Source organism: Euprymna scolopes, chromosome 1 (genome assembly GCF_053919585.1).
Source record: "Euprymna scolopes isolate OS-2025 chromosome 1, ASM5391958v1, whole genome shotgun sequence".
Classification (NCBI taxonomy): Eukaryota; Metazoa; Mollusca; class Cephalopoda; order Sepiida; family Sepiolidae; genus Euprymna; species Euprymna scolopes.
This window is the reverse complement of record NC_136482.1, coordinates 93,775,878-94,029,722: the sequence shown is the minus strand read 5'-3', so window position 1 is coordinate 94,029,722 and position 253,845 is coordinate 93,775,878. Positions and strand designations below refer to the sequence as shown.

Below are 253,845 nucleotides of genomic sequence, written 5' to 3'. Positions count from 1 at the left end.
CTTCTTACTCATACTTTCTGACCCTGGTGTCTAAGTTCTTGCAGTGGGAGTGAACTAAACCACAAGTCCATGAGTATGGATGAAGCCACAAAGTTAGAAAGACATATTTGTAAAGAAGAGAAAAGAATTCATATATGAAGTATGCGTCAGGTATACCCGTGTTGACGTCAGGACCTTGAAGGTATATGTATGTAAGTGTTTATGTTGATTCCATGGAGCTTCTTATCGAACCTCAGAGCCAGAAAACTCATTAGCGTTTTGGTTGTATCCCAAGATTGGGGTTGGAAGAAGTGATGTGGAATTAGTCAGCTCCCTTTGGTCTCCTGGCCGGAAAAAGGAGAAGTGGACTGCGTGTTCACCCCTTTTATCATCCTCCATCATATGCTCAGCTCGCCAGAGAGATAGTCTCTGATTGGGCAAGCTAGAAAGGAAGTTTGCACCAATCAGTGCAGACTTTAGAAACCAAGCACAGATTAAAAATAGTAAACTACAAGCTGTCGCTGCTGCTACTGTTGTGGTTGTCTGTAATCGCTATTGATGTTACAAAACAAAACTCCCCAGGTGACTAACCCCTGCAACAAGCCTTTCACTAGTTCATAAAGAGTGCGGAATGGCTGGCGATATCAAACTCAAGTCTAAAATCTTATTAATTCATTCAAAAAATTGATATGCTCCATTCTTTTTCTCAAAAGGAGCTAAATGATCTATTAATATTTCATGATTTCAGATTGTCAAAGTTCTCTCTCTCTCTCTGTCTCTCTCTCTGTCTGTCTGTCTGTCTCTCTCTCTCTCTCTCTCTCTCTCTCTCTCTCTCTCTCTCTCTCTCTCTCTCTCTCTTTGCCGAACTGTTGGCATCTAGATTGACATTGCAAATTGTAAGAAGAAAATGTCCTACGTTGCCTCGTCTTCAAAACTGCTTATCAGCATGTCAAAATGTCTTGACAACATCTGTAATCATTTACGGAGTGGAATCATTCAAAACATTATGCAACACTCCAAAAAATGTGAGGTCCCACATCCTTCTCAAAAAGTGCTAAATGATCTAGTTCACGATTTCAGATTGTAAAAGTTCTCTCTCTCTCTCTCTCTCTCTCTCTCTCTCTCTCTCTCTCTCTCTCTCTCTCTCTCTCTCTCTCTGTGTGAAACTGTTGATATCCAGATTGACAGGAACACAACTACAAATATCGTACAGTTTATGCATAATATTTGTAGTTTCACAGTACAGGCCCAAACATTGGAGACTGTTCATTAATAGCAGTAAACTGTTGTTGAAAACATGTTGTGTTGCCACCAGTTTGCCCATGTACTACTTTCGCACTCAGCCCCACTGAAGTAAAAGTATTAAGCAGTGAAGTATTTGGTGGAGAAAAATCCGTTATCTGTTGGTAGTTTTATTTGTGTTGATTTGAAAATGATTGATCAAGCAATTCACCAATGCTCTGGAAGATGGCTGCTCCCTTTACTTGTTCCAGGCTTTTCCAGTATCTATCACATAGAAAATGAAAGCTAGTATCTTTGACGATCCTCAAATCAATTTGAGATCTGTGTTTGAAAAATCAACGTCAAAGACAGGCCGGGAAATGTGGAAGGTATTTCGTCTGCCTGTAAAAAAGCGTTTTTCGCCATCAACAATGGCAGGAGCTATGTCGAACTTGTCAACAATGCACTGACTACTTTTAGAAGCAACACCAGCAGGGATGTGCTGGTAGCTATGTGGTTAACAATACAGACTGACAACCTGGGTATGCCAAGTTCAAATCCAATTCGTTCTACAGAAACACTTTTACACTTTGTTGACAACCTTCACATGGTTCCTCCCATAAGTATCTAATGTCTTTCCAGAAAGAATTCTAACTAGAAAGATATCGGAGAAATGAATGCCAACAACAATCCTCTGATTCATGTGAAAATGAATGAATGATGCTGAACAGCAACAGCCTTAGCAGTATCATGCTCAACAAAACTAACAGGGAGATGATGGCAGCCCAGTGATTAAAGACGTGGATTGACAACCCAGATGTGCCAAATTCGAACCCAGTTCGTTCCACAGAAATAATGTCATTTAAGGACGTTGGCAACCTTTACATAGTTTCTCCCATAGGTACATGATATCCTTCTAGAAAGAAATCTTAATAGAAAGATATCAGGGAAATGAATGCCAAAAAAAAAAAAAAAAATCATCATCATCATCATCATCAACAACAACAACAACAACAACAACAACAACAACAACAACAACAACAACAACAACAACAACAACAACAACAACAACAACAACAACAACAACAACAACAACAACAACAACAACAACAACAACAACAACAACAACAACAACAACAACAACAACAACAACAACAACAACAACAACAACAACAACAACAACAACAACAACAACAACAACAACAACAACAACAACAACAACAACAACAACAACAACAACAACAACAACAACAACAACAACAATAATAATAATAATAATAATAATAATAATAATAATAATAATAATAATAATAATAATAATAATAATAATAATAATAATAATAATAATACCACCACATTACTTATTCGTATATATGGATCAGTTACCTGAAACTTTGGATTGAATAGATGTGGATAAGGTGGAAAGAAGGTACCAGGGGCACTAAGATGCAGTCATAATATCTAATTACTGGTAGACTAAGAAGACATTATTATGTGGATTCAACTACTGTTCTTGTCTTGAGTGATATTCCCATAACGTTTCAATAGATGTAACCTCTGACCTTACTTCGGTGTCTCTTGTGGAATTTGGGAATCTTTCTTTTGAACTCTCAGGAATCGTTGCAAGAACCCGTGACATAACAGATAAGAGTACTGGGTAAAATTCAATTCTGACACTCTTTGATTAATTTTTAATATTTTGTATATTTATTAAAAAATGGATAAAAAAAATCATTAAAAAAGAAATAATTTTAATTTTCACATTTTTTCTTTCTCGTGTGGCAGGCAAATCATGTGTGTGTGTGTGTGTGTGTGTGTGTGTGTGTGTGTGTGTGTGTGTGTGTGTGTGTGTGTGTGTGTGTGTGTGTGTGCGTGTGTGTGTGTGTGTGCGTGTGTGCGTGTGTGTGTGTGTATTAGTGATGGAACGATTCCAATATTATTCCCGATTCCGATACAATCACCAATTCCGTACTAAATTCCTGATTCCAATACAAGAACCAATACCGATTCTTTATAAATCCCTAAATATTTAACTACCGAGTTGTTATTTTTTCACGATTACCATAAAACCAAACATAAAAAGTGCAAATATTTTCTCAAATGTAAAAACACATTTGTGGGGGATGATCTATCAATTTTAGTTTTACTGGTAGTTTAAAATCAATACATATTTATTACTTTACTATTGCTATAAGCAGTAGAATATATTGCTCTAAACAAAATCAAATAAAAAAAGCCAATTAGAAAAATTGTTTTTGCTATTGGAAAATAGGGACAAAATTTTCCGATTCCGATACTGAATCCGATACCCTCAAAAGTTCCAATTTTTCTGATTCCTGATTCAGATTCCAATTAATTGTCCCAACACTAATATATATATATATATATATATATATATATATATATATATATATATATATATATATATATATATATATATATATATTATATCTCATAGGATTAGTAAATCTCTCGATGGAAGTTACCTTTCTAGGGCAATTGCTCTTGACATATCCTTTAGGAGGTTGTGACATAAATCTCCAGATACGGTATAGCTGGAAGTGTCTTTTCAATTATTAAATCATTTCTCTCTGATAGGTTCATAAGAATAGTGGTTGATGGGCAGAATTAATGCTGGAGTTCCTCAGGGGTCCATCCTGGGCACAACTCTGTTCCTGCTCTACATCAATGATCTCCCAAATCACATCCTAAGATCATTCATAGACATTTATGCTGATGACACTACCATCTATGGCAACACTTCAAAGGTCATAAACGACCAAGTTCTCTCATTCTCTCTCCTCTGATCTTGAAAGAAGTGACTGGTTAATTTTAATGCATTTAAAACCAAGTTTCTATGTTTACATCATCAATGCCCTGATCCCTGTCTGGTATCAATTGAAATGAATGGCTCTCATCTTGGGGGAGGCTTCATGTTTTGACCTTTACGCCTGATCTGAGATGGAACACATACATCAAATCCGTTGCCAAGGCTGCTAGAAAAATGGTGGGATCGTTCTACCACTTAAGTAGATATCTCACTGCTGATGCAATTCTCTACCTGTATAAGAGTCAAGTATGTTCAAGGATGGAGTACTGTTGCCACATTTAGGCAGGAGCTACTAAAAGCACTTCTCCTGCCTTGACAGAGTTCAAAATAGACTTTGTAGCCTAGTAGGGGATGCCCTTTTCTCTTCTTTGCAACCTCTTTCTCATAGAAGAGATGTTGCAAGAATGTTTCTGATTTATTGTTATTCTCATGACAAATGCTCAGCTGAGCTTCAATCTATGGTTCCCTCTCGCCAAACTTTCACAAAAAACACTCGTCTAGCTAACACCACTATCAATAATTTCCCACACTCTTTATCTGTGCCTAAACCTAAACACAGATTCCATGAACGAAGCTTCTTTCTTAGAACTGCACACCTGTGGAATTCCATTCCGTTTTCCTACTTTCCAACCAACTACAATATGGCCATCTTCAAGTCCAACATGAACAAGTTCTTAATGAGCCATTCCCTTGAGTAATCCAATTTACCAAATTCCCATTAGTACTGAGTACTACGATATTGTCCCATTGACTACTGTACACTCATTAACCCTTATCCTCGAGTGGCCTCCTTTGTAAAAAAAAAAAAAATCTCATCTCCCTAACTACAAAGGATTGTTCATGTAACCACCCACATTTTAGACTTTAGGTCTCTATTTACTTGCCTTCCCACTAAGGTAGAGTTAGACACAAGGTCGTGGGAACATCCAGCACTTCAAAAAAGGGATACTCTGATTTGGGACAAAAATGAACACTGCCTCAGTCTTGAAGGATTTCTCCTTCATTCGCAGAAAAGATGAAGTGCAATATCAGAACAGATATTACTTCTTTTTTGCTCCTAGCCAAAAGGCCAGGGAAGAATTTAGGTCAGTTACATACTGAGAGGCAGAATAAAACAAAAAAAAAGCCCTAATACTTTAAGATAGTTTCCGCTCGTAGCTAATCGTCAAATCTGCTTACATAATTTACACGACTCTGTTTTTCTCATTTTTGTTGATGACATTTCACAATATTTTAATGGTTGTACTCTCCGCTTGTCTTCAAATGCCTTTACTAGCAATTAGTAACCCTTGAACTAAACTCATTACTCATTCCATTGGACTGGCTGGTTCTCATATTCTCATATTCTATGTCTTTTAGATATTCAGTCACAATGAAGAAAGTCAAAACATTTGTGAGAAATGGCAGCAATGAAAATGTGAAAAACTTCAAAAAGTTTTGAAATTTTTGAGATGAGGATTTATAATTTGTTTTATTCGGATTATTCAGACTATGATTCTCATCTTGCTTGTTGCGACTAATAAATGTTTTGATTATGTATTTTACACATTGTTACTTTGTTTTCATCGGCATGCTTATATATTGAGCACAAATTGGCACTGCCAAAGCGTTGGCCATAAATATGGTATCTTCCTTCAGTCTTGACAAACTATGGATACCCACTGTAAGGGTGCCTGCGTGTGGAATATTTGTGGCAAGAGTTGTGCGATTTCCAATCACATCTCTTCTGAGTTGGTGTTGTTAAATACCAGCAGCAAGTGGAGGTTCAGGATGACTGGAAATAATGCTGAGTTAAAGCAGAAAGTACATACAGCGCCAAGAATTCCAAAATGGTCATCCATCTGGTACTAGCCAGACTCAACGTTGCTTGACTTTGGTGATCTGACAAGAATTGGTGTGTCAACCTAATTATGCGATATATGGCCATAAATATATTGGGGCATACACTGACCAAGCGTAAAACTCATTATTTTACCTTTGAAAAGTGTCATCTTTAAGAGGGTTGAAGATTCAATCATTACTAAAGGTGAGAATACTAACAATAACAATAATTAACACTTTTACCTGATCTTAATGACAGAACGAGAATAATCTATCCCCTGTAAATAAAATAAAGGATGAAGTCCGAAATTCCGTCCAGGTTACCAAGTTTGACATAAAGATTCCAAGTTCTTCTTGGACTTGACAGTCTTTAATGACTTCCAAGTCCAAAAAGATGCAATTGAAAAAGGCTGAAACGTTGCGAATATAACAACCAAGAAGTTTGAATAATCTAAATATTACAGAGTAAAACATGTCGGTAACATAAATAAGAATAATTTAACATTGAAGGGTCAACAATAATTTCAAACAAATTAATCATTTCAGTGAAACATTTTTCGAATTAAAGCAACATTGGATATTTTAAAGATAAAGTTTCCAGAGAATTTCCCACAAAGTATGAGTTACCGTTCCCTATTCTTTGACAGAGAATCACCACCTGATGAGAATTTAGTGAGGCGCACCAAAAATAAAAATTGCCACCGTCCATATACTGCAGAAGTGCCATAGTTTATGTAATAAATACCGTCCAAATGTTTATTTTGGTGTTAGAATAATGATCTTTTAAAGATATCTAAAAGATAATGCATTCTTCTTTTTGTTTTAACGGTTTCCATTTTTTGTACATATAACAATCAAGTAAACTAATGAACTATGAGTAAACTGGCTTACCAAGTGAATCATATACATTTAAGAACTTAGGATGGAATGGATGGATATAGTAAAGGTTTAAACTTGTTCCAATGAAGAAAAATACCTTCTTTCAATTCGTACAATGGCAGGAATCTAGGATATTTTGGCTAACAGACGTTTTGGCGAACGGACGACTTGGCAAGCTGTATTTTCTTCTGAACAATGCTCGAAATAAGTCAAAATTATTTGAAAAATGTTTTTCAATACGATTAAGCTTTTTTGTTTGTTATCTCTAAGAGTTTATTTTAACTTTTAACTTTTAAATATTTAAAAAAAATTATTTTAACCTTTAATTGATTAATTAATTAATTAATTAATCAATTGATTAAAAATACACAAAGTTCATTCATTTCTTTTTCAGAATCGGTATTTTCTATATTTTTGGCGTTTGTATTGATAAAACTTCAAGTGAAGTAAAATAAAATAAAGAAATTACAATTTTTAAGTACAGTACTTTATTTTTTACTTTTTTTATACTAATGAGTCACCATCTCACCAAAAGCCACTCAAGGATAAGGATGAATGGAATTGCCAGTTGGATGATGAACAATATTATGAGAGGATTGGAAACGATGTGTGGAACAGACAAAATTTGATTATTTAAAATTTATCTTTAGTGGCTTTTGACAACTAAATATTTTCGTTTACTAGCCAAATAGAAAAATTACTAGCCAAGCCTACGTAATTTTTGGAATATGACATCTTTGTGTTATGACAACTAAGTACACTATAAAGATTTTTCTGTATTTTTTTTTTTTTTTAATAAATGTAATTGTAAATATGCACCAAATTTTATGCTAAGACTTGAAGGTATAAACATTCGAATTTCTTAAGATGTTTTTAAACAGCCTTCGTTATAAAAAAAAAAAGAGTATATTGTTCTATTAAACTTTTATTGTTTAAATAATTTAACTTTGCTGGTTTTATTAAAAAAAAAAATAAAAACAAAGATTGAAAAGACATTTTTCACTCAGCTTTGGACGATTGCTGATGAAAAAAAAAAAAAAAATAAAAAAAACAAATACAATTGCCAAAAGATAAGCGTTTTATTATTTCTAGTCGTCACTTGGAAAAATTTGCTTGCAAATGCGACTGTTTCACTCACAACATAAAGCCCTGTAAAAGGATGGCTTGGCAAGTATTTGTTGATATTGGACTTGAAGACCATCATTTTGTAGCCAGCAAAGGAAGCAATTCCAGGGTATTTAATGTTAGGCACAAGAAGGAAGAAAGAAAAGTTTTTTGCAGTGGTGGTAGCAAGATATTTCCTGGGGGTTTTACCAAACGGAACCAGATATTGAGGCTCTGTCGATCATCTAACATAAAAATAATAATGTAGTAGAGAAAGACCAGCAAGATGTCTTCTGTGGATAAGACTGTAAGGAAGAGACAAGAGCACTCTTGCTAGATTGCAATGGTGCTTCTTTAGATGAATCAGCAATACTTCCTCTTAGAATGCATGTGCTAGTCCATAACTACCCTCCTCTCATGAAAAAGCAAAGATAAAAAAAATAAAACCACTTCAAGTGGAAGGAAGAAAGCAGGAGAATAGAAAGTGGATCTTGTGTTTACTTTCGGCAAACCCTATAATCTCTCATTTCTCTTATCTTCTCCTCTGGTCCTCACATTCCATGAGTGATGTTTCTGACAAGGGAGTAAGAATTACTGTTTTCTGGTTCAGAATCTATCTATCTAATACTTTTCATTGGCCAGTTTGTTTCTTTTTTTTTTTTACAGCTCTTTACACCACATGGCTTCATGTCTTGTCTGGAGTGATTTCTATAAAAGAAAAGTTGTAACTGACAATTATCCTAACCTTCGCCTGCTGCCTTAAATTAATTTTAAAAGGAAATCCTTTGCTCTATTTTCACAATGAAACATTTTCTTTCTTCTTTCTACACCGATTGATACGTTTGTTTTCTTTTTTAAACTTTCCATGTGTGATTTTTAGTGTACAATATTTTCTTTCCGTCACAGGCACGCATTCATCATAAAGATTTTTCTTTATTTTTGTTTCTTCAAGTATTCTACAGAAAAAAAGTTTAGTAGCATTATATCTTGATTTTAATCTTCACAAAGGAACATACAAATCTTTTGCAAAATTAATTTTACCCTCACTGGGACGGGTATTCTTCTAGTACATTCATAAAACTCTGTGGATCTTGCTTGTTATGTTGTTTGTACATTTGTGCACATGAGATGACATCATTCTTTTGTGATGTCATCAAGTAAGAGAATGAGAGATAATTTATCATATTACAAAAGAATTTTTTCCCTCAGTATTTGCATAAGGACTGACTTCTGGTCAAGATGTGGAAATTAGGAGGTGTGTCCTAACAAAATTAGAAAATGAATCACATCTAACCCTACAAAAGTTAATGAAAGACTGCCAGAAAATAGAAATTATTAAAAAAAGATTTGATGGATATTGAAGCTGGAGCTGTGCAGATAAAAAAAAGCAAACAGACAATTTAAAAAACATGTAAAAAATAAAATACAAGTTCCAAAAAAAAAAAAAAGGACACACTTATCAGCACATGAGCATGTCCCTAAATGTAGACTATGTCACTGATGAAAACTGTTGTGGTGGAACTAACCTCTTTTACTTACTAATAGACTATTCCGATCTCAATAAATACCAGAAGACTCAGTTAGGTGCCAATCGATATCTGGAGGACCAACTTAGGCTGTTAATAGACTACGATGAACAACCCACCTATTGTATGTTTTACAATACATGTTGTTACTTTGTTTTGGCATTTTTTTTTCTTTGCAACCCATAACAGGGCTATATGGTTGGTCGCGTTCAATGCTGCCAAGACTAAACTAGTTTCATTCAATAATTACAAGAAACCCTCTCTACCACCAATAGCAATGGCCAACGACCCTTTATCTGAGAGTCCATCTTTCAAACTCCTTGGCCTAACGTTCACAGGAAACATGAGTTGGAACAATTACATTGAAGGCATTGCCAGGGCCGCTGCAAGAAAGGTAGGCTCTCTCTACCGTGCTAGAAAACTACTAACACCCGAAAGTATCCTGTACCTCTATAAGGCCACCATTCGCCCATGTATGGAGTATTGCTGCCACATCTGGGCTGGTGCATCTGCTACTAGTCTCTCGCTCCTTGACAAGGTTCAAAAGAGAGTCGCAAATCTGATAGGCCCTGAACTGGCATCTAAGCTTCAGCCTCTGTCCCATCGACGAAATGTTGCATCCCTCTGCCTGTTCTACAAGTATTTTAGTGGTGAATGCTCTGATGAACTGCAATCACTTGTGCCCCCACGACGCGAGCACCCTCGACAAACCCGACAGGCTACTAGATCCCACCCCCACACTGTAGAGATCCCTAGATGTAAAAGATCTTTTTACTCCAATAGTTTCTTCCCCAGAACCGCAAGACTCTGGAATTCCATTCCAGGTCCCTGCTTCCCCAACAGTACTGACGTGCAGAAGTTCAAGTGTAACGTGAACCGACACTTTGCTGCCCAAATCCCTACATAGTACCCCAGTAGTTGTTGCCCCTGATAGTAGCCCCCTACACCAAAGTGGCAATTTGCCTTGTTTGGGGTGAAAATGTAATAAAAAAAAAAAAAAATAAAAAAAAATAACAGTGACAACGTCGGATTTCGAACTCACAGAGGTCACTCAAATTTAAAATACCTCCAACATTCAAAAGAACTCATGACGGAAAGCTGAATTAAACCAAGCAAACACTAATTAAAGGAGAAAAACAGGAGCTCACTAAAAACCAAATAAGTGCATGGACATAAAAGTTTGAATTGCAACCTTGTAGAAAGTAAGAATATTTTCATATTTTTTCCTTCTCTTTGCTTGGCACTATCACAACATCTTGGCGCACTTATAAATACAAAAGAAAGAGAAATACAAATTATTCATGTTTTTTTCTTGCATTATAAAATAAGTGTGTTTATTGGCTTAGTAAAAAAAAGTACATACGGTTTTCGGGGAGGGGGTGCTATGAAAAGACATTTGTTTTGAAGGAATATTGAATATTTCTCACAACATATATTTTTTTCTCTTCCATGGGAAAAGACATTCACTTGGAACTTAAAACGATGGTCAATGCTCATTCGCAAAGTTATTGAAGGAAACAAATTACTGTTTCCTTCCCATAGTTGTTCTAAAAATACTAAAACCTGGTTAATCTGAATATGGTTCTGCTAATTTCCGTATATTCATCATAAAAAAAATGGACGCCTTACAAACTACATTGGAACAATTATTAAAACTTCAACTTGAACAACAACAAGAAGATCAACAACAATTACACTGCAACAAATTTGAATTGAAAAAAAAGTACAAGACATATAAGACCTGTTTCGGTGTAAGAAAAGTATGCTGATTCCAAATCTGACATTTATTTCTCTGGATTAGGTACCATTTTCATGTACTTTATTATTAATTATTTTGCAAAAAAAAACACCGAATTCACCAGTTTAAACAACATTTGTCCTCTTAACTCTCTTGTGTAGAGTGTCATCATCCTTTTTTAAATTCCAGCAGTAGTCTGCCAACATACCAGTGTTCCATTTTCTTTTAAAACGTTTTTCTATTAATGAAATATCTTGATGGAACCTTTCGCCATGTTCATCACTCACATGGCCAAGATTCTCAGCAAAAAAATCCAAATGAGAGTGGAGCACATGAACTTTTAGAGATATGTTACATCCCATATCATGAAGATGATGCAATAGATCATTCACAACTTGCACATAGTCTTCTGAACGATGTTTTCCCAGGAAGTTATCACAAACTTTCTTGAATGACTCAAAGGCACATTTTTCTTTTCTCGTGAGATGTGTGTTAAAAGTTTCATCAAGAACAATTTTTCGAATTTGGGGACCTATGAAGATACCTTCTTTTATTTTAGCTCGACTTAATGAAGGAAACTTTTCTGCAAGATATGCAAATGCCAAGGAATCCTTGTCTAGTGCTTTCACGAACTGCTTGAACAAACCGAGTTTAATATGCAAAGGTGGTAAATGGATTCTATCACTTTGCAGAAGTGGTTTGTGTTTGATGTTATGTTTTCCTTGCTCAATTTCATCTCTAGCAGGCCAGTGCTTGCATACATAGTGTTCAGCTCTTGCTCTAGTCCCATAAGCACAAGAAGAAACAAAATTTAGTATAGCCTGGCTGAAGGCCAGTGAGCATGGCTATAACCTTGAAATCTGCACAAACATGCCATTTATGGACTTCATAATGTATGCTTGCTAAAATTGTTTTTAAATTTTCATATGATTCTTTCATGGTTGTGCTGTAAGCTATACGATCAGATGGCAGGGTGTTCCCATTGTGAAGCAAAACAGCTTTTATGCTTTCCTTGGATGCATCTAAGAAAAGTCGCCAGTTGGTGTTATCATATTGTATTTCCAGCTGTTCAAAAAGTCCAACAATGTCATTGCAGAAGCATAAATCATCTGTCAAAGTGAACAAAACATGCAAGTTTTGTGCATGTTTTCTGTACAATGTTATTTTCACACCTTTTCTAAGAAGATTTTGTTCTTTAAGCCTTGATGCAAGAAGTTCACTTTTGTCTTTGGTTAAATAAAGATCTCTGCATAAGTCATTTAGAGCATCTTGAGAAAATAGTATTCGTTTATTATTGCTTTCTGAATTAGAAAATTCTATTGTTTCATCACTGTAATGTTCATCCCCACTGTTTGAACTCCACATTTCCTGGTCAGGGGGTTTTGGTACAGGTAATTCTTTTGAGTGCTCAACTGGGCGCATTGCTGATTGCAAATTTGGGTAAACAATGTGTTTCTTTTTTTTTTTGCTGTTGTACAGCCTGTATAGTCTTGCTGACAAAAATAGCAATCATTAGAATGATCTTTCTGCTCTCGCCAAACCATTGGCACACCAAACTTCATGTGAACATTCTTTTTTGCATACCATGCGCTCAATGTTTTCACACATGTAAGGCAACAGGCATGAGGAGCCCATGACTTGTCTTGGTCTCCTATATCAAAATGAAAGTACGCCTTGTACAATTTCTTGATATGGCTGGTAATGCTGCGCCTTTCTTTAGCAAATGTTAATTCGCCACATATGTAGCAGAATTTGCTTGGATCATTTTTGCACTGTCTTGAAGTCATCGTCAAAGCCTATACTGCATCTAAAGAATAAAGACAAGAAAAAAAGTAAATTGTTTTATAAAGAAAAATAAGGATTCCAAAATGTGAACATGTTAAGCCATTATAAACGCCCACTAGCAAGTTATTAGATTCTTTCGTACATAAAGTAAGGGGTTGATAAAATTTAATTTCTATTTTTTGCATTTAATTTAGTAAATTTTCAGAAAAGAATGTATAAACTGCCCCTTTATGTTTAAAACATTAAAATACACAATAATCCGGTCTTTATTATAGTTTTTAGTTAAAAAATACTTTATTAAATGGATATCTATTTTTAATCCTCAGATTTTTTCCCGTGTCCTACAAATAAGGTTCAGAGGCAGGTTTTAGCTTCTTTTCCTTGATTTTTTAGCCTACATTAAAAAATGCCTTTCTTGACGAATACCATGGCTTTTCGGAAGGTGGTGAACACCAAACCATGTGCTACAGCATTATGTTTTTACTTTTGAAAAAATTAGCCCTTGGTCTTGAAAATATTATGCTAACCAAGCTAGCTCTGTCATCTAGCTCTCTTAAATCTGGAAAAATAGCTCATTTCGGCTGACTTTAGCAAATAAATGATTCAAATAAATGATTTAACAAATAATGTACATAATATGTGTATATTAAACTGTGTTTTTCTCTTAAGATTTATAATTTAATACACATAATATGTGACTGCAAAGTCGTCAGTAACCCATTTTTGACGTTTTTACTGAAATTTACGACTGTGGCAATTTTGCACAAATTATACCTAATTCAACAAAAAGAAAGCCAGAAATAAAATTTCCACGTTACTAGGTATACAAAAATTGCTGCAGATATCCTGTACTTTTTTTAGTGTTGCACAGTGTTATTTGAACACCAGAAACGCTCAGATGAAAGACAACAAGAACAACTAGTGAAGCTAGAGGCGCAGCAATATGAAAATCGACAGCACATGAAAGAGCTGCTTACTCAAGTCATAAATAATAATACATCGACCGATAATAATACCGCATTTTCACAAGATTTAATATAGAATTCAATTGACAATTTTTGCTATGGACCTGAAAAAGGTAAATCATTTGAAGCTTATTTTTGTCAGTATGAAGACTTTTTAGTATTGACTGTAAACAGTGGTCAGACCAGAGAAAGGTTCATTTACTATTACAGAAACTAGAGACGGCCAGATATAACAAGTTTGTGGATTTTATTTTACCATGTAAAATGTCAGAATTATCTTTCACCGAGATGGTGGAACTTCTTACAGAACTATTTAGCTCAGAAGTCACATTTATTCCATAAGCGTTTGTCATATCTGAATTTACAGAAGAATGACGAAGATGATTTTGCAATGTACGCAGCCATGGTAAATAAATATTGCGACAAATGCAGACCTCAGTGCTGACAATTTTAAGTGTTTAATATTTGTGCAAGGACTGACTTCTGGTTGAGATGTAGAAGTTAGGAGGCATGTCCTAACAAAATTAGAAAATGAACCAAACTTAACCCTACAAAAGTTAATGAAAAACTACCAGAAAATAGAAATTATTAAAATGATTCGATGAATACTAAAGTTGAAGTCGCGCAGATGGAAAAAAAAAGCAAACAATTTAAAAAAACATGTAAAAAATAAAACACAGGTTAGGGAAAAGGATACACATATCAGCACATAGCTAAGAAAGAATTTGAAGAAAAAAAAATCTTGTCTCTGTGTAATCGATATGGCAATTTGCATTGGGTTAAGGACTGTCCATATATATCAAGAAAATGTTTAATATGTAAAAAAATAGGACACAAAGGTACTCACTGCAGAAATAAAATTAAATACAAAACCCGAGTGTGTTTGGCAGAGACTGAAAATAATGAAGAGGGGTTGCGAAAATATGTGACTATAAAAATTCATGATAAAGAAATAAAAATGCAACTCGATTTGGGTTTAGACCTTTTGATAGTAAATTTAAATACCTGGAAGAAATTGAATAAATCCACAATGCTGAGAACATGCAAAAACAGCAAAGGCCGTTAACTGTACGCAAATTAACTTCGAAGGTGAATTTTTAGCAAAAGTCACATTATTAGGTAAGATGAAAAAATTAGAAGCTTATGTATCAAGGAATACCACTAATCTACTGGGCTTGGACTGGATTTATGAATTTAAATTATGGAACCAGCCAATCAATAATTTTTACAAAATGAAAATAAAAAGTACAACAGACGCCCATGCCTTGAAAAACAAATTAAAAGGAAACTTTTCAGCCTAGGTCGTTTGTCGGCTATGACAAACAACCCACCTATTGTATGCTTTGCAATACATTATTTTGGCATTCTGTTTTTCTTTGCAACCCTTAACAGTCTATAACACAAACCCTCAGCGGACACAACAAAAAACATTTGCAACAAGTAAACAATAACAGCAAATATATATTGCTTGTCTAACTCACATACACACTAATTCACACAGATACTTTCACGCTGTCTAATACAAAAGCAAGCATACATACATACACTACCTGCTAGACTACTGAGAATTCACATTGTCACACGCAAACTCACACGGTGACAGCCAAAATAAACATGTCTATTGTAACATTTTCATAAACAAAACGTTAAGTGACGAGAAAACATAGAAAACACCTTGTCTTTTCATACAAATGTTAGTGAGGAATCAAGAAATATAAATCCATTTTTTTTTTTTTATGAAAATCGCTCTTGACAAAGCATGAAGTCATTTGATGTAAGAAGCTAAAAAAAAAACCCTTCAAAGTCAAAAACTTTCCAATGATAAGTGCTAGATAAAATAGCTTCTGACCCAGAAAACAACAATTCTTCCCTCTTTGTCAGAAACATCGTTCATAGAATGTGAGGACTAAAGGACAAAATAAGAGAAAAGAGAATTAATAAAAATCTTTTCTTACATATGGTCTGGTCTTCATTCTTCCTATCATCAAACAAGGCATGAAGCCACTAGATGTAAGAAGTTAATAAAAAGCACTTTAAGGTTAAAACTTGCCAACAATAAGTACTAGATGGAATAGATTCTGGCCCAGAAAACAACAATTCTTCCCTCTTTGTCAGAAACATCGTTCATGGAATATGTGCCTTAAAGGAAGTGAAAGTTAGTAAAAGTCTTTTATTACATATGATCTGGTCTTCATTCTTTCTACTATCATTTTCAATGTGCATGGCCATTGATGTGTATTGCTGCATCGTCCAGTGATTGCATAAATCAGATTAATAATTCATCTATGAAAACACAAGGAGACTTGTTGGCAGTTTTAAAGGCTTTATTGGGGAAAGAGATTCATTCACAAAGGGAGAGACCAAAATTAGTTTTTTATATTAAAAAAAAAATGGCTAAAATGAATTCCTTCTTATTTGTCTTACTTAGCATAAAGAAATGATCAACAAATGGACAGTCTCGAGGAGAGTCACTTAGATCTTTACATGTGATGCAATTTCCATTTAACAATTTGACATCTGCTTCTAGTGTGTTTGTTTAGAGAACCATATTCTGAATCTTCGCACCAATCAAGCTAGGTGCATTGGGTTCATCTTCATTCCCTGCCAGGCTGTCCTGACATGTACATAATGGAACACTCGAAATTCACACTAGTTGACATAATCTCTACCTACAGACTTAGGGTCCCAATATATAACACATTTAACTTCTTCTTACTGACTAAACAACTTCTTTTCATTTTGTTTGCAGTGAGTATTTTGCTCTAGTTGAACTGACTAGTTGCTAGGGTATAATTTAAATTTTATTTCAAACTAGCAGGAGCACTTAGCCTTCCTGAGTCACAAAATACACTCAAATATATTTCAGTTCATGCAGATTTTGTCTTTTTTATTAGAGCCAATTTTCTATTGTACTTTATATATAGTAGTGATTTCAAAAGTTTTTAAAAAAAGGCGGGTGCCATCATTTAGAATTGAAAACAAAAAATTTAGTGCTCCAAACGCACTTTCTACTTACGTAACTATTGAAAGATAGGTAGGAAAGATTTGATATTAAATGACTTGAAGAATTTAATTGAATTTGGGCATGTGCAGAAAGAAGTAAAAATTATGTCGACAAATTGAAATGAACACTTTGTATTTCAACTTGCTGATATATGCCTGTATGCGTTATTGATCCATCCAAACAAAGATTTTACTCATTATAAACCATTCTTGGTGTATGGTTACTATTTCTTGTTAATTTCAGTAATTAACCAGGAATTTAAGAGTTTATCGGTTAAGTATTTATATGCAGACAGACAGGCGCACACATATATATCTACTGTTTTATTTTTGTTTGCTCAAGCGTTAAGAGCATTCGTTTTTTTTTTGTTTTTTTTTTTGTTTTTTGCTTTTTGTAGATTGTTATTTGAAGAGAGAGATGCATGAATCAGTAAGATTTGTTGAAACATGATTGTGATTTAAGAGCATTCTCTTTCATAGCGTGTGTCAGTTGTTGTTGTGTTGCAATCTTCAACTTTATCTGTTTTCTTTTCAGCATTGTTTGGTTGTTGCTTTGATATTTTTTATTTGATAAATTATTCTACAAAAAAGATTGATAAAAAAAATTTTTTTTTTTTCACATATGGACTCCAAAATGGCATCATTTTAATAACTTGTTATTTGAATGTTTTCTGAAAGTTTTTTTTGTTTTGTTTTTATGGAAAATCGGATTTGTACAGTGTAAAATCATGACTTTTGTGTTTTGAAATGGTATTTGTGCCTCTATTCAGAAGTTCTGGTAACTCTTTTGGAAGGTCTCAGTAGAGTTACATTATGACCATGTAATCCCTACAGCCACCTACCTTGAAAATGCTGCTGTCAAACCGGACATTGTTATATGGAATAAGTCAGAGAGAGTGACAACCTTGGTTGAAGTGAGTGTCTGTAATGCTGGAGGTCTGAACAGAGCTGAAAGGGAGAAACAGACAAAATATCAAGGTCTCATGTGTGATATGAAAAGAAACTGGAATCTTAGGGAGATAGCAATCATACCAGTTATTATAGGTGCCACAGGGCTTATGAAGAAGAACCTGAAGTCCTACTTAACTAATATTCCTGGTGAATCAAGTGCATAAGAGATCCAGAAAATTGCACTTAAAAGAACAACGAGGATACTAAAAAGAGCTCTCGGTTGGTTTCAATAAAAAGCAGGGCAATGTTGGCAACTGGTTTGGCTGCCCCATACCCAGTGTTACAATCTTCAAAGGAAGAAAATTAATAAAAAAGAAAACAGTTGGAAATAAGTTATGCACATTCCATTATGATTATGCAATATGTACCTAGAAAACGGAGCTATTAAACCTGACATGGTGATATGGAACAAGAAGGGGAAAGAAGCAACCTTAGTAAAATTTAGTGTTTCCAATGATGCTAGGTTAAAGCTGAAAGAGAAAAGATAACGAAATACCAAAGTCTTATGTATGACATGAAAAAAAAAAAAAAAAAAACTGGAATAACAGAAGTATCTCTATTATTCCTGTAATTCTAGTAGCAACCGGACTCATAAAAAAGAATGTCAAAAACTACCTGGAAAATATACCCGGTGAACCAAGTACAAGAGAAATACAAACAATTGCACTTAAAGGGAGGATTAGAATCTTAACAAGATCTCTCGGTTGGAATGTATGTGATAGCAGATGAATTATCTCCAGTTAGAACAAAATGATAAGTAAATTGGAAAAAAAAAAGTGGTAAGTTTTGTTTTGTTTTTTACTTTTGTAGGTGTTTGCCAAAATGTTGTGTGCACGAATGATTGCCCCCAGAGAGAATTGCCAACCAAGTGCTCCAATGGACCACTGATAGAAAAAGAGGAAGACCAAAGATGAACTGGAAGCAGACAATCTAGAGAGATTGGATTGCAATGGAAAGAAGCTGGGGGGACGCTGTGGCTCTGATTTCAGATCAAAAACAATGGTATAATTTGACTGCCTCATGCATCCCAGGGTGTTGGAGTTCCTAAGTCTAAACAAGTACATATAAAGCAAATGCATCTGCAAAGACAAGCATTTGTACTGGTCTGAAAGCTGTGCTGAATCAAAGCCGAAGGCGCAGGTTTGGAGATTTCATTCTATTTTAGCAGTTAAAACAACTTTATTGAATCGTCTTTGTTAACATGTGATTAAAAGGGGAATGGAAGAGAAGAGTGTTAGTAACAGGAATACGTTCATGAATATAGACGAACACAAAAAATTTTAAAGTCCATGTGATGTTAAATAAATGTTCCGTTAGTAGTGGAGAGAAGAGTTCATGTTGTGGTTTACCAGATCGCCACTCCCATGTTTGTAAACATAAACACACAGTCGGCTGAAAAATTACACTCCTGGAAGTGTGCCACGACCCCACACACGTGTTAAAAAAAAAACAACAAAAAAAACAACAACAACAACAACAACAACAACACAAGATTCAATTTTTCCTAATGAAACAAAAAAGCAGACTTTTTATTTGTAGGTGAAAAATAAAAAATATACATGCAATAAACGCCACAGATAGTTTCGCATGTAATTAACCCATCTAAATGTATTACAGCACTCTGTTTTCCAGTGCTAGTCAACTATAGCATGAACACTTTTCCATAAAACAAGCGGTTTTTACAGCAAATGGCAGGGAGCAAGGAGCCTTTCTAACAACAATTTTTGCGCATTCAGTCAAGTGGGTTGAGCCCAGCAGCCTCTAGCGACTCCAGTTTATTCATGTAGCGACTCCAGCTCACTCCAACGGTTCTCCAGCTTACTCCCTGCAGCCCCCAGATCACTCCTGCAACCCTAGTGCTCCCAGTTATCAGTGCCCACTGACGTCCAGCTACTGGTTCCTATTTCGAAGACCCAAGAACCTTAACTTCACAAGACGCCCGTTCTCGTTCCAGCTAACCCTGAATCCATTGCCATATATTTTACCATTTATTTCTTAGTAAAAATAAAACACAATATCTTATCATGTTTAACCAAACATCTGTGTTTGTTATCCTTCTTTGCTATTGCCATTACTTCTTTACCTTGTGTCTACTTTATTAGTTGTAAGGTCGATTGGCACCGTCACTCCTTTCGGCCATCTGCAACATTCATATATAAAGGATAGGATGAATGTCTTGTTTGTAAAGAAAGAAAAAATGTTCATATATGAAATTATTTTGCATACACATGTATTGAAATTAAGTTATGCATATGCGTGTCTGTAGGCATGTGTGTGTTACATTATTTGGTCTACATGTGTCTACCATAGTGATGTAAAAATCTTTTGGAGCTTCTTGTCGAACCCCATGGCTAGACGGTTCGAGGTCGGGGGGGGGGGGGGGGGCGGTCCAGGAGAGAAGATTAAGGGTTGAAAAAAAAACATTGCATTGCTGAATGAGTCATAACACTGTGTGATCTCACGGCCGGAAAGAGGAAGAATCAATGGGCACTCGATTTAATCGTCTCTTATTGTCTACCCAGCTTGCATGAGAGATGGTCTTTGATTGGACAAGCTAGAAAGTAAGTTAAATGCTTGCACCAATCAGGATCGTCCTTAAAAATTAAGTAGTCATATGTTCATAGTTGTTCATTAGCTGAGTGGCTCTGTAGTCACAGGTCACCAAATTTGCATCATTGGAGAAAAGAGAACAAGGGAAAACAAACAAACAAAAAATACTAGTGTGTTTCGGCAGAAGGTTAACTGATTGCAAGTCATCAACTTTGTGTTCGTATTTGTTTTGTTTTGGTGATACATATTAACATTTAAAAGTATGTATTCAGTATGTTGCATATTGCATTTGAAATAAACAAATATATATTGATTTAGTAGGGACAACTTGTTGGGGCAACAAAAAATTGGTAATGAGTTGATAATGAATGAGAGTTCAGAGAGCCTTAGAACATTCCAGGTGTACAAAGAAAAATAAGAAATGTGAAAGTAATGGGCTGAATGATAAAATTGTCACCCTAGAAAAGACAACATGATTTCATTTCTGTTTGATAAAAACTGGTTTTCTTTTTTTGTTGCAGACCATCTACTAGTTTGCAAGTTGTATACAAATCTTAAGAGCGATAGGAGCCTTCTATCATGTTTGAAAGTGACACAATGTTCAACGAGCGAGATCGGAGATGAGCTGCTGTACAACTCATGCTCTCTACCGATCCAAATTATGACAAAAGGACCATTGCCAGCATCCTCAAAATGCATCGTTGGATTACGACGAATAACAGGGACATGCCCTGGGTGATGAAAACAAGGTTTCTGGTCACAGTTATGGTCTTTGGTGCGGTTTCAAGTGAGGGTCACATCATGGCATATCACATCTTTGAAGAGGGTTTGAAAGTCAACACCAAAGTGTACTTGGATGTGCTGAAGAGTGCGGTGATCCTCTGGTGCAAAATGGTGGCTGCTGGCAGACTCTAGGTGTAGCAGGACTCGGCGCCAGCCCACAAGTCCAAAGAGACCTAGGTCCAGAGACTTCAAAAGGAATGCTACGACTGTACCCTTCTCTCACTAGCCCCTCCTTCCTCCCCAACCTGAAACTGCTGTTGTGTTGGGTGGGAAGGAAATAAACTTGATATTTCCAAGCTGAAGCCCAGTAAGGTGGCCAGAGAAGTTATCTAAACAGAGTAGTACTTTTCTACCCTGTTGGTCAAGTCGTTTATTGCATTCACTGTCATTCATGCCTTAAAGTTCACTTTATAGATGACACGAGCTTTCTTGGAATTACCAACCACGAGAAGAGGCAATTTTTGACTACCACTCATGTTTGCCCCTACCATGAAAGTAATCCTGTATTTACTTTTCTTTCCTTCAGTGCACTGCTCTCCCCTGAAGGTCATGGTTTTGTGTGGAAGAAACTGCCAAAAGAGTCCAGTTTCATCGATATTAAAAATATCATCTGGAAAATATTAACTAAGCAAACGTCGAAGAACCTGCTGTTGCCACTCAATAAGAGGTTGAAAATCTACAGCTCCTGCTTCATCGTGCACTGTCTTAAACGTTATTCTATGACGTTTCTTAAACTTGTTCAGCCAACCATCACTTGTTGTAAAGTCATAGATGTACATCAGTTTTGCAAGTCTCATAGCCTTTTCTTTGATAAGATCGCCACTGATGGGTAAATTCTACCCTCTTACTTGCTAAAACCACACAAGCAACCCATCATCAAGTTTTGGGTCATGGGCCTGTGAGAGCTTCATGCGCTTAGATGAAACTCCAGCTTTGATGGCAGCCTCAATGGCATCTTTCTTACTAAGAATAGGTTTTACAGCTGTTCTCTTAACTTCGAAGCTTATTTCCCTAGCCAGCTTGGACTGATTTTGCTCTTTATTTGCTGCATCAAGAATTTGCTTCTTTTCTTTCAGAGTCAAGTCATTCCACTTGTGTTTCTGAGCTGACATAGTGAGCTGTATATATTATTTAATTGGAATTCATTATTGAGATGAGTATTATTTATTAATTTATTTATTGCGGACTATTATCCTCATCTATTTAGTTGTTGCTTCAGCCAACTATTCCTCTGGCCTTCGGTTCCAGGTGAGCATTGTCTGAAAATAGCAGTTTCAATCCTACCCAAAGCCGGCAGAGGCTTACTTGGCCAAAAACATGGTGAGACGACAACAACTATGGAAGGCAGTAACTGCTGAGGATGCAGTTAGGAGATTCAAAGTTCCTATCCTGTTGCAGTTACCACCTGACGAAGGCCGGAGAATAGTTGGCCGAAACGTTGTGAAGCAACAAGTAAACAGATGAGGATAAATTCCGCAATAAATAAATTAATAGTGAGCTGTGCCTGAAAAAAAAAAATGAAATCAAATTTTTTTACATATACTAAAGTGGCATAGTAAATTTATTTTATATAGAATTTTGTCTGGACTAGACAAAAATGGCATAAGAGCAAGGGTGTATTAGTAGCGGGGTGGCATTTGACTGTGTATATATATATATATATATATATATATATATATATATATATATATATATATATATATATATATATATATTATACATGTTTTTCCACATAAGGAATATGGACTCCATACTGTTCATCGTTAAAGTGTTTTTTATTCAATACTTCTGACGAAAGACTGCTCTTGTGAAAATTTTCAAACGACATAATGTTTGAATTTGTCTGAATAGTCTTGAAACAATTGTAACTAACGCCGAAATACACTAGTTGTTGCTATCAATCTATTCCTTGATGTCTTGATTTTGTTAAAACAATATATGAATGCTCAATTATGAAATATGATAATTTTGTAGCTTACAGTTTAAGTCATCTCATTTTGACTTAAAACTTATTGGTATATGAATGATTACCGAATTTTCAATTATATAAACCCAGTAAAATTCGAAATACTATAAATAAGACTATATATATATATATATATATATATATATATATACATATATATATATATTATTAGAAGAGTTTAAATGCAAGACATAATAAATCCAACTTGAATAATTAAAAATTAAAGAACGAACATATCTAAGCTAGGCTCAAACTAAAATTTTATTTTGATAGCTGCTTTTTATATTTTGTGCAAAGTTTAGAGGTGAATATTTCTGTACCTGTGATTAGCTGCAAAAGATTTTCTAAGATTGTGTCACATTGAAAGCGCATACTTTCAGCAAACATTTGCTGCTCCAATGGTTACAAATATTACAAGCACGTTTTTTAAAAGTGTAGGCGTAGGCATTAAACTACAGCTCACCCTCCTAACTCAATAAACAACCTTCTGTGGAAAAATACCAACTCCTGCTGCTACAATTTTTAGCGGAAAAATACAAGATTTTATGACAGTTGAAAAATGTCCATGTATTATAGTTTGCAGCATCCTTTTTTAACACAAAACGAAAATATTTTATCTTAATAATTGGCCGAGATTTATTTAAATACATCCAACTAACATCCTAGATATTGTTTGATTGCAATAAATCCAGCATGAATTAATAACAGTCATTCGTTTGTTTTATGGAATCGGCAAAAGTAACATTCTAATTCAGCAACACATTCAGCAACTTTTCCTTTATTCTGGTGGTTGAGTGGGAATTCAAGAAACTTCTCACCTGTGACTGCATGATCAGTCGTTAGGGTTAGGTTTAGGGTTAAAAAAGCAGAAAAGAATACCAACAGCACCACTACTTGATGTGATCAAACTTTCACACCTTGGTACTCTTGCTCCATTCTCCTAACACCAGTTTGTTTACCTCTCCAGTTCCTGCTCTTGTTCCAACTCCAACATCTGCTCCTGGTCTGACTCTAGTAGCTCATGCTCCTTTCCAACAGTTTCTGCTTCAGTCTATTCTTGCACCCCTGCTCCAGCTTTTTCCAATAATTAGTGCTTCAGCTCTTTCCAGCAGCTTCTGCTCCAACTCTTTTCAGTGGTTCCTATTCCAGCTCATGCTTGCAACTACTGCTCCAGCTTCCGTTCCTTTTTTCAGCAGCTTCTCTCCCAGTCAATCCAACCCTTATCCATGTTCACACAGACCAGACCTACCTAAGGCATCTCATTACACCTTAGGGATGTCCATTTCAATTTCCGTGTGACATCATCCTATGCTATCCAGGATCTAGTTTCCCAGCCACTGTCGATCCAACCCTTCCGGAAACATCCTTCATGCTGCTCGGATCTCAGTTTCCTCGGGTTTGGGTTTCCAGCTCTTCCTACAATCCAGGTTTTCAAAACATTCTTCCTGCTGTCTCCAGCTTCCCCACTCCTGTCAATTCTGCTGTCCAGGTTCTGGAAATGCCCATTCTGCTGTCCGTTTTTCCAATTTCTCACATTTCTCTCCCTCCAGTCTTTCTGCCTCTAGAGATATCATCTATCGACTTCCATTATTTGTACTTGTATTTATGGTGCAATAAATACAATTTCTATTTTTTTAATTGCTCATCTGTGTTTATCTTCTCTTATTTACCATTGTCCTATATTTGTCTGCGTCTATTTTTTTAGTTATAAGACCGATCACCCCCGATGACCAGAGTAGTATTGCTGTCCAAGCGCCCAACTAAAAACTTCCCTACGTGATTGGACCCTACAACTGCTTCCTATAAAGTTAAGAAATTTTATACCTAATAAAAATAATATATATATATATATATATATATATATATATATATATATATATATATATATATATATATATATATATATATATGAGCAAACAGTTAATAAAATATGTTAAAAAACAATTTGAAATGAGTTAAAAACATATTTAATCTGAAAAGGAAACATTAGATAAATGGATAGTCCTTAATCCGTGGAGTTTCGAAGAAATACTCTCCTTCTCATCAGAGGGTAGGAATTAGCAATATATATATATATATATATATATATATATATATATATATATATATATATATATATATATATATATATATATAACAAATACTGATTTAACGGATGGATCACTCGTAGCCAATTATACCACTAAAACTTTGATAATGTTGAATGACAAAAAAATAAGGGAGAGAAAGGGAGAGGGGGGAATAAAAAAGATTTTTATCAAGAAAGAAATGGATATATATTTACTTGTAAATGAAAGACGTCGTAAACTGAGCTTAATTTTTTTTTTTTTTTTTAAGTCAACAAAAGATAATAGTCATCATTGATGACATCGTTCATTTTCATTAACATTAAGAAAAATATACGCTTCTCTATTCAAACTTAAAACTAGCTGTCCGCGAATGGATACTGACTACTTTTTGCTAGCAATGGGCAATGAAAAGAAAATTCTCACAATAAAAATATTAATCTGCCCTCCAAGTAGAAGGAACGCAACTTGGTAACATTGACCAATCAGATACCGAAAAATCAACCAATCAGAAGGTCGGATAGCAATTGTTTGAGTTGGCGTTCAATTATTTTTTTAGTAGCTGCAGTTGACGTTGGAAAGGTCGTTTCTTGTAGTTGTTACTCCTTTTTCTAAACAGAAAAACTTACCTAAAACGGTATCAGTGTTGCATTTTATTTACAGTCCGACATAAGCATTAATAGACGAGAATAAGGGGCATCTACAAAAATGACAGACAACAGTATTTGCACAGGTACGTAGTGGTTAAAAAAAAAAGAAGAAAAAAAAAAGATGATCACCAGTTGTCGAGAGACCAATTAGTAAATTCAATTCAACATAACTTGAAAAACGTAAAGTGTTTACTTGATACTTTTCTTTAACATTTTTTGTTGTTTGTATAGTAGTTTAAAAATAAATCCGTCTTGTTTTAATATTACCTTATACTTTTATCTAATTATATGTGTGTGTGATTGATACAAGGGCGTTTATCGCTTAAATGGAAAATGTTAATTTTTTTTTCTGAAGTGAAACTAAAATATTAATTTTATTTCTGATCGCTGTGTGTAGTTTGTGTCATTAATTTATTTTAGCATTTATATGTCCGTGTACGAAATAGCATTTGTTTATGTTGTGCATAAAAGTGCTCATCTTGATTGTGTGCTGTTTTAATCTTTAGCTTATAACGATCATCCTCACAATTTAATTTTCATTACAAAAAAAAATAAATAAATAAAAAAAATAAACTAATATTCCATCAATGTCAAATTTGCTATAACTAATTAACACCGCATTTTCCCATCTTTTAATGTCTACAATTGTGGTATGAATCACGGTTTTTACTTAACTTAACATATTTTAAGAGATGAAAATCTTTTTTTTTTTTTTTTTGCTTTCTAATTTATTTTTCAACAACAAAAACACAATTTAGTAAATTTATTTCTGATTTAAAAATCAAAATTTATAATTCTAATATATACTCAGGAAAAAAAAATCTAATGCTGTTTGTTGATAAATAAATTAAAATAGTTCTTTGTTTCTTATATGTATGTCCGCTAATTTGGCCCCAGAAAAACGCTTAGCGAGTTCGTACGTGATATCAAAATTAAGCCGTGTATTATTAATAGCATTATTTTATGTTTTTTTTTTTGTTTTTTTTATGATTTAGCAAATTTTAACATGTTTTTTATATAATTATCGCTGGGAAGATTTATTTTGTTCCGCTTGATTGTTTGATTATGAAAATATTCTTTTCCTAAAAATGACCGCGATGTCCCTACACAATTTACAAAACAAACATCTCGTGTTTTTGGTGTGATGACGAGGATGCGGAGAGTTCAAGGTTATCGGGACAGATTCTCTTTCCTAGTCAGAGAAACGTGCGTGCTCTGTGTGTGTGTGTGTGTGTGTGTGTATATATATATATATATATATATATATATATATATATATGTCTTCTCTGGTCCATTTTTTTAGTTTTAATGTTAGAAAATTGAGTGGGTGGAGATTGATTGTTCGGTTTAAATTAATAAAATAACTTTGCTACCATCTTTTATGTTTAGTAAAAGTTAGAGCTTTCTTTGTTTTCCGCCTTTTTGTGTGATTTTTTTTTCTTTGAAAATGCATTTTTCATACTAAAAGCTTGCGATTATGTATGTTTATTTTTTTAAAATTTATGTTTATACTTTGCTGGTTTTAATTATATTACACTGAAGTTGAATTGTTAATTAAGTCAGTTATTGTGCATTGTGCACATGGAGAAATAATCACAGCACAAGCACGGCACGGCGGCACTTACGCTAATCAGAGATATTTTAAAAATAAAACTATTTAATCGATGACGTTTGTAACCCACAAATACTAATTTAAAAAATGATCGTATTGAAAATTTATTTTTATTTATTTTATTTTTTCTATTAAGTGTGACATTTTTAGATTATCAAAATGTAATGAGGAGATTAACCGATCATCATCATCTCTTATGGTTGCAAATGTAATGACTGTAAAAATACAACAGTTGAAAGGCAACTACACAAAATGAAGTTCGGGTTCAGAAAACTGAAAAGATTGTTTTTTTTTTATTATTATTATAAATTTTGGTACTCATGCAGAAAGTGATCCGTGCTGAAATAATAACGTTATTGTTTAAAAAGCCATTCTTAAACAAGGGAGGGGAGGGTGTTTTGTACATATTCTGTACTTTAACCTTACAATTGAATAAAAATACATATAAAACTTAAACGTGGAAATACGATTTAAAAAATTGCGCGGATCACTCTCTGCATTAGCACCTAAATGTTTACTTGGTCTCCACCTTAACACTTTCCTTTTAAAATGACGACTTTTACAGTAGCTACTGTACACGCAACTGCGCCAGAAACATGCGCGCCTGCGCGTACAACAATGGCCACCACTTTAACATAAGGAATTACATTGCGTAATACTCGGAAAACTACTTATATCTGCGGAAAATTTGAGTGCAATATTCGTTTTCAGCATACACGAAAACCTGGTTATGTCGTCATTTTAAAAGAAAATGTTAAGGTGGAAACCAAGTAACAATTTACATTTTTTTTGTTGTTGTTGTTTTTCTTTTTTTTAATCACGCGGACAATTTTCTTTCCTAAATTGTGAAAAAATTAAAGACACAATCCACAAAAAATACTACATTCTAAATATATCGGTAGAATAATTCCTTTTTTTATTTTCCGTTTCAAGCATCCGAGTTTCATCATAAGTGGTTGCTTTTTTACTGTAACTCATTACCGGATTTTACTGAGCCAATATGGGGGCTGATTAGATCACTACCAGCAACTGTACTTTTACTTTTTTTTCGTTTCTTTTAACGTAGGGTATTATTGTAGATTAGCTAACTACCTCCATCCCCTCAAATGAGATTCTACCTTGTTTTTTATTATGATTACGTGTTAAACAACTTACAAAGCAATTAATTTTAAGAGTAGGGGATCAGTTTCACGTATAAAGTTGAAGTAAAATGACCTCCCATTCTCTAACTTTTTTAGGACACATTTATGGGGGGGGATCTTTGGAAGGTAGGAAATAGATGGGGGAGCTTTTACTTGCTTTGCCCATTAGGTGTCCTTTTGCGGTTGTTAAATTCACCATTAGATAACACCCCACCCCCTAATTGGAGTGAGGAGGTCTTTACCACTTCGACTTGGAATTTGGATTTTTGTTCTCTTTACATGACATCCGACCGTCTACAGATCGTGCTATTTACAAAAAAAAAAAAAAAAAAATTCACATTAAATTCAATTTTATAGTATCTGTTATTAAATTATGTGACTAGTGAACAAAGATCCCCTTCTTCCCCATGTTAAATAAGGGTTTCTAAATAATAACTCTATTATTTCAGCGTGGTTCGTAAATGGCAAAAATACCAAATTAGGTATATTTTGTCAATAATTATAATTTTTTCAATATACTAAATTTTCATCATGCCCTCCCTGCACATAGGTTATCGCTCGTGGTTTTTCGTCGAAAAGTAGTAATTTAATTTCCTTATTTGCTTGTCCTATTTCTCCCCCCCCCCTCAAATGTACCAATTTATCAAAGCATTTTGGATATCAGGTCATCAGGAAATACTTCTAATAATTGAATGTTTTTAAAAGTGTGCCCAAAGCATCAAAGCATGTTATTCACAATGGTAACCTTAAACAACCCCCACATTTTATGGAATGGGCTGTGGCTTCTTCTTTATGAAGACCACGGTTGGGTGCAAAAGAACATAGGATTCCTCATTACGTCGAAAACTGAATCGTAGTTTAGTTAGTAAAAGCTGTAGACATGTTTGTTTAAAAGCAGCAACCGTAACTGCTGTCTGCTTTATCAACCAATGTCAAGGTTAAGAAACTTTATCTAAAATAAACATTTGTATAACAAATACAGACTCAAGGGGTCACGAGTAGTCTAATCACTGTACACACTGTGACATCATAAAGGATGGATGATCAAAGAGTAAAGCTGGTGTTGTGACGTCATTCCAATTTCTATTTGTTTGAAAAAAAAAAAAAAAAAAGCAACCGTAATGAAAACCTAAAATTTACCAGATATTGACCTTATAGATCACGAGTGGTTTAGCAATAATAAATGTGACTTAACACTTTATTATTGTCAGAAAACTCTGGCTGAAAGTATATTGAGCTCTATGTTCAAGATCTACTGTCTTTTAGTCAAATCTGTTTCATTTTGAAAAGTTGATGTTTATGTTATTTACACGCATTAATTGTAACGGTTGTGATTTTGGTTGTACGTCTCTTTTCTTAAACGTAAATTAACTTTCACAATTTAACATTTTTATTTTTATAATTTATACATGTGGTTTTGACTCCTCCGATTATTCATTTCTATCAGGGTCTTCCTCCAATCCTTATTTTGTTTGCTAATTAGAAAAAATCGTGTTGATGACATGAAAAATCGATACTTGTGCGTAGGTTCAACTATTTTGGTTTTCAGTTGGAACATTTGGAGAGTGCAGTAAGTACTACATAACAGGGACAGAAATGCATTTTCAGCGTGCGCAGTTCTTATTGAAATGCACGTGCGCGTAGTCACGTGATCTTTCACAAGGTGTATGGATGGATACATGGCGGATATTTTAAATGACAGCACCCCCCCCCTTCTTCTGCTCGGTGTATGTCGGCGCGTTACTTACGGAAAAACGATAAATGGGGGAGAGAGCGCCTTACTTACGGTAAATTAAACTGCATAAGCACCTGTTAAATTTTGTACAAGTTCTATAATTGAATACCCCTCCCTCTAAAAAAATAAATAAAACGAAAAATAAACCGCTCGTGAAAACATTTTTAGATCAATTAAAAGGCATAAAAAACTACGTAACAGTAACACAGAAAAATGAACCACATTTCTGTTTTTGAAAACTTTATTTCAAATGTCTGCTAAAAAATTCTTCCGCGATGTGACAAGTTACTTCACTACCCGCGTGCACGCATCATGTAAAAATAGCATAAACGAAGATATGTGAGATGACACAAAATAGTGCGAGGGTTCAGGGGTTAATACCATACAAACGGTAAATTTGCGACGGGTTTGAATATCAGATTCGTTGTCAGCGATCCCGAAAACCTATAATGAACAAAATGTTATTGGTCGGTGTTCTGTTGTAGTTAAAGTAAACATTTACCGAATTTTATTTTTTAGTCCAGAAGAAATAAAGGTTTAACAACGCAAAATGTATGCAAAAATCAAAGTTAGATATTTTAGCGACCCCTATGCTACAATTGAATCTTCTGCTTTAAAACGACCATTTTGTGACTTGCGTTGATTAAAATAGAAATTCTTGGAAAATATCAGATTTCATTTAATACACAAATTGCTAAGAATCTTTAAACACTTTCGTTTGTTTTGTTTTGCATTTAACACATGTTTTTCTATTTACACTAGTTTTCATTGAAATATCCGAACTCGCATTACAAACAGTTAATATTTAAATCTTTTACTCGGCGTTGTTCAGGGATACGGATAACAAAATAATTTTAAAGAATGAAAGGTAAAAGTGGACAACAGGTTCTCCCTCTCTCTCTCTCTTCACAAATTAGTTTGGTCCTTGGTGACTAGTAGTATTTTGAGCATTTTTAATAAGAGCCAAAAAAAAAAAAAAATAAATAAATAAATACAAATAAATGTTACCAAAGGCAAGATAAGTTACTCTTTACCTACCTGGATAAGTTTTTGTGTTTTAGCTTATTTTAATTTTTTTTTTTTTAATTTAATAGAAAACTAGTGTCAACTCTGTTGAACGAAAAAAAAAAAAAAAAATGGCTGATTAGGCGGTCACTCACTCATGTGGAGTCTTGATAGTCATTCAAAAACCGAAAATTAAACAGAATCACAGCTAATAAGTGTCATCAATCCTGCGAAAATATAATGTTCAATCAAACTGTATATTTTTATTATCAGTATTTTTGTGTAATTTTCGATTTTAAAGATATTTTTGAGATTTCACACACTTGTCTAATGTCAGATATATTTTTTAACTTAACAGTTGACACTCAATTTAAGTATTTTAAAATAAATTAAAACACAAAAAAACTTATCCAAGTAGTTAAAAGAGTAACTTATCTTGGTAACATTTTTTTACCCACCCCCTCTTTTTTTTTTTTTTTTTTTTTTTTTGTAGATTTGTTAAAATGTTCTATACTGTATAATTTATTTTTATATCATAACCAAATTAAAGTCATATCTGCCAATCTCAGGTTTATAAATGTATTTTGAGTAGTTTTTGACGTTAGCGAGACACACAGAATTATCTCGAATATCTTAGTTGTTTTTTTGTTTTTTTTTTTTAAATTTAATGGTACAATTTTAGTCTTGTTCTATAACATTCCACTCTGCTAACGATTTATACATTTATTTTTACTGTAAAAATTTACCATGAAAATATTGTTTACACAAGACAAAAATCTGTAAAAACAAAATGTAAAACAAAGATTTTCCGCTTTTTCTTCTGCAATTGTTAGAATAATTTGTCTAGCTATCTGGCACAACTAAAAATATTTTTCAGTCAAGCATTCAAGCAACTTCTAGAAATGTGATATACCCATGCAAAAATGTTTCTAGTCATTTCTGTACTTTGTAAACTTCAATGTTTACAATCTTACTCCATTTGATTTCTTTCTTTCTGTGTCTATGTTGGCTCTACTATCACGCTTACTAGATCAGCTGTGGTGGAGATTGGACAGAAGTTTTCAGCAACAACTGTCTTTGCAGCATTCTGCACTAATCATGTTCCGATCTCTGTTCTTCGCCGAAAACTAAACCTACACCTACTACCCTCCATCCTTCTTTGACGTCTCTTGTGGTTTGGACATGCACCTCTTCTACCAGAGAGAGAATTCATTCGCAAGGTTCTCTCTCCTCCTTTTCTACCTGACTGGCCCAAACATGTCGATGAGCAGCTGAAGACCTGAACGACAACAATTAAGGACAACTTGGCGGTACTATCAGGCCCACAAGTAGTTGATCTCAGGTGCTCGAATCCTGCAATCTGGCCTAGGATCATCTAAATTGGACTGTGATGGTTCGAGATGCAGTTTGTGCTCAGGAGGAAGCTGGCTCTATCCAACCAGGATGATAACGGCTCCAAGTAAAAACCCTCATATACAACAAAAAACTTTACCTAAAAGATGAAAATGTATAAAAAGAAAATGTAATCTTATTGAATCTTATTTTCAGTGTCTTGCTGAGTTGATACTTTAAAATCATTAACTGCTTTTTTGCAAATAAGGGCACTTGTTCATAAAAGATGGCATACCACATTTTTCTGATGAAGTCCTGAGTGACCTTTTAGCTGTAGCCAGATAGTGGATGGGTAACACTACTTCAGTTTGGTGTCTGGAAACGATTGGCCTATCACCACATGTGTACATTTATGTATATACAAATGTACATATGTGCTGGCTGTGGTCAGCAGAGAAGGCGGATTCAGGTTTTTATAATAATATGGCTCCTCCTTTTAATCACTTGAGAGAGAGTTCCTGCTCACTTGAATCTTGTCTATCAACTGGCTAATCTATAGAGATCAGAGAGAATGGGATGAGTCCCAACAAGGAAGTTTTGAGGCAGCTGAGAGAATATTGTTGATGCATGTTTTCACTAAATTCTAATGACTTGCATAAAAACAAAAGTTGAATTATTCTATCACTTTAAAAATTACTTGCAAATCCTTTACCTATATAAGAATCGCGTATGTCCTAAGTTGGAGTACAACTATCACATCTGGTGAGGTGTTGCTCAGAACACTCTTTCTTGCTTTGACAAACTACAAACTCGACTTCACAATGTAGTGGGAAATTGTTTATTTTGCTCTATACAATCTTTCTTACACAAGTGACATTGCTAGTCTTTTGTTATTTTCATGAAACATGTTCAATAGAAGTCCAATACCTAGTTCTTTCTTGTAAGACATTCAAAGCAAGAACTAATCTTATTACCATAACTGCATTCCTTTCTTCCTCCATGTGCATAGCATCAAACAGAATTTCTACAAACATATTACCACAGAATTGCTTCTCTGTAGGCTACAACGTGGTCATCTTTAAAGCTAATGTGAACATATACTTGTCATAAAGTCATCATAAGTAATCAAATTTTGTTCATTTCATTCATTTTCAATCCTTTCACAATGTACAGCATTCAACTACTAATCAGTCCATCCTATTAACCTTATCCACAAGTAGCTTTTAGCCTTAATAAATGATAGCAAAAAAAAAAAACAACTGAACAAAAAAATATTATTTGCATACATTAGCTTCACTGAATAAATATTATTAAACGAATTGAAGGACAAAATGCGCTTTGTCACCATTTTCTTTTGAGAAATCATGATCAAATAAGCTGAAATTGAAAAATGTTTTTACAAAAATTCATCGACTCACATACTTAATCAAAGTGAATAGTCAAAAAAACAATCTGGATTCTCCTTAGAATGAGAATTCTGCTGCAAAAAGTGTCTTTTTTTCACAAATTGGCCAGCTAGTGACTCTTGTATTGAAGAAGCATAAACTTCAGGAATTGACCTCCATTACTGACCTAAAGTGGAAGACATATAGATCTGTTGCCAGAATCACTGGAAAAATGGTAGGATCATTCTATTGTTCCAGAAAGAATTTCACTGCCAATGCTATCCTCTGCATGTACATGAGTAATATGACTCTGAGATGAAGTACTGCTGCCACATCTGGGGAGGAGTGCCTAGGCAGTATCAAAAATCATCTTCGGAATTTAGTGGGCGAGGACCTTTTTGCCTCCCTATTGCTTTTTTTCTTACAGAAGAGTCTCTTTATCATTCATTTTATAGCAGGATCATCAATCCAGCCCCCCCCCCCCCCGTAAAATGTTTTTAACAAATACTTGTTTACCTACAACAATCGTCAACAATTTCCCTTATTCTCTGTCTGTAAAGCGAAACATAAATTTCATGAACAGTTTCTTTCCTAGAACTGTCTGGCTGTGGAGCAAGATACTGTGGAGCTGCTTGACTAACTTGATCCTTTTTAAGTCCTATGTAAATAAGTTTTTGTTGAACCATCTTCTTAAATAACTAGGCCCTACCCAAGTTCCACCATTACTGATCATCATTGAGATCTCACCAACTTTCTAACATGAAGGACTGAAGGATATGTGGTGACTTTGAAAAAAAAAAAAAATTCTACTTGTGCCTCTAGAACAAACCAAGATCTCATATAATGATAGTTGTAAAAGTATTAAAAACAAGAGATAAATGTCTTTGTATTAACCTTCAATCCTAATAAAACATCTAATAAAATCAAAACGAGTTATATAATGGCAACAATTGAACTAATATATATTATTATTTTTAAAATATAATTATCCACTGACATGTGTTTCGTCGTCTATGACTCATCAGAGTGGCTGAATCTAGCGAGATTCGAAATCGGGACCCCACGGAAATGGGCCTAAACCCCTTACCACTGACCCATCTCGCACAACTGTCTGGATATATTGTGATTTACTTAGATGTTGTTTGTTTTGGTTTTAGCGATATGTTTTGAATGCATTCAATTATTTACGAAAGTGCATTTTTACCTAAATGCGAGTTGACACACACACACACACACACACACACTAAATCTACTCCAATGTCTTACCTTTAGAATTATGATCATCACTTAACAAAGGACATTATTCAATCAGATTGCTCAAGAACCTCATTTAGAGTGGGGCACTATTCACATATATGCCAGATCTTGTAAAATCTGGTAGAAATTATAAAAAGAAAACTTCCTTTACAGAGTTGTGGTTGAAACCAGAAAATTTCATGACATAATATTAAACATGACCAAAATTTTATGTATCACAGACGTCGATCCAGACATTGAAAGACCCAAAAAGTACTTATCACACTCATAAAAATAATAATCTCAAGAGACTGAAACACACCATGGAATCATATTTTATTCACAAATAAACTAAATACTTTGGAAATACTGGATAACAAATCCAACTTGAAATCGCCTGTTGATCACCTTAAAGTAAAAAATGCTAAAACCCCTTAAAAATCTTAAAAGTAGTATTGAAAATGAACTGAGGATCAAATTGAAAATTAATGCATATCAGACTCAAACTTGATTGTTGACGTACAGTGCTACGCATATATCCTACTTAAATTACCAACTCTGTGAAACAAACAGCTAAAAGTAAATTTAGAAGTCTTTCGTTTTTCATCCACATATAATAAGATGGCTTTATGATCAATCTTGAAACCACACATAGACCTAACATTGATTCAACAACAAAATATAACTCACAATTTCATTAAAGTGAATTTAGATAACTAGGAAATAAGTCTCATGATTATGCAGCTGGCAGGCCACCCGGCATTGCTCAGTTGTAAGATATGCTTACATATGATGGTATTATTCATGCAGATTACATATTTATTATTATAGACAATTCTCTATTGATTATTATATTGAAGTTAATATATGATAGTGAGATCAATAAACAATATCTAAAACAATATATGACTTGGGTGCCATCAGCTAGAATTGAAACCAAAACATACAACTCTCTACCCTTATTCCTTATCCTCCGAGTCACGCCCACACACACACACACATATCTATAAATATATATACAAATTTACCTGTCATCCTGTTTTTTTTTTTTTTTTTTTTTTTTTTTTAAAGATGGCATTGCTCGATCATTGAAGACAAGATACAAGAAAGCAAGCAAGATCTAGAGTTTTATAATCTATACTTCTATAAATTTTTTTGGTGTATTGATGTCATATCAAAAACTCTTTTATTTATTTAAAAAGAAAATACAACTTTGTTATATATGGGTCGTGGAATTGCGTTCATCTGCAAAACATCTAGCTAATTTACATATTCTTTTAAACATCCATTTTAATACATTTCCTATTATTTTTCGCTTTTCTTATGGGATGATCATCTTTAGTTAACTATTACGTGTAATTATATTCATGCAGATATTCTACATGATTTATTGTATTTATTTGCTTCCCCACCAAAGCAAATTAGGCACAAGGCCTTTTTTAATGTGGGGTAAAAACCAGCTCCCCTAAAAGTAGGCAAAAAGGGGGCACTCTGGTTACCAAAAATAATAATTGTCCCAGTATAGAGGGTTTCCCCTCCATTGACTGGTACAAATTATCTTGAGTGCAGCATCTGCAGAACAGATACTACACTTTGATCCCGTCAAGAACAACAGAAAAAAGGCAAGCCTTTTATCTATTCTACATGATTTATACTTGCGTAATATTTGTGTAAAAAGTTTATAGTACACACAAACCTCTTTCTATATAGATTTATGTATGCATATATATATATGTTTAAAAAAATTTTGCCTACCAAACTCCTGTCAGTTTTTGGTCTACAGACATGAAACTTAATATAGAGGGTATTTAGACCCATGCGAAACTTTATATTTGGATTTTAGCTGGGAAAAATCAGTGCAAAAGTGTGAAAATTAAAAAAAAAAAAAAAAAAAAAAAAAAAAATGGAATTTGTCAGATGAAGGTCGAACAACAGCATTACAAATACACATGCGTAACATAATAGCTATTGGTTCATGTTTTAATTTTTAGCCGTGCAGCAAACATGTCTTCATAGGTCAGTCCTTAATGTCAAAGAAAAAAGTAAATCGTAAGCTAAACATTTTGGTTTCAAGTTATTTATTTATTTATTTTTTATTTGTTTTTAATTTTTTTAAATCATTACTATATATTAGTTCCAATATATGATAAATACAAAATCTGCATTAATCAAAATATCATATTTAAGCATATTTTACAACTGGGAAATGCTGAGCAGCCTACTAGTTATATTGATAACAACCACCAATCTTAATAGCAATAAACAAATCCCACTGCCAGATAATGCTTCCATCTACAGAGCTAAATTACAAGCCATGAAAATATACTTAAAAATGGAGCTTGAACATCGTTCATATCATTTAACATGTTAACTACATTATTTATGTTGGTCAACAGTTCAATTTTCAATCTTCACTTATCTGTTCACATAACTTTTTCATCCAATAGGAAACCATATTTTGTTTCTTTACAGAATCGACTCTTTCTTCACATCATGCTTCCAAAACTTTTACTTAGCTCTCTTGTTTTGTATTCAATCATCTTTTTCTCTGATTTCTATCATTACAGTCCAAAAATTCAAACTCTACTTCCCAAATGTTGTGCATAAAAAAGCATAATTGTCTGCTTCTTTCAATTTTTCTTTTTCCTTTCACTTTTTTCCACATCATACTCCCCCTTTCTCCCTCTGCTACATCTGTTAAGTTAGTGAATGAAGAAAGAAAGAAACCAAATTACCAAGGCAGACACATGTGGCAAATGCTGCATAGCCTCTCCTCTGCATGGTAATATTAAACAATTCAAAGAGAAAGAAGCAGACAGTGTGATATTGTTTGCTTTATTCTACCCCTTGTGATCTAGCACTATGCACATCTTTATTGACATTCAAAGTTTCTTTTGTTTTGGTTTTCTCTTATCCTGTTTCAAACCCTTTCACTCAATTTCTTCCTTCAAAATTCTTTATGCACATACCGTGTTTGTTCACTAAATCACAATATCTAACATAGATACTTCATAGTGGAAGCATCTAACATAGATACTTCATAGTGGAAGCATCTAACATAGATACTTCCTCAAAGTGGAAGCTAACCCTTACACCTTTGATCAACTTCTCACAATCAAACATATTCTAATCGATTGTAATATGTAGGAATATCTGCAAAACCAAACCTAATCGTGCTGTTTAAAAATATGTCTAGCTCTTAAATAATCGACTACTTTTTAAAAAATCCCTTCCTAGCCATATAAGAGAAACGACATGATTAAACTTTGTTTTCCCCAGATTTTATCAAATAACTATTTTATAAGTTCATTGTATGGCACAAAATGACTTATGAGATTGATGTGTCGTAAAATAAAAAATGTCAACCCATCTTAAAAGATCTTCCAATACCTTAACACTGAAAAATCAGGTTTCCAAATAAGACCAACCTCATCCAAACATGAGAACTATCTTTCTCTTCTAAAAAAATCTATTTGAGTACAGAATGTCAACCTAAAAGGACTGAACTTTTGACAACTAAAGCATGACACTACCATTTATGGTAGCACATCTAAGACAGTAAACGACCAAGTTCTCTCCAATTCTCTCTCCTCTGATCTTGAGCACGTAGTACAATGGGGAAAGGAGTGGCTGGTTACTTTTAATGCATCTAAAACCAAGCTTCTCTCTTTACATCATCAACATTCTGATCCACATCTGGCATCAATTGAAATGAATGGCCCTCGTCTTCAGGAGGCCTCAAGTTTTGACAAGCTTCTGGGCTTGACCATTACTCCTGATCTTAAATGGAACACGTACATCGAATCTGTTGCCAAGGCCGCTGGAAAAATGGTGGGATCTTTCTATCAATCCGGTAAATATCTCACTGCTGATGCTATTCTCTATCTATATAAGAGCCAGGTACGTCCAAGGATGGAATACTGTTGCCACATCTGGGCAGGAGCTGCTAGAAAGGACTTGTCCTGCCTTGATAGTTCAAAATAGACTTCGTAGCCTCGTAGGAGATGTCCTTTTCTCTTCCCTTCAACCTCTATCTCACAGAAGAGATGTTGCGAGTTTGTCTCTGATGTATCGTTATTTTCATGGAAAGTGTTCGACTGAGCTTCAATCTATGGTCCCCCCTCGCCAAACTTTCACAAGAAACACTCGTCTAGCTGTATACACTATCAATAATTCCCCCCACTCTTTATCTGTGCCTAAACCTAAACGTAGATTCCATAAACAAAGCTTCTTTCTTAGAACTGCACGCCTGTGGAATTGTCTTCCGTTTTCCTGCTTTCCGGCTGACTACAATATGGTTGTCTTCAAGTCTAACGTAAATAAATTCTTGATGAGCCATTCTATATAAGTTATCAAATTTAACCCTTATCCTTGAGTGGCCTCTTGGCCTTGATAAGTGGTGATGCCTATGTAAAAAAAAAAAAAAATGATCCAGCTATCAACTATAATACTATACAATTATAGGGATTTGAGAGCCAATTATCATGAAGTTGGTCAATTTGCTATGCATTTCGATCTAAAAGAAACAATTCTCAAAAAAAAAAAAAAACAATATTTCCTTTTTAAAGGATACAAAATGTGCTATAAAACCCATTAATGACTAAAAATCATACAAGTTGAATTATGCAACTAGATGTAATAAGAAAACCCGCATCTGATGGGATCCAACCACTAAAAAACTTTAAACATTTTGTTAAAAATATTAACTCTTCCAACAAAATTAGTTTAGTGGCATTTGTGTGTGATATTATATTGACAAGTAAAATGCACGAACATTGCATGATAACTGTGCTAAATTTAATCCAATAATTCATAGTTTCAGTTGTTAATGGTTTTATCTGATATGAAAATTTAGTTTAGCAGATTATTGAAATAAAGACAAAAGGCGTAAAACATTTTGTTTTTTGAAAGTTGATTAAACATAAAAAGTAGTTTTACATGAAGTTTATTGCAGAGATATAAAAAACAAACATGTGGAATATTTATGATACAATAATGAATACCTACATATACATTAATTTTATTTATATCTTTTACACGCCAGGTCATTTGTTTTTTATTTGATTGCATTGAATTAAATGTGTACATGTTCTAAGTGTGAAAATCAACACTCCATACGCAAACACATACTCGTGTATAGATTTTTTTTATATAAAAGTGTACATGCCATATTCACCAGTTTCATACCAATTAGAAGCAACCAGAATTGTTGGAATATAAACTTTAATATGTATTACCTGTAACACACAAAACAAGTATTTTTCTCTGATATGAAATTTTAATAGTTTGATTAATTAAAGTATTTTAGAAGTGGCAAGTGATCTCCCTTTCCTATCGAATTACTGTAATAAAGAAAAACTGAATGAACCCTGTCCTTACTGTTCTATTACGTTTCAGATCAGACTTGCATCCAAATATTTGAATGACCGTTTGATCCAACCATAATGTTTTAGATACTGCTTTCAATTTCTTATTGAATCTTTAATCGTACACTGTACCTGCATTGAGCATATCATCAATCAAGTATAAGATATTATTTTCCCATCATCAGAAGTGTGTAACATTTTCAAATGCTTTCATTCTCAGATATCTTCAATTCCTTCAATGCTGAAATTTGCTGGCAAATATTTGGATAGATGAGATGCTGCTTCTCAATTCTGGTATGTCTTCGCAAAGATGATCAAAGCCAGTCATTGCTTAATTGCTTACGTGTTCTGTAAACAGATTATATGTTATACATCAAATGAAGAGTACGCGAACATGAATACAAAATTCTGTGCTGTTAACTTTGAATAGAATGTTTAAAAATGTCAAGTAAATTCAGGGTAGAGAAACCTGATAATGCTATTGACATCTTTACATAGACGATGTATCAATCTTAATTCTTTTTAAAGATGTGACTGCTAGCCTTCTGAGAACACGCTTTACACATATAGCTGGAAACATACAAGATCATTTAATTAGATATTATAGATTGGACATCTGTTCATCCAATAAGTAATCACTAAATGGTTTACTAGATAACAAAATGTGAACATTCTTTGTTAATAACATGTTTCAACACCTATGTACATCATCATGTATAAAATTGTATGGCCATTACATGTCATCAAATTTGAACTGCCCCCTAGATCCTGCTACTTGAAGCCCTGGTATCTTTTTCACAACTTGCTTGAGTGATTATAGCAAGATATCCGGTTCTTCTGGCCATCTCCAGAAATAACCAGATTTGTGCATCACTTTAACCTCTTTCATTTCCAACTATCCTCGGAACTTGTCCAGAGTAAAGATTTTGGTCATACCTTACCATTAATCAACCCCTAACAACCCAGTCAAGACTTCTTTTATGAGTGCACAGTACTGAATGGAGTATTCTGAGTCTGCCCCACCACTTGTATGCCATAACTTGAAAATGCCATTACATATAACTTGCTAATGCCTGGTACAGGAATAACATATTTTTGTGGTAGTGCTTCTTTGTGTTCCTAATTTTATCTTCTAAAATGTTTCACACCAACCTTGGGCATGAGTGTGGCAGCCAGGTTCTCAAAGTCACCCGATCTCTGGACAACTGGAGCATTAGCTTTCTTGCTCATGACATTGCATCGAACAAGAGACTTGGCAGCACGACATATGCCATCAATTACTCCCCTTCCCATATGATGTGACAAAAACTGCCATTCATATGTGCTATTATGTTCTTGTGTTAAGGTCAACAGAAATTTTGCAATTAACTTGTTTTTGAATTCAGATGATGGCCCATCTGTGAAAAATGTGACTGCTCCATCACCAGGAACTTTTTTGGCAAGACAATGTACAAATGTGTACACCGAATCCTTCTCCTTGTCATTGGTGTTCAATACGAGCTAATGTGACTCACACTGACCATTCTGAAAGATAGCAGCAGTGAACAAAGTGACTGAGTCACATAACCACAGAATATCTGGACTGCATTCTGATACTCACATAAGTAAGACATGGCAAAGTCCATTTGAATGACTATCTTACCCTCTTTCTTTTTTTCTACAAATGACAGCTTGGATTTGTTTTGGGTGAACATGTTCCTGAAAGTCTTGCAGAGTTGACAATACTACTTCCTGGAGTACCCCACAGCACCTATTTCATTTTTTTTTTTTTTTTTTTTGTAACTTTTTCCAGCCTAGCACTTTCTTTTGCTTTTCCCAAGTCCTCCAACTCCCTATCTGACTCGGTGAATCTCTCTTCCATGCATGTTACCCCACACTCGGTATGTTCACATCTCCAACATTTGTCATGCATAGCTTCAGAATTGCACAACAAAACTTTCCACAGTTCATTGTTGTAAGTGATGCAAATCCTAATGCAAACATGGAATTCTCATCTGCTGGTGTATCTTTCAGTAACCGGACATTTGGTAGCCACAACTTCACAAATACAGAGTAGCTGAGTGCATGATCAGGGTGATATTCTTGAAATAATGCATGGGCCTTTTTCAATTTCATGGTGAGGTAGAATTTTCTCATCCTCTTCTTCAGGTCCTTTTCCCAAACAGTTATTTCATCTTTCACATCCATATCAAAGTAAAACTCCACCATGAGCTTCTCAGTTTGTTTTTTTTTTTTTTTTTACAGTGAGTGAGCAGTTGATGATGATGATGCATTTGATTGAATGTTTAGGCCAATTTTCCTCGCTAATTTGCTATTTCTTTCTTCTTCCTTGGAGACTTGGGTAGTAGTTTTTCAGTTTTCTTGACTGCTCTGCCAAGAAGTGCTTGAGGAGTTTTGTACATTTTCTGAGCAATCATTGGTGTACTTGTTTTCAGTTTGTTAGCACATGACTTTTGCTTTCTTTCACTATCTACTCTATGATAAGCATTTAGCTGACTTGCTGTCATTTCTTTGAAACGCTTTTTGCAGAGTGTTTCCACTCTTTGACTCGCCTTGGAAAAAAATTCAGGATTTTGTTTTCTTTTTCCTCAAAATCTCATTTTCTCTGGTAGAAGTAATGGCATTTTGACAGTATGGATTCATCCATAGCTTCTGTAAAGTAATTATAATATATTAGTTGTAATAAACTGCTTTAAAGAAAAAAAAATCCTGAATAATCACAAAAAAACATCACTGCATTACATAGTACTTAATTTTCTGAACATTATTTTTCAAGTACAGTTATTTAATTTTTGATTTGCTTCATTACTGCTAGAAAATATATTACATAAAAAGTGCAGTATAAAAAAACTTACTTATAACTAATTACTGCATATGCTAGTCTATTTTGGCAGAGTAAATCAAATATGTAATGCAGAGCCTTTAATATCTGGTTTCACTTATAGTGAGAATCTTTTGTAGTTTGGGTTATGTATACATGGCGGTGCACAAAGATCAAGAACAAATCTTTAAATCACATATACATGTAATCAATATATTCAGATCTTTTTGTCCGAGCTCCAATCTCTGGTACCCCCTTGCTAAACTTTCACGAAAAACACCCGTCTAGCTGAAACCACTGTCAAAAATTTTCCCCACTCTTTATCTGCCTAAATCAAAACAGATTCCATGAACAAAGCTTCTTTCTTAGAAGTGCACGCTTGTGGAACTCTCTTCCGTTTGCCTGTTTCCCATCTGACTACAACTTGGATGTCTTCAAGTCCAACATAAACAAGTTCCTGATGAACTGTCCCCTTAAGTAAGACACTTTATCAAATCTCCAATACTAACAATTACTACGATATTGTCCCATTGATTACTGTACACGCAATAACCCTTATCCCCGATTGGCCTCCGGGCCTTGATAAGTGGTGACTTCCCTGAAAAAAAAAAAATATCATTGTGTTATTATATGCTTACCTCTTTAAGTATCATTTCCAGCTCAAAACAGCTAAAAAAATGTATCAGTTTTCTGAAAGCTTATGCAAAGGCATTCAGTTGTCCAAGCAATTCTTCACCAGCTTGAATAGAAAGTTACAATCAACTTTGTGCATTTTGGTGAAGTGTCAAATTGCAGGGAGACCAAGAGCTGAACACTGCACAATTTCTCCATTGTTTTAGGGTAACATTCCTTGAATAATTGTGTAGACTGTATCATTGAATATGGGTATTCTTGCCATGAGAAGGGACAATATTTTGCATTATCAATGTGTACGAATGAATTGCAGGTCACACATGTGACCAATTTGCTTGTTATTAGGTCTGATACTGTAAGATGCTTATATTTGGTAAAAGTAAGATACAATCAAACTAGCTTTTGACATGAAAGAGAAAGTTGATAGTGGTTCAGGTTTTTAATTAGCATTAACTTTTCATGTTTTTGTTTTTTTTTGTTTTTGTCATGTGTGTGACATTTAGAGATAATTAACTTTGTATGTTATCTTATGATTTAATTGCGTACATCATTCTTAGGTTAGATATGTTTAAAAAGGTGTGAACAAACATGTTTTTATCATATGTTACAGAAAATAAGTTAATAAACACACCTTTTCCATCAATAAAAAGAAAGGGCAAAAATGCTTAATATTTTCTGTATAATATATGCCTATGCAAATGAGCACAATAATGACCTTAATTCAGAAATAAAAATATCGTTCATGCAACTTCAGATAGTGCTCTGTATGATTACTGAACCCAAAACTTCATGTTTTTTTTTTTAAATTTTGGTTCAGTTTTCAAAGAATGGCCGTTTACTAAAAAAATAAAACTTTAAAATTAAAACTTAGAAAAAAAGCAAAACCTTGCTTTCACATAAAATAACTCCTAGAGTGGATGTGTTGTTAAATAAAATTTATCCTACCATCTCTTTACTTGCAACTTTAAAGTTGGTTTTAGAGCCTTATATTTCATGGCATTAGCGAAGTAACTTTGTAGTGTTTTCTGTTGTTTTCGTGTTTTGGTTAATTTTTTGAACTGAATTTAAGACAAGTGATGAATTCAATAATATATAAATAACTTAAATTCATCCTCCCCTCCAAACAAGGCATATTGTCACTTTAACATAAGAGACTACTACTTGGAACCATCTCTACAGGGAAATCTTTGTTCAAATTACATTTAAATTTCTGCATGTTAGTACAGTCAGGGAAGCAGAAAATCATGAGGGAATTCATAAGTCTAGCAGTTTGTGGGAAGAAACTATTAGAGTAGAAGGCTTTTCGGCATATACAGTAAAGGGGTGGGATTTTGCTGTTTGTTGATTTACTTGGTGGGGATATTTACCTGGACGGGACACAAGTGCTATGAGTTTGTCAGAGCATATTCCATTCAAATACAGGCACAAGGATGCAACATTGCAGTAATGGGACTCTGAGGAGGGGAGGAGTTATCTAGGAGATGCACCAGCCCAGATGTGGCAAGAATATTCCATGCATCGGCCAATGGTGGCTTTGTAGAGCTATAGGATACTGCCAGATGTGAGTTTCCTTGTTTCTTACATATTGAATGCTGACAAGTTTCTAACTTTCTTTTGAACCATCAGAAAATATTAAAATGTTATTTTCACTGTATTGGTTGTCAGTGTTTATTTTATACTTTACTGAATTAAACAAAAACATGCATTTAAATTTTAAAACTTGATATTTTTGTGAATTATATTTACTGAAGATCAACCACACAGTTGCATGTAAAACATCACAGCTGAAGTTCAACATCAAACGATATCTATAATATAAAGTTGTGTGTGCGTCTGGTCACGAATAGGCTCCTATATGGTTGACTATTTTAAAAAAACTGATTACATATAATGATAGAAGATGTATCGAGACACAGGAATGGGTATGTTTGATCTGACAGAACGGTGGTTCATTAAAATTGTGGGGTCTGCGTTCGTGCCTGGTTCACAAAGTATGGAAACAAAAAATTTAAAAATTACAAGAAAACGTTTACAAGTGTTTTTGATATAGATATACATAAGAATACTTTAATAAGCATGTTTTAACTTAAATAGGGATGGTATAATAAAATTGTGGGGTCTACGTTCACGCCTGGCCTCCATAGAATGGAAATAGGCACAAACTTTAATAAAGACTTTTCATGTCTATCTGCATAAGTATACTTTGATAATTATGTTTCAGTTTGAAGAAATATGGTATAATAAAATTAGGGGGTGTTTGATCGCACCTGACCTCCATAGAATGGAAATATGTCACAAAGTTTAACAAGGTTTTTTAATATAGATCCACAGAATATTGTGATAAGTGTTTCAGTGTGAACAGGTATGGTATAATAAATTATGGTGTTTATCTATTTTATTTTTACTTTCATTATATTTTGCTTTGGTTTTGATACCCCCAAATTCGGAGCTATCTCTTTACAACCCTTCCTTTTCATAACCTATCATACTTTCATAAATCAGAGTCCATTTTCTGTAGGCTGTTTTTGAACCCAGTCAACGATGGGTACTTTTGCTAGTATGTATGTGTGTGTGTGTATATATATATATATATATAATATATATATATATATAATATATATATAAATAAATAAATCACAAATAAACTGAACCCTATATATATATATATATATATATATATATATATATATATATATATATATATATATATATATGGTTCAGTTTATTTTTCTATGTTGAACTAGAAAACCTGTAGCAGTGGTTTGTGATTTTTTTTTATTTTTTTTTTTTAATGCTTGTTTAAATCTGGGTGACAGTATTAGCTTTTTTTTTTTTTTTTTAAATATTTGTTTGAGTAGTAGCAACAGAATGAAAGTTTGCTTTGATGAAAATACATACAAATTTGCTGGAAACTAGTCATGTTTAAAGATGTATTTACATTTTTTTTATTCACTTGTTTTTAACCAAAGCATCAACATTTAAACATCACCAAATGAACCCAAAAACAGACATGTTTGTTTTCTGATAAATAGCCTTTGCATTTATCCTTTACAAAGGAAGATAAATGTAATCTATTTTTCTCTTCCAAATGATTATAATCACACTGACATCTTTTAAAATCGCTGAAGTTACTAGATGTTGAGCCTGCTTTAGTACTTAGGATGGGTGATTATTTGAGGATACCAGGTGTTGCATATAAAACCACGTCCTCATGGTCTTGAAAGGCAAGGACCTGCTACTAATCTGCAACTTTAACAGTCTGGGCCGATTAGACATGAGTTGGTGATAACAGATTGGTTTTGGATTTTTAAAATTAGTATTTGTTCATTTTATAAAATAGAAAAATGATTCAGGCGTTTGAAATTGTTCCAAATTTTTAATTATCTCTTTTATATTGGGAATTAATATATATAAATAAATATCACATTAACACTTCAGTTTACATTCGATCACTGAAGTTAAAGCAACATTGGGCCTGGTCAGTATCAGATGGGTGACCATTAAGAATACTAAGTGCTGTATGTAGGACATTGATATCTCCTTGCAAAAACTTGCTATCATCTTTGTGCAGATATACATGCAACTGGGGATCACTTGTGAATTTCATACGTCTATGAAACTTCCTCCTTTGGAGGAAGCCAGTTCAACCCACCTAGGGTTAGTGCCACTTCAATACAGTACGATTATATTGGGTTTGGTTGTTTTCTGACATATCAATCCTTTTCGGGTTGTTTGATGCCGAATCCAGCTATTTTGCAAACAGTTTTTATGCTTCAAGTTCTTTATATCTTTAAATATTTATTTGTAGTGTTTGGTTTGGTTGTTTTTCAGCATAATTGACCCATTTCGAATTATTTCATGCTGAATCCAGTTATTTTGAAAATAGTATTCATGTTGAATTCAGTTATTTTGGAGAATATTTTTATTCTTCAAGCTCTTTGTATCTTCAATTGTTAGTTTGTAGTGTTTGGTTTTGTTGTTTTATTGTGGATTTTATCAGTTTTGTTCCCTGCCTTGCAGAACATGAATGAATTTTGCAATGGGATAAAGAAAAGGGTAACAGTATTAATATTTGATACATTTTAAGTTGGGAAACCAGTCAGGAAGTGGGTAAGATAGAGAAAGGGGAAATGAGAAGAAAAATTGTGGGGTGGGTGGGGTTGTTTTTGGTTTAGCAGAACATGTTTTGCAAAAAGAAGTAGAAAAACAAAAAAAACATCAATGTTAGGTGCATTTTGTTCCAGGAAGCCAATATCCTCAGACAGCCTGATCTGGTAACACCAGGATTATATTGGGAATTGGATGATTAAATACTAATCCTCCATAATCATTCAGTGAAAGTTTTGACATTTTAATGTATTGTTAACAAGTTTTGATGGATTATGATAAAACGCTTAAATATAAAAAGGATGAGAATATTGTTTTATATTTTAATACTAGCAGGGCTACCCGGCATTGCCTGAGGTAAAAGTGTAACATAACTTCTATCTATCTCTCTCTCTCTCTCCCCATTTCCTCCTCTCCTTTTTCTTCTTCACTCAGTTTGTTCTTCTCTAGACACACACACACACACACATACACAACTAAAGTCAGCATAAGAAAAATAACTTTAAAAAAAAATCACTTGTTTCCCTTTACATGATAATGCTAAAAGATGTGTATACATCTTAATAACAAAATCATAAACGGTCATTTAACTCTGAAATCAATCTTTTTTTTTTAGATACTTTGTGGATGTTTGTTGTGTATTTTTCGTTTTAGCTGAACATAGATATTTACTATTTAACAGAAGATTTATCTCTTTTGAATAGGACGTTATTACTTTTTTTATTAGTAATAGTTCATTCGATTACTAAAGCTACGCAGTTGATAATGGCTGATTCTCAAAAATTTAATCTTCAATTTGATATTTTATTTACAGAAAGATGTAGAACTTAAAGATGTTAAAATAATTTTTGGCTTTAGTTTGGGTTTATATGCAAAACTACTAATTTTAGAAATTGCTTTTGGTTGAATCAATAATACTAATTGATTCCAACTTTTTAATTAATTTAGAATTTATTTTGAACCTCAAGGAAATAGACTACTATTGTACACTTAGCTCAAGTAGTTGAGAGACTTAGAAAGGGTTTTGTTTTATAAATATAGAAATGATATACACAAAGTAATGCATATATTCTGAACAATAAATTTAAACTTTTAATGTGTGTGCAAGAAAACATTAATTTATTCAAGTAAATGATGACATTAATGACATTAAAATCTATCTAATAACAATCAAAACAATTATGAGTGATAAAAAAATAATCGTGCATTTAATGATTTTATTCATAGAAAAGCAATGCATGAAAATTAAATCATGGTATTACTGGACAAATACTTAACATAATCAAATTTTTCTTAAATAAGGGAAAAATCAATGTTGTCCTCGATGGTCGTACATCAAAACATGATATAAATGTGGGTGTACTTCAGAGGTCGATCCTTGGACCGTTATTATTCCTTATTCATAAATGACCTCCCTAATAAAATTGTCTCTAAGATAGGTATATTTGCTGATGACACCGAGCTCTTTAGCAGACACAAGGGGAAAACAAATGAACATATATCTAAGGAAATTGCTGAAACCTTAGAGGAAGGCCTTCAGTCTGTAGTGGAATGGTGACATAAATGGATAGTAATATGTAATGTTGCTAACACTAAGCTTTTCTTTTAATAATTACAAGAAATCTTCCCAACCACTGATAGCCATGGCTAATGATACATTACCAGAAAGCTCTTCATTCAAACTCCTCACAGAGAACATGAATTGGAACAAATATATTGAGGGCATTGCCAAGACTGCTGTGAAGAAGGTGGGCTCTACCATGCTAGAAAATTACTGAGAGTATCCTGTATCTCTACAAGGCCACCATTTGCCTATATATGTAGTGATGTTATATTTGAGCTGGAGCATCTGCTACTAGTCTCTCACTCCTAGACAGTTTAAAAAAAAAAAAAAAGTTGCCAATGTAATAGGTCCCACACTGTCAACCAGACTCCAACCTCTGTTCCATCGACAAAATTTTGCATCCCTGTGCCTATTTTACAAGCATTTTAATGGAAGGTGCTCTGATGAACTCCAAGCCTTTGTACCCCTTGACGAAAATACCCCCAACTAACCAGACAAGCAGCAAAATCCTACCCCTACCCCTACCCTAGAAATCTCTGGATGCCAGGCAGCATTCTACTCAAATAGTTTCTTTCCTCAAACTACTAGACTTCGGAATTCCTTCCTGGGCCCCTGCTTCCCCAGCTGTACTGACATGCAGAAGTTCAAGGATAATGTGAATAGACTTTTTGCTGCTCAACTCCCTACATAGTATCCCTGCAAATTTTGTCTTAAATAGTAACCCCTTACGTTTAAGTGGCACTGTGCCTTGTTTGAGATGAAAAACCACTTGATTTTTTTTTTTTATGCCATTTGCTACTTTTAATTGTTGATGGGAAAATGAAAGGCATTTCATTGAACTTGAAAGTTGTTGTTAATAATAATAATAATAATAATAGGAGGAGGAGGGGGGTTGATCATTTTTTTCCCCCCTTACCCCTCTAGTTCATAAGTTGTTTATCTTGGTTTATCCACTATAGCAAAGCTTTTGTAAACTTTACTTTTTGTGGGCATGGAATTTATTATCATTAATTTGTTCATATTTCTATATCCTGGATATTGTTTCTCTTTGAATTTTGAATTATCCGTTAAACTTGAGACTACTTATGTTCATGAACACTTTTTTTCACACTAGTGTACAATACTTCACTGTAAAGTGACGTAGTGCCAAGGCTGTTACTCTCAATGTCTTAGAATTTTATCCTCAGCTAGTTTTGAGATTATTTCTAATCGTTACATTTTGTTTTATTTTGTTCATCTCCTTGAAGGATTACTTTCTGTCCGTGACATTTGAGCAAAAAGTGCCCCGCTAGTTTAACATGCTGATATAATGAATGAAGAAAACGTCAAATATTATTCCTTCTGTTGATATTTTAAGTATGTTATTTAGAATACTATAATGGATCATCGCAACTAAGTAAAGTTAGTATAAACTAAATATCCTAGTCTTTAGTTGTCGATTTTCTTTTTAAAAATTTTTGAAACGTTTATTCTAAATGTTTATTAGTTAAAATAAAATAACTTATGTCAACGTTATTGGTCACAGCTTGTAATATTTATGCTTATAGGTTGAACTTTAATTACATTACTAATCTTTACGGCTCCACTGCAGTGTGGTATGAGAATTGGCTTAATGTGAATGGATGGGGTTCCAAAATTCGGCCTGCTGAGTTCGGGGAAAAGTTGGGTTACGTCATACTGTGTGGAGGCAAAAAATGAACCCTTTAAACATTATATGAAAAGTTCTAATTTTTTTTAACTGTTTAATTTAAAATAAAAATTCTAATTCTTTGAACTAATTCTAATTCTTTGAACTGTTTAATTAAAAAAACTTCTAAATTCTCTGAATTGTTGAATTTTAAAAAATTCTAAATTTTAATTCTTTGCAACTGTTTAATTTTTTTCAAAATTTAATTATTTGAACTTTTTTTATATTCTAATTCTTAAATGTTGTCTATAGTAATAAATGCTCAAAAATTCTGTAAACTGCTTCTTTCTTTAATTCATTTCCTGTTGTTCAAACTTGACACTTTATTCAAAGGTTTAATTTTTTGCCTTGACATCGGTCACAGTATGACGTGACCCACCTTTTTTTCATACTCAGAACGAGGCTGGATCTTGGGACTCCATCTGTACACATTAATCAAGAATTGAGTTCTATGCTTAAAAATTTTTGCAACTTTGTGTGGATTCTAATTTCTTGTAATCGTCTACGTATGTGTATATGGAATTTAATGAACATTTTTTTTTTTCTTTTTCTGACAAAATATTTTTTCGGAATTTTTAATGTCAAAAACTTACTGGTATTTCTACCTTCATTTATAATTCCATTTGCCTTACATTTTAATATTTGCTCATACAAAAAATTGTCTTATTTTGAAAATTATTTTAGTCATAATTATAGTTTAATTCCTATCTCCTAAATTATCCATCAGAGTTTTGAAAGAGTCTGAAACTTATTCAAAATTACTTGTGATGTAATCAACTTTGAAATTAATGAATAAAACAAATTGAAGGGTTTTGAGATTTTCTCCAAAGTTTTAGAATTTTTGTTTATTTTTTTTACACTTGGCATTTGTTTATAATCAAACACTAGATTTTATTTTTGTTTATTTTACATGTTTTCTAGATATTTAGAATATTAAAAGCTCTCCTTTAGAAGTTTGAAGCTTTATAATGTCTTTTTCTCTTTATAAATTATATTTTGTAAGTTAAAAGAAAATGCTGGTATAGTTTATTTTGTGGAAATTTTCTTTATTATATAATGAAAAATGCATTTTCATTGCTAGCTATACAAATTGAATGGATGCATTTCATGTGTGTCTGTTCATATTAAATTAAGTTTTTTGATTTGTTTTTAAATTTATAGTCATAAGAATTTGAAGATTAAATAAATTTTTAAGTATTTTATTTTTCTAAAATCTGAGACTTTTATAAATTTTATTGCTTTTTATAAACAAAAGCCTCGTGTGCTTTTTCTGAAAGAAACCAAAACAAAATATCTGTAATTGCATATTGTTTTGTCTCAACTAACACAAACAGAATTTATCAGATATAAAAATGAATTCATAAACCTGTCTTGAGTTTATTGGAGTATAATTATAATGTATTTAAATTAAGCCAATAACTACAAGGTGCCTTCAATAAGTTTCCAGACTTTTTTTGTATGGGCACTTTTTTTTTTTACATGGTGGTCACCACTTATCAAGGCCCGGAAGCCACTCAGGGATAAGGGTTATTGCAAGTACAGTATGTTAGTGTGGAGATTTGATGAAGTGCTTACTTAAGGGGTCGGTTCATTAGGAATTTGTTAACGTTGGACTTGAAGACATCCAAGTTGTAGTCAGGTGGGAAGCAGGCAGACGGAACAGAGTTCCACAGGTGTGCAGTTCTAAGAAAGAAGCTTTGTTCATGGAATCTGCGTTTTGATTTAGGCACAGATATAGAGTGGGGGAAATTTTTTACAGTGGATTTAGCTAGACGGGTGTTTTTCGTGAAAGATTGGCGAGGGGGGACCAGAGATTGGAGTTCAGACAAGCACCTGCCATGGAAATAACGATAAAACAAGGATAGGCTCGCAACATCTCTTCTGTGGGAGAGAGGTTGCAGGGTAGAGAAAAGGGCATCCCCCACTAAGCCACGAAGTCTATTTTGTACTCTGTGAAGGCAGGATAGGCTATTTTTAGCAGCTCCCGCCCAGATATGGCAGCAGTATTCCATCCTTGGACGTACTTGGCTTTTATATAGAGAATTGCATACTACACACATGAAACTCTAGTCCCCTTCAAAGTAATTTCCTCTGGCTGCAATGTACATGTATCGTTCCAACAACTTCTGAAAGACCCCATAGAAATCTTGTGTGAGCATGTTCCTATCATGTTAATGATGCTTGTTATAGCCTTTTTCATCTCTTCAATTCTCTCCTGGCAACAGTCTCTAAGGTTTACCTTGAGTTTAGGGAATAACCATAAGTCATAGGGAGCAAGGTCTGGATCATAGGGAGGGTGAGGAACTGTCTTTGTCAAATAGTCTGTAACAAAGATGAAGTTGTGGACTGGTGCATTCACACAAATCTTTCGCATCTTCAGCTCTTCATGAATAATTGTGTTTACAGTTCCCACACTGACATCAAACTGTGCACTTATTGTCTCTATTGACATACGATGGTTATCCATGAAATTCTTTATTTGGCCAATCAACTCTGATGTTCTAACTTATTCTTCCCACACCTCTCGTTATCCATCACAGACTCCCTGCCTTCCTTGAATCTCTTATGCCACTCAAAAACGGATGCTCAATTCATGCAAGATGGTCCAAAAGCAGTCTGAAGCATTCCATTTTCCAAGCTTAAAACACAATTTTATTGCATTTCGTTCTTCTAAAGTATCCTCATGTCCAGATTGCATTTTTGAAATCCACCAACTGTGACAGTCAGGCTTTAGTAGGGTGCATTTCAATTCCTGTTGTAGCTGTTTATTTGAACCTGAAATTATAAAAATTGGTTAGTCATCTTATAAGATATATCGCAATAACATGCTGAATTTTCAAGAGTTTATAATTTTAAATGTTTTTACAAAAATGTCTAGAAACTTATTGAAGACACCTCGTATTTGTACTCTTGTAATTTGAATTCATTGCTCAGTATTGATATATTTTTTCATCATTGCAATTTTTTTAAGACCGTTTTTAATAAAAATAATTTACTATTTATCATTAAATATTAAAATCTTAAAAATAACATGTGAAGTTAGTTTCTTATTCAATAATTATCAATTATTGTTTTCTAGAATAATGACTGTCTAGTCTCCAAGTACTTTTTAATTCAGCTATAATATTTGACCTTGTCCTCTAAACTTTGATTTTAGTGAAAAATTACTTTTTAATCAACAGTTTGTTTCTGTTAATTTCAAATTTCCCATAGCGATAAAAATTTAGTGATTATTTTATATATACATATGCATTGTAGCCAATGCTGCCTATTAGTGTATTTGGTTTGTTTTCTCTTATTTCCTAAAACATTATTTTGCTCTAATCAAAGGAAACTAATTCTGTATGGACAAATATAGATACACCTCTTTTGAAAATAATTCGTATTTGGATTATGTTGATTACAAAAAAACAATGATGAGAATGTCCGTATATATTAGGTAATTTTTCAAAAGATGTAGCTTTTGACATCTGAAAGTGATCGATGCATGTCTATATTAATGTATGATTAGAATTAAAAGCCAATGTCAAGCATTATTTATTCTTTGTTTTTAAATCCAAGAAAAACAGAGGTTGAAAAACAATGATCAAATAATTAGACATGCATATTTAAAAAAAAATTTAGAAGTTACATATTTTTTTCTTAGAAATTGTGCACATGGATTCAAATGAGTATAAATGTCTAAAAATCAGTAATGAATTAATGCATCATAAATTTCTGCACCATTAAACTTTGGATTTGTACTCTGGATTGATGTCTGTGTGTACGTGAAATATATTTAATAATTGATGCAAAAGCATTTGTAGTTGGTTTTGATAAAGTTTATTAATTTAAGAGAAAATAAAACTGCTTTACTTATAAAAGTCATACAAAGAGCGCAAATGTAAATTGTATTGGCATGTATGTATGACGTATTCCACTGCATGTGTAATGCCTCCCTCAAACATTCTTGTCTGCTGCTGTTTTTCTTTATGAAATATTTCTACTAGAATTATCAAGACTGAACTTAATTTGCACACAAAATGATTAAAAAACTTTTCTGTTTACTTGTATTTCTTGTGGACATAGTATTAAAACTGAATCAAATTTTTTTCTAATTGCGAAAAACTTGACTTTTTTAATCAGTTAATTCGATCTTGAAATAATGTTGATGTTTCTTATCAGTTCTTAGGTGATTTAAACTCCCACCCATCATGAATATGATTTGCAATCCTTTTTGCAATCCAAGAATATTTCATGCAAATGAACTTCACTTTATAACTGACTTGTCCATCAAGTTTTACTCGTCAATGTACAACAGTCTGTTTTATCACAGTTCAATGATGTACTTCAAATATGAACCTTTGCATTGATACTGAGTGCTACATGATGATCATTAAGAAGTTTTGAAGAGATGAAGAGGTCTTGTAATGTACGCATGTTTCATTCGACAGGATAGGGCAGCTCTTCACACTCTAAATGACTAGGAATTGCTGTGAGAGACACTTAAGTAACTGTCTTATCAATAGCCGGTGTGATCCTGAATGGGTTTCATTTTTGCCAAACTCCCCTCCTCTGATTTTTGTAAGGTTATCGCAAAGAGAATGTCTATAAAAGCAATCTCCTGGATATTGCTGAACTGAGGACTGCCATTGAAGCCAAAAGCAGGGCCAACAGAGAAGCATATTCTAAATTTTGCATATTTAGAGCATATTATTGAATACTTTATAAAACAAAGTCTGTTGGACATTCATGAATTAAACCCTGTGGACAAGTCAGACATGAAAGTTTATTTTGTATGAAATATGGTTGTATTGCAGAAAAAGTTATGAATCTTATTAATAACTCTATTGGCGGTATTTAGCGTTAAGAGGTCACCCACATTTCTAGACATTTCTAAACTGCTTGCAAACTGTTTCACAAACACAATGTTAGTTTGATGTAAGCCACCAAGTCTAGCCACATGTATTTGAAATCCCCTCTGTGAAACCTGAAACTAATTTCGAAAAATAAGATCATATCAGAAGTATGTTTTCATGACTGTTGCTTTTAATGTGCTTAAATAAAATATTTGATTACATTTAGATTGTCTAAATGTATTTTTATTTAACTAAAACGTTTGCACTAGGTTATTTAGCATTTTATTTTGCTATGCTTTATGCCAATTGAAAGATCCGTTGGGTTAAATAACAGTAATTAAGAACTAAGTAATCAACACTTAATCCTGGTTTTCTAAATAACATCCTAATCTTCAAATATATGAATATAAAGCTTTATAGCCGAAAAAAAAAAAATGGTAAGTTTTTACACATTATCTTAAGTTTAAAAAAAAAAATAATTATGTATCACAAAAATATTGATTTGTCACATTAATGCCATTTACATATAAATTAAAATGCCTGTTTATTTCCTGGTGGATCTAGAGGAGTAACCCTCTCTAAACAATCCTGTTATTCCCATGGGTAGCAGTAGTTCCTGTGGTGTCCAACAAAAGTGTGGTTATAGGTCAGATGACCTCTTGACAATGGACAAGCACAATGCACCAGTTAGGAGAGAACTATGACTATATGATGTCTCTACAAAATATTTGTCCCTTCGGAGGGGTTAGAACAGACATCCAGTCATAAAATTGTTGCTTCAAATAAATTGGCTGTTCTAAGTTTGCAAGATTAACAGATCTCAAAGCAGATGCCAAAAGTCATACTCATGCCAGCCAAATAAACCTGTCGACAAGTAGGTCAATTTATCCTCTATCCTATATGACTTCGCTTCTCGCATAATTCTAAATGCATTGATAAACCACAAAATTGAAATGCATTTACAGTTAAATAAGTTAGTTGAATTTGAAATAACAACATAATTCGTAAACTTTAAATATCTATTTTTAGAAATACTTTAGTTTGATCAACTGCATTTCATCTCTTTTCTTTTTTTTTCTAGTTAGGATATCTAGTAAAGTTAATGATTTTTATCATTCTTATCTGTAATAAATGTATCATTGTAGAATTTTGAAAATATTTTTTGTACAATGTTAAATAATTGTGAGGTAAATTTTTTAGGCTTATTTTTTATGTTGATTTCTCTACTAACATATACTTGCTCAAAATTGTACCTTGGTGCCTCTTTGTCAATCAACTACTCATAAGACAAATCTAGAAACACTTACAAAGAAATACATATCAAATGACACCGTGTTTGAAAATGTGCCCAGATCTCAAATTATTACATAAAATCACTATTATCTCTGCATCATTGTTGCTTGATAGTGTAAATGCTTTTTGCACTACATGAGAAACCTCAGCACTGTGTGTGCCTGTTCAAATTGAAAGGTTTGCATTTGTAATTGTGTTGCATTTTTTGTCCCTGCTGTGTCTTCCCACAGGCAACATTTTGATTTTCTAGTATATATTTTTACATACTTGCAATTGTAAAGCTATTTTTTCCCATAAAATTATATATTAAAAAGAATGAATGTGTGGCATGGTTTGTGTAGCTTATTTGTCCACATAGACTTTGAATTGTAGAGCAGAATAATTTTTTTCTGAAATTTCAACATGAGGATTGATAATTTGTATTTAAATTATTTCGACTACTGTTCTCATCTTGAATATCATTCTCATATTTCAGCCGATGTAACCTCCAACCTGCTTAAGGTGTAAATTGTCAAACTTCAGAATCTTTCTATTGAATGGAATTTCAAGCGGAACCCCTTATCCATGAGGTAGCATGCTCTCATTCTCTCAGCCATTTATTATTATTATTTAGCAATTCACAATTGTATCCTGAGTATTGCCCACAAGGACCCATGGCATAACAGGTAATGTACTAGGTAAAATTGAGTTCTGACCTTCTTCTGGCAGTTGAAGGTTCAATCTTCAGTACCGGCAATACTTAAAGTGCAATTGCAAATTACTTCAGACTTCTACCTGGTCATGGCTGACGAAACAAGAGCATGCTACTCCCCATGGATTAAATAAAGGGTTCCGTTTGAAATTCCATGAGATTTCTGCGTTTGATAAGAGACACCTAAAGGTCAGAGGTGACATCAGCCAAAACGTTGCGTGAATAACACTCCAGATAAGAATATTTTGTCCGAATAATATAGAATAATTTGTAAAAGTTAAATCCTCTAAATTTCTGCAATGTCAAATTCTGATGACTATAAAAAGTCAATGTGTTCCTGTGTAATGCTAACAAATGTTTCATTTTAATCAACACGTATCTTCCAATCTACACTTTTCACTTGCTTCAGTAGTTGTAGTACTGTGGAATAAACTTGTCTTATTGAAGTTCTTTAGTTTATTGCTTAAAATTTAAATTGGTTTTGCTTATAAATTTTCCTTTTGTTAAGTATGTTTGAATGTTTTTTTTGTTTTGTTTTTTTTTTGCATTAGTAACAGAATCATCCTATTTACAGATTTTTCATATCTATAATAGATCTTTAAAAAATTAAGATTATAATGTAAGTATTGATGCTAATATTTTCACTATATAAAAAATAACTTTTTCATAAATAAGCACTCCTGGGGAAATAAATGAGGCAATCCTAATTTGTTTTATTAAATAGAAGCAAAATGATAAGTTTGAACATGCATGAAATTATTGAAATTAAGATAAATCTTTCCCTCTTTTGGTAAATCTATTATCTCAAGACCAAATGTCTGAATGTTGGACTAAAACTTGAAAAATACACAAACATCCACAAAGGTATTTTTCAACCAACAGAACCTCAGATATATATCTATAAAAATAAAAAACAAAGATGCATTATTTTGAGATCAACTGGCCATTTATATCATTTAATGTTATCAAGATGCACACATCTTTTAACGTTATGATGTAAAGGGAAGTAACTCTGATATTTTTTTTGTCTTGTTTTCAGTTTATTTCCCTTATGCTGACTCGAGTTAAACGTGTGTATGTCCAGAGACAGTGAAAAATTTACTGGGCGAAGAAAATATAGGGGATGAGGAGGCGAAAAGAGACAGAGAGGGATAGAAGTTATGTTACGTTTTTTCTTAAGCAATGCCAGGTAACCCTGCTAGTATAAAATAAAAACTAGAAAGCCTTTTGACTAGGAGTAGAGTGTAGTATCTGTTCTCATTCTACTCTTAATCTGTTATGTCCACTGTAAGTCAAGAAGAATCCTGCTAGACTGAGGCAGTGTTTATTTTTGTCCAATTCAGAGTGCCTCTTTTAGGAGAGCTTAGGATTTTCCCCTCATTAAAAATAATCTTGTGTTTAACTCTGCTCTCATGGAAAATCAAATGAATTGGAATAGTTTGTGATTGGACTTTCTGGCAGTTTTGTCACATTGACGTCATTTTATTACTCTGCAGTTTTATCAACTATATTTAGTCGTTGTATGCAATATCATTTAACATTTCAATTAAAAAAATAATCAAACCCTGCCCTCATCCCTTTTTAGCCCAGGAGTGCAGTATGTTCATTTTTATTTACAATTATAAACATACTTTGAAATATATACTAATGACCTTGGAGATGACTTTGATAATCTGAGGGTATAATGGAATACTATAATTTGGTAAAGGTTTATTTTAACTTGTGTAATTTTAAATACATATTAGAATACAATGTTCAGAGCACCATGTGACTTTTTTTTTTATCTCTGAAGATGATTTCTTTCCAAACAAACTTTTTTGTTACATTTCCTTTTTATTTGTGATAATTTTATGACCATGGAAAAACATTAGTATATTTAGGCCAACAAAACTAATGGATATTTTGAGTGAAATTGTACAATGCATTAAATAACTTTTATGAATGTTATAGAAAATAAATTTGGAAATTGTTTTAAATTTTTTTAATTTTGTTTTCATTTCAGAGTTGAAAATAAAAAGAAAGGAAAATGTGCTCTGAACATTAACATATTTCATATTAAGTTTTATTTATCTCCATGTTTTTTCAATGTATCTGTCAATGTAAGAAAAGATAACTCTGATAACTCTATACATCTTTACTCAAATGTTAAGAAAAATTAATTGAAAGCAAAAGAAAAAAATGTTCAATTTATTTTGATTGTTTAGTCTTTTGTCTACACTTAATTTGCTACTGCTTTTCTCTGGCTCATTGTTTTGTTCTGTATTTGCAATATATTTACATGTTTTGTCAATTGGATTAATTGTAATTGCCTTTTTCACATATTCAAAATCACCTGTTTTATAAACTGCTAAACTATTTGGGATGAATAATATGCTTGTAGCAGTATCTTTTTAAATACTAAGTCATTTCACCTTCTGAAGAAAAATAAATTGCTGTGTAAAAAGTGTGTAGGTATTGATGAACATGCTTTCCTACAACTCTCCATTTGTGGAACACAATACTGTGGGGTTGCTTCCCAGCTGACTATAACATGGTCGTTTTCAAATTCTTGTTGATCCATCCTCTCATATAATTAAACCCTACCCAAGTTCCACTATTATTACTCATTAATGTTGTCTACCTAACACTCATTAATCTTAATCCTAGAGTGGTGTCCAAGCGTTGATAATCAGTGACTCTAAGTTTGTGTGTGTATATATATATATATATAAAATGTGTGTGTGTGTATTTTTTATACTATGTGAATACAAACTTAAATCCCTCAGACTACCATTCACAGATAACGTTACTTGAAGCAAATAAACACTGCCAAATCTCCTGTAAGAAAGTGGGGTCCCTCGACTAAGCTAGAAAACTTCTCACACCTGCCAGTATTTTACATGTCTACAAAGCTACAGTCTGCCCACGCATGGAGTATTTGTCACATTTGTGCTAGTGCATCAACTTAGACAAGGTCCACAAAAAGAGCCTATAATGTAATAGATCCCACACTGTCTACCAAGCTCCAATCCTTGCTCAATCACCACAATGTTGGTCCCTTTGCTTGTTTTACAAGTACTTCAATGGAATGTGCTCTGACAAACTTGCCGCACTTATGCCCCCTTAACATAGTCCTGACCAACCCGACAATCAGCTAGATGCCACTCCTTCACTGTAGAGGTTCTCAGATGCTGGAAAACCTAATAACTTCTTTGCTTGAACTGCTTGCATTTGGAATTCCCTTTCTGTTCCCTATTTCCACGACACTATCAGTAGATAGAAATTTGTATGAACAAACGTCTTGCTGCACAACTTCTCCCTTAAAATGCCCCATAGAGATCTGGCTGCTAATTCACAGTAGTCTCTTATGCTTCAGTGGCAATGTCACTTGTTTGGTATGAATACAAGTTTTAAAGATATCTTTAATATACGCTAACAAATACCAATCAAAGTTATTGACTAAAATATCTTAATTTCTTAAAATTAAGGAAATAGAAAAATGCTTAATTTCAGAATATTTAAAGATAGCAAATTCTTAAAATGAGACAATGAATGCATTTTATTTTTTGTAAATTGAGGTAATACAGTATAGAAAATCTACATCACTTCTCAATTAAATATTGCTAAATTTGTAATGGACTTTTGAGTAAATCTTTCTGCAAATCTCTTAAACATTGATTTTAAAAAGTTATTCATATTAAAGGTGGTATATTTAATGGTTTTACTTTAAATGTTTTAATAATTAAAATGTAGATGAACTTAAATGTACAATCGATTTTACTCAAAATGACCTTGCATTAAAATTCCAATTATTGATGAATACATTTTTTTATTTCACACTTATGCATATATAATTAATTTTATTCAAGAAACACACTCGGATACAAAAATTGAGCTTCCATTTTTAACACTAATCACTGGACGAATACTTAGGATAATTAAATCCTTCCTGAATAAGAGAACAATCCAGCTTGTCCTCAACTGTAGTACATCTAAACAATGATATAAATGCAAGTATACATTGAGGGTCGATCCTTGGACCTTTATTATTCCTAATATTCGTAAATTACCTCCCTGATAAAATTGTCTTTGTGATGGGTATATTTGCTATGCTCTATAACAGGCATGAGGGGAAAATGAATGAACACATATCTAAAGCAATGGTAGAAACACTAGAATAAGAATGTATGGGATGGGGACAAGAATGGATGGTCAATTATTGCCAAAACTAATCTTGTTTCCTTCAATCATTACAAGAAACCTTAACTACCAATTACATTACCTGAAAGTACTTATTTCAAACTCCTCAGCTTAATGTTCACAGGGAAGATTAGTTGGAACAGATACATCGAGAGCATTATCAAGACTCTCTACCATGCTAGAAAGTATCCTATACCTCTAAAAGGCTACTATTTGCTCATGTATGAAGTATTGTCACATTTGGGCTGGTGCATCTGCTACTAGTCTCTCCCTCCTGGACAGGGTTCAAAAGAGTTGCCAACCTAATAGGTCCTGAACTGTCATCTATGCTTCAACCTCTGTCCCATTGGTGAAATGTTGCATCCCTCTGCCTGTTTTACAAGTATTTTAATGGTGGATGTTCCGACGAATTACAAGCCCTTGTACCCCCTTAACATAAATACCTCAAACAAACCTGACAAGCAGCAAAGTCCCACCCCTACATAGTGGAGATCCCTAGATGTAAGAAAGTCCTCTACTCTAATAGTTTCTGCCCCAGAACTGCTAGACTTTGGAATTTCCTTCTGGGTCCCTGCTTCCCCAACTGTACTAACATGCAGAAGTTCAAGTGTAATGTGAACAATCATCTTGCTGCTCAACTTTCTACATAGTATCTCTGCAACTTATGTCCCTGATAGTAATTCCTTACATCAAAGTGACACTGTGCTTTGTTTGGGGTGAAAATGTAATAAAAAAAATTTTTTTTTTTAAAATCACTATAATTCTTCATAACTTTTTACTAATCAGTGCGATCTACACAATGTTGTTTTTTTTTTATATATATATTTTTGTATAGACATTTCAGATACAAATCAATAAATTTCACATATTCAAAACAGGAAAATATTTCATTACAACTTGTACAATAATATAATCTTGTAAGAAAATAGAATTAAAATTGTCAATTGTTTCTTCTGAGAATTTGGCTCAAATAATGTTTGATAACATAACATGCCATTATATGAACAAAATAAATTCTCAAAAGCTTATCCAGTCAGTCTGGGACTCTGCACAGCATTTGATACAGATGTCCTTATTTAATTCAAGGGGGTAGCATGTTCTCATAACATCAGCTATTACTGGGTAGAAGTCTTAAATAATTTAAGACTCCTAAAATTCATGCTAGAATTGTCTGCAAGGATCATAGTGGATAAAGTATTTGGTAACCTTCAGTTGTAACTTATATTCTTCTGGAGGTTGAACGTTCGATCCTCGGTGCAAGTGACACTCGGAAATGCAATTGCAAATTACTTGAGACTTCAACCTAGTTATGGCTGATGGAACGAGAGCATGCTACCTCTGGATTAAATAAATGGTTTTGTTAGAAATTCTGTGCAGATTCTTGAAAGTGACAAGATGAAGATGGTCAAAGGTTACATCAACCGAAACGTTATTAAAATAACACTCAAAATATGAATAGTCTGAAGGATTCAAATAAAACGAATAATCAATCTTTGTCTCAAAAATTCAAAAAACATCACTTCCGAAACCTTTTCTAAAAACATTTAATATACCGTATGACAGTAAAAATCTACAGCAACTTTCACTGTATAAATCAATTTTTTTTTAAATTGATTTATATAAGGATGATATATTTTCAAAAATCTCTGAATTAAATGCATTTGATTTTAAAATTGTGGTCAATTACAGTGCAAAATAAATGATTCTTTATAAATTGGCTTTTAGTTGATAAATATTTGCAATAAAATATTTTATTTGCACATTTAAATCTTGGTTAGAATTGTAGAATTTACTTAGTTTTTGAATTAATGAAAAATGCTGTTTGGAATATATTGAATAATTAATTAGCCAAGCAAACAAATGATTATCTTTCAATGAGTTATAAATTTAATTTTAGCAATTTTAAGAAAATTGCTGCAATGTAAATTTTTATGACTATCAAAGCATTGCTAATTGTAAATGTGTACTTAGTATTCATGCTTGTTGACAAATTTTTGGATCTTACCCTACATTCCTGATCTAATGTCTATGGCTTTAGTTTTTGCTTTCCCACTTCACTTAATTCTCACCTTGTTTCCAAAGACTCTTAAGTTCCCCCTTCTTCATCCTCTTCCAACCCTTGAGATCATTCTAACTATACTGGGGAAGATGCCAATTTCTCTTTGAAGTTTGAATTTATAAGATATTAAAATACATTTTTAGTCAAATAACTTCCCTAGTTACATGGAACTTGAAAATTAAGAATTAAGAGTTTTTTTCTTGAATTCTCTAAATTTTGTAATTATAATCATCTTTTTAATTTTGTTTAACTAATTATAGATTTTCTAACCTTTTCATAATTTGATCTTTACCCAAAACTGTGGATGGCATAGCTGAAATACACGGATTTTAACTGAATCGGAAGTAAAAACAGATTTGTCTAATTGATTTGCATCCTCTTCTGTGACCTCATTCCTTATATGGTTCTGCTTTTATAAAGTAAACAAAAAATCAACACATGAACTATTTTTCAAGTATTTTTCTGGTTTAATGCATGAATTTATTTGACCTTCGATTTTGGTTTGCATTTTATTCAATTTATAATTACTCTTTTAATATTCTGCTCTGATACCACAGCAGCAATAATAGTAAAACCCCAAACTACTAATTTTTTGCAGGCTGCGCTAGTTGTAGTTTCACAATTCATGTCTTATTAGTTTATCTTGCATTCTTGCTTTCTGCTTATTATTGTCTTAAACATTGGATTTATTTTCTCTCAGTTCAATGGTGAAATGATCAGAATATTTTTTTTTACTATTCTTGTGTAAAAACTAAATATTCTGAAAATGAATTGTTTGAGTAAATAAAATAAATGGGTGATTTTGAAAATATTTTACAGTTTATTTTCTCTTAAAAATGATTTCAATAAAATTGTTTTAAGCAATTGGATTGCAGTTCAATTAAAACATTTAGTTAAATAGAATAAAAGTGTATGAATCATTAGATGTGCTTCAAAAACATACATTTGTTTTTCAAAGTATATTTGATTTTTGCTTCAGGCAAGAACTGGCTGATGTAGCTGTCATAGTCATGGTTGATCCAATTACTTTCAGATCCATTCTCAGTGATAAATAACACCAAACTGATTTTAAGATAATTATAGAAGTGTTTTTTTTTCTCCCTCAGTAAATCATTTGTTGTTATACATTGTTCATGTCACTTTTACAGGCATTTAAGACTATCGTTGTTATTAAAATTTTTATCAATTTTTTTTTTTCTTAGTATAAACATCTTAAAATCAGTTCAGTATTAATCATGCCTGACAATGGAACCAGACAAATCCATAAGTACTTAGATAACTAGACTATGACATCAGTCAGTTCTTGTTTGAAACAAGAAAATTAATAAGATTGAAAAAATTCAAACCAAAATATATAGAGAGGAATTGTCTGTTATTTAATGGAAATATATATTTAATCTATTTAAAAATAATTAGGGTGGGTGTTTTTTTTTTTTTTTTTTTTTTTTTTTTTAATATAATTGAAATTGTAACAGTAACTTGGAAGCACATTTATGATTTTGAAAAAAATATTCTAAACTTAAACAATTAAGGACTTTGATTAAACTTTTTGAATAATTAAATTTTCAAACGTATTTAATTCTGTCAAACTAGTATGTTTAATTTCTTTGTAACTTTTTGGTAAGCTAAGCCCAATTGTCATAGGTGGTTATCTCCCTTGCAGAGGATGAAATGAATGATGCTATTGAAGAAGCAAGCCACGAAGAAGAACTTGCTGATGGTTCAAAGGTGAAGCACAAGATGATGCGGGTGCGCTCCGAAAGCATGGACAAAAAGACCATAGAAAGAATGGTGGAAGTAATAGAAAAACTAAAGGCTCCTAAAGAGCAAGTAACGGTTGAAGAAAATGAAAACATCTTACCAGATGGTACAATTCATCGTGTGCGCAAAGTAACTACACATTCGGTTACACACCTTGAACGACAACATCGGCACGAGGGTCTGACCGAGAAGGTTTTTGATGGTGATGTGAAAATTCCAGGATCTGAGTCTCTTGAAACACTAGAGACTTTTGAGAAGCCTCCATACCCTGAGACAGTTGTTGAGCATGTGGATGAATTGCTGCCGACTGGAGAAGTTCAGAAGAGGAAAGTAATAAAGAATCGCATGATTCACAAAATCAAGACACGGCATCAGTCGTTTGATGCTGACAAGGGTCAACTGAATGAAGAATACGAAATTGACGAGGTCATACCAGGGACTGAAAGTACCTGGTATGCGGATTCTGATGTGAGCAGTGAGTCTGGAAGTGATATTGAAGAGCAACAAGAAAAAGTTGATCTTGGCCGAGTGGAAGAAGTTACCGATGATGGAACAGTGATCACCAAAGAAATTGTGGAAACTCGCACGACCACCACAAGGACAGTTCATTCTCGTTCAGGTTCTGTTGATAAAGAAACCACAGAATCTGTTGTGACAGAAGAGTTTATCACTCCGTCACCAAGCCCCAGATCAGCTTCGCCTGTGGACCCGGAAATTATTAAGTAGATTGTGCATGCCTTAGGTTATGGGGAGGAAAAAAAAAAAAAACAACTGTGCTTTCTCCATCCTCCCATCCCCTACTTTTTTTTACCCCCCCCCCCCAACTCCCAAATAAAATGCTGCTAGAAAAGAAAATGCTGTCAAGAATGTTCAGTAATTAAAAAAATGTTTGGAAGAAAACATTAAAAGAAAAATCTCTTTACTGCAAAACCAAAATAACCAATTCTTGTATTTATTTTAGATATTTTGTTGTTAGAATTCTGTTTTATTTTCTCTGAAATTCTTGTTTGCTGAAATGAACATTGGAAAAGAAATCCCAACAAAACAAAAAACACTAACATGAAAACAATGAACAATGAACACTTTAGCAATACATTTCACTTTGAACTAAAACCATTTAATATCTTTCTTGCACTATTAAAACTGTGATAAATTACATGCAATACTGTTAAATTGAAAGCAAGGAAAAATTATAACACAAAAAGGAATTTATTTTCACTTTGATTTTCTTAGTAAAACCTTAGTTAATGCAGTTTTTTTTGTTTTTTTTTTTATAAAGATTTTGCATTTTAAGAGTAGTTAAAGCAGTTTTTATTTCCACAAATATAACAAAAAAAAATGCAGCTGATATTCTTATATTTAACCTTTTTCTGTAAAGTTTACTTAATCTTGAATTTTAATATGAAAGATACTATGGACTATCAACATTTCAGTATTGTTGGAATAAAGATCTATTTGGAAAGCTTGAAGGATGAATGAACTACAAATAATGCAGTTTTTCTTTTCTTTTTTTTTTTTTTGTTTAGAAAAATTTAGTTTGAATAGTTAGTATGACTTAATTAGTGATAATTTAAAATTTTGAAGAATTTTATTTATTTAGAGGATTTATAACAATTTCTGCTGATTTTTTTTTTTTTTTTTTTTTTTTTTTTTCAAATTCTTAAAAAAATTTCATCTGTAAGAAATTAAAAATTGTGTTTGTATAAAGCTTAAAACCAAACAAAAACAATTTGACTTTTAAAATCTCAGGACTTTCTACTGTGTATTCAATAAGTTTAATTTTGGGGTTTATTGAAATTGCAAAACCTTTTTTTTTTTTTTTTTTTTTTTCTTTGCTGCAAAGCCATTTTATTATATTTGAGACAATTTGCATATTTTATTGAAGATGGACTAAACTTGGCTTCATTTGTAATGCATACAACAATTTTTTCATGATTGGATTATATCCATTTGAGACTTTTAAATGATTTAGATTCTCTCAATTTTAAACTGCCAAGATAGTTGAACATACGTTAGTATCAGAAAGGGTGTTGGTAGCATTTGGAAGGTTGACTACAGAAACTAAGCTTTGCCCGCAGCAGGATTTTTTGCATTGGCATTTGTTTTGCCAATGTCTTACAATCCAATGAAAGTAGACCAGACTTTCAGATGTGCAATTTAATGTAACAGCATATTAACATTCTGTATTCTATATATATTTTTTTTCTCGTTTATTTAATCGGAGCACTGTGTGTCATTTTCCTAACTTTGAGAATTATTTTGATTCATATTTTTCCTTTTGGGAATTTTTTATTCTTTGTTTCAACTAACAGCTTAGTAGTTTTATTTATTAATAGAATAATGAATATTTATTTTGGGTGAAAGTAATGTGTGCCTCGATTTGATATTTAAAAATTCGTACATGAGTGTCTCAATTTTTAAAGTTCATTGAGAAATTTGTACTGCTGCAAACTTTTTGCAAAAGCATTTTGAAATAATTCCTTTTGATTTTGGAACATTTCTAACCATAAACTATTTGACTATTTTTTTAATTAATCTTATTAGATACGAGATGTATTAAATCTTAATCCTTGTTTTATATCAGGCATAATTTTCTTGTTTGTGAAGAAATATCTTTCAAAATTATAATTTACATAAATAAAAAATAAAAAAAACAATTTTATGACAAGTCATTAATGACTTCCAGTGGAGCACTAAATAAATCTTATATAAATCCTATATGTTGAATGCTTTAAAGGGTTAGGCTTAGGCTTAATTGTGCAAATTGCTATTTCTGGTAGAATCTTATTTCAAACATTTTTGCTTGTATGCAAGTTTATTATTTGTATGCAAGTTTATATTATTTTCTCATCTAAAAGTTTCAACGTTTTCTTTCTAGTCAAAGGAATACTAACATTAGAAAGTGTTTATGATTATATTATTAAGCATTTTTATGTATCAGCTGGTCGAATCTGACTCCTTTGCTTCCAAGTTTTTTACTTGGACAGAAGTGTTAACGTAATTTATCCAAAATCTTGTGCAGGTGTAGTTTGTTTTTTTTTTTTTTGTTTTTTTCAAAGAGATTTCAAACAGTCAAAAGTTTCATATTGGCTGACACCTGTAATAACTGGAGTAGGTCATGATATGCAATTAGCATTGATCAATAATTTATTGGGAAAAAAAAATATTTTTATGACTTTAATGAAAAAGATTGATCCCCAAATCCTATTTGTATTTGAGACTGCCAATGGCAATTAATTCATTGAAATGCTTGAAAAATTGTTTAATTTAAATTTTTGATGTTAGATTGAGCTCAAATCAAAATATTTTAGATTTTTATTTATTTATTTTATTTTTTTTTTTTTTTACAAGTTAAAAACCTTTTATTTACTTTGTCATCTGATCTGAGTTTTAGTTAAAATTGTTCATTTTTTTGTTCAGTTGTTAATCAAAAAAAAAAAAAAAACAACAAAAACATTGAATCATATGGTAAAGAATACCAATACTTGGAGCATTCTTTGCTTGGAAATGTATTGCAGTATGTACATCTTTGCATGCACATATGCATGTCTATTTGAAATTTAGAAAGACCGGCAATACTTTTAGTGTGTGGAGAAAAGTATATATGTATATGCAGGCTATTTTTTTTTTATTTTTTTTTTTTTTTTACATGCCTCATTAAAAATAAACATGAAAACTGTAGAAAATTTTTTTATTGTTGTTTTCTGGTGTTCTTCAGTGATGTCTTTGAAAAATATGTTTTATTAACAGCTCGGTCCAAAATGGCAATTACTGGACTTTAACTTTTAGTTTGTAATTGGATTTTATAATCCAGAGGTAGGAGGTTTATTGAAGGAATAAAAACATTTCAATAAACAACTTTTATTTGTGTTTTTTCTTTTAATCTCATTAAGTGAACATATAAAAAATGTTTTAAAATTAAAAAGTACTTATTTATCGAGTAAGAATGATTGTCAGTGAGTTTTTTTAATAAAAAATAACTATTGTAATTTTTTTTTTTTGCTTATTGCTTCAGATCTTAATTATAATTACTGCTTTTTTAAAGTATAACTAGCCAGTGTTAAATAAAATTCAATAAAATAAGAAAAATATTAGTAAAAAAAAAAAGTAATCTGGCTATAAAATAAGCAGAAGTCAGTAATGCATTTCAGTATCTGGGGACTGATTTTTTTATGACTGATTAAGATGTTTTATTTTCAAAGAAAAAAAAATTGTGATAGATGTAAAATAGACTTTCTCAATTTCGGGGAAAAAATGTATGCATTTTATAAGTTTAGATTTCAATTGTTTGCTTTACTGCATAATGGTATTGCTTAGACTAAATGATGTTAAACTTAGTATTATTAGTTTTCAAAAAATGTACATCATTGTTTAAAACAATATTCAAAATAATGCCAAATAAACATTGTGCATGATAACCAAAGCATTTCTATCATTTGAAAACATTGACAGGCAAAATGGTGCTTTTTGATTTTATTATATAGATGTTTTGTGCTTAACGTCTGCTATTTGCACCTTTTTGTTATGCCTTTCTAGCACTTTTTTTTTATTTTTAACTTTAAAATGCATGTGAATACTGGAAGTTGTGAGCAGATTTGTTTTTATTTTTAGCCTAACCAAAGTTAAAAAGCAGACTAAGAAATATGCCTTTTCTTTTTTTAAAGTTAATTTTATTCAAGCTTCTTTCATTTATTTAATTTTTTTTTTTTTTTCTTTACTAACACACTGAGAATTTTCCTGAATTATTTTGATTACTTGGTCATGTAAATAGGATTTCAAAAACAGAAAAATATATCTTTACATTGGATATGATTAAGCTGCATAAAAACTGCTAATTCTATTGAGTATCTTTTGATAGTTGATTAAAAAGTATCAAGTACATACAGTGTATTACAAAAGTGACTACAGATATTTATATCTCCTCATGGGACAATACTGACAAAATGACACTTTGACACAATGAAAAGTTGTTTGTGTGCAGATTATATAACAGGGTTAATTTATTTTCCCCTCCAAATAACTCAAAATATAACTTGAAATCTAAACCCCTGCCAACAAAAGTGAGTATATCCCTTAGGGAAAGTTGTCAATATTAACATACACCATGTCAACCAATATTTTGTGTGGCTATCATAATTATCTAGAACTGTCTATATTCTCCTGGGCATGGAGTTTATCAGAGCTACACAGGTATCCACTGGAATGCTCTTCCACGACTCCATGATGATATCACGGAACTGGTGGATATTTGAGACTTTGTGCACATCCACCTTCTGCTTGAGGATCTCCCAATAATGTTCTATTGGGTTCAAGTTTGGAGACTTGCTTGGCCAGTTCATCATCTTTACCCTCAACCTCTTAAATAAAGCAGTGGTCATTTTGGAGGTATGTTTGGGGTCATTGTTATGCTGGAACACTGCTCTGTAACTCTGTTTCTGTAGGGAGGGGATGATGCTCTGCTGCAGTATTTCACAGTACATGTTGGAGTTCATGTTTCCCGTAATGAAATGTAACTCTCCAACACCTGCAACACTCATGCAGTCACAGACCATGACATTCCTACTAGTGTTGGGACGATTCCTAATTTTTATACGATTTCGATTCCAGGAAAATATTGATTAACGATTCCGATACCAAGTACGATTCCGATTCCTAGGGAATTGTTTTGAAATATACCAGGTAGTTTTATACTTATGGTCGGTAGTTCCCAAATATGTTCCCTAACTTTGGAAGAGATATTTTATGTCTACACCGTCGTGTTTTGGTTTAAATAAAATTATTATATAGTAAACTAAACGGAAAAATTAGCAAAATTTATTTTAGAGAAAATTTATTTTACTTAATTGGAATACAGAAAAAAAAACTCAAAGAAAATAGAATTTATCCTTCAGAGCAAAAACAAATAAAATAGAATTTATATAACAGAACAAAAACAAGAAAATTAGAGAATAAATACACACGATTCATTATTTTGGTCCTCATAATTAACAGATTTAATGAATTAAATAAAAAAAATATAGTGGAAGAGAAAGAAAATATATACTAATTAAATATAAAAAAGATAAATATTTAATTTAATAATTTATAAATGAACACGCGTAATGAAAAAAAAAAAACAATATACCACGTGACATGGCGCCGTAGATACAAAATAACCTTTCCAAAGTTAACGACCATATATGAGAAATACCATTAATCCAAAGTTTTTGTGTTTTATACCAAAAGGTAGGTATAGCGAAAAGTTACAATTAAAGGAATTTCAAAAACGATTTTTTGTTTGGCTATTGATAGTTGTATTTGTGACGGCAGTTCTTCAGACCTCCATAATTCACAAGGAGTAGTTAACACCTATTATTTTTTCTTACTTTTTCATTGCTTTTACACGTTGTTTCTAACGTGAAGAATAAGTTTAGCCAAACTAATTTTGAAATAGGGTATATCAAAGGAACACATATAAAAATGATACCATTATAAAAAACAAATGAAATACTAGATAAAATTGAGCAAACATAATTACCAAAATTACAGAAAAAGATAAAAAAAAAGAAAAATGGTGAAGTTTGTTGAGTGAAATGAATTATTGAAAGAAAATTAATTGAACTAATAGAAATGTTAAATAAAAAAATGTCACATTTCAATATTATTTTTAATAATTAAATTCTCAGGGTTGTCGAAATTAAAAATTAAGTGATTTTTTTTTTATTAGACTTCTTTCGAAGCTTGTTACCTTGAAAAATACATTTAAAACCCTGTTTTTTTAAATAAATTGAAAAATAAACGCAATTAAAAAAATTTAATTGATAATTGAAACTTTAAAAACATATTAAACATCGAAAAATTACTTATCTCACAAATTAACGTCCAATAAAGTAGATCCAGTCTTCATACAGGAATTCGGTTATAATAAATATATCTTTTTCAAACTTAAAAATTAAATTTTTTTTTGGGGGGGGGGGAGAGAGTTCTTTAAAATCGCCGGGGAGTGCCGCCTAAAATTTTAAAGAAGTAAATTTTAGGAGTTTAGTGCCTTTCAAAGACGGTTATCATAATTTATTATCATCATTTAATTTCCTTTTTTTCCTCCCCCCCACACCTTTCCACGTGGTTCAGTAGTTAACCAGTGCTCCTGTTGCTGTCAGTCAGCTATCTTTACCTAAGTTTTAATTTCTAGTTATGAATAGAATCAGCATTTCTAAAAATTATTTTTTTAGTTGTATATATTGTATTTACTCTTTGAAGTTAAGGAGGGTTAAAAAAGATTGGTCACACCTAGATGGTGACGTAGGCAAAAAAAAAAAAAAAAGACACTGCGATTTCGACCCTCACTAATAAAATAGCTCTGAGTGACTAGTTGGTAATTTTTTGTTCCTTTTCTTTTTTATTTTGCTCCTCCAATTTATTTGGATGCTTCATAGTTAAATGTTTTAACATGTTGGTTGTGGTCATGTTAGATGGTTTTATTCCTCGCGATATTTTAATTTGACAGACTTTGCAAATGGCTTTCAACTCATCATCTTCATCAACTTCAAAAGGTTTCCATGCAAGACTTTTTTTGGACTTTGGGCCTTATTAGAAAATTCAGTTTATCTGTAAACAAATAATTTACTATTAAATTTTGTTTTAAGATAGTCACTTATTTGGATAATTAATTGAAAATAATCCGCTAAAAAAGACAAAAAGAAAAAAATATAAAGGGATGGGGCGGTAAATTGTACCAACCGGTAGTTAACAAAAAAACTCATAGAATTTAATTTTTGAAACCAATGTATAAAAGTTTACATAATGAAATGCAAATATGCATTTTCTTTTGAATTTTTTTTTTGGTTGACTGTGTTCAATTCACACATGGTTGATGCGGTTCAATATTGCTAAACTATGTCTTAAGTAAAATTCTATTTATAAATACTTTTTAAAATGAAATTATTTAATTAATCGTAAATATTTAGACATAAAAATTAATTGATTACAAAACCTTTTAAAAAAATACATATTAATTTCTTTTTCGTTCGGCAAAAAACTGCGCAAAACACTTTTAATTTTCAATTTAAAATTCCAGAAAAAAGATTATATTATTCTGCTTTTAATATAATCAAATTCAGGGTTTTATCTTTCTGGAGAAAAAAATAAAAAAAATAATGGATTTTATTTCAATGAAATTAAAAAAAAAAACAAACTTGACTGAATTGAATTAATTACCCTTGAATTAACGAAGGGGTTATTTAATAACTTTAGGTTTGAAAGAGATAGGTATGGGGTCGATATTTTTGAAACTTCAAAAGGAGCTGACTACTGTCAAAACTTTGCGAAATAATACAACATGATCAATTTCATTTTAGAGATATTTCTTTCAAAAGCCTTCTTTTAAAAAAAGAAAAAAGTATATTGTTCTATTAAACCTTTTACTGTTTAAATAATTTGACTTTGCTCGTTTTATTTTAAGAAAATATAAGTTGAAAAAGCATTTTCATTCACTATTAGAAGATTTGTCAGTAAAAAAAAAAACAATCGCCAAAAAGATAAGCGTTTTTTTATTTTTACTCGCAATGTAGAGCCCTGCATACTTCTTTTCAAGTTAACTCTTTTGTAGTTTTGATTACAATAGATCTGAATGAATGAACCTTGTAAGGGAGGGGCACTAAGCATTGCCCTGTTAATAATGAATTTTTTGGTTTCTTTTTATAACATGCTACATTTCTCTCTTGCGGTTAGAAATATCAGGAAATTTTTTTCTTTTTTTCAACATCTGACTAAAAGAATCGTAATGAAGGAATCGGAAAATTAAGGTATTTTTGAACGATGCGATTCCGATTCCGATACCTCCCAAAATACACGATTCTTACGATTCCGATTAATCGTCCCACCACTAATTCCTACCACCATGTTTGACAGTAGACATAACACTTTTCTTTGTACTCTTCACCTAGTTACCGCCACACATGCTTGAGGCCATCAGAACCAAACAAATTAATCTTCATCTTTGAGAACATAGTATCTGATTCCAGTAATTCATGTGCTTTGTTGACATGTCTTTAGTAAACTGCTTTCAGGCTTTCTTGTGTATTGTCTTTAGAAGAGGCTTCCTATGGGATGACAGCCATGCACACCAGTTTGATGTAGTGTGGTGTATGGTCTGAGCACTAACATGCTGACCCCCCCCCCCCACCACCACCACCTTTTCAATCTCTGCAACATTATTTTTCGGACATCATTGAAAAACTGTTAATAGTCTGTAATATCACCTTTCTTCTCAATAAATTTTATAAATCTCTCTTCATAATGATCAAACATATGCGCAATAACATCTCTACGTGTTTCTATTAGTTATTTTTTGACATTTAGTAGTCGTTTCTATAGTTGAGCCTCTTTTGTTATTTCAGGTCCATCATAGACAAGTTGCACAAGCATTTCCCAAACATTTTCCATTAAATTTAGATCTGGGCTTTTTGTAGGCCATTCCAAAGTAGTCATATTCACTTTAGCTATCCATTCTTTCATGAGTTTTGACACATGGATGCTGCAATTGTCTTGCTGTGGAACGAAATCATTCCCCATCTCTCTTCTTATCCTTGGTAGGGCTTTCTCGTCCAGTAACTGTTTGTAGCTTTCGCTGTTCTGTCATCCTTTCAGCCACTCCAACCATATATTTCTATTAGCAAAGTTCATACCCCAAACCATAACTCCTTCTCCTCCCATCTGTCGTTTGTTCAGTACAACACGCTCACCCCTTTTCGACCAAGTACACCAGGCTCACCCCTTTTCGACCAAGTACACCATCCATCAGGCCCATCAAAGTTGAAACGCTACTCATCAGTAAATATAACCTTCTTAAAGTCAACATGCTTTGTTAACCATCTTTTAGCACACTCCAGTCTTGCTTCTTTGTGTTTCTTTTTTTTTTTTAGCCTTTGCATACTTCAAACCAATCCTATGCAGCGTTCATTGTACTGTTCGGACGTTTACACCCAATTTACATTTCTCCTTCACTTTTCTTGCTGTAACTTTTTCTCCAGATGTCATACGCCATGTCACAGTCCTCTTCATTCTCCTTTCAGTCCTCTTGCCAATTGATCTTTTCCATCCTCTCTTCTTTTTCGCTCGGAGTTTGTCTTCAGCATGTATTTGACCGTTGATTTCGACAGTTTCAAATCCATGACGATCCTTCTGATGCTGAGACCATCTTCCCACTTCTTCCATACAAAACAAACGACTTTGTTTAAATGCGTTTTACCTCATTAAACTTAATTGTTTTGCCAGTAGAATAGAACAGAATTGATTCTAATGATGACAGCTAAGTGTACAACCAGAAAATTTGCATAAGGCAACATATACATGAACATAGCTTTTAATAAAATAGGATTTTCTTGTCATGTCCAAAAAATAGTGTCGCGCAAATTTTCGCAAAAATCATAAAAAACTAAAATTATCAAAGCCAAACTAAAAAAATGATTACACTAATAGTGGATTTTCACTCCTCAACTACATACTTACAATCTCAAAAGTTTTTGGCACTTGTAACCACCTTGAAGTACTTTTTTCAAAGTGTCCGAAAAATATTGTCGGGCCCTTGTATATATTATTGTAGAATTTGAAGGATGATCAATTAAATGAAAGTCCTCATCTTCTGTTGGTTGCTGGACGACATAAAAACAGATGTCCTTTACATCAGAGCCTGAAACGAGATGAGGCAAGGTGAGTATGGCATGGGAAATAGTGAGTGATAGCTACCTATCTATCTCCTCCTCCCACACGGAGTTTCTGACGGCAGTCTTGGAACTTGTGCTGCTTCAATCACTCTTCCTTATCATAACAAATTAACATAAGATTCCTTTGATCTATTTACACTGTACAAGTGGTAATTGTCGTTATTCTTTATGACGCCAATTCCGCAGTCTGCAGAGCGGCATCTTCTCAGCTCTACCAGGCTGATTGTGAGGATTTAGTCGGGCCAGTGCTCTGGGCGGCTTCTTCACAAGCGCAGGCGGCAGAGGTACTTTGTGCTGGGTTGTGTCATTCGTGGATGTGCTCGGTGGGCATTCAGCCACGAGCGAAGTAGGCACAGTTTCTTCCTCTGTGGAAGCATTATGTGCGGGCACCTCTGGGGGGTCTACGATGCCGACTGGTGGCAAAGACGAGGGTGCTGGCACAGGCGGTCTCGGCAAGTCAAGCCGAGTAGGTGCTGTTACTTCCGAGCTCTGTGGCGATGTTTGCCGTCCTCCCTGGAGATCCAACAGGTCTTTCCTCAGCGGTATGGCAGTCTCAACAGGGTTTCCGTTGCTTCGGTTTCCATAGGGGATGAACTTCCTAAAGTGTTGTCGATTTCTTATGGTTAGGCGCCCGGACCCATGGATTTTAATGACGTACTGGTGGAATTGTCTGACCTCTACAACTACTCCAGTTCGCTCCCAACGTTTGGGGTGGTTGCCGATCAGGTTCTGGATGTGGACGTTGTCTCTTACTTTGAGAGGCGTGAGGGATCTCGTGTGCATCACCCACTTCTCATGTTCTGTAGAGTATCTCTTGGCAAGAGCCTGTTCTCTGTGAGCGAGGGTCTCCTTCCATACCGGATGGGGGCAATATCATCCCATGGGGATGGGGTCTCTGATGTGCCTCCCAAAAACCACAAGTGCTGGAAAAGATCTAGTTTCAGGGTCAATGGAGTTCCTGTATACCAGCATGGCTCTTTGAAATTTGTCAACATCGATCGAGCCACCAGGTGAGGTGTTGTCCATTATCATGCGTTTTGCGGTTTTAACCGCAACTTCTGCTCTACAATTAGCATGGGGGTTGGCAATTGACGTCAACCGGTGGTGAACTCCCCATGATTGAAGGAATTCTTGCGTTTTGCCGGCTGTAAATTGTGACCCGCCGTCAGTTGTGAGCTCCTCTGGCACCCCAAACGTGGCGAAAACCTCATGCCGTCACTTAATGAGGCCTGCTGCCCCATTCTCCGACTGGAACACCATTGGCCAGTTCGAGTACCGGTCTACTATGACGATGTACTCGGTGTTGTTGTAAGTGAAGTAGTCGCAACACAGCTGCTGGAACGGGTACTCGGGTGGTGTTATATCCGGTGGGGGCTACATGGCGTTAGACTTTGCAATGCGCTGGCAATGCATACATTTATCTCTGGTTCGCTGAATGTCCAGTGTTATATTCGGCCAATATACACTGTCGGCTGCTCTAGCATTCATGGCGTTGACGCCTTGGTGTGCTGCATGGAGGGCCTCAAGGATATCTGGACGCAATGACGCAGGAACAACGATTCTGTTCCCAGACAAGACCACCCCATCCATATAATAGAAGCTGCTGGCGATGCAGTAGTAAGGGCGGAGTGGCACTGGGAGGTGACGACAGTCCGCAGGAAAGCCTTCCTTGATGATGTCCTGTAGGCTGCGTAGGGTCTCATCCGATGCTGTGACCTCCTGCACCATCTCCCATGTCACCACGTTTGTGACGGCATAGTGCTGCGATACAGATGCCAAGACAGAGCTGTCCTCTGCGATGTCGAAGTTATCATCGTCAGGTGGCATGGGGGCCTGTTGGGGTTGTTGGTGCGTCGCGGGGTACCTTGATGCGGCGGCGGTGCCTGAGTTGTGCTTGCTGGCCACATGAATAATTTTGAATTTATAGGCTAGGGTCTTTTCCTTCAGGTAGAGCAGACGATGGTTCTCAATCTCCGAAAGCGACCAGTCGTTCAGTATTCCTACAAGAGGTTTGTGGTTGGTGGCTACAGTTAGATCAGGGCAACCTTGGACGTAGTACCTGGTCTGGTAGAGGGCGTACGCAACTGCCAGGCATTCTCTTTTGATAGGAGAGTAACGGGTCTCTGCCCCGTGTGTAAACAGATTCGCGACCAAGCACAGTTTCCGCCCCGCTTTGCAGCAGACTGGAGTTCTTGTGATGCAGTTGCAGTACTTCTGCAACAGGCAGAATCCGATATCAGCAGTGGACCAGTCCGTGACAAGACACTTTGGCCATGACGGCTGGAAGAGTCTCACACCATCCTTCATCTCCTTGATTATTACCTGCTTTGATTCCTGGAAGATTGCAGATAGCTCCTCGGTCTATACGAAAGGTGTTTTTGGCTTGAGGAGGTGGCGGAATGGCTGCATGTTCTTAGCCATGGCAAACGCATAGGCTCCTTGGTTTACTAAACCAAACCATGCTCTGGCGCCGGTTATATCTTCCGGTTACAGTTCACCCAAAATGGCTGACTATTCGGACTCTAACCGTAATTATTATGGAGATGAACGCTATAGCGGGGGGTTTAAACATGCTCAGATGTAAAGGACATAAATGAAAGTCTTCATCTTCTGTTGGTTGCTGGATGACGTGATGTCCTTTACATCAGAGCCTGAAACGAGATGAGGCAAGGTGAGTATGGCATGGGAAATAGTGAGTGATAGCTACTATCTAATCAATGACAGTAATTGCTGATGTTGGTTCAACAAAATGTTCAAAACAAGAAAATATGTTACTGACACGTAATCAGAAAAGATTTTTCATTTTGTTCATTTAAATTTTTATATGAACGGCAACTTCAAGATCATATATAAAATTCTTGTCATTTTTTGAACCACATAATTTCACCCAGTCATATGTCTTGAAATTATATTTATGTGACATTTAGTTTAGGCAAGGTCATAACTGCAGTGATCAGATCGTTAGATTTCACATGAGTTTTGAAAGTCAAAAGTTGATTTCAAAAAAGTCTTCTACCTTCTGACTGTTTACAAGAGAATGTTATGCCTAAATGCTAAGCTAGTTAGGCCTCATCTAAAGCAACAACTGTGTACAATTAGCCGCCATAACAATGTTATTAATGTTAAGACAAAACGAAGCAATACTTTTCAAAGCTATTCAACTTTTACACATCTTGCTCTCTTATCTGTTTGGATGAAATAAAACGTAAAAAAAACGGCAAAAAACACATCTTGCTGTCTTATCTGTTTGGATGAAATAAAACGTAAAAGCAGTATATGCTGGTAAAGAATAGCTGTAATCTTGAGCCGACTAAGCATTTTTTTTTTCTTGAGTTGGTTTCAATTCTTATGTACAACCTATTATTAACTCCTTGTGTAACGTTTATTGGGATAAAACTGAGCAGTATCAAATGCTAAATGTCTAAAATCAAATTTGAATTAAAAAAATAAATAAATAAAAATAAAACACTACTATCGACCTAGAATGAAATTTATCTTTATCTCTCACCATTGTTTCTCATTAGGGATAATTTGCAAAGATATACACTGCCTATGGAAGAGGGGTGTACAGTTTGATAGTCTTCTAACTGGAGAGAAATTTGGTGAACACTTTCTCTTTTATTCAGTGTAGTTCTCTGAAGACTTGAATGACTAATCTTCAGCATATTTAAACTTCTTTATTTAACTCTTTTTGTACTGAAAAAAAAAAAAACATTCATATGTTATAAGGGGATATTATAATGATTTTGGAGAAAATATAATTTCCATCCTCTTTCTATTTCCAGCTACAGAGCATTTTATAACTAAGTGGGCTCAAATAAAATATTTTAGAAATGTGCTTGACACTTGAAGGGACTAATATGCAATGACCTTTTGTTAATAGCACATTTTTATTTATTTTTGGATAAACTTATTAAAATGTATTACTATTTTGCCTAATTGATAAGTGTGAATGTGAGTCGAAAAATGTTTTAAAATTTGTAACAGTTAAAGATATTTCACATCATAGTGACCTTGATTACATTACAAACAAGAACATAAGTCAGTCATGATACTGCATATCTCTGCCTGACAATGTAAGGATCAGCCAAAGTCTTACTTTTCCATATTGTATGAAGTATTCCCAAAGTTATGCCATGGAAGCATTTGATAACTTAGAAAATATTTATCTGATCAGACTGAAATTTTGCATGCTGGTTACTGTCATCAAAGAGTATCAGATTCATACATCAAATTTGGAAAAATCAAAAATTCAACCGTGACTAAACCTTTCAACATCTAGGTTGTGTAAGATGCAGGACTTCATTGGCTACACTATGGACCAAATAGCGAGTCATGATTGATGAACAAAACCAAACCTTTTGCTAAAAGTGTGCCTTTCACCTTTTCATTGACCTTGATGTAAGACTTAGAAGTGATTTACTTTTGAGATGTTCTAATTTGACCTTGACCGACCCCCCCCCCCGTTTCACTATTGATTAAGCAGTGTGAACACTAGGCTGTACACAAACATAGTGACAAATCAACTGAAAACATAAACTCCTTATTAAAGGCAATTGGATTTAAATAACTATAATTATTTTTGTTTATAATATTTATCATTTATTTGCACAGAAATAACACTTGATGTTTACAAAAAATGGACAGAAAAGAGGCATTTCTTTTTTGGTTGGCTATTTTTTGATGAATAATATATATTGTGCCTTAACTTCTGCTTTGGTTTGAAGTTTTGCAATTTGCAAAGAATGTCGTTCATAGTCCAATGCAACATGGTTTTCATAATTAACTGACAAATGTCTCCCTTTCTAGCACTTCTGCTTGTTTTGGTAGCCATTGCAAATGATTTTGAGCTTTCGCCACTATCGTTTATTGTTGATTTCTTATTGATGCCGGTCGTTGATTTTCTCTTAAAGCTGAGTGCAGTAAACCTCCTAAAGATTCCAGTATTATGTGTTCTTCCAATGGAGGTTTGTATGGTACTTTTCTTCCATGGTCTTTACATCTTCCCTCTGCTTTCCATGGCCATTTTCTAAGGCACAAACTTATGCTAGTACGACAGTTTTTGTTGGGAAGGAAGATTGGGATTTTTTTTTTTTTTTTTAATAAATTTATTTTGTCTATTATTTTGATAATCTTATACATCGAATATTTTGTACGAGTAATAAATAAATTTTTCTTTTATTTTATATAATTTGAAACTAAACTTGAACGTTTCTATATTATGTCTCTTTGGAATAAATCTGTCTTTTATAGTCTTTTTAATTTTAAAAAGATTTTCTATAAAACAAAAATATAATGTTTGGTCAAATCATTTTACTGTAACTTTTGAATTTGTCTTCTCTAAAGTATGCACTTAAGGCAATTATTTTTACCAGTAAAACTTTTAACTTTACTGAAAGTTTCTGTTGACGTGTAAAAAAAATAAATATGCAAATGTGTTAATCCTTGGAAAAGACTTTTTAAACGTTTAATGCTCACTACTGGAGGTTTTAATGCTTCTTTTTATACCATATTTAATAGTTGGTATCGTAATGTAGTATACTGAATTTTGCAGTCTGAATAATTCTAATAGCATTACAAGCGTATGCTGTATTTTTGTGGACATTGGCAATATTACGTACCTAATGTGCTTCAACAAGTCATATCTTTTTTATTTGTGGGTCAATTTTTTAAAGAATTACATTGATGGAAAGAGAATAGAATAAGCATTCCAATGATGTTAATTTATTTTTCTTTTATGCGTTCAATGTTTTTATGCTCCAAGTTATAAAAAAAAAAAAAAACTGTAAAAAATGACGACCGCAAAAAGGGAAACTAATTTTCAATGTTGACATTTCATAAGTTACATTTAGATACACATGTGCTGGGTCAAATTTGATTGGATATGGCTGAAATTTTACAGGCTATATAAACATAGAAGTCCAACTCTACTGGACTTTGATTTATATTTTTACGACCGCCAAGCAAAATTAACAAAGAATATTTCAAAATTGATAAGATAAATCAGTATATATCATCCATTTCCATATAGATAATAGTTTCAGAATTCATGTATATAATATGTAAATATTTGATAATTATTAATTGTGCGGAAATTTCTTTAAAATGTTATCTTTTATAGAAATTATAGAATTAATTGGGGAAAATGGCTCGCTATGCGCTAATGCACAGATCAGCCTACAGTCAGCGTATTAACGAGTTTCGTTTGTATTCTCTTAAAAATAGAAAACTGATTTTTATTCTGAGTTTGTCAATTATTTCAATTATTTTTAAGTTTTTAAAATTTGACTTCCAAACAATACCGAGCCAAAACTATTTTGTTGTTTTTAACACTTTTAGTACAATGTACTAAAAGCATTAAAAAACGACAAAATGGACTAAGTACATGCATTTCTGTTATCAAGGTATTAATAACTTATTTGTACTTAAGATAGAATTATGTTTTTTAGTAGTAAAAAAACAAAAAAAAAAACAAATAAAAGGTACTTGTGCACTTATGCTACCATGCTGAAATAATAATGTTATTTAATGTTATACCAGCTTTCCTTGAACTGAGGAATTTACACCGATTAGCACTATAAATAGCGCTAGTAATTCCAACACCGGTGAGAGATGCGACTGCACTTCAACTGCTAGCCGAGTGCCCAGCAGATATACACCTATCTTTGTACATTATTGTTAATACACTTGTTTCTTAACCGAACCTCGATTTGATTGTTCTTATTTTTACTGTTGTTCTACGGCACAACATTCTTAACATGGGGATGGAAGGGTGTCTTGTTAACTATTCTGTACTTTCACCTAACAATTTGAATTTAACTTGAAAATACTATTTGAAAAAATAACACGGTAACCTAAGTGCATAAGCACCCAAATAAATATTACCAAAGGTAAGATAAGTTTTTAGTCTATTTAATGTTTGTTTCGACAATTGGTGTTGAGTGTTAGACAAGCACAAGAAAAATAGTCATGTGGTATCTCATGTCTTTGAAATCTCAATAATGACTTAAAAATATACAAAATCCTATTAGAAACCCAACCAATAAATGTCCTCGTGACATTTATTGGTTGGGTTTCTAATAGGATTTTGTATAATTTTCTTTTATTGTTAACTCATTGTCAAGACCGTTTTTTTTTTTTTTTTTAACTGAGGATATCTAAATAATAATAACCAACAATAATAATAATGGTAACAATTAGGCAGTTCGATAAAGAATTTCATTGTGATGCATTTTGTAAATTTTTATCTACTTTCCACCTTAATATTTTTCTTTAAAATGACTACCTCTTAAGGTTTTCGGGTATGCTGAAAACGAATATCGCATTTAAATTTTCCGCAAATAAGCAGCTTGCTGGATATAAAGCAATGCCATTTCTTATGTTACCATTAGGTACCATCTTGGTATGCGCGTTTGCACAGTTTCTCAGGGTTGCGTTTACACACTCCAAAATAGCCACCAGCGATAACATAAGAAATGATGCTGCTTAATATCCAGAAAACTACTTATTTGCAGAAAATTTAAATACGATATTCATTTTCAGCATACCCTAAAACCTATAAAAGTAATCATTTTAAATGTTAAGATGGAAACAAGGTAAAAAATTACTGTTTTATTTCTTTGTTTACATAGTTGAATTTTCAGTAAAACAGAATAGAAATGACGAAAATTACCATCAACTGCTGAATATATAGTTGTTGTTTATCAGGATTCCTGGTATCCTGGTATTGTGAAAGCTACATAAAGGATTCATGTAGAGTACGATTTATGGTTGCATCTAAAAAAAAAAATAGGGGTATATTTTGGGCCAGATAGAGAGGATTTACAAAATTGAAAATTGGACTGGTCCCAAAATGCATAAGTTCTGGTCAACTATGGGAATTTCCATCTTTTACAGAAATCCAAAATCTATATGAAAAATTTTCTTCAATTTATTTTTGAGATTAATTCATATCTACTCAAATTTTTTGTTTTCTTTGAGGGGAGTAGTAAATACCAACCATGAATGCGCTTTAGGCATTCAATGGCTACACCCCAGATTAAGCTCTCCTTCAGTGGAGGAGGCAGGTAAATACCTACTCTCAATAAAGTTATATTTAAATCCCACTATAATACTTAGTTTTGTTCATGAATAGAAACCCACTGCATGATATCATGCACCAGTTAAAAAAAAAATTAAAATTTGTACATCTTAATTTATAATTTATGGGTTACGGTAAAGAGATACATCAGATTTGACTGCATAATCAGAAAGAGCACACAATTTTACATAAGAGTGCCAAGTTTCATGAGAATAACTTGAAAAATAAATGGTGGCGAAATTACCAAATTTCTTGAAATGTTGAGGTCCGTAATTTAGCCCACTTTTTCTAAAGAAAAATGTCCACGGAAAAGCATAAATTTTGGCACTTAAAATTCTCATATTGATGGTATTTGCATAATTCAAACGGTCTTTTACATAGCTCTTTTCATGCAAGTTGGTAAAATAACAATCCTCTAAAGAAAAAAATCAACTTGTAATGCTAATTCTAATGACTGATTTTCATAAGGTCATAAAATAGCCTTGATTAAACTCTTATGCCGATATACAAATTATTATAATGAAATAATAAAAAAAATAAAAATACTGGTTGGACGCTCAGCGTTGCCCGGTTGTACAATATGCTTAAACATGATATTTTAATTCATGCAAATTGTGTATGTATTATTATAGAATCAATCCTCTATTGAATATTATATATTACGAGGAATAATTTGCCCGGTGAACTAATTTACAAAAAAAAAAAAAAATTTTTAAATGATAATGTCATTCATCCAATTCCGTCTGTGTTTGTTTACAATAACACACCACCTTATGATGAATGCCCTGAAAGTCACTTAGTTTTAAAATATGCAAACAAAGAAATGATTTGCGATAATTTTAAATGGTACCCCTTTTCTCATAAATTAAACTCATTGATAAGAAAAACTTAAAATAAAATGGTGAGGTACACCCAGGCTTAAACAAGGGATCATTCGATGTGTAGTTGAATGCTCTACCACTGAACTATATTACCATATGTCAATGTTTTTTGTTTTTTTTTTAATAAGAAATCATTTGTTGAGATTTTATCTCTCTTGCCAGTGTAACAAAATATTCCCCTGTAAAAATTATTTTTATCTGTAAGAAAGAAAGACTATTTTTATGATCGGATGTTTTTTTTCTTTTCAATTTTTAATGCCTATCAGATGAATTTCTGTACAAAACATATCTAAGAACACTGCCAGACATATAAATTACTTGTGTGCAAAATTTGCAAAAGATAGGTTCAGCTGTTTTGGAACCTATGAGGAAAGAACACACACACACACACACACACACACACACACACACACACACACAAAGTGACTTTTAGATAATAGAGATTATTGATTATAATACTAATGTTTTAATATGAGCACCAAAATGGATTGAAAAAAAAAACTAAGATATGAACAAGAGATTCCAAGAAATAACTAGTGTGGGTGTGTTTTAAAATTGTTTTTATCAAAGTTGCACAAATGGATGATGGAAAGCTTATGCAATATCAATGAAAATGGAGGTATTTCCAAACTATTTTAGCTGGAAAAAAAAATTAAAAAAAACTCCAAAACAAATTTGCTTTTGAGATGTGCATTTTGTTAGGTGTCTGCATGTTCGTTTTTTTGTAGTTATTGAATAAAATGTAATGAAATTATGTTTTTGTTACTTTTGGAAAATGCTCACCAAAAGTTTAAATAAGAACTGCATGCAAAACTATCTTGTGTTGCAGAAAGTAATAGTTTGAATTTGAATCAAAAGTTTTAAACATGAACTTTGAATGTAATAAAGCTATCCTATTTCAGGATGATAAAACCAGTTGTCCCTATTGAAGCGGTTTCATTTTCTTTGATCATATGAACCATCTCACAGCATTTTTACTGCGCCTCATTTGAATCAAATGTTTTCACAGGCTACAAATTTATTGAAAAATCTCAAGGTGTTTGAATAAAAAGCTAATGTCAATATGGATAGAAACACAAAGAAATGCTTTTTAGATCTAAATTTTCCAGGTGTAGAAAACCCTAAAAAGGAGGAGGATCAGAACAGGAAAATATATTTATAACTCCTTGAGAACTGTTACTCCCCCCTCTCACACACACACACACACACACACACACACACATTTCAACATTTTTATTGATATATGTTGACTTATTTTAAACTTGATATTTGTTAGATTTATTTAAATATGTGTCTCTGTTGTTGAAATGCCTGGAGAAAGGGTTGTAAATAAGAAAAAGGTGATTATTTTCCCTGGGTTTTGTATTTCGGTTTCAATTATTATAGTAGCTAAAATTGTGCTTATCATCCCAGAAAGGTTGAATTGGTTTCTTTTCTGATTCAGACAGCATCTCACATAAGTTAAGCAAGATATTTTATGTTTGATCTAGCTTTCTCCATCTACCCCTGGCCCATTATCAATAACTGTAGATTTGAAGGCCAGTGAGTGTCTCCAGGTCAACTTTCACTGTTATCAACCACATTTTCATTTGTGCTCCATAAAATATGAACAAACTAGCACTGACTTCTGGACAGTTGGTAATAAGTTTATGGGCAGTGGATATGTACATTTACATTGGAGACCAGATGCAAGTTTTCAGAGCAAACCAGTCATGTATCGCGACCATAAGGCAGCAGCAATGGTTTATATATTCCACACATGGTTAACAGGTTGATTTCCAAAATTGATTACAAATGCCAAGAAGCGCCATTGCTGTGATTTGATGTGTCTGAAAATGAATGCAAAATATTAATCCAATCCAATACTCACAATTTTCTATTAAACTCCCCATTAAAATTTTCTTGTTTTTATTACTTGGTATTTTTGCCTTTAAACTATTTTATTTAAATTCTTGAAGATGTATGGTTATTTAAGTTTCATCCTTGTCAATACAGATTTCTGGTTTATTTTACTTGAAAAATTTCCCTTTTTACAGCAGAAAATCCTTAGCATGGATCGTTTCTGGTTTACTTCTACCTACATATTTATTTAAAAAAAAAAAAAAAAAAAAAATTCAATAAAAATTTTTTTACTTAAATTTTAAATTATCTGTACCTGTTTTGATGTTTCTAGCAAAGATAAAAATGACATTTTTTTTTTTTTTTTTAAATCAACTCTCGCCCTTCTATAAACATTACTTTTAGCATATTTTTTAGCAATAAAATGACTTTATTTCAACTGGGAACTATTGCAAAATAATATATTTGTACTATCTTTGTTAAAATAATAAATAACATAAAATTTGCACCCCCCTCCACCACCACACTTTTAAAAAAAAATTTTTAACACAATTTGAAACATGGTTGATTGAAATTATTTTTTTTACTTTGAAAATAGTTTTACACTACATCGTTTTGTGTAATATTGATGCCTCTGTTCAGTCTCGAACAACAAAGGATACCCCCTGTAGGGGCAGCTGCGTGTTTAATTGTGAGGCAAGGGTTGCGCAATCCCTCCTGAATCGGCTCTGAATCCAGTGGCAAGGAGAAGTCCAGGATGACTGGAAACAATACCGAGATAAACAGAGCACATACAACACCTGGAATTCCCAAATGGTCACTCATTTCGTACCGACCAGGTTCAACATTGCTTAACTTCGGTGATCCAATAGGAATTGGTGTGTCAACGTGATTATGCCATACTGATAGCTGAAAAACATTTCCAAACCGTTTTCTGTTTTCAAACAACTTCATTAATGGATCTGTTAATAGTAAGTTTCTTTCTGATATCTGAATTTCTTTGTCTCGCAGAATTATTCCAAAGGCAGTTCTTAAAAATTTCAAAAACAATCCAATGCCTCTCATGCTGTGCCAGTATCTATTATATATAGCAATAAGAACTATCAATGCATTATAAAGTGTCAATTTCAAAAGGTATTGATATGTTCTTCCTGGGGATGGAGATTGGGGGAGAGGAGTACAAACGACTTTAAATTGTACTTATTGGTGCAATAATAATTATGAAAATAGTAATAAAACATTTAGAAACAAATTAAATGTGTAATTGTTTTATACCTGAAAGCTTTTTATATTCACTCATGCTAATATGTTTTAATATTAAAATATCATTTATGTTTTTAATATTATTAAAACCTTTTAACGCATATTGGGTTTTCCTCAAATGATCTGCTTGCTGCACACCTAAGTTGTAAACAATGCGTTGATTACAATATGTGCACTGCAGTGTTTTTACATTATAGTATGATTCATTACTGTGTTATGGACGTAAACCATAATAAGGTTTGTGCGCATCAGTTGGTCTTTATATGTGGCATCTGTACAAGCTAATTTCTGAAAATATGTAAAATATCTCTGGATAAAATAAAACATTTTTTAGCTACTAAAAACAATCTATATATCTGTGAAAGTGTCTGTCTGTGTACATTTCTTTACACAATAACTCTGTCAAATTTCAGTCTACAGGCTTGAAATTTGATATACAGGGTACTGAGATTTGGGAAAATCTTTGTAATCCATTTTCGGCCAGAAATTTGACTGTTAAGGGGTCAAAGTTCAACAATTTGGCCTTTGAGAACTTTACCAAACTTCTCCGCCAATTTTGGGTCTGAACACTTGAAATTTTAGATATAAGTTCTAACTTAATAACTTGATTTGAGCCCAAAACAATAAATGTTAAGGGGTCAAAGTTAAAAAATTGACCGCTTTTTTTTTTTTTTTTTTTTGCTCAACATACACCTCCAAACACCCGTCAACGCCGGGCTGAAATGTTAGTACTCCATGCAACCTAACACTGGTGACTGTTGTTGCAACCATAACATATTTTGTTTTTCAAATGTGGAGACACATTAACGTTTATTTGGTGTGCACCAAAGTCTACTAATATGATACTGATTATTAATGACAAAATATTTCTGTACAAAAAAAAAGGGGGGGGCAGTTTCATAATATATGCATAATATCTCCTGTACAAAAAAAATGATTTTCACATTAAAAATAATCACCCTTCACTGAAAATACTGACCTAACATATATCATGGAAAATAAATTGTTTACATTTTAATTTTATCAAAATAATCCTTCAAAATGTAAATAAGATATCAAAATTTGAAATTGAATGTAATTTTGCTATATTTACCCATTTTCGCACTTTAAACTAGATGGATTTGTGATGCTTACAAGTTAAGTTTTCATCAGATAAATAATTCATAATCTGTTAACTTTTAAATTATGATTTATTTTCTATAATATAAAGGACAATTGTATGTTTGTATGTCGAACTAAAATGACAGAAAAAAAAAACCTACAAAGTTGGTATTTTCTTGATCGGCGTTGCTCCAGATGAATAATATCTAAAATATAGAAAAAATTATACATTCTTTGAGCTTAAATGTCCACAAATTTTGCCAGAAGTCTATTTTCCAAACAGATTATGTACTAAATAATGGGAAGTAACTTCTGTGCATCAAGAAGTTATTTCTTTTATGACAACTAACTCTTTGAGGAATCTATAAAAACAAATTATCTGTGTATATCTGTAGAGAAGAATATGCAGAAGGGAGGGAACAAGGGCAATCAAGGAAATAAGAAAGAAATTTTAAGAGAAATGTTACTTTTGGCCAGGCAATGCTGGATATCCCTGCTAATTCTATATAAAACCCTCTCATATGTTTAATGTTACAGTCTTATTGAGTAGATGCCACTTGATCTCTAAATATTTACCTGTGTCAATTAAGGTTCAAATCCTAGTTTTAGAAAATCAATTTTTCTGTTAATTAATAAAGAAGTCATCAAACACTGAACAATTATTTCTAAACACCACAGTGTTCTATATTGTAAAAATAAAAAGGGGGGGGGTGCAATTTAAAGCTTAATTGTGTGTTGCATGTAAAGTTGTGAAAAAAACTTTGTGTTTATGGTTTTATAAACAGTATGTGGTGTGTATGTTAATACTTTTACATAATGGAATTCTTAGTGTGGCATATTTTAAATCTCATTGTTTAACAAACATGGGATTGTTTTATCAGATTTGGTATAATAAAATCCAAACTTAAATTCTTGCAAGTTTCTAATATTGATGATGTGCTAATTTGGAGAAACTATTTCTCATACATTTAAATTAAAAAGTTAATCTGATTTGATTTTTCCCTATCATTGATAATTCAACTAAATATCTTATGGAAGAATGCTGGATGTTGTATTGCTAAGCCTTCAGGTATGTATGCAAATGTTTTTCATGCATTAATGTGAACTACAGTGGACTCTTTCATATGTAATATATTGATGTTTGCATTCTAATGGATGTTCAGCATAAATGGAAACCCTGATATTATTGTACCTATTTACAATGCCTCCCCACGGGACAGAGTTAGACACCAGGATCGTTTTTTTAACTTGGAGAAAAGGTACAAAAATAATTGTCAGTCGTGAAGGATTTCTCCTCCACTGAAAGAGAATGAGAAACAGAAGTGCCGCATCTGAAGAACAGATACTGCATTTTAATCTTGACTGATATTATTGTATGTCTTTTGTTAAAACTGCAAAAGTATTTATTTAAACTAGCAGGGACGCCCGGTCATAAAATATGCTTAAATATGATATTTTAATTTATGCAGATTTCGTATATATCATAATCAATTTTCTATTGATTCTTATATATTATAAAACTGATTTCAAAAATAAAAAAATATATCCATATAACTTGAGTGCATCAGCTTAAACCAAAACTTATGAAGAAAAAAAAAATATATATATATAATACACACACACAAGTTAGAAAAGCATTTGATCCAAGGCATGAAAATTGTTAAACAAAATGTTTTTACTATAGGCTTTAAAAATAAACGTACAAGATTCAATTTGAAATTTATTTATCTTCAAATTGCACTTTTATAAATTTTACAAAGGTATAAAAATTTAATTTAAATTGAATCAAAAAATTATCTTGGATTTATTTTATGTAATGTACATTCTGTTGCACTTTTTTATAAAAAGTCATTGAAAATTTTATATCTATATCATTAATTGCTAGATGAAAGATAATGTTTTTAAATTGCAATAAAATGTACATTAAATAAAATAAATTCAAGGTAATTTTTTGATTCAATTTAAATTAAATTTTTATACCTTACTTTGTAAAATTTATAAAAGTGCACTTTGAAGATAAATAAATTTCAAATTGAATCTTGTACCTTTATTTTTAAAGCCTATAGTAAAAACATTTTGTTTAACAATTTTCATGCCTTGGATGAAATGCTTTTCTAACTTGTATCTTATCTTTTTAAGATTATATTTTAAAACTCTCCTTCTCTCTATTTCAGTTTGTAGTTTTCCTCACACCACAACTCATTTTTGCAACCTCCTCTTTGTATTATTACAGGTCTGAATATTCTCTCTGTTTCAGTTTGTATTTTTCCTCACACCACAACTCCAATTTAACAGCTAAATCTGACTCCCAAGATCGCCATGGGCATGGAATATGTGCCTACATTAAGGATGGCTTCCCATGTGGCAGGGATATCTCTAGAGAAGATCCTAATTTACCCTATATGTGCTTCAGGGTTGCACTTGCTAACACCACTGTATTTATATTTGCCCTCTATAGGCCCCACAACAGCGGAGTTACTATCTTTAAGAGCATATCTGAGAAAATAGACCACATACTGTCTTCACATCCCTCGGCTAACATCCACATCTGTGGTGACTTCAACGTCCATAACGTGGAATGGCTAACCCATTCAAATAAGACAGATGATGAGGGGAGGTTTTGTCATGATTTTGCCATTGCTTATGACCTCACTCAGATTGTTCGCGAACCCACCCGTGTGCCCGATACACCCAATCAATATGCAAGCCTCTTAGACCTTTTTCTTTCAACTTCCCCTGAGCTATGTTCATGTACCGTTCATTCTCCTTTAGGATCCTCCGACCACTCCGTCGTATCAGTTAAGATAAAAACAAAATGTAAGAAGCCATCAGACGTACCCCTCCACCGTACTGTATACCGATACTCTATGGCTGACTGGGATAGCTTCCGTACATTCATATCTGATTTACCTCTGCACTCCATGTTTAAAAAGGAAGTGTCCTCTATAGTATCAGATCTGACCGAATGGTTAATTGTAGGCATAGACCAATTCATACCATCTAAAAAATTCCAACAAAGACCTAACAGCCAGCCATGGTTCTCCCCAGAATGTGCTGCTGCTATCGCACACAGAAATCACTTTTTCCATAACTACCAACGTAATAGATGCACTGAGACTAAAGCTGCTTTCAGGACTGCCAGCAACCACTGTAAAAGAGTAATAAAAAATGCAAGAGAGCTATATGCCCAGTCTGTTAAATCCAAGGTAGCTGATCAGCGGCTTGGTTCCCACCAGTTTTGGCAAATAACAAATAGGATCTTGAACAGAAGTGTGCGTTCTATCCCAACCATTATCAATGGACCAGAGGTTATCTCGTCAGCATCAGACAAGGCCAAACTATTTGCAAAGAACTTTGCAGCTAATTCTACCCTATGCGACGAAGGCCATCAACTCCCCATATTTCCTCCTATAACACAGAACAAGCTAGGTAACATACAAATATCCGTGCATGAGGTCGCCAAGCTAATAAAAAACCTAGATTCCAGTAAAGCAACTGGCCCTGATGGCATCCCAATTATAGTGTTAAAAAAGCTTCAACCAGAACTTGCTCCCATACTTACGAAACTATTTAAGCGCTGCCTTAAGGAGAAGTGCTTTCCGACCCCCTGGAAGACCTCCTCAGTTTGCCCTGTATTTAAGAATTCAGGTGATAAGTCATCTCCCTCTCAATACAGACCAATAAGTCTTCTCTGTGTTATGAGTAAGTTACTTGAATCAATATTAAATAGAGAAATAGTAAACCACCTCAGCAGGAATAACCTTCTTAGTGACACACAATATGGTTTCCGCTCTGCAAGATCTACCGCAGATGTGCTGACGGTTATATCCCACAGGATTAGTGAATCTCTTGACAAAGGCTTCCTTTCTAGGGCAATTGCTCTCGACATATCAAAGGCCTTTGACAAAGTATGGCATAAGGGTCTACTTCACAAGATTTCCAGCTACGGTATAACTGGAAATGTTTTCTCAATCATTAAATCATTTCTCTCTGATAGGCTCATAAGAGTAGTGGTAGATGGACAAAAATCGGAGGCCTGCAATATAAATGCTGGAGTCCCTCAGGGGTCAATCCTGGGCCCAACTCTCTTCCTGATCTACATCAATGACCTCCCTAAACACATACTTAAATCATTCGTTGACATCTATGCTGATGACACGACCATCTACGGCAACACATCAAAGGCTGTAAATGACGAAGTTCTCTCGGATTCTCTCTCTCCTCTGATCTCGAGCGCGTGGTTCAGTGGGGGAAGATGTGGCTAGTTACCTTTAATGCATCCAAAACCAAACTCCTATCCTTACATCATCAACGCTCTGATCCCCAGCTGGCATCAATTGTGATGGATGGCTCTCGTCTGGGTGAGGCCCCGTGTTTTGACAAGCTTCTGGGTTTGACCTTTACTCCTGATCTGAAATGGAACACGTACATCAAGTCTGTGGCCAAGGTCGCAGGAAAGATGGTGGGATCCTTCTACCGCTCCAGAAGATATCTCACTACTGATGCAATTCTCTATCTATATAAAAGCCAAGTACGGCCAAGGATGGAATACTGTTGCCATATCTGGGCAGGAGCTGCCAAAAACAGCCTATCATGCCTTGACAGAGTACAAAATAGACTTCGTGGTTTAGTGGGGGATGCCCTTTTCTCTACCCTGCAACCCCTCTCCCACAGAAGAGACGTTGCGAGCCTATCCTTGTTTTATCGTTATTTTCATGGCAGGTGCTCGTCTGAACTCCAATCCCTAGTCCCCCCTCGCCAATCTTTCACGAAAAACACCCGTCTAGCTGAATCCACTGTGAAAAATTTCCCCCACTCTATATCTGTGCCTAAATCAAAACGCGGATTTCATGAGCAAAGCTTCTTTCTTAGAACTGCACGCCTGTGGAACTCTGTTCCGTCTGCCTGCTTCCCTCCGGACTACAACTTGGATGTCTTCAAGTCTAATGTTAACAAATTCCTAATGAACCGCCCCCCTAATTAAACACTTCATAAAATCTCCTCACTAACGTGATGTACTTACAATAACCCTTATCCCTGAGTGGCTTCCGGGCCTTGATAAGTGGTGATCACTTGGTAAAAAAAAAAAAAAAAAAACTCATTTTTTTGCGACCCCCTCTTTGTAATACAGGTCTGAATAATGAGAAAATCTGAATTTTTTGACAAAAACTTTAAAATAACTTTTTTAGATTAATTTTTTTTTAACTTCCATCAGAATAGAAAATCTTTAAAACTTAATAAGGAACATATTTCATATAGGTTTCATTAACAAATATTCAGTACATAACGAGAAAAATAGAGATGAAAATTTCAAAAGGACTGTATAACTGGTTACGGTCAATAGTAGTCCTCGCCAGCGAAAGTCTTTGTTATTGTTATTCTATTATTATTATTTAAAACATTTTATGTCCTGCTCTTTCGTGCGAGGACTAATATACACACACACACACATATATATATAAACACACACATGTATATATACGCACACATCTATATATGTGTATGTATGTAACTTTAGTTTCTTCAGCTATAATCAAAACCAAAACTATGATGAATTCTTAGTAAAATTATTTATAAATAAATGGATGACTTGCATGCCATCAGCTATAACCAAAACTTATGAAGAATTCTTGGTAAAATTATTTATTACAAGAAATGAAGGTCATAACAATTAAATGACAGTCTCTTGGAAGAAAAAATGTAAGTGTGACACACAAAATAACACACATGCTATTGTTTTGGTCCCTAAATTTATCGGAGAGGGACCTATGTTTTCAGTGGCGTCTGTGTATCCGTGCGTCCGGACTATTGCCAGATAACCGTCCATTAGTTTATCCTGAAATTTTGCCACAAATTGTATTTCATTTAGATGTGCACAGTAAAAACATTTTTATTTATTTTTTTTTTTTTTTTTTTTTTTTTTACAAAAAATTTCCGTTGCGCCCAGTGGCTCAAAAGAGGTAAAAAAAAATGGCCCAATTTTGCCCCATAACTTTTGATCCATCCATTAGAGTTTTTTTAAAACTTGGCCAAAATGTGGAGGCCATTGTTCTTAATATAAATTTAGTATGGGTGATCCTGGCAAAATTCTGGTTTGCATCCCTCTGGGATTTTTAGGGTTAAAAAAAAACATGCCTTTTTGGAGCTCTTTTTTCATATTACTCAAAAATTTGATATGTATATCTATATAGTAGTTTTCCATGGTGCCGAATTCAAATATATATGCCTAAAGGTGTGAAACTGCATCAGTTGTCCGTTTTCACTGGGATTCGGTGTTCCCAGGAGCTCAAAAGGGGTCACAAATGCCTCAAAATTGCAAAAAATTACATTTTTTACCCCATAACTTTTGTTCCATCCATTAGATTTTTCTGAAACTTGGCGAAAATGTGAAGGCAACATTGGCTCTTCACACTTCTCACATTTCATCATTTCTTCACTATTTTTTTGTGGCGTCATCTCACATGCAGCACAAGAAGGGGACTACGCATACACGACTTGAATATATATCGTATATTTAGGTGGTTGCAAAGTGAACTTTGCATATTCTTTTTAATACAACTGGAGATTAAAAAAACAAAAAAATTTGTAGTCATTTTCTAATTTCCATCTATTCTGTATGTAAGAAAAAAAAAATGTAAACCAGACTAGAATTGAACTTCTATCCAAACAAAATCCAAACTGTTTACTATATCTTTTGTTGCTGATTAATTTTGCATTTTTCCTGTCATACCATTTGTACAAGGAAATATGTGGTATACATTTGCTCACACAGAATGTTGCATTGAAAACCAATCGAAACAATCAAATAGACCTCGTCATTAAGATTTGACAGTTCAACTAATATCCCAGTTTGAAATTATTATCAATGATTTAATCGATTAATTCCCTTTCTATATAATAACGAGAATCTCCAGAAACTGTGGACCGAGTGTTCTAATATTTGGAACAGGACTCCCAAATATCAGTGTGGATAACAATGGAAAGAGATATACAAGCTAATCACAGAATTGTTCAGATTACCCAAATTTGAGCAAATTTTATGGAATGAGGGTTCACATTTTAGAAAATATGCTCTAAACCCATAACTTAATTTGTGTAAGCTTCATTTGCACCATAAAAGTAGGGGTTTGATTTGAAGAATCAACATAAACCCATCCTAGAACAGGTATTCTAACTATTAATATTAAAGATTAATAATACTTAATTTACTAAAATTCTATAGAGATATATTAAATTTTTTTTTTTTTTTTGAGATTATGGTTCTATATTATCACACAGGTAAGTGCTTCAGGTAGTAGTTTATACACTGTTTTCTTCCTACCGAAAAATTGATTAGAAACAAAATTTATATTACGACCTGTCTACACTGTTTTAGCTACAAAGTGTGTTTGGACAAAAGTCATCCGTTACCAATTTATCCATTTGCCATTCAATACATTTTTATGAGCTTTTCCATTTGATGAAGTATCTTGTCAAATTTCTTTTGATATGTTGAGCCATACAGCAATCTTCCTTCACATTTTCTAGTCTCTTTTGAGATAAATTTTCAATTAAAAAAATATCCCATATAGATGACAGTTTTCATTAATTTTCGATTTGACTTGCAACATTTTTTTTTATTTATATATTTTATACAGTAAAAGATATTGCTATTTCATTTCAGGTGATAAATTTGAATGAAATGCTAATTCAGTGTACAAATGTGTGTACACAAATAAAAAACTGTTTATCTGTTACAGACTCATAAACTACCAATCAACCTCGAAGTTCATGAAACATTAAAAGTAAAAAGAAGCTACTTCTCATGAAAATAGCCAGCCAGTCAGCCAGTGGTATTCACCCCACGCAGAATGAATTGGCTTCTCCCGCATGAAGAAGTGTTTAGGCAACATCAAATTCCCAAGTGATCTCTAGTTGCATGTATATCCTGGTTAGAGGAAATAACGTTCGGTTTTTAGTTTTTGCAGGGAGGTGCCATCATCCTCCTACATATAGCACCTGGTATTCCCAAATGGTTACCCATCTTGTACTGACCAGTTTCAGTGTTGCTTAACTTTGGTGATCAAATGAGTGTATTAATGTGATTATGCCATATGGAAGTAGATCTCCAATTAAAAGTTTCATGAAATTAATGTAAAGTGATAATAAAAGTGGATATCAGATGAGATGAAAATCAATCTTTATTTGATAAAATAAAATCATTACTGAACGTTATAAGCAAAAAATGATGTCGACAGTGTTCATTATAAGATTAAAAAATAATCTCATTATCTACCTTTCTTTTGTAGTCTACTTGATGGTGGGAGCATCATAGCTAAGATGGTAATCGAACTTCTTCATTTGTCTTTTGATTTTCTCAGTCTTCCTCAGTTTTAGACTTTTCAAGATGTGTTCCTGCACTATGACGGCTTTTCAAGAGAATCCTGCAAGACAATCGTTTGACATGCTCATACCATTTCAGTTTTCACCTTTTCACTGTGATGTCATAAAGTTAAAAAATACCTTGTTCTGCATATCTGTTGTAACAAATGTAACACTGGCATAATTCCCGGTAAGATGGAGGAGGTGCCTAGTTAGTGTTCATCCCTTTCCAAGTTCAGACATAAATTTGCAAGCAGATCAAGCAGTCTATGGCGAATACACAGTTACACAATTTTGTTGCTTTTGTTTCAAATATAAGATTTTAATTAATAACTTAAGTTAACCTTTTTGCTACTGCTAATTAAAATTATCCTGTAAAAACAGAACATGAAATGCTTTTGCCAGATTGCAAGCAGGAATTTGATCAGCTCTTGCTAGTTCATGTTAGTGTGTGTGTGTGTGTGTGTGTGTGTGTATATATATATATATATATATATATATATATATATATATATATATATATATGTCTGTGTATGTGTGGGGGGTATAATACTAAAAGGCCCCAAACCTTGAAATGATCTAAGGCTTATGGCATTACTGACAATATAATCTAGTGCATCTTTAGGATGTATTCCTCAGTTTATTAGCTTTTATCTAGTTGCCTTCCTGATCTTTGAAAGGCTACTCACTATAATAAATTGAAATTGAAAATAATCAAGTTGACACAAGCCTTATTGTTAAATATCCAGATAGTATCACAACTAAATCAAATGGTTGATTTAGTTGCGGGGGTTGAGAACATAGAAAAAATTGGGATTCAAACTTAGGCCTATGAAGATGATCACACAAAGCTGGTGTTGGTTTAATAATATTGAGTTATTTGTACAAATTTGACTTTAATGTCTGTGTGTGATTGTAGTTTGATTCACAAGCGGTCTCTAATTGTAAGTAAACACACTTTAAAGATAGTGCGATCCAATGCACAAATCTAAATTTGATGCAGGATCATCTCCTTTAATCAAGCGCTTTTAAAGATGACTTTGTTAGTTTGGTTATATTGCACGCCACAACATGGGAGCATTCATCCACGAAGCAATAGTTCCAGAACTACTCCAAGATTGGTGAAGATGGCTAGGAGGCCAGCTGAAGATGTGGTTATGCATCATCAAAACCAACGTCTAATGGACCTCTAATCCCAGGATTGGTTGCCTATAACTATCTTGACTGCTGTAGACTGTCGTGCGTGGTTTGTGTTGGTTCAGGATGCTTTGTGTTCTATGGAATTAGCCAGCTTAACTCCTCCTGGATCAATGCCACTAAAAGTTAAAAAAATAAATAAAAAAATAAAGTGTTATAGAAAACTCAATTTATCAACCAACTTGGAAAAATCGACAATGAGATCTGTACAGGATTCAAACCTGTTCTTATGAAGAGAGGTCACCCAAAGTTAATCTCAGTTTAACTGCTTGTTCTATAGTTAGATTAGTAAAATTATTTGGTCAGAGAAGGGTTAATTTGGAAGTCAATTTCTAAAAGCTGTCCAAAACATGCCACCATGTAAAATGGATGTTAAATCGAATGTAATAAGCTACAACATTTAACTCACATTTGTTTTGAATTTAAGAAATTTCTTCCATAGACCTTCATCGGAGTAACATATATTCAAGTCATTTAAATCTGATTAATGGAGACTACTAACGAAAAAAAAAACTTACAATGTTTAACAAGTGAAACATGCTGAGAACATTAGAAAGGAGAGGACATTAAATTATTTAAATTGTGATGGTATGTTAAGTCTTTTAAGCAATCTCAAACTAAAATACTGGCAGAGTCAATTCCTTGAAAAAAAACAAAACAAAAGGAAAGTGTGAAGAGGCTTATGTTGTTTTATTCTGTTTGTTATTCAGACTCCTGCAAACACAAAACCTGGTAAATTATAGAACTTTTATGAAGGAGAGAAATGTAGCATTTGTGGATGGTTGCAGAGCCTCTTTTAAAAGTATTGAATACTAAACAAAGGTTGATTAGTTAACGTTTAATACATGCAAAGTGTTTGGGATGACTTTGATATTTTTTTTTTTTTTTTTTTGCATTTTAGAGACAATTTTTTTTTATTTTGGGACAATTTAAAGTATTTAATAGTAAAAATGCTGAGTTGAAAAAAACAGAATATTGGAAAAAGTTACCTGCATGATGATTGCTTACATTGGATTAAAATGTCCACAAATGTTTGTGACCACTTGGTGCTCCTTGAGTGCCTTGATGGTTAACAGATGTAAGTTTGAGAATTTCCAACTGATTGCAGAAAGGATTATAGCAGACATTCAGTCTGTCCATATAATAAAATTTGTCAAGAAGCTGAAAAAAAAAACAACAAAAAAACAGCAAGATCCGGACAAGGCAATGAGGACCTTGGTAAAAGAGATGGGCATCAAGTGGTGACTATGAAGAAAATATAAAACAAGGACCTTCATCATTACTTGTACGAGGGGTGTGCAATAAGTAATGTCCCTAACCCACTTCCAGTTGTCTGATCTAGCTGAAATTTTTTATATACAATGATTTACGGGTTATGTGGCAAATTACATCTCTGAACTAATTGTGGTTTCTGTTTTACAGGTATTTGAACTGAGTCAGATGGGAAATGGAGCCTGTCGAATGTTGAGCAGTGATCCGGTTTTTGTATTTAAAAGGATTCACACCACAGGAGAGTTTTGATGAAATGAAAGAAACTTATGGCGATAATGCCCCATCATATGACCTTGTAAAACGCTGGCATCATGAATTCAAACATGGCCGGAAGTCTGTGGAAACAGCTCCCAGACCTGATCCCCACCCCGCCTTCTGCCATTGATGAGGCATCTGTCCATCAAGTTGAGGCTACCATTTTGGAAGATCGGCGCATTACTATTCGTCAAATAGCTCCAAATGTCAAGATTAGTACAGGGTCTGTGGAAACTATCATTCATGACCATTTGCATATGCATAAGGTGTCTGCCAGATGGATTCACAGGTTGCTCACACTATTCCAGAAGTGAGAACGCGTCGAGTGCTCAAGGATAAATTTGGAGATGTGCCAAGAAGATGAGTCAAAGTTTTTCAAAAGACTGATTACACAGGATGAAACCTGGGTCCATCACTATGATCCAAAGACCAAAGCCCAGTCAGTGCAGTGGAAGCACTTGGACTCACCACCTCCAAAGAAGGCAAGGGTGCAGCCCTCCGCTGGCAAGATCATGCTCAGTCTTCTGGGACCAGGACAGAATAGTGATGACAGAGTTCCTGGCAAAGGGTACCACAATTACAGGAGCCTATTATGCTTCACTTTTGAGGGAATTAAGGGAAGCTATCAAAATCAAGAAGCGGGGCAAGATCAGCAGAGGTACCCTCCTCCTGCAGGACAACGCTTCGGTCCACAACTCGCATGTCACCAGATCAGAAACACGTGCGTGTGGTTATGAAATCCTTTGCCATCCTCCCTACTCTCCTGACCTTGCACGCTTTGACTTTTACCTTTTCCCAGCCATGAAGTTGTTTTTGAAAACAAAGCGTTTCTCAGATGATGCAGCCTTGATTTCTGAAGTCACGTCGTGGTTGGAGGACCAACCTTGGGTGTTCTACAAAAACGGTCTCCAGAGCTGCATCAAACGATGGGATAACTGCATAATTCTGGGTGGTTCCTATGTAGAGAAAGTCTAATAACTGTGCCAAGTTTTGTTGCTCTACTGCTATGGGAAGTGAGTCAGGGGCATTACTTATTGCACTCCCCTCGTACAAGAGTTGCAAGAGCCAAGAGAACCATTTTATAAAAGCTAAGAAATTTCTCGACAAGGTCAAACCAATTGAGGCAAACATGCTCTGATTCTTTTTAGATGAAAGTCCTGCATATCATGTAGGCTAAGTTCTCTCAAACTGTAATGGTCTTTGAGTGTTTCCAGCAGAAACCAGATCATGCTGCCCCTCATTTTTGAAAAAGGAGTGACTCGATTTAGAGTTGGTTTCTATTGTCATCAAGCACTGGGTGAAGAGAGTGGCCGTTGGAAAGCCGTATCTGTAGTCGCAGGCTCATCTTGATGTCATGCCTCCAACTCTCTTAATTGTAATCTCATAGACTATTATGTGAGTGGCGGTTAAAAAAGATAGCAACCATACCACTGGCAACCGCAAAGATGAACTATTGTTAGGATCAAACTGATGTTCAGGTTTCTCACAAAGGACACCATGAAGGCCATATACTTCCGGTTCAATTTCCATAACAGCTTCTTTAAGTAAACTATATTCAGCAAAAGAATAGTATTCAACGAATCGTTTGCATTTCAGAATTAAATTGCTCCTGGAAAGAGTTGATTTGCAATGAATTAGATGAAACCAAGCCAAAGGAATTTTTGAAATTAATAAAAACTGTTGCTATAATTTAAGATGATTTTATATTTCTAATCTCATCGCTATTTACAAACTGGATGTGATACAAGCTCAATTTAATGTGAAGTGGGAAAATAAGAGACAATCTGGAAGGGTGAAAAAAAAATCTGCAACTGAAGATTTCTCTTGAGATCAGAACAAATACTACAGTTAATCCTACCCTGAAGACCAGATAATACCTTATATCTCGTCATCTCATTCTCAAAGAAAATATTTTATTTGTATTGTAATGAACCGGACTCACCATTCCTTGTCTTGGTTTGCTAATAACTCCTTACTATCAAAACCGGATATTGTTGACCAAACGATTCATATTCACCTTTCATTGTTGGCTGGTTTTTAATCTACTGAGCATTTCTATTAATATAATCAGTGACCAAAGCTGAAAAAAAAAAAGGGCTTTAGGGGCCATGCAACATAGATTTGCTTATGTCCTTTATCCCTGAATAACTCTGTGACCCACTTGTATCTGGTATTCAGCCCCAACATTATATTTAATTGTTGGTTTAATTAATTTTTTTCTAGTAACAGGCTGCTTTTTGTAATTTCAGCTAGCTTTAACAGTCCATAAATCTATGACTTGCACCAATTTTCAATTTAGCTATTGACTTGATCAGCTGCTCCTGCTGATGCCCCAGTTATTTGGAATCCTGCTTCCACTGATGTTTTGTCGTCTTTGTTCGACTGTTGATATCCTCCTGCCTGCTCAGCTGTCAACTTGATAAGCCCATAAACAAAGCTCAGCATCTGACATGCCTTTCTCCTAACCCGACACTGACATTTTATTTGTTCATCTGAAGACAAACTGTTCTTTTCAGGACAAATCACTCGCTACAACTTGTGCAATTCTATCTACCAATTCAGGACAACTTATCCACTAAACATTCAATGTGTTATCCATCCTTTTCAGTTTTCAGTCATTCATCCTTGGTGTGGTATTCACACCTGATCATCTTCGACTAGAGAGATTGATCAGATTTACCAAACTGTTTCTCCAGCTCAGTGATGTTCACATTTTAACATTTTAACCTCCAATATTGATGAAGTAACCAAGCACTCCATGTCGACCTTTCCCATGCTGATGCCAGCTGATCAACCATTTCCTGTTACCTTTATGGTCTTTCACTTTGCTATTCATATATTTCACAAAAAGTTAGTGAGTCCCCCCCCCCCAGTAGTATCATGAACGTTGCTATGGAAACAACTCTACAATAATGCTAATTTCTTTTTGATAAAAAAAAATTTTTTTTTACTGATGTATCATCACTTACCAAGGCATGATAGCCACTCAAGGATAAGGGTTAGAGATTGTCATTTGGACAATGAACATCACCACCACCACCACCACCACCACCACCACCACCACCACCAGAGGATCAAAACAATAAGTGGGATGGACAAACGTTTACTTAAGAGAATTGATTATCCAAGCAAGTTTTCACATTAGACAATGATGTAGTTGGGAAGCAGCCTTGTGAAGATTGTGATTGTGAAGTCGGTTTTGGAAACAATTTGATTTTAAAATCATGAATTCTGATATGAAGAGAAAATCGTTGGTGTTATTCACATAGTACAAAAAGAAAAAGATATTGAACTTGATAGATTATTTAAATTCTATTTTTGTTTGAACGGTGGAGGGGGGGCTGTAAAAACTAAATAGTACCATTAAGTGTAAATGAAACAGCTGGTGTGTACTGATTTGAACTTAGCTCTAGTTTTATTTCAGTCCAGTGACTCCAGTTTTTATTGAGGTGGAAGAGATTCGATATCAGATGGTTGGTAACATTTTGTTGATTTTAATGGTGCTGCTTGGATTTGATAAAGTTGTTTGAGCGGATACAATCATGTGCGAATATTGAACTACTCTACAGAATGTAATTGCCTTTAGATGAATTTGATACCCTTGACTCCTATCGGTGGTGGAGTTGACACTAACAGTTAAAAATGCTTGTGTTGTTAACTACATGAGTTTTTGATTGTTTTAGATGTTACCATGTTTATGGTCTTTCACACTTTGGTTTGAAATAGCAGAAATGAGCCGATCTGATTCATCCAAGATAATTTATATAATATTCGGCTTGTTCCTTCCTTAGTTAGTCCATACATTGCACTTTAAATAAAAAAGGACAAGTTCACGAAATTTGGCGTTAGAAAGACCAATCTGGCAATCCTGAAGAAGAATATGAGAGTGGCCTCCCTTTGATGTACTCTCGTGTTCAAATATCATAATATATGATAATTTTTGTAATGGTGTGAGAAAAGAACTTGTAATTTTGATAGGCAGTGGTTCTTCACTGAAGAAAGAAGTCAGTGAAACCTTTAGTAAAAAGGGAACATTTGAAAGAAATAGGGCAAAATAAATTAACATTGTCTGCCAAGATGTGCTGGACTCTCATTTGGGTTAGTTCTATTTTTAAAATACAATAGGCACTATTTTTAAAGAAATGTTAAACTCTTGTTGCGTGCTATTAGTTTTTCTCTCCAAATAGCTAATTTTTTGTGCAATCCAAAAACATATCAGCTTTATTAAAACATTTGGTGGTTCAGTGTGTTTCTCATTCCATGGAATTTTCATGGTGTACTGCTAATTTATAATAGTGTTGGGACAATTAATTGTAATAAAAAAGATCTGAACCCTTTGGAATCAAAATGCCAGAAACGTTTTTTTTTTTAATTGTTTGCTTTTCATTTTATTAGTTTAAAATAAAATTTCCCGTAGTTGGTACTCGTGGTAAAATGATAAATATTTATTGATCAGAAACTACTAGTCAAATCTATAGATCCATCTTCACAAGTGTATTTTCATGTTTGAAAAAGTGTATACACACATTATATAGGTTTTAAGGTAATCTAAAAATAAAAACAAACAAACTTTATAACTAAATATTTAGACTTGAAAACAATTGGAATTGGTAATTCATAATGAGATCAGTAATTGTATCAGAATATATGAGGGGGGGGGTCAAATATTAAAATCATTCCATCATTAATCTATAATAAGCTTTGTCCAGTGATTCTGTTTGTCGCAATGAATTTTTAATTAAAAAAAAAAAAATTAATTTTTTTACTTTTAAGAAACAAGACTTTTATTGTTCAACAAGTTTGCAGTTATTTTCACTGAATTTTAGATTGGATTAACTGAATGAATTTTAATACAGTTTCTTCCTAGATTCTTCAGAGATTCTTGATTATCCTGTAAAAAAGACTAGAAAAAAAACATGGGTCACACATTATGCTCAGGTGAGATTAGTAGAATCAGAAAAAAAGTGGGTTTGCAAAACCAGTTAAATATCATAAAAAACAAACTCCAAAATAAGTCGCTTCTGCATATTTTTTCTCTTTAGGTTAAATAGTAATACAATTCTGATAATCCTTTAGTTTATAATGAACCATTTCAATGTTTTGCTTCTGCCTGAAGCACAAGTACCCCCTCCCCTCCCACACACACACAAAGGAAGGGAGTTGCAAACAATGTAAAGTGAGTATGAGAATGATAGATTTAAACTTAGAGATAGGTCGCTTGATGAGTTGATTGCAAATTATGGATAATTAAAACAACTAAAATGTTGTTTTTTTTCTTCTTTTTTAAAGCATTACTCAATCTGAACTATTTTTGCATTTATTTGTGCAATTAAAATATATAAGAAAAAAAACCGTAAGGAAACAAGCGTTGATTAACTCAGCTGTAGTATAATAATAGATAAAATCAGCAAATGTAATTAAATGTGCTGTTTAGTGTTAATGTGTTCCATGACATAGAACTTGGCAATGGCAATGCTAAAACCTTCGACAGTATCAAATGTTTGTGGTGGGTGGGCTTGAATCGGCTTTAAAAACATGTTATTGGTTACAAAATATACAGGGTTGTAAATCATTACTTCATGATAAAAATGAAACAAAAAAACACATTGCAAGCAACTCTGACATCTCCCCTAGGAAGAAATCCTCATGTGTTAGGCAAAAAGCCCAGAGGCGGTTGCTCAATAAGTAGTAAACTTCAGATAAGTAAACATACAAGTTAAGTATGCCATAAGTTCACTGATTTGCAGTCTACGAAATTTCAGACATGCTGAAGTTATTTATCTCCTTCCCACGGCAGGATGGTGTGTGGTGTGACACAAGGGTTGGAAAATGAGATCTGAAAAGCCAGCACTCTGGAGGAAGAGTACACTGGCTTGCAAAAAATGCCTGAGTAACCCTTGCCTACATTCCTCAGTAGGAGCGCCTCAGGCGATTAGTAATAAATCAATCCCTTCTCAAAAGGGGAAGGCAAACTCTGGGAGGGTGTACATATTAGAACAGCAGATGATCAAAGTCATCCCTCAGCCAATGGTGGGTGGGGTGGGGGGATTTCAACAATGGCCTAGATTCTATTGGTTTTGCTTTTGAAGGAAAATAGAAGTAAAAACATTTTTTAATTTGTGTTTGTATACTGTAGGTAGATGTGTATGATATTAAAAAATTCCTTTGGCTCAACAAACTTGATGATGTCCACATGTTTGCTGTATCTCTCGTCCATTATAAGCGCAACTACTTTTCTCTTGCGAGTGAAGAGTTCTGCTTTAGTTAATCGCTAAATCTTTGCACACACACTGAAATATCCTTCTGGTTGTTTTTATGATAACATAATGAAGTCATACATTTTCATTGAGATTATTGCAACAAAATCGTATTATAATTCTGAAGTGATACATTGAAATTTTGCAAACATTTTCGCTAGTAGTGCTTAAAGCAGAAATGCTCGTCTAAATACAGAGTATTAAGACTTCTGTCTTCATAAATGGGCAAAAAATACTGATTACAAGTAAGCATTTTATGTTTTACATTACAATTCTATTTCTGACCAAATGCCACTTTTGTTCCAAGTTTCATATGTATATTCCATGAACTTATTTTTATCATTCTAACCTGATGCTCATCAGTGTCATTTGGATCAATCTAATGGAACAGATCCTATTTATTATTCCACAAGGGAAGAATTAGACATGGTTAATTTTAATGTGGGGAAAATCTAGCTTTCCAAAAAAAAAAAAAATGGGGCGCTCTGAATTGGGACAAAAATTTTATAAAATTTCAGTCTGATTAAGAACAGAAAGATAAAGTGTAATTCTAGAACAGCCAAAAGGTTATAATCATAATACATGGGTTTGTATATTTCAGTTTTTTTTTTTTTTTTTTTTTTTTAATTTATTTATTTTTTTTGTTACATTGTTTGTTATTTTTTGTTGAATTATTTTATTTACTTTCAGGAGTTCCTATCGAGGATTTGAACAAAATGCGAGAGGAGTTCCTTGCTCATGATAAGCATAAGCTGGCCCAGGATATGTGTCATTACCACAGCATCCGTGATATGACACTGTCACCTCGAGCCCTGCTCAGTATCAACCATGTGTTCAATACAAAGGTATTTCTCCTCATTTAATCTAAAAAAGAAAAAAATGCTGTATATATATTCCAATTCTTTTTTTTAAATCAAAATATTTTAAACATTGCATATTACTGTATAGAGGTTGTATTTATATTAAAAATATTTTAAACATTGCATATTACTGTATAGAGACTATATTTATACAAGTTAGGAAAGCATTGCATCCAAGGCATGAAAATTGTTAAACAAAATGTTTTTACTATAGGCTTTAAAAATAAAGGTACAAGATTCAATTTGAAATTTATTTATCTTCAAAGTGCACTTTTATAAATTTTACAAAGTAAGGTATAAAAATTTAATTTAAATTGAATCAAAAAATGACCTTGAATTTATTTTATTTAATGTACATTTTGTTGCAATTTAAAAACATTATCTTTCATCTAGCAATTAATGATATAGATATAAAATTTTCAATTATTTTTTTTTAAGTGCAACAGAATGTACATTACATAAAATAAATCCAAGGTAATTTTTTCATTCAATTTAAATTAAATTTTTATACCTTACTTTGTAAAACTTATAAAAGTGCACTTTGAAGATAAATAATTTCAAATTGAATCTTGTACCTTTATTTTTAAAGCCTATAGTAAAAACATTTTGTTTAACAATTTACATGCCTTGGATGAAATGTTTTTATGACTTGTATGTTATCTTTTTAAGATTATATTTTAAAACTCTCCTTCTCTCTATTTCAGTTTGTAGTTTTCCTCACACCACAACTCATTTTTGCAACCCCCTCTTTGTATTATTACAGGTCTGAATAATGAGAAAATCTTAATTTTTTTTTTGACAAAAACTTTAAAATAACTTTTTTAGATTAAATTTTTTTAAACTTCTTTCAGAATAGAAAATCTTTCAAATTTAATAAGGAACATATTTCATATAGGTTTTATTAACAAATATTCAGTACAGATGAAAATTTCAAAAGGATTGTATAACTGGTTACAGTCAATAGTAGTCCTCGCCAGCGAAAGTCTTTGTTATTGTTATTCTATTATTATTTAAAACATTTTGTGTCCTGTTCTTTTGCGTGAGGACTTATTAAAAATATTTTAAACATTGCATATTACTGTATAGAGGCTGTATTTATATTAAAAATATTTTAAACATTGCATATTACTGTATAGAGGCTGTATTTATATTAAAAATACTATCAAATATTCACTTCATCTTGGTACACTTATTTAATACTAAGTTGAGGAAAAAAATTGCACTGTGTAAAAATAAAAATATTCAAGATCTTGTTCCATTCCAATTCATGTAATATATTATAAAGGTTTGTAGATTTGAGTCTTTTGATGAATTTAAAATAGCATATCAAATTTCAAATCAAAGGGAAGGTTTGTATGTTGAGCGCATCTATAAGTTTTCAGGTTGTTAGCACAGAAGGTCAAGGACAATGATGATGTTTATCTTGAAAGAGTTGCACCTGGATAATTTCATTCACTTCTATGTTAACTCTGTGCACAAACTTTTTTTTTTTTTTTATTCAATTTTCACCCCAAACAAGGCACAGTGCCACTTTGAAGCAGGGAGCTACTATCAGGGACTTAATTAGTGGGGTCATTATGAAGGGAGATTAGAAAGATGTTTGTTGACATTACACTTGAACTTCTGCATATCGTTGCAGTTGGGAAAGCAGAATCCCGGAAGGGAGTTCCAAAGACCCGCAGTTCTGGGGAAGAAACTATTGGAGTAAAAGGCTTTCTTGCACCTAGGGATCTCTACTGTAAAGGGATGAGACTTAATAGCTTGTCGGGTTTGTCGGGGGTAGTTACGTCGGGGAGGTACAAGTGTTTGCAGTTCATCAGAGCATTCACCATTAAAGTATTTGTAGAACAGGCAGAGGGATGCAACATCTCGTCGATGGGACAGAGGTTGAAGCCTAGATGACAGTTCAGGACCTATCAGGTTGGCGACTCTCTTTTGAACCCTGTCCAGGAGCGAGAGACAAGAAGCAGATGCACCAGCCCAGATGTGACAACAGTACTCCATACATGGGCGAATGGTTGCTTTATAGAGGTATAAGTAAGTAGTTTTCTAGCACGGTAGAGAGAGCCAACCTTCCTTGCAGCAGCCTTGGCAATGCTCTCAATGTATCTATTCCAGTTCATATTCCCTGTAAACGTTAGCCCGAGCAGTTTAAAAGAAGTACTTTCAGGTAATGTGTTCTTGGCCATTGCTATTGGTGGTAGAGAAGGTTTCTTGTAGTTATTGAAGGAAACAAGCTTAGTCTTAGCAGCATTGAATGTGACCAACCATTTTTGTCCCCATTCCACTACGGATTGGAGGTCATCCTCTAGTGTTTCTGCCATTTCCTTGGATATGTGTTCATTTGTTTTCCCCTCATATCTGTTATAGAGAGTGGTGTCATCGGCAAATATACCCATCTCCGAAACAATTTTATCAGGGAGGTCGTTTATGAATATCAGGAATAATAGAGGTCCAAGGATAGACCCCTGAGGTACTCCCGCATTTATGTCGTATTGTTTGGATGTACGACCGTCGAGGACAACTTTGATTTTTCTATTACTTAAGAAGGATTTAATTACATTATGAATTCTTCCAGTGATTCCATATGATCTAATTTTCCTTAGAAGACCATCGTGCCATACCCTGTCAAAAGCCTTAGATATATCGAGGGCCACCGCTCTACCCTCCCCTGTTTTATCCAATGAACGGTATATACGTTCAGAAACTACAGTTAAGATATCTGCTGTTGAACAGGCTTGCCTGAATCCATATTGTTTGTCGGTCAGGAGTTTAGCAGCTGTTAGGTGCTGGACTAGGGCTTGATTAACTAAGGACTCAAATATTTTGGCGAAAAGCGGGAGGAGGCTAATGGGGCGATAATTTAGTGGGTCAGTTCTTTCACCAGAATTCTTGAAGACTGGTACCACAGAGGCGGTTTTCCAGCAGTCGGGAAAACAAGATTCGTTAAGGCATTTATTGTAAAGTTTGGACAGAACTGGAGCAACCTCGGCAGAGCATTTTTTTAATAGCACAGCCGGGATAAGATCTGGTCCACACACTTTTGAGGTGTCTAGGTTTTTTATAATAGCATGTACCTGAGAAGGGGTGATTTTCAAATCTTCTAGTAAGGCGTCTGTTCGCAGAGGAAAATCAGGGAGTGAGTGGTGTACCGAGTTCAGTGTGGAGTTTGAGGCAAACCGACTGGCAAGCAGATTAGCCTTGTCAGTTGCCGTGCAAGCAACCTCATGATCGTTTGATAGTGGGGGAATAGTTGACTGTCCATTATTTACTACGCTGTTGTAGATTTTCCAAAAATCCCGGGTTCCTAATTTCTGTGCTTCGATGCGTTTTCTGGTGGTTTCAGAGTAATCTGTCTTAGCTGTCTCTATCACTCTCTTACAATTATTTCTAGCTTCTATAAACTTTTGTTTATTTGAGCTGGACTTATGTCGGTTGAATCTGCAGAATGCATGCTGCCTTTGACAAATGGCAGCTGCACAAGCAGAAGTAAACCATTGGGGGGAGTGGGGCTTGCTATAGAATTTCCGTGCGGGAACATGTGCTTCAATAGCAGTTTTGAACCATTCAGTGGTCTCATTTGCACACTGTTCCGCTGGAAGAGTAAAGATATTTTGCTATGGGGCATCTCTGATGATCTCCCTGATGGCTTCCCAATCAGCCTTTTTGTAATACCTCGTTGTTTTGAGTAGTGGGTCTTCAGTTTTAGGGCGAGAATTTAGGCTGATTTCTACCATTATCACAGCGTGATCAGCATTCCCGAGTGGGCTGTGGGCATTTGTTGTACAGTCATTGGGAACCGTTGTCAGAAAGAGATCTAGAAGTGAGGCATGTTGATCTTGCTGGTCTGGGAAACGTGTCGGAAATGTAACCAACTGAGATAGGGAATGGGATATAGAGAAGCTATGTGTTGCGCTACCAGCTACGTCTGTGTGATTAGAGAATCCTAGCCAGTTACTGTGGTGGACATTGAAGTCACCAAATACATGTATTTGTGCGCTAGTATCAAGGGAGAGTGCTATATCTATGCTGTCTGAGACTTTGTTTATTAGGGTACAGTCTTGGTTTGAGGGAGAGCGGTAGAGAAAATACAAGTAGCTAATATTGTGTTGCATATTTAGTCTGAAGCACATAAAAGCCTGGTCCTCTGATTCTAGTTTTATTTCTCTAGTCAGGGGGAGGGTGTTACGAATATAGACTCCAAGTCCATGCATATGTCTGTCCGAGTCCTTACGGTAGAGTGGGCGATAATCAGGCATGTTAAAGTGGTTAGAGGGAATGGAGCAGTGAAGGTTAGTTTCACTTAATGCTAAGATATCCGGGGTGTTTACAAGGAGAAATGACTCAACATCATCTAAGTTAGTTCTAAGCTCGCGGATATTAGTAAATGCAAGCCTCAAGGGAGGAGGCAGGTTGGTTTTCTTTGAGTTTGGTCCTGGTTTAAACGTAACTTTTGCTTGAGCTGTCATTTCATTTTATTTTATTTAAAAGTTTCAGTTAGGGTGGATGAGTGAGGGGGTGCTGGACAAGTAGTTGTGCAGAATACCAGACATGCAATACAAGTAGACAATCAGCTGTCCTCACCCGCAGGATTGTGGCCTCAGGAAAGCCCACCGGGAATGAGTGCAGGGTCCCTTTCCATGCGCGACATGGCACTACAAACATCCCGATATTTTACAACTGTTGATGGAGCAGCCGCTCTAAGCGCTACCAAAGAGTTAGGGCACCTGTACTATCAGTCGGAAACAGCAGCCAGGAACTGTCAATCCAGTACCCTCAATCCATTAGGCAAAGCCAGCCCAGTCCAACTGCACCGACATATATGGCACTGAAGCACCCCACTGTGTCCAGTTTAGGGGGATGGGATGTGGCGGGAGTGGGGAGAAGCGGTGTTCATTGCCCTAGTCAGGAAACAAGGTCAACCACTGGGTGATTCAGCCGAGTCCCTGTGATAGTACCTCTACGCCTGACCAATAGGCAAAGAAGGAGTATGAAAGCCGGGCGATAGACAGAGCCTATCTCCTCCTTAAGCAGTTTAGGTTTGCCAACCTGTGATTTGTTTGAGTCACCAGCTCTAGGAAGGTTGTCGTCCAGGACTGAAGAGGCCTCCCTCCCCTAGGTTTAGTTTCAGAGTTTTCCTTCTCCTAGACGGATGACCTAGGAAGACCTACGGGTCCATCAGCTCCGAGGGGGGTTCGCCCCGCGCCTGGGTCCTAGTCCAGGTATTTCTGCGACCCCACATGGGTAGTTAATATTTATTGGTTATTTAGGTTAATATTTCCTGAAAAAATCGGGCATTTAGGTTAACTTTTATTTAGGTTAAAATTTTCACTCCTCAAACCTGGTTAAAAAAGGGCATTACTATGCTTCCATTTTCATTTTTACTGAGAGAGGGTATAGGTGAAAATTCGTGCAGTGGAAGCAGCTAAATTTGCTACAGTATTGGATTAAGAGAGACGAGTTAATGTATGGTTAGATATAGTTTTGTAAGTTTAGGAATGGATGATTAGATATGGTTTAGTAGGTTTAGGATTAGGATAAAGTGTTAGGGTATGATTTACTTGCTATTAGAAATTATGATTTGGTGCCCAAACCGAATATTTAGTAAGACTGAAAGATAAGATATGCTCAGTATAGATACAAGAGAACATTTGATATGGAGTGCAGTTATACCTGATAGATATAGGTTATTGCATATTCTGTAAGTATAGTTAAATATAGATGGATGGATAAGTAGTATTGTATACAAATGCATGGAATTTTAGACAATTTGAGTAAGTTGCCTTTAGACTACAACGAAGGAGAATGACTTCGCCTTTCTCTTAATATCCGGAAGTTTTTATTTCAATGAGTACCGGTTTAGTTTGTGTAATGATTATTGCAATACTATCTCTTAACAAAGAGATATTAATGGTTGCTGTTCATTATAGATTACTTTAAGTCTGTGTATAGGACTATGGCTAGTAAGTATTTACTTAGAAGCTTGGTTATGGGTTAGGAGTTTTAATCAGGAGCATGCCTAGGAAATTTTGGTTGTTAATGGGTATCGATTTACGAGTCTGTTAGGGTCAAGGGCGGAGAGCAAGGACCCCTCTAAGTTACGTGAAACGGATTAGGTTTAGTGACAACTTGAGAAATAGAGCAGTTTGATTTGTTAGTGATCAGGAGAAAGAGAATTTAAGTAAAAAATAAGAAGGTTTGTCATGCAAAACAGACAAGGCAGTCATCTTGGAGGTAAAGTATCTATAGGGGGTACTTAGTATACAATCAGCAGTATTTTTCAGTTTTGAGAGGAATTTTAGGTACAATAGTTTCATGGTTTGTTGTACAAGTCCATAGTCTAGGTCAGGGACAAGGCACTTCTAATATTGCAGCTGGGTGTATCTAATTTTAAAAGTAGTTGAATAGAGTACTATGAGGTGTTCTACTTAGCTTAGGGATAGAAAGAAAATTTAAGGTAATATTCAGTGATATAAGCAATTTCATGAGGATTAGATATATGATCACTGGATGTTGAGCTGCTCAGGAGAATTCTTGTATCTATTCAGAAGGATGTCTTGGTGATATAAGATTTGAGAAATTAAGAGTCTGGGGATACAGAAAGTTGTGAGCTGATGAGGATTCAGTACAGGCGATTATATATAGTTAGCAAAGGTGGTTTAGTTTAGTACGCACGTATTGTACATATTAAGTATACTGCTTCAGTTCTATCCTCTATTGTAAAGGAAAACCCGTTTGCATTTCGATTGGTAATTTTGTCAAAAGAGGAAATTTAAAACAGCTTATCTAATTTTGGTGATATCAGTTTATAGACAATTGTACAGACTGATAAATTGTTGTGTAAGACATAGGAGCCCATCGTCTTCGTATTTTGATGAAACGATGGATCAAGGGATCAAGAGCATAGGTTCGGAAGAGGTGTCCGGAAAGGAAATGACAGTGTACAAGGAAGGGGGGGGGGGTCACTGATTTCTTATTAACGTTATTTTAATTTAAAAAAAAAAAAAAAAAAAAAAAATTGCCTTTCGATGGCTGATTATATTAAGTATCGTACTTAAATAAAGTTTTCATATCCTCTAAATAAATTAGCATAATTTCTTTTTTTTTACCGAGTTTGTCTTTACTATAGCATTGACTTATTATTTAAGTGAGATGGGATTGTAAACTGCGAAATGGTCTATTTAAGTGGAGAAAAATATCGGTTACAATATGCCTGGTAATGTAAAGAATATTTGTTTTAATTTCATGCGAAACAGTTAAGGATTTTACTTAGCTTTGGGTTTTTTTCTTGGACACTTGAGACTGAAAACCAGGGTGGTCATTTCCCTTGGCCCCGCACGGTCAAATGGCATTTGTGGTACCAAGATGATATCTATTCAGTAGGGAGTGGGTAGGCTAATTTAGGGGGAGGGGGGTCACTTAGTGAAAAGTTTTCCATTTGGCGGCGCGACAATATTTCTTTGCATCGTTTTCAGAGATATTAATGTTAACAATTGAATACGTTTTAATATGTACTTAAACATTACATAAAATGTAAAACAATTAATATGTACTTAAACATTATATTCAGTGTAATCCGGATATAAGAGATCTGAATATAAGAAAAACGGATATAAGAGAGATTTTCTCTGGTCCCAAATTAGAGCCTGTGTTAATGTACAGTGTAACCCGGATATAAGAAATCCCAATATCCATGTAGTCTGGATATAATGGAGAAGGCACTGTATGAAAGTCTATTATATCAGGGTTACACTGTAAAATGTAAAACAAAATATCATGTTTAGATAATGTTTCAAATGACATTAAGATATTTTTATTGTGAGGATGAGATTTAAAAAAAGTTTTTTTTACATAATTTTCACACAAAATACAGTTAAACTGAACTCATAAATTGGTGCTTCTACAGGTTTTGAACTGAACAAAACGGACTTAGATAATGGTTAAAAAAAAAAACATTCAGTCCAAATTCTGTAGAAGTACCCTAAATTTTATTCAATTAAGTAGTTTTGAAATTAAACTTTCACCAAAGAAACATTTTAACATTTTATCTTCTGAGAAACAATGAATGTAATTTTTAGTTTTATTTATTTTAAATCTATTCATTTTTTTCCGTTTATGTATGTTCATATATTTATAACACTTTTTTTTTTCTGAAATAATTCTTTAAAAAATGTTTTGATTACTTTTTAGCGAAAATATTGAAAAAAAAATTAATCAAAACAAACAAATTATTTTCACTAAATAATTTCATATTTGAAATTATGTCTGAAACAGGACGTTTTCTTACATTTTTGTTCTTTATCTTGTTTTATTCATTTTCTTTTTATATCAATTTATTTGTTCTTTTTCTTGATAATTTAAGCATTGTAAATAAGTCTATAAAAAAAATTCTGACATTAAACTTAAATAAAATTGAGAAACTTAAGAATGGAAAAACGTTCTTCATTCTTATTTGTTGATGTTTGGATTAACCATAATTATAAGAATGCATAAAAAGAATATTTATTTTTATGACTTTCTCAATGACTTTGCTTATATGTATGAAAATGACCAAAGTGACAATAATTGCTCTTTTTCACAAATATGTGAAATTGTGTTGAATTATCCCCCCCCCCCCCAAATCAAAAGTTGGTAAGTGGTTGTTGGCATAATGAAAATTCTGGATTGTCCACAACTTTATACAAAGTTTCTACACTTCTTTTTACATTAAATCTAACATCAATGCTGAATGGTTCTTTTAAAAGATTCAAATATTGATTATAGCTGGAAAAATTATGGTTCCTGACAAGTTGGGGCAGGGCAGGGGAAGTCTGAAAATGTCACGTAATTGACCTCGTTTGATTTTACTAAAATTGATTTTACATACTGAATTTAAAAATAATACTTTCAGAACAGAAAAAAAAATACTGACAATTTCCCTTTTCAAAATATCTAAAAATTCATTCATTATTTTTCTTTTATTATTGGCCTCCCCCTCCTCTAGCCAGGACCAGGAAGTGTTAGGAAATGATTCATAAAAAAAAGGCAAATCTTTTGAAATTTTAAAAAAAAAAAAAAAAAAAAAATGGTTATAACCAAGGCGCACAAAGACATTCGGATGAATATCAAAAGTAGAATGGGTAGTCAGCTGGGAGTGATGGAGTAAAACAAAAGATCCAGACATGGTATTTTTGTATATTTAGAAGTTTTGAGTTTATGCCAGTTCTTCAGTTTGCGGGAGTTGACAATGGTTGGCATCTCAGAGGTCCCCTGGAGACATCTGAGAGATTGGAATTGGTCAAGGGACCAACACAACCACACGGCTATCAACAGACAATGTTTAGGGTTTCTTTTTCTATGGTACAGACACATACCCACAATTCAACTGAGTTATACTAATATATAAATAAAATGTTGTTTTATCATAGTAACTACTTACATAAAATGAGTACAGGTGATCCTCAGGAAAAAATCGAGTTTGTCCATGAAGGACTCACATAGACAAATGTGACAAGTATCTTTAAAAAAATAAATAAATAAAAATCCTTTCATTTATTTATTTATTTATTTTTTTTGTAAAAAAAAAAAAAAAAGTTGTGACCTATAACCGTTTACATTCATCACACGATGATGGCAGGTGAATCATCACACGCATTGTTTAGTTTCATAAACTCCAGTTTCATTAGCTTAATCCAAATTTTATGTACCCCTTTCTTTAACTATTATGTAGGTAGAAAAGTTTTGCCAATTTTTTAAATTTCATCTTGAAAATGAGAAACTGTTTGAAAATCTTTATTCATAAAAATGACTTTTGCTCTCTATAATTTGATTCTATCTGTCAATGCCTCACTTGTAAAATTTTAGGTTTTGATGTGAAATATGAATCTAACTTGTGTTCAATCTCCTCATGTGATGTGAACTGAAAAAACATTTATGTGGCCCTGAAATCTTTTTTCCTTTTGACGCTGAAAATGGATAAAAAAAAAAAAAAGGTGAGAAGCATTGATTTTAAATGTTTTTTAATCCTCAAAATAAGTGATAATTCGATGGCATTAGGTCAGGAGAATATGCAGGATAGGGCAAGTTTTCCCAACCAAATTTTGCTTAGTGCTGTGTGGGGATGAGCATTATCATGATGGAAGATGACTTCCTTTCTGTTGAAATATTGTCAGGTCAACATGGTTGAGAATATTGCCGAAAAATATAAATGATTCTTTAATAATCTGAAAGAAAATTAATAAATTAATCATGGTAATATGTTTAAGTTAATAAAAATATGCATAAAATAAATTACAATGATTTAAAACACCCTTTCTATAAACTTTGTTCCATTCTCTTCATATTTTATGGATCCTTTAAGAAGTGTTTTATGCTTTATCTACTGAAGTTGTTGTAATCTTAATTTTGCATGCAAATTTACCTGCATTAATCTGTTGTGATTGTTTCAGATTGAAGAAGCAAAGCCAATGACCAATCAGAAATCTTCAGGACGTTGCTGGATTTTTGCTTGCATGAACCAACTGAGACTTCCGTTTATGGAGAAGTATGAACTTGCAGAATTTGAATTCAGTCAGGCCTACTTGTTTTTCTGGGATAAGGTTGGTTTTTATTTTTTCTCTATTTTTTATGTTCGTATATTAAACGTTTATTCAGTTTCGTATTAGTTATTTGAGAAAGCAACTGCTAATGTTCTCCATCCTGGCTTATAAAACCACATATATGCAAGAACTGAACCAGTTTTTTAATTTTTATCCCCCATCCCTCTTTCCACTATAGGAAAATGTGGCACAAGATCAGAAGGTGGGGATAGTAGTCTAGCACACAAGAGGTAGTGTGCGCTTGCCTGGCAAAAATGTCTGAGCTGCCCCATTGGCATCCCTCCAGTAAGGGTGTACTTCATTCACACGCCCAGCGAGTGATGTCACCGAATTTGGCCATTCTGGGTTCTGGTTGATCTGATACTCAGCGGTCACTCTGGTGAAGGTACTAGGTGTTGAAGAGTTCTATCTGGCAAATTACCATTTCTCTTACGTTGTCAAAGATTGAAAGGGCAAATCATTCAGTATCAGTCGCTAATGACTGTATCAATGGGTAGCAAAGGTCATTTAGACCAAAAATAGAAAGAATAGCAACCGATCTTTTTGTAAAACGTAACAATAATTATTCATAGAAAACAGTCAAACACTCTGATTATTCACAAGTTTCAACTTAGGTCCTTAATGTTCGTGTCTAGATAGCATCCCTTTGTAAATCTGGATGATTTACAAGTTCAGCCGCTAACCCTAGGTCAATGGGTCAGTCTCTCAACAATGTGCCGTTCAGTGGGGGGAGAGAGAGAGAGCAAAGTCGGTCTGGGCGATTTGCAAGTTCATTTTGTGGCAGATGTCAAATCAACAGGGCAACATGTTGCTGTATGTGCGTGGCTTGTTTTGTGTCTGTGTGTTCGTGCCATGCATAAACCTGATGTAGCAGCCATAATAGTTGCTATAAACTTACTGCACATATATCTTCCACCCAACATAAATACTCCCAACTAGCAGCAAAAACTCACTCCTTCACTGTAGAAATCTTCAAATGTCAGAAAAACTTTCTATTTAAATAACTACTTTCCTCAGACTACTTGTCTTTGGAATTCCCTCTACACACCCTGTTTCCCCAATGGTACCAACATGGAGAAATTTAAATGTAAATTTAACTAACATCTTGCACAATCTTCCACTTATGCTGCCCCTATATATAAATCTGGCACCTAATCACAGTAGCTCCATATATCTCGTTGGCAATATGCCTTATTTGCGGATGAAAATAAAAATAAAAATGCAGCATTTTATGTGAATTTAGTTTTATTTATGATTTGAAAATTTTTTTAAGATGTTAATGAGGTTAACAATTAGATAAGGACAGCAGAGAGGTCATCATTGATTTCCAGGAAATGCTGGGCATGTCTTGAGGCAGTTACTATAAACTTGAACTTGAAATCTATTTGAATTATGTACACCATCTCCTACCTAAACCAATGCTCAGCATTCATCAATCCACTTGATGTATATAAGAAAAAAAATTTACTCTTCTGTGGATTTGACTCAAGGTTATGTGTATGGGTTTAATGAAAGTGTTTGTGAGGAACGAACTTGATTTGAACTTTGCACAACCAGGTTATGATCTATGTTGTTAAGCACTTAGCTACCTTCACTCTCATCAATCCCACGTGATAAAATGAATATTATTTTAAAAACAAAATGTAATGTGGTATTATGGGTTAAGTGTGAATGGACATAGGATTCCTCACTCAATTATGGTCTTCCTGCTAGTCTAATAGTACAGATGTTATACTATCGACTGCCTTTTAACACCCACTCCTGACTGCACAATATACGGCACAATCATGTCGACACACTGGTTCTCGCCAGATCACCAAAGTTAAGCAACAATGAGCCTAGCCAGTACTAGATAGGTGACCATTTGGGAAGGCGAGGCGCTGTATGTACCGCTCAGTCGTAGAAATTTCCAGGTTGGTATCTAGGGGCACATTTAACTCACGGGAGTAAATACCTCCCCTCCCCTCCTCAAATGAAGATGGAAAGCAACAGGAAACTACCGTCTTTACTTGTGTTCCTGAGATTACCATGGCTCTACAATTTAGCCGTGGTCACCGATGCTGTTAAAATAGCAGGGCTGCTGCATGCGTGCTGACTGCTGAGAAAGTGAGACAAGTGAACGTTGATAGGGATGCCAGTGAATCTATTGAACAGTTTGTTGTTAGTTTCTGAGTGGCTGAATGATAATAAGCTGAGAAAAAAAAGATGCAGCCAGTTTCAGTGGTCAGCTGGGGATACTTGAGAGGAAGATTGGACATGTAAAATTTCCTGTGAAAAGTGAGCATATTTGAGGGATTGGCTGTCAAAGAGTTTGGTTCAGGTGATCACTGAAAAAGTCTTCATTGGACAAAGAAAATTGTCACTGGAGCTGACACAATTGGACAATAATGATCAGCTGTTAGCATTTGGGGTCCTTAGCTATGATGATATCATACAATCGGTATTTAGCACAACAAAGTTATACTCGCACCTTGTCTTGTTTTTATCCTAGCATGACAAATTTCATTTATTTTTTTTATTTTTTTACTGTTCAAACATTTAAATCTTTTGAGTTTGCATTTATATATGTCGTAATATTTTATAACTTTTATTGGTATGAATTAACTTGACAAGAGTTTTGGAGAATTTTTCCCTTTTACATATGCATTCTTGCCCCACATTAAAGAACATGTAAAAATTAATATATATACTAGCATTTCAGCACAGTGTTGCCTGGGTGTTTGGAGGTGTATGTTGAGCAAAAAAAAAAAAAAGTGGTAGTAGGAAGGCAGGCTCGAACCCGTACCGTGAAGGAGGAAAAGAACGGGAAAAAAAACATGACTGACATCTTTGCTGTTACGACCATCGTCAAACCGGGAGTGACGTAGGTTTTAATTAAGGCTAGACAATCGAAAGGAGGGGATGACTTTCAACAATATCAGCGAAAAAAGTGACCCCTCCCTGTAGAAAAGTGCCCAGTTGAAGGTGAAGAAATTAATGTTTTTAGCCAATTTTTCGGTATTCTTCGTCTGAAGGGTCAAGCTTCAAACGATACTGATCTTGTGAAAATCCGTCGTCTCTGTCTAAAGTTTTAGGCAGACATGCAAACATACATACATACATACATTTATATATTGATTGCTCAAATTTTCAACCCAAACCAATTATAAAGCTTGCCCTATCTCTGAATACCCTTTATGTAAAATTTCAAATTCTGCATGAGTACCATTCTTTTTTTCGTCTTGTGTTCAAGTTTTTGAGTGGGCTATCAGCAATTGCAAACTAACAAATTTAACCAAAATGCAAAAAATTCAACAATTAAATAATTTTAATAAGTGCTCAGCTAGATGTGTCAGAAACCGACCTTACGAATGCGTGAAAAAATATTGAATAATTCGACCTCCTAGCTTTCCAAGCTTATAACTACTTGAAAAATGTAATTCAGACCCTAATTTTCCCAATTAAAGGAGTAAAGACCAAAATTTTGTTTTTTTAAATCGGTTTTCTTTAAAAAAGATTTGAAGAAAATAAACAAAACTTACGTCCATTATAAAAAATCTATATAAATTCCAAAAAAAATCACTTACCTATAAAAATTACTAATCAATGTGTAATTCCATTCTTCATTGTTAAGAATTTATCCATATTTATATTTTAAAATCCATTTATTTTTTAAATAAAAGAATTTTTTAAATGCCTGTTTGAAAAAGGCGTCATGATGCAAGAAATTTATATTTTTATCGAAAACTGTAAGTAGTTTTTTTTTTATTATTGTTTTGACCTATGGATGGACAAAAGGAAGTAAAAACCACACGTTCGCGTTAGTCGTCTAGCCTTGTCCGTGAAGAAATATGTGTTCCCATAGATTAAAAATAGTCAGATTTTACTTATAAGATTTTGCCTTTAAAAAAAAAAGACACTTGAGGAATTTTTTTCTTTCTTTTCTCAAAGAAATGCATAAATTTTTTTGATTTATTATATTTTCATTCATTTTGTCAAGTGAAATTTTTGTCATCGTCCATTACTTACTGGACAATATAAGCAGAACATAGGCTTCCAATAATAAAAAAAAAAAAATCGTGTTTTTTTTTAAAAAAAGTTTTACACTTTGGATTTTACAGGTAAATTTCCAAAAAACACTTCTTTTTTTTTGTTTTAATTTACAATATATTATTTTTTTATTTTTTATTTTCAATTTGTGATATATAAAACGTTGGTACATAAATTAATTATTAAAATTTAAATAGACATTTCAAAATGGGAGGGTAAATTAAAAAAAAAACGTTTTCTAAAATATTATATTCGGTTTATTGGAAAGAGCATAAAATTTCACATTGACCCTGAAAATATTGTAAAAATTTAACCAATAGAAAAATTTTGATAGATTTTTAAAGTTTAAAAAGTGAAAAAAAAAATTCAATTGATTTCATTATGTAAAAAAAATGGCTGCTTGAAAGCATGCCGGCACTTGGTAAACACTGTTTTTTAAAAAATAAAAAATAAAAACTCGTAATTTCTCTTTTAAAAGTGGGTTGTTTATTTTCTTTATGGAATATACTTCCAAAATAAACTATTAAAGTTGTTTAAAAAACAATTTTTTATATTTTATTCGCAGTTTCGTGTTAGGAGTGTCACTTTTGGCAGATTTGCCGTTTAGTTGTACAAATATCCTCAAACCAGGTCGTCACTAAAAGGGATTCTTAAAGGTCGACACCGGTATCGATCAAAAGTTTGTTTACATGTTTTAAAAGCTTTAAATGGCTAAAATATAATCAGTTATTGAAAATGTGATCAATGTTATTAAAATTTAATTTAGATTAACCACGTTGTTTAAAAAATTAAAAAATATAATGCAAGATGAAGTTTTAAAATGATTAAATGTGTTTTATTTTATAAATTTAAAATTAAAAACATTGGCCAATAAAAATAAAATTTTGGGTACTTATGTATTTTTTGTGCCGTGCTGAAAATAATGTTATTTTGAAAGCCATTCTTAATGAGGAGGTGAAAGTGTTCTCCCACTTTACAATTAAAAAAAAAAGATATTGTGAAACTTGAATTTAAACTGAAAAAAAATAAAAAATATATAAAAATAGGGTGCTACCATTTCCCATCGTATGCATCCGAGAACAATATCTACTGTGACATTAAACCAAAATTTGGTGCTTATGCATTTTTGGTACCACGCTATTTTTAAATAGTTTTTTCAGGTTAAATTCAAGATTTACAATATCTTTTTTTTTTTTTTTTTTTCTTTTTTTTAATAGTAAGGTGGAAGCACAGAATAGTTACAAAACAACCTCCTCGTATTAAGAATGGCTTTCAAAATAATATTATTTCAGCACAGTACCAAACAATACATAAGTACCCAAAATTTTATCTTTATTGTTCAATGTTTTTAATGTTAAATTATAAAATAAAATATATTTAATCATTTTAAAACTTCATCTTGCATTATTTGTTTAACAATGTGGTTAATTTAAATTAAATTTTAATAACATGATCACATTTTCAATAATTATGCGATTATATTTTACCCATTTAAAGTTAGTAAAACATGTAAATAAACTTCTGCCGATACCGGTGTCAACCTTTATGAGTCCCTTTTAGTGACAACCTGGTTTGAGGATATTTGTACAACTAAATGGCAAATCTGCCAAAAATTCCCCCAAAATTCTGATACACCTAGTGCTCAGCTTCTCAATCCCCCTTATTGGCATGGTTGTTGTAAAAATGAAACAGAAACTTAAATTTCGCTCTGTTTTTCTTTTAATTTTTAAATTGTGCCCCCTCCCCCCCAACGATACAATCAAAAGAATAACATTCAACAATTGTACTTTATATATACAAAACACAAAATATTTTAAAAAGTTATTAACGGAAGGGAAATAATTCCATTTTTAAGCGAAAAAAAGTCAGTTTGGTATATCTTTTTATTATTTTTTACAGAAGTCCAACTTACCCTTCACATCGTAAATGTCGACATTTATAGGTTGTTGAGTATGTTTACAATGACTAAACACTCCAATCTACCCATGTTAAGAACGGCTTTCGGAATAGACATCCCTAATCTTGTCAGCATACTCGAAAACCTATAAAAGTTTACATGTCGAATGTGAACGATGAGTTGAACGTAATGTAAAAATGTACCGAATTTAAAAGGGAACGAAATTTGAATTTCCATTACATTTTTACAACAACCATAAAGCAGAGCATTCTCCGCAAATTTTACCTAACTTAGTGTATTAATGTTATTTAAGTAAAAATAATATTTAGGTTTGGATATAAATTCCTAAACTCATTTCACACTAAATAATTTAGGTGACTGAAATAGGAATCTGATCGAATCTTTAATTTCCTGAATAGTAAAAAGATGATCCACAACGGTCGATTTGTTGCTAATATCCATTGTTTAGGCACGGGCAAAAGTAAACAAATTTTTTTGCAGGTTTCCGACAACTTTTTGATTGTATTTGAAAGATTAAGGACTAAACTTAATTCCCAAAGGAAAAAAAATATTTGTACACGTGAAAAAAAAGAAAGTTATGAAAAATGTTTTCACGGCGATCTTACCAATTCAGCTAAATTTTGAAGTTAAATAAATTAATTGTAAAAATCCTTTAAAAAAATGAATATTAATTTTCTGGGTCTATTTCAAAGATAATTAGTAAAGTCCTAAGATATTGAATTAAATAAAAAAAGAAACCCCCTTAGTGCGAGAAATTCATTTTGCTTAGAGTTATATCGAATTCATTAGGGGCTATTTTCGTAATGTTCCTGTAAAAAAAAATTTTTTTTTTTTATTGTTACAAATTACGATGCTTTATTTATAGACAAAAAGCAAAAATAAACACATTCTGTTTGCATTAAGCAAGATCACCACGGCCTGTATTGCTGAGACCAAAAGATCCTTTTAGTGATGTCACGTGGTGATATGTCCCCAAATAAAAAATGGCCCATCGGTACAAAGAAAACCACCTATTTATTAAAGAAAAATTAAGTATAATGGTATAATTAAAGAGATATATAAAAACACACATGGGTACAGTAAACATATTATACCAAAATGTGGAAGCCATCCGTCCAGTGGTTATTTAGACTACTAATAACGAACGAACCAAGAATTACATTTATATATATATATATATATATATATATATATATATATATATCAGTGACCCTCAAAAATGCCACTCGTGGAATCCTTAATAAAATTCACAATTCTTTCTAAAATCCAACTAATGTTTGATACTGATAAATTTCAATTTATGCCCGATTTGTCCAACAATCTGTTTTAGCACTATTCAATAATATGCTCCAAATGTGCACCTTTAGATTGCAAGCGTGCTTATGATATGCATAATTGTCAATAACAACACTGCCACCAGAGTATTGCCAATTGTTGAGATGTTTTTCTTTTTGAGCTGAGGTATGATCCTGTGCAATTCTAGGAGGTCCACCTTCTCAGGCTTTGCTTTCTCAAGCTTTGAGAAGGCCTAGTTTATTGCTAATTGCTTAAGGTACCCCTACCAGGGAATGGCAAAAAAAACTGTCCAAGTACTTTTTCCAGGTCAGAGTGAGCTTCATATAGGATTTTAGCTTTTCAAATCTTACTTTCCTGACCTTGTCTCACATCTTTCCACCGTGGGATGAAGATAAACATTCTCACATATTTCTTTCTTAGTATTAAATGAGTCTCCCCGTTTGTGTTTCACATTCAAGTTTAAGATCGTTCAAGGAATGATGAATTTGTGGATTCATCTGTATATGATTTTTTTTTTTTTTTTTATTAATGCTATCGAAATTTTCTCTTAAAGCAAGCTTACATTGTCACTAACGATTTTGGGTTTTTGTCCAGAATTCCCCCGTATTAAAAAAAAACAAAGAAAGAAAAATCTGTATGGTATACATACCTGTGACGAAATGAAAATATTGTATTCCAAAAATCGTGTAAATTGAGTGAGTATTTTTATTACGAAAATCATTTAACAGATTAATGGGAATTCATAGGCATTACAAATCTTGCAAGTTTGAATTATTTAGTTATCTCCCTTTGATATTGTTTTAAAAATGGTGCTGTGCGACACTTGATTACTCATAAAATTTTAATTTTTTTATTTAAAAGTATAACTACTTGATTAATTTACCTGATTTTTGGAGTATATTTTTGTTGCATCATGAGTATGTACATCATTCAGATTTTTCTTTATTTTTGTTTTTTTTAATAAACGGGGAATTCTGGAGAAGAAACGATTTTTGTCCTTTCTGAAACTCTCCAAGAGGTTTTTGAAATTATTCTGCTTTAATCTTGCAACGATTCTCATTTATAAACTTGAAATAAAACAAGTAGACTTTTTACCCATTAAAATGGCCAAATTGATAGTTGAATACAGTTAAACTTGTGCTCATTTTTGCATTTAATATAAAAATACCTATTTCCTAACTATGCATCAAATGAATATTATGATACTTAGTTCATTACACCTTACAACAAAAGTCCATACAAAATTTCAACTAGATCATTTCAGTAGTTTCTTAGAAAAAATGGGACAGACAAAGAGAAATATAATATACATTTTCGTGGGCGGCAATTTTAGAGGATCACATTGTACAGAGTTGAACGATAAAATCGTTGCCCTAAAAAAGACAATGTGATTCCATTTCTGTTTGATAAAAACCAGTTTTCTTTTTTTTGTTGGCCAGTTGTGAACAAATCCCAAGAGCGATAAGAACCTTCTATCATGTCTGAAAGTGACACAATGTTCAACGAGCGAGGTCGAAGATGCGTCGCTGTACAACTCGTGCTCTCTACCAATCCAAGTTATGACAACAGGACCATTGCCAGCACCCTCAACATGCAAATCTGGACGGTTCAACACTTGAGGGCACAGATCAACAAAGTTTCCAGCCACGGTTATGGTCTTTGGTGTGGTTTCAAGTGAGGGCCACATCATGCCACCCCGCATCTTCGAAGTCGACTTGAAAGTCAACACCAAAGTGTACCTGGATGTGCTGACGACTTGTGGTGATCCCCTGGTTCAATTAGGTGGCCGTTGGCAGACCCTGGGTGTGGCAGCAGGACTCTGTGCCGGCCCACAAGTCCAAAGAGACCCAAGCTTGGTTTATGAAGGAGTGTTACAACTTTGTACCCTTCTGTTGCTGCCCCCCTTCTCCCCCGACCTGAACCCACTGGACTATTTCATTTGGTCCTATGTCAAGAACATCACCAGCATGACCTCCAACAACACCAAAGCCAGCTTGATCTCTGCCATCTGCCGAGTATTCGCCAAGCTCCTGCAGCGCTTGTGGAAAAGGCATTCTCCCAGTTCTGAACCTGTATCGAGGCAGTGATTGAGGCTGAAGGCAGCTACATTGAATAGATGTCAGCTCTACTACATCATCAAGTTACCTGATTTGATTTTTTCAATAAAAGTTTTAAAATAAAGTTATAGCGTTGTTTTCTTTAGGGCAACAAATTTATTGTTCCCCCCTGTGCATGCCTGAAAGATTAGATGAATGAAAATGAATATTGCACCAGAAATCGATGACAATCCACCCTTCACCCCAATTAAGGTAGAACATCAATATTTTTGTAAAAATTAATTTTTTTCTTTTTGTTTTTTTTTAATGCAATGATGAATTGTTTATCTTTATTTCAGATTGAAAGATGCAATTATTTGCTTGATGCATTTGTCGACTGTGCACGGAAAGGTCATGTGGCTGGTAGTCGGGTCGTTGACTATTTATTAGTGCAAGCAATTGATGATGGTGGACAGTGGGACATGTTGGTAAACCTCATTGTTAAACATGGTGTTGTTCCGAAGATTGTCTATCCTGACACAATCAGTTGTGAAATGTCCAAGCATTTAGGAATTGTGATCAATGCAAAAGTATGTTATTCATTGTTATTATATTTTTTATTTATTTTTTTTTTTTTGCCATTACATTAATGTCTTAGCCCCTTTGTTTCTTTCTTTTTTCTTTACATTCTCTCTCTCTTCTCTTTCGCTCTCTCTTTTCGTTTTTCTCTTTCTCTCATTCTCTTTTTTTCTCTCTCTGTCTCCTTTTTTCTTTCTCTCACTCTCTACTTTTTTCTCTTTCTCTCTCTCTCTCTCTCTCTCCTTTTTTCTCTTTCTCTCTCTCTCTCTCTCCTTTTTTCTCTTTCTCTCTCTCTCTCTCCTTTTTTCTCTTTCTCTCTCTCTCTCTCCTTTTTTCTCTTTCTCTCTCTCTCTCTCCTTTTTTCTCTTTCTCTCTCTGTCTCCTTTTTTTCTCTTTCTCTCTCTGTCTCCTTTTTTTCTCTTTCTCTCTCTGTCTCCTTTTTTTCTCTCTCTCTCCCTCTCTCCTTTTTTCTCTTTCTCTCCTTTTTTCTCTTTCTCTCCCTTTTTCTCTTTCTCTCCTTTTTTCTTTCTCTCTTTCCTTTTTTTCTTTCTCTCTTTCCTTTTTTTCTATTTCTCTCTCTCCTTTTTTTCTATTTCTCTCTCTCCTTTTTTTCTATTTCTCTCTCTCCTTTTTTTCTATTTCTCTCTTTCTCTCTTTGCTTTTTTTTCTCTTTCTCTCTCTTCTTTTTTTTCTTTGTTTCATTTTCTCTTGTTGCTAGACAAACAAGTGTTTCAAGCCAAAATTAATCTCTAGCCATCAGCACATTTCACAAGAAAGTGAAATCTTAATGTTAATATAAATGCTGTCAGTTGTCGAAGAGTGATCCATTAATTTTTACAGAACTTTGTATGAGTATAAAAAAAACTATTAAAAAAAACAAACAAATTATTTATGAATAACTATTTTCACCTGACAACTTAAATATATATTAGAATAAGAAAAATATTAAAGAATGTGAAAATCAATTTTTTTTTTTTTTTTTTTTTTCAAACAATGGTTTTTTATGCAAATACTCTCCAAAAAACTAAAGTTAAAAGATCAGATAATCTCAAGGATTTCAAAATAATTCTTGCCGAATGTATGTTCGCAATCTGAGTTTTTCACAATTATAAAATAAAGAATTATAATTAAAAACATCTTGCTTAAACTTTCAAATTATTGTATAAGCTTACTAATAAGAGACCTTGCTAACGTATGTTGTATTAATGTGCTGCTTAAAAGAATGATGACAAGCATATACTGTTATTTAGTTGCATCGAAGAGTGAGATGAGAGTTTATATAGCATTTTTGGACACTCATGAATCCACCTGTAAATGCTCCTTAACATTTTCAAATGTTTCTACATCAAATTACTAGATATTTTATTTTCCAGACAGTTGTCTCCATGTCAATTAACCACATTTTGTTTGTTTTAGCCAAATGCTTGTCTGTGTCATGTAGTTTTTATTTATTTCTGTCTAGTGTCATTTATGGTTCACCTGACCCAATATTCAAAAGGGTATTCATTGAAAAAAAAATAACCTTCTTTCATCCTCTTTGTTGTAGATATGTATTGCTATCATTAATCAGAACTTACAATTATCTTTAAATTTTTGTAATTAAAGATTTAGTCACATTGAATTTTCATTTTTTTTTTTTTTTTTAATTCTATTTCCAGATGAGGGAGTACTGCAAAACCTTGCAAGAAGCTGTGGTTAAAGGAGTTACAGACTCGGATCTCAAAGTGCTTAAAAAAGATATGCTAAAAGAGGTACAATTTAAAATACTTTTTTTTTCTTTATTCACACATTTTTCTACAGGCAAAATATATACATGTACTTTATACTGATTTTCATACATTAATTTCTTTTTTCATTTTTAAAAAAAAATCTTTTTAATCATCTTAATAGTTTTTATTCTTCTTTCTGATTTATTGCCATATGTTTTACTACTCTTCTTTTTTAAGCAGTTGATTTCATTTGTTAAATAAAAAATTAAATGTCTTAAAAATTAGGCTTCAACATGACAAGTATCAAACATTTTTTACAACTACTAATAAGTAATCTTTTGACTCCTTATTTTTTTCCATTAAAATCAATTGTACGTAGTTTTCTCTTTTTGTAGTAGCAATTTTTAATTACATTATCTGAACAAATATTGTTTCCAGTTCAGCACAAATCAGCAATTTGACTTTTGCTGACAGTAAATGTTATCAGCCAGCAGCTGTTTATTAAAATTGCTAGTTTTTTTTTTTTTTTTTTTTTTTTTTTTTATAAGTACATTTACAGATGTATTTAAAAAAGAAAAAAAGATTTCTTGCTTCCAGGGCTTAACGTTGCGAGTGATTTTTCCAAATGGTGATAAGAAATAATAATATGCTTATCTTTTGGTGATTTTGTTTTGTTTTTCACAATCTTCCAAACTGAGTGAAAAAAAAAGTCTTTTTTAACCTTTATTACTATTTTAAATAAAACTAGCAAAATCAAATTATTTAAACAGTAAAAGGTTTAATGAAACAATATACTCCTTTTTAAACAGTTTTTTTAAAAAACATCTGAAGAAATTTGAATGTTTATATTTTCAAGTCTCAACATAAAATTCAGTGCATAGTTAGAGTTCTACTTATTTAAAAAAAAAAAAAAAAAAGCACAGAAAAATCTTTATGATGTACATACTCGTCATGGAACGAAGATGTTGTATTCCAAAAATCATATGGGTTTGATTAGTAAATGAAAATATTTAGTTGTCAAAAGTCAACTGAAGATAAGTTTGTCCATAGAGCTCTGGCTGAAAATTAACATGGTTTGTGGTTCTTTTATAAAATAGTGGTTCCTTTGGGAAATGCTGGTTTTCAAATGCACTTAACTTTCAAATTTTAATTCTAGTTATAAATGATTTTTTAGCTGCCAATTATTAGATTGGTGAAAAAATTTTTTTTGACGTTCAACTTCATGTCAAAAAACATTTTTTTTGCACCAACCTAATACAAAAAACAACAACATTCTACTTTTTTAGGTGATTACATGTAAACATCCTAAAAAACTTGGTGACAAAAAAAAAAAAGCAACAAAAAATAATTTAGAATTTAGAGCAGGATCAGTTTTATATATAAATTTTCCGGCTATTCTTACCTTTTATAGCCAAGTTCTTTTGATATATTTTCAAGCTGAAAAGTTAGTATGAAAAAAAAATAATTACCTTACCATTAACTCTACATTAGAATGACAAGCTCCCACCCTCTTCCCCCAAAAACTTTAATTTCAAAACATCTATTACATTTAAAGCAATCGAAGTAGTGATTTCTATGTGCAATGGCGGTAGCACATTCAGGGATGTACCATGGCTGGCTGTTCGGTTTATGAATGATTGTATTGCTAGAGGTTAATCCAATGAAGCTCTGATGTTTATAAAATAATGCTCAATAACAAGTACTATGGTTGGCTGTTCGGTTTCTGTTGGAATTTCTTGGAGGGTATGTAGTCGTCTATGCTGATAGTTAACCAATCATTTAGGTTGGATGCTATAGTGGACGCGTTCTTTTTAAACATAGAGCATAGGGGTAGTTTCAATATGAACATTTGAAAACTGTTTCAGTCAGCCATCAAGTATTGATATACTGTTTGTTGGATAAGATTATTTTCGGTTTTGTTGTACTTTGTTTTTATTTTTATCGAGACAGCTGAATGGTCAGAAAATCCTATCAAAGACATAACTGAGGATGAGCATAGTTCATGGCATGTTGTTATGAAAAGATCTAGAAGATTCACAAATTGTCTGTCAGCATCGTGTACCCAAGCTAACAATCAGTGGGTTCTAATCAAAGGAGAAAACATGACAAAATCTCCCTTTGTCATCTGTTTTGTTTGAATGAACTTGCCATTCAACATTGTGAGCATTGAAATCTCCACAGACGTAAATGTTGGCTAAGGGATGAGTGGGCAGAGTATAATCAGTTTGCTTAGTGATATTCTCAAAGATTTTGGGAATGGTAGAGGATGAATATAAATGTGCTGTGAATAAATTGAATCATTTAAGAACAACTTTAAAAAAAACAAAAGAAAACAGCAATATTATATTTTCCAAATAGTTTGATTAAAGAAACATTCGTTTTTTAGTTTGAAAAGTTGCGAGTTAGACGCAATTTTTATTTTTTAAAAATGCTGAGGATAACTAAAAAAAAAAAAATTATATTTTCAAAACTGATTGATTAGAGGAATGCATCGATTTTTCATTTAAAAAAAAAATGAGAATGGGATGGAAAATTATGATGTGATGAAGAAGAGCAAAGAAAATATGATCAGACATTTATTTCTGGTTCAAGTCACAAATGTTTCTTACTAACTTGATCTCATGTTGAAAAAATTTAATTTAAAGTATAATGTGGATCTTGGGTTTACTTTCAGCACCTGCGTAACTCTCACTTCCCTTATTTTGTCCTTTAGTGCTCACACTCCATTAGTGATGTTTCTGACAAAGGAGAAAGAATTGCTGTTTTCTGGGTCAAAATCTATTCCATTTAACACTTATCCTTGGCAAATCTTTGACTTTGAAGTAATATTTTTTTAAAAATTTCCTTACATTAAGTGGCTTCATGCCTTGTGAGGAGCGATTTCCATTAAAAAAAAAAAAATGCTACTCTAAAGCACATGTACAGATATTTGGGTCTTCTTGAAAGATGTCCCAGCTACAAGGGAAGGTATCTTTAATGTAGGCACCTATTCCATGTCCATGGCGATCTTGAGAGTCAGGTTTGGATGTGCAGTTAGAATAGCCTTTGATGAAGAAATCCCTGATGGTCTGTTAATGAAGAAATCCCGGTTTGGTCGCCTGTAATTAAATTTCAACCTCTAGAAGGTTGGACCGTAGACTCCTGATGATGTTAGTTCTAGTATTAGATTTTAATTTATATATAAAGTGTATTACAATCTTGCTTTGAGTTCTCTAACTTTTTTTTTTTTTTTTTTTTATACTAGTATTTAAGCCCGGCGTTGCCCGGGTATTTGGATGTGTATGTTGAGCAAAGAAGAAAAAAATATGGTAGTAGGAAGGCAGGCTCGAACCCGTACTGCAAAGGAGGAAAAGAATGGGGGGGGGCTGGCGTCTTTGCTGTTACGACCACCACCAAACTGGAAGTGACGTAGGTTTAAATTAAGGCTAGACAACCGAAAGGAGAGGATGACTTTCAAAAATATCGGCGAAAAAAGCGACCCCCTCCCCTGTAGAAAAGTACTCAGTTGAAGGTTATGATATTAATGTTTTTAGCCAATTTTTCAATATTTGTCGTCTGAAAGGTCGAACTTCAAAGCAGAACTGATCTTGGTAAAATCCATCGCCTTTGTCGAAAGTTTTAGGCAGACATACATACATTTATATATTGGTAACTAAAAATTTTCGACCCAAACCAATTAAAAAGCTTGCCCTATCTCTGAATACCCTTTATGTAAAATTTCAAATGTTTAGACCAGAAATTGTCTGAGTAATTTGGTAGAAACCGCAGAGGTTAAAATTTTTTTAACTTTGACCCCTATTATGACTCTTGAACATTTATTGTTTTTGGCTCAAATCAAGTTATTAAGTTAGATCCATATCCAAGGAACCTATATCTAAAATTTCAAGTGTTTATACCCAAAATTGGCAGAGGAGTTTGGTAAAGTTCTCAAAGGTCAAATCGTTGAACTTTGACCTCCTCAACAGCCGAATTTCTGGCTGAAAATGGATTACAAAGATTTTCCCAAATCTCAGTACCCTGTATATCAAATTTCAAGTCTGTAGACTTAAAATTGACAGTTATTGCGTCGGGAAATGTACACAGACAGACAGACACAAATACACAGGCACATTCGATTAGAATTAGATTTAATCCTTGAAGTCATCAAATCTGTACTAGTCGGCTTCAGAGTAAAATTAGATCTGACCAGTAAAAGTTAGTCATTTTTAATTTTTTTTTTTTTTACCTTGAAATGACTGAGTGAAAATACTGTTTGCATTTTGATTGTAAGCTTATTTTTTTGTAATTGTTATTTCTTGCAGTTATATACCATTTTGTGCATCGCTCTTGGTACTCCTCCTGCCACCATCACCTGGGAATACTACAACAAAAACAAAGTTTACCAGAAAGTGAGCAACTTGACACCAGCCGAATTTTATAAACAATATGTGCAACCCTGTTGTGATGTCACAGATATGGTAGGTTAAATCAAATGTTTTAAAAATTTTATTTATGTATTTTTTTCAAATGTTTGAAAGTTTTTAAGTGTACACAGGCACGAAAGAAATAGACAAGCCGTACATGTTTCTGCTTTCTTTGTCGACGATCAGTACTCGGGGTCATATAAAACTGAAGTAAAAATTGGGAATGGTAACATTTTATACTAATTGATATTTTTTTTATCTTTCAGATATAAACATATTTATCATATATCATCATTTACATATGACACAGGTCAAAGAAGCTGTCAAACAAGATAAATACTCCCGACTACAAGCAGTAAATTTCGACACCTTCACTGCAGAGGTCCTCACTCCTTGATGTCAGAGAGCCTTCTACTCTGAATATTTCTTTGGAATTCCCTCCCTGTATCCTGGTTTCCTCACTGTACTGACATGTAGAAATTTAAATGTAATGTGAACAGATATCTTGCTGCTCAACTCTCCACTTATAATGTCCTCGTAGGTATGGTCCCTAATTCACAATAACCTCTTGCATCTTGGTGGCAATTCTAATTGGGGAGTTGTGCAGCGAGATATTTAACATTACATTTTAAATTTTTTGCATGTTAATGCAGGGAAGAAATTCCAAAAGCTAGTAGTTCAAGGAAAGAAGTTACAATAGAAAGTCTTTCAGCATCTGGGGACTTCTACAGTGAAGAGGTAGGATTTTGCTGATTGTCAAATTTGGTAGGGGTATTTACGTTAAGAGGCATCAGTGCAACAAGTTCGTCAGAGCACATAGCATTGAAATACTTGTTAAACAAACAAAATGATGCAACATTGTGGTGATGGGACAGGGGCTTGCTACATGTTGTCTTTGTAGGAATATTGGATACATACTAACAAGTGATTTTCAAAGAAGCCATATTATAGGTTAAAGTGAAGATGGATTTAATCGGTATCAAATTGCTGCAAAGCTCAGGATTCTACTGAGGGTTAATTTTTAAGTTAAGAATTAAATAAAACTTTGTTTTAAATAGGATTCACACTCTAGAAGGCAACTGACGTCAACAAAAAGAAAATAACATGTTAATGTTTTCCGTTTAACACACAGACATCAAGAGACATCTGCTTTTATTTACATTACTAGCGGGGGGAGGGGGGTACCCGGCGTTGCCCGGGTATTTGTTTGGAGGTGTGTGTGGTTTTGGGTAAATTAAAACGGGGGGGGGGGGTAAAATAAATAAAAAAAAAGTTTTGATAAGTAAGTATGAGGATTGAACCCGAACCCTTGAAGCAAAGTTGGAAATTAAAGTGTGAAAAAAAAACGCATGATATTAACTACTGGGCCACCGCGAAATACTAACAGAAACACGCTTGAATTTATTTAATTATTTAGAATTGGCAGGTGCACGTTTTAATGACTTAATGAGGTCAACTTTGACTGCAGGGTAGTATTTTATTTACTGCGAGAACGCTTTTTTTATTTTTATTTTGCTAAGATGTTGGGGACCAGCTCCCCATAAAAAGGGGATTATCCAAATTGAATAGCAATTGTCCGATATAAGGAAAATATTTCCACATTGATCAAAGCTGATTGCTTTCGGACATTTCCGGCGACCGGAAAAATACCGCCAGAATTAGAAGTTTAATCCACATGCAGCGAGCGAAAAATGTTGAATATTTATCTTTTCAAAGTCGAGCAAATTAAATAGACAGGCAACCTCCGTTAACTCGTAGATATGATTTATATGTGATATAAAAAGTTTTAAGAAGTTGTGAGCCGACCAACTGCTTCTCGGAAAAAAGCCTTTCCTGGACATACACAAAAAGCGAACATACATACACACATTTTCGCTTTTATATATATAAATGAGATGAAGGGAGAGAAAACGTCAACTTCCTCATTTATATATCATCTAAAGTACATATCAAAGTATCTTATATAAAGGGAACTAACCCTTCACACGGTCCAAGGAATACAACTCTTACAATTTTCACAGTATTAAAACTATCATAGTTAAATATATGTATTGGCATTGATAATTTCCAACTTAACCGAATGATTGTCAAATTCAGCAGTGGAGGGGTATCACCTTTCTAAAGTTGATCAAGCCCATCAGACAGCAGTCTTTATTATCAATGATATTAAGAGTGTCTGTTTACTTTTTTCATGTCTATGTACATTTAATTTTCATCACTTAAAGAATTTCAGTGGATAATATTCAAGGATTGAACTTGAAATAAAACGGAAACATTTTGGATTAGTGGATCTCTGATGGAAAAATGATTTGGAATCAAACAATCAAGAGATTTGATTGCAATGATAACAAGCCAGAGGGATGCTGTGGATATGGCTTCAAATTGAAAATTATAGTATATTTTGATTGTCTCATGCAGGCTTTTTTCTGTTATGAAAAAAATCAAGAATGTTCAAGGTTAGAAAACAAGGAGAGAAGGGAGAGGAAAAAGAACATATGTATGCTTCTTTGCAAGAAAATCACAGATCAATCACTGCATGGTCGACAGAATTTGGTAGCATGTAACTTTGGCGCTTCTTCATTATTAGAGTGAAAATCAGAATATTGAATTTCAAGTGAAACCAATGTTATCTACTTGTCATGCCACGTTCATTAGAACGTAGCCAAAAATTACAAAAAATGAAAAGGTAGAAAATTAATTATTAATGAAAATAGTTTTTGAAGACAATTAATGAAAATTGAGTTTTGCTGAAATAAAAGAAACTGGAGAGTTCTAAGCATAACAAGGGAGGTAATTATTTTCTGAAAACTAAAAATCTAAGGTCAATTTAGCAAAACTCAATTTTCACTAATTGTCTTCGGAAACTGTTTTCATTGTCAATTCAATATTTCGGTCTTCGCTCTAATATTGAAGAAATGCCGTAACTTCTGTCTTTGGAACACATCTTTAACAAGAATACTTTAAAATGAAACATTCACTCTCCAGAAGCACCGACAAATTTAAGCAAGATTAGCATTCCAACTGGTAATTCCATTGTTATTTTTATAGACCAAAGATGCTAAAAACCCAAATGGTTGAATATGTGAAGATTTTTTCAAAGATCAGTTGTTTATATTTTCAACCAAAAGCTAAAAAGTTTAAACCAGGGAGTTGGTAACTTTTCAGAGAGAGGGGATTCACTCAACTATGAAGTGTCTCTGTTAAGGGCCATGATATGATTATTTCCCTTTCATGGTGGGAAGATGTGACACAAGGTTGGGAAAGTGGGATTTGAAAAGCCAGTGCTTTAGAGGAAGAGCAGTCTGGCTTGTAAAATTGCCTTAGCAGGCTATCAGCATTCCCTGGCAGGAGTGTCTCAGGTGATTATGAATAAACTAACACAGTCTCAACGGGATGTGAAGTCAACCCTAAGCCAACAAAGAACAAGCTATCTCAGCAATGGCCGAGACTCTTATCAAATAAAATACAAGTTTTCATACACTCCAACTACTCTGTCCAAAGCTACTGCCTTTTTTTAATAAATTTTAATCTGATTTTATTTAAATGATTTCTTATTTTACTACAGGAATGTTAGGAAAAAATCTACTAAAAAAAATTGGTTAGTCAGGGTCAAGCTGTTAGTTTGGCAGTTTAGATAAAAAATAATCCAAGGGCCAGATGTGGCTAGTTGGCTGCCTATTGTTACCCTCTAGTTTCTGGTGAAAGCTTACTAATACAATTTCCAAAGTTGCATGCACATATATTCATCATAAACAGATCAACTTTCAAAGCAAAATAGCACTGAAAAAGCAACCTCTCATATACAAGTCTTTTTTGGCATTCATGTCCAGCTTTTACTTGACATTAACGGAAAGTTTGGACATGCGTTTTCTGACAGCTCATCTAAAAATGGCCTTCTCTCTTTAAAAACCTTTAATATTTTCATACATTCTAATCTTTTTTTGACTCCAGACTTTTGTTTTGTCTCTTTAGGTTTGTTTAGTTAACGACCCACGTGCAGACAATCCTTACAATCAGCTCTATACAGTGGAATACTTGGGTAATGTAACGGATGGCAGGAAGGTGCTTTACATTAATCAACCTGTTGAACAATTAAAAAAGATGGCACTTGCTCAACTTAAAGACAAAAAGGTAATTTCATTCATTTATTATCTCCCCTTCCTATTTTTTTTCTTTATACTCGTAAAAATAGTATTTGATCTCTTGCCTTGCTATTCCAGTTCACTGCAGTTGCAATTACTGTTTATTGACTGCAATGAAATCATAAGGTAAGTCTCTTATATGTGATTGATCTTAGTAAAACTGGAAGCTTTTTAGTTTTATATTAACCATTAGGTTCCACTGTCCTATAAAATAGGACACTAAATAATTTCTATTTATGTCTATTAGATAATATATAATAGTACCACTTACAGCATAATTATTTTGGAGAAAGGGCAACATTCCTCTATATTCATCAACTTTTCTCAGTTGTTAGAAGCCTTTTAATAATTTTTGTAAAATTTGCGAAAAGTCCATTTGTTCGATGATGCATGAACTTATATGAATGAGTCTTGCAATAGTAAGCAACTAACTTATCGTCAAAAATGCAATGTAATTTTTTGTGCAAATTGCTTTGCTTCTTTACCATAATGTGTAAATGTTATCTTGAATGTATAGTTTCTTGATTTCTAAAATATATCACATGTACCCAGTGTATTATTTATAGAAAAGTCAATATTTTGCTTTATAAATAAAATAACTTTTTTTTTTCAATTTACATATTCTAACACATTTTTAGTCATGATGCAAAGTTTCAATGCAATAGTAAAAATTTAGATACCATGGGATTTAATGAGTTAATTAGTTATACTAATTACAAATGTTTGTAAATTGTATTCAGTGAACGAAATTTTCACAAGTTGATGTTGGAAATTACCTTGACTGTCTACTCACGATTCCAAGTTTTGTTGTGTTGGTTTTATGCTATGATTTTTTACAATGATTATTAGATTTGAGCAATGTTCTTGCATGAAATATCTATAAAGCTTGTCATATCTGCTACTAGGCTTTTTAGTTAGCATTCTTTGAGCTGAACTCGACTTTCTGAGTGGTATTAGTCTTTCATGTCTACTTTACTATTAGTTTATCGTGTTCATAAACAATGATTATAAAAATGTAGTAATAATTCTGTAAACTTGTCGATTGAAACCATTACTGAAAAATCCCTCAACTTTTACAAAATATAAATCCTTTGTTGAAAGAGTATTACAACTTTCCAATACCATATTTACAACAAATATATTACCTAAATATCTTCTTGGTTTTGAACTGTATAAGTTTGAAAGTTTGAAATTAAATAAATAAAAAAAAATTTTTATTCTTGTCATATGTCGCTGCCATTGTCGGCATCATTATAAAAGGCAAGAGAGAGAATTCAAATTTTTTAGAGAAATCAACATTTTTGTTTAAATGCGAAAAAAAATTATCTCCCTTGAATATCATAATAATGGCAGAGATATGCATACAGCTAAAATTTGACTTTACTAATTTTATTTTTATAAAATAAATAACTTTCCGTATTTATTTTCCTGACATAATAAAAGATTTGGTTCTTGTCCAGGATTCCCTCTATAAAAAAAAAAAAAAAAAAAAAAATTAAAAATCTGTATGACATATGTTCCCATGATTTTTTTTTTTTTTTCATATAAAAAATCATTTTTAAGCGATTAATAAGGATTCATAGGCATTACAACATAAATCTAGCAAGTTTGAATTATTGAGTTGTCTATATTTCTTCTGATTGTTTTCAAAATTGGGGAGCAAGATGATCGCTTCTCAAATACTCATAAAATTTTATTTTTATTTAAAAATAAAACTACTGGATCAATTTATGTGATTTTTTAAATATATTGTTGTTTCATCACAGGTACGTACACTACATTATTTATTTTTATTAATATGGGGGAATTCCAGATGAGAACTGAACATTTGTGTTTTTATTTTATGTCCGTTTTGATCTTATACATAAATACAAGATTCGTTTGAAAGCTATTCAGTGATTTCTTTTTTTTATATATATTTGTAAAGTCTTAACAGAGTGGACATTATTTTTTTACAATAAATATTATATTTATCTCTATTAATTATTTCTGTTAAACAGTTATGATTAATGTTTTGAGATGTTGCCTACAGAAGAATTTTTGATATATCATGCTAGTTGTATATAAGAATTTCTTTTTCCTATATAACAGTGCTAATATCTGTATGGATAACAAGCCCTTTCAGAAATATATGAATTTATTCATGACAAATTCTTTACTTTCAGAGTGTATGGTTTGGATGCGATGTCGGTAAGCAGTTCCAAGCAAAACAACATGGAGTCTTGGATTTAAGAACGTAAATTACATTTTTGTTTTCTCTGCAAAGAGTAGTTTGGTTGATCAAAATATTTACGGATGAAAGTGCAGACTAAAATCAGTTTTATGTATTCAAGTCAAAGTTAAATTTTGTACTATCACTATTTAAATAGAAAAAAGATTTAGTGGGGAAATAACAGATTTGAAAAATAATTAAAAATAAATAAATTCTTATTTAGTATTCAACCTAATTAAAAAAAAAAAACAGACAGAAAAATCTTTATGACATATGTATCCATCACAGAACATATTCCAAAAATCATGTAAATTGATCAAGTAGTTTTATTTTTAACCAAGAAAATCAGATATTATAAGTGTCTGAGAAGTAACTGTCTCACCAGCCATTATGAAAAGAATGTCAAGAAACAAAGGGAGATACCTCAACAATAATTCATACTTACCTTAGTTGTTATAATGCCGATGAATTCACATTAGTTTCTTTTTGATTTTCTTTAAAAATAACACTACTTTATCAATTTACGTGATTTTGGGTATGTTTTTTTAATTAAGTTGAATTCTTAATAAGAATCAAAATATATTCCTGATGTATTTAATGGTTAGAAAGACCAGACGATAGACGAGTGTGAAATTGTTTTTAATGACAGTTTGTTCTTTTGTTTTTGTTTTCTTTTTCTTCCTCTTATATACCATGGTGTTGGTAAGTCCTGGCATGACTTGAGAGGTTTGGTGTTAAGTTAAAATGGTTTATATGTCTGATTAGTTTTTGGCATCTGTTAAGCGCATGTGTAATAAAAAGGAATTCACTGTTTGAAACACTCAATAATAATTTAAGATTTAGTGGTCAAACGAGAGTTGTTTTTAATAAATATTGCTATTTATTAACAAAAAAAAAAATTTAATTGCTTTTTTTTAATAAACAGCAATATTTATTAAAAACAATTTCACACTCGTTTGACCACTAAATCTTAAATTATTATTGAGTGTTTCAAACAGTGAATTCCTTTTTATATTCTTCATGTGTATTTAATGATTTCAAACTTAAACATGACAGATCTATTGACTGAAAACCTCTTCAAGAGATGCTTTGCTGCACTTATAGAAATGAAGATTTTTTTTTCAATAAAAAGAAATATCTTAAAATTGTAAGCAAGACCATGAAACAAAATTTTTAGGCATTATTTGAACAAGATTGCATCTAATCCATAAGTATTTGAACTTTGGGCATAATTTTTAGCAATATTTTTTTTTTCAAGTATTTAATTTTTTTAAATAACAACTAATTACAGAATCAAAATCAAAAAAACAACTGATCCAACCACTGAGCATTTACTATTCATATATTAAGCTGACTTTTACTCAACTTATAATAATTACTATTGAAATGTAATTTCTAATCATTACAGCCATGGATGATTTTTATGAATAGATTTTGCTATTTTATCTTTCTAGCCATGACTTCAAGAAAGTGTTTGGTTTTGAGGTTCAGACTCTGAATAAAGCAGATCGATTGATTTACAGAGAGTCTTTGATGACCCATGCCATGCTGTTCACGGGAGTCAATGTTGAGGTGAGATTCATTTTCTATTTATCAATAGGATTATTTTTATAGATATTTTTTTTTTTTTTTTAAACTTGTTATCAGGATATCCTAACTTTTACAACATTTTTATTTATTTAGCTTTTTAAATTAACTGGTTAACCTTTAGATTATTACTAAATTTTATTTTTATTTTTTTTTTAATTATGTTTTCATCCCAAACAAGGCACAGTGCCACTTTGATGTAGAAGGCTACTGTCAGAGACATGAGTTGTAGAGATACTATGTAGGGAGTGAAGCAACAAGATGTCTGTTCATATTACACTTGAACTTCTGCATGTCAGTACAGTTGGGGAAGCAAGAAACTCGAAGGGAATTCCAAAGTCTACCAGTTTTGGGGAAGAAACTATTAGAGTAGAATGCCTTCTACATCTGTGTCGGGGGTATTTATTTTGAGGGGGTACAAGGGCTAGTAGTTCATCGGAACATCCACCATTAAAATACTTGTAAAACAGGCAGAGGGATGCAACATTTCGTCGATGGGACACAGGTTGAAGCTTAGATGACAGTTCAGGACCTATTAGGTTGGCGACTCTTTTGAACCCTGTCTAAGAGTGAGGGATTAGTAGCTGATGCACCAGCCCAAATTTGGCAACAATACTCCATACATGGGCGAATGGTGGCCTTGTAGAGGTACAGGATACTTTCAGGCATGAGTAACTTTCTAAAAAGGGTTGCTATGCCATAAAACAACCAAACCAAACTTCAGGTGATAATTAATATTCAATTTAAATTTAATGCAAAAGAAAGTTTTATATATATATGAACAAATGATTAATAAAACATGTTAAAAAACATCTTGAAAAAGAGATAAAAACATATTTAATTTTAAAAAGGAAGCACAAGATAAGTGGATAGTCCTTAATCTGCGGAGTTTCGAAGAAATACTCTCCTTCTCATCAGAGGGCAGGAATTAGCAAAATGCGGGATCGGATTTTGCATGTAAAAGTATTTAATGAAACCACAAGTAAGTCACAGATCTTACTTGGTTAAAAAAAAAAGGGGTGAAGTAAGGGGAATAGGAGGTAAAAGAAAAAATGATAAAAAGATTTCACATGAGTGGATAGTCCGGTGAAGGGTAAAAAATCCAAGAATGGTAAAATCCAAACACGGTCGAATTAAAAACTTCCAATCCAACAGGTAAGTTCCAAATGGTCCAAAATGATCCAAAAGGCAGAATTCCTTGGAAAAAAAATCACAAATGGAATGAGTTCAAAATCATTAAAAGAAAAGTTCAAATGTGCATAGAAAAAGCACTGGAGAGAATATTTAAAACACGTCTGCCAAGGCCGGAGGAATCAAGTAAATTAAGGTTTAAAAAAAAACAAAAAAAAAAAAGGAAAAACGGTGAAAGTTTAAATTTGAAAAGCAAGGTCAAACTGACCCAGACAAAAAGCGCGAAAGTTAGCGTTAATAATTAGGTCAACTTAAATATGCACATGAAAGTCCCAGAATGAAATTAAGAAACACGAGTCAGAAAAACAAGTAAATGACTAAGTTTATGAAATGGAGCGTCTATTATATTAAGAAGAGTAAAAAAAGTGAATAAGTAAATAAAAAATAAAACAATAAAAATAAATAAAACAATAAAAAATAAAACAAATATTAACTCTTTAATATTTATAATATATTTTAAGTTTACCATTTTGATTACCTTGGTAAACTTATTGTAATTTTATATATATACACACACACACACACGTGTGTGTATTTTTGTTATGTATTATGTTGTTTTCTTTGCTGATGCTAATGTTTTCACATGTAATATTACTAAAAACAAAATACCACACAGTGGAAAATAAGATTCATATATTTTATTCGTTGTTTATCCTAACTGCATATTTTATTACATCATAGTCAGAGAAAATAACATTATACTTACAATTAATGGGATCTACAAATAACAAATTTCTTCATTGTAATATAAAACTAATCAAATCGCATTTTGTTCTGGTAATTATACAGCTTTTGATGTTGATATTAATAATACAATATTTTTCCTTCAAAAATTGATAAATATTGGAACTATGAACGATTTTTTTTCCATGGAAAGTTCCATAAAATATTCATGGAACATATTAATTAGCATAGATAAATCAATTGAAACTCTTGCTGATAGGCTGAATTACAGCAGGGAAGGTCATTGTTGCCTGGGAACAGTACTTCAAACTTAAGTTTGGTACATTTTCGATCACATATTTCTTTGTTTATTATACATATTTAGTTGAAGTAGCAATCAACCCCCTCTTCCAGTTTTATATCAGTTGAAATGAAAAAAAATGTTTTTTAATACTTTAAATTGCAATAAAATAATTTAAAAAGAATTAAAGTTACAATAAACATTATCTTTATATTAGAAACTATTGAGAAAATAAAAATCCTAATTTACTAGATAGATTAATAATATTCAATTTTTTTATTTTATCAATTTTTCCTGTTTTTTAATTAAAAACAGTAAAAATTGATGAAAATAAAAAAATTGATTATTAATCCATCAAAAATTAAAACAAGGAATTATAATTTTAAAAAATGTATAGAGATAGACAATTTAGAAATGAACAAAAATGATGACATTTTAAACTAAATCAGTTGTAGAAATTCAACATCAACAAAAGTTTCTGTGTACGATCATTTCTGAGACGATTTATTGCTTCATATGTCTAATCTGCACAGATACAAAATCCATTAAAAAAAAAAAATCAACATTTTTGTATCAGTTTTTTTAAAAATAAACATGGTCAGCACAGAAAAGAAGGGTTATAAATATTTATATTTTTTTGTGTGTAATATATATATAATTTTTTAAAGAGTTTCTTAGGTATTTATGGAGAAGCCTGTGATGATTTTGGGGTTTCACCAAAATAGAACGGAAATTGTAATTTTGTTCTGGTGCAATAATACACGTTTCTAATTAAACACACAACAAAGAAATCGAGCGTAAATGAGAACATGAATGACAAACAATGTTTTAATTTATTCATAAAATAACAATATTTTAATTTATTCATTAAATAACAATATTTTAATTTATTCATAAAATAACAATTGAATATTTAATTAAAAAAAAAGTGTTTATTCATATTTTTGATTATCATGGAATGGTTTGTGTTTTTTGAGAATTTTGAAAAGAAATCTAATTTTCTGCACAGCCAGCTTTCCTGGATTCGTTACTACGCACATGTTTAAAGTTTAAATTCGAAAAAAAAAAAAAAAAATAATATAAATATTTTATATAATATCATAAATATATTTAAATTAGCAGAAAACTCTAATAATATAAAAAAATAAAAACTTTAATAAATAAAATGAATAAATAAATTTTAATAAATCCACTGCTGAAAAATATTAATAATTAAAATATTAATATTATATTAACCAGTACCTGTTTAGTTTAATCCAGACATTAAAAAATGAAAATATTGAGAAAAAAAATTATATTGTACATGCCCGTTATAGAATTAAGTTCTCAAAGAAATTTCACTTAATTTAATCAAGTAGATTTTTGTTTTGTTTGTTTTTACAAAGAAAAATCAAATTTTAATGAGATCAATTGTCTTGTGGCCATCTTGCCTGTTTCATAGCCGAGACGAGGGATGCCTTTAAACAAAAAAGTGATTAACAAAGGACAGAAGGAAAAAGGGATTTAAAAAAATGGACAGAGAGACTTTGTCAAAATTTGAGATTATTTTGAAACATAGGCAAAAAAAATTTCAAGAGAAATATTTTTTTTTTTCACTTATTTTACAAACTTTAAGCGGTAATGTAGTTATCTCTCTTGGCGCCTCCGTCCTCCTCATCAGCGAAATAGGCATCTGTGATACGATTTATTTAATTAAAATTTGACTTTCCTCTGTAAAAAAAAAACACTGTGATCAAATTAAACTAAACGAATACCAAATCAACTAATAACTCTAATAATATGGAAAATAAATTTTAAGAAATCCATTACTCCTCTGTTATTTTCTGCATATCTGCTATTATATACTTGCTTAAATTTCAAAACTAGAAACAAACATATCAAAAAAACAATAGGATTAAAATAGTTATTCATTTAAATATTAATTTTTTATAAGCTTTAACATTATATATGTAAAAAAAAAAAAACTAATACATTTTATTAAAGCCTACTGTTGTTTTCTGTGGGGATGGCTTTCCTAGATTAGTTTTCATAGTTACACATACATTTCAATTTTAGATTTAAAAAACAAAAAACAAACATTAATACAAGTAAAAATAATAATTATCCTATTGTACCCAATATATAGTAGTGCTTTAAAAAGTAAAAACAAATGACTTGAGTGCGATCAACTAGAATCGAAATCAAAACATATAGCTCTGCCGTAATATTCATTACCATATGAGCTAAGTTCATATCAAAACATTAAAAATAATGTTGTCAAACCTATAAATGTATATGTGTGCATATATAGAGCTTACATATTACGTCAAACTACACCTGCCAAGTTCCAGTTGTTTTTTGTTTTTTTTTCAATTCTGACAACTATTTTTCTCAGTTTGAAATCAATTTGATTTTATTCCATCGGTCCAAATACCCCCCACCAATATTCAAGAAAACCAAGACAGAGATTTACTCTAAATGTAGCTCGAAATGCTAATGCAAATATGCACAACGTAAAACATGTGCACAAATAGAACTGTGTGTAAAAGTAACATGAAACTAATTGTCCAATAAGAAAACACAAAAAAAAAAACAGCGAATTAAAAGTTCTTTTGAAAGGAATATGCAAATTAATACAAACGGAAATCTGTGTGAAAGATGATAACTAGGGCTATGACAACAGTATATTCTTTTCATTGTTTTGACTCTCGAGTATATATCCCAAACAGTTAAACCACATCACTCTATATAAAAGCATATAAGATATCAACGGATACACACTCAAGAGTCAAAACAATAAAAAAATTTTAAAAAATGCTGTTGTCCTAGCCCTAGTGATAACGTACGTACAAACAGATATGTATGTACATTCGAATATAAATGTGTATAAAAAGTGATAATATACATACAAATATACATGGGTGAAAGATGATAATGTACAAACATGGGTGTAAAGGTTTCCCTTTTCAAGAAGAGAAATTCGTTTTGTGAGGAGTTAAAAAGGAAAAAACTCACTTTTGGGATACTATCTGCTCTATCCAGAATACTAAGCATTTTGGATTATGGTTCTATCTAGGATATTGAGCACTTCTTGAGTAAGGAGACCTCCCAAGCACTACTAAAACTAATTTTCTAAACCCCCCCCTCTATAAGAGAAATTATTTAAATGATCTTGAAAAAAAAAACAAAAAAAAAGAAAACAGGACGTTTGGAGAGCACTACTAAAGGCACTAATGATGCCTCCAAAATACTACTAAAATAAATGTCTCCTCCTCCTTTCTTTGTAATTAAAAACAAAAATAAATTCACACAAAATATTTTTCAACTTTATTTCAACATAAAAAGTTTGCTAGAAATGACGTCATGACATTAAAATTTGAGATGGTGACACTGTGACAAGCAAATTCAGAGTGTTAGTATAATAATCGATTAATATTTTTATGAACATAAAACTCTAATCTAATATACAAACGGCTTTATATCTGTTGGTCTCCATATTTTCAAACTCTATCTTCTCTGAAACTAAAAGTTACAGAGTGACGCTAGGGGCCTCAAATGATTGGATTTTTTACTGGCACTTTATGGGTTTTTAGCCAATTAAAATTGTTTTTAAGAGGGCAAAAATGGGTCAGAAATCAAAAAAAAAAAAAAAAAAATCATTAAACATTTTGTACATTCATCTTAGTTTATTTTTAATCGCTTTATATGCGTGTTACGTTGGTACAGTGGCAACATCACCAGCTTTAAATGCTATAGTTTCGGTTTCGATTCTAGCTGATAGCACCTAAATACTTTTTTTTTTTTTATTTACTTTTGAAATCCTGACTATAATAATATATATGAAATCTGAACAAATTAAAATATCATATTTAAGCATATTTTATGTGCTTATTTTAATAAGTTCACTTGTCTACTGTTGTAGGTTTGTCCACATAATGACTGTTGTAGTTTCATATCTGTTGTTTCACATACGTTTAAATTTAAATGCCATAAAAATATTAGAAAAATTAATAAAAATAATACGGTTGTAACATTAATAAAAAAAATTATTTAAATTAACAAAAATAAAGAATAAAACAAGTAAATTTTTATGAATTCACCATCACCTTATTTTTTTGCTTGGCAACTGGCCCATTTTCATATTCCTCATTCCATTTTGATGTCATATTTTTGGCTTGTTTTCTTTTTGTAAAAGAAAGGTACCTTTCAAAATCATCAAAGACATTTACCATTCTGCTTATATTAAGTAGTAAGACATGTGTAAATGATTTGGACAAATAGATATACGAAGACTTCTACTTTAAATAAAACCTTAATTTGTCTGTTTTTAATCACTCCTTGAATTTTTAAAAAATTTTGCACAAATATTAGTTATGGTGAAAGTAAATTTTTGCCAGAACGGATTTTCCAGGATAAGTCTGGTTATTTCCTTAGGGGGTATGATAGGGGTAAAATTGACCCCAAATCGAAATTTGCACAAGCATTAGTCATGGTGAAAGTAAATTTTTCACTCGTGGAGGGGGGCCCTGCATGCTCGGTTTCTTTGTATTGAAAAGCATTTTACCTTAATGATAGTTGGTAATAATTTTCCCATTCATGATGTGATGCCAATCAGCTGTGGCATGATACCTTCACACGTATATACTTGCTCACAACTTTACTTGCATCAAAGTTACAGCGGAAAGTTTCATGAGAATTTCTAGTATCTCCAATGGTACTATGCATCATCTTTGCTTTATATATTTTGTTTGCTTAAAAAAGAATTAACCTTATTTTTCAGGGGGACAAAGTTGACAAATGGAGAGTTGAGAATTCATGGGGTGATGAAGATGGTGACAAAGGTAAAAACAACCTCTTATTTTCTTTTAATTACATTCTTGATTACATTAAAAAAAAAACATGTTTGAATAATAAAATAATTCTGTACTACCGTTTTTGTGTGTAGGGAGGAAGGTTAATCTTTTCCTTAATATTAAATAAAATATTTGAACTCTAATTATATATATATACACACACACACACCGCTTTGCATTTTGGAGTTGTCACATAATTCAAAATAATGTTCTTTCTGAAACCCTGTTTATCCTCAGGCTATATATATATATATATATATATATATATATATATATATATATATATATATATATATATATACACACACACATACACACACACATTTTATCTGTTTCTATGCATACTTTTAAAATATTTGATCATTTGGACAAGAATTTTAAAAAACTTATTAGATTGCAAAGTAATATCAAATTTTCTGCAACACATAATAAATGCAGTTCTGAATTTTTGAGATGAGGTATGAATGTTTGAATTGTTCGGACAATTATTCTCATGTTGAGTGTTATTGGCACAATGTTTTGGTCGAAGGTCGTAAGTTTCAACAACCGAAACATTGTGCCAATAACACTTAAGATGAGAATAATTGTTCAAACAATCGAAACAACACAAGCATATAATAAATGTTTTGCAGGTGAAGAAATGGCTTCTACTTGTGTTGCGAAATTTTCTTAAGACCAGTCAAATAGGTATATTTTAAATTAGCAACTGTTTCTTGTGAGATTTGCTTGTTTAAACAGGTTTACCTACTTGATAACACTTATGTCTGTGCAAGTGTCTTGAAATTTATCAACACCCAAACAGTTAGACGTGGAAAGTTAAAGTCTAGTGGAAATTATCTGCTTTTTCTAAGTCCGTAAATGTCATTTCTTAAATCTATTTTCACACACTTAACATCTGAATAGGTTTTTGATTATTTTCAAGGATTTTTCTCTTATGTCTTCCAATTATGTCTCATTTAAATCTTTCAGCTGGTCTAATATATAAAATTATCTTGCCAGATGTTCAAAGTCGGACCCAAATAGCATTTAAGCTGACATATTAAATTTTTATTCTAACTAGCCAATTTTCATTTGTTGGATCATGTTATTAACAGTATAATAACATACTAAGCTACAATGTTTTTAACTTATTTAGTCCGAACCAAATGGCTGTTAATATGAAACATTTTTAAATGATCACTTAAAAATTAGCAAGTGGGATAGCTCATTTTAAATTGAAGAATAAAACTTTAAAATATGCAAATAAAAGAAATTAAAAACTAAAATGATTTCCTTAGATCCCGGACAATGCTGGGTAAGGTACAGTTAGTTAATAATATAAATGTAAGGCACAGTATTTCCAAACTGTTATGATGTCTCTAGCAACTCCTACATAAGAAAATATTTTACAACCTTATTTCTTTCTCCTAAATAATACAAGCAATGTTTTTTTTTAATTTTATAACGAGTTTAAGAAACTAACAAGCTGTCAAGCAAGTTACTTGGTTTCACACAAATTACTCACATGCAGTTTGACTACAAACTAACTGTTTTAACTTTACCGAAAGTATTCTACAATTATTATGACTATTATGCTATTTTAAAATGATGTGATAGTTTGAAAATATTGTGGGGAAAATAAACATATCATTAAAAAAATTGTCATAGCATTTTCTTTAGTCTTTCCCATTCAATTTGAACTCGTATTTTTATCAATAAAGTTATAGATTGAATAAACGCTAGTTTTTTTAAATGATGTCATTGTATGTCTCTGAGAGGCATATTATAACTTTTTTTTTTTTCTTCCTTTCAGGTTATTTGGTCATGTCCGATGACTGGTTTTCTGAATATGTCTATGAAGTTGTCGTCAACAAGAAATATTTGCCAGCAGAAATTCTTGCCATCCTTGATCAAAAACCAATCGTTCTGCCTGCCTGGGATCCTATGGGCTCTTTGGCCTAATCTCTTTCTCTTGCCACAAAAAACAATCACAACCTGTTGACCTTTTCAACCTCTGTCACTGTCTACTCATAATATATCCAACATGAATTTCTGCAGATGGAAACTATGGTTAACAATGGCACTCATTTACATAACTTCACTCAAACTCAAAAGTAAAAATCATCAAAATTGATAGCAAAATTATATTATTTTAAGGATTTTATATAATGAAAAAAAAAATTTTTTAATTAATTTTTTTTTTTTTTTTTCTAAATAAAGTAGCCGTTTATTAGAGGCTTGAAATTGATAGCTTTTATTTCCTTCTGAGATATAATTAAAGTTTTTTTTCAATAATTTTTTTCTAAACCAGGTTAACTTGTAGATATATTCTATGTGGATGTGATATACTTAAGAAGATCCCCCTGTTTTTTTTTTTCTTTAAATATATTTTTTCTGTGCATTTTTTTTTCCACCGAACATTGTCTTCAGTTTGCAAAGCAACCCAATCATTTGAAATTCGTTCCTCAAAATCATTTTGTTAAATCTGCAATCAAACTTGTATTTACTTGCAAAGAAAAGAATGTTTAATAAACATATTCATCATGCAATGTCTACCAATCTGTGTGCATGCACAGGCACAAATCATATTTTTTGTATAATTTTATTGGAAATATTTTTTGAAATAGCACATTGATGTAATTTGAAAAACAAAGGTCGCTAAAAATTCTACAAGGAAATGGTTGCCAGTATGATTTTTTTTTTGTTTTTTTTTTAAATGGGTAGGTTTATTTACATGTGTGTCCACCATTGTTTGTCTGATAGAAACAATAATAAAAAAAAAAGTGAATAAATCTGTTGCCTTTTTTTGTTTTCATTTCGAAATGTTTTAGATTATAAGATCATATTGTGAATAGTGAGAGATGTTGCTGTTGGTGAGTATCATTCATTTCGTATGAATAAGATGATTATTGTTGGCATTCGTTTCCCTGGTATCTTTTTTGTTAGAATCCTTTCCAGGAAGACATCGGGCACTTATAGAAGGGACCATGTGAGGTTTGCCAACATCTATAAGTGAAAGTGTTTCTATGAAATGAACTGGATGTCAACTTGGCACGTGCAGGTTTGTCAGTTCGTGTCATTAACCATTTGGCCACCGTCACCTCTCTGTTGCTGCCGTTCATTTTTTAGTCAAGTCAAGCATCTGCATAGAGGTCAGGAAGATTGTGCTTCAAAATTGTCTAATCTACACAAAGACCTCATTGATTGCAACCATTCATTAATGTACAGAATTGCAGATGTTTATCCCTGACACCAAAAACAGCAAGGTTCTGCAGTTGCATACAAAATTGGGGGAGGTTTGATCTGAAACAAAGGAATGGTGCGGAAGCAATGTTGTCTCTTCCAATGGATTAATTTGTGATTCTGACATCTCTGCCTGCTATGTGCAAATACAGACAACTAAAGGACAATTTTTATTGGAGCTTTGTTAGCTGAGTAGCTTTGATACTGCCATGTTGTCATGCCGCATCTACCAAGGTGTTGATGATAGCTAAGCTGCTCTCATCGTCTTTCACCATTGCTAGCATAGTTTGTTTGGTACTGCACTATCTTATGTCGATTAGATTTGGTTCTATTTCTCTGTTGTTGTTGTTTTTTTAATGGAAATCGCTCCTGACAAGGAATGAAGCCACTTGCTGTAAGGAGCTAACAAGAACAAAAGATGATTATCACAAAGATAGTAGATGCTTATTGACCTTAGTCTTGCAGAAAGAGAGTTCCACAAGCCTGTAGTTCATGGAAAGAAGCTACTGGAACAGGAAGCTGTATTACAATGAGGTATCAAAAAGGTAAATTGATGGAGACCACTAGACTAACATATCAAATAAGCTGGAACAAAGGAAGCAGGGAATAGATCAGACAATTCTGAAAAACACATGCCATAATAGTAGTATTTATAGAAAATACTGAGACTAGCAACATCACATCTGTAAGAGAGAGGTTGCAGTGAAAAAAAAAAAGGTGAAACATCTCAAATTACAGATACGTTTCTGCACCTTATCAAGAACTCTCAAATGGGACAGAGATTCACAAGACCAAATATGACCGCAGTACTTCATACATGGTCTTATAGTAGTTTTTTAAAGATAGAAAATAGTCTCAAGTGTGAGAAAGTGTTTGGAACAATAGATTTTACGAGAAGCAGAAAGAGCAATGGATTTAACATGTGAACCCCAAAAGATTTGATTAGAAAGAAAGACCAAGAAGTTTTAGAGTTGATTTCTTATCAAGAGCAGAGCCATCCATAAAAGTTTCAGGAAGGAAAGGGACACATCTACAACTGAAAGACAATCTCTGAATCTTAACAGAATTAAACAAAACAAACCATTTCTAATATATTATTTAATTGGAATTTATTATTGAGATGAGTTTTATTTATTAATTGCGGACTTTTATCCTCATCTTTTTTAGTTGTTGTTTCATGACGTTTTGGCCAACTATTCCTCTGGCCTTCGTCAGGTGGTAACCATAACGGGATAGAAACTCTGAATCTCCTAATTGGATCCTCAGCAATTACTGCCTTCCATGTTGTCTCATCACATTTTGGCCAAGTAAGCCTCTGGCCAGCTTTGGTTTGGATTGAAACCACTATCTTCAGACAATTCTCACCTGAAACCATGGAGAGCCAGCAATCGAAGGCCAAAGGAATATTTGGTCGAAACGTCGTGAAACAACTAAAAAAAGATGAGAATAATAGTCCACAATAAATAAAAATTAATAAATAATACTCATCTCAATCATGAATTCTAATTAAATAATATATACCATTCGGTATGGACCCAACCATGGAAGATCAGATAATAAATAAACGTGGATTTATAAGACCCAAAAAAGTCGAACCTTGATCGCCCTTCGGGGCCCGTGGCGCAGTGGATAGAAATGTTGAATCTCTACGGTTCCATGTGAGAATTGTCTGAAGATAGCAGTTTCAATCCTACCCAAAGCTGGCCAGAGGCTTACTTGGCCAAAACGTGGTGAGACGACAACATGGAAGGCAGTAATTGCTGAGGATGCAGTTAGGAGATTCAGAGTTCCTATCCCGTTATGGTTACCACCTGACGAAGGCCAGAGGAATAGTTGACTGAAATGTCGTGAAACAACTAAAGAAGATAAGAATAATAGTTTATAATAAATAAATTAATAAGCCATTTCTTACCCAATCCATAACTGAATTTAGATCAACTGATCCGAGACAATACCAAAATAGAGGGTGGTGTCATCAGCATAAATATTATTTTCTGAATATATGACCCTGTCCTCTATTAAATTATCCATAAACCAACGGATCCGTTCAGATCAGTTGTTGAACGAAAACCATATTGAACATCACAAAAGAGGCCCAGGTTTTCCAGAAAATGAACAAGCTTGCTGTTGACCAACCTCTCAAATACTTTGCTAATAACAGAGAGAAGATTAACAGAACGATATGTAGTTGGATCCGATCGATCAACGGCATTTTTAAAGATAGGGGCAACAAAGGACTCCTTCCAACAAGAAGGGAAACAGGACTAAGATAAACAGAGATTGAATAATTTTGAGAGGATCAAAGAAAGTTTGGGAGCACAATATTTGAAAACAATAACAGGAATCAAATCAGGGCCAAAAGCTGGTGAAGACCAAGAATTCTAGCAACCATCTTTTGGGTAATAATTGCAGAATCAAGAGACTGATCAGTTTTTGAAGAAAAATCTAGAAGAATAGCACCAGTCATTGAGAGAATTGTCAGCAAAAAGATCGGCCTTATCCTTAAAAAATGAAATGACCTAGAGACCATTAAAAAGAGGAGGAATAGCAGACTTGCCACTATTAATATATAGATTCTCCAAAAATCATAAACCAACCTTTTGAGATGAGATCGGGTCACAAATCCTTTAAGCTCTTAGTATTAATGGTGGAGTCCATCCTGGGCCCAACTCTCTTCCTGATCTATATTAATGATCTTCCAAATCACATTCTTACATCATTCGTAGACATCTATGCTGATGACACTACTATCTATGGTAGCACATCTAAGACCGTAAACGACCAAGTTCTCTCTGATTCTCTCTCCTCTGATCTTGAGCAAGTGATACAATGGGGAAAGAGGTGGCTTGTTACTTTTAATGCATCTAAAACCTTTTATCTTTACATCATCAGCGCTCTGATCCCCAATTGAAATGAATGGCTCTCGTCTTGGGGAGGCCTCATGTTTTGACAAACTTCTGGGCTTGACCTTTACTCCTGATCTTAAATGGAACACATACATTAAATCCGTTGCCAAGGCCGCTGGAAAAATGGTGGGACCCTTCTATCGATCCAGTAGATATCTCACTGCTGATGCAATTCTCTATCTATATAAGAGCCAGGTATGTCCAAGGATGAAGTACTGTTACCACATCTGGGCAGGAGCTGCTAGAAAGGACTTATCCTGCCTTAATACAGTTCAAAATAGTCTGTAGCCTTGTGGGGGGGATGTCCTTTTCTCTTCCCTGCAACCTCTTTCTCACAGAAGAGATGTTGCGAGTTTGTCTCTGCTTTATTGTTATTTACATGGCAGGTGCTCGGCTGAGCTCCATTCTATGGCCCCTCCCCTCGCCAAACTTTCACAAGAAACACCTGTCTAGCAGAAAACACTATCACTCTTTATCTGTGCCTAAACCTAAACGTAGATTCCATGAGCTAAGCTTCTTTCTTAGAACTGCACGCCTATGGAATTGTCTTCCGTTTTTCTGCTTTCCTGCTGACTACAATATGGTTGTTTTAAAGTCTAACGTAAACAAGTTTTTGATGAGTCGTTCCATATAAGTTAACAAATTTACAAAATCTCCATTACTAACGGTTACTATATTGTCCAATTTCTACTGTACACTCGTTAACCCTATCCTCGAGTGGCCTCTTGGCCTTGATAAGTGGTGATGCCTATGTAAAAAAAAAAAAAAAAAAAAAAAATAGCAAGACTTAGCCTCAGAAATTGCTATCTTACAGACATTGCTAGCTCTTCTGTAGGATTGTCTCAGAACCATCCAGACGATACTGATTAGGATAGGCAACGGCAGAAGCACAAACAGATGAAAACCAGGGAGGAAAATTAGGTTTAGTTTGAAACTGACGATGAGGAATGAAGGTGTCAATTCCAACAAGAAACCATTCAGAGACATAACAAAGTTACCTACATTACGTTCCATACATGGAACATCACATAGGGAGCTGTGAAGCCTGTCCCAATCAACCCTTCAGTAGTTAAACATCTTCCTATGGAAGGGATGCTCAATTGAAAACTTATCAGAAAAATTAATCTCGACATCAACAGCAGCATGATCAGAAGAACTTAATAGAAGAGAAGAAGAAATAGAACATGATTCAGGAAGAGAAGTGAGAAAAAGATCAAGTAAAGATGAAGATCATTATCAGGAAAGCGTGTAGGGCAGGTGACAATTTGGGACAAGTCATGAAGCAGAGAAAAGTTAAGACAGATTTCAGCAGCAAGATCTGTGCAATTAGAGTGAGAAAGCCTGTCCGAATGGTGAGCATGAAAGTTACCAAAGACAAAGATGCCGCTTAACGGAATGAAGTTGTAATGAATTATCAATACTGTTGCATATAGCATCGACAACAGAGCAGTCATTGTCAGAAGGAGAACGGTATAAAAATTAAATATTCTACTACATATTGGGTCCATTAGCAGAGATATAGAGTTAATCTAATTTTGTTATAATGGAATAATCTAGATTAACGTTAAAACCCCTTTTCACATAGATATTCCAAAAAGTTATCAACTTGACATACTTCTGCGAACTAGCTGACCGAAATATGCTCATGACTGTGTAGCAACATATTACTTCTTATGTAAAAACAAAGTAATATTATATATATATATATATATCAACAATACAATCAGAAGAACCCAATAGAGGAGAAGAGAAAATACAACATGATTCAGAAAGACAAGTGAGAAAAAGATCAAGTAAAGATGATGAAGGTCATTATCAGGAAAACGTGTAGGCAAGGTGGTAATTTGGGACAAATTATAAGACAGAGAAAAGTTATGACAGATTTCACCAGCAAGATCTGTGTGATTAGAGCGGGAAAGCCTGTCAGAATTGTAAGGCAAAAGAATTGGATGGATGACGTTGTTATGCATATGAAGTTGGATATAGCATTAACAACAGAGCAGCCACTAACAAAAAAAAATAATAAATAAAAAAAAAATAGGAAGTGGAATGCAGAAAAGACCTCAAACAGATAGAAGGACATCCATAAGATTCAAGATTGGGAACAGATACAATCCTTGCAAAGAAAACTAGTAAAATCATGCAAACAAGAGACAAATAACTATACACATGTACATCATTGCGCTATTGATAGGAGAATCTAAATTAATCTCACAAAGAGTGTGACGATATTTGTGAAAAAGAAAGGACTGAACATTAGGAAAGTTTGATCTGAGACTGTTGATGTTACTAAAAGAAATAGTAAGATGCTTGCTGTGTGGATCTGCAGAAGGCATGATAAAATACATAAATAAAAAGGAGAGAAAGGTAGAATCACTTCCAAACAAATAAACCATAGAAGAGACCTTACTACCAGTATTCAATCTCTTAGACTCCAAACAGACTAACTAAAAAGAAGGCTGGCCAACAAAACGTCTACCCCTAGACTGAAACCAATTTTTATTATGACACTATCATCCTGCTGCCAAGATTAAAAATGGCCTTGTCCTCAACAGGTAAAATATTAGACTGACATTTTAGATTTCGTGTCAATTATGACCAAGAAATACATAATACAGGAAGAGACGGATAGAGAAAATTAAAAAAATACAGTAGGGGAGGACCACATCCTGCTATCAACCAATCAGAAACCAGAATTGCTCCATAAAAATTAAATCTTTTAGCATCCCAGCACATAATTTTTTCATGTCAACATGAGATTAATCTTTTGCTCTTTGTCTGCAAAATTATAAAGTTCAGAACCTGTACAGAACAGCTGCCCACTAAAAATTATTCATCTCCACGACTTGTATAGATTAGCTATCCATCGGAAACACTTTTAAAATTAAACATGGCTTCCAATTCAAGAAGTTATCGACCCAGCTAAGACTTTACTTTGATGGATCAGAATCCAAATTTGAATTGTGACAAGTGAAACTTTTAGGATATTTATGAATTTCAAAAGTTACACAATGTAATTCAGACACAACCTGAAAACAGAAACGACCCTGAGTTTATTGAAAAAAAATGCAACTGTCTTTGCAGAATTAGTACAGTGCTTAAATGATAGAAGTCTATCTCTGGTAATAAGAGAAGCTTTGGATGATGGCTGCAAAGCATTGAACATTTTAAGAGAGCATTAACTAAAATTAATTCTTTACGCATATATTGAACTGACACCTTTCTTTTTTTGTTTTTTTTTTACACAGTGATCACCACTTATCAAGGCCTGGAAGCCACTCAGGGATAAGGGTTATTGTAAGTACATCATGTTAGTGAGGAGATTTAATGAAGTGTTTAATTAGGGGGGCGGTTCATTAGGAATTTGTTAACATTAGACTTGAAGACATCCAAGTTGTAGTCCGGAGGGAAGCAGGCAGACGGAACAGAGTTCTACAGGCGTGCAGTTCTAAGAAAGAAGCTTTGCTCATGAAATCCGCGTAGGGAAGTGGTCGGCCCTATTCCAGTTTCACATAGAAATAATATGTCCGGTTTCGTCTCCTGTAATTGGGTTTCAACCTCTGGAAGGTTGGAACGTAGACCCCTGATATTGGAGAAGGAGACCTGGTAGTAGGGGTCTACGCTGGAAGATGGGGTTCTAGGTTTAATCGAGTTTTTATTCTGGAGATATTTCATGTTGAGGTTTTGGGATTTGTGGAATAGGTCGGAATACTTGGTTAGAGCAGTACAGAGAGGGAAAGTAAGAGAGAAAAAGACAGGAAAAATTTTTTTTTTATTTGTAGCACACGAAAAGGTAAAGCCGTAACAATTACCCACTAGTATGGCATCGAGAGGCCCCACCAGAGACTACTGCATGGTCCAGATCCACTCACCAAATGGCAATACAGCAGTCCCAGTACTTTGCGCCTGCTGATAGGACAGCCTCCTTAGTGGTTAATCCAAGGTTCGGGTCCCTGACTATCAGGCGGATAACGTCAGCCCAGACAAAACGTTTACCTCCAGCACCCTTACTAGTGACATGGCAACAAGGACAGACAAAGACAGAAAAATATCCGACATCTCAGACTACTGGTCACCAAGTAGTACCGACCTTTAAGCAGCTTTTTCTTCACCCTTTGTCAGAAACATCACTCATTGAATGAGGACTGAATGACAAAATAGGAGAAGCGAGAGTTACTGGAGCTGCCGATAACACATCCACTGTATTATCTACACCTCCAAAACGTACAGAAGCCGAGACAATTACAGATTATATTATAAGGGCCAAAAAACAGAAAGTTCATTAAAAATGTCTGGCGAAGTTAATAGTGACAGTCTGTTAATCTCCATGGTCCTTAAAGTGTTGCTGAGTGATTTTAAGTCGTTTACCACTGTGATAACTCAGAAAGAAAAACCCATGACGTTTAGTCAATTCAAGGTAGCAATTAGGAGTTATGAGGAAACTGAGAAAATGATCACAGAAAAAAACGAATCTACAAATATTGTGAAATTTAAAAATGCTCACTTAAAAACACCAAAATTAAATTATACCTTTATCTCAAATAAACTTTTCGAAAAACAATTTTTCTCCTAAGAAAAGGATGAACATTATTTGCTATAATTGTGGGTGACCCAATTACAAGTGTTTCCAATGTAAATACAAAAATTTCGAAGGGGACTCCATTAAAAATGTAGAGAACTTCGTTAGTAAACATACATTTTTATTTTCATGTACGTTTGACACTTCAACAAACAGCAACAACTTTCTTGTCGATTGTGGGGAAACGGCACATGTAATTATGAAGGAATCGGATTTAATCAATTTTGATCGCAATTTTAACTCTTAGAGTCACTTTGTAGAACTAGCCAACAGCAGTAGAGTAAACTATATCGTTTTGAAGGGATGTGATGCTAAAATCTTGCTAAGGAACAATAAAGATGAATTTTGTTACTGTATTCTGGAAAACGCTCTTCTAATCAGGAAATTTAAACAAAGTATACTTTCTGTACGAGCTGCCACTAAACAAGGTCAAAATATAAACTTTAGCCCCAATAAATCAAAACTGGTGTATCCGATTGGAACTGTAGTCGACATTAAAGAAAATGCAAGACTATATTATTTAAACAGTGTAGTCCCATCAAAAACCACCTGCCATAATTTACAAATATGGCAAAATTCTTGGGCACTGCAATATTCCAGATATTAAAAAATTGCTGAGTGCTTTTGACAGAATGAAAATAAAAACTTCGAAAACTTGACAAACTGACTTTGTATATAAGGTAAAATGGCAAAGTACCAAAACAAGATGCCTGGCAAGAAGGCCACAAAAAATCTTATCATTGGTACATTGTGACTTGAATGGTCTTATGGGCAGAGAAAACCAGGTATGCATTAAACTTTGTAGACTATTATTCTGGTTTAATAATGGTTTATTTCTTAAAGAACAAATCTGATAACTTGCCAGCAATGAAAAAGTACTTCGCTGACATTACGGTACAGTAAAATGTATCAACTCTGACAATGGTATAGAAACTCACTAAAAAAGACTTTGAACTTTTATAAAGTTACCATCATATCAAACATGAAAAATCGGCCCCTAATTTACCTCACCAAAAAGAAACTGCGAAAAGATCATGGCAGACACTTTTTGAAATGGCAAGATGTCTACTCATTGAATAAAAACTCCCCCCCCCAAACCTCTGGACATATGTACTTATGACTGCTGCATATACACACAACCAATCCTTTAACAAAAGACTACCTAAAACCTCATATGAAGCTTTCTGTGGTAGAAAGCCAAATTTAATCAGAATGCATGTATTTGGTTCAACTTGCTTCGCATTTATAGAAAAGAAAAAAAAAATTAAACAAGCCACGCATGCGTACTCCCCCCCCCCCCCCTCTGATGCTGCATGTGAGATGGTGCTACAAAAAATAGTGAAGAAATGGTGAATGCAAGAAGTGTGAAGGGCTAATGTTGCCTTTATATTTTCGCCAAGTTTCAAAAAAATCTATTGAATAGGGCAAAAGTTATGGGGTAAAAAGTGTCATTTTTTGCAATTTTGGGGCATTTGTGACCCCTTCTGAGCTCCTGGGAACGCCGAATCTCAGTGAAAATGGACAAACCGTGCAGTTTCACGCCTTAAGACATGTATATTTGAATTCAGCACCATGGAAACTACTATATAGGTATACATATCAAATTCTTGAGTAATATGAAAAAAGAGCTCCAAAAAGGCATGTTTTTTTTTAACCCTAAAAGTCCCAGAGGGATGCGAACCAGAATTTTTCCAGAATAAATCATATTGAATTTATATTAAAAACAATGGCCTCCATATTTTGGCCAAGTTTCATAAAAATCTAATGTATGGATCAAACGCTATGGAGTAAAAAGTGTCATTTTTAGCCATTTTGGAACATTTTTTATTTCTTTTGAGTCCCTAGGGACGCCGAATTTCAGTGTAAATGGATAAAGATGCAGTTTCAGGCCTTAACACATGTACATTTGAGTTGACTACCGTGAAAAATCATTATATAGTCAGACATATCAAGTTTTTGTTGAGAAATATGAAAAAAAAAAGAGCCACAAAAAAGGGTGTTTTTAGTACTGAAAGTCCCTGGGGACACGAACCAGAATTTTGCCAGAGTAACCAATACTGGATTTATATTAAGAACAATAGGCTCCACATTTTGGCCAAGTTTCAGAAAAATCTACTGGATTGATCAAAAGTTATGGGGCAAAATGTGTCATTTTTGGCCATTTTGGGGCATTTTTTACCTCTTTTGAGCCCCTAGTAACACAACGGAAATTTTTGCAAAAAATTTTTTTTCCTGTGCACATCTATTTAATGAAATACAATTTGTGGCAAAATTTCAGGAAAAACTAATGGACGGACACCACTGAAAACATAGGTCTCTCTCCGATAAATCGGTGGACCAATATCATAATCAGTAGAAATATATTCCTTGGGTATGATGAAAACAGCTCAGCCTACTTAATATTTTTTCCAGACAAAAATAAAACAAAAAGAATTCAATGTATAAAATATCTCCAGAGAAGACTCTAATTTACCTTATATGTGCTTCCGGGTTGCACTTGCTTACACCACCGCATTTATATTTTCCCTCTATCGCCCCCACAACAGTGGAGTTACTATTTTTAAGAGCATATCTGAGAAATTGACCACATCCTGTCTGTTCATCCTTCGGCTAACATTCACATTTTGTGGTGACTTCAATGTCCACAATGTGGAATGGCTGATCCACTCAAACAAGGCAGATGATGAGGGGAGGTTCTGCCATGATTTCGCCATTGTCTATGACCTCACTCAGATTGTTCGTGAACCCACCCATGTGCCCGATACTCTGGTCAGTATGCAGGCCTTCTAGACCTTTTTCTAACAACTTCCCCTGAGCTATGTTCATGTTTCGTTCTATCTCCTCTGGGATATTCCGACCACTCGGTTGTATCAGTTAAGATAAAAATGAAATGTAATAAGTCTTCAGACATACCTCTTCACCGTACTGTATATCGATACCCTATGGGGATAGCTTCCATACATTTATATCTGATCTACCTCTGCATTTCATGTTTAAAAAGGATGTGTCATCTATAGTATCAGACCTGACGGAATGTTTAATTGTAGGCATAGACCGATTCATACCATCCAAAAAATTCCAACAAAAACCTAACAGCCAGCCTTGGTTCTCTCCAGAATGTGCTGCTGCCATCGCGCACAGAAATCACTTTTTCCATAGCTACCAACGTAATAGATGTATTGAGACTAAAGCTGCTTTCAGGTCTGCCAACAACCACTGTAAAAGAGTAATAAAAAATGTAAGAGAGCTATATGCTCAGTCCATTAAATCCAAAGTAGCTGAGCAGCGGCTTGGTTCCCACCAGTTTTGGCAAATAGCAAACAAGATCCTGAACAGAAGCGTGCATTCTATCCCAACCATTATCAATGGACCTGAGGTCATCTCGTCAGCATCAGACAAGGCCAAACTATTTGCCAAGAACTTTGCAGCTAATTCTACCTTATGCGATGAAGGCCATCAACTCCCTATATTTTCACAGACAACACGCTATGCAATATACAAATATCTGTGTGTGAGGTCGCCAAGCTAATCAAGAACCTTGATTCCAGTAAAGCAATTGGCCCTGATGGCATTCCAATTATAGTGTTGAAAAAGCTTCAACAGAACTTGCCCCCATACTTACAAAACTGTTTAAGCGTTGCCTTAAGGAGAAGTGCTTCCCAACATGCTGGAAAACCTCATCAGTATGCCCTGTCTCAACCTGAACTTAACATTTTTCAACCAGTAAAAACTGACATGGAGGTGTGAACTCAGAATTTTTCAACTAGTAAAAATATTTTCAGGTGAGAAAAGTAAATGAACAAGAAAACAAGAGAGAAAAGAGATTCTCCTATTTTTCTCTAGCCTTCTCTTTTTTTCTCCAGCTTTCTTGTTTATGAATTTTTCTCACTCAATGATGATTTGATGAAGAATCGAAAACGTTCATGACACCTATGGAACATACATTGATTTTGAGGGGTGATTTTTATACAAAAAAGATAAGAACAATCGAAAAGAAAGGTATAATTAAACAGAATCTCTGTTATTTTTAACAATGTTTTGCTTGAACTAACAAAGATATAGACATGTACATACTTAGCCCTCCTGTCTGCTTCTTCACTGTTTTCCCACCAAAACACAAGTTTCAGTCATCATGGCTTTAACTCAAAGCTTATACTAGTGCTTAATAGCAGTGACTCTGGACAGTCAATAGTGGAGTAGCTGGAGAAAGCTGTGCTGATATGTCAACAGAGTGGAGTGAAACATATTGAGTGCATCATCCCGATGCGCCCGTCAGGCAATGGGTATGCTGTGAAACTGTGCAGATTTTGATTATGTAAAAAAAAAAAAACGCTGCATACAGCCTTTGCCTTGGATCTCTTGATAGCATTGAAGCCTTCAACTCTTCGTAGCATGCTGCCTTCAACCAAGTGAAATGGTCAATGTATTTTTGGCAGAACTATGCAAGCTTGTGGTTCTGTTTGTTGGCGTATCAGATCAGTGCCTGCAATGTGCATTCATTGCTGGATTGCCTAAACATGCAGAAGAACTATTACGAGGACCCTCTCAGATTGAAAACCTGGATCTGTCACACATGCTGGTGCATGTTGGTGTCATTTTAAAGAACTGCACTGGAGTTATAGAGCAGGCTGGAGTAGCTGCATGGTCGGCACAAAGCACATCTATAGAAACAGATACTTTCCCGCGGTGTTATAAGTATAATGGACCCAATCATGAGGCTACCGATTGTCTACTGGATAGTGAGACATTAAGAGATGCTGGTGTCAAGCCCCAAAGAAATATCATGTGCTATCAATGTCAGCAGCGTGGGCACATTGCTCAATTTTGTCTGGAAACGAGCAGAGGAGCAAGAATTCAGCACTAAACTCATCCCCCAAACTGTTTTAAATGATGCAGTGCCAATTGTAACTGCTCGCATCAATAGAATACCATGTATAGCTCTGGTGAATACTAGATACACGCAGTCACTAGTCCATAAGATGTGTTGTACAGAATGGATGAGGAAAGTCACCCCTGTGTTCACAGCAGACAGAAGCACACTTAATTGCTGTGGAATAGGAGTGGTGCAAGTTATCATTGTTGCAAAGGTGAGCACTAACATAGAAATTTTAGTTGTGGATAGATACTTAGATTTGATTTGTTGCTTGGGCTGGATGCAATCAAGCAGCTGTGTCTAGTGACGGTGAGGTAATGTTTCCACAATTAAGCAAATCAAATTTTGCTGCTATCACCATTGTTCGAACATGTTTTTCCTCACATACACACACATGCATGCATATACACATCCTCATACACACACCCACATGTACGCACACACATACGCACAGACACGTACATATATTCACGTTCACGTGCATACACACACACATGCTAACATACACACATGTACGCACACATGGGAAACGTCACTTCCCCTGAAAGGAATTCTAAACATGCGCAGTCAGAACACTCACCCCGATATAAAAGTCAACACAACCATTCAACTTCCTCTTTCTTCCCTTTTTGCCTGGGTTCGTCAACCACGCAAGTTTGGCGTCCATAGCTCTTGGCTTGAAGACTTTTCCACGTGGACGACTGCTATCATGAACGCACGGTTTTGCTGAGGCCAACACTCCCTTTCTATTTCCCTTTCTACATGCGGACGGCCATTTTTTGTCCTCAACTTCATTCCTTTCTTTTCCACGCATGTAGTCGTCATGACTGAATGAACATGTGTTTCACCTAAACCATTTCATTTTCAACAGAAAATAAACGACATGTTTATTTTATCCAACAATTGAGTTTTGTTTCCTTCATTCCATTCGTTTCATTATTTTCTTTTGTAGCGAGTTAGTATATTTATATCCTGGTTCGCAACACCATTACCAAGACTGATTTCACTGCAGAGTATGAAAAGAGAATTGGAAGTGGACCACATGGGAAAATGGGCTGGTGACCAACCTCCAATTATGTTGAAAAATGGACTTGCCCCAGCACAAATTCGTGAGGAATATGATCATGAACTACAAATGTGGATCAATAACGGCTGGGTGCTGTCATATCCAGAGGATGAACTTGGTCCCCCAAAAGGGCTAATCCCCCACGTGGCTGTTGTGCAGGAAAGCAAACAGAGGGTTCGGCCCATTATGGATTATTAGGAGCTAAATGTGTTCATGGACATGTATACAGTCAATATTGATTTTTGCTTGCAAAAATTAAGGGAAGGCAACAGTAAGGGCCACACACTGCAGTGCTAGACCTACACCTAGCCTATTTGCAAGTAGATGTCAATAAGTCTCTTTGGCTGTTCCAAACAGTGGAGATCAAGGGACAATGATATTGTCTTACCTACCTTGGATTTGGGCTCAATGTCATCCCTTTAATAATGCAGGTCATTGTTAATGTGACTATTGGATTGGATGATGAAGTGCAAAACTCTTCTAGCATGGATGACCGAAGACATTTGTTTGAGAGTAGCCCACGATGATCCAGTGAAAAGTGACTCTTGTATCTGTGGACAAGATGTTATAACGTGTATAGATGCTAGTTTTATTGCCACCAGTGTAGTTGTGGAAAGCAACAGTTCTGTGACAGAAGATGCAAGTTAACTGAACAGTGCATGAGGGCAGGCATATAAACTTGGCTGAGCTTGATGCTGTGCTGTGAGGTGTCGACCTTGCATTGCAGTGAAAAGATAAAACTATTCATCTATGAACGGACTCTGCATATGTATATTGTGGATAACTGATACATTATCTAACTGACATGAGTGCACACCAACGCAGCCTCTGAAATGTTAATTAGGTGCCACCTCTCCCCGCTCCGAGAGTTGGGCTCAGAATATGCATTGAAGATTGATATGGGCCCATTAAGTCTTATGATAACCGAGCTGATCGACTTACATGGGTACCACAGTGATGATTAAATTAAATCCATAAAATGACAGAACTCAGAGAACCTGTGTGTGCTGTAGCTGCAGAACACAACGTTTCTCAAGTACTGGCAATCCATCGGTCCAGCAGACATCCTGGTGTGAAAAGGACGTTTAACTTTGTAAAGTTAAACCACCCAGTAATAACTGAAGCTGAGGCATAGACGGTGGTTGGGGAGTGCATAAGCAATGTAGGCTTGATATCATGGAAAACTGGAGCAGGATTGCTATGGATATAACCTATTTAGGCACTCAGCTGTACCTGATGTTGATAGACTGTGGCTCCAGCCATTTTGCTATCTGGAAGCAGTTGAATGAACAAAACTTTGCTAGTGTCATCAAGCAGTTGGAAATTGTGTTCTGTGAAAGGGGGCTGCCAATTGAGTTGCTTATGGACAATGGCGCTGCGTTTTAGAGAAAAGAGATTTGCCGAGTTTACACGGATGTGAGGCATGCACATACAATTTTAGTACAACATGTACCATTGAGAAACGGAATAATGGACAGGGCTCATTGCACATTAAAGTGCATTGCAGCAAGAAGATGGTGCACAGTCTTGAAGGTAGTATACTGACACAGCGTTTCGTCTAAGGATGACAAGATGGCTATGACTGCTCCTACAAACATAATATACACCTATAGGATCCATGTCAAGAGTTTCGTTGAAGTAGTGGTGCCCAGCAATGCAGTTGCTATTCTGTACAAGGAGATAGATGCCGTTTGGGTTAAGAATCTGCAGGGAAGGTGTACAATGCAATACAGCATGGATACAGTGATGAAAATAAATAGCTAAGTAGATGGAACACCACGCCACATAAAAGATGTGCATCCAGCATGCCAAAATGATTGCTCCATCCATGACGACATTATCTCCTCAGATGACGAAGCCCCACTGCTATACAAACAGCCACAAGAAGAAAGCTCCTCAGAGAGTGATGCACTCATGGATTTAGAGCAAGAAGAGTACAATCATACGACAAATGAAATCACCATTGAAGAAGTTCCTGAACATGTACTATTAAGGTGAAGTCCCAGGAAAAATCGGCTTGTCAACATTGCCATTTGTGTGATCTTGAAATCAGGGAGGAGTGTGTCAAGCATGTGTGGAAGAACTCAAAAATGATGTGTTAATGCTTTAGTAAGGTTTACCCATTACGAAAATGAGTTCGTCCAATGACTATAAAAAGCCAGCATCAGAGTTGTTCAGGAAGTTACTGTTGAGGTTGCTCTGATACCTTGTATTTTTGACAGACTTGCTTGGGATCATGTTGGGTTGTTTCGATAGGGTTGTTTGAGATTTTCTTGGGGGTCTTGACGTTGTTCGAGATCATGTTGGGTCATTTTGATGGAGGTGTTCGAGATCATGTTGGGTCATTTTGACGGAGGTGTTCGAGATCATGTTGGGTCATTTTGACGGAGGTGTTCAGGATCAGGTCAGGTCGTTTTGACGGTGTTAGGGATTGTGTTCGGCTGTGTCAATGGAATTGTTCAAGACTATGTGGACAGAATTGTTTCAGTTGGGTTGTATTGATGGTATTTTCAGTGTTGAGTTGTGTAGATGGAAGTGTTCGGTTTACGTTAACTGTCTGGTTGACTTGACGGTTATCGCAGTCGTACTGCTATGTGTGATAACAACATTTTTTTTCTCCATCCCTTGTGAAGCCACATTTTCTATTCTTCACAACTGGAGTTATCTCCTCTTTCACTCTCAAGTAGACTTCTTCACTACAACGATTAGAATATTACGATCTCTTTGTTTCTTGTATTTGAATGACAAGAATTCATCAACCAATTGAGACATCTTTGCCTTTTCCTTCTTCCCTAAAGTTTTGAATTCCATCAACCATCCTCACTCTTCAACCACAAGACTGTCTTCCTCATTCACACTATTACAATGCTTGCTCTTTATATGAAACTGAAACGTTCCTATCAAAAAACCATAGGAAAATGAGGTTCAACCTTTGTTACCTAAAGTAACCACTTTTTCAGCAGGTAACCTGTTTCCCTGCATTTCTTCTACAATCCATCATAGAAGGCCAACCAGTTTAGACTAACTCTCTTACTAATGGAGATTTGGTAACTGTCTGTCTGAAGCCCAAACTATACTATTACTTCTGTTAATTGTACTAGTATACTATCTTTCAATACTCAAATCAAGGAGGAGTTAGGGTGGCATATGTTCTCTTATCATGAGGCCATCCTCCCAGACATTACCTCCTTCTTTGAGAGGGTAGTGTAGTATATGTTCTGTTATCATGATGATAACCTTCCAGGCATTACATCCTCCTTTCAGGACAAGATAATGTTGTATCTGTTGTTTTCATGACAACATTATCCCAGATGTAGCCTCCTTATTTTGGAGGGAATATAATGTAATATATTTTCTTTTGTCATAATACCATCCTCTCAGGAATTGCCTCCTTTTTCCGTGAGATAGTGTAGTGTCTGTTCTGTTGTCATCAGACCATCCTCCCAGGCATTACTTATTCATTGAGTATACTAGTATGCGTTAGGCAACTTTTAGAAATTGACTTCTAAACCTTGTACTAAAGCTAGGTTTTTATTTATTCTTCTTTCTCTCAAGTCCGTTCTTGTAACTTCCTAATCTATATATTAATATGATAGCCTGTGTGTTATTTGTGTGTCATGCTTACATCCAATTGACTCTCGTCTAATTGTTATGGACTTCCATTTCTTATAATTAATAATTTTACCAAGAATTCTTCATAGGTTTTGGTTTCAGTTTTGATTATAGCTAATGGCATTCCATTATCTATCTTTTAATCTATTTTTTTTTACAACTAATTTTATCAAGAATGGTTTCAGTTTCGATTATAGCTGAAGGAGCTCAAGTTATATATATTTACACATACTTTTTTTTTCCCATAAATTGTGGTTTTGGTTTCGATTCAAGCTGATGCACCCAAGTCATGGATATTTTTTTTTTTTTTTTTTTTTTTAAATCGCAACTTTATAATATATAAGAACCTATAGAACATTAACTCTAAAATAATATTTACAAAATCTGCAAGAATTAAAATATCATATTTAAGCATACTTTACAACTGGGCTATGCCGGGCGTCCCTGCTAACTTAGATAAATACTTTTGCAGTTTTAGAAAAAGAGCTACAATAATATCAGAGCGTCTCCATTTATGCTGAACATCTACAGAATGCCAACATCAATATATTACATATGGATGAGTCCCCTGTGGAATTTCCACAGGTCCCACTAGTTATAATTAATTTTGATAACAAACTGAACCTCTTTTCTATAATATGCAATAAAACTTTCCTCCTAAAAAGTTACATACGACAGATTTAACTAAAAAAGAAAATATTAAAAAGATATCATTTGTTCAGCGAAATCAAATTATTGATAAGACAGTCTTAGTTTATAAGCTGTATTTAACTACCTTGATATTTTATGTTCTCATGATGAAAGTCGTCGATCAATGGTTGTCATGAGTTTTTCTTCTTTATTTATTGTTTTTCTTTTGTGGCCCTACCTTTCATGTGATATTTGTTTGACTAAAAAAGCACAAAATAGGAAAGGGTAAACTTGATTTGTTTTTACAGGTTTTTCCCGGATGTGGTCGCATCTATCTACTATTGTTATTCAGTAACCTCTTCACGAAGGCACGAGAATACATGCAGTGTGTTTTAGTATGGAGAACACAAATTTGTTTAAAAAAAAAAAAAAAAAGAAAAAAAAAAAAGAAAGGAGAAAGTACACGTGTCTAATTTTTCAATACATTTTACAATTTGCAAGCTGGAAAAGAAAGGGACAGAACTCTTGTCTGACTGGCTGAAATAAAATAGTCTGTTTCCTTGTTTTGTTCACTCATGTATGATAGAGCATTTTTCAGTAGACAAGACAAGCCGAACATGTTATTAAATTAAAATCTATTACTAATGGAGATTTCGTGTCTGTCTGAAGATCAAAATATACTACTACTTCTGTTAATCTACTATTGTACTAGGTGGAGGTAGTGTCGTCTGCTGTCATCAGACCATCTTCTTAGGCATTACTTCCTGCTTTGAATGAGGTAGGAGTAGTGTAATGTATGATCTTTCGTCCATCCTTCCAAGCTTTATCTCTTCCTTTTTATTCTGGTGGTGGTGGGGGGCAGTATAGTATTTGTTTGTTCATTATGATACCATCTTTCCTCCCAAGCATTGCTTCCGCCTTTGAAAGGTAATGTAGTGTAAGGAAGTTTATTATGATGCCACTATCCCAGGCATTACGAGGCCTCCTGTTTTTTTTTTTTTTGCTTTTTTTAGAAAGAGAATAGTGTAGTATCTACTGTTGTCATGACACCATCCGCCTAAGCATTACCTCCCAGATTTTCTCCATATTGAAAATTAACAAATCAAAGAACAGGTCACTTCTCACAGACGTGAATCTTCAGTCAGTGTTAAGAATCAACACAAGCAACTTGTCACCCAATTTCAACAAACTGGTAAATGATTGCAGTCAGTTGCATCATTCTCACTAAGTCATTTTGATCCTTCTCTTGCTCAGTTGCTGAGCTATTTTGTTTTTCAAATAAATATGTTTCATGTCAAGTTACTGCTTTAAAATATCAATACAAATATGTTTTCCTCTTTAAACTGAGTTACTTTGTTTTTAAAACAAATATGCTTAATGTGACGCTTCTTCTTTAATATGGAAATTCATCTTTATCCTTTGAGTTACTTTATATGTGTATCTTTTAAAGATTCTATTCTAAGATATTAATTAATAAAATATATTTTTTATTTCTTTAAACAGAATTACTTTATAATTGCTTTTATTCTTAAAACAAGGTTATTTTGTTTTTCCAATGTGTTTTGTGCCAGTTGGCACAGTTTAATATTCAACTTTAAAATCGTTAAATACAATTTAGGCGCGCAGTGCAATTGATTGTTTCGGCGCGTTAAAAAAATGAAAAATGACACCCACGCAAATTCCGGCGTGACCTTTATAGACCAAAGGTGCGTACGTAGTTGAAAGCACCCCATGTGATGTCTTCCGTTCAATGGAATTCCTCCTAGGACACATTTTAAAACTGATTTTCTAGAGCTCGTTTGGAGCCAATCAAACCAAATATAAACATGCACAAACACAAAATCTATCTCTTTAGTCTCTTAGCCTTTCGAGCATTCTTTCGTCTCTTTAAACTCTTCCGACTCATTCAACGCTTTCTCATTAGAACTTACCACGCGTGCAAACATCAATTATTTCATTTCCACTGCTCCGCGCATTAATACTCTCTTTTAACAGACGAACATTAATATTGTCTATGTTACATATTTGAACATTCAAAGAACACAAAAAAAGAGACTCTCCACCTTTCATATGAACTCAAAAAAAAAAGAACTCTGAAATATTGAGAACTATGTTTTAACTTGTTATTATTTGTTATTTCTATTCCGGAAATAAACCTCCGTTTGTGTTGCACATAAGATTTCTTATTTTTATTTTTATTATTTGTGGAGGAAGTCAGTTCCCAAAAAAAGGCCAGGCGACCCCCACAGTTTCATATGAAGCTCCTACTTAAAAATACATATTAATAAAATTGTTTTCTTTTAAAATTTAAAGTTAAACTGACTTATTGTATCTTTCAAATAAATGTGTTTCATGGAAATCTTCTATAGTACTTTAAAATGCTAATAAATGAAAATTGATTGCATTTTTTCTTTGAAATCCTTTTTATTTTGTCTATTTTAAATATCAATTATATTGGAAAATATACTATGCGGCCGAGTAAAATTTGAATTTTTTAAATGCGGACCTTGCACTGAAAAGTTTGCCTACCCCTGGTCTGAGCAATCTAAATAATTAATACAAATTATCAACCTTTATCTCAAAAATTATTTTTAAAAAAAACAAAAAAAAAAAACTAAGAAGAGAACGGGCTTTAAGTGAACAAAAAAGAAAGAAAATACTTTTATTATTAAATAAACGTATTTTTATACCCCCCCCCCCAAAAAAAAATAAAAACAACTTTGTTCATCCTTGTATACAGCAAAAACTGGTTTGGTGCTATAATTAGCATTACATCGTTTAGATTAGATATATTGATTTTAATTTATTTTTGAAGGAAAAGCTTGTTATAAGGAAATCCGTCTCAAAATTATAGAAACATCGTTTTTGATTGGCTGGTTAATAATATGAGGGCGGGGCTAAATTTCCAAAGACCATTTTGATGCTTATATATAAATATTTATTATATCAATAACATTTACTTGGTATACTTTAGAAAGGAACACCAATTGTAAGTATTCAGATTTTTAGCCTTTTAATGTTTCCAGCTTATGTTTTCTTTCTTGTGAGCCGGTATTTTTTAAATTGTTTTATTTTTTCTTATTTCTTTTAATACTGTTGAACCATTTTGACTGGAACGATTTTGGGCGCTTGACCAGAATCCCCTCCCTCAAAGAAAACAAAAATAAAGAAAACTCTGTATGATGTACGTACTCGTGATAGAAAGAAAATATCGTACACAAAGAAAAAAAAAAATCACGTATTAAGTAGTTTTATAAGGAAAATCGGTGCTTCTTCATTATTAGAGTGAAATTCGAAAATCGGAATATTCGGTTTCAAGTAAAACCAATGGTATCTACATAATTGTTATGTCGCAGTAATGAACATATCCCAAAAGTATGAAAAACGATAAAGCAGAAAATTTATTATTAATGAAAATTATTTTCAAAGACAATTAGCGAAAATTAAGTTTTGCTAAGATTTTCAGTTTTCAGATTAAATACTACTACTACTAATAATAATAATAATAATAATAATAATAATAATACTTCCCTTGTTACGATCCGACCTCCCGATTTCTTTATTTAGCAAAACTCAATTTTCATTAATTGTCTTCGAAAACTGTTTTCATTAATAATTAATTCTTTACCTTATCGTTTTTCGTAATTTTTGGATATGTGAGATGGCAAGTAAGCAGATACCATTGCTTTTACTGGAAACCGAATATTTCGAATTTCGCTTTAATAAGGAAGAAGCAAGCAGAAAATCATTTTCAAGAGAATGTGAGTTTTTCCGATACCCCTCCCCCTCTGCATGTCAAAAATGGCTTTCTAAAATCGTGATTTGAAACTATCTTCCTTATTCTTTTAAACTGTTTTCAAGAGGTTTTTTAAGAGACATAAATAGTTGATCTTCTCATTTAAAAATAATATACTTTATCAATTTACGTAATTTTTGGCGTACAATATTTTATTTCCGTCATGGATACGTACATCATACACGTTTTTATTTTCTTTTTTTTTTTTTAAATTCTGATCAAGCTCTAATTTTTTTTTTTTTTTTTTCTCCGTTTTGTATCGTCTCCTTTAACGATATCAACTCGTCGTTTCTACAAATAATTTGAGTTCTTTCATAGCTGATGTTATAGTGGTTACCATAATGTAACTCTTGTTAGGTAGGTCACCATTTCGACGGGTCCCCCTTTTAGGGAGTCGTCGAAATTAATAAGAAGACGGGAGTATTGGAACGGTCTAGAAACCGACCTGGGAATAATAATCAAGAATAAATCGAAGACCTTCGATAAGGTATGGCATAAGGGCCTACTTCACAAGATTTCCAGGTACGGTATTACTGGAAATGTTTTCTCAATCATTAAATCATTTCTCTCTGATAGGTTCATAAGATAGTAGTGGTTGATGGGCAGGAATTAATGCTGGAGTTCCCCAGGGGTCCATCCTGGGCCCAACTCTCTTCCTGATCTACATCAATGATCTCCCAAAACACATACTTAAATCATTCGTTGACATCTATGCTGATGACACAACCATCTATGGCAACACATCAAAGGCTGTAAATGACAAAGTTCTCTCTAATTCTCTCTTCTCTGATCTTGAGCGCGTGGTACAATGGGGGAAGAGATGGCTGGTCACTTTTAATGCATCCAAAACCAAGCTTCTATCTTTACATCATCAACGCTCTGATCCCCATCTGGCATCGATTGAAATGGATGGCTCTCGTCTTGGGGAGGTTCCATGTTTTGACAAGCTTCTGGGTTTGACCTTTACTCCTGATCTGAAATGGAACACGTACATCAGGGACACTGGGAAAATGGTGGGATCCTTCTACCGCTCCAGAAGATATCTCACTACTAATGCAATTCTCTATCTTTATAAAAGTCAAGTACGTCCAAGGATGGAGTACTGCTGCCATATCTGGGCAGGAGCTGCTAAAAACAGCCTATCCTGCCTTGACAGAGTACAAAATAGACTTCGTGGTTTAGTGGGGGATGCCCTTTTCTCTTCCCTGCAACCTCTCTCCCACAGAAGAGACATTGAGAGCCTGTCTTTGTTTTATCGTTATTTCCATGGCAGGTGCTCATCTGAGCTCTAATCCCTCGTCCCCCCTCGCCAATCTTTCACGAGAAACACCCATCTGGCTAAAACTACTGTCAATAATTTTCCCCACTCTTTATCTGTGCCTAAACAAACTCCTGACAAACCGCCCCCTTAAGTAAGACACTATCAAAACCGCAAATACTAATGATTACTACAATACTATCTCATTGATTACTGTACACGCAATAACCCTTATCCCTGAGTGGCCTTCGGGCCTTGATAATTGGTGACCCCCATGTAAAAAAAAACAAAAAAACAAAAAAAAAACAAAGGCATTTCAAAACGAAACGGTTTTATATACATTTCAACATACAAGTGGTATCGGGTCATAGAAAGTTCGGGATTTTCATTTGTCCCCTGACGCAGGAACAACTCGTCTCTCCGTCTTTTTGCTTCCAAAACTTTTTGTATCTCCTTTCCCACCAGAACTGTTCTCCATCCTGATTGGCTACAACCTCTAGTCACATAGAGAGAAAAGAAAGAAGAAAGGAAGGGAAAAGTAGAGAGAAAGAGAAATGTAATGGAGAAATAGTCGTCTTGGCTTCACTACAATATCATTTTTTATTCCTATTTATTCAGTAATCATGTTCGCATTGAATAACTGTGGTGAGAGACAAAGCAAACGTTATTCAATTCCGGCAAGAAATTGGTGTTTTTTTTTTTCACAAAACTTGATTTTGTAATGTTGAACACTCCAATTAATTATTTTTCATAACATTCTTTTGACTCTATTATTCCCAACCCTAAACCTAACCTTAAACAGCTGCCATGCAGACTAAGGGTTAGTGGTAAAATGGTCATTCCTGGGAGAATGGGCCTCTAAGCACCAAGCAGAACCTAGATTCATAAAAAAAGGAGAATCATGTTCTATGTTCTATTTTTTTTATATATATATAAATATGTCTTCAACAGTGAATGAACCTTTCACAATTGACTTTAATGAGATTTAGAGAATACTAGTAGTTCAGTCCGGCTTTGCTCGGGCCATATGTACTGTTCATAACTTTATGTGCATATGTATATATATATATATATATATATATATATATTAAAAAGTTTGACTCCTGTCCAGGTAACCTACATCTAAAATTTCAAGTGATTAGACCCAAAATTGGCGGAGGAGTTTAGTAGAGTCTGCAAAGTTCAACCAAATTACCAGCCAAATTTTCGCCTAAAAACTGATTATAAAGCATGTCCGAATACCCTTTATGTAAAATTTCATATGTTTAGACCCAAAATTGTCGAAGGAGTTTGCTACAGACCGCAAGTGTAAAATATTTTAAACTTTGACTCCTTGGAAGTCAAATTTTCAGAAAAAAAACGATTAAAAAGCTTGCTCTATATCTGAATACACTTTATGTAAAATTTCAAATATTTAGACCAGAAATTGGCTGAGTAATTTGGTAGAGACTGCAGAGGCCATTTTTGAAAACTTTGACCCCAATTATGACCCCTTAACATTTATTGTTTTGGGATCAAATCAAATTATAAAGTTAGATCCATGTTACAGTAACCTATTTCTAAATTTCAAGTGTTTAGACCCAAAATTGGCGGAGGAGTTTGGTAGAGTTCTCAAAAGTCAAATCGTTGAACTTTGACCCCTTAACAGCCAAATTTATGGCCGAAAACCGATTAAAAAGATTTTCCTAAATCTCAATACCCCTGATGTGAAATCTCGAGTCTCTAGACCGAAAATTGACAGTTATTTGGTAGGGAAATGCACACACACACATTTTCACTTTTATTTAAGCAAATGACCATAATTAAAAAAAAAATGTAATAAAGATTAATTTGTAGATGAGGGCCTTGATAAGTGGTGACCTCTTTGTAAGAATATATATATATATATATATATATATATATATATATATATATATATATATACGTACATATATATAAATTTTGCATAAAATGATCAGTCTTTATCTAATTAGATAGTGTTTTAAGAACATAAATATAGTAATATTTTAGGGAGATAAATTCTGTGTGTATGTGTATGTTTTTGGGGGAGGAGGGGGGGGGTCATGCTGAAAAGTTAGTATTAAAAGAAAGTGACTTTTTTTATAATTTAAGAAGTTAGTTATTGACAAAAAATATTTTATCAAAACAAATCTAGAAAAAAAATTTAAAAAGAACATTTTAAAAACATACAAATGATTAACATAGTTTACTTGAAGCATTATTTAGTGTGCATATATAAAGGAAATTTATAGAAGGTAATATAATGCAGTGGTGCAACAACTAGACACAAAATTAAGACATAACATTAGAATAAGCTATGCAGAGTCATCTTTTATTAAGACAATATATTTGTATATATTTTTTGCTATATACTTTTATAAGATTGTTTTATCTTCTTACTTGTGTCAGTGTGGAAGCTACATATGATATTTCGGGAACACACCCTTCATCAAATAGAAACTAGATTTAAAGTAGTCTTACAGAGTTGGAAAGTATAGAATTCTCAAATATCCAACTCAAACTTTTTATTTTAAAGTCTTCTAATATTCAGATTGTGTGGCCTTTTACATCAAATTCCTTGACATGGAGAAATGTCTTTTCATTCTTTTATACTTTAAACATCCAAAGAAATTAACATTATACTGGTTGTGACAGGCGTAATTAGCCAAATGAAAAAAAAAACAAAAAAAAAAAAAAACTGAAAAATACTAAAACACAATCCATTGGAAAACTAAACCGTAGTGAAATACATATAGCAACCCTAAAACGGACAATGTCTATCCTTAAAAGAGCCCTCGGATATAAATGTAAATCATAAGGAAATCAAATGTAAGCTCCAGGAGAAAGATACTTACTTTCTTAAAAAAAAAAAAAAAAAAAAAAGCAGGAATGGTAAGAACATGGCGTTCATTTTGTGCATTGCAATTTTTGCATCTGTATTTAACCTTTATCCTGCCGACCATAGAATTTACTTTTCGATTTTTTTTTTAATATAATTTTATCATAGCTTGTAGACTACATAAATAATTTTTTGTAGTTTATTTGAAATTAATATATAAGAACTATGGAAATCAAATTAGTTTAGGTTAAATGTGTGATAAAAATCGAATTTGGAATAAAATTCTGACGTCTAAATTACTTCAAAAATTTCACTTGTAAACAACAAATTTGTTGTCTGTGTTTTCCAGCTGATTTGGACGAATCTGATGTGCTAAATCCAAAAATCACATTGGTTTTGCTTAATCAGGTCAAGTTTTTGAGCTAGAGTAAAATGTTTGAGGTAGGGTAAAATGTTTGAGGTAGGGTAAAATGTTTGAGCTAGGGCAACACGTTTTCTACATTTTTGTTCACATGTACACATGTGTAGAACCTTTTTAGAAGTAGTTGGTGGGGTAAAATGCGATGTCAAATAATTGTTTTGATTAGAAATAATTATTTTAATGACAAAAAGTATTCAGGTCTGATAGTTCTGGGTAATTATGTCAAAAAAGGGATCAGTTTGAAGTCATAAAACCTCAAAATCTTTAAAAAAAATTGGTGCTCAGCATACACTCAGAAGGGCTGGCCTGTGGGGGACGAATTGATGCCTTGCAAAGAAAGGAACATCATCAATGACCATCTGGTGGACAGAGACAGAGTACCCTTCCCACCACTGCTGCACATCAAGCTCGGCTTAATCAAAGCAGTTCACCAAGGCGCTGGATAAGAATGGTGACGGTTTCACTTACTTGTGCCAAGCTTTTCCAGAATTGACTATAGAGAAGTTGATAGCTGGTATCTTTAATGATCCTCAGATCCAGCAGCTCAGAGATCCAAAGTTCGAAAACTCAATGAATAAAGTGGAACTGGAAGCACGGAAGGTATTTGTTCTGATAGTGAAAAACTTTCTTGGTAACAATAAGGCCAGAAACTATGTAGAACTTATCAACAACATGCTGACTGTTTTCAGAAACCTGGGCTGCAACATTAGTATCAAGATGTACTATTTCACATATAAACTGATTTCCTGAGAATCTGAATTTAATGAGTGATGAGCAGGAGAAGAGATTCCATCAGAACCTGAAAGAGATGGAGACCAAATATCAAGCTTGCTGGTACAGTCATGATGGCTGACTACTGTTGGAATCTGAAGAGAGACCTCCCTGCCATTGAGCATTCCAGGAGTTAGAAGAAACAGTTCAACTCCTGAATTTTGAACAATGGTGAAGCAACATGCAATTTACGTGTACTTACCTTTATCCATGCTCACCAAGCAAAACATTTTTTTCTCTTAAAAACGTATTTAGGATGATATGTGTTGACAAAAATCAACTGATAATGCCACAAAAATATAAACGATCTAATTTTATTTTTTTTAAAACAACTTAGCACAAAAACCTGATGGTGAGAAATAGATACCATTTCCTGATTCAGCAGTGCATAAATGCCCTAAATCAGTTGTAGAAATCTAGACAACCTTCCAAAAGTAAAAGTGTTGCCTGGCGTTATGTGACCCAACCACCTGTGGCGATCAAATTTTACATTAATAACGGTTAAAATATAGAAAAGTTAGAGTTTTTATTATGTGAACAATCCCAGGCAATAATCGAGAATTGCCTTGCTAATTTCATTTATTTAGTTGATGAGCCAAGCCAAAATAAAGAAAAATGGCTTCAGTTGGCGGATTTGGGATTGATAATATTTAATAATATGATTGTGAAGGAAACAATTGATTTAAGGAGAATAGTAAGAAAGTTTGTTTTGGCTAAACTTGGGAAGCAGTATCTGATCTGGAGGTCACTTACGTAGGACAGCCAACGTGGGAATAAATTTGATGGAAATTTACTTCGATATGCTAATATACATGGAGCCAATCAGAAGAAAGGGAAATATGTCATAGCGACCCCTGATTGGCCAGTTGGGATTCGAGGCAGCTTCATTCCTCATCCATCTACTGATATATAAGCTTATGCAAGAGCGGTTTTAGTCAGTTGAGAGTCCAGTACAGTTGAGGCAAGTTCTCCAAAACGCTTCCGACCGCATCTGTCAAGATTCTGCTGCTAATATCTCTCACTCGCAAGCTGCAAAATATTTTCACCACATATCGTATTTTGCATAGACAAAGCAGAGAATAGTTTGTGTGCGAAAAAAGAATCCACTGTTAACAAGATTACTGCAACAAAAACTTTTCTTTCCATCCTCGCATCCATCTCAGCAGATTGTTCGTGATACATAGAAAAAAAAGTAATAAAAAATAAGATTCACATAGTCGTAGTAACGTTTATGATATATGAAAATTGAAGCTGGAATTATGGATAACCATTCTCCAGGTGAAAGCATTCTTGGTCGCAGATGATACGACACCTATTGACTGAACTCTGAAGTGATTAATTTCAAGTACCTATAATTTTTCTCTTGTACAGTGGTATTTTATTAGAACTTTGTAGTTATATAGTTTCTGTTAATATAATTTTTATAAAAAAAAAGAAAAGAAAAGAAAACCAACGACTGAATTTTTTTTGTTTTGTTTTACTTATTGCTTTTGCAAAGGAATTTGCAATGCTACCAGACCGGACAATGTGAGGAGACAACTTCAGTTATTTTTCAGGAATTATTTATCAGCTGAGGAGTGCCTACCTTGACACAGAAGAAAGGACTGTGGCCTGTGGATCAATAACATCAAAAACGTGGCGTAGGTTGTACCGGTCTCCCTGGATTGGCAGGCTTTTCTTGTTGAAACGGAAAAACCAGAAACTTTCGTTCAACCCGTCTATGTGTAGACTATCAGGCCAAACTGTCGTGCTGTGAGAGTTGTCCTAGGTGATCAAAATAACTGTTGAATTTATTTTTTTTTTTTGGGGGGGGGGGGTCCATGATCGGAAAGACCTGACATGAATTCATATACTGAGCTAACCTCGGTTAATAGTAGGAACTCTTCAGGGCATATAACCTTTCGGGTTATAGTTATGTTTCACTTAAGAAACAATGGTAGAAAGAAGGTTAATATCAAACCTATGTCTTCTCGTTTTTTGTAGGAATTCAATATATAAAACACCTGTAAACGAAAATGAATGAGGTTTTCATCTTTGTGTCTAAGCGAGTTCACATGTTTTGAGCATCGCTATCTTTATATAATCAAAGTTATTATCTGATTTTCATTCTAGGGAAATTTTCTTTTTATAAAATTATATTTTTTTTACTTCCAGAAACTCCGGAATATTTTCACCTGATTCAACTTAATCCAGTCATGACTCTTTTTATTTTACGGGGTTCATTAGTATTTCTCATTGGGTTCTTGCTGAGTCCACAGAGGCTGATTGAAGGAAAGTCATTACGAAACCCAGATATTAATGGTTTCACACTCAACACATTGAACTTTCTAGGAGATGGTGAGTCATAGTTTATTTTATTATTCAACTTGTGCTACTCCTCAGGCGAGTCTTTTTTATATCATAAATGACCGTTTTTTTGTTTTGTTTTTTTTTTTCAATTTTCTTTTGTTTTAGCTGAGAATAGGGCATTCTACCAGATGCCAGATATTCACCCTCTCTCTCTCATCCATTTCTTTTTCAGATTCTAACCATCCCTTTAAGTGCAATTATTTGTATTATTATTATTTTTTTTTTTTTTTACAAAGGAATCACACTTATCAAGGCCCGGATGCCACTCGAGGATAAGGGTTAATGAGTGTACAGTAGTCAATGGGAAAATATAGTAGTAATCGTTAGTAGCTGTTTTGTACTTGGTATCGGGTATATTTGCCAATTAGTTTTTGAGATTTTTTATTTTTCATGAGTCAGGTTGCTCCTGTATCCTTGTAAATAATAACCCAATCCTTCATCCAGGTGTCTCCTAGTAAAGTATAACCAATAGTGTGTCTCCCGAATTTATAACCGATTCTTTGTTTGGTTATTACCAGGTAGATTCTCATAAAATTATAACCCTTCCCTTGGATATTATCAGATATGTCTTCTAAGATTATGACCGATCTTTTGGCTAGACATCACTTTGCATTACTTGCATAAGTTATAACTAGGGCTGTGACAACAGCATATTCTTTTCACTGTTTGACCCTTGAGTATATATCCGTTAATATCATATGTTTTTATATAGATGGGTGTGGTTCTCCGTTGATTAAGTGTGTCTAACTGTGTCAGATATATACCCGAGAGCCAAAAATATGAAAAGAATATTGTTGTCACAGCCCTAGTTATAACTGTCCATTCGTTTTCTTTTCTTTTTATTTCAATATACAAGTTGCCAAAAATCAAGTGGCACATTCCTGGGACCAACACTTGATCTCTGTATGAGATGCGTAGATATTTGAATATTCCATTAAAGTTTTCTTTTGCCCCTCAAACGTTGAGTTAGAAAAGAAGTTGCGAACATAAATTTCTTCTCCCCAATTAACCATTTAAATATGTTATAGTATACTTTTCTTGTATTCTCTTCGTCTTAGATCCCAGGACAATAATTCATTTAGTCTGGTAGAATATCCAGCTTAGTGCTGCTACAAGCATATTATTTTGAATATTTGGTCAGGGTTTACTTGTAGGTTGAATTATCATCACATCACGTTATGCTGACAAACACTTGTACAGAGAGACTGCAGACACCCGAGGATAATGTCTAGTATGAAATTCAAACTCTACTTAGCAACACTTTAGAGGCTTTGTTTTACCCCTAATAAAATTTAATGAAGAACACGGCATGAAATGAACAGCAAAACTTCTTTTCAACAATAAAAATGAAAACAAAAAGGGAATTTATTTCACATCAGGAAGTTGAAGGTCGGACTATGGTAGAAGAAGAAGGAATAGAAAGTTCTTTTTGGGGTTTGTGTCGGTCAGTCGGTATATTCCCTGTGTCGTCTCCAATTAATAGCAGTTGTCTTCAAGTGGAGGCTGTCGATGCTAGGTAGAGGTGTCTGGTGGACAGGGAACGAGAGAAGAGAGGTGTTGCTTGGTTGGAGGTCCAGTCCTGACCGATGATTCTCTGTAGTTTCGAAAAGTAGCTCTTTAGGGAACTGATGAGTCAGTGCACTCTGTTAGCTGATTAGCCAGTGTGTGGCCGAAAAGCTCAGAGAGAGGGGGTATTGATTTACAAGAGAAAAATAGGTCTTTGTAACTGCTACATAACTACTTGTGCCTTCACAAATGATAAGCGTTTTATAGTTGTTTTTTTTTTTTCTTTTTTTCTTATTTTGTTTTTGCTTGGGATGGAGCATTCTATCAGATGCCAGACATTCACCTGCTATCTCAGACATTCTAACCGAGAGATCTTTATGATTCTAATTGTCCCATTCAATGTAATAAAGATGTGTCTTCATAAATTATAATCGCCCCTTCGTCTCAGTGTGACTTTGTGCATTATTATAAACTAGTGGGGATACCCCGTGTTGTCCGGGTGTTTGAAGGTGTAAAAGAAAAAAAAAGTGTTAATAGGGAGAGAGGCTCGAACCCGTGACGAACCAAAAGGCAGAAAAGAAATGAAAGAAAACGTGACATCTTACTGCTACCCTAGGAGGCCATAGGAAGTGAAATGTATTCAAATTTAGTGATGTCAATTAAAAAGTTGACGAGTGCAGAAATGAAGGTTGGCTGAAAGCCAGTTCAGCTTTCCGCCATTCCCCACGATGTTGGGGAAACCCAGCTTCCCACAAAAAGGGAGTGTCCAAATGAATAGCGATTATCTGATATGAGCCCCCCTCCCCCCACACACACACATTAATCAAAGCTAATTGCTTTATGAGCGTCCCAGCCCGAAAGGCCAGCAAGCTGCCTTCACTTTCAATTAGTTTCGCTTTTATACGAAAAAGCCAAACATACCAGAGGAAGGAATAGCGTGAATTTTATAAAAGTCGATCAAAATAAATGTAGATATGACGTGTGTTCGCAGTATATAAAAAAATTCTAAAAAAATAGTACCCACCCCAGCGAAAAAAAAATGCGTGGCCTTTTATATATATAGATTACCGACCCCTCATCCAAACGTGTTCTCATAAATTATAACCGATAAACGTGTTCTCATAAACTATAACCGATAAACGTGTTCTCATAAACTATAACCGATAAACGTGTTCTCATAAACTATAACCGATAAACGTGTTCTCATAAACTATAACCGATAAACGTGTTCTCATAAACTATAACCGATAAACGTGTTCTCATAAACTATAACCGATAAACGTGTTCTCATAAACTATAACCGATAAACGTGTTCTCATAAACTATAACCGATAAACGTGTTCTCAAATATTATAACCGATAAACGTGTTCTCAAATATTATAACCGATAAACGTGTTCTCATAAATTATAAGTTCTATATCTAGATATTGCTAGGTGTGTCCGCTTAATTAAAAAGCAAACCAACGACCGAAGTTTTTTTGTTTGTTTGTTTGTTTTACTTATTGCTTCTGCAAAGCAATTTGCATTGCTACCAAGCCGGATAGTCAACTTGAGTTATTTTTCAGGAATTATCTATTAGCTGAGGAGTGCCTACCTCGACACCGAAGAGAGGGCTGTAGCCTGCAGATCAACAACATCAAAGGCATGGCATGGGCTGCACCTGTCTCCCTGGATTGGCAGACTTTTCTTGTTGAAACGGAATAACCAGAAACCTTCATCAACCCCTGTCTCTGTGTAGATGACAGACTGAACTGTCGTGCTGTGAGAGTTGTTCTGGGTGACCAGAATAACTGTTGCACTTTTTCGGGGGGGGGGGCGTCTGTGATCGAAAAGACCTAACATGGCCTCACATACTGAGCTAACCTAAGTTAATAGTAGGAACCTTTCGGGGCATATAACCTTGTCGAGTTATAGCTATGTTCCACTTAAGGAACGATGGTAGGAAAAGGGTTTATATCAAACGTATCCTCTTCCTGGTATTACCAGGCATGTTCTCAGAAATTACAACAAATAGATGAGTATCACCAATTTCTCATAATATGTCTTTGTAATTTATAACGTACTAGCAGAGAAGTCCAGCGTAGCCCAGTCATAAAATACCTTTAAATATAATATTTTAATTTATACAGATTTCATATATATTATTATAAAGTCAATTTTCTATCGATTCTTATATATTATAAAGTCATGATTTCAAAAATAAAAAAATACATCCATATGATTTGGGTGCATCAGCTTGAATCGAAACCGAAACTTATGAAGAAAAAAAAAATATATATAATTGAAATTTTCTCTGTGTGTGTGTACATTTCCATACCAAATAACTCTGTCAATTTTCAGTCTACGGACTCGAGATTTGACATCAGAGGTATTGAGATCAGAGGTATTGAGATTTAGCCAGAAATTTGGCTGTCAAGGGGTTAAAGTCCAACGATTTGACCTTTGAAAATTCTACCAAACTCCTCTGCCACTTTTGAGTCTAAACACTTGAAATTTTAGATGTAGGTTACTTGGACATGGATCAAATTTTTTAACTTGATTTGAGCCCAAAACAATAAATGTTGAGGTCAAAGTTAAAAAAAAAATCTGACCTCTGTGGTTTCTACCAAATTACTCTGCCAATTTTTGGTCTAAACATTTGACATTTTACATAACGTGTATTCAGACGTACGGCAAACTTTTTAATCAGTGTTTTGCCGAAAATTTGACTGCCAAGAAGTCAAAGTCCAAAAGATTTGACCTTTGCGGTGTCTAGCAAACTATTCAACCAATTTTGGGTCTAAACATTTGAAATTTTACGTAAAAGGTATTTAGACATGCAGCAAGCTTTTTAATCAGTTTTTGGGCGAAAATTTGGCTGCCAAAAAGTCAAAATTGAAAGAGTTGACTTTGCAGATTCTACCAAACTTCTTCGCCAGTTTTGAGTCTAAACACTTGAAATTTTAGATGTAGGTTACCTGGACAGGAGTCAAACTTTTTAATATATTTATACACATGCACATAAGTTATGAACAGTACATATGGCCCGAGCAAAGCCGGGCTGAACTACTAGTATGCTCTAAATCTCATTAAAGTCAATTGTGAAAGGTTTATTCTCTGTTGAAGACATATTTATATATAAAAAAAAATAGAACGTAGAACATGATTCTCCTTTTTTTATGAATCTAGGTTCTGCTTGGTGCTTAGAGGCCCATTCTCCCAGGAATTACCATTTTTCTTTCAAGGCGAGATAGCGAGAGCGTTACTCTCCTTTTTTTCTCCACTATTTGGTGAATGACGATGGTTTTAATTAAGGCAAATTTATGGGTTATCGTACCAAGTGTAGGTGCCCTTGATGTACCTCAGGGACCAATTTACATTAAGGTCGACCTTTCTATCATATTCATCTCCCGTGGAGAGCTTAATAAAGATGAGTAGGGGCTAATTCCTACCAAATCTTATGTGCTTAGCTCTAAATAGCCTTAAGCAGGGATTCTACAGAAGGTTAGGGAGGAGGTTATGAAAAAAATCAATTTATTTTGTTTTATTTTTTTTCACTAAGAGATGTATGTGGTATGCTTACTAAAATTTAAAAAATTTGATTGTGTAGTGGACTTTCGGTCAGCGTTCAAGTTGTGGATAACTTGGCAAAGACTAAAGTTACCTCTCATGAAAGAGGAGAACTATTTATGGCACAATGGGAGATTCCATGTTGCACACATGGGCCAGTCTATTCTTTGGATTATGATTGGCTGAATCACCTGATTGGATATGCTTGTACATAAATACAAGCCCTGAGTCCAGCTCAATCTGATGTCAGTCTTGTGCATAAGCTGGACCCTTGGTAAGTGTTGCTGCTATTATTATTATTATTATTATTATTATTGTTGTTGTTGTGTGTTATTGACTACTACAGTTCTTTTGATTATTCTACATCTCCCCTCTTCCCCCCCCCGCCACGAGTAGGCTGGGTTGTATGAGAGGTGTATCTCTCTTTTAGGCCTAGTTTGTTGTGTGGTAGTAACCTAGAAAGAGCTCGGGGAATCCTTGATCGAAAGCGTGGGGATATATGTGTGGTTTGTTGTTAGGGTTTGGTTGCTGTGTATGTGCTATTACATGGAGACAGTGGGAGATGCAAGAATGTAGTATCGCTTGAGGGAATTGTTGGTCCTAGTGTTGCACTTGGTATTGGGGTTGGTGCAGGCTTGAGTTCGCATTTTCTGAGGAAACGGCGGTTCCTAAGTGTGATCCTTCTGGATCCGTTAACCCTGATTCGGTATTGTCGATCTGGTAGGGAACTGATGATTTTGCCCATTGTGTTCCATCTGCGATTGACTGGATTTTGGATGGCTACGGTGTCACCAGCTTGTAACGGTGGAAGGTTGTGGGTATTTTTATTGTATCTTTCTACTATTTTTGCATTGCGGTGGTGGAGCATTTCCTCGTGGTGTTGTGCCGCTGACACCCATTCAGGATGAGGCTTGTAGAGGATTGGCTGTGAAGGGATGGAGTCATGTAGTAGGTTTTGGGAGCGATTTGGCAATTGATCTACACACTTTTTAGACTCCGTGTCTACCTCTTCATGTTCGTCTGCTAAAGGGTTTGGAAAATGTTTGTGCAATATTTCCACATCGATGCAGGCTGCTCTGCTGAGATAAAGCCGTTGTATGCCCTTGCATATGTAGAGGGCTTGTTCAGTTGTTTTCCCTCTGACCACAAACTCAACTGGTAGCCAACCCTGACACATGAGTGTGAAACCTCCAACTATTCGTATGATCTTTCTTGATTGGACAAGACTAATCTCTGTGAGGCCAATTTTGATTAAATGCTTTGGTCCCCCAAGACAAATGGCGGCACCACTGTCAGGAAAAACCTTTAGCGTTGTACTACGACTCCTAGGGATATTGACAACTTGTCTAGGATCTGGTTTTGGTGAGAATGGGATTACTGATGCATTTATTTCAGTTAACAGATCACCTTCTGTAGTCATAATGGTGCCCCTCATTTGATCGAATGTGATATGGGCCATGAGTGTATTCATGGAAGCTTCTTGGTCTTCAAAACTTTTTATCACTGCCGGGCGATATTTCTTTGTGAGGCACACTGCTGAGAAATGGTTAAGTTTCCCACAAGTGTTGCACATTTGATTCCATGCCGGACATATTAAATGGCGGGCACTTGTCCTTGGAGTACCGTGTTGGTGACTACCGCAACCTATGCAGGTTTGACGGGGTTCTTTATCAGCAATGTTATCGTTGTGAGTAGCAGTAGAGCTAGTGCGAATATTGCCTCTGCTAGTCCGTACAGCACTGTTTTTTTTTTTGCCTGCGATATGTTGAAATCCGGACTGTAGCTATGTCTGAGGTATCAGTCATTGCGGTTTGGTCCCATAGTGCAGACTCAAATGCCTCAGCATGACAAATATTTTGGTTGAGAGTTCTTAGCAACCCGGCTTTTGCCAGTAGATCGGTCTGAAGCGTATCATTCGATATCCCTTTGATAAATTGATCCTTGATGTAAATGTCGGACAGGTCGTGATCGCAGTTGGGGCATGAGAAATTACAGTCTATGGCTATGGACCTAAGACAAACAAGGTATTATTGGATGGGTTCATCTTCATGCTGTGATATAGATGCAAATGTCATCCGATGGACCATGGGATTTGATTTTTGAGTTACCAATGCTTCTGTCATCTCTAGCAGCTTGTCTGGGTTGGTGGTGAAGAACTTAGGGTACGTATTTATGATTGCGTTTTGGACGTATTCATCAGCGCAACTGTATAACTGGATATTGGCCTGAGAAGTTGGCATGTCCGTTATTCTGGTGAATACTTCCCAATCAATCCGAAATTTTCTGAATTGTTGAGGGGTCATTTCGAGATGAAGTTGTGGAGGCCTGGCAGCTGGTGCCTTAGCATAGGTGGTCTGGGTAGCGGGCTCCTTGGCTTGTCGAAAGATAGACAGAGCTTCTCCCATTGTTGTGATTCCCAATTTTCTTAGCATGGCTCGATCCATTACTTGAAGGTTTTCTTTCCTCAGTTTTTCCTTCACAAAAGTTGCAGCGTAGCTCTTGGCGGAATCGGCAGCAATGCCTGCTTTGAGGAAATAGTCTTCCCAATCTTCTGTCTCGCATCCTGTTCGTAGCGCCATATTGGATTGTGTAGTGGACTTTCGGTCAGCGTTCAAGTTGTGGATAACTTGGCAAAGACTAAAGTTACCTCTCATGAAAGAGGAGAACTATTTATGGCACAATGGGAGATTCCATGTTGCACACATGGGCCAGTCTATTCTTTGGATTATGATTAGCTGAATCACCTGATTGGATATGCTTGTACATAAATACAAGCCCTCAGTCCAGCTCAATCTGGTGTCAGTCTTGTGCATAAGCTGGACCCTTGGTAAGTGTTGCTGCTATTATTATTATTATTATTATTATTATTATTATTGTTGTTGTGTGTTATTGACTACTACAGTTCTTTTGCTTATTCTACAGATTCTATATTGTGAATATAATAAAATTTATTGTTTGTTTGTGTTTTACTAACCTAGAAACAAATATTTTTTTTAATATATTTATACATATGCACATAAGTTATAAACAGTAGATAGGGCCTGAGCAAAGCCAGGTTGAACTGCTAGTATATATAATTTGAGTTCTTCGGCTATAATCGAAACTGAATCCAAAACTTATAAAGAATTCTTGGAAAAAATATTTATATAAAAAAAAAACCCAGATAACTTGAGTGCCATTGTTGTATTGTCACTGTACCAAAAAAGGAGTTTATTTATAACCACTACAAAGATTTATGAGTGTAGATCATTTTAATCTCAAATAGGTCACAAATCGGAAAGGGTATATTTTGTCTAGTCATGTTGAGGATGTATAAATACGATGTGTGTATTTGTAAAGACCCAAATTTGTTGTGTATGTGTGTGTATGTTAACGTTGTGTTACATGGCTTAACTGTGTCTGTGGTTCTTCATTATTTGGACCACATATAGTGTTATATATACGTAAGAGTCTATAAAAAAACAAAAAAAAAACATAACTTGAGTGCCATTGTTATATTGTCACTTCCCTCTCAGTGGATGAAGACCCGTTTAATCCATTCACTCTTTTTGACGTCTGAAATCCAACTCAACCAAACTTATCTAGCTTCTCAAAAGTCGGAAGAACGGACACGTCACTTCCGACCACCGAGCTTGATATGTCTATCAAAACAATGACACTTCAACTCTGTGTTTATTTCACCAGTTAGATAATAATTACATAAACATACAAATAAACAGATACATAGATAGACAGATATATTGATCGACAGATAGATAATTAACACTTTTAATCTGGCTATTATCTAACACAATCAGCTGAAACCGAAACCTAAACTTATGAAGAATTCTTGGTAAACGTATTTATTACAAGAAATGGGAGGTCATAATAATTAAATGACAGTCGCTCGGAAGAAAAAAAAGATATAGGTGTGGCATACAAAATAACACACACACTATCATATTAATTTATTTTAGATTCAGGAATTCCTTCATCTTCTGTGTTAGAATCACAATCGCATTTGATGCTTTGCTTCACTTGTCAAACTAAGAATAGTGGTAGTAATAATTAAGACTATCTTTTGTGCAACTGGTCATGCCTGAATTTTTAAGGCTTCTTATATTTATTTTTGTGGTTGCTACGCATGGTGGAGATAGACCTGAAACTATTTTCATGAAGGCCTGATGGCTTTCTCTGGTTGACCTTTGTCATGACTGGAGTGCTATTTCCGGAGGCAAGAAGATTTAAACTATTGCTTACCGCTTTTTGGCATGGTGCGTAAACGAGTTGAGTGGCTCTTTTTATCTTGAGTGCCAACCTGCTAGTATTTTATTCATTTTTACTTAATTTCATCATTGTCAGTGATTTCTTATTGGTTATTTTATTTTTCTTCACCGCCATGAGGTTAGTCACAAGGTCAAGCGTTGGTTCTGATGAAAGTGTTTCTATGGAACGTTTGTTTCCTGTATACATCTTTCGTGTAGTGTTGTGAATTTTTTAAACCAGTATGCATGTATCTTGTCGTGTCCTGGTGTTCTCCACTTTGCCATTTTCCTATGGTTTTCTTTAAGGTTTCCTTGCTGATTTCATTCACTATCCCTTCTTCGATTTTTTTGTAGCTCTTCTTTCATTTCTTTCACCCATTCAGCATTTCTGTTGTGTTCCCGTCGTTCTCTCCATATCTTACTCCAATAGAGTTTTGTTTCTGTCAGGTTTGGTCGTTCTGGTTTTGTTTTTCCCCCGTTCACGTTTTGGTAGAATTGACTTTCATTGTTTTCAAATGTCTTGCATTGTTCAGATTTGTATCTATCATCTCAGTCTCCCTTCTTTTGCTGCTATTTTTTGGTCCAGATCTTCGTGTTTCTTGTTCAGCCTCTCCCTGCTGGCCACATTTCCAATTTTCAATTTTCTCTACGTCGCTTTCTTCCTGTTTATCATTCTGGCCTCTTTTTTTTTTATGTTTGTTGATTTGTAGATACGTGCAAAATGAATGCCAATGCTCAAAATGTATAAACATTTTGACCCCCCCCCCTTTACTTAAAAATTCACCAAAAATCAGGAAATTAACCAATTTTAATGAATTTTTCAGTATTTATAAAATATTGATCACGGAATATAATGAACCCATTATTTTTATTTAAATCTTAGTGGAAACACTCGTTTAGCTGAAAACACTATTAATAATTCCCCCCCCTCTTTATCTGTGCCTAAACCTAAACGTAGATTCCATGAACAAAGCTTCTTTCTTAGAACTGCATGCCTGTGGAATTGTCTTCCGTTTTCTTGCTTTCCAGCTGACTACAATATGGTTGTCTTCAAGTCTAACGTAAACAAGTTTTTGATTAGCCGTTCCATATAAGTTATCAAATTTACCGAATTTCCATTTACTAACGGTTACTATATTGTCCAATTTCTACTGTATACTCTTTAACCCTTATCCTAGAGTGGCCTCTTGGCTTTGATAAGTGGTGATGCCTATGTAAAAAAAAAAAAATGTATTTTGTTTTAACAAAAAATACCTTTATTAAAGTTATGGTTTTCAGTAGTAAAAAAAAAAAAAAAAAAAAAAAAAAAAAAAAAAAAAATGAAAGAATTTACTTTTGCTTTTTTTTATGAAAATAAAGCATCGTAAATTATGACAATTTTTTAAAAATTATTTAATTTTTACAGGAACATTACAAAAAAAAAGCCCCTAAACTCTGTATTAATAAATTCGATATAACTCGAAGAAAAATTCATTTCTCGAACTACAGATTTTACTATTGAATTAAGCATTGTTTATTTAATATTTTCACACAAAAAAATTATAATAGCAAAAATATTTCTACTTTTTTTTTTTAATTTCAGATTTTGCATAATTTTTATATGCAAGATTTTAATAGTTTCCTTGTTCGCATGAATGTGAAACTTTGGCATAACATAATTTTTATATAATCTCGAACAATAATTAAAAAAAATTAATTTAAAAACAGGAACATAAAAAATAATTGAATTAAAAAAGGATAAAAATTGATACAAACGTTCAGAATAGAAATGTACGGATGCACGTCTGGGGGTGGGGGAGAAGAAATTTGACACCCCTACCTCCTTTTACTATCATGACTTCATTCTGAAACAGCGTTTTGATTGGCTGTAATTTTGGGTTTCTGTATAATCGTGTTTACAAACCTTTATTGGTTGCGTTTTGGCAAATGGCAGAATTACTCGCTTTTTGAGGGCTAATTAAGCTATTTTTTTGTACAAGCAAGGTGTTTTTTTTTATTTAATTCAATATCTTAGGACTTTACTTTACTAATTATCTTTGAAATAGACCAAGAAAACTAATATTTATCTTTTAAAGGATTTTTACAATAAATTTATTTAACTTCAAAATTTAGCTGAATTGGTTAGCTCGCCGTGAAAACATTTTTCATAACTTTTTTTCATGTGTACAAATATTTTTTCCTTTAGGAAATTAACTTTATTCTCTAATCTTTCAAATACAATCAAAAAGTAGTCAGAAACCTACAAAAAATTATGATAAATCGGCTTTTAAAACTAGGTCCCCTATTTTTGCCCGCACCTAGGTGATACCTATGTTTAAAAAAATTGAAAACTGGTCCCCAACATGTCATAAAGTGTAAATTGGGGAATTCAGAGGTGGTGGTCAATTTCCTAAACGTCCACCTTTTGTAATAATTTTTGCCACCAACTTTTTGAAATTACATGTAATCGCCTAAAAGAAGTAAAATCTCATTTTTGGAGGTAGGAAGCGTGAATTAGTATGAGAGTGTGGGGGGGGGGTCGTTTGTCGGCTTTCAAAACTAGGTCCCTCTATCTTTATCCGCCCATTTTTTGCCCATACCTATTGATTTGGGTTTCTAGCCTCATTTCCGATCCCATCCAGTTTTTGTTGGTCCATTATTCCCTGGCTGTTTTTCTGTTTTGAGCTTCAGTGTAGATTAAATTATTATTATTAAATCTATTTTTCTTCAAACTTATCAGTCAAAGAGTAAAATAAAAAGTGATTATAGCAGTTCTTGTATCTGACCTTTTGTTCTATCCACAACTAAATTGTTATTTTGGAAAGGATTCTTTTACAGTAGTCTGTAGATATAGGTGTTAAGTTATGGGTAATTTAGGTAATAAAACAGATAGGTATAATACAGATGTATTTCATAGTCCCCCTCCCCCGTCACAGAAGGCTGGTGCTCTTGTAATATGACTGAGGCATGATTCTGATGAATGCTAAAAAGCAAATGGTTCTAACTGGTGCACTCTCTTTCTTCACTTTGTTGGAATTCATCTTCCCTATCACTCCCAAATCAAATAAGTTTTTACAGGAACGTGTTAACTTAAAGCATTTCCAACCAATGAAAAATGTTTCAAACCCTCAAAAGTAACAAGTCTATGTCAAAATAATAAACAGACGAAAACTTAGAAACTCTTTTAAAAATGAAATAAACACCCAAAACAAAAACCAGAATTCTCGAGACAGCCACACCTCGAATAGGACTTCAACAGGAGGCTCACTCCATCCCTCCTCATGTCTTTAAACAAGGAAGGCAAGTCACAAAGGAACATTTTGATGATTTGCATACAAGCCTTCTTCATCTCATACACACATCCTTACACACAAGCGACAGTTAGATGAACATAAATGAATTACTACTCAAAGCTATACACGAAGTAAAAACAACAAAAAAAAAACAAGGTAAACCAACGCACACGCATACAAAAAGCCACATTGGGAAATACTCAAATATGTGTATTACTTATCGAATTATATCATTCACATGAACATTTTGACTTGTGACTATTTACTCGACTTTCTTTACCTAAACACAAGTTGATATAAATGAACACTTACTGATTGAAAATAATTTTTATATTCTTATAAAATTGTAAATACAAAAATGTTTTGTATTAATATTTCGTTTGCTCAATTTTCATTTATAAAACTCTGTTTATGTTTTAGTTTGCGCTTACTAACTGGTGACCCATCTATTCTTTCAATGTTTCATTTATTTCCATTTTTATATGCATACATACATATATATATATATATATATATATATATATATACATATATACAAAAACGTCATCCAATGTTTCGCTGTATCATAGCTCTTTCGTGCAGCTAGACGAGTAACTACCTCAAGCCAGGTTTTAAACTCGACCATGTAGGCAAAGATATATATATATATATATATATATATATATATATACGAGGGGTGTGCAATAAGTAATGCCCCTGACCCACTTCCCATAGAAGTAGGGCAACAAAACTTGGCACAGTTATTAGTTTTTCTCTACATAGGAACCACCCAGAGTTATGCATTTCTCCCATCGTTTGATGCAGCTCTAGAGACCGTTTTTGTAGAACACCCCAGGTTGGTCCTCCAATCACGACGTGACTTCAGAAATCAAGGCTGCATCATCTGGGAAACGCTTTCCTTTCAAAAACAACTTCATGGCTGGGAAGAGGTGAAAGTCAGAGAGTACAAGGTCAGGAGAGTAGGGAGGATGGGGAAGGATTTCATAACCACACGCCCGTGCTTCTGATCTGGCGACATGCAAGTTGTGGACCGGAGCATTGTCCTGCAGGAGGAGGGTACTTTGCTGATTTTGCCCCGCCTCCTGATTTTGATAGTTTCCCTTAATTTCCTCAAAAGTGAAGCATAATAGGCTTCTGTAATTGTGGACCCTTTTCCAGGAAATCTGTCATCACTGCTCCATCTTGGTCCCAGAAGACTGTGAACATGACCTTGCCAGCGTAGGGCTGCACCCTTGCCTTCTTTGGAGGTGGTGAGTGCAAGTGCTTCCACTGCACTGACTGGGCTTTGGTCTCTGGATCATAGGGATGGACCCAGGTTTTATCCTGTGTAATCAGTCTTTTGGAAAACTTGTACTCATCTTCTTGGCACATCTCCAAATTCATCCTCGAGCACTCGACGCGTTTTGGATTCTGGAATAGTGTGAGCAACCTGGGAATCCATCTAGCAGACACCTTATACATATGCAAATGGTACTAATCTTGATATTTTGGGCTATTTGGCGAATAGTAATGCGCCTATCTTCTAAAATGGCAGCCTCAACTTGACGGATAGATGCCTCATCAATGACAGAAGGGGGGGGCGACCAGGTCTGGGAGCTGTTTCCACAGACTTCCGGCCATGTTTGAATTCATGATGCCAGCGTTTTACAAGGTCATATGATGGGGCATTATCACCATAAGCTTCTTTTATTTCATCAAAAGTCTCCTGTGGTGTGCGTCCTTTCAAATACAAAAACCGGATCACGGCTCGACATTCAACAGGCTCCATTTCACACCTGACTCAGTTCAAACACCTGTAAAATAGAAACTACAATTAATTCAGAACTGTAATTTGCCACATAACCCATAGAAGTATAAATCATTGCACATGCAAAATTTCAGCTGCATCAGACAACTGGAAGTAGGTCAGGGGCATTACTTATTGCACGCCCCTCGTACGTATATATATACATACAAGCAGGCATGCATATAAAACAGGGAATAAATATATAAATGCTCCCTATCTTTGATTGAATTTATTGGGAAGTAATAAACTGCCATTAGCATATTAAACAAATGAAGCTTAGGCGTTTGGACAATGTTTGAACATTGTTAATTTACATACTCATCTTAGCAGCAGCAAAATAGCGTAATGGGTAGGAGCACCAACTGTTGCCTAGACGGTCGAGTTCCAAACCTAGTTTGAGGTAGTCGCATGAAATAGCTATGATACAGCGAAACAGTCTTTCTGTGGATGACGTTTTTGCATTTTTAGTCAACTGCATTGAAGATTGAACTTTCAACTTTAAAAAGAATGTAAATTTACGACTGAATTTTACCAAATACTATAACCACTGAATCAAAGGTCCTTGCGAAAATCCAGTATACCACATGCAATAAAAGAAACACATATGCACTCTGCAAGTTCAAATGTCTCCCCCCCCCCCCATTAGAAAAACACAGCTTTTTATTCAGAAGGTGATTTTTCTCATTGGTTACTCAATAGAAGAGGAGCAAAAATTAGCATGATTCATCACGTGTAGTGAAAATGTTAAAAAACATTTATTCTTTTGTTCATTCCATCCCAACCACCATTTACGACGAACCACACAAAGATACAAACTCGTTTTTGTAGAATTTTATTCTCGTTCATCATAGGTGTGGCGGGTTATATATATATATATATATATATATTCACAACAGACATAACAGTTAGGTATTGTTCCTCAAAACAATTGTTAAGCTACATTAGGTTCAGGACTCCAACACATGCCGCATACATTCCTAACTAGTTCTTATATATATATATATATATATATATATATATATATATATAATATAAAATCACCATCAAATTTAATTTGCACTCCAGCTACTACTCCTCCTCATCTAATAACTTGCACATATTTTTCTCGAGGACATTTGTGGGAAGTAAATAAAAATAGTTTCTGTTGCATCTATCAAACAATGTATGGAGTACTGTTGTCATATTTGGGCTGGTGAGTCTGTGTCCCATTTGAAGATTCTTGATAAATTGCAGAAACGTGTTTGTAATTTGATTGGCCCCACACTTTCTTCTTCACTACAACCCCTCTCTCCCAGACGTGATGTTGCTAGTCTCAGTCTTTTGTACAAATACTGTTATGCTATGTGTTTCTCAGAATTGTCTGATCTATTCCCTGCTTCCTTTGTTCCAGCTCGTTTGACTCATTGGTCTAGTGGTCTTCATCAGTTAGCTGTTTTTTTTTTCATTGTAATACAGCGTCCTATTCCAGTAGCTTCTTTCCAAGGACTGCTAGGTTTTTCTTCTACCTACAGCCTTCGTCTTTTCAAGACTAAAGTCAATAATCATCTCATGCCTTTGCAATAATCAACTTTCATTCTTGTTAGCTTCTTACATCAAGTGGCTTCATGCCTTGTCTCGACCGATTTCCATAAAAAAATTTTTAATCCCGATAAATTATAAATTTTAATTTTATTCAAATTATTTATATAACTATGAAAACAATCGATAATGATTGTAATCTTTTTTCTTTTCCAGAAAGTACAATTGTGCCGCTCCCAGGAGATTCCAGGGGTAAGTATTCCAAAAAGGTCAAAAATGCAATTTTTACAAATATTAAGAATTCAGCCTGGCTTTGCTCGGGCCCTATGTACTGTTCATAACTTGTGCTACGTGTGAATACACTTTATGTAAGATTTCAAATGTTTAGACCTAAATTTGTCCAATCAATTTCAGAGGTCAATTTTTTTAAACTTTAACCCCAATTTTGACCACTTAACATTTATTATTTTAGTCTCAAATTTAAATAAAAAGTTTTACCCATGTCCAAGTTACCTACATTTATAATTTCAAGTCTTTAGACCCAAAATTAGCGGAGGAATTTGGTAAAACTGCAAAGGTCAACTCTTTCAACTGTTACCTTTTGGCAGCCAAATTTTTGCCCCAAGACTGATTAAAACGCTTGTCACATGTCTGAATAGTTTGCTAGACACTGCAAAGGTTAAATCTTTTGAACTTTGACCCCTTGGCATCTCAAATTTTCGACTCAAACCGATTAAAAAGTTTGCCTTATCTCTGAATACCCTTTATGTAAAATTTCAAATGTTTAGACCAGAAATTGGCTGAGTAATTTCGTAGAGACCGTAGAGGTCAATTTTTTTAAACTTTGACCTCAATTTTGACCCCCTTAACATTTATTTTTTGGGGCTCAAATCAAATTAAAATGTTTGATCCATGTCCAAGTAAGCTACATTCCAAATTTCAAGTGTTTAGACCAAAAATTGGCGGAGGAGTTTGGTACAGTTCTCAAATATCAAATGGTTGAACTCTGACCCCCTTGACAGCCAAATTTCTGGCCGAAAACCAATTAAAAAGATTTTCCCAAATCTCAATACCCCTTATGTCAAATCTCGAGTCTCCAGACCAAAAATTGACAGAGTTATTTGATAGGGAAATGACACACAGACATTTTCACTTTTATAGATATATAGATTACATACATACAAAAAATATTTTCGAATTTTACGTAATTTGACGATTTTCTTTTTTTTCTTTTTATTAATCATTTAATGTGATATGATCATGACTGGGAGCTACTACTCCATCCCCAAATCTGTGTCAAACCGTTGTTTGGGGCATCATGTGATAAGATACTGGTGTGATCTCAACGGTATCTATATACATTCCCTTTGACCAGTTCTTTTCCAATATTTTTATGCTTACACTATGATCTAATGATCCACAAAACGTCGCTGACACAAACGAAGGATAAGTTTTTTGTTTTGTTTTTCTTCATTATTTCTTTGCAGTGGAAGAGAGAATGTGATCTTTTCTTCAAGAATGGAAAATGGTTAAATTCTGCAGGATGAAAAGGAATGGTCGAAGAAAAATAAGACATTTTGCTTTTTCTTGGGAAAATATAATTTATTTCTTTAAAAGTCCCATTACTTTAATTTTATCATTTTATAAGTCCCTCCCATTTTATAAGTCTCTCCCATTTTATAAGTCCCTCCCATTTTAGCAGCTGACCAAAGAACGAGCTCTCTGGTTTGCCGTATCTTGCAGAGTTGCTTTCTCTCTCCCTAAAAAAGAAAGTGAAGAACAAATGCTTGTCAGTGAAAATCACTCTTTTTCCATCACCATCCACCTTCCTTTCTAGGCATAAGCTGAAGACAAGTTGTCAAATCGTTGGACTCTATGAGTCACCTCTCTGACTTATTTGTTCTCCATAATTTGCGGTATTTCAAAACGCATCAACTGACAATCATATAACCTTTAATGACAAATCTGGCAATATTTGATATCTAGGGGAAAAAATGTTGCAATAACTTATCAAAAATTTGACTTAATTAAAAACAACTTTTTTTAAGAGAGTTCTTCATTTGTTAATAGTGTTTTGGAGTTATTTTTGTCGATTTTGTGTAATTTGAAAGTTGTTTTCTTGTAACTAAATTGTTTTTAAAAATTACTTGAAATGACAAGTTTTAGGATAGCTCTTTTCTTGGAAAGGACTTATGTATTTATCACTATTTGTTTGTACATTTGTTTGTCTTATAATTTTCTGAATTTTTTATTTATTTATTTATTGCTATTTCAACCCAACCAAGGCACAGTGCCACGTGGATGTAGGAGGACTACTATTTGGGACACAATTTGCAGGGATACTATGTAGTGAGTTAAGCAGCAAGATGCTTGTTCACATTACACTTGAACTTCTGCATGTCAGTACAGTCAGGGAAGCAAGATCCCAAAAGGGAATTCCAAAGTCCAGCAGTTCAAGGGAAGAAACTATTAGAGTAGAAGGCCTTCTTACATTTAGAGATCTCTACTGTGTAGGAGTGGGATTTTGCTGCTTGTGGGGTTTTAGGGGCGTCAAGGGAGTTCGTCAGTGTCATTAAAATACTTGTAAAATAGGCACAGGGATGCAAAATTTCATCGATGGGACAAGGGTTGGAGTTTAGTTTTCACAATTTCACAAAATTTTCTAAGATGTTATATCATCGTGAGTGCAGAAAACTGCTTAAACCGGATTTTTCACAAAAACTCATCCACGGTGCTAAAATACTCACAGATGGAAGAAAATGGTAATTCATTGCAAATATCAAGAATTCCTATCATTAGTTTTTGCTAAATATTTACCAACAATAGTTCTACTCTTCTTTGTCAATGCTTTAAATCTTGTCTCTGCTGTCTGTCTTGCAGCAACATCTTTAATGATTTGGAAATGCAGCTCATCATCGAGAGGAAGAATTAATTAAAGACGTCATGTTCTCTACTTCTGCGCCAAAGTGGTGGGAAGCTGAGAGGACATAGTCAACAACAATCAGGGATGATTTGGCTGAGTTCTTAGGTTCACAAGTGGTCTGCCTTTGATGATGGAATCACAATTGATTAACCACCTTGCGTGATCTGGTTTAAGGATGTAGTGCAGGTTAGAGAAAATTTGACTCAATCTGACGATGGTGAACGCTATTGCAACAACAACAAAAAATAGTTAAGATTAACAGTTATTTACATATATCGTATACCGGCGCTGCTAGAATACATTAGTTTAAGTTCATTCACCTGAATTCCTGAGTGTCCTTGATGAAATCGGAAATAGCCTCAAAGTCTGCATGATACCTCTCCAACATAGTATTGGCCGAGGTCAAGGTAATTCTATAGAAGAAAACAGATTTGCTACTCTGTATCCTATCAGTTTTAAATGTTTGGACGAGAAGAGCTTCATCGCTGAGTGCTGCTACTATTAGGTACTCTATGTTGACAGTATGCTAAGGGATCCAATTTGGTTCATCTGACTAGTCATCTAATATAATGCTTGTGTTTGCCGTAATATATTTGTCTGCTGGAAAATTCACAAGAATAATAGGCTAATAATAGACATGAGAGTTTTACATGTGACTTCTGGGTTGATAAGAAGAGTGTTGGCAAACCTCGTTTGGCATAGAAACTGTGGTAGTTACTGATAGTTTCTTCTTAGACTTCTTTGCTTTTGTGCACTTTGTAAATATGTAGATTTAGTCCATTTGTCAGAGTTCAAATCTCTCAGAAATTGAAGTGATGCTACAATTTCTTCAATAATCAACATTTTCAAGTTCAAATAACTGATCTGAGCTTGTATTTGAGCTACCCAATGCGAAACATTCATCCATTATTCCAGACACTTCCACTGAGAGATCTTTTTTAAGATTATAACCGTCTCTTTAAGTTTAATTATTTGTATCTCTCTTGCACTTGGTTCACCAGGTATATTCACCAAGTAGTTTTTGAAAGTTTTACATGTAGATGTTTGTGTGTGTGTATCAGTTAAAATTGTTTTTTTTTATATTAAATTAAAACTGAACAATAATTCAAGATATGCATTTTTCTTTTAGAGTTGAGGAAAACTAGCATCACCCCGAAATCTTTACAACTGTCTCGTGAAATACGTTCTTTGTCTGAACAAGCTAGCCAAGGCTCCAATGAAATCGCAAGAAGTGAAGGTAAGACAATGCATATTCATGTTACATTTCTATTATTGTCATTCGACAATATAGTGATATATATATATATATGTTGTGCAATATTCTTCATCATTCAACTGACAAGCTATTCATCTCATTAGCCTTTATTCTCAAGTGCCTTTTGGCATTGATAACTAATTAGTCATTAGAAAAAAATAAAGAAAACAAGGGTTAAGTATTTAGTACCAATTAATCATTGCATAACATTTTAATAAATAAATAATATAAATCTCACGTGTCTGTTTAAATGTATGTATGTATGTTTGTATGTCTGCCTAAAACTTTCGACAGAGGCGACGGATTTTCAAGAGATCAATATTGATTTTAAGCTCGACCCTTTGGACAACAAATGTCGAAAAATTGGCTAAAAACATTAATTCCTTCACCTTGAACTGGGCACTTTTCTTCAGGGATGGGTCGCTTTTTTCGCCAATATTTTCGAAAGTCATCCTCTCTTTTCGATTGACTAGCCTTAATTTAAACCTTCGCCACTTCCAGTTTGGTGATGGACGCAGCAGCAAAGACGTCACTTTTTTTTTAACGTTCTTCTCCACCTTCACGGTCCGGGTTCGAGCCTACCTACCTACTACCAATTTTTTTTTTTTTTTTTTTTACTCATGACACACTTCCAAACCTCTGAGCAACGCCGGGCACCCAAACTAGTAAATAAATAAGGGTCAAACAGTTTAAATATGTCTTTATTAAATTCAAAATGAAAGTTAAAGAGCTAAAATTGACAGACATTTTTATGGAATCTGTTGGGTGGTCTTTATTCATCTGATTGATTGAATGTTTCATCTGTTCTTTTGATTCCACATGACACCATGAACAGAATTGGTGGGAATCCCAACCAATGTGGCATATTACAATCTGCACCCCGAGGGGATTCTAACAGCTCAAAAACTAGAACAGGTAACATCCAAACCAGAGAGCTTAAAAATCTCAAGATGGTGAACGATGTAATCATACAAGGCAAACAGCAAACACGGGTGGAAAAAGGTAGGCAGAATTCCAAACAGGCACTTTCAAGTAAAGCTGAATGGTTCAGGCCACATAACCTTGTTGAATCAAAAGTTCCTAATGCTGTCAACTATGCTCACACAAGCCCACGTTATCCAGAAGTTCCAATCACAAGTGCAGCATCCACAAACACTTGGGCAAAGATTGATGTCACCAATCCTCCAGAATCACCTGAAAGCCTTTCAACCAATTCTGTATCCAAATCAAATGAATTTGGTATCCCAATGAACCATCATAACCAGGTATCGACAACGCGAGGATCAACTCTTCAACAGAATATGATCCAGTGACATAAAGGATGAGATTACAACCATTCAACAAGCCAGGCCTCAATGAATTTTAACTGCTTTTACATAGACTGAAACTCCTTTAGCATAGGGAGATGTAGACATTTCTCATATTTTTGTTATTTGTTTCAGGTATTGTTGGGTGGCGAGATGATATATACATAAATATATACCAAGTTAAAGATATGCAAGAGGGAAAACTCATGAATCAAAACGAGGTTATTAAAAGTGCTCAATAAAAAAAAGAGCAAAATATAATATTTTTATTTATATAGGCAAGTATTACACAGTCGCTACATATCTTTTTTTTTCTTCCATTTGAGAACCAGATGCTTTCAATGGCACATAAGCTTTATTACGTTGCCTGCCAAGGACTTTTGGTTTTTGCTAACGAATTGTCCGAAACATTAGCACGTTCGATGTAGCGACTATGTAATATTTTTCTATATAAATAAAAATATTATATACATATACACGTGTGTGTATATGTATTCTTATCCCTTTCCATTGTCTAACATGTCTTGTTCACAAACTTCTAATATATAAAATTAAGTTAATTGGATTCTTACATTTCGACCAAGTCAAGGTCACTGTTAAATTATACATATTAAATTATACAGATTCATTCATTTGATTGACCTCATGATTCGTCTATTCTTTGGATTGCACAGGGTCAAATTTCGTTCTATTTGCAGATGTAAAAAAAAAAAAAAAGGCAGTTGATCATAATTATAAAAACATACACATTTCTTTGTTTTTTTTTTTCTCTTGCAGCCGTGTTGAACCGTATGAATGCGTTACTGCCTCTCCTCAACTATATTGCGGGGCCCGGAATACAGATTCGCCAATTTATAAACTGGGACAAAACTATCATAATCAGTACATTGTTTTATACGAGACCGACAACTATTTGGGATGTTCGCAGGATCCTGAAGGCTGCGGTTGTGATTGGCCTTCAGGCACGGGCAACTGGAGTTGGACATTCAAGGTCACCTTTATACGTGGACGAGGGTAACATCATGATTGATGTAACAGGACTTGAACGACATGATGGACCAAGAATTGAAATTCATCGGCCTGTAAAGCATATTTTTATATATATATATATGTTTTCATCCTTTCTTTTATAGTTTATGTTGATGGGGGTGGGGCAGGTTGTTTTTGACGTAATATCTTCAAATTATGTTAAAAGGAAAGATCATAAAGTGAATATTTAAAGTATTGAATGACTTTTTGCAAGTCTAAACTTGGGGTCTAAATGCTGGGTTTTTATGAGAAAGATATGTAAACTATGGCCCCTGTCTGTTGAGCAATGAGGAACTAATTATCCGATTAGTAACACATCAGGAGAGAACATCCCGCATCATGCTAAGCATAGGTGCACCTCCACCTCCAAAATAACTAATAAAATCCCACAAGAAAGTAATGGTAAAATACTGATGTGTGAGAGCTCAGCATCAGTGTAATCTATAAACCAACCAATAAACATCTTTATCTGGTCTTAACATGAAGTTGTGCCTACTAGATATAAATGGACATTCAAAAATACAGTAGAAGCTATTGGGGCTGAGGGGTTTATGTAAATTTTTGGAGTTGGGGGGAAAAACATTAGATACTATCAATATTTTTCCTGTATGTTGGAATGGAGGTCTTAATCCTTTAGCCTAAAAGTATTATATAAGGAAAAGAAGAAAAGGAATGATTATGCATTAAACAACTTTTAAATTATCATCCAACCTGTAAATTGTTTAAACAGATGTATTAAGTTTCATACTTCGTCTCTAATTTTTTTTAGCGTGTTACTAAACCGGTAACAGCTGTTATTACCAGGCACAACAAGGGTTCACAATTTGTGTTAATAATCCTAGATAACAATTTTCAGAACCAGGCACCAGTGACTTCTGAAGGGGGTTAAAACTGAAAAATGCATGACCTGTCAAAATTTTCATTCCATTATGCTATAATTACATTATCAGTCTAGTAAGAAATGGCACCGTGGGTCATGTGGGCTATATTTAGTTTAATTTATTTTTATGCAAAGGGAGGCAAAAAGGTAGTGGAAGATATTTGTGAAAATTCAGATACCTCAGATTTTTGTGAAAGTTTAAACAGTAAGTATTAGACATCAATTAAGAAATATTCCCCAAATTTCAGGTACTTTTATTATTTCAAAAGGTTTTAGGACATAATATGAGCGCAACTTCCCGTTTGAAAGTTTCAAATATTTCAGATTTGCATTAAATGTGATTCATGGTCATTAGAACTGAATTAAGTAATAATCTCTGAATATCAATTTCTTAACATGCTTTTCACATATATATTAAATATAAATTCCGTGGAACTTTTCATTGGTTTTTTTTTTTTTTTTTCACATGACGGGTGATTCACTCCCAACAATTTATTCATCCACTTAGGCTTAACTCTAACTATTTCGTGTATGTCCTTTTTCCTCTTATGTGATCCTATCCAACCAGCGGTAACCCTCCTCTCGCTCTTTTGCGATCAAACATTTTTTAAAAGTTCATTTCATTATCTATATATTAATACGATAGCATGTGTGTTATTTTCTGTGTCACGTTTACATCCGGGTCGTTTAATTGTTATGTACTTCCATTTCTTGTAATAAATAATTTTACCAAGAAGTCTTCATAAGTTTTAGTTTCGATTATAGCTGAAAGAATTCAAGTTATATATATATATATATATATATATATATATATATATATATATATATTCATAAATTTTGGTTTTGGTATCGATTCAAGCTGATGTACCCAAGTCATATGGATATTTTTTTTTTTTTTTTTTAAATCGCAACTTTATAATATATAAAAAATAGATAGAACATTAACTCTATAATAATATATATATAATCTGCAAGAATTAAAATATATTTAAAGCATACTTTACACCAGGCGTCCTTGCTAGCTTAAATAAATACTTTTGCAATTTTTAACAAAAGAGCTACAATAATATCAGAGCATCTCCATTTATGCTGAACATCTTCAGAATACCAACATCAATATATTACATATGAATGAATGAATCCCCTGTGGAATTTTCACAGGTCCCACTAGTCTGAATTATTTTCCTTTAATGCGATTATTTGTGTTTTTCAGAACCCATTTAAAGGCTTCTATATCTTAACTGCAATGACTGGGATTATTGAGAAAGAACTGAACGAATACATGAAGATAAACGGAGTGACAATGTTGGCTCAGCCTCTAAATGTAGAAGAAACTCTTGGAGGAATGGCTGCAGTTGCAACGCACGTAAGTTATTTATAATTATTCATTCTTACAAAACAGTGTTGTTATAGGAGATGCAGACTACTATTAGATCTGATTTTCAAGTTTTTTATGTGTGTGTGTATATATATATATATATATATAATTATTTCCACTGCAAGACCACATTGCAGCCAGCAAGACCCATGAAAGCCAACAAACCGGAAGTCCCAGACTCGAGTTTCGTCCTCATTTGGGCTCATCAGTTAGACACATCCGAACTCAGGATTCGGAACCAGAGCCTCTTGCATGCGAGGCAAGCATTCTACCAACTGAGCAAACACGCTGCACACAAGAAAGTCTTATTAACTATCATAGATCAAGCAAACCGCAAGGAAATCCGACAGTGGAATGTACCTACCTTCGTCTCAAACAAGGGATGTGATAATCACAATCAGCCTTAACCCAAGTCGATGTCTCACTAGTAGGAATTTATACTCGCTAGGGATGTCATCACGACAAGCCTATCCTAACGAGCAATAAGCATTTTCAGAATGTGTGAGAGAATATATAATTATTTCCACTGGCAGACAACATTGCAGCCAGCAAGAGCCATGAAAGCATACGCATTTGCTCAGTTGGTAGAGTGCTTGCCTCGCATGCAAGAGGCTTGGGTTTCGAATCCTGAGTTCGGATGTGTCTAACTGATGAGCCAAAATGAGGGCGAAACTCGAGTCTTGGACTTTCTGTTTGTTGGCTTTCGTGGCTCTTGCTGGCTGCAATGTTGTCTGGCAGTGGAAATAATTATATATTCTCTCATTATTCTGAAAAAAAAAAAAAAATGCATATATATATGTGTGTGTGTGTGTGTATAAGTGCATGCATATTAATATATGTATATATATTTGTATATGAATACATATATGTATGTATACATGCCAACTCAGGAGAGGTATGGTTGGAAATTGTGAAACTCTTGCCACAAAAATTTAATGCACAGGCATCCTTTAAGTGGGTATCCATAGTCTGTCGAGACTGAAGAAGCTACCATATATATATATATATATATATATATATATATATATATATATATATATATATTACACACACACACGTGTGTATATATATTCTCATCCCTTTCCATTGCCTTGCACTTCTTGTTCACAGACTTCTAATATATAAAATTAAGTTAGTTTGATTCTTACAGTTAGACCATAATAGCATTGCATCTGACAAATCGATATTTTATTCTGAATAGTCGTTTCTTTTCGTTATAAAATAAAGAGATTCCTTTATTTTCTGTATTCGTACCCATACAAAGTAAAATTCTGCCCTGTATCATTAACGATTTGGCCATCAGATGTTTTCAAGCCAAGGTTGATTAAAGGGGGTGAGGAGGGAATTAATTTCAAAGGCTTGTATAGACTGGTTTGTAATTTTGTTAAGAAAACTGACAGAACTCCTCTCAACTTAAACCGTAATTCACAACTCAACTTCAATGTTGTCGTGGTATACGATGCAACACTACATGCCTATACGTCCCAATTCATTCTTCTTAAAGCAGCTATCCCCCCCCTAGGCACATTAATGCCACTCATAAAAAGAATCCATGTAGAAACCCAGTTTTTTTTCTTTCTGCGATTCCGGCATCTGACAAGCCAAACAGATGCACTTGTGAAAGTAGTTTCTTCTATTACCAAGAATTACATTGAATTCAGCCTTTATCTGCCTTCCTGCATGCCTTCGTTTCTAGTGTGATTTGAGGTGTTATCGTTTGATCTTTTAATCATCCGAAAATCACCTGTTCTTTCTTGACCTGGGGTTAAATGTTTGTCTCCTTCCAAAAAGACACCCGACATTTGAAGCTTAGTCGACATCCTACATAGACCAAAGTGCTGTCTGTCATCCAATATGATTCCCTTAAAAGAGGGAAGACAAGAAAAGATTAGGCTCCTTTAATCTCGGCTCAGTGTTTGCATTTCTTTTAGCGTGTGAACGCTTAGGATTTGTTCAACTTTACTGTAGATATTTTATTGCCTCTTTCTGACAGCAATATGTGGCACAAGGCTAATTTAAAATGGGGTTATCGATGATTTATGCACTCGATTCTCTCTCTCTTTTAGCATAATGGAGAAGCTACTGATTGGAAAGAGTTATCTCCTCATGCTACTTGTTTTTTTTATTGTTAAAAGACAAGAATCAGCATTAAGAACGTTTAGTTTACAGACAAATACTTAACATAAAGAGAGCAAAATGGAATCATTTGAGAGAATTTCATAAGAATTTTGGAATTAGATTTTAAAAAATTGTTGATGCCATACGTCAGTAAAAGAGCAGAAAATATAGCAGAAGGATTTCAGTTGAGTCCCAGTACTCTCTGTGAGTGACTATGTGCCATGGAGAGTACATATCTCATCCGCTTGATGACCACATTCTAATCAGACAAAATGTAACCACCATAATCAATGAGAAACAAACTAATAGCCAGACTAACACATGATTGTCTCCATTCAAGCAACGTTCATACTTGCGCCTTCAGATGTGAACCGGAAAGTTACCAAGTGAGTAGAGATCACAAAAGCTCTCAGTGATAAATGCACTTTCCTTCATGAATGTGAACTAATGGTCCAATAACTGAAGTCAAGAAGCTTCCTCTGCCATATTGAACCTTTAACCACATCTCAGGAAGAGACCAAACTACAGCTATGGAGCTGAAGGCTATTGAATGCCCCGTTTCCTAATATGGAAATCTCCCTTTCTGAAGTGAAGGTTAGAGTTAGAACAGGAATGGGAGGGGTACGTTTCAGTGTAGCCGATTCGGCATCAGATTAGCACTTTATCGTTATAGTTAAAGTTTTTTTTTATATTTTTTAAATTGATTCAGTAAACAAAGGTACTTTTTTTCTTTGAATAGAATTGAAATATTTTTATTAATAGAAAAATTGTTTATTTGATTTAAAAAATAAAAGAACTTAAAAATAACCAGGTTTATTTAAAACACAACACAAAAACAAACAACACTGTCGTCAACAAGGAGATTATATTTTCATATTGTTTTTCTTAATTTAAAAAAAAAACAACTTTAAAATATTTTAAAGTTTTTAATCTATAAAAAATTAATTATAAAATAATTAACCAAAAAGAGTTTTGTAAAAACGTGATTTTTCCTTCAAAACAGTTAAATTGATATAAGCATTAAAAACTCAACACAAAAAATACAACATTCAGTCGTCAACAAGGAAATTATATTTTCATATTTTTATTAATTAAAAAAAAAAACTTAAAAATAACCGTGTTTATTTAAAACAACACAAAAACAGGCAAAAAAAACAAAAACAAAAAAACAGAAAATAATTAACCAAAAAGAGTTTTGCAAAAACGTGATTTTTCTTTAAAACAGATTTTCTTAATTTTTTTTTTTTAAGTTGTAAAATCTTTATAAAAATGTGTCTGGTGACTGGTGATGTGACCATGCCACTGAATCAGCTGAGCTGAATCGGCCAAGCCAAAATGGTGATGCCGAATTGGTCACACCAAAATGTCCCATTCCTGGAATGCGGGCAATCAAAAGTTGAGGCTACAAATGGGATGGGGGTTACAAAACTGACTCAACCATCAATGAATGCAGAGAGAATGACCATACAATGCTGCTTTGTCTGCACTCTACTAATCAACTGGTGTGGTTTGAAAGCTCTTGCAGAAGATAACAATAACGCAAAGGATTGCATAAAAAGTGGAAACTGTTGTATGACCACAGGTTTCAAAGACATGCTAAGAAGAAGAAGCCTAAATGAAACAAGCACGCTATGAGACCGCTTTGTTTGTTGTCAATTATCACATTATCTATTTCAATTGCTTCCCTCTCTTCTCCATTATTTAATCAAGGTGAATAATCCCCCACCCACCCAACAGCATAACAAGATCCCCTTTTTGGGTAGTGACAGCATAACATTTTTAATTTTCTCCATTTCCAGGGTTCCAGTTGGAACGAACCAGCAGTCAGTGGCTACGTTGTGGGCATGCGAATCATCGACAGCAATGGTAATCTACGCAAATATGATGAAACGTCACATCCAGAACTGATGAAAGCCTTGAAATGCCATTTAGGAATGATGGGGATTGTATACGACCTAAGTATAAAGGTAATGTATAAAGTGCTGATCCTATAACCTGTTAAATCCCGTTTAGTGTTAGTCCAGTACTATTATCCATTATGACTATTTAACAATTTATTTAAATTGAAAAATGAGATTGTACCTTTTTTTTTTTTTTTTTTTTTTTTGGTGAATACAGGGTGACCCCAAAAAAAACAAAAGCTAAATGGAGGCCATCTAGAACATATGCTGTAGAACGGAGAAAAAAAAAGCCAAAGGCCCTAGTGTTTTGATGTGATGTTTTGAATATAATAAACTAGTTATAACCAAAGTTTCATTTCATTCGGACAAAACACTAAGAAACGGGGCCTAATTAGAGTTGGGGCCATTCTTTTTGGGTCACCCTGTATATGCACACACCCTAAAAAATTGTCGTTAAAATTTTTAAAAAATATATATATATTCATTGAATGACATAACCATTTTCTTATTTCAGTTAAATGTTATTTAGAAACTGTTTTTTTGATGAGGTGTCAGTTACCACGCTGACTTAGGGTTTGTGGTACAGTTAAGGGAGTGTATGTTTGTGTGTCTAGAGGTATTTACAGCAACACATTATATAAAAGAAAATAAATTTATTTGTAAACAAAAGTAAAAATAACAAGACTATTTTACATTAAAATAAATTATCTAAAGGAGATAATAAAAAGGTTTTAGTTATTACTATAAGTTAGAAATACTAAAATAACTTTCACAGATATATTTTACTTTGGTCAATATCAAAATTCAGGCAAATCTATATTTACCAATATGTTGTCTGTTGTGGGTTGTTCGCAGTGGTTTGTTTGGCTTGATGTTCAGTAGGCCTATTGTTATGACCAGGGATTATTTCAGTTCTCGATTGTGACCGGAGTTAAATTGATTTTTAGCTAAAAGGTCGCCTCCAATTTTGTGTCGCTTTCATTTGGTGTACGAATCAATAACTGGTTTTACAAACGCATATACATCTATTTATAGTAAATGCTGGAGAACCTTCTGGAACCAACGAAAAAAAGAATACTTTTGTCAGTTATATTTTAAAAGTCTTTTAAGGATATTTTCACTATCTAATATTAAAGTAATTTTATTTATTTTATCTTATATACTATTTTAATTTATATATTATTAATATTTGTGTTATATTTTATATTTCATTTTATTATATAAGATTTCAAGTATTATTTTATTATAATATTTAATTATATTAATAAATATTTTTATTACATGTTATATTTATTAATTAGTATGTTTGGTCAATTATATTCTTTTGTGTAAGAAATTGTAATTTCTTCGTATTTTTAGAGGAAAAGATTTCCTTATATGACAGGAGAGCATGTAATAAGTGTTTCCCCCTTTTTTTAGGGTATTTCATTAAAATTTGGGGGCCTTTAACATTTATCATGTACCTGCAAGATATTTTGATTTCATTGTGTATGCCTTTTACTATATGCCCATAAAGTGCTGTCCTGTTAGAAACTTTTGGCCTGAAAATAGGGGTGATCATTTGATAAAATTTTCACGCAAAACTGATCTTCCATGTTAAATTCTGTTTTATTTCTCTTTATGCATGTGTATTTTTATAAAATTTTTGCTGACAAGTTTTTCAGAGTACGTACATATAATCAGCTAAAAAAGAGTAGAATTTAATTTTAATTAATAATTACAAATTTATCAAATTTACTAATAGTGCAGGATAAATAAAACATCTATGTAGAGTAAAATTTAGGGCTAGAACTCGGCAAAGACTGAAAAATCAAATTTCATGCAAAAAAAACAACATACTAAAAAACAACTTACTGATATTTAAACAGTCAATGCAGAGCTTATAATACATATATACATACACATTAAATAAGCATGTGCATTGATATGTATCAATTTTTGTCCGTCTTATAACTTATACATATACACACACATGAAACAAGCATACACTTTAATCAATCGTTAATGTCATATGCGGTTTCTGCTGATATTTATAATGTCTTATGGCTAACACATAATATACACATACACAAGAAACACATACATTCATTAATCATTAAATTTATATACATCAGTGCTACTGTCACTGTTAGATATTAGGTACCCTACATCAGTAGCAATTAAATTGGCTAGTATAAATTTTGACAACGATCACATTGAGTGTATGATGATAACCCAGATCTATAAAACAGAATCGCTCCCAGAGTTGAATGAAAGATGAATGACAAAGCAGAGGCAAAGGTCAAACCCTGTAGATAAAACGATAACAGGATATGGCAAATCACATCACATTTTCAAGTGGGAGAAAACTAAGGTTTTAAGTTCAGTATCTCTGGGAAGCCAATGAGACATGGCCAATAATGTAGAACAATCTAAAGTGAATATTACTTCAATGTCTGTCTGCCTGCGTCACTCATTTCGTTAAAGTTAGAAAGTTACAATTAAAAAGTAAACAACTAAATAAGATAAAATTAGTCTCGCTCTCCTAAGTCCATTCTCGCCAAATGAACCTTGAAGAAAACTCTGCAAACGTCTCGCTTGTGTCATCTTTTTGCACGAAAAGAAGCTAAAAAAAGAAGTTAATTCAGATTTTAATCTATAACGGATATTTAAGCTTGTCACTGACTATTAAAAATGAAGCAGAAAAAGATTGAATGAATTAAACGTGAAACCCACATAAAAGAAGAGTGCAAAAAGTTTGTATAAAAACTTTTGCTTGGTTTATTGATTACCCATTAATGAAAACATTACATAACTTACACATATACACACACATGAAATAAGCATATACATTAATTCATCAGTGATATCATATGTAGTTTCTGCTGATATTTTCAACGTCTTATTACTTACACACATAAACTAAACGCATACATTTATTTATCATTAACTTCATACGCATCGGCACTGCTGCCATCACTCCCTTGTATGCCTGCATAGAACATCAATGTGAATATATTGAATGCATACATGTTGAATTGAACAAGTTTGTTTCTTCTTTAACTCGTAGGAGGTGCATGTTTGGTCTAGTGGATACCTTCATGAATTATGAAACTGGTTATTTCAAGTTCAATTATGTTCTAATAATGTTGAACACGCATTTTTTTTTAATGAAAGTCTCTCCACACAATGTATGAAGCCACTTCATGTAAAGATGATTAGCATATATTAAGACAAGAGATATCTATTGACATAGTTTTGAAAAGGCCAAGGCTATAAGTAGGAGGAAAATAGTTAGCAGGAAGAGAATTCTATAAGTGTATAGCTCTTGGAATAAGAAGATATTTTATAACGAGGTATCTGAGCAGCGAAATAATGAAGACCACTAGACCAACGAGTAAAACAAACTGAAACAAAAGAAGCAGGAAATAATTTGGACTAACACACACAACCCTTATGATTTGTTCACAATCAAAATTGAATAATGAAGTAAGAACTAATATTCCATAAGGACCTGTAATACAGTAGTTAGAGTACTTGGAAAAATTCAGTCGTAAAGATCACTTTCTTCTGAAGGTTGACGGTTCAATCCTCAATGTGGGCGACCGAAAATACAATTGCGAATTACTTAGTCATGGTTAATGGAACGAAAACAAGCTACTACCATGAATTAAACAAAGGGTTCCGTTCAAAATTCCACACAGATTCTCAAGTCTAACAGAAAAATTTCTGAGTTCGACCTGAAGAAGGTTGGAGGTTACATTGATCGAGATGCTGTGATGTTGTGAAAATAACTCAAGAACAGCAGTCTGAAAAATCCAAATAATACGTACTTAATAATGGCTAACCTTGGAGTTGGATTAAGAGAATCTAAATAAATAGAATCAGACAATATTCAACAAACTATTGATAAAAAAATAGCAACTTGTCTTCAATAAATTATCTACAATTAATCGCTTATAATAGGTATTGTATTTCATCATTAAATAACTAGAAAAGATTTGCCATCAAACCAAACCAAACCAAAGAGCATGAAAATTTGTCAGTTTTTAACATGGTTATGTGACCTGTTGACTATCTCAGTGATTAATGTTTTTTCAGCAGATCTTTCTAGATAAAAGTTTTTCCATTTATTGACTTTTGTTATTCTCTGCTAAGGCTGAATTTGTGTTTTTTTTTTTACTTTTGAATTCGGTCATTTTCTTATTCGTTTATAACTGTACTATCTCCATCAAAATTTAAAGGGAAAAAAAAAGCTTCGCCAATATTCACATTGACTATTTATCTAGATATATTATTAAAATTGTAGAATTACATTACCACACGGATCCATGGTGTAATGTATAAAAGTGCTGAGTAATAATCAGTTCTAAGTAACAGTCTTTTAAAGGTTGAAGTTTCAATCCTCAGTATGGACGATACTAAGAAAACAACCATGAGTTTTTAAAGACTTCTAACAATTCATGGCTGATAGAACAAATTATCTTGTATAAAGGGTTCCGTTCAAAATTTCATACAGATTCCAGAGTTTGATAGAAAGATTCCAAAGTTCAACAAGATGCATGCAATTTAAAAGTTCAGAGTTCATTGACTGAAACATTGAGAGAATACTCTCCAAGATGAGAACAGTAGTTCAAATGAAGCTATTTTTGTTTTTGTGTGTTTTTTTAACTGTTTCATTGTCAGTTTTACACTTTCGACTGTCGTCCTTGGATTATGTTCTGAAAAACTCTCTCGCAAGAGAAAAACTCTTTCACAACAATCTAATCTCCACCTCCTTCGTTATGATAGTGAAAGTTACACTTATGCACCTTCCATTCCATTTATTGATATAGGTCAAATCACATTGGGTCACCATTGTAAAAGAAGTCCATGTTCAAAATAACTTTGTTGAATCATTGTTTTTGTGATGCAAATAAAAAGAAATGAAAGAGAAAAGTGTTAGTAAAGGAGTAAGTCCATAAGTATAGATGAAAACAAAAGTAAAAACGTCCTTGACTATATCCTGTTTGCAAGGAGCAGAGAAGAGTTCATATATGAGAATGTATGTACGTACACAGGTGTTGAAGACAGACTGTGTGAGTAGTTGTGTGTGTGTGTGTGTGTGTGTGTGTGTGTGTGTGCTCGCGCATGTTACATTAAGCACATAGCCCTATTCAATCCTTTGGACATCCATGCCAGAACCCATGGGCTTGGTGGGAAGGTTGCAGCCAAGAGAGAAGTTTTGAGAGTAAGTTCGAGCAATGTCTAACAGTTGTTGCAATGCCGTGTCCTAACCAAAAAAAGAGTAAGTAAACAGTGGGTGATCTCTTTTATTATCTCTTTTAAGGTGCTCGGCTCACCTAAATGATATTCTCTGATTGGGAAAGCTAGAAAAGAAGCTAAATGCTTACAATCGGCGCTTATATTAGAAATCATTAACCATGATCTGTCACTGTTGTTGTTGTTGTTGTTGAGGAGCATCAGTCTTGATGATGATTTTTGTTGGCATCATTTCCCTGATATCTTTCTATAAAGAATTCTTTCTAGAAGAATATGAGGTATTTCCAGAAGAGACCATGTGAAAGTTGCCAACATTCTTAAGTGTTTCGATTGAACGAACTATGTTCGAGCTTGACTCCCAGGTTGTCAGTCTGCGTCTTGAACCACTGGGCGACTGTCACCTCGCTGCTGCTGCTGCTGTTGTTGTTTGTAGTACGGCTGTTACAAGTTCACTATCTTAAGGATAGTTTTACATTTCGTTTCTTGTGATTTTTTACAGTCAATCTGTTTTCTTTTTTCTAAGAAGATAAATATAATCTCTTTAAACGTGTGAGGAAGATTACTGTTCTCCAGATGTTGTCTCTTCACTTCTTTTTACTCATTTATGATTGTTCTTTTCTCCCTGTCATGGCGTTTAGGTGTATCCGGCTAAAAAGGCTAAAGTGGTTAATTCATTCATCAAACTGTCCGAACTATTTTTAAATAAAACTGCACTTAAAGAACTCGTTGAGAATCATTTCGAAACTGAAATATCTTGGTATCCTTTCAACTCTGTGACAGACAAGGAAGCAGAAGAATATACTAAGACCAATAAAGTGCCATCGACCTGGAATATCGAAAACGACCGCCTTTGGATACGGTAAGTAATCCATTCATTGGCATCTGATTGCAATTGCTTAGAATCACATTCTCTTGACTTCGGTGACTACAATAAGCTTAATAAAGCTAAATTTGGTAAAATGAGGAATTGTTTTATTCTTTTATTAGCAGCCGGTGGATGGGGGGGGGGGAGCGCCCAACTATGCCAGTTGTAACGTATGCCTAAATATATAGTTAATTCGTGCAGATTTCGTGTTTATTATTATAGAGCCAATTCTCTATTGAATATTATAATGTATCTAATATATAGTGCAGATTTTAAAAGTAAAAATGACTTGAGCACCATCAGTTAGAATCGAAACCAAACCATTTAGCACTACAGCTGTGTTCCCTACCATTTAAGCTAACCCAGTAGACCGATAAGAAAGTTTTAAAATTAAATCATTTTTAGCTTAGATTAGTTTTACACATACACAAAAGTAATAGAAATATATCAGCAAGCTGAAATGAACATTTTGCATTTCAACTTGCCGACATATTTCTGTACGCATTATCCATCCAAACCAAGATTTTACTTGTTATAAACCATCCTTGGTGTATGATTACTATTTCCTGTTAATTTCAGTGTTATGTGACTAGTAGTTTAAGAGTTTATGCATTAAATATTTACACGCAGACACACATAGATACATACATACATCTATTGTTTTATTTATATAGATTTTTGTGTCTCTTCGCATCTCTATCTATATGTTCCGATTTACTTTCCGCCCTACGAGATCAAGATGATGAGAAAATTCGTCTCCCAACATAGGGGCACTCTCGATTGAAATGAAAATATAAATCACTTCAGTCTAAAAGAACATCTCCTTCACTGACCGAGTATAGAAAAGACTAAATGCAGCATAATAACAGATACTACACTTTGCTCCTATGTATGTTATTTGCTCTTTTCCACTTTTTTAAAACTGAAACCGAGAAGTTGTAAGTTAGCTATGCTCCCTCATTCCAAATAAAATTTTTGCAAAAATGGTGGTGTCAACATCGACATCAAATGGTCATGAAGGGTCAAGGTGGATGGAAAGATAGAAAAGGGAAAGCACTATCCAGAACTCCACTGGATGAGTGCAAAGAGGACTGGGATATTCAAGAAGTTTGTTGCCACTCAAATTCCAGTAAAGGCCAATGGCCATTGCCAGCAAGAAATCAATGGGCCAGCACTGAGTCCTGCTGCCACATCCAGGGTCTGCCAGCGGCTAACTGATTGCACCAGGGGATCACTACACTCTTTGGCACATCCAGGTATACTTTGGCATTGCATTTTTAGGGTGCTGGCAATAGTCCTGTTGTCATAATTTGGATCAGTAGAGAGCATGAGTTGTACAGCGGCGCATCTCCGATCTCGCTCATTGAACATTGTGTCACTTCCAGACATGATAGAAGGCTCCTATCGCTCTTAGGATTTGTACACAACTGGCCAACTAGTAGATCATCTGCAAAAAAAAAAGAAGAAAACCGGCTTTCATCAAACGGAAATGGAATCATGTCTTCTCTAGGGCAACAATTTTATCGTTCCACCCTGTATATAAAAAAATATAGGACTTTCTAAAACTATGAAAGCCAGATTTGCCAAAGAATAAATGGAGAAAGTTGCACCCAACAGAAACAAACAATTCTGGGACAATATATAGGAAAAGCGCAAGATTACAACAGCTATACTAATTAAATATATAACTACATGAATAAGAAAGAAGCACGTAATACAAAAACGATAGACCAATAACTTGCTTACCAACCATTGTGAAAATTTTAATAAAACAGCTGAGTGAATAATAATAACTATCAATAATCGTGGATAACTCACTAAGAAACAGAAATGATACCAGAAAGCGACAAGAGGGATACATGACCTGTGATACATCGATCAAAATATCCTAAAGGAAATAGTAAAATAAATAAATAAATAAATAAATAAAAAAAGAAAAAAAGAAAAAAAATAGAACATGGACATCTGTACATTGAGAGATTCAGAGCTAGGTAGCGCAGATTCAAACAATGTTGTAAACCTCTAATCAAAATACGTGTTTACAGCATTACAAGAACGTTTTATGTTATCTAGGAATAACACTGATTTTATTATACCTCCGATCAACAAGACTAGCAGAAAAATCGTTCCTCTTTCCTCTAGAGTTTCCGGATGATGAAAAACCTAACACTAATAGCTTCTTCCCTCGGACCATTTATCTTTGAAATTCCCTTTCTGCTTTTTGTTTTCCTGACTGTACCAACATGCAAAAATTGAAATGTAATTAAAAAAAATATCTATTGCTGCACAACTCCTCACCTAGAATACCCATTATAAATTAATCACAGTAACCTCTTACATCTCAGTAGCAGTATGTTTTGTTTGGGGGTCGAAAAAAAGTTTTTTTTTTTTTTTTAAGTACTGATTTTTTATTTTTATTTTAGCACTGTTGATATTATACCTGATGATAGCAACGTCACCTTAAAGGGTGTCACTTTTTTGCCCACGAAGGGATCGTTATCCGGAAGCAATGTGAAAGGGCTTTTGCGTGGTCGGGTAAGTAAATAAATTAAAATTTCATAAATTATACACATTAATAACAGGTGCATTTAAAAACTCCTATCATGGACAAATATGAGAAGAGACTAAAAAAGTAATTATTACTGACCTGCCTCTCTTTGAAAAGGTTTTGTTTTAAGGAAATCTCTCCAGACAAGACATGAAGGCACTTGATATAAGGAATTAAAAAAATATTACTAAAGGACATAATAAGAGACGTGAGAGTTACGCAGCTGTTGAAAGTAAATCCAAAGTCCACTTCCTACTCTTCTAAGTTTATTGCTCATCGCCTGAGATGCACGTACCGGTGAATGCAGACGGATTTGCTGGGGAATTTTTTGTGAAGCAGTGTACACATCTCTTGCATACTGGCTTTTCAATCCCCACCTTTCGAACTTGTTAGAGCTTCCTGAGGAAGGAAGATAAATACCAACACAAGTAGGGTGTCATGAATCTGTCCTTTCTCCTTTGGTGCAGTGGTGATAATTCTTTGAAAGAGGATCTCCTAAGACTGAGGATAGAATCTTTCATTACGTTTATATAAAAATGTCAAATCTAGAAGCAAAACAAGTATAGTATAAGTATTAAATCACAATAATTGTCTCGTTTATAATTTGTATTTTTGTTTTATTTGATTTGTATCACTCCAAAGAAGCCACACATATGTATATATATATATATATGTGTGTGTGTGTGTTTATTATACAAACATTATTGGTTACATATGTGCATGCATGTTACAGTCGAATCTTAGTTCAAAGAGACCCACCTTGTCGGACCAAGGAAGGAAACACTTCTGAAACCAGATTCAAGGTTAATTTGTTTTATATATAAAATATTCAGGTGTGATTTATATTATAAAAGAAAAGGAGGTGTACAGTTTGTGAATGCGGACAGTAGGAGTTAAGGAGGGAGGTGTGGTAAAGAAGGGAAGTAGGCTTAGGGGGGAAGAAGAGGAGGGGAGTACAATCCCATTTGGTCAAGCTGTCGGAGCAGGGCGAGGTATCGGTTTCATTTTAATTTGGCGGTTATTAATTAGTCTACGTGCTAACTTTGAATTGGAAGTAATATTATACCCCCATCATTGTTGCTCTATTTTAGGTCTTTGTGGCTAGTTTTTCTGGTGGTGCATTCCTTATCCATCTATTTTATTGATGAGCTTTATTTATTTATTTATTTATTCATTAATTTTATTCCTAGCTTTTATCCATAATTCATTTATATCCCATTTTTATGGGTTTTTAAGTTTTTATGGCTAGTTTTTGTTTTTTGGGTGGCACATTCCTTATCCATCTATTTTATTTATAAGTGCCATGTATTTATTTATTCATTCTATTCCTAGCTTTTATTCATAATTAATTTATATCCCGTTTCTATGGCTTTTTACGTCTTTATGGCAAGTTATTCTTTTTCAGGTGGTGCATTACTATGCATCTATTTTATTGATAAGCTCCATTTATTCATTTTATTCCTAGCTTTTCATAATTCATTTATTTCCTGTTTTTATTTATTTATTTGTTTATTCATTTCAAAATAAAGTATGCATACACATGATCAGATTAACAGTCTGTGAATAGATATACAGGCTTATTGATATGATTTAAATAAAGGTGGTGTGATGGGAGTCACATTTTTTCACTCAAACGTGGTATCTGAAGTAGGGTTTGAAACAGAATTGTGGGGTAACGAGAGGGTGGCTCCTTTCTTCATTTTGCTAAGTTATTTATGCTAGACTATTCTTCGATGTTTTTGGTAGGTTATTAACTAGAGGCGTGTCCATTTTAAGTAAATATAGTAATTGATCGGTGGTGTACCAGGACCACTTTGTATTCTCTTAACTTTTCCATTGGTTCATTTATTAATTAAGATATTGGGAGTGAGGGGTTATGTATTTCTATCATAAAGGGAATAGCTATTTTTTACATCTCATTTAAAGCAAAGCCTCCAAAGTGCTTGCAGTTTATAGCCGATTCTACCTTAATGTTTAATCATTTTTCATGGTCCTAAAATTTAATAATCTCAAGTTTCTCCGCTAAACATAAGTAACAGGGTGAAGTTAATGAACTACAACTTTTAAACTTCCTAAGTATTTTCCATTCGATTAAAGGTGTTTTGTTTGCTTTGATTAAATTCCAATAGTCTACCAAAAATGAGGTGTCTGTAGCATACACTTTATTATTCATTTTGCTAAGTTATTTATGCTAGACTATTCTTTGATGTTTTTGGTAGGTTATTAATGTATAACCATATAATCTGTTTTTAAAGGTCATTGAGGTACTGAATTTTTCTATTTCTGGATTTTTTACGGTGTATATTTTTGCCTGGTATACCGCTGCGGATGAGGCAATTATTGCTTAGCAGGCATTTAGTTGGTCTTTGGCAATTGCAGGTTTTTCTGTTACTGCTATTATTAGTGTCTGCAGTTGAATTATTTCTCCTTAGTATTTTATTATTGTGCTTTTTTTATGATTCTTTCCAGGTTTTCAGTACAGTTGTAGCTAAGTTTTAAAATGTTTTTAGTAAAGATTTTATGTATGGTGGGAAGTGTTTATCTATAAGATGTAGGAACCTATTCCCAGGTTTAATTTTTACCATTTGGTCGAAGGGGGAGTGAACCAGATTATTTTTCTCCTTGATTACTAAATTTAGTTGTATTTAAATTGTTTCTATTGCATTTAATGTCGGCATTTTTGTATCCACTATTTTTTAGTGTATTGTTATAAGTATTTTTGTATCTGTTGAATATTTCCTCATTGAAGGAGTTATTTAAGTTCTATTGATTTTGGTATGTGCTTAATAATAGAGGTTGGACGGTTAGAAAGTGAGTGGATATATGTAGGGTTAGTGCTTTCCTTAATGTATGTTTTGCACGTGTTCATTGCTAAATCATGTATGGTTTGTAGGTGTTGGTTGATGCATATATCTATATATACATATAACTACTTCATTTACTCACATAAATTAATATATGAACGTCTAAAGTTATGCGTAAACTTTAAGTATTTACTTTAACAGTGCTCAATACGTAGGTAGAGCTAGTTAGTAAGTTATATATGTTTTATAACTTACTATCGCCATATATATTTTATAACTCACTATATATATATATATCAATGGCATAATTTTGCTGATTTGTTAGTCCCAATACAAAATAATATTGTTTTTGAAAAGTAATAACTAACCAACTGAGAAAACTTGATATTTGGAACTTGAAGAATTATTATACTACACTATATATTTATCTCTATTCAACCAAATCAAAAGTTTTAGTTAAATCAGGCAGTTTCTTGGCGAATTATGGGAAAACGGCACCAGGAGCCCTTCCACTTATACAATAAGAGAAATTGAAAATCTTTAATAAAAAATGAACTACTTATTTGTTATCATTAAAATATCTGCTCTGGTCGGTTTCAAGAAGCCATCCTTGTAGGTATTTTCCCCATCCTTTTTTAGACTAAAACAATTTGACATAATAAAAATCAGGATCACAGATTTCAGCTTGGTTTATTAGTTCAAGAAGTATCTTAAATGTAAAAAAAGTTTATTAATCTATTTTAATTATTCATCCCTTTATTTCAGTGACTATTTGTTTCTTTTTCTTTTGAAGGCTGCTCTCAAATTACCACAAAACATCGACACTGTCAGCTACCATTATTTGTTGGATGCTTTTCCTGTACTGGATTTGCCAAAACATGGAACAGAAACTAGCGCTGCATTTATCTTGAACATCGACCAAGATTTTGATCGGGCAGCAAGGGCAATTAAGGTACGTTGGGGAAAACTGGACGACTTAAGGATAAATTGATCAAGAGATCTTTGAAATACTCCATGGATAAGGCAGTCTTTAAAATTAGAAATGCTTACAAAACAAGTTCTTCAATTGTGTTGATAAGGATGAATATTGATAAAAACACTGCTTACACTCTAAGTCCAATAGGACCTACAAAAAATATAACGAGACCTTAAACTTTAAAGGTCAGAATATTGAGGAAAAGTAGCCTCTCATAGCTGAAAGCAAATACAAATAGCAGAAAAAATGTTTTGTTTTGTTTTTGTTTTTTTGTAAGTCGAAACTTAAACATGCCCTCATCATAAACGCACATTTTTAAAACTATTGTAGACCAAGATGTGTAACTTGGTCTCCTCACATTGTGGGAACGTTTCTGGAAGAGATGTTAAGTCTTTGGCATGGTACTACTAGCTCCCCCGAGGAGTAAACGATAGGCAGACTTCAGTTTTGGTCGTTTTTCCGCATCATTAAGTCTTCACTATATATTCTATAACTTCTATCATAAACAAAAGAAACATAATAATCTAAATGATTCATTACTCATCTTTTTATGGAAATTTAAAAAAAAATGGTTTGTGCTTATAATTCGATTTTCTGCTAGGAATCTTTTCATAACTTCTTGAGCAAAACAAATCATTTGCATATAATCCGACATGCCTCACCTTCGCTATTTGGTATGTTTAAAATAGAGACATTAGGCGTCATTGTTGCCTAGGCTGGCATTGTTGTTAGTTATCACTGGGAAGTGTTCAAATTATCTCGTTTTATCCAATGAATGGCACAGAATACATGCATTCTCTTAGAGGGCCATTCAGCCTGCCCCCTCCTCCCGTTCAGTATGATTTTGAAAAAAAAATTTTTTTGTATACGTTTGTTTTATTCTTTCGAGTTTGCACAAACAAATTATCTCTTTAGAAGTTTGAAAAATCATTTGAGTGGATTACAAGACTTATTTAGTTGAAAATAAATTTTAATTTCCCCTTTTCAGTTCAAAACCTAACAAATTTTATGAACAGGATTCTGGGAAGATCTAGAAAAGGTGAGCTAACAAAATGACTATTCTACTATTAAGCTGTCCAGAAATCTGTGGTTGGTGGCTTTTGTTTATATGAGCAGGAATAAAGAAAGCCATTATAAAGAAGAGAGAAAAAAAACAGGCTAATGATAAACACATGGAATATTGGTATGCCCGTTGAGCAAAAAACTGCAAAGAAACGAGCTTATAAGATGGACATTAACTGCTCTTGAGTGTAGACCATTCTTGTAATAGAAAAATTACCCCAAAAAAGATGGCAGAAGAAATAACTATCATAGAGAAAAGAAAATTATTCAATCGCAAACATTAAATGCAGTTGTTCTAAGCAAAAATTGAAAGCATCAATGCAGTCAGAGAAGCTTTTTTATTTTACAAGGTAATCACCACTTATTAAGGCCCGAAGGTCACTCGAGGATAAGGGTTAATAAATATAAGGTGGTAGTTTAGTAATCATTAATGGTGTAGATTGGGTAGAATTTGATCATTTAAGGGGACAGGTCAATAATAACTTGTTTACATAAGACTTGGACGCTACCACATTGTAGCCAACTGTGAAGCAGGCCAATGGGACTGTATTCCACATGCAGGCAACTCTAGGAAAGAAGCTTTGTTCATGGAATTTGCATTTAGAATTAGGCACAGATAGTGTGGGGGAAAATTGTTGATAGTGGTTGTTGCTAGTCAAGTGTTTTTTTGTTAAAGTTTGGCAAGTGGGGGGGGCATAGATTGGAGCTCAGGCGAGCACTTGCCATGAAAATAATGATAGAGCAGAGACAGGCTTGCAACGTTTCTTCTGGGGGAAAGAGGTTGCAGGGAAAAGAAAATGGCATCACCTACTAGGTTTCAAAGCCGGTTTGGAACTGTCAAGGCAAGATAGGTTGCGCCGAGCAGCTCCTGCACAGATGTGGCAACAGTACAGTTTTGACTCTTATACAGATAGAGAATTGTATTTGTAGTGAGATACCTACTGGAGCGGTACAATGATACAACCATTTTTCCAGCAGTTTTGGCAACAGATTTGATATATGTGTTCCATTTCAGATCAGGAATAAAGGTCAGTTCCAGAAGCTTGACAAGACATGATACTTCTCCAAGACGATAGCCATTCATTTCAATTGGGGCCAGATGGGGATCAGAGCATTGATGATGAAAAGAGAGAAGATTAGTTTTAGATGCATTAAAATGAACCAGCCACATTTTTCCCCATTTCACTTCAATACTGAACATCAGGAGAGAGAGAGAGAGAGAGAGAGAGAGAGAATCAGAAAAATCTTGGTCATTGTCAGCATTTGAAGTGTTGTCATAGATTGTGGTGTCATCTGCATAAATGTCTATAAATGATCTAAGAATCTGATTTGGAAGATTATTGATGAAGATCAAAAACAGTTGGGCCCAGAATGGAACCTTGAGGAATGCCAGCGTTAATACAATGAGTTTCTGATTTCTGCCCATTAACGTCTACTCTTATAAGCCTATCAGAGAGAAAGGATTTAATAATTGAGAGGATATTGAAGTAGACCTTGATGCCTTACCCTATCAAACACGTTGGATAGGTAAAGAGCTATTACTCCAGAGACAAAGCCTTTGTTGTGAGATTCACTAATCCTGTGTGATATTAGTGTTAGCACATCAGCTGTAGAATGAAAACCATATAGCATGACACTAATAAGGTTATTTCTGCTGAGGTGGTTGACCATTTCTCTATCACAGATTCCAGCAACTTACTCATGACACACAAGAGATGGATTGGTTTGTATTGGGAGGCAGATAACCGATCTCCAGAATTTTTAAATATGGGACATACTGGTGAAGTCTTCCAGAGTGTTGGGAAGCATTTCTTCTTAACGTTTAAATAGCTTTGTAAGTATGGGAGCTAGTTCCAGTTGAAGTTTTTATAACACTATGATTAGAATGCTGTCAGATCCAGTTGCTTTACTGGAATGTCTTTGACAAGCTTGGCAAATATCATGCACAGATATTTTTATGTCGCATAGCATGTTTTCAGTCACAAGAGGAAATACAGTGGGTAGGTGGCCATGGTCGAAGAGGGTAGAATTTGCTGTAAAATTCTTGGCAAAGAGCTTTGTTTTGTCAGATGCTGATGAAATTACCTCAGGTCCATTGATGATGGTTGGGATGGAGGACACATCTATGTTTAGAACCTTGTTTAGTATTTGCCAAAACTGGTGAGAACCAAGCAACTGCTCAGCTACTTTAAACTTAACGTACAAAGCATACAAATCTTTATTACTCTTTTATAGTGGTTGTGAGCAAATGTGGCTTTAGTTTCATAACATATATTTGTACACAATGGCTGTGGCACATTCTGGAGTGAACCACAGCTGGCTATTAGGTTTTTACTGGAATTTCTTGGAGGGTATGAAGCATCTATATCGACAATTAACCATTCTGTTAGGTCAGATATTATAGAGAGCACATTCTTTTTAAACATGGAACACAGGGTATATCTGATATAAATGTTCGGAAGTTACTCCAATCGGTCATAGAATATCGATATACAGTACAATGGGGAGGTACATCTAAGGACTTATTACATTTTGTTTATATTAATATCTTAACCAAGACAACTGAGTGATCAGAAGACGCCAATGGAGACAGAACGGAAGATGAGCACAGTTCTGGGCAAGAATAAATATAAAGAAGCTTTAAATTGTAAAGAATTCCAGGTAAAGAATAGAAGTATTAATCCAGTCAAGATCAACAGTGTTAAGTGTGTCAAGACAAACAGCTACAACTAAAAAATTTCAAAAGATTCACCGCATTTTATACAGCGATTCTGGTACATGATTGGTTCGTTCTTATCACAGGCGGCTAAAAATATAATTTGTGATCATACTCAATAGCATTATGCCAAAAATAATGTAACAGCTACATTGGCAGAAATTCAACTATGAGGATCAACTGACAGAGATGAGAGCCAAGTATATGTTCTTCTGAAAGAGTAAGCCAGCGGATGAAAGACGAATATGTATAGTGGGTTTGACAATTTGCATAGTTAGTCAATAAGTTGAACAGCAACCGCTTTATGACTGCCATTTTCGCTTATGCTCCAAATCAGCAATGAAGGGACTATCTCAGGACGATGTTAACCTTGATCTCAACTGATAAAATTTTTTATGAGAGATTTCATGTTCAGATGACACAAGATCATAAAACATAAGCCATATTAGGTAAGCATAGTGTCAGAAACACAAATAATACTACTATTCACACTTAGGAAGTGCAATTACCATTAGCTTTAATACAGCAAATATCGTAATAATAACAGCTACAAATTGAAAAAAATTATCAACAATAAAGCCATTAGTTAGTTCAGACAGGGCCTTCGTAGCTTAGCAGCAAAGTGTCCAACTACAATACCTGGGGGTTTTGAATCCTGCCAGAGACATGATGAGCTGCCGTAATGGAAGTCTCTGGATAAATTATATATATATATATATATATATATGCCGAATAAAAACCCAAAGAATTTCAATCGGGTCTATGTAATAGAGCTATTAATATTTTTTCATGCAGACAGCTTTTTGCAATGTGAAGATTCAAAAGGATGGACAGACTATTTGCCTGGGGATATCTTAGGTTTTAATAACTATAGATCGAAACATCATCATATCAGTGTTGTGGCATTCGTACATTTCTCATTCTCTCTCTATTGTTTTACAGTTTATGGTGGATGAGACCAACAATCAAATCAAGAAATTTGGCAACACTCCACTAAATGCTTTCCTACCTCGGTTCGTCAAGAATGACGACTGCTTACTGTGCCCAGCCAACAGCAACATCAAGCAGCCTTATGATAGTGGACACTCAATGGTCATAGACTTTCTCGCACCTCCAGCACAAACTGGCTTCTACGCTACAGCAGCAAAGGTAAAATATGAACACAACATTTGTGCCAATATATTATATTATTTAATTATTATGTCTCTCTGGGCATTTCTTATTTCTATCACTAATCCATTTAATCATTTAAGATAGGTATTAAATATTAGAAAGAAATATATATGAATATATATTAATATAAGGTAAGTATTAAATATTAGAAATATATATATATATATATATATATATATATATATATATATATATATACTGCTTATATATATGATATCAATCGCAAGTTCTTTTAGAAATAAGTTCTGACCGCAGAGTTAAATTTAATGACTTCTAAATAAAGAAAATAGATCCTACAAGATTCTCTCATAACACACAAAAACCATTCATCAATCCAATAAAGTCAGATATCATCTTATAAATTTTCCTACTTTGTGTGCGTGTGTGTGTGAGAGAGACGCGGTTTATCTCAGCCTACAGGCAACCCACCCAGGCAAGTTAGGTACCGAAATGAAGCTTATGACCCAGCGGATGTTTTAGTGATATTTATATCCATGTTTGGTGTATGGAAATGCAAAAAATGCATGCAAAAATGCAAAAATGTCACATTTTTAGTGCGTTCTCAATCCCTGTGTCTATATGTGTCTGACAGAACTCTCTGTGGGGGAGGAGGTACTCATACCAAGAATAACAGTCAAGGCCAGACGCTGAGCAAGGTGGATGTATGGCTGGAAGAACCGACTTTCAACCATGGTCAACTGTACGTAGTGGCATCGCGGGTAAGAAACCCAGACGATCCGATCTTTGCTCTGAAAAAAAGTGACTGCAAAAATACGAGGAACGTGGTGTATAAAGAAATCCTATAACTTCAAATACTTTCGTGTTGAACACTTCCTTGCTGTTGTTGTTTCCACTGTTGTTGTTTCTTTCATGTAAATAAAAATTGTGTAAATACACTGTACTTACTCGCTTTTCTTTCACAATATGCAGCCATCTGGCTACCACGGGGCTCTTGTATATTTAAACAAACACAGGCAAACAAATATATTCACCTAATAGGTATAATAATTTTGATTTGATTAGAGTTATTTGATTTATTCATCAACCATAAACAGTGATATTCTATTATTTGGTACTGTTGGGATCTTTATACTATAAAATAATTTTGACTTTATTGTAACCTCTAAGATCAGAACTTAATTTTGAGGAAATTTTTTTAAATACGATTTTAAATAATAACAGAATAAGTTACTCTTTCAATTATCTTGACCTAAGATATAAAATAAATGTGTCTTATATCATCTATTATATGATAGGATGTGATAGTTTGGAAGTCAATTTCTTAAAACCGCTTATGATGCTAAACGTAGATGCTTTTAAAAACAGAAAAGTCTTGGGGGGGGCATTTTGTTTTCTAATACATTAGTTAAGAAGGTTATTTAGAGTCATTTCCCCTTAACTGTTCGGTTTGATTTGTATGAAAACTAAATTGGGTTAGTAAATCTTGGCATGCGTTTGAGTTTTTGAAAACGTTTCATTGTGTTTACTAGTTATTTTCGAAATCTATTCGAGAAATGACTATTTTTTTTTTTAATATAAATATATGTTTTCTTTATTCGTTCTACATCCATAAGTATTTTAAAGTTGAAAATTATTAACCGTTTAGGTTTTTCATTTTTTCAAAAGAAAGTAATCATCATTTATTAAATAAATCTTTAAGGAAACTTTTTTATAAACGTATATACGGAATGATCATGTTGACACACCAGTTTTCTTCAGATCACTGAAGTAATGTTGAGGCTTGCTAGTACCAGATGAGTGACCATTTGGGAATTCTAGGCATTGTATCTGCTCTCCACTTATCGCATTGTTTCCAGTCGTCATGTACCTCAACTTGCCACTGGTATTCAACAATGTTGACTCAGGAGAGGTGTGGTTGGTGATTATGCAACTCTTGCCACATAAATTTCACGCACAAACACCCTTACAGTGGGTATCCATAGTCTGTTAAGACTGAACCTACCATATATGTATGCATACATATATGTACATATATACAACTGATTTGAAGAAACACACACATATATATATATATATATATACACACACACATACTAGTAGGAAGACCTGACCGTTGCCTGTGATTGAATAATGATCAATGAATGCTTCACACTCTCACAGTTTTGTCAGTGAAGTCGCTCAATTACCTACTCTAGTTGGGACCCATTGCAGTGCACCAGGATGAAACTTGACATGCCTCCCCATAGTGATTTAGTCCACAATACATTGTAGTTTACATTGCACTAGTGAAAACCTACTGTTGATTTTATAAAATTACTAGCAGTAAGCCTGGCTTTGCTTGGGCCCTATGTACTGTTAATAACTTTAGGTGCATATATTAAAAAGTTTGACTCATGTCCAGGTAACCTGCATATAAAATTTCAAGTGTTTAGACCCAAAATAGGTGGAGGAGTTTGGTAGAATCTGCAAACGTCAATTCTTTCAAGTTTGACCTCTTAGCAGCCAAATTTTCGGCGAAAAACTGATTAAAAAGCTTGCTGCATGTCTGAACACGCTTTATGTAAAATTTTAAATGTTTAGACCAAATATTGGCTGAATAGTTTGCTAGAAACTGCAAAAGTAAAATCTAAAAACTTTTGAACTTTGACCTCTTGGCAGCCAAATTTTCGGCAAAAAAAAAATGATTAAAAAGCTTGCCCTATGTCTGAATACACTTTATGTAAAATTTCAACTGTTTAGACCAAAAATTGACTGAGTAATTTAGTAGAGATCGCAGAGGTCAATTTTTTTAAACGTTGACCCCAATTTTGACACCTTAAAATTTATTGTTTTAGGCTCAAATCAAGTTAAAATGTTTGATCCATGTCCAAGTAACCTACATTTAAAATTTCAAGTGTTTAGACCAAAAATTGGCAGAGGAGTTCGGTAGAGTTCTCAAAGGTCAAATTGTTGAACTTTGACCTCTTAACAGCCAAATTTCTAGCCGAAAACCGATGAAAAAGATTTTCCCAAATCTCAATACCCTTTATGTCAAATCTCGAGTCTGTAGACTGAAAATTGACAGAGTAATTTGGTATGGAAATGTACACACACAGACAATTTCACTTTATATATATATATATATATATATATATATATATATTTATATATATATATATATATATATATATGTGTGTGTGATGTACGTATGTATGCATATATATGTGTGTGTGTATGTGTATGTATGTATATGTAATGTATATATATGCAATGATTAAAATAAGAAATACCCAAAGAGATATAATAAATAAATATAAAAAAATACATAGGTTAATTTTGTGTCATTTAGATGTTAGAAATCAGATATACAATTGATAGAAGTATAAATTTGCTTTAATGATAAAAACATCAAAAAATGTTTTGCCAAAATTTTGATTTAAAACTTGCAAGAATGAAGCTGTAAATGTTCTATAATAATAACAAACTGATATATCCCAGAAAGGGACATATTTGTTTGAAATAGCTGAGTGGTTTTGGCTACACTAAGCGAATCAAGTAAGTCGCCTTAATGAATGGTTGTTCGTAATCTTAGCTGTTAATATGCTTAAACTTTCGGAGTTTTTTTTCGGTGCATCTTTCATGCTGCATACCCATCTGTATTTATGGCTAACATCAGCCAATTATATTCTTGTGTGGACGAACACGGATGTATTCATATTCATTACATCGCAAAAAAAAATAAATAAAATAAAATAAAAAGTTCCATCAGTAGCATAAAAAAATATTATAGATAATATAAATTGTATATCTTATTCTTATACATGATTTTTTTTTTTTTGTTTTACTTTTTTTTTTTTTTCAGTTTGTCCACCAATTTGGAGCAGATTTAGTCCGTCCCCACTGGGCAAAACGTCACGATAATATAAAAGGCATTGTGGATGCCATCCACAGGAGTTACGGAAGCAATCTTGAAGAATACATGAAACAAAAACAGTTATCTGGACTGGACCCGATCGGTGTATTCATGAACAGCTATCTTTATGAAGTCTTTTGCACGCGTGGTCTAGAAAAATATTGCAGATACAGAGTATAAATTACAGTTAACACACACACATGACTATATTAAATAAAACGAAAAACAGATTTAAAAAAAAAAAATATATCCACTAACGTTTTTCTTTATTACATGACTTTCTCAAAATAACTGATTTGAAGAAAAACATAAAAGTCAATATTTGAAAATACGTAGTGCATCTATATATGTACATTATACTGTTGCCACATCTGGGCAGGAGCTGCTAGAAAGGACTTGTCCTGCCTTGATACAGTTCAAAATAGACTTCGTAGCCTCGTAGGAGATATCCTTTTCTCTTTCCTGCAACCTCTATCTCACAGAAGAGATGTTGCGAGTTTGCTTTATCGTTATTTTTATGGCAAGTGCTCGACTGAACTTCAATCTATGGTCCCCCTTCGCCAAACTTGCACAAGAAACACTCGTCTAGTTGAAAACACTATCAATAATTCCCCCCACTCTTTATCTGTGCCTAAACCTAAACGTAGATTCCATGAACAAAGCTTCTTTCTTAGAAGTACATGCCTGTGGAACTGTCTTCCGTTTTCCTGCTTTCCAGCTGACTACAATCTGATTGTCTTCAAGTCCAATGTAAACAAGTTCTTGATGAGCTGTTCCAATTAAGTTAACAAATTTGCCGAATTTCTATTACTAACGATTACTATATTGTCTAATTGACTACTGTACACTCTTAACCCTTATCCTCGAGTGGTCTTTGGGCCTTGATAAGTGGTGATTCCTATGTAAAATATATATGTGCTTTTCTCTTCCAATTTTCGGTTTATAATCATGTCCAAACGCATTTTATTTCCTTTTGGTGGATTGATTGTTGCTATTTCTTCTGATAAGTTAAGGGCAAAATAGATTCATTGATTGATATAATAAGTGATTGATTTTGTGCTACGAAACAGATACTGTCAAGAATTGTAAGTGTTATTAAAGGAATAAATTGTAAGATGGTTTAACATCATGAAATTTGGAATATAGACTTTTGTCATTCATTATATATATATATATATTCGACAGTTTAAATACTCAGAAATTACTCAAATGAAGAGTCATGTAGTAATAATATTTTTTTATTTTTTAATTATTGCCACAATCTGCGAAGCACATTCTCCTTGTTTGAATTTCATAATTAAAATAAATTTTATATTAAAATAAATTTTATATTAAATTTTTTAATTTGAATTTATATTACACTATTTCCTTTCTTCTTTATAACGGTGTTGTTTATGCGATGAAATGGAATGTACTTCTATTACGGGTAAAAAAAAAGAATATATTTCCCCAAGTTAAATGATCACGTTGTTATTATTATTATTATTATTATTATTATCTAAAATGAGAAATAAAATAGACTATAAAAATATAAACAAGTCAAAGTGATTTCCGTGGCTATTGAAACGCTTGGCATCATAATGAAAATTAACCATATATGGCTTAAACAGATTGACAGGATAATTTCTTTATCATTTCTGTAAAAAGGTTTGCCTGGCAAGAACAGCGAAAATGTTAAGTTACAGCTTGAATATCTAAAGTCAAGGAAATTAACCTAATGTTAAAAAGACATCCAAAAGTTAAGACCTACTATGAAATAATAACAATAAAAATGATAATAAAATCTTGGCTATATCACAAGTGACCTGTTTGCATTTATTTATTCACTCTCGCATTCGTTTGTGTATGACAATAAAATGTCAAATATCAGAAGACAAAAGTGTAAACATGCACAAAGATACATATTTAGCGAGGTTGCAATGCACACGAACGACAGACCAGTCATGGGAAATATTTGACTCTAAATTCGACCACACATAAAATGAGATGCTTTTTTTATTATTTTAAAGTAATATATATATCATTCAAACACTACAATATCATATTAAATGCGGGAGTGCCTCAATGGTCTATCCTTGGACCTTTATTATTTCTAATATTCAGAAATTACCTCCCTGACAAAATTGTTTGTGAGATGGGTATATATGCTGATGACACCACGCTCTATAACAGGCACGACAGGAGAACAAATGAACACATATCTAAAGAAATGGCAGAAACACTAGCGGATGACCTCAGATATGTAGTGGAAGGGGGACAAAAATAGATGGTCACATTCAATGCTCATAGACTAAACTTGTTTCCTTCAATAATTACAAGAAACCTTCTCTACCACCAATAGCAATGGCTAAAGACTTTTTATCTGAAAGTACATCTTTTAAACTCCTCGGCCTAACGTTCACAGGAAACATGAGTTGGAACAATTACATTGAGAGAATTGCCAGGACCGCTGCAAAGAAGGTAGGTTCTCTCTACTGTGCTAGAAAGCTACTAACACCCGAAAGTATCCTGTACCTCTATAAGGCCACCATTCGCCCATGTATGGAGTATTGTTGACATATTTGGGCTGGTGCATCTGCTACTAGTCTCTCGCTCCTGGACAAGGTTCAAAAGAGAGTCCCCAAGCTAATAGGTCCTGAACTGTCATCTAAGCTTCAGCCTCTGTTCCATCGACGAAATTTTGCATCCCTCTGCCTGTTCTACAAGTACTTTAACAGTGAATGCTCTGACGAACTGCAAGCACTTGTACCCCCTCGACATAAATACCCCCGACAGATACGGCAAGCAGCTAAATCCCACCCTTTCAAAGAGATCCCTAGATGTAAGAGAGCCTTCTACTCCAGTAGTTTCTTCCCCAGAACTGCTAGATTTTGGAATTCCCTTCCACAACTGTACTGACATGCAGAAGATTAAGTGTAACGTGAGCCGACATCTTGCTGCCCAACTCCCTGCATAGTACCCCTGCAACGTATGTCCCTGATAGTAGCCCCCTACATCAAAGTTGCGATGTGCCTTGTTTGGGGTGAAAATGTAATAAAAAAAATAATAAATAAATAAATTAAAAAAATATATGGTTAAGTGGCAGTTTTAGTCATTTAAAACTGCTTTAAAGCTTCACCGCTCACTCATTTTTCGACCAAATTTCAGACAATTATTACACTTTAATCACCTTCTATCAGCTATACTGTGAAAAAAAATGTCAATTTTCATTTAGTAAAACAAAAGTTATGAATTTACTGGTGTTCAAAATCGTAAAGAAACGTAAGGAGGTGATTAACGTTTTTTGTGTCTAGTTTCCATAGCAACCACGTCGCTTCAGTGACTACGGTTGCTACCAATTCACCACTCTCGCAAAAAGAGAAGTAACAAAAAGAGAATAAAAGCGTGAAAGGGAAATAATTGGGGGGGATTTTATTGAAAGCAGACGAGTGCAGTACACTGTTATTACATATGTGTATGCTATGTTTATGAGGGCAAAAAATAAGACTAAAATTAAACAAAGAACAAGTGAATTTATTGGAAGTCTGGAAAAATCATGGATTACAATAGAAAAATGCGAGCATGAAAAGTAATATGGTTAAGCTTAAACATGGAAAAGAAAAGGACAAGATATTCTAGTAAAAGATATAAATTTATAACTTAAAATATTGCAGCATTAAGATTTTTTAAAAATTCAATTAAACATTATATAATTAATTCTTAATACTGCTATATTTTAAGTTATAAATTTATTATATCTATTACTAGAATATTTTGTCCTTTTCTTTTCCATGTTTAAGCTTAGCCATATTACTTTTCATGCTCTCATTTTTCTATTGTAATATATATATATATATATATCTGTGGCATTACCCTTTCAGACAAGCTAACATTTTCACAAAGTGCAATATTTCTGGAACTGAGTCAACTGTGGTAGATTGGTCATGTCCAGGGGATGTCTGATGACAGGATACCAAAAATCTAATGTACAGTCAGTTGGATGGAGAAAAAAAAAAGAAATGTGAGGCGATCATTACTGAGGTACAAAGACAAGTTAAAGAGCAATTTGTCTTAAATTGGTATCGCACACAACAATCTTGAGAGCGAGGTCTTGGATCACAAAAGAGTGGAAAACACTTTATTTTGTTTTCATTCTGATACTTTGACTCATCTGTGTGAAAAAAGGGAAAGAGCTAAATGGTCAGCAGCCATACCATTGATCGCATCACTGAATCCACACATATATACTATGTGTGGACTCGTTTATAAATGTCATCTGAGGCTGAAGCATGAATGAATTTAAACAGTAAGTTGTTGGAACCTCATAAGTCGAAATTGACAGGAGAGTCCTATATATATATATATAAGCATAGGTGCCTGGCGTAGCCCGGGTGTTTGGAGGTGTGTGTTGAGCAAAAAAAAGTGGTAGTAGGAAGGCAGGCGAAGGAGGAAAAGAACGTGAAAAAAACGTGACGTTTTTGGTGTTACGACCACTGCCAAACCGGAAGTGATGTAGATTTAAATTAAGGCTAGACAATCGGAAAGAGGGGATGACTTTCGAAAATATCGGCGAAAAAAGCAACCCCTCCCTGTAGAGAAGTGCTCAATTGAGAATGAAGAAATTAATGTTTTTAGCCAATTTTTCGGTATTTGTCTGAAGGATCGGGCTTCAAAATGATACTGATCTTGTAAAAATCCGTCGCCTCTGTTGAAAGTTTTAGGCAGACATGCAAACATACAGACTTACATTTATATATTTGTAGCTCAAATTTTCGATCCAAACCGATGAAAAAGCTTGCCCTATCTCTGAATATCCTTTATGTAAAATTTTAAATGTTTAGATCAGAAATTGTCTTTAGTAATTTATTAGAGACCGCAGAGATAAAAAATTTTTTAACTTTGACCCCTATTATGACCCCTTAATATTTATTATTTTGGGCTCAAATCAAGTTATTAAGTTAGATCCATGTCCAAGGAATCTACATCTAAAAATTCAAGTGTTTAGACCAAAAATTGGTAGAGGAGTGTGGTAGAGTTCTCAAAGGTCAAATTGTTGAACTTTGACCCCTTAACAGCCAAATTTCTGGTCGTAAACCGATTACAAAGATTTTCCCAAATCTCAGTACCGTGTATATCAAATTTCGAGTCTGTAGACTGAAAGTTGACGGAGTTATTGTATAGGGAAATATACACAGACAGAGACACTCACTTATATATATATATATATATATATATATATATATATATATATATATATATATATATATTCAAGAAAGAAAACAGGCAAGTTGAGGTTTTAATTCGGTCAGAATTTTAAGTTGACGATGTGTTCGGTTTGAACTGCAAGTCTATCGTCTGGTAGAGAAATCATGTGTCATTATGAGCGTCTCAAAAAGGAAACATTGTTGCCTGTGTTTTTAACCTTAAAGTTTTAATTTTATTCAAAAGACAAATCCACTTGTCACAACAATAAGTGATACCACATGATTGACACTCTGGCCAGTGTCGAAATAAGGCACCTGATTTGAACCGACACAAGGATTACGGCGATTTTGTCGTTATATTTCTCCTATATTTTCAATCTTTATCTTTCTATAACTTACCTTCTAGCCTCATTATCTACCATATTGAATTGTCTTCGGTTTTCCACTTGAACAACTTGGCACTTTTATTCCAATAAAAACCACTAATCATTGTGCCGGTATGAAAGTTTTTTTGTTTTTTTTTTTAATAATTAATGTCTGGTGAGTCTAGCTTAATTTGTTACAAAACAATGAATATTCTGGTTATCCTGCACTCTTGAAATGTTCTATTTTCTGTGAAATTGTTCACTGGGTGAGTACATTAAAAACATATGCAAAGCTTATCATCGAGTGCAGCATAAAAGTGGTTTTTACATTGACAATTTACATGTGAACGTGCGACGTCCGATTATTTAAAAAAGATATCCATATTGACTAAGTGGTGAGATTCGAGGGAATTAAAGGAAACATTATTGTGTATACCTTATTTTTTTTTAATATATTTTTTTTTATATTTCTGATTTCACTACACAAGATATTTTTAACTTAATAAAGAAAAAGTAATTCACAATTCTAAGGAAAATAATAGAAAAAGGAAGATAGAGAAAGAAAGAAATCCTGAAAGTTTCTCTCTTCTTATTTCTCTGTAAAAAAAATATTATTACATAAATATTATCTGTTAAATACTTTTACATTTATTCCGAAGAAGCTGCTGCTCTCAAATGCAAAGTCCCACAATAAAGGTAGCAAAGATTTTCACTCTTCTCATTAAGTCCTCTCACTCTCCTCACATAATTCAGTATTAACAGTGAATACTATTCATTACTGCTCCACACATTCATGTCAAAACAGTAATACTTTTATACGAAATATGATTTCTTCAATAATAAGCATTTTTGAGGCATAAGATAAATCAACAAAAAAAGATTAGAAATCACCATAAATCAGAATAATAATGTAAGTAAAACTTACACAAATTAAAAAATGATCGATTTGCTTTTAGAAGCGATGACCAGTGTGGATCAGGGAATATGTCTTACTAAAGTAGGGAATGAGCCGGAAAGAATATGTACTCGGTTAAAACAATTGGAATTTATTTCATTTTCTGTTAATAACGCAGACTCTAGTTACATGTAAATAATTAGATACGAAGAGTGAAATGGGTATCTGTCATATTCAATGCCATTTAGCTCTGACAGTAATAATTCAACTGACTTATCTTTACATTTTTACAGGATGATAAATTTGTCCCCCTAAATACAGCTTTATTTTAAAACTTTTATTAAAAACATCAATTCGGGTAACTTGATTATATAGTAGAGCTGATATCTATTTAATGTAACCATTTTCAGCCAAAATCACCAGCTCGACATGGGTCCGGAACTGGGAGTATGCCTTTTCCACGAGCGCCGGTGAAAACTTGGTAAATACTCGGCAGATAGTGATGATCAGACTGGCTTTGGTGTTGTGGGAAGTCATATTGCTAATGTTCTCGACGTATAATAAAACGAAGTAGTCCAGTGGTTTCAGGTCGGGAGAGGAGGGAGGCAGTGAGAGAAGAGTGCACTCGTAGTCGTAGCACTTCATCTGAAACCAAACCTAGATTTCTTTGGACTTGTGGGCTGGTGCTGAGTCCTGTTGCTACACCCAGAGTCTGCTAGCGGCCACCTGATTACACCTTCATCACATCCAGGTATACTTTGGTGTTGACTTTCAAACCGACTTCGAAGATGTGAGGTGGCATAATGTGATCCTCACTTGAAACCACGCCAAAGGCAATAACTGTGGCCGGAAACTTTGTTTTCATCACACTGGGCATGCCTCTGTTATCCGTATTTGCATTTTGAGGGCGCAGGTGATGGTCTTGTTGTCATAACCTGGATCAGTAGAGAGCAGAAGTTGTACAGCGGCGCATATCCGATCTTGTTAGTTGAATATTTTGTCACTTTCAAACATGATAGAAGGCTCCTATCGCTCTTGGGATTTGTACACAACTGGCCAACTAGTAGATGGTATGCAACAAAAAAACAAAACTGATTTTCATCAAATGGAAATGAAATTATGTCATCTTTTCTAGGGCGACAATTTTATCATTCTACCATGTATATATATAATAAAATGATTTCGATTTTCCCCTGCCTCTTTAGTTTCAAAATGGAGAATAATCAAACAGTCCTTGACACTTAACACTTGCAGCACTTCATTAAACAAGGCACAAACTTAATCTCCATTTAAATATGATTACATTTATTCCGAAGAAACTGCTGCTCACAATTCATAGTCTCACAATGAAGGTAGTAAAAACTTTCACTCTCTATCCATTAAGTCCTGTCACCCTCCTCACATAATTCAGTATTAACAGTGAATGTTATTCATTACTGTTCCACACATCCATTTAAATATATTGCTTGCATCGTTAATACGATTTTCACGTTTTGTTCAGATTAGAAAAACATAATCAGTAGTTTATGTAAAAAAGATACATGAAATATTTATTTCTCGTTAATTATTACGGTAACGTTAATATAGAGCAATTTAACTTGAAAAAAAAATGTATGTTGAAAACGTAAAATGCAAATAGACACGTTTGTATTTTATATATGAATATGCTCTTGTGCGTTCATTGCAATGGCCTTACTTTTTATATATCTGGAGGGCTCTCTTCTCATCCCCTCGGAACTTTTCATCTCTGACTGATTCCAGGTTTTTTGTTAGTGGTTGCTATTCGGCCACACAGATGTAGGCCATTCGATTCATTTATCAGAGATAACATCTAAACGATCGTTCATGGAGGTTTATCTGCAGATAACCCTAAACAAGGCTTTTCACACGAAGGCCGATACCAGCTTTCACATTCAATGAGGTTTTTATTTTTTAAAACTAAGAAAATATCTCTTTGGTGGCAGGACTCCAGCTAGAGATACTTTCAGTTATCTGTGCCTCCCTTTTGCCCTTTGGCCAAGCATCTATCACCTGCAACGTCCGCCATTCATATGTATGAGTAAAACATGATGCGTAGCGCACGTTTACAATATACACAGTTAAAATGTATTTATTTCAATGATATATTTAGTTAAAAAAATTAAATGCTATTGAAAAATTAAAATTAACTTAAGAATGATTAAATAAATAGGAAATCGAAAAGACAGTTTTAAATAAACGCTTAATTATTTTTCTGAAACCAAAAGACAACGTTTTCAAATTCAAATTTTCAACGAATAGTCATTTTTAATGTACCTATTTACTATGCCTCCCCACGGGACAGAGTTAGATACCAGGGTTGTTTTTTAATGTGGAGAAAAGGTACAAAAATAAAAATTGTCTCAGTCGTGAAGGATTTCTCCTCCACCGAAAGAGAACAAGAAATAGAAGTGCAGCCTCTGAAGAACAGATGGTATTTATTTGCTCCCCCACCGAGCAAATTAGGCACAAGGCCGATTTTTAATGTGAGGAGTGAAGGGAGGGGGAAGGGAAAATGGGGACCAGCTCCCGAGAGGTGGGAAATGGGAGCTGGTTAAAGGTCAGACATGTGGGGTTGCCCCCACATCTGGTCTTTGCTAGTCATAGCTAGTCATAGCTAGTAGCATCTGCCGGAACAGATGCTACACTTTGATCTTGACCAAAAGGCCAAGACAAAAGTCTGCTAACCATCAATATAAGTCTTTCCTGGAGTGAGTAAGTTTATAATCACATATTTTTTTTTACATAAACATTACGACGATTGTTCAATTTTGATGTGATCGAAAAAGAAAGAACAGAATAACGCCAGCATTGGTGATATATAAAATAAGAATAATTTTATTTACAGAAATTCAGTTGGAACGAAACCTCGATAGAAAAAATATTTACTGGTAGTAATGTGAAGAAAGTTAGTATGTGACAAGTGATGGACCCAACGCATTATTGCGAAAGATTAGTACACTAGTATATATTTGAGACGCACGAAGAGTACGACGAGAAAAAAAAATCATTATACACTGGAAAAATATTGTTTGGATTTTCTGAGATAATGTTTTTTCCATTTCGAATATATCGAGCAATAAGAATGTTAGAGTTTAACTCCTATCACCGGCTGTCATTATTTTAAAGTTGACGAGTCAGATGGCTAAGAGAGAAGATACTGATTAATAGGAGAAAAAATACTTAGAGACAGGTTCAATGGAATAAGGTAACTAATGAAACTTGTTCCTGAGTAAGATAGGAAGAATTTGGCCGGACAGCGCCAAGTAACCTTGCGACTGAATATAATTTGTGACAATCGTGAAATTATTCAGATTTAGACAAAGATTTATAGTTCAGGGTTTAATTTCTAAAGTTAGGAGAAAAGCTTACTCTTTTCTAGCTTGAGAAAATTGCTTATCGTCCCGTCTAAAATAAAAAAATAAAATAACCAATGGTCTAGTAACTTAACGAGTCGAAATCCAAACTCAGTCCAAAAGCGCATGTTACATGATAAGGGCTGTCCCCTTTTCATGTAAGTATAAAAATAGAGAGATTAGTTAAAATGAAAATAAAATGAGAGAAAGCAGAAATCGAACCCTGGACATAAGTTTTAAAGAACAATAGGTTTAAATGGAATGTCCAGTAAATTGTTAATTCTGATGAAATAAATAATAAATTAACTATTCAATTGTTAGAAAGAATCTGGATAATAAAATATGGGTTAAATAAAATAGATATGTAGGTTGAATTCCTTTGTAAAAACATCAAAGAAAAAATAGGTCATTGGGAAATCATAATGTTCGGGAAACGTGCAAAGTCGCGCATGTTGGTGACACGTGAATTTTGCTCACGAGGCCGGACATGCATGAATTTCTCAATATAGGAAGTGAGAGTTAGTTAGTTAGTTGGTCAGAGAGACAGTCAGTGAGAAACTCAGAGAGGGTCTGGGAATTCGAACGTCTAGGAAGCGAGACGATCACTTTGAAACTAAAATGTGAAGCTTTGAATTCTTGATGATGAAAATCACGGCCGGTCGTGTGAAGAATAAACTCATCTGTGTTTTGATAAAACGTCGTCTTGTCTTATGATTCTACAAAAAGGTAAATTAATTGTTATTATATGTCTGTGTTATAAAATGTCGTGACATACACATCTCATGTCTACACAATGTCTGAACAGTGAACACTATCCCCTTCTTCTTCCATAAACACAATTAAGGAATGAACATTTAATATATAGGAATCGTTATAAACGAACAATCTCTCGGAGTCTTTCAACATCCCTCTTAATAAAATTCTCTCAAGACAAACACTCTAATAAGACTCTTTCTAAGCATCTCTCTCTAAGACTCTCTTTTAATGAAACCCCTATATGTAACACGCAGATGTCTTAACTCTCAATCAACGAAAGATTTTTTTGATATTGTATAACTACAAATTTCACAGAAATACATATTCTTATTTTTTTATATATACTAGCAGTTCAGCCCGGCTTTGCTCAAGCCCTATGTACTGTTCATAACTTTATGTGCATATGTATGTATATACTAAAAAGTTTGACTCATGTCCAGATAACCTACATCTAAAATTTCAAGTGTTTAGACAAAAAATTGGCAGAAGAGTTTGGTAGAGTCAGCAAAGGCCAACTCTTTCAACTTTGACCTCTTGGCAGCCAAATTTTCGCCCAAAACTGATTAAAAAGCTTGTTGCATCTCTGAATATCCTTTATGTAAAATTTCAAATGTTTAGACCCAAAATTGACTGAATCATTTGCTAGAGGCCGCAAAGGTTAAATCTTTTGAACTTTGACCCTTTGACAGCCAAATTTTCGGCAAAAAAACGATTAAAGACCTTGCTCTATGTCTGAATACACTTTATGTAAAATTTCAAATGTTTAGATCAAAAATTGGCTGAGTAACTTGGCAGAGACCACAGAAGTCAAATTTTTTAAAACTTTGACCCCAATTTTGACCCCTTAACATTTATTGTTTTGGGCTCAAATTGAATTAAAATGTTTGATCCATGTCCAAGTAACCTACATCTAAAATTTCAAGTGTTTAGACACAAAATTGACAGAGGAGTTTGGTAGAGTTTTCAAAGGTCATATCGTTGAACTTTGAACCCTTGACAGCCAAATTTCTAACCGAAAACCAATTAAAAGATTTTCCCAAATCTCAATACCCCTTATGTCAAATCTCGAGTTTGTAGACTGAAAATTGACAGAGTAGTTTGGTAGGGAAATATATGCACACACACACACACACACACACACAATTTCACTTTTATAGATAAAGAGTATTTCTTTGAGATATCCATACCTCACTTGTATTGTTTTTGAATGTATTCCTCACCTCTTAGACGATGCCCAGATCTTTGATCGAACCTGGCCCAGACTTCTAATCATGAAACATAACGTGACGGTGAGGGTCGGTTTGGTCAGCGATTTAACACTACCAGTTCTCTTCAGGGAAGCAAAAACCTTGTCAACGTTGGCGTCCCAAGAATATAGCCAAAGTCAGCGATGCCACATCAACCCACAAAGATATTATCCCGGGATACAAGCGGAAATAATCGAGCATGAGGGTTACATTAAGGATTGTGATCAAATACTAGAAAATACATGTTAAATTGATGCGTAACACAGTTGGAGTGTTCTTCAATATGATACATTCATTTTGTCAACTGGACTCGTTTATCGTATTTCTGTAGTGGTTATGTGGCATCGAAAGTTTCCAGTTTTTCACCCCTGTCGGTCTGGACATAATTATCATCACCATCGCCATTATATTATTATTATTTTCTCACTAGGAGCTTTCACACAGACCATTATCAAAGACTTATCCTCAAGAACAACCTGTAGCGTTCCATGGAGTCTGAGAGACAACAAGTCTCCCGAAATTTCCAGTACTTTCTACCTCTCTTGATAATTTTTGGAAATTAATTTACATTATCACAACAGCCATTTACCATTGCTTTCTCTGACAATGATCATTGGCCTTCACTGGAATTTGGGTGGCACTAAACCTTCCCAAGGTCCCAGTCCTCTTTGCACTCATCCAGTGGAAGTCTGGTTGGTGCTTTTTCTCCTTGGTCTTTCCATACTCCTTGACAGTTCACGACTATTTGGTGTGGTGTTAATTGATGCCGACACTTTTTTTAGGGGAAGGGGGAGTAACTTACAATCATACAGTTTCAGTTTTCATTCTACATGGTGTTTCTTTGTTTTTGTTTACCGTTTTATGTCTGTTAAGCGTTTGTAGCTCATGAGTATTAGTTTCTGCATTCAAGGGGTTTCCTTAATATTTCATCAATTTTCATTATTGTTATAAGTTGCATCTTTTCACCCATCCATTCCAATTTCTCCATTCTTTTTGTCACAGTTATCGGAATTGTTCCTAGTGCTCCTACTATTATTGGGGTCATCTTGACTTTCTTCATCTTCCATATCTCTTCCAGTTCTCTGGCCAGTTGCTCTGCTTCCCCATCTCCTTGATATTCATCCTCCCAGTTCTCTTCGCACTCATCAAGAGGAGGTCTGGTTAATGTTTTTCCTCTCTCGATTTTTTCATTCTCCTTGACCTTTCATGACTATTTATTTAATTTTTTGGAGGGGGCATAGAGTGCCTCGAGACTTTGCTGTGAGCTCCTCTATACATTTTTTTTTTATTTTACATAGAAATCACCACTTATCAAGGCCCAGAGGCCACTCGACGATAAGTGTTAAAGAGTGTACAGTATCAGAATCATAGTAATGGTTAGTAGTGAAGATTCAGTAAATTTGTTAACTTAAGTGGAACGGCTCATCAAGAACTTGTTTGCATTGGACTTGAAGACTGCCATATTGTAGTCAACTTGAAAGCAGGCAAACAGAAGAGTGGAGTTCTAAGAAAGAAATTTTGTTCATGGAATCTACATTTAGGTTTAGGCACAGATAGAGAGTAGGGGAATTTATTAATAGTGTTTTCAGTTAGAGTGTTTCTCGTGAAAGTTTGGCCAGGGGGAACCAGAAATTGGAGCTCAAATGAGCACTTGCCATGAAAATAATGATAGAACAGAAACAGGCTTGCAACGTCTTTTCTGTGAGAAAGAGGTTGTAGGGAAGAGAAAAGGGCATCCTCTACAACAAACTATTTTGAACCCTATCAAGGCAGGATAAAGTTTCCTAGCAGCTCCTGCCCAGATGTGGCAACAGTACTCCATTCCTAGACGTACCTGGCTCTTATATAGGTAGAGAATTGCATCAGCAGTGAGATATCTAATGGATAGATAGAGGGATTCTACCATTTTTCCAGCGATCTTAGCAATGGATTTGATGTACGTGTTCCATTTCAGATCGGGAGTAAAGGTTAAGCCCAGAAGCTTGTCAAAACATGAAGCCTCCCCAAGACGAGAGCCATTCATTTCAGTTGATGCCAGATGGGGATCAGAGCATTGATGATGTAAAGATAGAAGCTTGGTTTTAGATGCATTAAAAGTAACTAGCCACCTCTTTCCCCATTGTACCACGTGCTCAGGATCAGAGGAGAGAGAATCAGAAAGAACTTGGTCGTTTACGGTCTTTGATGTGCTACCATAGATGGTAGCGTCATCAGCATAAATGTCTACAAATGATGTAAGGATGTGATTTGGAATCAAATTAATGTAGATCAGGAAGAGAATTGGGCCCAGGATGGACTAATACTGTGAGTTTCTGATTTCTGCCATCAACCACTACTCTTATGAACCTATAAGGGAGAAATGATTTAATAATTAAGACATTTCCAGCTACACCGTAGCTGGAGATCTTGTAAAGTAGGCCTTTATGCCATACCTTATCAAAGGCCTTTGATATGTCAAGAGCAATTGCCCTAGAAAGGAAGCCTCCGTCAAGAAATTCACTAATCCTATGAGATAACTGTAAGCACATCTGTTGTAGATCTAGCAGAATGGAAACCATATTGCATGTCACTAAGTTTATTTTTGCTGAGATTATCTAGAAGAGTCTATATAAAAATAGAGTAGATCATTCTCACAACATAATTATTATTTATTATTGGCTCATAAGGAGCTTTCACACAGATCATCAAACATATCTCCTTGAAAACGTCCTGTGGTTTTCCCTGGAAGCTGAGTGCCAACAAGTCTCCTAAAATTTTCCAATACTCTCCACCTCTTTCGATAATGTTTGCAAATACATTTGCATTATCGCAATAGCCTCTTACCATTGATTTTTCGCTGGCAGCGATCATTGGTGTTCACTGGAGTTTGAGTGGCAATAAACCTCCTCAAGGTCTCAGTTCTCTTTGAACTTGTCCAGCAGAGATCTGGTCAGCGCTCTCCCCTCAGTCTTTCCATCCTCCCTGACTCTTCTTGACTATTTGGCATCACTCTTTCGGGAGGATGGCAATGAGAAGGGAAAGAGAACTTGAAGATTATTATTATTATTATCATCATCAGATTTTAAATGTTATTAATTAAGAAACATCAAAACTGTACATGGGTTCAAAAAATATCTTTGTGGTTTTACTTTTCTTTATTGTATACGTAAAAGGTGAAGCTATCCAAATACCTAATTGCTTCTCCTTAGAGTACTCAGTAAAAAGAGCTCTTCTCTACCCATTTGCCACGTTAGCTTAGCGACTTCTGAGTGTAATGTCACTGCTGGGACACACAGCTCTTATTCGACTTCTAACTGAAATAGTCTACTTAGTTTTAACCTTATGTGAAAAATTTACCTATTTTTACACACTTGCATCTTATCTTGCTATAGATGCAAGAATTCTGAATGCAAAGTATTAGGGCTGTTGTACTGCCACTTGATGAATGGATTCTGGACCATGCAGTAGCTTCTGGAAGGGCTTCTCGATGCCATATTAGTGGGTAATTGTTACGGCTTTACCTTATATGCTACAAAAAAAAAAAAAATCTTTGCTTCTTTTTTTCTCTTACTTTCCCTCTCTACCCTGCTTTAACCAAGTCTGCAATCCCAAAATCCCAAAATTTCATCATGAAAAGTCTCCAGAAAAAAATACACGAATAAACCCAGAACTCCATCTTCCAATGTAGACACCCGCTACCATGTCTCCAACATCAGGAGTCTACATTCCAAGCTTCCAGAGGGTGAAACCCAATTACAGGAGACAAAACCAGACCTATTATTCCAAAACGAAACTGGCATTAAACCGACCATTTCCCTAGATAAGTTTGTAATTAAATGATACTCTAACTTAACATCTAAATCTGAACTCCAAGATCGCCATGGGCATGGAATATGTGCCTACATTAAAGATGGCTTTCCATGTGGTAGGAACATCTCCAGAGAAGACCCTAATTTATTCTACATGTGCTTATGCATAATCCTTATCCTTGAATGACCTCCGGGCCTAGGTAAATGGTGACTCCTATGTAAAAAAAAAATGGAACAAGCCAAACATTTAGATGTAGAAGAATTGTGAAAATAAAAATTCAGAAGAAACGAAGAAAATTTTCTGTAATGCAATCGTTTAAATATTACCACTAAATTGCATGTTGCATAGTTGATAATAGCAATGGGAGTTCGATTTATGCTTTAATTTGATTCTCGTCTTATTCGTCCAGTCAGCCATCTTAGATTAGAATCGCACCCGTGTCGACCTAGAACAAAAGCTTTCAAAGAAACAACACATTTTCTTAAATTGTTTATTCATAGTTCCAGAACCCGCGCCATCATGTTTGGAAGAAGAAGTGCCCTCTGAGACAGAGACATGTCTGCTGTGAGCAAGATCCAACAAAAAAAAAAAAAAAAAAAAAAAAAAAAAAAGCGAGAGAGACAGCAAACTGAATGGACCTCACTGCTCTTCCGGTTCTGTTACCACTTCCCACAACTCGGTTAGTGGAGGGGGATAGAAAGAAGGGACAACCGCCCCATTATACAGCATATCTTCCTTCTTTATTTAAATTCTTTTACTAAATTATAACATTTTAAAGCTACCAGCAAACCGCCAACCACAACCCACATAATAATCAGCATAAAACACAATTAAATTCCCAACATTCGCAAGGTCAAGCTACCACTATTGGTCATTCAACTAGCACGACTCCTATAGTTGAAACATGACGTCCCGAGGTGTAAATGTCTTTCTTCTCTTTTCCTGACCTTCGTCTTCAACACTTCCTGCCACTGAAATACCTGCATAGGTCCCTTCGTCGATCATAGAGGACAAAATCGCGTTTTTACGTTCATACCAGTTTCCAAAAGTTTATTATCTTACCCTATAACGCGATACATCATACAATACGCGATACATCATGCAATAGAAACAATAAAATTCTAACAATGGTAACTAACAAATGTTTGGGCTCAAATGGTAGGTTCGTTAGGTGATGGGTTTCAGGCTCTCTCAAAGGGTACACTGTAATTTTTAGCTTTTCCCTAAACGGGGTTAACCCCAGTGAGTGTTTCGGTGACGTAGAATGACATAATCAAGAAGACTTATATTCCGAGTCATCATAGTATGACCAGGTGTAACATACTCAGCCAAGCGATAGCGAAATTTTGTTAACGGAATCTATACCAATACTCTTCCGATTCTGACGTCATTTCCTATAACTCTGTCATGAATGATGAGGAAGGAACGAGTATACAGCAGTACCTAAGTTATTTAAAAATGGAGGGGAATATCATTAAAAACATATTTAGTTTTTTTGAATATGAAAATATATACATGGCGGAGTATTTAAAATAGATATTTATTTCATCAGATCATATTTTTTGCTTATAGAAAATAAAATACGTTTTGTGAATTGTTTGGCCTAAAATATAGCTTTGTATTAAAGTAACTTGCTACTCCGAAAAATCCGATAGTAGAATCTTTAAAATATCTTCAAAATGGCACGTTTCAACTAAACTCTCTTTCAATTACAAATCTGCAATCCTGCTTTGAAATTTGACTGCAAACACCTGATTCTTCATAAAGAATAAAAAGAAATATTAATAATAAAAAAAATTAATTCAGTTTTACTCACGAATTGTATTTGCTTTCTTTTGGTGCGTGCTTTTTGTCAATTTCTACGATAACTAATCCAATAGATATTTGACTCGCAGACATTCGTTCAAATACAATTGTTATTTTATTTGTCTGTCTATATCCATGTCCATCTCTCTCCCCCCCTCTCTCTCTCTCTCTCTCTCTCTATCTAATCATTGTCTTGTTTATTGTATCGTTTTGATTGTCAAATGCATATCGATGCATGTTTTCTCGTTGCATTTCTATGACGCATAACCGTATGATAACGTACTGTCATTGGAAATGTGTGTCTACAAAAGAAACAAATCAATAAACCATTACAGATGGACAAATCTTTTAAGAAAAAATTCCACTATATTAACCTCTATTCATCTGAGTTTTTTTTTTTTTTTAAGCTTTCTACTGTTGCGTTCGACTATTCTTATTACTATTAAAGTGAGTGTCATAGTTCTTTTTAAAAAATTAAAAAATAATAGAAAAAAACTCTGACAAGTATTTAGAAATGAAAGGGACAAAAGAAAAAAATAATCTAAAAAAAAAAAAAAAAAGGATAGAAATGAAAATTTACTGAAAATAAAAAAAGGTGAATAGAGTAATTTAGCAATCGTTATGTTGAGCCAGCAAGTTTGGTGAGATCTCATTATTTCTCGCTCTTTTTATAGTACCCCCCCCCCCACCGAACTGAAACGTCACTCACCCTACGCAGGTTGCACCGATTTCCTCCGAATGAGGAAGTTTCATGGGAGTATGAAATTCACAAGAGATTCCCCAGTCACATGTATATCTCCGTCAGGGGAGATAACGTTAGGTTTTTGCAGCTTTCACAAGGAGGTGTCGACATCTTCCTACATACAGCGATTGGTGTTGCAGGGGATTGAAAAGGTAATTGTGCCAATTGACCGTACAACTAACAGAGTAGATACAAGGCAAAAAGGTAACGACAGCAGCAAATGAAGATGACAAACACAGATGATCCGTTAAAAACCATGGATATTGTATGGTATCTAGACGGCAGTGGTTACTGGAACCGGTAGCTGGACATCAGTAGGTACTATAATTGGTAACTGGACGTCAGTAGGCACTAGAACCTATAGCTGGACGTCAGTAGGTAGTAGAATGGGTAGCTGGGCCCGCAGGAGCCGTTGGAAGCTGCAGGAGTGAGCTGGAGCCAGTGGAATCACTGGAAGTGAGCTAGTGAAAGCAGGTGCAAGAACTGGATAGGCAGACTATAACGGAAAGTCTTAGGAAGCAGCAGCAGTAGAGAGTGGAGTGTGTATCACATTCAAGTAGTTTGTTGAAATTAGCCATGAAAAAAGGCTGTTTGAATCGCATTATTAGTTTGTGGTAGTCAGCCCTGAAAAGAACTATTTGGGCACTGCTGTTGTTGCACCTGGTTCCCATGGCTACTGGACTCACCAACTTGTCAAGCACGTCAAGTCAGGATGGGAGACTCCTAGCTTTTAGTCAAGCTGGTATTTACTTCCGTCCCACTGCAGAAAGATGCGACACAAGATTAGGAAAGTGGGAAAGGTCAAGCAGCGCCCAGAGAGAGCACTCTGGTCCAGCAAAAAATTGCTTGGCCAACCCTTTCAGCATTCTCTGGTAGGGGTATCTCAGACTGTAAATAATATATTTACTCCTGAAAGCCTTGAGGCAAGGCATCTGAAGCTGAACCTCCTAGGACTACACAGGACTTTACTGCATTGACCTCAGTCAACAGAGAAAAGGTCCTTTCAAAAATGGCCCATACTCTGTTGACTGTGGAAGCTAGTGAACCAGCGAAGCTCGGAGATTTGCTGTGAAGTCGCTAGCTTCATGAAAAGCCATTCATGCCACTGGCAATTAGTTCAATAAAAAAAAAAAAAAAAAAAATGATGAATGACTATATTTAATTTTAGGCTGGATTTTTTTTTATCTAATATAAACAAAATGGAAGCAGTAAATGATGCTGCAACAAGGCCCTCTGCCTGGATAATTGATCATTAACAATTACCAAAGAAACAATGTAGCAGATAATTGTATCAAAAGTTCATGCAGTGACAGGGGCCAAAATCAACTGCAATAAGTCTGTTGGCTTACACATTAAAGTCTGAAGGATTATGCCTCCTCAGGGCCACTTTTGACTGGACTGATGGGCCCTGCAAGCTACTCAGCATCTGGTTTGGCCCCAATCTCCAGTTGGAGAAAAATTGGTAGGAAGTATTGGAAGCAGTTGAGGCCACATCCCATTTGTGGTCTTTGAAAAATTTTGAGAATTGAACGAAGGTCTGTAATTCTCATATCTACCCCCTCATTCTATACCATCTATTAGTGTTTCCACTCACTAGTTGATCTATTGCGTGCTCTTTTCACATTCTTATGGCATGGAAAGCAAACCATAGTTTTTTTTTTTTTTTTTACACAGTGATCACCACTTATCAAGGCCCGGAAGCCACTCAGGGATAAGGGTTATTGCAAGTACATTAAGTTAGTGAGGAGATTTGATGAAGTGTTTACTTAAGGGGGCGGTTCATTAGGAATTTGTTAACATTGGACTTGAAGAAATCCAAATTGTAGTCCGGAGGGAAGCAGGCAGACGGAACAGAGTTCCACAGGCGTGCCGTTCTAAGAAAGAAGCTTTGTTCATGGAATCCGCGTTTTGACTTAGGCACAGATATAGAGTGGGGGAAATTTTTCACAGTGGATTCAGCTAGACGGGTGTTTCTCGTGAAAGATTGGCGAGGGGGGACCAGAGATTGGAGTTCAGACGAGCATCTGCCATGGAAATACCGATAAAACAAGGACAGGCTCGCAACGTCTCTTCTGTGGGAGAGAGGTTGCAGGGTAGAGAAAAGGGCATCCCCCACTAAGCCACGAAGTCTATTTTGTACTCTGTGAAGGCAGGATAGGCTGTTTTTAGCAGCTCCTGCCCAGATATGGCAACAGTATTCCATCCTTGGACGTACTTGGCTTTTATATAGATAGAGAATTGCATCAGTAGGGAGATATCTTCTGGAGCGGTAGAAGGATCCCACCATCTTTCCTGCGACCTTGGCAACAGACTTGATGTACGTGTTCCATTTCAGATCAGGAGTAAAGGTCAAACCCAGAAGCTTGTCAAAACACGGAGCCTCACCCAGACGAGAGCCATCTATCACAATTGATGCCAGATGGGGATCAGAGCGTTGATGATGTAAGGATAGGAGTTTGGTTTTGGATGCATTAAAGGTAACCAGCCACATCTTCCCCCACTGAACCACGCGCTCGAGATCAGAGGACAGAGAATCAGAGAGAACTTTGTCATTTACAGCTTTTGATGTGTTGCCGTAGATGGTTGTGTCATCAGCATAGATGTCAACGAATGATTTAAGTATGTGTTTAGGGAGGTCATTGATGTAGATCAGGAAGAGAGTTGGACCCAGGATTGACCCCTGGGGGACTCCAGCATTTATATTGCAGGCCTCCGATTTTTGTCCATCGACCACTACTCTTATGAGCCTATCGGAGAGAAATGATTTAATGATTGAGAAAACATTTCAGTTAGCCAGGAGGTCTGTTACCTGCATCTGTCAGAAGGCAGTCTAGGTATGCCTAGTGTCAAGATCCATAAACACACTTTTAGGCTGATATACCTGGACTGAATGTGTACACCATGTGAGGGAAACGGTGGCTTCTGGAAAGAAGATACTAAGAAAGCCTTCTCGGTTTTGAAAAGTGTGCACTCGGCTGAGGAGGAGGTACACAGGTTGCTCTGAAATGAGTGCTCCTTTTATCATGAGTGTTGACAGTCCTTGTGTTTCCTTCTACAGGTGAAAGAAAGCCTCTCTGACACCCGACTGTTGTCCCACAAGGCACTATATCGGGCTTTAGTGAGGGGATCTGTTTGAGACAAAAAGATTGAAGTGTTCGGTTTTACGAATGAGAAGCATCGCACGATATGGCCTTCGGCACTCGGGATGAGCTGTTTCAATAATTACGGGGCATTATTCACCTGGCTGGTAATTCGAAATGCCCTCTGAGTCAGCAAAAGACCTTACGCAGCAGGATTTACAGAGACACCTAGTTGTGTCCGATGCAGAGATTGGGAGGAAGTTCTCGATCATGATTTCTTCCACTGCGCTATCGCTCAACTGTTGTGGGTTAGTTGAAGGCTTTAGGTTCACATACTGAACAGGCGTTTTTTTGTACTAGATTCGTTTTTCCCATGTTGAAACTGGGCACCGACCATGAAGAAAGAAGAACGCTATGTTTTTCTTTGTTTGCTAGCAGTTGTGAGAGGTGTGATTTGGTCGACACAACAGAATGAGGTTTATGGAGAGGAGATCTTCACTGCTCCCCAGCTTGTCCTCATTTTCAAATACAGCTTGAAAATGTGTATTAAGCTGGAGAAGGTGAAACTCTCCGG

General features: G+C 34.0%; 3 protein-coding genes and 1 long non-coding RNA gene across 5 annotated transcripts; all 4 read left to right on the top strand.

The window, feature by feature from the left end:
• The first annotated feature begins 10,376 nt into the window (after positions 1-10,376).
• On the top strand, positions 10,377-19,839 carry LOC145249711 (uncharacterized). Its single transcript, XR_013863566.1, has 2 exons — positions 10,377-10,562; positions 18,613-19,839. It is a non-coding gene; the product is annotated as an uncharacterized LOC145249711 (long non-coding RNA).
• Positions 19,840-25,700: 5,861 nt separating this feature from the next.
• On the top strand, positions 25,701-152,580 carry LOC145249513 (bleomycin hydrolase-like). The gene is made up of 11 exons (XM_080111161.1): positions 25,701-25,900; positions 108,163-108,317; positions 118,760-118,909; positions 128,548-128,778; positions 130,426-130,518; positions 134,778-134,933; positions 138,852-139,010; positions 141,187-141,257; positions 142,688-142,805; positions 149,735-149,795; positions 151,600-152,580. The coding sequence occupies exons 1-11, from the start codon at positions 25,876-25,878 to the stop codon at positions 151,746-151,748; spliced, it is 1,368 nt and encodes a 455-aa protein (XP_079967287.1). The 5' UTR covers positions 25,701-25,875; the 3' UTR covers positions 151,749-152,580.
• LOC145249569 (uncharacterized) lies at positions 40,856-67,515 on the top strand. 2 transcript variants are annotated; one of them, XM_080111289.1, is made up of 2 exons: positions 40,856-40,924; positions 66,166-67,515. In XM_080111289.1, the coding sequence occupies exons 1-2, from the start codon at positions 40,906-40,908 to the stop codon at positions 66,987-66,989; spliced, it is 843 nt and encodes a 280-aa protein (XP_079967415.1). In that variant the 5' UTR covers positions 40,856-40,905; the 3' UTR covers positions 66,990-67,515. The 2 variants fall into 2 exon arrangements, with proteins under 2 accessions (XP_079967415.1, XP_079967497.1); XM_080111371.1 differs by lacking the exon at positions 40,856-40,924 and adding an exon at positions 42,016-42,234.
• Positions 152,581-173,552: 20,972 nt separating the features above from the next.
• LOC145249448 (L-gulonolactone oxidase-like) lies at positions 173,553-233,175 on the top strand. Its single transcript, XM_080111046.1, has 12 exons — positions 173,553-173,684; positions 181,935-182,117; positions 198,222-198,257; positions 202,058-202,165; positions 204,268-204,572; positions 206,613-206,765; positions 210,695-210,862; positions 216,676-216,896; positions 219,326-219,437; positions 223,048-223,206; positions 227,951-228,157; positions 231,984-233,175. The coding sequence occupies exons 2-12, from the start codon at positions 181,976-181,978 to the stop codon at positions 232,212-232,214; spliced, it is 1,842 nt and encodes a 613-aa protein (XP_079967172.1). The 5' UTR covers positions 173,553-173,684; positions 181,935-181,975; the 3' UTR covers positions 232,215-233,175.
• Positions 233,176-253,845: the final 20,670 nt, after the last annotated feature.

Coding starts and splice junctions, on each gene's coding strand:
- LOC145249448 (XM_080111046.1), top strand. CDS start 181,976: ATGACTCTTTTTATTTTACGGGGTTCATTAGTATTTCTCATTGGGTTC. Junction 204,573..206,612: donor GAATTGAAATTCATCGGCCT/GTAAAGCATATT, acceptor TGTGTTTTTCAG/AACCCATTTAAAGGCTTCTA. Junction 206,766..210,694: donor TGGCTGCAGTTGCAACGCAC/GTAAGTTATTTA, acceptor CTCCATTTCCAG/GGTTCCAGTTGGAACGAACC.
- LOC145249513 (XM_080111161.1), top strand. CDS start 25,876: ATGACAGACAACAGTATTTGCACAG. Junction 25,901..108,162: donor AGACAACAGTATTTGCACAG/GTACGTAGTGGT, acceptor ATTTACTTTCAG/GAGTTCCTATCGAGGATTTG. Junction 118,910..128,547: donor ACTTGTTTTTCTGGGATAAG/GTTGGTTTTTAT, acceptor TCTTTATTTCAG/ATTGAAAGATGCAATTATTT.